Source organism: Monodelphis domestica, chromosome 4 (assembly GCF_027887165.1).
Source record: "Monodelphis domestica isolate mMonDom1 chromosome 4, mMonDom1.pri, whole genome shotgun sequence".
Taxonomy (NCBI): domain Eukaryota; kingdom Metazoa; phylum Chordata; class Mammalia; order Didelphimorphia; family Didelphidae; genus Monodelphis; species Monodelphis domestica.
In genome coordinates, this window is record NC_077230.1 from 359958024 (window position 1) to 360246381 (window position 288358).

Here is a 288358-nt window from a genome sequence, read left to right on the forward strand (position 1 = left end):
TCAGACCACACCAGAAACACAGTTCTGTGTATTACATTAAAGAGGACATTAACAAGCTTGAGCAAATGTGGGAAAGGTTGACCAGGTTGGTAAAGGAGACTAACCACCACCGGAATTTTGAGCCTGGAGAGCTGAAAATATTTGAAGAGCTCAACTTATTGTGCTACTCCCCCCCCCCAAAATGCTAGGAACAGGGAGATAAGGAATGGGGAATATTTCAAAGAAGTAGATTTAGGCTCCTTATAAGTCAATCTGTCAATAAATAGCTACTATGTGCCAGGTGTTGAGCTAAGCACAGAAGATACAAGAAAGTTTTTAAAAATATAGACCCACCAAATAAAATAAAATAATGTTTAAAAAATATGTGGACCCTGCCCTCAAGGAACTCACATCTTAATAGGGGAGATAACAAGCAAACAACTATGTACGTACATTTCAGTCAAGTCCAACTCAAGTGATGCCATTTGGAATTTTCTTGTCCAACTCTGAGTGACTCCATTTGGGATTTTCTTGGCAAAGATACTGCACTGGAATGATTTGCTATTTCCTGTTCTAGCTCATTACACAGATGAGGAAATTGAAGCAAACAGAGTTAAGTGACTTGACCAGGGTCACCCATATAGCAAGTGTTTGCAGCCAGATTTGAACTCAGAAAGATGAGTCCAGGCCAGGCTCTCTATCCACTATGCCATCTAACTGCCTATATGTAAGCTCTATAGAGTACAAAGAAGATGTAACCTTAGAGGACTCTGAGCATCTGGAAGGACTGGGAAAGGCCTCTTAGAGAAGGTGGGATTTGAGATGAAGCATGAAGGAAACAAGGGAAGCAAGGAGACAGAGGAGAGGAGGGAGTGCATATCAAGTGTGGAGAGTTAAAAAGAGCATGGAACTGGAAAGTGGAATGTCATGCTAGAAGAAAGTAAGGTTGGGAGGAATAAAGTAAAGAAGCCTGGAAATAAAGAGAAGGGAGAGATTGTGAAGAACTTTCAGTGCCAAGCAGAGAATTTTTACTTGATCTTGGAAGTAATAGGAAGTCACAGAAGTATACTGATTTGGGGTGGGGGTGTGAAGGCATGAGCACACATACACTTTAGGAAAATCACTTTGGTAGCAGAGTGAAAAGGAGGGATTGTTGCGAATTCTAAAATTGCTCAAGTCAGAAACTAACCACCCCACCACTGCAATAATCCAGTTGTGAGGTAATGAGACCTAGCACCAGGGTAGCAACTGCATGAGGGGAAAGATGTTGTGAAGGTAAAAATATCAAGACTTGAAAACAGATTGGATATGTGGAATGTGTGTGAAACGGAAATCTAGGATTATACCAAGGTTACCAGCCTGGGAGGCAGTGCCTTTCACAGTAATGGGGAAGTCTGGTAAAGGATAAAAACTTGCCAACAATTAGGGCTGACTCAATAATCCATCAATAGGGGGCAGCTGGGTGGCTCAGTGGCTCAGTGGATTGACAACCAGGCCTAGAGATGGGAGGTCCTGGGTTCAAATTTGACATCAGACACTTACTAGCTGGGTGACCCTGGGCAAGTCCCTTAACCTCCATTTTGCCTAGCCTTTACCACTCTTCTGCCTTGGAACCAATGCACAGTATTGATTTGAAGACAGAAGGTAAGGGTTTAAAAAATAATCCATCAATAAATAAACCTTAATTAAGCACATACTATGTTTCAGGCACTGTAGAATGAAATGTCTTAGAGGTAATAGGATTCCCATCTTTGAAAGTCTTCAGAAGAAACATGGATAGTTAGTTAGGTGGTATGGGGCTATCTGCTCAAATATATGTTGGTCTAGATAATTTTCTAGGGCCTCTTTAGCTCTTGAATTCTGTGACTCTATGACCTCTCCCTTCCAAACCCTTCTGATATATGCTGTTCTGTGTCATTCTTGGTGTTTTATCTTATACTTGTGCTTTAATCCCTCTGCAAATACTGGAAAGAGCTATGGTTTCATCTGTCTCAAATACAGGAGCTCCTTCCTCCAAAGTATATGAAATAACCTACATGTGACTTATTAGATAAATCCTAGGATTGCCCAAGGCACGGAGAGATTAAGTGACTTGTTCTGGGTCTCACAGCTAATGAGTTTCAAGGTAGGATTTGAACCCCCAGTCTTCCGGACTCCAAGCCCATCACGGTAATCATTATACTATGCTACCTTTAATTGATCATTTGAAAAAATTCTCTCCAAGGTAAATGAGAGACAAATCTAAGATAAATTCAAATTTATTCTACATTGTTATTGCCCATCTTATATAAGTCCTAAAAAGGCACAGAGAGATGTTATCTACATAAGCTTCTTTGGCTGTGGACACAAATAAATATCTCAGAGAAGTTGACAGTTCGTTGAGGTCTAATGAAAATGAACCCTGGATTAGAAGTCATGGGTTCTAGTCTCAGGGCTACCACTCACCAGTGCTGAGTTTCAGTATTCCATCTGCCAAATGGGGATAATAATCACTGCCCTAGCTGCTTCCCTGGAGGGAGTGGGCAAGGGGATGCTTTGAGGATCATAGGAGATAATGGATATAAAAGCATTTTGAAAAGTTAAACATGTCATAAAAATGCAAGGGATTATTATAGCTATCATCAGACGAGAGACATGCCAGATATTCAAAGGGATTTTAGAAAACAAAAACAAATCTGCCCTCTCTATATTCAGCCCCACTCCCTCACCCAAACCCCTCCCTCCAAAAAAGCTCAACACTGGAACTTTTCAAAGTATTGAAAACTGTTGAAGCTAAGATCCATGGCCCCTTAGAAGTACCTGTTCAAAACAGCTTCATCTCAGGGTTGATAGATATGATGATACCTCCAGGAAAAGCTCTCCCTAAGAGAGATGTCTGTGGTTTTATCTCCCTCCTGCTCTGCTGGTTTATCATTTAAGGAAATGTTTACAAGGAAGCTAGATTCGGGCTGCTTAAGATTTGTATTGATCCTGTTCTCCCACCCACCTCTTTGTAAGGGCTCATCTCCCCCTCTCCTCTGTTCAGATTCCCCAGTATCTCTAAGATGAAGGGAGGCAGAGAGAAGGAAGTGAAGACAGCAATCTATCAGGTGGAGGTGAATAGAGAAGGATTATTCAGATTCCTCTCTGGACAAGCCTGAAAAATAGTGAAGAAAGCGTGAGTGGAATGTACAATATTTCATTAAAAGGCCAATCTTGGGGGCAGCTAGGTGTTTCAGGGGATAGAACACCAGGCCAGGAGATAGGAGGTCATGGGTTCAAAAATGGCCTCAGGTACTTCCTAGATGTGTGTCCCTGGGTGAGTCACTTAACCTCAATTGCCTAGCCCTTGCCTCTCTTCTGCCTTAGGATTGTTACTTATTATAGATTCCAAGACAGAAGGTAAAGGGTTTCAAAAACATAAAAGAAAGAGAAGTCAGTTTTGATCATCATTATCCAAGATCATAAAACGATAATCTAATCATGATGATATGAGAAGTCATGGCAGGGTATTTAGAACATTGGATCGAGTTAGAAGAACGGGGTTTAAATCCCAGTGCTGACTTTTGCTAAATGTCTTTGGACAAGTCACTTAACCAGTTCCTCATCTGTAAAATGAAAAAGATTAGATTAAACGACCCTGAGGTTCCTTCTAGCCCTAACTCTATGATCCTGTAGATCTTAAATCTGGGAGATCTGGGTTCAAGTTCTGCCTCTGCTATCCATTAGTTCCTGAGACTGAGTAGTGCAGTGCTAGGAAGGAGCAATGGCTCAGGAGTCAGAAAGAGGACTTGAGCTCAGGTCCTACTTCAGATACTAACCAGGGGGCTTTAGGCAAGATACTAACCTCCCTAGGATTCAGTTTCTACATCCATAAAATGGGAGTGACCTCTGATGTCCCTTCCAGTTTCGAATCTGTGAATCTCCTAAGAAGCTACTTCACAGGCAACTCTCTAAGACTAAGTCCCAGGTTCCATTACAGATAGCCTTTAGTGGAGAAAGTCCTCAAACCTTACATTCTCCATACCAACAGAATAACAGGGAAGGAACAAATCAGTTTTAAAATTCTGCTAAGAAGAGCCTAGATTGCCTGTTTTTTTCATTTAATTTAATTGTTTTTTACTTATTTTAATAACACTTTGCATTTCTAGACCACTGTAAGCAGGGATAGGAATTAGAATTATGATTTTATTGGCAGTCAGAACTCAATTCATGTGGAAACTTTCCCAAACACCTTCTCTTCCATCTATACTCTCAGAGAATTTCCCAGAATACTTATTAACTGATTTATCAAAGGTCCCACAGCTACTCTGTGTCAGAAGTTGGGATCTGAACTTTGATCTTCTTGTCTCTAGGGTATGCTCTCTCTCCATTATGCCACGAAGCTTGAAAATAGATCATATTGTCCCCATTTTATTGCTCAAGAAACCGAGGCTCAGGTATATAAATAGTTCCAACAGTTCAGTGTTTCTTCTGTTTATCAAATTGAATTGAGCTGGATCAAAATGATCTATTGCAGAGTCCACACCTGGAAGAAGGTCCCTACCTCTTCTTTTATTAGCTCTCATCCACCAAACATCATACATTTCAATATTCATAAATACCCTTTAGGAAAAATATCTAATGACTCAGAAGAAATCTCTAAGGTGGCATGGTAGAAAGAACACTGAATTTATAACCAAATCATCTGGGTTTGAATCCGGTCTCTGTGACTTATCTATGTGAACTCAGGTGAATCACCTCCCTTCTCTGAGTTTATTAGTCAAATCTGGGGTTAGACTAGATGACCTCTGGGTGATATTAGGTTACATCATCCCCCAGAGTAGGAGTCTAATGTCTAGAGTGAGAAATAGTCATCCAGTACCACTTTAGTTAATGAAACCAACTGGATAGCTCTAATGATGAAAATTCTTTTATATCAAGATGCCCCTCTGCTTCTTTTTGCTTCTGCCTTCTGGGGCTAAGCAGTTCAAATCTTTAAAAAATATTTTAAAATATACTTTTATTTCATTAAATATTTCCCATTAAAATGGTTAAACATTCATTTTAAATCTCTTCCTCCCCGTTGGCCCCCCTCTACCCATCCAGAGGGCAAGTAGTATATCAATTATATGTGTGAAGTCACGCAAAATATATTTACGCATTAGCCACACACACTCACATAAGAAACATAAAGTGGAACAAAGCATGCTTCAATCTGCACTCATTTCTCCCTCTGGAAGGGGGTAACATTTTTCAAGGCGTCCCTTGGAATTGTCTTGGCTCAGTCTTGATTAGAAAAGCCAAGTCTTCACAGTTGATCATTGTTACGATGTTGTCATTACTATGTACAATGGTTCTTGTTCTTGGTTCTGCTCACTTCACTTTGACTCATTTCATAAGTCTTCCTAGGTTTTTCTGAAACCATTCTGCCCATCATTTCTTCCTGCACAATAGTATTCCATCACAATCACGTACAACTTGTTCAGTCATTCCCCAAATGAGTGACATCCTCTCAATTTCCAGTTATTTGCTACCATAAAGAACTGATATCTATGTACATATATACCACATATGTCAATATTCAGAAATACCTATCATTAAAATATATATCAATTTGAAAAAAAAATCATTCTTTGATACATGTACAACCCAGTGGAACTACTTGTCAGCTTTGGGAGGGAAGAGGAGAGAGTGGGAGGGGTCATGAATCATGGAAGCATGGAAAAATATTCTAAATAAAAACTTTTTAAAATCCTATATTTGGGGGACAGTTAAGTGGGTAAGAGCACCATGGCTACAGATGGGGTGCTCCTGGGTTCAAATTTGACCTCAGACACTTTCCTACCTGTGGGACCCTGGTCAAGTCATAACTCCAATTGCCTAGCCCTTACTATTCTTCTGCCTTGAAACCGATGCTTTATATGAATTCTAAGACAGAAGGTAAGGATTAAAAAAAAAGAAAGAAAAAAAAATATATCACTTAGATTCAGAATTATATATATACACACACACACACATATATAATTTATCTCCTTTCTCCTTTTCTTTTCTCTTTATGATACAAACCTAGAAGTGGCATTTAAGCAGTACAAATTGAATCCATTTTCCACATAAAGATCCTTCCCTCTCCCCTAGTCTTCTCTTTTCCAAATGACACATTCCAGTTCCTTTAAACAGATCTTTTCAGGGCAAGATTTTTGGTCCTTTCCTCTAGGCAGATGCCCTCCTCTAGGCATACACTTGTGAATATCCTTTTTGAAAGGTGGCACCTAGTACTGAGCAAATAATTTCCCAGTGGGTCTGTCCCAGGCAGAGGACATAGAGATCTTCTCTAGAGACTATGCTTCTATTAAAACAATTTATAAAGCAGAGATCTGTGGTAAAAATGAGCCTTCTCTTATTGTGCATAGAAATGGGCTATGTTATCAAATTACTATGTATGGTTTGGAGAAATTATGAGGACAGGCTCTGAACTGGCACCTCACTGATTCAAGTGACCAGCCCCAAGTCCTAGAAAACAAAGGGAGGCAGGTGAAGCCATGTCGAATGTTAATTAGATCGCATAGGTGTGAGTCTTACCTGTCCTGCAATTGGGACAGAGTTGAGACCCAAAGGAAGCTAACTGCAATGAGATCTTGCTGCCAAGTATAAGGGAGGGTGGGAACTGGGAAGGGTGACATTACAGGGATGACTCTGGGATTTTTGTAAAGAATTATGGAGAAGCCAGATTTTGGCTGTCCTGCCTGGGTGCAATGGGGTAACAAAGCAACTCTTCACAAGGAAGAGCCAACTTAATCTCAGGCTAAGGGGATGGGGGAAGGAGGGATAGTAGGAAGAAACAAGGGAGCAAGCACGTATTGCCTACTCTATTCCAGGCACTGGGCTAAGTGCTTTATGGATAGTATTTCATTTGATCTTCACAACTGTCCTGGTAGGAAGGTATTATGAAATCTTTTTTACAGTTGAGGAAATTGAGGCAGACAGAAGTTGTGACTTCCTCAAAGTTTCACAGCTAGTAAGGCCTTATCTGAACTCAATTCTTTCTGACTTCAGGTCCAGTGTTCTATCCATGGGCTAGAATAAGGAGGAGGAATCTGGAAGCCAATGAGGCTGTATTAGACAGCAGGAAAAGGTCTTTGCAGCATTATAAATTTGTCATTTTGGAATTTGTCCCTTTGTTTTATTCCTCTTTGGCCTGTAATACCATATCCAGCCTTGTTTTGACTGAATAGACAGAAGGGGACTTGCCAAGAGCTCATAATCTTCAGGGGATAGGCCAGGGAGAGAGGAGAGACCCTGGATGCTTGAAAGTTGAAGTTTTAAAAGCCCAACCTCTCACTATCCGTGTGACCTTGGGTAAGTCCTTTCTGTTTCCTAGGCCTGTTTCCCCCATCTTTAGAAGGACAAGTTAGACTAGATAACTTTAAATATATATATTTGCTTTTTCCAAATTCATGAAATAACAATTTTTGTTACATATTCTACCAAACCATGAGATCCAGATTATCTCCCTCTCCCCTTTGCCTCTCCATGGCAAACAACTTGATCTGGATTATGATCATGCAAAACATATTTCGATATTAGTCATTTTTGTGAGAGAGCACTCATATAAAGCCAAAACCCCAAAATAAAAATACAAATAAACTAATCAGCATTCATCCTGTCTCCCAGATTCAGAACCTTGAAGTTATCTCATTTTCATATCCTTATGTTAAAATTGTGTTTGAGTATCATATATTATTAGGTGGTCACCAGGGATTTAATTTCTATATCCCAAAATGAATTACTAAAGTAAATAGAATTTATGGTAGTTTATTTACAATATTCACAATAGAAGGAAGATATTAAGGAATGAGAGAGAGAGAGAGGAGAGAGAAAAACTCTGGCTTCTGATACCAGTTAGAATCTCTAAGTCCCAGCCAGGGGAAGAGTCTCAAGAAGATGGACCTTACCTGGAGGCTCCACACCTCCAGAAAGGTGGAGTCACTATATCAGTTAGAATTTCTAAGCCCCAGCCAGGGGAAGAGAAAAAGCAAATCCAATAAGTCAGCCTTTCACTCACCAACGATGACAGTCTAAAAAGAAATCTGGGTGTTTGCCTTCCATTTGCTCCTCTGAGTCAGTGCCTGAATGTCCAAATGTTTGAATGTCCATCTTCCCTACAGCTCCAAATGATGGATCCTTCGTTCCAAGCCTGGGTGACTATTTTTCTTCAGTCTTTGTTTCCTCTATTTAAAAGACCTTTTTCTCTTGTGTCACTTCCCTTAAATTTTCACATCTATCAATCACAGCAGACACTTTTCTCCAGGACTGCCCATTCTTTAGTTCACACCTTCTTTGGTTAGATTTTCTCCAGGACTGTCCACTCTTTAGTTCTCACCTTCTCTGGTTAGATTATATCTTTTTGGATTACTTAACATTTCTTTTGTTAAATTCACCTTTTGTAGTTACTTAACACCTTTTTGTAGTTAAAATCTAAAAATAGATTGTAGCTTACAATTCTAGCTTCACTATAAAGGAAGAGCTAAGTATCTTCATTGTTACAATCAGGAGATAGAGAAATCCAATCTTCACATTTAATACAAAGTTTCTTTACCTGGGGTCTGTGAACTTAAATTATATATATTAGCCTCCCATTTATCACTTACTTTTTTTCTTTCTCCTAGCTGCTTCCCTTCCCCACTCCTGGAGAAAAATAAAAAAATTCATCTCCCCATTTTCACTTTCCCTCCAACCAGTCTCTACTTTATACAACTGCCAGAATATTTTCTTATGGTTAAATATCATCACAGCAGTCATTTTCCTGCTCAAAACCCTCATGACTCTCATTTTGCCAAGGGAAAAAAGGTTCATTCTCCTATGTCTAGCATTTAAGGCCATCCACAATGTGCCTCTTTAACTTACTTTTCCAGCTACTTCTCATACTAATCCCTTCCATGTGTCCTATCATCCAGCTGAACTGGTTTTTACCATCCATAATACATGCTCCAGGCTTCCCTGACTCTCTCTGCTCACACTGTTCTATATGCTTGAAATGTATTTGTATTCATTGACTCCTTGCCTCCTTCTCTCCTCCATTAAAAAATCCTGCTCATGCTTTAAAACCTAGTTCAGATATAACCTGCCTTAGGAAAGCTTCCTTGATTCTTTCAAATTGGTAGTGATCTTCCCCTCTTAAAACTTGCACAAACTTTTACATCTCTTATAGAGTTAACATGTCTCATTTTGTACTATAATTATTTCTATACCCCCTCTCCCACTAAACTAATTCTATGAGCACAGAACCTCTTTCTTCCTATATTCCTTTTCAAAGATTATCAACACTGTTTCAACATATTTGCTACTTTTCCTCATACCCTAGAATTCATCCAAGTCTGACTCATTGAGGTTTTCCAGTTACTCTATTACCAATTCGTCACTCATCTTGGATTTTAATTGTTAAACATTTTTGTTTTATTCTTTCGGGTATGAAGGTATGGAGTACAGAAGCAAAATAAGAGCTAAGTAGTTCCTGAAAAAATTAGCATGAATTAAAAGGATAGTTTATAAGTATTTAGAAAGGGAAGTAGAGGTCACTAAGAGCTACCATTGATTATTAATCAATAATAGTTCATACCCAGGCTTATTTTCTTTTTACAATAAGATTAGATTAGGAGGGAGGCTACATGGTATAACAGATAGATTATTGGGCACAGAATCAGGAAAACCTGGGTTTTAATCTTACCTCTGAGACTTACTATGAAATCTTTGATAAATATTTTAGCCTCTATGATCTTTAAGCAATTCCTTAGCATTTACTTATAAAGATGAGTTGCAATCTGCATTAATAGTAGAAACTTCCACAAGAGGTCCTGGCATATTGCCAATAATACATATCCTTTTTGCATTGACATAAGCTGGTAGATTAGGGAAATACACACACATATATTTATAATAGTGTACATGTTACAATATCTCCATGAATACTCTATGTAAGCTAAATGACAGTACATAGACTCAGAACTGGTTGACTTAGTCCAAAGATGGTAGGATTTTTAAAAAAATGGGAAAGGGGAAACAAGGGAAAGGGGAAGTAATTTTAGAATATAGACTGTAAGCAAAGCCCCAGAAGCAGGAAAGCCTGCTATATGTATTGTAGATACATGGATGTATATATGTAGATAAATTGTAGATAAATGGATGTATATGTGATTTTTTCTTTTTTTTCAATTTTATACATGATTTTTAATGAGCCTTCCATCTCTAAATCTATGATTTATTATTCTTTGATATCAATCTGGAAGGCAGTATTTTGGGGAATGAGCCCCTTCACCCTAGGAATCAGTCATTTCCCAGGGTCTATTCAATATTTTTATCAGGGACTTGGAGGAAAACATGGGTAGCCTGCATACTTGTCAAATTTGCAGATGACAATGCTAGACAGGAGAGCTACCATATTGGATGACTGAATCATGAACTAGAAAGATTTTGATGGGCTAGAATAATGGACAAAGTCTAGTAGGATTAATTTTAAGAAGGAAATTCTACACAGGTTTTTTGGGGGAAATCACATATATAAACAAAGGAAACATATAAATATGATCTTGGAATTTTAATGGACTGCAAGTTCAAATATGAGTTGACAATGTGACGATGCAGAACTAATGCAATCTTTAGCTGTGATAAGGAACTACAACATGCCCTGGTCATAAGACAACTCGAGTCCAGTTCTGTCAGATTCCAGTAAAAGGACATTGACAAGCTGAAGTATATCAAGAGGAAATATTATCTATATCTATATATATGTATATATATGTGTGTGTATGCATATTAATGCAGATATGTGTGTGTGTATAGTTGAAGGCCTAGAGACCAAAACACATAAGGATTCTCTGAATATACTGGAAATATTTGAAAATAGTAGACTTAGGAGAGACATGATTGCTATCATAAAGTATTTGAAGAGGAGTCACATGGAAGAGGGATTAAACTTGTTCTGTTTGACCCTGAGGAGCAGAAATAGGAATGAATAGAAGTTACAGAGGTAAATTTCAGCTCCCTACAGAGGAAAGACTTCCTAAGCAATTAAGAGTTATCCAGAGGTGGGGCTGGCTCAACTGGTGAAGACCTCTCCATTTTTAGGCTATTCCTCCTCCACCAGCCCCAAAACAAAGGTTGCTTCCCCAGTTAATGACTGTGAGGGCTGGGCTCAAAGTTGTCCCAGACTTTTGTGCCTAACTGCATTGAGGAGAAAAATACCTACTAACATATACTACTTTACAGTCTGGGATGTGTCTTATGAATATTTCATCTGATCCTTACATTACTCTCCCCATTTTACAAATGAGGAAATTGAGGCAGGCAGAGATCAAGTGACTTTCTGAGGGTTCCGTAGCTAGTAAATATTTGAAGCTGGATTTGAAGTTAGGTCTTTCTGACTCCAGAGCAAAAACTGTATCTAGAAGGGATACCAGATCCTGGATTCATGTCTCTGACATGAATTGTATGAAATGGGCAGCTTACTTCTCAATCTAATTTGATAAGCTTTAAATTACAAAACAAACTACTTATTTATGTACATTTACTATATGCAAAGCATTGTGCTAAGTGCTGGAGATAAAAAATAGAAAAAGAAAAGACAATCCTTGAGCTCAAGGAGCTTATATTCTAATGTGAGATAGAACATAGATGGAAGATTTCGGCTACAAGTTAGACAGCAAAGTCCCCATGTTATTTATGATGCAAGAACAAAGCTGATGGTAGCTGTTGTTCAGTCATGTCCAGCTCCTTGTGACCTTCAATTTCATTTGGAGTTTTCTTGGCAAAGATATTGGAGAAGCTAGCCATTTCTCTCTCCACCTCATTTTACAGATAAGGATCTAAGTCAAATAGGGTTAAGTGACTCCCCCAGAGTCACACAGATAGTGCCTAAGACTGGATTTGAACTCAGGACTTTCCTGACTCCAAGCTCAGCACTGTGGCATTTACCTGCCCCACGCTGATGGTAATACTTCTTTAATGTTATTTCAACTGATAAAATGTCAGTTTTTGCTGTTGAACCATTTGATGTGTTAGGACCTTTCTGGCAATTACTTTCTTTTCTTGGTCTTAAGCAGCTATGATTGTAGCACCTGCAGGGGTAGTTACCAGGCTGCATCTCCACAGGGGTTGCTTTCCAGGATGAGCATTCTGGGCTAGAAGCTTTATCATTCCCAAGGCACCTGGACTCAAGGTCCTGGGCTGTCTCCATCTAGATCAGAAGAGTTTCAGGGGTTAAGGTGCAGGTGATGATAGTCTCACTGGATTGATACATACTGCCTCCCATCTCTCTTGAAGCCTTGCTGCGTTAGCTAAGCTAGCTTGTCTGTTCTGTGAGTGGAGGTAGGTTGGTAGGTGGTGAAGATGACTGGCCCCTTCTACATAGATTAAGGCTGTGAAGGATGGACTGGGAGGAGAACTAGAGGTTTGGGCCACTCCTCAGAACCCTGTACCTAACTGCTTGTTGGTGGCCACTGGTCAGCAACTATAGCCAGTGGTGACAAGAAAGGTGACTGCTCTCTTCACAATTACTTCTCTCAGTTTGGAGGCTGGGCTGGAGGCAGGACTAGGAGTTTGGGGGGCACTACTTTTCTCAGGGCTCTGGGGCTCAAAGACCTAGGCTATCTAGATCAAGGTCTAAGGGGAGGTAGTAGTCAAGTTGGTGGTGTTGATCTGACTTTCCTGGCACATTGCCTGCCACATCTTCCTCCAGGCACCCTGCTGCTGTAGCCAGATGTGTTGCTAATCTTCCTCACAGAGGGATTTTCCATAACAGGAATTCCAGACACCTATAAAATCACAAATCTAAACCAAATATTATTTAAAAAAGGAAAAACAACCAACACCCCAACTCTGACTTTATCTTGAAAATCTGTCAAAATGGGATTTGATACACAAAACCCTATCTTCCAGACAATTTTGTCAGAAATATACCTGTTCTGTAACTGGAAGGACTCTTAGTTTAACATCTCTTTTGTGCCATACGACCCCTCCCATCTCAGGTTTCCTCTAGTTTCTCCTGAGAAATAACCAGACCAACACAAATACTGCATCTAATGAGCATGGAGACATTTTGTTTGCAACTAACTTTTGTTTTTTCCCCTCCTTCAATTTTTAATGACTCTGGCAACAGTGTGAGGACCAATACTGGGAGAACCCAGGAGAGGAAAAAAGATTGATTTAGATCTTTCCAGAACAAAGGGGGGCGTGTAGAGGTCCTAGCTTCCTCACTAACTTGGAGGGGCATAGCTCAGTGAGGAGGATGAAGAGACTAATCTGGGCAATGGTTCATAGAGAAGCAAAGGCCCATCTCTGCCCTTTCCTCTCTCTTTGCTTCTGTGCCCACTGGTGTTGGAGCATTGCCCATAACACTTTATTCTCAATCATTTGCAAGCTTTTATTATTCATTTACCATGTATCCAGGTTGGTATTGAAGGTCCAAAAGTGACAAGGACTCCTGCCCTTAAAGAGCTTACAATCTGGCTAGAAATGACAATGTGTTCATATATGTATAGATTTGTACATACTCACATAAAGTAAATGCAAGATAATTGGGAAAGGGGGAAAATTCAAAGCAGGGATCTGGAAAAGTTTGAGATAGAAGATAACACTTTGACCTGAGCCCTGAAGAAAATCAGGGATTCCAAAAGGAGGGAGCATACTTCAGGTTTGGAGACCAGTGTGGAGAAGAGATGGAGTGTTGTGTCTGAGGAGCAGTAAATAGTCCAATATGGCTGAATGGTAAAGTGCATGAAAGAAGTATAGGACCAGAAAGATGGGAAGAGAACAAGTTGTGAAGAATTTTAAATGGCAAATGAGAGCTTATATTTGATCTTAAGGGGAATAGGGAACCAGTGAAATTTCTTGAGCAAGAGAGTGGCTGGTCAAACCTGTTCTTTAGGAAAATTGATTTGGTAGCTGGGAGATGGATAGAATGGAGAAACTTGAGGCAGAGAGACCAATTAGGAGATTATTGCAATAGTCCAGGGAAGAATAAACGAGGGTATGTCTGAGCTAGAGTAGTGGCTGTATGAGTGGAAAGAAGCAAAAGAAAGAATAGGGGAGGTTTTGTGAAGGTAAAAATGGCAAAATTCAAAATTTGGCAACTGATTGGGCTTTAGTGGAATGAGGTAGAGTGAGGTGTGGAGCCTGAAGATGGGAACCTGAGTGACTGAAAGGATGCTGGAGCCCCAGAAAGTAATAGGGGAAAAGACACGGAAACCAGGTTTGAAAGCCAGGCTGGCTCACTCTTCACCCTGCATGACTGTGCTACTGTCAGGACCTGCTGGGGAAATGCAAACTCATTTTAAAATAAAAATGAGCCAAACAGAATTAAGCCAATAAATCTGATGGCCTGCATCACATAATGCGATGCCAAGCCAAACAGGACCTTTGAGGGTTGTTGGGGATGCCTGGGCTCCTGCATCTTTAGCAGGAATAATCTAGTAGAAGAGAAGGTTGGCCCAAAGGGACTTGTTGTCAGGGCCCCTCCGCTTTGTCTGGCCCAGAGTGGCTGTGGTGGGAAAACCAGTGGATCTGGGAACATGAGTGTGGGACTTTGTTTAGTGGGGGAGGGGGCATAACCACCGAGGACACCAGCCCTGGGGAAAAGGCAACAGGAGAAAACTGCAGGTTTCAGGTGCCCCTGAGGATCTCCCTCACTCCATCACCTGGGCCAATGCTGCAGATATTGGGAAGGTGGGGAAGGAGCCTTGCAGCTGGGGTTGGGAAGGGGGAGCATACACTGACTGGCCTGGAAGGGCAGGCATCCCAGGCCTGTTGCCTCGTGCTCTTCCCGCGATCGGGCGTTCCAAGAGAGCCTCGGCCGGCTCCCTTTCCCTGAAGCTGCACTGCTGCCCCCCACTCCCCACCCCCGCCCAGTCGTGGATCTGTCCTCCAGGGAGGGCCGAGGCGGGTGCTGGAAGGAAACTGGCCCAGCTTCCTCCCCTTGTCCTGGCTGGCGGAGGCCCCAGGTTCCAGGTGTTGGGGAGTTGGAAAAACTTAAGCGAGAACTGACCGCGAGTCTGGGGATGTGGGCGCCAAAGGGCGTCCGAGAGAGCCGCCCGCGGAAGCGCGGGAGGGGAGCAGAACTCTGGGCGCTGCTCTTCTCTTTCTGGAGTCCAGGAGTCCCAGAAACCACCGCATAGCTACTCGAGGTCCCCCCGGACTTGGGTGGGAAAGAGCGCGGGTTAGAGGGACAGCCGAGAATTATTGGGTTTTTATTCGTGGCAGGCACGGACGGAGTGGTATTGCAGCAAGGCAGGTTTGGCCAGAGAGATTGAGCGGGGCGTGCGATTGCCTCCACCTCAAAAAACCAGAGGACTATATGCTGCAGTAGAAAGATCACTGGTTTGGGAGTCAGACAGCATGGGTGCGAATTCCTGCCCCCGTACTTACTTGTGTGTCTTGGGGCTAGCTAGACACTTCTCCCTGGATCTCATTTTCCTCATCTGTAAAATCAAAGGGATCGACTAGACCATCTCCCAGATCCCTTGGAGCTTTGAAGCCTGAGTCGTGGACCTTTTCCATTGCCCTCTCCATCCCGGGTTTCCCTACCTCATTCCCAGGACCCGGGCTGCAGGGGCAGGAGGAGTATTGTGCCCTGGGGCGGTATAGGTGGCTCGGGAGGACAGTTGGCTCGAGAGGGTCCGGAAAGGTAGATGAGGATGGGGGGAGGGTCTGAGCCCTCTCTTCCACCCCCACCCCCTTCCTGAAGGGGTCTCGTGCCTAGACTGCCCAGTTGTGAACGCCTCTGTCCAGGAGGGGAGCGGAGAAAGGGGAGAGGGGTGGTGTTCCATTACTGAACTAGCGTGGGTGAGTGAGGGAGTTGAGGGCGGGTTATCCGGGCCGAGACTGCCCGATCTCCTTGCTGTGGCAGGAGCGGGAGGAAGGGGCCCTACCAGCCCCTGGCTCCCCTCACAGCTTGTCTCCAGTTGTTATTCTGCCGGCCCAGTTGCCAGGATCCTGAGCTCCGGGGATTCCACGGTTACTAAGCTACTAGGTTTGTTGTCTTTTATTTTAAAATATTTTCTTCTGGGGGAGGGGGGAGGGGGGCAAAAGAAAGGAAAGAGCAAATAAAAAAAAAATCAAAATAACCCCTCCCCCAGAACACACACACTCACACACGAACACACACAGCCTACAAAACAATTGTCCTTGGAGGAGAGAGAAAAAAAATCTGACCCCCTAAACTCCCGAATCTGGTGAATGAGGGGTTGTGGATGGTCTGTCTTCGAGCCCTGGGCAGGCAAGGGCCCTTCTGCAAAGAGAGGAGGATGATGGCCAGCGGGAACGGGCTCCCTTCTCCCACGGTGGCCACCAAGCGCCCCTCACCCCTGGGCCCGTTCCCCAGGCATATCTGGATCCACCAGGATACACCACAAGACAGCCTGGACAAGACCTGCCATGAGATATGGAAGAGGGCCCAGGGCCTCCCAGAAGCCTTCCAGCCTAGGACAGGGGCAATGATACCAGCACAGCCCACTTCTGCCCCACCTGGGGCCCTCAGAGACCACGACAGCACTTTCCAGGATGAGTGAGTGTTTTCCTACTATGACAGAAACTTGGGTTGGGGGACTCATAGAGCATCAAAGGTCTAATTCCCTGGGAGGCAGTTGCTTGTGGAGAATATCTCCCTGGGCTCCATATCTGCAGCTTATCTATGGGGGCTAGCTTTGTGTCCTTCCTACCACATGCCTCGAATTTCCCTCTAAGATTTCCAGTACCCCAAAATCAGTGCATCAGGATCATGTTTCAAGGGCTGCAAAGAATAAAGTCCTTGGAAGAATGGTGCGCTGTGATGGTTGGGGCACCTTTTGGGTCTCTTCTGGGATGAAGGGCCAACTTTTCTTCCTTGCCTGCTGATATTACTTCATCCAAAGTCTTAGATATGACAGGCAAGAAAGTTACATTAATCAGACAGAGCTAGGATGATATGCCAGTCTCATAAGCCTACCTATTTCCAAGGTTCCCAGGTTCCTTCTCAGAGGTGGTTTAGAGATGACCATTTCTTGGAAGACACTTTTCAAAGATATTCACTTTCACTCTATCCCCATCGCACAAACCAGTGTCCTTGGTGTGGAACCACATCTGGAATCCCCCAGCTTGGGAAGCAGCTGTCCCATTCAGCCGCTACAGAAACCTCTCCAAAAGCACACATCAAAATATTTACTGGGAAAGCCCTGACATCGTCAAAGACCATAATAGAAAATTAACACATTCTAGAAGATGGCTGTAAATATGCCTATTTCCTGCTGGGAAACCCTGTGTCTGGGAGTGCCAAGTGTCTATAATAGGGCAGAGGTGGGGGACAGGAGGAAGCAAGGGAACAAGAGTTGGAGGATGGGGAGAGAGAAGCAGCAGAGGAAATGACAGGCAATGATTCATGCCTCTATTTAGTCCTTCCATAAGTTTTTCGTCTTCAAAGGGTGTTGCAAAACTGAATTAATTACTCCTCACAGCATCCCTGCCAGGCAGATAGTGCTGTCCCCATTTTACAGATGGATTAAGTGTTAATAATTAAGTGCTAATTAGAGGCTAAGTGATAATTAAGTGTTGCAGGCCCCAGTGTAAGCTTCTGCACAGTGGAGAATGGCATTGGGGAGTTGGTGGAGTCTTTGCTTGCTAATCCAACCAGCACCCAGGCAATGATCAGATGTTAGCTGCTGCTCATGTGATTGAAAATCTTACCTTTGGAGCCTAGATAGCATAAAGCCCTGAGCATGTCAGTGCAGTAAAGATGCAAAAACCTCAGCTGAGTCTCTCCCCATCTCTCCTGTTCTGCAGTCTCTGTCAGAGAGAAGGAAGTTAAAAGGCTCTCAGTCTGCCTCAGCTGCATTAGAGAAACAGCCATTCTGAGTTTGGTGCAGATGAACACTGCCTGTGAATTGGCCTGAACACTGCACTAGTCCCTGAGCATAGCATCTGGAGGGTCTGGCCCACCCCCAGAGTTCCCAAAAGGGACTGGTTCAAAGGTTGGGATAGGAGATCATTAAGGGCAGTAGAGAGGACGTGATGTTAGCAAGAGATCATAGGAAAAATGACTGAGAGCTAAAGGGAGTGTCAGGGATCAAATCTAATTCCTTCATTTTACAAAGATGGAAACTGAGGTGTAGAGAGAATGAATGATTTGCCTAAGACTACACAGGTGTGTGGCAGAGAGCCTAGATTCAAACTCTAGCCTTCCCACTCAGGGATCTTTCCACTGTACTATACTGCTTCTGGAAGATTAAGGGATGAAGTCTTCCCATTTCAAATAAGGCATTTGTCATAGACAGTAAAGGATGTGCTTGTTATTCAGTGATTTTGAGTCATAATCAATTCTTCATGATCTCATTTGGGATTTTCTTGGCAAAAATACTGGAGTGGTTTGCTATTTCCTTCTCCAGCTCATTTTGCAGATGAGAAAACTGAAGCAAATAGGGTGAAGTGACTTGCCTAGGGCCACATAGCTAGCATCTGAGGCTGGATTTTAACTCATCTTCCTGACTCCGGGCCCAGTGCTCTATCTGCCCAAACTACCTGCAGACAGCTCTTAATGTTAAAATGCTAATTTATCCACTGGGTAGATTATCTGTGAGTAGTTTTTTACATGGAACTTGGTTTTCCCAAATAGTCATAGCCTCTCCCAGGCTTCTCTTCTCTCTGATCCTCAACTTGTATGTAGATCATGAAACTTGGGCTGTGGTGGAAATGCACAGACATCAGGAAATCTGGTATTTTGTTTTAATTTGGGGCATGCCACTGTTACCTGTGTGACCTGGGGCAAATTGATGAATCCCTTTGTACCTCTGTTTCCCCTTCTTTAAACTGTGTGACAACCCCTGTCCTGTTTGTCTTCATGGTTGTGGGTGAGGATGATAAGTCATGGTAGATATCAAAGTACTTTGGACATTTTCAATAAAAAATTCTATGAAATGCAAGTTAGATTTTTATTGCCCAGATGTATGTGATATAATCTCATTATAATGGTACAAGCCACAACCAAGTGTGAGATTTAGGGATCTGCTTCTAAAGTGGAAGCCCCATCTTATGAAGCCTAGTGGAAACCATGACAAATTCTCTCCATGTTGAAGACTAGTTTCTATACAGGAGTTGAGTGGTTTGTTTGTATGAATTCCAGTGAAGGAAACTTTCTGGCTTGTGTGTATGAGACTTTACTTTGAGAATTGTCTGACTTGTCCATGAACCTGGGGCTGGAAGGTGTAGTCCATGTGTATGAAGCCCAGTTAGGGAGCTGTCTGGCCTGTGTATATCAATTCATTCATTCATCCATACATATATCCATTTAGTCATTCATTCCACAAAAAAATTATCTAGCGCCAGATACAGGACCTAATAAAGTATTTCACTTCAATGAACTCCAGTCTGAGAACTAGCTGTATAACCTGTATGAGCCCTGTGTGTGGGAAATGCCTGGACTATATAATCATAAAGATCAAGCCTGGGAACTTTCTGATTTATGTTCATGAGCCCCATTCATTCATTCAGCAAATTTTATCTAACTCCAAATCTAGGAGCAGATAAAGCTGAGGACAGGAAACTCACTCTGGCAAACATCTAGTCTGTGGGCATGAGTCTCATTCATTCATTCATTCATTCTTCATGTCTACGAGCAAGTTTAGCTATGTGCATGAATCCTAATTTGTGAATTGTCTTGCCATTGGGTATGACCCCCAGGTTGGGGATCTCTGACATATACACAAACTTCATTTATTCATTCAATGACATGTATTATTCAGTTACAAATCTAGATGATCAAGTGGTATATATGTTTCAGTGAAGCCCAGGCTTTAAATTATCCTGGCTATATGCATAATCTGGGTCTGGGAAAAAGTTGTGTGACTGAGGTATATAAAACCCATTCAATCATTTATTCAACTTCAAGTCAAGGAACTGATCAGGTGGTGTGTTTTAAGGAAATGCCTTCTGGGAGCTGTCTACCCTTTAAACATTATCCTATATAAACTGTGTGTATGAGTCTAGGTTTGAGTGCTGTCTGCTCTGTGAGAATGATATTCCCTCATTTGTTTATTCAATGTGTATTTGACATCTAACTCCCCATCTGGACATTTTATAGGCTGTATCTGAGATCTCTCTAGCCATTATTAATGACTACTGGTCTTGGAGCTATTGGCAGATTAGACCAAGATGAAATTTATTAAGGAGGTAGTACATAGTCTTCTACTTGAGTTAAAAAAAATGATGAGCCAACAGTGTGATAGAACAACCAGAGAGTCTAGAACTCAGTATTGAGCAGTGTACAGAATGAAGGAGATGTTAGTGCTGTCATACTGTTCCATAGTTAGACTTCATCTGGAACAATATGTTCAAGTCTGGATAAAAAACTTTAGAAAGGACATTAATTAAACTGGAGAATTCCATTGATAGGCAACCAAGATGGTTGGAGGACTAGAGATTATGTAATGAAAGCATCAGTTGAACACACAGCAAATTTTATGGAAAAATAGAAGATTTGGAGACAATGGAGATGAACTTTAAGTATTCAAAAAGTTGACACACATTAAAGAGATTAGACATAGTCTTCCTCAAAGAGAAAAATTAAAAATAATAAGTAGAAGTGACAGAGGTAAATTTAGGTTTGATGTCAGGCTAACCATGAGCACTGTACAAACAGAAGAGGGATGAGGTATCTCAGGAGGCAGCAGGCAAGACCCCCATTTTCAAACAGACTGGGTGACCACTCTTCAGAGATGTTGTGCAAGGAGGCCCAGGTCATATATACACTGAACTAGGTAATCTCTGAGACCCATTTCCTTATATTCTATGATTCAGTTCAACCAATGTTTAAGTGCTTACTATGTATAAGGGCCCCTCTAATAAAAAAATTTTTTTACATGCACCAAAATTCCTCCTGCCATGGAGGAAGACATATTTTATTTGATTCCTGGCCCTGGGTGTGCATATTGCAAGACAAAATGAAGCAATCCATTATATCAAGGAGCTTCTATTCTACTTTAAGGAAAGAGTTTTATAGACTTTGATGGCATCATATAAATGTAAGTTACTCTGGTGACTTTTAAGCCAATTCTTATGGCAATGCCCAAGGGATTCTGGGGAACTGTAGTGGGTGTGGAACCCAGTTTGGGGCACTATCCCATAATGTAATGTCAGGACACCTGTGTTTGAATCCTGGCTCTGCATTTAGGTCTGGTTGTTTGACCCTGAAGAAGGCACTTCACCTCTCTTTTGTAGTTTCCTCACTTAAAAAATGGAGATAATGCTAGCAGTGCCTAGATTATGAGAGTGTCATGAGGATCAAAGGAGATGATGTATGGGAAGTGAAGCACTATAAAAATGTAGGGAAATTCATTCAATAAGCTAATCAGATCATGTGCTTCAATGAACCCCAGTCTATTGGGCCAGTTATTACATGAGCTATCTGGCTCTAGGTACTGTCTGGCATGTGTATTGGGAGCTGTCCAGCCTGTGTGCATGAGCTCCCACTCTGGGAGCAATCCCCATTGTCTAATTGAACCCTCCGGTCTGAGTAAGCCCTGGGAGTTGTCTCAAGTATGCATGTGTGCATGTGAGGAATTCTGATCATTCCCCAACTCTGTGAGCTCTCTAGTCTGTATAGATGGAACCACTTCTCCCCAGGTGATCACTTGGGAACATGGGCTGACCTTGAAATTCCTTTTTCACTAACAGCTTTAGTATCTCCCACTGAGGGACAGGCTTTGTCTTTGGTGTCACACCTGGGAATGTTTCTCTTAAGTCAGGCACCTGAATCGATAAGTTCATTGATCTTGCTCATGTGATCAGGATTGGTCAGGCTGTTATTATGGCTCTACCCTAGTATGTGTTATGCACTAGCTTAAAAAAGATCAGGTTATATCTTACCTAACATTGTTAATTGGGTCTGTGAAAACACGTTGGTGAAATGCCATCACAGGGGGTAGTTGATTCCATCAAAACCATTTTGTAAATGGGCCTTCAGTCAAAGAGCATTACTGTAGATTTCTCCACTTTACAGGAGGGTATGTTTTGATTTATTAAGAATCTGATTGTCAAGTGACATTGGCAGGGCAGCCTGATGTTGGGGCATGCCAGTAGTCTGAAATTGGTGACTTTTATTTGAGTTGCTGCATTGCACAGCCCCTGCTCATATGTTCTTTGCTTCCCTCTTTGCCTGTTGGTATATTTCCTCAGCAGTGATGTTGGGCCCCTCTGTTGGTCAGGGTGGGTGCTGTACTCTCTGCTCCTAGAAGCTGCCATGCCTCTTCTGCACCCATCCCCCAGCCACAATTCCCCTGATTCTGTCACTGTGGCAACTGCTTGCTTTATCCTTAATCAGCACCACTAACCCTTCAGCCTCTGGGAGCTTTGCCTTTATCCAAACTTAAGCATGGCTCTTTCTACTTCATTTACATCATTGTTATCTTCTGTCAAAACCCATTAGAGAGGTAAATCTGAAGTTTTGTGACCCTTCCAAATGGAGTTTCATATTTTTAAGTTACAATATAAATGATCTTCCAATTAGGTGTGGCTTGGAGAATATGTACACCCAGCTTCCTCCCACAGATATAGAATGTCAAGATGCTTCATTCCACTAGTGTATAGGTACAAGAGAGCTTGTTGGGATACTGGGAAGCAGCAACATTGAGGACTTTGAGTTCTGTGAAAGCAGGGGCTGTGTACCTGCCTGAGGTCTGGTGCATATTAGGTTCTGATGACTAGAGATTTAGTTCAACTCATTTTACAAATTGGAGAACTGAGTCCCCAAGGTCATGGAGAGTACCTATTTTGTTACTCATAATCATTAGATTTGATTCAGTTGAATTCTTTGTGGCTTCATTAATTTTACTAACACACCATGCCCTTCCCCTCATCTGGCCAAAAATTACCATCTTCATAATATTCCCAGGTCCAATATTTTACTATTTACTCGCTAGAATTGACAGACCTTAACTCTTTTCCTTCAAAATATTATCTTGTATCTATTCTTTGGGTTCCAGGACAGCATGTATGGAGAGAGTGTTGGATTTGGAGTCAAAAGACTGAGATGTTGAGTCCTGATTATTACTTACTTAGGGCAGGATATTGAGCAAGTTACTTATCTTGCTGGTTTGAATTTCCTCATCTGCAAAATATGGGATAAGAAGATGACCTATGAGATCCCTTCAAGATCTAAAGCTATGATCCCTAAAGCTATGATTCTAGAAGCAAAAAAAAATAATCTGTTACCTACAAAGGCTTTTCTGGTCTGCTGTTACTGTATGTACTCTCACATTTCTCTAAACAATTGTGAATTGAATGCTTGGTAACCCAGAAAATACAGATGAAAGATTATAAATGTTAATTGAATGAATAAATAAATTAATCAATGCATAAACAAACAAACAAATAGATAGATAGATAGATAGATAGATAGATAGATAGATAAATAAATAAATAAATAAATAAATGAAACGAATGAAACATGGAACCTGAAAACTGAAAGAGATCATAGAGGCTACAACTAATCCAATTCATCCCAGCTCCAAGAACTTTATAGCATCCTTAGTGGTGATCATCCAATGTCTTCTTCAACATTTCTAGAGATTCTAGTGAGATAGGTTGGCCCATTGCTAAGAGTCCTAACTATTATAAATTAACCCCCCTTCATTTTCTACCCAAAGTCCTCATTTTATACAATCTAGACTGAAAATGTTAAGATATCTTTCCAATAACATGATCCTGATAGCTCATATAGAAAAAAAAATGATTCCCCATCCATCATGTTTTCCCAACCTTGTTAGAGTCAGGATGAGATATAGCTAATGGAAGGTCACTGAGCAGGACCAAGAGTCAAGACCAAGACTACGACCTCAGCCAAGAGGAGAAATCTAGAAGTAGCTATAGGAGAAGAAAAAGGAACAGTAAACCTCCTCTTATTTCATTGAACCTTAGCCTTGCCTCGTGACCTTCCTCCTCATTTTGTAAAGGAATTTCCTTTTCTTTTTCTATCATTGAAGATTATCTCTCTCTACTCTAGTCCCCAATTCCAAAATTGTGTCTTGATCTTGCCTTCTCTCTTCCTACCTGCCATGAGAATGACGTGACCCTCTGTGTTGCCAAGGATAACTGTCCATTTATTCATTCATACTTACTTGCTATGTGGAGATCAGAGTGCTTGGTTAGGAGTTATAAAATTTGGATGGTATGATCCCTACCTTCATGAGGAGAAAAGAGAGGAGAAAATAAATTTTAAAATGCTTCCAGATTGTCAGAGAATCAAAAAAATATTTAAAAAACCACTTTGATGTTTTAGGCTTTGTTAGATACTAGGAACATAAAAGTGAAACAGTCTCTGCCCTCAAGGAGTTTACTCTCTACTGAGGAAATAAAACATATTTACAAACAAATAAATAGAGTATGTACAAAACACAAAGTGGTTTTAGGGGATGGGGCAGTAAAGAAGTCAGAAAAGATTTTTTGAATGAGTGGATATTTGAAAGACAGTCAATCAGGCATGATGAATAGGAAGTACATAGTAGCCTGTGCAAAAGTGTGGAAGTAGGAAATGAGGAAGTCTGTATGAGGTCAGTGAGAAGGCCAGTTTGCCAGTCTGATTGCATCAAAGGGATATACCATACAACCAGTCTAGAAAGATGGGCTGCAGCTTGATAGTCAAGTATTTGAACTGTCAGAGGAGTTATTTCCTCCTAGAGGCAATAGGGAGCTCCTAGAGTGCCATTAGCAGTATTGGGCCTAAGCTTTAGGAATAATCCTTTAGCAGCTATATGAAGGATGGATTAGATAAGGGCATCTAGGTAGCCCAGAGAATTGGGCAATGCAAGCATGGATTCAGGAGGACCTGGGTTCAAATCTGGTCTCAAAAACTGCCTAGCTGTGTAATCTTGGCCAAGTCACTTATCCATTGCCTAGCCCTTGATCTTCTGCCTTAGAGAGGTTACTAAGACAGAATGTAAGGGTTAAAAAAAAGAATAGACTGGAGAGGGGACAGACTAGATGTTGGGAGACTAATTTGGAGGCTATTGTAAAATACAAATAAGATATAAGGTCCTGAATGAGGGTGATAGAGACTTTGAATAAGAATAGATAAGGTGTCCACCAATTATTGGCTATGTAAGGAAGGGAAGAGTGAGGGATTGTAGATGATGACTAGCAAATCTGGATGACTGGAGGAATGGTGATGCCATCATCAGAAATAGGGAAGTTAAGAGCAGTGTGTGGGGAATGAGTTCTATTTTGGATATATTGAGTTTGAGTTGTCCAATAAGCAATTGATGGTGTTAGACTCAATATAGAGAAATGAGAATGGGATGTACCAATCTGGAAGTTGTTTGCATAGAGGTGACAATTGAATCCAGAGGTGATTAGTTGACAACTATTGAGATCAACAAAAAAGAGAATATAGATTGCAGTGTCTGAGGCCAGGATCCTGGGGTCCCCTGCCTCTGACCCCAATCTTTGTGGACAGGATCATCAGAGAAGGTTGAGAAAGATTGGCCATACAGGTATGAAAAGAACCCCAACAGAACAATGTCACAATATTCTTGGAAAGTTATGTGGGTATGGAATAAAAGAGAATGAAGAATTAATTTCAGAGTTATAGACAGGAACTAGTGATGCCACCAAAAGAAATAGTAGAGGAGTGGGTTAGCAGGAAAGATGTGATCCAGACCATGTTTGGTTCTGGATACCATATTTTAGAAAAGACAATAATAAGTTGGAGAGTATTAGAGGACAACCACAATGGTTTACCTTAAGTTTATGCCACAGGAGGATCAACTGAAGGAACTGGGAATGTTTATCTTGAGGGAAAAAAAAGACTGAGGGAATAACTGTTGCTTCTCTTCCAAGTATTCCAAGGACTTTCATTATAATAAGTGATATTGAAGGCTCTGTCCTCAGTGATATATTGTTTCATGTTCTCTCATCTGGTTATTTGTCTGACATCTGCCCTTCCTTCCTCCTAGTCCAGTTTCTTATCACTTTCAGGCCCTACATCTCAAAAACTCTTGGGCTGTGGACCTTGGGAGTCTTGGTCACCTCTCTCTTCTCTCTCTTTCTTGTCTCTGTCTCTTTCTCTTTCTCTCTCCTCTTCTTTCTCCCTCATTCTCTGTCTCTCTTCCCTTCTTCCTACCATCTCTCCAGGGCTCCAGGTCTGCATTTTCAGTTGTTTACTCAACATTTACTTTATATCCCACTGGATGCTGAGGTCAAACCCTAAGTATATTTTCTCCTAAATTTGACTTCTCTTCTTGACTTATGTTTGTTATGATACTACTTTTCTCCCAATCACTCAGGCTTGAAGTCTCAGTTATCTCTGACTGACGTCTGAACCCCACCACCATCCGCTCAGTTGCCTACAGATAGTTCCTTCTGAACAACAGTTATTTATTAAGTGCCTTCTATGTGCAAGAAATTATACTGAGTGTTTGAAATACAAAAAAGTAAAAAAAAAATCCCTGCTTTTAGGGAGCTCACAGTCTAACAGAAAAGATTACATGCAAACAACTAAATACAAACAAGTTCTATGCAGGGTAAATTGGGGATAGTCTCAGAAGGAAGGCACTAAGATTAAGGAGAAATGGAAAGGGCTTTGTGCAAAAGGAAGGAATTTAGCTGAGGCTTGAAGGAAGCCAAGAGGTAGAAATGAGAAGAGAGAGAGTTCAAGGTATGAGGACAGCCAGTCAAAATGCTCAGTGGCAGTAGATTGTTATGTTCAAGGAATAGCAAAGAGGGTCAGTGTCACTGGATCACAAAGCACATAGAAGTAAAGTGTAAAAAGCGAGGATTTTATATTTGATCCTGAAGGGAATAAGGATCTAGTAATGTTTACTGAATTGGACAGTGATATGATCCAACCTGTGCTTTAAAGAAGATCAACCTGAAAACTGAATGGAAGTTGGGGGGGGGGGAGACCTACTAGCAGGCTATTGCTATAGGCTTAAGAAACAATTAGGACCTGGACCAGGGTGGCAGTATCCGAAGAGAAAAGGGGGCATATGTGAGAGCTGTTATGAAGGTAAAATCAATAGACATTGGCAACAGTTTGGATATGGGAGGTGATAAAGAGGGAGAAATTGAGGATGACAGCTAGGTATCCTGGATAGCAATTTAGGAAGAGGGAAAGGTTTTGGGAAAAAGAAAATTAGTTTTGTTTTGGACAGAATTTGAGATGTTCATTTTGAGGTGTCCAATAGGCAATTAGAGATGTGAGATAGGAGATCAGGGGTGGAAAAATAGGTCTTAAAATATGTATAGAGATATTTGAATTCATGGGATCTACTGAAATCACTGGATAAAATAGTATAGAGGGAGAAAGTAAGTCCCAGGATAGAGCACTGAAGGACATTCACATTTAATAGGTATGCATGATCTGGATGAAGATCCATAATGGAAACTGAGGAGTTGTCAGACAGGAAGGAGGAGAACCAAGACAGAGTATTGAAATGAAGGCCTAGAGAAAAAGAGAGGGGTATCAAAATGATGAGGGTGGTCAACAGTACCAAAGTCTGTAAGAGGTGAGGTAGGTGAAATAGTGGAGAAAAGTCATTAGAATTTGGAATCAGATAACTGGTAACTTGGGAGAGCACAGTTTCAACTGAATGATGTAGTCAGATGCCAGACTGCAGAGAGTGAAGAAGAAACTGAAAGGAAGTTGAGGCATCAATTGTATGTGGTTTTCTCAAGTAGTTTAGTCAAAAAGGGAGTAGGAAGATATGTGGCTACCTAACTGGGATGGACAGATGAAGTGAAAGTTTTTGAGGATGGAAGAAACATGAGCATGTTTGTAGGTAGTAGAGAAACAGACAATAGACAAAGAAAGAAATACCTTGTCCACCCCCAGAGAATGAACAGAAACATAGAAACACAAAACACACACACACACTCACACATACACACACACACACACACACACACACACACAAATAGACATTGAAAGACTGAAAATTAGTAAGAAAGTAGGGAGTATAGAGGGGGTTATTGGGGAATGTTTATCACACCCATATTTTTGTTTCCATTCCCAAAGATGAGGAAGATATAGTCAGTAGTCCTGGATTCAAATGCTGGTCTTGTTACTTATATCTTATATGACCTTGGACAAGTCCCTTAGCCTCTCTTGGGCCTTAGTTTCATCTATGAAATGAGGAGTTTGCTAGTTGGTCTCTAAAGCCTCTTCCAAGTCTCAAACTTAGGGATCTGTGCATCATTTGAGTTTTCATTATCCTCTTCCTCATCTATTTTAATATTATCCTAACTGATTTCCCTTCATTCCCTTCCCATCACCTATCTATCCTTAGCCACCTCTACCAAATGAATCCTCCTGAAACAGTGCCAAGAATGTTATTCTCCTCTTCAAAACACTTTAGTGTATCCCCATTGCCTACTAAATAAAACTCACACTCTTTAGCCTGTCATTCAAGGTGCTCTACAATCTGACCCCAATGCATTTTTCCAGCTTTATCACACACAATTCCCCTATCTTCTATGTTCCATCCAAATTGGACTACTCAGCATTCTTTATCCAGGACTTTTGCTTAAGATTTTTGGTGTTTCCTTTGACTGTTCTATTTCCCTCAATGTCATCCTGTTAAAATCATACTCATCCTTTTAGTTCCAGGTGAATTGTCACCTTTTCCAAGAAGTCTTCTTGCTGTTCCATTCTTCATTTTATCTGTGTTCTGCTTCACCCTTAGTATATGAACAGACATCCACCATCAGGACTTTTGAGAAAATTCCAGAAGGAATTTCTATTATCCTGACAAGAAAAAATTCTATTCCAAGCTGGGATACTTTACTCTTCCTTAGTCCCTTAATAACACGGAGAACAATGGTCTATTCTATATTCAGGTTTTTCCTAATTTCTCGTTGTCCCCACAAAAAACAAGGAAACACTTTTACTACCCTGCTTAGAACGAGGAAACTGGTTCTCAAATTTTGATTTGAGGGCCCCTTTATACTCTTAAAGGTTAAGAGCCCCAAATAATTTTTTTTTGCTTTGTGAGCCAAATTTCTTGATATTTAATGTATTAGAAATGAAAAACATTTTATTATAAAAATGGTTTTGACCTTGATGACTCTCTAAAAGGGTCTTGGGTACCCCCAGGGATCCCCATTTTGAGAACTGCTGATTTATAAGAAAAAGATCTAACTTGTGAATAATGCAAAAAGTAGGAGAGATTTCAGGAAGAAAATAATCTCATTGCTACAGAACTGACCAGCTTTTAGCATGATGATTGAATCTATTTTCCACAGGTTATGGCAGAGGGTCAGAGCATCACTGCCTTAGGGCAGGAGAATCTTCAGCCTGATTTGTGATTTTCCCTTTCAAATATCTGCCTAAGAAAGAACAAGCCTCTTTCCCAGAATCCTCTGGGCTGAGCTGGCTCAACTCAACTGCCTCCTGAGTCCAAATATCTAACTGTATGCTCAATCCAACTGTCTAGTCAGTCCAACTGCTTCCTCGGCCCAAATGTCCGCTCAGTTCAACTGCTTGCACATACCAACTGCTTCTCAACCCACCTGTCCATTTAGCCTATTTTCTCAGCACAACTGACTAGTCAGTCCAAGTGTCTGCTCAGCCCAAATGCCTATTTAGCTTGTTTCCCTAGTCCATTTGTCTGCCCAATTCAACTTGGGCTTGCTTAGTCTATAACTGCCTTCTTGGCCCGACTACCTTCCCAGTGTAACTGCCTCCTTATCTCAACTGCCTCACTGAGCCCAACTGATTGCGCCCTTATTTGGCCAACTGATTCGTTTAAAAATGTGCCTCTCAGAGCCAAATAAGAAGTCTTCTGATTTCTGGTAATCTTCCCTAATTCAGGGTGCATTCCCACCTTAAGACTGAGCTGCTTCCTTCCATCAAGGGTCTTTCTTCCCTCACCAGTGGGTCAATCCATTGTATCCTCTTTCTATTCTCCAAGATTCCTCCCCTATTCTCCTCCCACCCCTTATTGTTTTTCACAGATTGGTTACAACCATAGTTGTTAATCTGACAGTCAAAATAGATGCTGCCTACTACCTACTCCCCCTCCCCATCATGAAAACAATTATGTTTTTCTCCCTGCTTCAATGGTACTTATCACTGGAGTGATGTACGTATGTGTCCTTTGCATATCACAGAACTGCAGATTCTCAGAGTGGGAAGACACCCCAGAAGTCATCTTGTCTAATCTGGCCCTGAACTGGAAGCTTCCCTGTGAGCTTCAGGTCCTAGGCCAATGCTTCAAAGGTGCTTATTTAACAAGTGTTTGTTGAATGAATGAATAGACTAGGACCCTGCAACAGTAAGACACACTCAAACACAAGATTAACTGGAGTCTAATACAAAAAAAAAAATCATAGTATCCACCACATCTCATATAGAATTCCCTTTGGATTATTTCCAACAAATCAGGGGTCTTCCCACAGATGGAGAAAATCTCAGGGTTCATCTAGTCTAAGCCCTTGCTTATAGACTTCTAGTGATGAGTTCACTAACTCCTGAGGAAGCCCATTGGTCTTTTGGACAGATCTAATGCTCAATAAATGTTTTTTTTCTGTCTATATATATTTTTTTCTGTCTATATATATTTTTTCTGTATATATATATATAATATACATACATATATATAGATATAGATATAGATATATAGATATATATATAGTCACCTCAGATCAAGGAGGGTTGGTTCTCTCCACTGTATTCTACAACATTTAGACCATGAACCACCTTGGGGAAGGAGGCTCAGGAGCCTGTGGCTGTGGAAGGAAACAAAAAGCACTAGTCACCATCTGCTGTTGATGCCCCTTATTCATGGACTTCCCCATGATGGCTATTAAGGAGCCAATCCTAGAAAATTGGGCAAGCAACCAGCCAGGAGGAGGGAAGTACAGGGGCAGATCAGTTGCCTGCAGTCTCAGTGCAAGAATCACCAACCTTAGATGGGGAGAGACAACATGGTTCTCTTTAGATGGGCAAAATTGGTCAGACAATGAAACCCTATACATTATTTTGTTCAGATACGGATTTATATTTTCTTCTCCCTTACAAGTAAATGTCATGTGGCAAAATCTGGCCTCAGAATGATGTGATAAAGCTTTGCTTGCTTAGCAGGTATTATAGCAACCCTAGCAGTGGCATGGAGCTGGAACCAACATGTTTTGTCAATGCTGTGGGTTTGGACAACCAGGAGCTAATTTGTGAAGAAGAAACTCTTTTTTCAATCAGTCAAACAGCAAGCATTTATAGATCCCTACAAGGCGTTGAGCCCTGGGCTTGACACTGTGGGAACATTGGCATTGAAGTCCTCCCTTCAGTGTTTATCTCTAAAGTTCTTTCCAGTGTGGGCATTCCATTGTTCTATCATTCCAAGACCTGTTCTTTGCTTGAAAGGAACATGAAATCTGATTGTGGCTACAAGACTCAGGCACACATGAAACAGTAGGAGAAGAGTTCTGAGCTAAACTAGGTAGTTCTTATTCTGATGTCCAATAGAGATTCATGATGGGGATATCTGAGTGGTTAGAAAACACTTCATGGAGGAGGTCGGTGAGAGTCAGGTCTTGACGGAGAAAAGTAGGATTTGGAGAAGCAGGAAGAGAGAAGTCAAGGTTAGGGAAACAGGCCCAGAGGCAAAAAGGGGCCTAACTTGTTTGGAAGATATTTTGCACACAGAAGAGGAGTAGTAAATATTTGTAGCATCAAACTGCAATGGGTCTGATTAGAGTGGAATATGAGTGGGAGAGTCATATTCATTCATATTCACAACTGTCATCACAAATTGCAGATTTCTTGAATTCTAGTATTGATGATTCTATCTTATATTTTTGTCCAAATTGGGCCTGAATTCAGGAAATCTAGACACTTAAAACTGCATTAAGTGTATTGGCAAATCACTTAACCTCTGAATATCCTCATTTGTAAAATAAAAATAACACTTGCCTATTAAAATTTGTGTGAAATAAGAGAATGCATATATGAAGTGCTTTTACAAACCAACATAAATACGAATGATTATTATTTCATTATTTTTTCTTTCATTCAATCATTGGTAACTTTGTGGCTGGCATTCAGTCTACTCAGAGGAGATCTATCAAATCTCCTACATTAGTGTTCTCCTGCTAGTCCATATAGGCAGTCTCTAATACAGGTGACACTTTCTTGATGCCTCTCTGGGAGCTCCAGACTCTGAGGTAGTCTGTCTGACAGATTATGCATGATTTTCTTCCCACTGTACAAAATGGTTGACTGGTGGGGCTTGAAAAAGTTAAGTTATTTATTGTATGATCACTAGGGAGCCCCTGTAGGTTGAGTAAGAAGGTGATGTGACAAAATGGGATGTTTTAGGAAAATTGATTCTTCAGTGGTGTATAGGATGTATGAGATGATGATGATAAAGGAGGAGGAGCAGGATAATAGCTGGTAGTTATATAGAACTTTACAAAGAATTTTCCTTTTTCTCTTCCATGTATTCCCCACTGTGATGTGGTGAGGGAGATAGTGCAAGTCTCATTAGAGAGAAACAGAAGTTGAAATTCAGAAAAGTTAACTGATGTCCTTAAGGCCACATAGTTCAAGTTTTTCATCTGGAGCTTGAAACCAGCTCTTCTTATTCCCAGTCTCTGCCTATGATCAAGAGGTGATAATGGGATTGAGTTTCAGTAAACTGTTCCTGGGATCAGCCACCATTGGTCTTTTGGAAGGTTCTGCAGCTTCAGATCTATCTATCTATCTATCTATCTATCTATCTATCTATCTATCTATCCATCTATCTCTATTTTGGTTAGCTTTTCTGCCATGGATAATGGTCTTTGAAAGCAGGGATTGCTTAATTTTGATCTTTGTACCTATGTAGCCTATGGAGTTCAACTCTTGAGAGCACTCTGACAATTAGAACCATAACTTGATAGTTAAATAGGACTTTTATTGAAGATCATAAAGATCAAACATTCAATGGAGGAGCTCCAACCAAATCTAAATTAAGAACATCTACAGGAACTCTATGGAACCATTGATTTGATCTAGAAAGAGATTTTAAAGGGCTTAATTAGAGTGTCTGCTTTTTATTTACATCTCCCTTGGGTGTACTATCCAATAAGTTACTTATTTCAATAGACAATTATAGATAAATGGGTTCAATTAACCCAATGGGTTCAATCCAACACCAATAGTCTTTTGCTGGCTAGATTCAGGGGTTACTGCATTATCTTCCAATAGTGCTATAGAGTCTCTTTATTTACCCTGCCTTTCTGTATAAATTCTACAAATTCTAGGCTCTAGGTAGGGGCAAGAACATACTACACTGGGTATTTAAATGTTTGTCCATTTGATTGACTAATTGATTGTTCTGGAGATGTCAAATCTAAAAATACAGAATTATCTGAATAGAAAACTTCATGGGAAAACCTCACTCTTACATACATATATATATATATATATATGTATATATATATATATATATATGCATGTGTTCACATAGCTGCAGATCCATTCATAAATGTGATTCTGTAAATTGATTCAATTATTAAGATCATGATTTAGAATAGAGATTGTTAAGCTCAGGTCTGTGAAATTTTTCTTTTATTATAGTTCAATAAAATTAGTTTTTTTAAATATAAAAAAGAGGTTATTACAGAGGCAGCTAGGTGGCTCAGTAAATAGAGCACCATGCCTGGAGATGGGAGATCTTGGGCTTGAATCTGGTCTCAGACACTTCCTAGCTATGTTACTCTGGGCAAGTCACTTAACCCCAATTGCCTACCAGGGATGGCAAAGACTTGGCAAGCATGCAGAGCTGGGACTCAGGGAGCTGCTCGGTTTCCCTTCTTCCCAGTGCCCAGAGACAATTTTTTGCATGCCCCACCCTTCTTTCCAGCTACCCAAAGCAAGAACTTTAATCCAGAAGCTCACAGACAGTTTGAATTTGCCCTCTGAGCACTTGAACTCAGAAAAGGGTCACCAAGGAAGGAGCCCTTACCTCTCTTCTGCCTTGGAACTGATACTCAGTATCAATTCTAAAACAGAAGGTAAGGATTTTTTAAACAATAGGGGTTATTATGATCATTTAGATGTGGAATTTTGAGGGCTCAAGATCAGTGGTAGCTTTGGGGATGGGTAAAAAAATCCCACATGACATTTCAAAGAAAGAGATGACAGAGTATTGCCACCGATCAAGTCTATAAGGATGGAGGAGAAGGGAGTATTATTAAAGATGACCCTCTCTCTTCCTTTCTTGTCTTGGATTTAGAGTTGCCATAGGGAATTACTGTTGAAAGTTTGCCTTTAGTGATGCCCCCTTGGAACATGTCGGGCCAGTCCCACTGTGAATCAGATGTGTCCTCTTCTTACTGCAATCCAGGAAGTCTTCTTGGATGAGTGGTTATTGAGCTGGGACCCTTTGTGAATGTATGCTTTGTTCAAAGGATGCAAATCTCAATAACACACATCCAATCTCCTTTGGTGACTTTGATAGTGAAGTGTGTCTAATACATCAAGAGGGGAGCTCAACCAGGATTTATGTCCCACTTTTGGCATCTCCTTTTTCATTGAACATTACAGGGTTTAAGTACCTCTGTCCTAGGTTTCTAGGAGCCCACAGAGTGGTGCATTTGTGGTTTGATTTAATCCCCTTTTTAATATCTTTGTTACAATGTTCTTTCCAATTCAACTCCCCAGTCACATTAAAAAAATACTTCTTCCTTTGGGTAAGCCTTTTCTTATTAAACAGATTCAAATGAAAAGTTTTAAAGATAATTTGAACAAAAAGAATCACTCTAACTCCCAGCTGAAGCTCCATTTATTGCTGTATTTATTTCTTGCCATTTTTTGTCTCTTTCCCCAACTCACAGCTTTCCTGACTCATCATCTCTTCCAGTGTCTGGGCCACTTTGGGGCCCCTGGATAATTCCTATTCCTACTACTCATTTCTCTTGTTTAGGATTGCCTCTCTACCCCCTCCAGATCATGGCATAAAGCCACAAGTCCAGGAGAGTAGAGCTGAAAAACACTATTTAAAATACCGTGGCTTGAGATCAAATCTGTGAGACCCTGAGAAAGTCATTTAAGACATCTCTCCCGAATTTAGTCTTTCAAAATAAGGAAGGCTCACTAAATGACTTCTCATGTCCTTAGATTCTATGATCTTTGTGGTTTGGTCTAGATAATCTTTAAAGAGGCCTCTACCAGGTCCTACATTCTATGAAAAGTCTTTTTCTCCCCTTTCCCTTTTACAAGAGAGGATTAAGGATCCATTACAGAGGTTCTATTATATTCCTTTTCACAGAGACCTCATTTTTTTAAAGGACACTTTGCTTAGAACACAATCTATCCTCATGAAGCAAATCATCAAAAATGAGAGACAGGTTAATGAGAAGACCTGCCCCAGGTGGAATTTCCTCCCTGCTGTCATCAGAAATGTATCTGGGAGCCCTCACCTAAGCTAAGAGAGCCAAATAACTTGTATAGAACTCTTCCTGGGGAGGTCTGCCTGGGGAGATCATCCTGCAGCAGCATCTACACTAACAGGAGGGAGTAGCAGGGTGAAACTGGGCAGGTTGATTATTCTTCTCTCTATGATCACATCCTTACTTTGAAATATGAACAATCCAAGATGCCTCCGAATTTGCCCAAATCATCCTTGCCAAGGACAAAAAAAATCAAAGTCTTGTAGAGCTAGGTGACTCAATGGATTGAGGGCTAAGCTTAGAGACAAGCGGTCCTGAGCTCAAATCTGACCTCAGAAAATTCTTAGCTGTGTGCCCTGGGCAAGCCATTCAACAACTCTATTGCCTAAGCCCTTACCAATCTGCCTGGGAAGCAATACACAGTATTGACTCTAAGATGGAGAGAGAGAGAGAGAAAAAGAAAAAAGGAAGGAAAGAAAAAAGGAAAGAAAAAAGGAAAGAAAGAAAGAAAGAAAGAAAGAAAGAAAGAAAGAAAGAAAGAAAGAAAGAAAGAAAGAAAGAAAGAAAGAAAGAAAGAAAGAAAGAAAGAAAGAAAGAAAGAAAGAAAGAAAGAAAGAAAGAAAGAAAGAAAGAAAGAAGGAAGGAAGGAAGGAAGGAAGGAAGGAAGGAAGGAAGGAAGGAAGGAAGGAAGGAAGGAAGGAAGGAAGGAAGGAAGGAAGGAAGGAAGGAAGGAAGGAAGGAAGGAAGGAAGGAAGGAAGGAAGGAAGGAAGGAAGGAAGGAAGGAAGGAAGGAAGGAGGAAGGAAGGAAGGAAGGAAGGAAGGAAGGAAGGAAGGAAGGAAGGAAGGAAGGAAGGAAGGAAGGAAGGAAGGAAGGAAGGAAGGAAGGAAGGAAGGAAGGAAGGAAGGAAGGAAGGAAGGAAGGAAGGGTCATATTTTCTTCAGGAAAAACTGAGCATTTAACATGCCAGATTCACAGAGCTGCAAATGCAAATGCACAGAAAAGTAATTGTGAAATCTTTTCCATCCATTCACTTACATCTTTTCTTTATTTCCAAGTTCAAATGTGCCCAGATTTTAGTAAAGCATCTGATAGAATCTCTCCAGTTATTCTTGTGGAAAATATAGAGATGGAGTTCACATCATAGTATAATTAGTTGGATTTGGAACTGGACAAAGACCTGAATCCAAAGATTATTCATTGGTTGTTGTTAGTTTGGGAAGAAGTTTCTATCTGGGAACCCAAGTAATCTCTGCTTGACTCCACATGGTTAACATGTTTATTTTTGACTTGAATAAAACTATGGTATGCCCTGTTTATCAAACTGGCAGATGACACAAAGCTGAGACCAATAGCTGACACATTGAGTGGCAGAATAAAGATTCTAAAAGATCTCAACAATCTGGAACATTAGGCGGCATACAATAAGATGTAATTGAAGAAGAATAAATGTAAATTCTCATATAGGGTTCAAAAATCAACTTCACAACTATAAGATGGGAGATAAGTAACCTCTACCTATACCTAGAGCCATTAACTAAAAAGCATCTGGGGAGTCTTAGTAAAACATAAACTTCATATGATCCACTAGTGTGATTTGACAGTAAGAAAACTAATCCAATCTTGGGATTTATTGAAAGGTATAGTGTCCAGGGCTAGGGAAGTAGTAGTAGTAGTACTGAATTCTGCTCTGTTCAGACTACATCTGGAATATGTTGCCAAGCCACATGTTAAAAAGGGAAAATATTGTTAAAATGAAAAATATCTAGAGGAAAATAATCAGGATGGAGAAGGACTCTTGAGATGAATAATGCTATATGTGGACTGACCAAAGGAATTGAGAATGTTCAGCATAGACAAGAGAATTGGGGGGTAGATGAAAACAGTTATCTTTAAGTATTCAAAGCTATCATTTAGAAGAGTAATTAGAATCATCTTGCTTGCCTTCAGAGATTAGGACTAGAAGCAATCAACGTTTCAGAGGCAGATTTCAATATGAGGAAAACCTTCCTAATAATTAGAACCATCTCTAAGTGAGATGCATTGCCTTTGAAGGTAGTCAGTTCCTGTTCATTGGAGGTCTTTTTTAATTTTTTAGTATTCTGAACAGCTTTTTAAAGAAATATCTTTATTGTCGCACAAAAATATTGGTCATTGTTGTAAGAGCACACACATACATAACCAAAACCCCAAAAATAAAGCCATAAAAACACTGATGTGAAAGATTACTTCAACAATCATTTTTTTTTTCTGGAGGGAGATAGTATTCCTGTCAAAAGTCTTTCAGGGTTGTCCCAGATTATTACATTGCTGAGAGTAGCCAAGTTTTCACAGATAATCATTGTACAATATTTCTGTTATTGTGTACAGTGTTCTCCCAGTTCTGCTTATTTCACTTTGCATCAGTTCTGGCAGATCTTTCCAACTTTTTCTGAAATTATCTTGCTTTTTTTCTTATAGCACAATAGTGTTCCATCATCAACATGTACCACAATTTGTTCAGCCATTCCCCAATTGATGGAGAGCCCCTCAATTTCCATTTCTTTGCCACTACAAAAATTGCTGCTATAAATTGTTTTGTACAAGTAAGTTCTTTCCTCTTTTTTTTATTATCTCTTTGAGATACAGACCCAGTAGTGCTATTAATGGATCAAAGGGAATGTACTGTTTTATAGCCCTTTGGGCATAGTTCCAAATTGCCCTCCAGAATGGTTGGATCAGTTCACAACTCCACTAAAAATTGCTCTAGTGTCCACTGGAAGTCTTAACGTAGGGGCGGAGTGATCATGTATTGGGAACAATGTAGAGGGCATTCTTGTTCAAGTATGGGTTGGACTGAATGACCTCTGAGGTCCCTTCTAATTCTAAGATTTCATCATATAGAAAAAAATACAAGATTTCTGTGAAATTTCTGTGAAATATAGACATGTTCTATGAAATCAGAATATCACTAGCAGGTCAATGCAAAGGGTTGAAGTTGAAAGACTGGAAGTTCCAACTCCATCATCTACTTTTTGTGGCCTTGTTCAAATTATTTCCTTTCTAAAAATATTTTACTTTTTCTAAGTTACATGTAAAAACAGTTTTTGACATTCTTGTAAAATTTTTTGAAAAAAAAAATGAGCTCTTAATTCTCTCCCTCTTTTTCCTCCCTCATCCCTGGGAAGGAAAATAATTTTATATAGTTTGCACATATGCAGTCATACAACACATTTCCATATTACTCATATTATGAAAGAAAACACAGATCCTCTACCAAAAATAATGAAAGTAAAAAATACTATGCTTTGTTCTGCATTCAGATTCCATCAGTTCTTTCTCTGTAGGTTGATCGCATTTTTCCATCATTATACTTTGGAATTGTCTTGGATCTTTGTTATCGCTAATAATAATGAAGTCATTCACAGTTGATTATTTTACAATATTTCTGTTTTGTGCACAGTGTTCTCCTGGTTCTATTCATTTTACTTTGAATCAGTTTATTTAAGTTTTTTTCAGGTTTCTCTGAAAGCATCCCGCTCATTATTTCTTATAACACAATTGTATGTCTTCACAGTCATATACCACAACTTGTACAGCCATTCCCTAAATGATCAGCATCTCTTCCATTTCTAATTCTTTGCCACTACATAAAAAGCTAATATAAATATTTTTGTGCACATAGGTTCTTTTCCTTTCTAAAAAAACAAAACCTCTTTGGGATATAGATCTAGTAGTTGTATTGCTGAATCAAAAAGCACGCCCTTTAGGCATAGTTCTAAATTGTTCTCCAGAATAGTGGAATCCCTTCACAACTCCCTCAACAGTGCATTAATGGTGTCCTAATTTTGTCATGTCCCCTCCAATGTTTTTTCTGTTTTCTCTTCTGTCCTATTAGCCAATCTCTAATAGCTGAGGTGGTAACTCAATAGTTATTTTCATTTGTATTTCTCAAATAATGATTATGATTTAGATCATTTTTATATGAATATAGATAGCTTTAACTTCTTCATTGGGAAACAGCCTGTCTATATCCTTTAACTATTTATCAACAGGGAAATGACTTGCATTCTTATAACTTTGACTCAGTTCTCTATATGTTTGAGAAATGAAACTTTTATCAGAGCAATTTGTTGTAAAATCTTCCCCTCTAGCCCCAGTTTTCTGTTTCCCTTCTAATCTTAGTTGTATCAGTTTTGTTTATGCAAGACCTTTTAAATTTAACATAATAAAAATTTTCCTTTTTATGTCCTATGTTGCTCTCTTTTGTTTGGTTTTATATTCTTGCCTTATCTATCCATAGATCTGACAGATAAACTCTTCCATACTCCCCTAATTTGCTTATGGTATCACCCCTTAATCATGTACTCATTTTGACCTTATCTTGGTACATGATGTGAGATATTGGTCTGTATCTACTTTTTCCAAACTATTTTATAATTTTTCTAGCAGTTTTTGTCAAAAACTGTTATCTCAGAAGTTTGGATCTTTGTGTTTGTCAAATATTAGATTACTATAGTCATTACCTATAATCATTACTATCACTTTATAATACAGTTTGAAATTTGATATAGCAGCTAGGTCACTTTCCTTTACATTTTAAATTAATTTCATTATCATTTTTGTAGCAATATTAAACACATTTTTTGGCCATTTGATTGGCATGGTACTGAATAAGTAAATTAATTTAGGTGTAAATTTCATTCTTTTTATAATGGCTCAACCTACCAATGAGCAATTAATATTTTTCCAGTTGTTCAGATTTGACTCTATTCATGTGAAAAGCATTTTGTAATTGTGTTCACCTAGTTCCCAAGTTTGTCTTGGCAGGTAGATGCCCAAGTATTTTATAGTCAACAGTTATTTTAAATTAAATTTCTCTCTTTTCTCTTGCTGCTGGACATTGTTGGTAATATATAAGAAATGCTGATGATTTATATGGGTTCATTTTGTGTCCTGCAACTCTGCTAAAAATCACTAGTTTTTTAGAGGATTATTCTCAAGGATTCTCCAAGTATACCATCATGTCATCTGTGGAGTGGTAGTTTTGTTTCCTCGATGCCTATCTTAATTCCTTTCATTTCTTTTTCTTCCTTTATTGCTAATAGATAGCATTTCTACTACAATATTGAATAACAGTGGTGATAATTGGCATCCTTGATTCACCCTGATCTTATTGGAAAGCTTTCTAGCTTATCCCCATTATAGATAATGCTTGTTGATGGTTTTAGATAAATATTACTTAGTACCTTGAGGGAATCTCTATTTATTTCTATACTTTCTAGTGGTTTTTAAAAATGGAATTAAATGCTATATTTTTTGAAAAGCCTTTTCTGGATCTATTTAGATAATCATATGGCTTTTATTGGTTTTGTTATTGATATGGTCAATTTTGCTGATAGTTTTTCTAATATTAAGCCAGTCTTGCATTCTTGGTACAAATTCTATTTGCTCATAGTGTATAATCTTTGTGATATAGTGCTATAATCTCTTTGCTAGTATTTATTTAAATTTTTCTCATCAATATTCATTGGGGAAAGTAGTCTATAGTTTTCTTTCTCTGTTTTTGCTTTTCCTGGTTTAGGTATCAGCACCATATTTGTGTTATAAAAGGAATTTGTAATCCTTCTTTGCCTATTTTTAGAATTAGTTTACATAGCATTTGAATTAATTATTCTTTAAATGTTTGGTAGAATTTCCTTGTGAATTCATCTGGTCCTGTTTTTTCTTAGGGAGCTCATTGATGGCTTGTTCAAGTTCTTTTTCTAAGAGGAGATCATTTAAATAGTCTATTTTCTCTTCTGTTAATCTGAACAATTTATATTTTTGTTAATATTTATCCATTTCACTTAGATTTTAAGTTTTACTGGAATATAATTTGGCAAAATTAGCTTCTAATAATTGCTTTAAATTTCTCTTCAGTGGTGGTGAATTTACCCTTTTCATTTTTTGATACCAATAATTTTATTTTCTTTCTTTTTCAAAAGTTAAAACAACCAAATTTATAATTTATTTTTTCATAAAAATCAGCTTTTTGCCCAATTAGTTCAATGGTTTTCTTGCTTTCAATTTTATTCATATCTCCTTTCATTTTCAGGACCTCTAATTTACTATATAATTGGAGATTTAAAATTTGTTCTTTTTTCTAATTGTTCTTTTTTTGTTTCATGCCCAATTCATTGATTTTCTCCTTCTCTATTTTATTTATGTAAGCACTTAGAGACATAAAATCTTCCATAAGTACTGCTTTGGCTGCATCCCATAAATTTTGGCATGTTGTCTCACTGTGGTTAATTAATTACTGATTTTTTCCTATAATTTTTATTTTACCTATTTATTCTGTAGGATTTGATAATTTAGTTTCCAATCAATTTTTAGTCTTTCTGCAGCCCTTTGTTAAAAATAATTTTTATTGCATTATGTTCTTAAAAGGATAGATATAACATTTTCACTTCTGTATTTAGTTGTAAAGTTTTTGTGCCCTAATACATGGTAAATTTGGGGGCAAATGTCAGGTATGTCTGAGAAAAGGTATTTTCCTTTCTATTCCTATTTAGTTCTCTCCAGAGGTTAGCATATGCAACTTTTCCTAAAATTCCATTCATCTCCTTAATTTCTTTCTTGTTTATTTTTTATTAGATTTATCTAGTTCTGATAGAGGAAATTTGAGGTCTACTACAAGAATAGTTTTATTATCTGTTTCTTCTTATAACTCATTTAACTTTTCCCTTAAGAGTTTGAATGCTATACTATTTTGATGATTATATATTTAATATTGATATTATTTCATTGTCTGTGATCCCTTTTATCAAGGTGTAGTTTCATTCCTTATCTCTTTTAATTAGATATGTTTTTGCTTTTGCTTTGTCTGAGACTATAGTTGCTACCTGATTTTTTTTTATTTCAGCTGATGGATAGTAGATTCTGCTCCTCTCCCTTGCCTTTACTCTGTATATGTCTCTTTGCTTCAGATACATTTATCGTAAACAATACATTGTAAGGTTTTGGTTTTAAATTCTGCTATCTGATTCTGTTTTATGGGTAAGTCCATCCAATTCACATTACTTCTTTGTATAGGGTAAAATATAGCTCTGTACTCAAATGATTGTGTATCTTATTTCCGCTTTGAGCTAATTCTGATGAAAGTAAAATTCAAGCATTGCCTGGCCCCCTCCCATTTTCCCTTCCACTGTAAAACTCTTCCTTTATGCCCTTCTTTCTGTGAGATAATTTTCCCACTTCCCCTTTCCTCTTCTCCCAGTGCATTATTCTTTCTCATCTCCTAATTTTTAAAAATATCTCATCATAGTCAATTCACATCTGTGCTCTCTATGTATACTTCTACTAACTGCCCTAGTAATGATAACATTTTTAGGAATTATAAATATCATCTTTCTGAGTAGGAATGTAAACAGTTTAACACTTTTGATATCTTATGATTTCTCTTTCCTGTTTACCTTTTTATGGTTCTCTTGGGACTTGTATTTGAAAATCATATTTTCTGTTTAGCTTTGGTCTTTTCATCAGGAATCCGTGAAAGTCCTCTATTTCATTAAATCTCCAATTATCCTTTCCCTGAAAGGATTATATTTATTATATTCAGTTTTGCTGGGTAGGTGATTCTTGGTTGTAACCTTAATTCCTTTGCTCTCTGGAACATATTGTTCCAAGCCCTCAAATCCTTTAATGTGGATGCTGCAAAATCCTGTATTACCCTTCTGTATCTCCACAATATTTTATTTTTTCTGGATGCTTGAAATGTTCTTTCATTGATCTAGAAGCTCTGGAATTTGACTATAATATTCTTCTGAATTTTCATTTGGTGATCTTTTTCAGTAGGTATTAGATGGATTCTTTCCATTTTTATTTTATCCTCTGGTCCTGGGATAGGACAATTTTCCTCAACAATTTCTTGAATATAACGTCTGGGATCATTTCATTTTAACATGGTTTTTGGTGGTCTGATAATTCATAAATCATTTCTCCTGAATCTGTTTTCCATTCAGTTCTTTTTCCAATAAAATATTTCTCATATTCTTTATTATTTTGATATTATTTGATTGTTTCTTTATGTTTCATGGAATCGTTAGCTTTCAGTTGCCCTATTCTAATTTTTAAGGCATTACTTTCTTAAACAACAATCTTTTGTAGCTCTATTTCTATTTGGTTAATTCTACTCTTTAAGGAGTTTTCTTTAGTGAGTTTTTGAACATCTTTTCCCATGTTTTTGTACATCCCTTACCACATTATTGGTTCCTTTTCATGATTTGCTTGCCTCACTCTCATTTCTTTTCCCACTTTCCCCTTATTGGATTTTCAAAATCCTTTTGACCTCTTCCAGGAACTCTTTTTGGTTCTCATACCAATTCCCATTTTTATTTGAGCTTTTGCATATAGCCATATTGGAATTATTGTTATCCTCTTCTAAGTTTGTGTCTTGATTTTCCCTTTTATATAGTAAATTTATATAGTTGTTTTATTTTGTTGTTGTTTGTTCACTTCCACAGCTTATTTTTTTGACTTTCAACTTCATGGTAAAGTGGGCTTTGCCCCCAGCCTAGATGGGGCACTATCCTAAGCTTCATTTTTTTGTGCACCTGTTTTCAGAGATAGTTCTGGAGGTCTGTAAGTTTTCCTTTTTTTCCAAGGTGATATGATCTAAGGATAGGGGTGGTCACTGCCCTCCTGGCTTGTACTCTTATCTGTGAGTGACCAGAAGCACTCATTTCTGCCCTGGAACTATGACCAGGTTGGGGACCAGGCCCCACTCCTGTTCTACTGTTGCTCTATGCTCTGGTAGGCTAGTTCTCCTCTTCATTCTAGTACTGTGACCCAGACCCCATATGGGCAATACAGCAAAATCTTGCATTCAGTGCCAGAAAAGAGTCCCCTATAATTTCCTTCTGTTCAGTTATCCACTCCCCTTACTATCTGTTGACTGAGAGCTCTAGAAGGTACTGTCAAAAATTCACTCCCAAAGCCTGTGTTGGCTTGCTGGGGTCTACCTTGCTACTGACTTTCTGAGGTGCTACCTCTGCTGGCACATTCACTCTCAGCCCTGTGAGACAGAATTTTCCTCTAGTCCTTTTAAATTGTCTTTCAATGAAAATTGTGCCACCTTTTCCTGTTGTTCTGCTACTCCAGAATTTATTTTTTGGCATTATTTTAAAATTGTTTGGAGAAGAACTTGGAAGACCTCAAGAAAGCCTCTGCCTTTATTCTGTCATTTTGGCTTCATCCTCCAGGTGGTTTTATTTCTATGAACCTCAGATTCTTTTTCTGTAAAGCAAGCAGAATGATGTAGAAGGTTTTTTAAGGCCCCTCTAAATCTCCATATTCTGAGCCCATTTCTAGCTTTTTAGATTCAGTATTTCTTTGTCCCTTTTTGTATTCCTGCTTATCTTCTTTCTCCTTTTCCATTTTTATCACCATCATCACCACCACATCATCATCCCCATCCCCTCTTCTACCACTACTACTGTCATAATTGTGATCAATATTATTATTATCAGTATCTGCATCACCTGACATTCTAATATATAAATGCATAGCCCTTCCCCTTATTGTGCAACTGCAGTATCAGTGGTACTATGAGGCTTGGCTAGGGAAATAGAAGAAGATTATTAACATTGTGTGTGCAGCAGACTTGAAATGCCTGAGCTGGATGGAAATATTTATTTTGATATCCTCTTCCAACACTAACTATTTTCTGCCTGCTTTTTTTCTCCTTTGGCTTCAGATAGATAGCAGTTTTCATCTTTCTTCTGTGCTATACTGTACATTGAACTGCTGTTTGGGAAATGAACAGCATACTATCTTAGTCATTATTCTGGAGGGGGATGCCAACTAGTCAATATCTTTTATTTTTACATTGTCCTTTATGTCATAGATCCGGGAATAATGCACAATGTCTGAGCAAATAGCTGACACTGAACAACTATCATTTCTGGAAATGGGTGAAGCCACTAAAGAGACAAAGAAGAGACCAAAGGAGGCCACACCACTAATCCTAATTCACTCCTGCTCTCAAGAGCAAGGGAGTTTGGTTTAGTTTCTCTGAATGATTCATTCTTTTTCTCTTTGACAGCCTTTGAATTTTTGCTAACTCAAAAAAGAAATCATGGAAAATGGAAAAGTTTCCAGAAGACTTGGAACAGGCTGTGTTGTAATTTTGAACAAGAAGTGGAAAGGTAGATTCTGGAAACAGTAAAGCAATAACCTTGATACTGAACTCTAGTAAAATTCTAGAATGAATTTTTAAGGAGATCGCTTTATAAGTATTTAGAAAAGAATGCAATGATAATGAAGCGCTGGCATCGGTTGACTGTTCACAGACCATAGCAAAATAATTTTATTATTTTCATATGGGGGAGGGGAGAAGGGAAGTAATAATAGATTAGGGAAATGACACAGGGTTGAACTTGATTTTAGCAAAGCATTGCTTATATCCTGATGAACAACAAAGGGATACAAGATGGGTATGATGGGAGTATTGCTACGTGGTTATTAAATAATTATACTTAGAAATAGTGGTTGAACATATGCATTTCAACCATGAGAGAGGTTGGGACTTAAGGATCTGGCCTTGGTCTTCAGATCATAGGAACATAAAAATGGAGTTAGAAGAGACCTATAAAGTAATTTGGTTCAACCTTTTTGTTTTAAAGTTCTTAGAGTCAGGGTTTGAACCTAGAGTTTTTCCAAAGTTCTCTTCAGTATTTTCCCATTCAGTGTTGCTGTTCAATTGTATTCCATTCAGTGTGTGTATATGTGCATGTGTTGTGTGTTTTATGTTCTATGTGTTTAACTCTTAGTTATAAGTGTAACACATGCTAACTTTTTTTTCAGACGTCATGGTGCTGAAATGGATAGTTCATATTTCAGAAAGCTGAATCAAGATACAAAATTATTTGGATAAATGAAACAATAGGTAGAAAACAACAAGATGGAATTGAATAGTGTGAATAGAATTGAATAAGTGAATAGATAAATGTAAATAAGCCCAATATATGCCAATAGGGTGGTAGAGCTGCTAAAACAAAAACAAAATGCTAACTGATCATATAATGAAAGACTAGAGTCCAGATTAGCTGGTTGAGAGGTGCAATGGGAAGCTGGTCAAACAACATCTAAAGTATTGTTTTTGGACTTGTGGCTAGTAAATATGGAAGATTGTACAGGTGTCAGCTGGTGAAGGTGGCACATCTAGACAAGAGTTTAGTAAGGATGGACTATAGTCCATGGAATACTAGGCATGAAAATTAGGCTACTATGTCCTGAATCCTCCTGGAAGTGACTCACTTTACTCTGACTTTTGACTCTGACCCATTGCCCACCCTGTCCTATATACCTAATATCCCATTGTGATAGCTTCTGTTTTTTAACCCATGCCTTCTATCTTAGAATACATACTAAATATTGATTCCAAGGCAGAAGAGTGGTAAGGGCTAGGCAATTGGTGTTAAGTGACTTGTCTAGGGTCACACAGCTAGGAAATGTCTGAGGCCAGATCTGAACCTATGACCTCTAGTCTCCAGCCCTAGTTCTCTCCTTACTGAGCCACTTAGCTGCTCCCATTGTAATAATTTCTTGCCTGGATTCCCTAGTTACCATTCTTGTTCTTCCATTTTGAATCTCTCAGACAGGATATATAGTTTTATTCTTCTCAGGTCCCTCCCCATTCTCTGACATCCCAACATGATGTGACCCTAAAGAAGGATCTCATCTCTACCTGACTGGCCAGTGTCCTGCAAACCTTTCCATAATGGCATGTTCATATCTCTTCTTCTATTGGTCTGCAACATCATGTATTCCTCTGGATGCTGCATATTGCAAAGGACATTGATGAGCTATAATTCCCCCTAATGAGAACAGTCAGGATAGTGAGGGTACTCAAAACCATGTTATATGAGTAAAGAACTAGGAATATTTGCCCAGGAGGGAAAAAAGATGGGGGTTGGAAGACACAATAGCTGTCTTCCAGCATTTGAAGGTTGTCATATGGAAGAAAGACTAGCATTTTTCAGTGTAGATGCAGAAGGGCAGAACTAGGACAAGTTGGTGTAAGTTATAGGAAGGCAGATTGCAAGTCTACAGAAGGATGAACTACTGCTTAACAATTAATTAGAGCTGTCCCAAAATAGGATGGCTTGCCTCAGGAGGTAGTAAGTTCCCCCAAGAGGTCTTCAAGTGGAGGCTCTTATAGGGATGCTTTAGAGAGTATTCCCTTTCAAGAAATGTTCTAAATTAGGTGACCTTTTGAGCCTTTGGGATTCTTTGGACTTCTTTTTCACAGCCTCAATAGCCTTACTTCTCAAAAAAGATTTATTCACATGGTGGTTCAAATCTGAGAAACTTTGGTCAATCAGTGTTTTGGGGAACCCAGAACAAGATTCCCTCCCAATGAAGTAAACACAATAAATATTTGTTGAACTGAGTTCATTTGAGTGACCCTGTTCAGGTTCAATCCTAAAACACACACACACACACACACACATACACACACAAATTTTTGATAGGCTCTTTCCCATGCCAAACCCTGAGAATCTCCTGGTAACAAAGGGCTGGCTCAGTAATGGGAAGTATCCACCAACTTCCCTGATCATGGATGCAGCCCTAGGTTGCCTGTCAAAAATATCTTTCCATAGCTTCCTTCCCAAGGGCATCAGATTCAGAGCTGGGAGGAACCTCGAAGTTCCTCCAGTCCTGCTCCAGCATTTTACAGATAAGGAAATAGACCCAGGAAGGTTAAGTAGCTTGCCCAAAGTTAAACAGATAATATTTGTCAGAGGTAGGATTTGAACTTGGGTCCTCTGATTCCATAGTCAGTGCTCTTTCCACATACCACAGGAGACCATTTTGTAAAATCTATAATCACTCTATGAACTTTGAACACTTGGGATGTTTGTGGCTGTTAATAGGAATCAAAAAGCAATGAACATATTGAAGATAATGGTTTACAAAGCCTCACAAAATCTAGGACTGAGTTTCTCAAATCCTTTCCATGTCTCCATGTGCTATCTTTGCCTTTTTTTTTTTTAACTCAACCTCCCTAGGATCCTGCTGCAAGTTACGATTCTGCCTCACCATTTCACAGAGTGGACAATGAGATTCTCCTAACAATATAGAATAGTGAGCTGATTACTATCACTGACATGAATAGAAAGGGGTGGTACAGGGGAAACTAAGTGGCTCAGCCAGTTAAGAGCCTGGTCCAGAAATTGGAGGTCCTGCATTCAAATCTGGCTTCAGGTACTTCTTAGCTATGTGACCCTGGGTAAGTCACTTAACCCCAACTTCCTAACCCTTATTACTCTTCTACCTTGGAACCAATACTTAGTATTGATTTTAAGACAGACCTACTAAGGGTTTAAAAACAAAAGAAATAGATGGTGCAAGGGCCTGAATCTACAACTCTGCCTCTAGGTTCCCTACTCTATTGGATCACTGCCAGTTCCCAGAACTGCTGTGAAAGTAGCTATCAAGAAGCCCTCCTTTTCTTTCAGTCCATAGTCACTCAAAACCTAGCATAAACCCACTGGGCACTGGCAATTTTAAGAAAAGCTCCATAATTTTGTTGGGGGACTGGATGGGCAATTAGATCAGTGAAGTGAGCACCTGGTGAGTCGCTCTTCCTGCCACCACCAACCATAACCCCTCTGCAGTTTTTGTCTGTGTCTACAGCGCCGATAGGTTGAATTAGCCAGGATCATAGAGGCAGCATGTGTCAGAGGAAGGCTTTGGATTCAGATCTTCCTGACTCCAAGATCGACTCACAATTCACTGCCTTTAGACTGCCTTTCTTTGGATCTTTTCCTCATGTGTAGAATCCACGGTAAAGCAAGCAGTTGGCCAGCAATGTCCCTTGTTGGTTAATCCATGCCATCATAGATATCTATGTATGTACGTGCATGCGTGTGTGTATAAGGTTGGCCCTCTGGTGGGTGCATGTATGTAGATGGACCCACGTATCAGAGTACGTAATGTAGGATTCAATACAGCACCCAACCCACTTACGTGCTAAGATCTGACGGTCAGTGTGAGGAGTACACGTCTTCCTGTGTAAGTACTCGTGTATATATGTCCCTCTTTGTCTCTTTGCATGTATGTAGGCATGGCGACCAAGATTAACCCCTAACATTCATACTGGGCTTCCTGTTTACAAGCCCTTTGTCTTATTTTATCCACACAGCAGTCCCTGATGGATGACTCAATGAAAAGAGAAAAGGCAAGAGGTTTGGGGCTTAGGATTTCCTGTGTCTCCCATCCAGTCCTCTCTTTCCCAGGTAGCTTCTGTCTTCCATGGGTCATTGTGCCTCCTCTTGGTGCCTTGCTAGCTCCAAAGTGAAAACTGTGATGGCTCAGCAAAAGGATTGGAGCTCTCCATGCTAACCCTTGTGTTTGTGGGGCAAAAAAGACTCAACCCTGGTATTTCAATCTACAGGCATCATCATTTCTATGCATGCGGACCTTCATGTGGGAGAAAGGAAGCCTGGTTGAGTTGAAAGAATGCTGTTCTTGGAGTCAGGAGGTGTGGGTTTGAGTGCTAGCTCTGCTCTGACACTTGGCTAAACTGACAGAACCATAGATTTTGAATGGAAAGAGACCTCCACGTTCATCTAGTTCAATTCCCTCATTTTACAGATGAGGAAACTGAGACCCAGTGAGATTTTTGTGACTGGCCCCATGATAATACAGGTAGTGAGTGGTAGTTATCTGACCTTGGTAAGTAATTTATCTTTTTGGAGCCTCAGTTTCCTCTCCAAACTTCAGTTGTAAAGGGGCATCTTGGTGTCAGTGGACTGAGCCAGGTCCAGAGAAAGGAGATCCTGGATTCCAACATGACCTCAGATACTTCCTAGCTATGTAACCCTGAGCAAATCACTTAACCCCCATTGCCTAGCTCTTATCACACTTCTGGCTAGGAATCAATACTTAGCAATTCTAAGTCATAAGGTAAGGATTTATTTTTTTTTAATCTCTTATAAGACCAACTACCTAGTTCAGTTGTTGTCACTGGGGAATCACTTTTTTATGCCTTTAGAAACATAGTACTATCATTATTCTCTTGTGGGATATTCACAGTAAAGTGAGCAGCACATGGATGTATAATGGTTCTATTATATGGATGAGGAAGTCAAACCTCAGAGGAAGGGAAGTGACTGGTCTAAGATCATATTACAAGTTAGAGGCAGAGGCAGGGCTAGAACCCAAGCTTCCTTGTTCCCAGTCCAGGTCAATCTCAGGTACACTTGGAGCCTCTCAGATAAGCTTATTTGGGTTGGGAATCCTTTTTATGCTCTACCCTCAAGAGAAAAATGGATTTTGGAAGGTTTGCTGGTTTGTGTGTGTTTGTTTCCAAACAACTTATTTCCAAGCCAGCATTCGGGAGTATCTCTGCAGCTGTCCCTGGACGAATGGCCCATAAACTCATCTTTCTCTGTCCCCACACAGAGCTTTGGAGCAGAGCTGCAGCAAGGATGAGATCTCCCTCCTGGTGGAGCAAGAGTACTTGAACCTCACAAAAGAAAACTTGAGCCTGGCCAGAGACAGCCCTGGGGAGCTGGACACCGCAGGTGACGCCCCTGAGCTGAGCAGGCCGGTTACTCCGCCTTTCCCTCCTCATGTTCTGGCCCAGGCCGGGAGCCTTCCCCCATCTCTTGCCTTTGGGGGGGACCAGTTGTTGGGTCAGAAGAAGGCTGTGGGGCAGGCCATCCAGCCCATGCTCAGTGGGCCAGGGGACAAGGAGCCACCTGGCCGCCCTGACTGTGACTCAGTTAAGTCAACAGTTACAGGGATCCTGCGCTCAGCCAAGGGCAAGGGCACCAAGGGTGGGGAGGAGGGCATTGCCAGCCTTGCAGCCTCCAATTCAGAGATCAGCAAGCTCCTGGCCCAGTTCCCCCTGAAGCACATTGAGTCATCCAAGGCCCCTGACAACAAAATGGTGCTGGAGGAGACCAGAGTGATCAAGGACTTCCTTCAGAACAGTATGTTCAGTGGCCCTGGCCCCAAAGAGCCTTCAGGGTCTGCACCCCTGCTTCCTCTGCCACCACCACCACTGCCAGCACTGCCAGAGAAGGCCCCTGAGCTCCCGGGGCAGAAGAGACAGCTCCCAGTGTTTGCCAAGATCTGCTCCAAACCAGAGGCTGACCCCTCAGTAGAGGGGCTCCTTGCTATGGGTGAGAGATGCTGGGGGTAGAGAGAGAGGTGGTTGGGTGGGGAAGAGTTTGGGAGGGCTACCCATTACCTGTGGGAAGATGGCAGACTGAGGTGGTAAGTGACTGACCTTTTGACTCTGTCAGACCTCAATATCAAAGAAAGTCAACCAATCAACAAGTACTTACTTATGAGTTAGGAATTATGCTAAGTGCAAAAAAATAGAGCAGAGTGGGAGAGTCAAAAAGAGTACTAGATTTGAAATCAGAATCCTGGGTTTAAATCCTAGCTCTGATATCTACCTATGTGATCTTGGGCAATAATTATACTCATAATTTATAGCCAGTTTAAGGACTACAAAGCATTTCATATCTATTATCTCATTTGATTTTTACCCCAATCTGTGAGGTAGGTACTACAATTATTTCCATTTTACAGATAAAGAAAGTGGGGTGAGACACAATGGGTAACTTGTCCAGCATCATAATGGCTTTTTTCTATGGCAAGATTAAAACTCAGGTGTTCCTGACTTCAATTCCAATATTCCCCCCACTATACCACCTTGCCTCTAGGGCAAGTCACCTAACCTGGACCTCAGTTCTGCTTCTGGAGTTGGGCCATTTTTAGTTTTAATCTTGATGCTATGATCTTATTAAGCCACCCCAGAAGGACCTGGGAAGAACTTTAGTGTAAGTCAAGAACTAAGCCAACTTTTCGGATAGTAGGTTCTTCCAAGATTTGAGCTGTGCCTTTCCAGTTTTGAGATCTTCTCCATCAGAGTTGGACTGGGCATAGAAGAGATGATTTCTCTAGGCTCCATCCAGCCCACTGAGACACAGATATTCTCAAGGTTGCTCAAGGGACCTGTGAGAATAGGAATGTTCACATAAAACGCAGGTCCAACAAAGTCAATCCCCTGCTCAAAAGCTCCTATGGATCCCTATTGCCTCTTAGAAAAAATACAAACTCTTCTGTCTGTCACTTAAAGCCCTTCATATTTTGACTTGAGATTATCCTTCCAGTAGTAGCACAGTACTCACTCATGTGCCCCATGCTCCAATCAAACCAGCCTACTTGGCAGGCAAACATTCCCTGTGCCTGGCATTCTACTTCCTACCTTCACATGTTTTCTCAGATCATCCTCCATGCCTGGGATGAATTCTCTCCTCACCTTTTCTTCTTGGAGCCCCTACTCAATAGAAGAAGCCTCCATTATACAATGCCTTTTATGATTCCCCAAATAGTTAGTGCCTCCTCCCCAAATGGCTTTGTATTTTTTAAAATGATTTACCTGGGTACCTTTCCCAAACAGAAGGCAAGCCCCTTGAGGGTAAGGACTATCTCTTTGTATTTCCAGGATTTCGCAGAACACCTGCTCTATGGAAAATGTTTAATGAATGTTTGCTAACTTGTTGAAGATTTCCCAAATTCATTCCAATCCACCTGCTTGTAGCAGCCCTTTGCAAACTTTGTTTCTGAGCATTTTCCCCTTCATTTTTTCTCCCATTGCTATGAACTAGGGTAAAGCAGAAAAGTTTAAGTGAATTGCTCAAGCCATCTAATAGAAAAGCCTAAAATCTACCAATATTCTACCATGATGAGGGCATTTTGAAAGAGAATTGTCTGCTTTATGAGAAAAGAGACAGATCCTATTGTTTGCAAAAATTGTCCCTGAACTAGAGTGGTAGATTGACTGTTGAGGGGCTCCTTACAAAAGGTGGGAGGCCCTGGGAGGGGGAAGGGGGAGGGGGGACAGACACTAGAAGAAGATATCTCTGAGATGAAAGTAGGGAGGAAAATGCATTGCTTACTCCTAGGCAGAAGAAACCTTAGACTTCCCTCTGACTAGCCTATTAATACCTTTTTTGTAAAGCAAGTGATTCTCCAAAGATCTCCTGGCCTCTACAGATTCATGTGTTCAGTGCCTGGCACTGGGCTGAGATGAGAGAGAGAGAGAGAGAGAGAGAGAGAGAGAGAGAGAGAGAGAGAGAGAGAGAGAGAGAGAGAGAGATTTGGTCCCTGGTTCTCCCTCTGTGAGCTAAGTGGCTCAGTGGCTCAGTGGAGAAAGCACTGGGCTGAAGACCTGAGTTCAAATCCAACCTTAGATACTTACCAATCTTGTGATTCTGGGTGGATCACTACACCTCTGTTTACTTGGTACTGGAGAAGGAAATGGCAAACCACTCTAGTATCTTTGCCAAGAAAACTCATAGACAGCATTGGTGTGCTATTGTCCAGGGGCCATAAAGAGTTCGATACAACTAAATAACATTATTGACATCCTTTCTGTGGCCCCATAAGCAACATGGAGCCAACTCTTAATTAGCCATCTTGTATCTTCCTTCCTAGTCTAGCTCCCTCTAGTGCACATACATGTGCACATACTTAAATAAGGCATATTTGTCTTCATATTGGCCTATGCCAACTACCCCTATAGAAAAAAAATCTTTTGCCTAGGATATAGAAATGGAAAGAATTTTAGAGACCCTTTACTCCAACCTCTTTTCGGTGAGAAAACTGAAGTTCAAACTTGGTAAGGGACTTGAGTAAGCTCAAGCATCAAGTTAAGGCATCAGAGCCACAAGGTCTCTTGCCATCAAGTGCATCCCACCATACTTCCCCTTGAATATTCATTTCTTCGAGATTATAGGATTTGGAGACAGACCCAGAAGTATTAGATAGGTGAACTGGAAGGGACCCAAGAGACGATCTAGTCAATTTTTTGGTTTTTCAGATGAAGAACTCAGGCATAGGAAGAAAGGACTTGACCAAGATTCCATAGCAAATCAGTGGTAGACTTGAGACTAGGGTCCGAGTATCCTGACCCCCAGCCAGGGATTCCTTCCACTCTGCAAGACTGCTTCTTATACATTGCATTTCAAAGTAAAAAAAAATCCTCTGGTATATTCTGAGTGGCATAGGGGAAGGATCCCCAGATTGGAATTAGGACAGACTTGGGCTCAAACTGTACTCTGACATTTGTTAATTGTGTGACTGTGGGTAAGTGACTTAGCCTCTTGGTTTGTGCATTAATAATAACAATATCTGTCCTATCTAACTCAAAAGGATTCTGTAGTAGATAAGAGAGAATATGTGAAGTGCTTTGCAAAACTTAAAAGGCTGGGTAAACATGTTAGTATTATTCTTCACTTTCCTTTGTCATGTCTGAGGAGGATGAATGTTTCTATACTATACCTCAGTGGGCATGAATCTATTCTTACCTGAAGGCAAAAGGAGAAATTTCCCAAGGATGGTGGACAGGGTAAGCTAGAGTTTGGTAACCAGGATGGGGCAGTGTTAGAAATCTGGGTCCTGTTCAGAATATATATTTCTCGCTGTCCCAGTGCCCAGAAAAGGCTTTAGTAAATAATGGGCTCTTCATTCAGTCAGTCATTTACTCACTTATTCATTCATCATGCACTAAGGGTGTACTATGTGCAATGAGAGAGATTGGGGAGATGCAAAGATAAACAAGACTCAGCCCTTGCCCTCAAGGAGCTTGACAATTCAATAAGGGGAGAGAAAAGGTAAATCATCTATACAGAAGACTATAATAGAAATTGTAAAAGGTGATATTCCAATTCTTTGGTAACTCATTGGATCTTTAATCCCTTGGATATGAGATTTCCTTCCAAGGACACAGATTCATGCCTGTTCATCCCATGTCTCTCTCAACCATGCCCTCTCATAAATTCTCCATAAGAGGGGCATAATGTACTTTTTGTTATTTTTGTAAAAAACAAACTTGTTTTCTGTCTTAGCAACAATTCCAAGACAGAAGACCAAGGGTTAGGCAAATGAGGTTGTGACCTGCCCAGAGTCACACAATTAGGGAAATGTCTGAGGTCAGATTTGAATACAGGTTCTCCTGAACTCAAGACCTGGTACTCTTATCTATTGTACACCTGGTTGCCCTAGTATAATGTGCTTTTACTTAAAGTTTGTTGAATGAATAAATGAGTGAATCCATATTGGCCAGCCTGGCCAGGATTCTCCTGGGATTCAGCTGCTCAGTGTGGGAATGGAAGACTAAGAGAGGTGCTTGGAATCCTGGTGGGGGCTGCAATGGTAGAGGCATTTTCTTAGTTGCCTCTGTCCCAGCCTGTCTGCCCTCCTTGTCCTCCCTCAGTATGTGGAAGGAGAGATGCTGCTATTATTAGTGGGCATTGTTACTGTAGCTCACTGGCTCCAGGCAAAACTCAGCAAATGCAGAATCATTTGGAAGAGACTCTGGGGACATTTAGCTAAAAATGTCTTCCCCTGCCCCCTCAAACTGGCACCAATCAGAACAGTTTTGTCCTGAGTTGGGGCAGCATTGAGACATCTCATCCTTACACTAATCCAGTTCCTCCTCCCCTTCCTCACTGTCCAGTGCCTCCTTGGAACCATGGGCTTCCATCAGTCCCAAGAGTTGCATGACCAGGGGCAATTCAGTTAATTTCTCAGAGGGAAGAGGATGGGGCAGGTCCACAGAGGGGCAATTTACTCTCCAGGAATATAACGGACAAATCAATCCCACAATCAGTCACTGGTGCAGTCGATTAGTGCATTAGAAGATGGACAGATCAATATCAGCTGAGTTAGTTAGGGAAAGCTGTAAAGAGAAGAAGAGTATTAAGCTGAGGCCAAAGGAGTCAGTAGCTCAGAGAAGGAGAAGAGAGTCTTGTAGGACCCTAGGATGGAGGAGGTAAGGAAAGAGAATGGAGCAGGACTAATAATTAAGGCATGGCAAATAGGGCTTTGTCTCAAGCTCCCAAATATATAAAACACTAATAGCATTGGGAAATAGCCTACAGTGGATCCCCCTCCCCCCATGCCTTTGGTGCCTTCCCTCTGGGAGCTTCTCCACAGGCAGCCTCAGTGTCCTGAGGTCTTTTGTCTCCTACTTGCTCCCTTCAGCCAAGAAATGAATGAACGAATGAATGAAAATGCATTTATTAAATGCTTATGATAGGCAAAGCATCGGACTACACACTGAGGACACAAGTAGAAATTGCTTTGCTTTGATAGAGATCCTTGCTTTGTATGAGCTCATATTTTAATAGGGGAGACAATATATAGAGGAAAGTTTAACTGCAGAGCAGATGGCAAGGCTAGAGAGTTCAGAGGTCAGTAAAGAATCAGTGTGTCCCTGTGCTCATGTCTATGTAAGTGTTGGGGGTTCTAGAGCCTGGTGAGCAGCCATCCACCCATGGGGTCGGGAGGAAGCTCTCCCAAGCTCCAGGGGATGCTGACTCATCTTCCCTCTCACTGCAGAGAGGACTCCAAGCTCCAAGGAACTGGTCAAGGCCCCCCGAGATGCCCTGGTTCCCAGCCAGTGGCCCCAGAGCCGGAAGGACATGTGCAGTGAGGAGGGCACTGGCAGCAGCAAAGCCAGCAGCATGTTTGTGTCCCTGCCCTCCAAAAAGCCACCATGGCCCACGGAAAAGAACCTGCTTTATGAGTTCCTCGGGGCAGCAAAGAATCCCGATGGACAGCTGAGATTACGGAGCAAAACAGAAGTCGAAGGGCTGGAGCTGAAGTGTAAGCCTGGGGTAGGGGAGGTGGTGGAGAGGACTAAGGAAGGGCTCCATTGAACATCCTTGTGGGAAAGAACTTAGGGAGCTGCTAGCACCTAGAGGTATGAGTCTGGAGACGCAATGACTGTCCCAATCCAGACTTACTTAATGGAATAGCTCTTTGACCCTGGGTCAGTCACCTTACCCATATCAATCCCATTTTTTCACATCTGTAAAATGTAGGCAGCTGGATACAGTGAAAAGAGCATTGTGATGGATGTCAGAAAATCAACATGATCCTTTTATATAATTATTTTCATTAGGTGTTTGCAGATGTTTTTCTTTTCAAAGAAACCATTTTGGGGTTCTAATCTAAGTTCAGACTAGTATGATGCTGTGATGCTTTACACAAAAAAGAAATTAAAAATGGTTATAGAGGTTTCCCCTCTGCTTTGGAGTAACCAATACCAGCATTCAAGGCCCTCTAAAATCGAATTGCAGCCATCTTTTCCAGCCTTGTCTTCTCCCACTCCCCCTTCATATACCCCAGGTTCTCACCTAACAGAATTATTCTCCAGTCTTTGTTCTCATTTTATCCTTTCCTATTTCTATGCCATTGTTTGCACTGTCCCACCATGCCTAGAATACATAAGCTCCTTTCTCAAATGCATTGGCTGTTAAAAATCTCCATCTCTGAGAGCAGCTCAGAGCACCTTCCCAGAAGACTTCCTTGATTTTTCCACTTAAAACCCACAGCATAACAAAATACAACTTTATTATTGTATTGTACTCCTCTTTCCCATAACACATTGTCAGGACCTCTCCTTTGCACCCATCTGGCTCTTCGGATGCCTGCTCTTGCATGCAAATATCTTTTCTCCTATTAGATTGTAAACTAATTGAGGAGAGGACCTTTTTCTTTCATCTCCAATGCCAACCATGTAGCCTTGAACATACTAGGCTCTTGCTAAATTTTATTTGTTGGACTGCATTTATTTGTTGAATCTGCAATTGAGCATTTCCTGCCCTTAGCACAGTTAGTCAGGATCTGACTCCATTATTATTATTTTTTAAAATCTTCTCTGACAATCAGCCACTCCTTTCAGCAAACCAGCCATTGTTCTCAACAAATAAGCTAGTAGACCCTCCAATTAGTCCAATTAGTACTGAGGTTCAGACAAATAGTGCCATAAAAATCTCACTGAATCAGGTTAATTCAGGGCAAGTTTAGACTACATTCTATAATATTTTAGAAGAAACTGCTGTTATACTTTTAAGCACAAACAACACTGTTTTCTGACCCCCTTCCAGCTCAGACATTCTATGATTAGAGGAACTGCCAAGAAGAATAAATCCCACACTTTCCAGAAGGACTCTAAAACTATTCATAGGATCACAGAATCAACTTTTAGAAAAGGGAGAAACCTTAGAGATCATCTAGTCCAACTGCTTTGTTTAACAGATGAGGAAACTGAGGCCCATAAAAGCTAAGCAACTTTGCAGAATCAAAGAATCTCAGTGTTAGAAGGGACCTCTCTCCTACAACATACCCAGAAAATGGTCATCCATCCTTTGAAAGTCTCTAGTAAGTCAAACCCTACCAAGGCAACCCATTCCATTTGTGGTTAGCTCTCATTTTTGGGAAGTTTTGACTTACACAGAAGCCTAAATGTGCCTCTCTCCACCTTTTAACAGTGCTCCTACCCCTGTTTTCTGAGTCCAAGTAGAATAAATTTAATCTCTCAACCACATGACAATCCTTCAGATACTTGCAGACAATGGCCCCTCGAAGTCTTCTCTTCTTCAGCTTAATTATCTCTAGTTCCTTAATTTCATCCCAGTAAAACATAGTCTTGAGGGAAGAAAGGAAATAAGCATTTATTAAGGGTCTAGTATGGGCCAGGCATTGTGCCACTTTACAAATATTACCGCATTTGAGCATTATAACAACTGTAGGAGGGAGGGACCATTATCCCTGTTTTATAGTTGAGGAAAGTGAGGCAAACACAATTTAGTGACTTGCCCAGAGTCCTACAGTATCTGTGGCTGGATTTACAGACTCAATGCTCAGCAAAGTGCCTGACACATAGTAGGCATTTAGTGAAAGTTTATTGATTACTATCTACTGCATCATTCTTTTCACAACCATTGATTTCCTCCACTGGATGCTCTTCAGTTTGGCAATGTCCTTCATCAAATGTGGCAACCAGAACTAAATCCCATACCTACTCCAGATGTGATTCGATCAGGGAAAAGTCATTATACACCCTTGCCCTGGACATTATCTCCCTCTCTTAAGGTAGCTTGAGATGACATGAGATTTTTGATTGCTGTAACACCCATTGATGATTCATGTTGGGCTCATGGTCTACTTTCCCATGGTTAACAGTAGATAAAGATAAAAAGTAGAACAAGGTTTCCAACTCAGATCTTAAAGTTAGTCCTTCAGCCTACCTAGCTCAATGATCTTTTTTTTTCCCAAAGAACATTAATAGAAGTCCTGGGTGGGGTCTGCTTTAATGAATAGATAAAAATGGCAAATATCTTGACCTTAATAAAAAATATTAAAAACAAGTGCTTCTTGATTATTTAAAGGAGTTCAAACATTGCCCTACCACACTTATTTATGTGATGAACTTGTTTAGCTATTCTGAGTTTTTGTTTCTGAGGGAGGGAAGAGGTGGTGTGTTTTTGTCTTGTTTTGTCCACAGATAGGAAGCAAAATCCTATCTCATCTTGGTCATAAGAATCATGTACTGATGAGGTTTGGCTATTCCCCCAGGCTTCAGGGAAGCAGTCCTCTGAAGCCTGTGACTTCTGTGCTTAGTGTTGGGCTGAAGGGCTGCTGGGTTCCTGGCCTCTTGTTGAGTGAAGCCCTTGACCTCTGTCCTACAGTCAATGCACCAATGACAATTGCAGACAAGAACAACCTCAAGTACACTGGAAACGTGTTCACGCCACGCTTCGCCACAGCCTTGACCTCAACAGCACTGAATCAGCCGCTCTGGCTCAACCTGAATTATCCTCCACCTCCTGTCTTTACAAACCACTCAACCTTCCCACAATACCAGGTAATTGTGTCTTGCACCCTGGGCCCTGGGCCATAGAATTCCCCGCAGACTGGACCATAGATAGGCGAGTTGTTCATAGATGGCCCTGCCTCAGGAAGGTCCTTTGGGGAAAGGGTGTTAGTTCCCCTGGGTCTCTAACTCTACACTCCTGAATCTAGGCCTAGGACTACATGGCACACAGTGACCCAAGGGAGGCCTAGAGCTGAACAATTCAGGTCCCTGAAGTAGGTCTCTGGGCTACTGAGAAATGCTCTGGTTGGCCCTTCTACCTGGATGTAATAAAGTACTTTGTTGTCTGGTTTCCAGTTCACATTGTGATGTCTAGACATGGCAGGGCTCCCTTGAGTAGGGCTAGTGCCTCCAAACAGGCTCTTTTCTAGTTTCAGGGCAGAGTACCAGGAGGCCTGGCTGAAACATCCATTGAAAGCACATTCCAGCATCCTCCTGGTTTTCCAGGTCATGCCAACTACTTGAGGAATGACACACATACTTGGTTGGTAACAAGGTTGTTATTGTTGGGAGTATCAGAGAAGGGTCCCCAGAATTATTGACCTATAAACCTGATTTTAAGCCTCTGGCAGGAATTGGACAGGAAATTCAGGGGGTACAAAGAGAATGGCCATCAACCAAAAGTGTGGAGGGGTATGGCAGACTGTAAAAAAAGAAATGAAATTCTCCTGATAAATGTGCTACTTGGGAACCAAAAGAAACCACTCAATGCAAACATAGCAAAGTCCCTTGCTCTGCCAATGTACTCCATTCTGTGGAAGTATGGAATTGAGTTTGTGTAAATCTCAATATGACTCAAAATTCACTCAAGGAACCTGCTATAGGGAATTTTGTGGTGGAGAGTGAACAGCCCTTTTGTAACGTGAATGCATACTTCTATTTTGTCTAGTTTATAATTTCTAAATTGGGGATATCAGGCTTTCTGAAAACGAGGTTCACATATCTTCAGAAATATCAGTTCTCTGTCCTGGGCTTGTGTCATGTGGTTTTCCTACTAATGAAGCCACCATTTGCACCTATGGCTGAAGATATGGTCAGTTGGGCTCACCATGCTCTGAACATTCCTTCAACTCATCCCAAGAGTGCCACCCATGGACTCTTTTTTGTGCAAGTTCTAAGGAGCTAGCAGTCCCAGGGATGGCCTCTTTGCTTTTCTCAATGTCCAATGTGGATGCTGCCATTTTGATTCAATTTAATTCAATAAGCATTTATTAAGCAGATGCTGTTCATAGAGCAGGTAGCTGGGGGAAATATAAACTTAAGGTCAGGCATAGTTCCTGCCTTCCTAGATCTTACAGTCTGATAGGGGGATGTGACACATGCACAAATAAGAATAAAACACCATTTGCCAAATGAATAAGATCATTAAAAAATGAAGCAAGTGCTCATTAAGATCTCAGGGGGGGAAATGTTCTTAGTGACTGAAAGGATACTAGAAGAGTCCCTGGAAGAGATGATAGTTGGTAGTTTGAGGGGAGGAAAGTTTTCCTTTCCATCCACAGGGCATGGTATGAGCACAGGCGCAGAGAAGAGAAAGGATAGGCTTATATGGCAGACAGGAAGCTAAATCCGGGACAGAAGGGTGGGGAATAGCATGAAATAAGATTAGGAAGGGAGAAAAGTGTCAGCTTGGGGAAAGCCTTGAGATCTAACTAAAGAATGTAGTATTTTACTTGGAAGGCAGTAAAGAGTCACCAAAGACTTTTGAGTAAGGGTTTGAAGTAATCAAAACTATTCAATTCAATTTGAAAGGCACTTATTGGGGCAATGAGGTGTTTTAGTGGATAGAGCACCAGCCCTGGAGATGAGAGGTCCTAGGTTCAAATCTGACATCAACACTTCCTAGCTATGTGACTCTACAAAAAGCAACTCACTTAACCCCAATTGCCTAATCTTTACTGCTCTTCTGCTTTGGGAGTGATACTCAGTATTGATTCTAAGATAGAAGGTAAGGCTTAAAAAAAAGTAAGATATTCATTAAGCAGTTACTATGTACAAGGCTCTGTGCCATGTGTGAGAAATGTAAAGATGAAAAAATAAAATGGTTCCTGCCCTCATTGACCTTAAAAATAATTGGAGGCAGGAATAGGAAGGAATATATTAAATATATGCAAAGAAGTAAGAAAAAGTTGATAAGAGTAAAGAAAGGAATATGGGCGAGGACCAACAAAAGTTTTGAGATATTCAGGAGGAAGGTTGGCAGAATGGACAATAGATAATCACAGTCTTCTCAATAAAGCAGGAGGTAAAATCATCTCCTGAAAAAATAGTAGATGGTGGGATGGGAGGCGTGAAGAGAAAGATTGAGACCAGACCCTTTCGGGAATGTGAAAGGAAGTCATTTAGAAATGTAAGACAATTTTAATTTGAAAGAAGGAAAACACTTGGATTTACTCAAAAGTAAGATGGCCTGCTCTGAAGGGTTCAAGAAAAGATTGAATGACCATTTGTTGGGGGATACTGTTGAGGAAATTTCTGTTTCAGGGATGGGTTAGACCAAATGACCTCTAAGGACTCTTCCAACTCAGAGATTTTTGAATCAGAGGGAAAATAATATTACCATGTGGAAGTGAAAAATCATTTGAAATTCAACAGCATGAATTCATAATGGGTACGGTCAGCAGTTTTATGACTTCCTTCTGCAGTAGTTGGCAGGCTGGGACTAGGAGTAGAGAAAGTTGATTGTTGGGGTGACCTGGGGTTAAGGTAATGAGAACCATGATTTCAAAGGTTTGAACATTGGACACTGTGCCAACTGATAGAAATGGCAAAGTCAGAAAGAAGAACAGATTTGGGGGGAGAGATAATATGTTCATCTGAGACCAAAATCACAAGTTTGGTTTGTGACATGCTGAGTTTGAAAGACAATTGAAACACAGATGTGGCGATGTCTTGTAGGGAGTTGGAAATATGGGTTTAGAGCTCAGAAGAGAAGTTGAATCTAGAGCTATAGTCCTCTACCTAGAGGCAATAGGAGAAGACAAGGGAATGAATGATATTGTGCAAGGTGAGAGTAAAGAGAGAGAAGATGAGCAAGGGCATAACCCGAGGAACATCCATTTTTACCTGTTGGGAAGAAGGTGAAAAGGGAGCAGATGAGACAAAGAATCAATCAACAAACATTTCTTAAGAGTCTGCTTTTTGCCAGGTTTTGGGCTGAGTACTGGGGATACAGAGACAAAAATAAAACTGTTCCTGATATCAAAATGCTTAGAAGCAAGAGGAAAAGAGATAACTTGATGGTGGCATTGTTCTGGTCATTTGTCAAAACTAAATTCAGAGATAAATAGGAGTGGGAGCTACCAAACAAGAAGCACAGGATGGGAAAGAATAGTCAGAGGAGGGATACGACTGAAATGAGCCGTAATAGCTTGCTTTTTACTCCTCCTTATAAAGGTGGTAGTCTAGAAGTAGCAACAATAGAATCACTACGACACTAGTGATTTGGTGTGACCCTTTGTTTCTGTCCAAGTCAAGTTCTATTCGAATAGTTCATTAGCCTTCATCATGACAATGTCCATAGGCCTATGTGAAAAAAAAAAAAAAACCTCTTGTTCATAGTTCAAATTTGCTCTTCTATTGTCCAATTATGTGAGTCGTTTGTCTCCCTTGGAACTCATCCATTTGGATCTTTGGCTTAGGACCAATATCTCAACTGTATTATTCTTGTGAGAATAAGGGTCTCTGGTAGGGGTACTGTATGTCTATATCTCTCTTTGGTTTCAGGAGATACAAACAGAGCTGACCTAAACCAGGCAGTATAAGGAACATCTGTCTACCTTTAGTGAAAACTGTCCATAGCCTAGGCTTATTCAATTTTTATCTCAAAGTATTACCCTGAGATTCCTCCATCTTTATTTTTTATCAATATTGTGCTTATAAAAGAAGTAAGTACCTTCACAGTGCCTCCCTGAGCTCTAAATCTTTCTGAACCTGACAATCATCCAGTCCCATACTGGAAATTCCAAGTGCCAAGGTGAAAGATAAAAATGTTGAGAAAGAGAAAGAAAGAATAAGTGAAGAGGATAGGGACCCAAACTGAATCAAGACTCTGCAGAAGTCAGCGAAATTACAAAGTCCATTGGTCAAGGAAATACAGCATATAAATCTCAAGTATCTTCTTAGATTGTCTTTGGAGGCTAGTTTTATCTTTCTCTTCTGGATATTAGAACAAAAATTTTATACTGAGGGCATACTAGGGGATGCTCCAGTGTAATGCAACAATTTTATTTTGTTTGAGTTTCTTAGGTCTTTTTTATCTTCTGAATTAACATAACTATGAGCTACTACTTTTTTTGAGGAATTTTTACAACAATAAAGTGACCTGCCATTTAAAAGGTCTGCTGGTCTTTCACATGCTTACTGACATTGAGTACAAACTATATTCTGGAAATGAGAATTAGACAACTGCAGGCAGAGTAACTCTTCTCTCAAATGCTCCTCATAAGCTATTGCATGGAGTTGCCATCCAGAAATTTGAAGTGACCTGTGCTTAAAATAACTTCCAGAATATATTGAAGAGTTTCCATGTCAGCCATCCTGATTCTGAGGGTTCCTATAAAGAGACACTGTCCCTATTTCTTGGAGGAAGCAAAAAAGGACCCTAAAGAGAATTTTTTGTTTCTAACAGTTGACATGACCATAAGGTTTTGCTGTAAAATCTCACACTGTCCCTTCTTAAGACAAGAACCATTCAAATAAATTATAGGATTATTGGGGCTCACATTTCACTAACATCAACAGATGATCCCTAAGCCCAAAGTCCTGTCATTAGTCATTGACCAAAGATTAAAAATTTAATAAATAGAAATCAACTGTTCTATAAAAATATGATTGATTACGTACACTGCAAAGGTGGTATACCATTGGTCTTAATACTGCAATTATAGGGATTTTTGAGATGATGCAGTATTGGAGATTTAGAACCATAAGGGGATTTGGAGGTCGGTTAGTTAAACCCTTTATTTAATAGATGAAGGCCTATCAAAGTTAAGCAGTGTACTTAAAGTCACACACACGGTAAGTGAAAAAGCCAGCATTTGAACCCAAGTACTCTAATGTCGATGCTGTCCCACACTGCCTGTACTATATGGCCAAAGGTTGCACAGACATCTTGAATTTAGAATTCATAGTGAAGACCTTCAATAAAACTCTTTTGAATTAAATTTTAAAGTGCTAATGGCTATATAATAAGGACCTAGCTAGTAAGACTGAATCACTATATGCCATGGAAATTAAAATTACATCTTCTAATTTAATGCTGTCTATAACATTTAGGCAACTGAATTCTTGCAAATTTTGCTAACAGAACACCGAAGAGACACATTCCGTAATATCTGCAAATCAATTCAGATATAGCAACCCTTTTTCAGGCTGCAAAACATTACAAAGACATTCTGCTTGCAAATTCAAGAATACACATTCTGTAAGAGACAGGGTCACCTTGAGAAAGTAACACATTCGCAATCCATCAGAAGAAAGCCCAGGAACTGCCATCGCAGTTCATATCACCAATCTTGATTATTCACATGATAGCGAAGCTCGGTAGTTTCCAAGATCATTTTCTGAGACTCCATTGTTTCAAGATGCCGCACTATTTGCCATAGTACTTAAAATGACTAGGAGTCCAAGATAGAAATTGACTCCTATTGTAGTATGTGACATTAATCATTGATACAGATGCAGTCTTCCATTTTTTTTAATTGACCTGTTATCCAAGTTCTTGAAGCCAACCATGCACTCAGAATGACAAGGTCACCCCACTGAAAGCTGCTGCATTGAGAATGAGCCAGGAGAGATTTTTCATCAGTAAGTTTCCAATTGTTCACCCCAAAGAAGAAGCAGGGAAGTCTTCTGGGAAGAAACTGCTTCCTAGCATCAGAAGCTAGAGCCCAAGTGTGTTCATCTCACCAGATCAGCTGATCAGTGCATCCATCTGAATTATAAGATGCAAAAACTAACTCCTGGAGAGGGAATGAATGGTGCAAGGATAGTGATGTTTGTTGAAAGATACATAGATAGGAGCAGGTGGAAGTAAGATGTTCCATGGTCCATTCCCATTAGCCCTGAAGTGAGTGGCAGCCTGATTTAGCATAACCAGCCCTGAACCTGAGACTCCTACCTTCTGAAGTATGTCACAGATCTCATTGATAGCAATTGTATGTGGCAATTGGCAGCTAACTGCCACAACATTGAGCTGCTCCAAAGCCTTCAGGAGCAGAAGATTTATACCTCTGAGAGCTAGGGGGAAAAGTACTAACACAGTTGGATTTTTCTATTAAAGCTCATTCCCATAGGGTAGAGGTGTACATTGAAGCTTATGCCCCTGTTAGGGACTCTATCACTGTTTCCAGGTGGAAGCCTCCCTAACTTGGCCTTGGAGGGAACATTAGCAAAAAAGGCTTAGTGGGATGGAAAAAGGAAGCAGGAACTAAGAGTAGATGATTCATAGCATCATAGATTTAGGACTAGACAACACTGGAAAAACCTGTATCAGCTTGTTTACCATCTAGATTGTAAAAGGTCAGAGAACACTTGTTAAAAATGGTTTCTACATGTAATTGAAAAAAAAAGGAATAGACAAAACAGGAGATTTAGAGCTATTTTAGAGGAGAAGAGATGGGATCAGAAAGGTTCAGTATCTTACCTCAGATCATGGAAATAGTAAGTAGTTGAGCTGGGCTTTGACCTGAGGTCTCCTGACTTCTACCTCTCCTGGACCCCATGGCCTTTGCATTATACCCCAACGTCTTTCCCAAGGAATCAGAAACATAGGTATAAAAATAAAATTTAAGTCATATACTCTAGGTCTCCCATGTGGGATGTACATATAGTACTTATTTGGGGCTTTTCTGGTTGGTTCAGAGACCAATAATACAGCTTGCACTCTTCCACACCAAGATTGGCATTTGATGAAAGCAATTAGTCCACAGAATGTTGTCAACATTTTCTATCATGCTTCCAAGGCAGAGTCAGTGTCATTCCATCTGGATCCAGCCAAACCACCAATGCACCTCAAAGCTGGAAATCTGCCCTTTGCCCTAAAGGTAAACCTTGAAGGTGATAGTGAACATTTAATTCAATTTGACTTAGTTCAATTTAATTTGACAAATTTTTATCAGACACCTACAATACATCACATGAAGGCACCCTAAAGCCAAGGCAAGTCACCAAGCATCACGTTTATTACTATAGGCACTGTGTACAAATTTACCCCATGCCAGAAGTACAATACAAGCAGAAAGACAGTTTGTGCCATTAAGGAGCTTACATTCTAATGGCAAGAGACAGCATATAAAAGGAAGCTGAAAAGGATGAAGGTATGTTAGAGAATGTCTGGAGAACCAAGAGTACAGCCTGAAGTGGAAGCGATGGCTAACCTGGGAGGCCTCCTTAATACTTGAATTCAAGGAGAAATTGGTCAATTGGTGCAAGAGGCCACAGGGAAGAGAATATTTCCAACTTCCAAGAAGTCCAGGGGTGCAGTGAACTTCTAGGGTGGAGAGGTTTCTGTGGCATTCATGACAGATAAAGTCTCAAGAGTGGGGAGTACAGCTTGGAGAAGACTGAAGACCATTCACACATCCATGAACTAAACTGATTGTGTGGGTGCCTAAGCCCGAAAACTTTGGGAAGATGGCAAGTGGACTGTAAGCAAGGTCCTTCAACAGCTCCCATGTTCAGTGCTTGCTCTTTGCTGTTCTTGATGGAGGGGAAGATCTTTGCAAAACATGAACTGGCCCAAGTTTATCAACAGCTGCATGATGATGGCATTGCTGCAGACTACTAGGCACTCACTAGTTACTGAGGAGCATTTGGGCTCTGAGTTAAATGCCTTCAGTCTGGAATTTCTACTACCTGAACATTTCTCAAGATTTCTTTGAAACCTTGCTTTCTGGGATTCCAAACGCGACACCATATTTCAGTCATTTGATCCTGGGAAAAACAGTGGATGAAGAAATTCCTCATCAAGGCCTATCCTGTTTTAGTAATTCAGGGGCAGGAAGGGAGTTAGATTATAATTGGAATGTCCAGTATCACTTTTGTGGTCAACATATCAGTGCTACTGGTCTTCACACCACTCAAGACAAGGCAGAGTGTGATCCAAGATGCACCTTCCCCAAACCTTCCAACGTCATCCCTCCTCCTTGGAGTTACTCAACTTCTACTGTGTTCTTTGTCTACAAAATGGAGCCATTGTGCAGTCACTTCTTCCCTGACCAGACGCATGGAATGCTTTTCAGAATGCCAATTACTGACTTGTGAGTCTGGTCAGGTGCATCACAGTAAGCAGGAGCTATTGCTTCTTACCACACCTCCTGTCATGGGCCATACCCTACCTCTAGGGGCCAGGTAATATTAAGACTCCAATTGTTTAGTACATCAGAATTCCTGGATAAAGAATCCCAAGCAGGCATCCTAGGAGTCAATACGTTTCAGAACCATAGCTCTACTTTGACAATTTGTACTAGTCAAGGGACTCTATAGATCTCTTGGAGTCAGGAAGACCTGAATTCAAATTCTAGGTCTGATATTTGTTAGCTGTGTGACCCTGGGAAGTCATTCAGCCCCGCTCAGCCTCCATTTCCCCATCTATGAGATGAGGATAATAATAGCACCTTTTTCCTAGGGTGGTTGTAAAGATAAAATTAAGCCTTTACAATATATAAATTATATATTGTATTTATATACACCATATAAATGCTAGCTATTATTACTATTTTTAAAGCCTCAGCAATGCTATCATATACATGGCTATTTAGCACTTTTAACTATTAGATGAATATATACAAGCCTAGTTGCTTACAGTCTTATGAAAGCCTGAGCTATCAACCATGTCAAACTCTAAAGTTTATTGTTCCATCCCCAGTGGAAGTCTTGATGTTAGAAGAACTCCAAGACTTGTGTTTCAAGACATATAAAATGAGAATCTCTTTAACATATTTATTGAAAAGGGCACAGATAGAGTGGTCAACAACTGAAGGACTTTAAGCCATTCACAAATTATTTACAAGAATTATCCTCCCGTACAGGATGCAACTCTGGCACCCTTTGCCATATTACTTTGTGGTTTCAAAAAGCTATCATCCCACCATCTGGGCCACATTAACAATCCTGGAATAGTTTGAATGAATGCATAGTATTATAGCTATATATTATGGCCAGGATTTTTATATTAAAAAGATTATATGTAAAAAGAGGTAATTATGACAAATAAATCCATGTAATGAACAGCAGTCTCACTTTGGGAAGTGACCAGAAAACCTTAAGACTATATTGGGAGCAACTAGGTGACTCAGTGGTTTGAGATCTACATTTAGAAAGAGGAGGTCCTGGATTCAAATTTGACTTCTGATACTTCCTACTTGTGTGACCCTCTTGCATTGCCTAGCCCTTACCACTCTTCTGCCTTGAAACCAATATACGGAATTAATTCTAAGACAGAAGGTAAGGGTTTAAAATTAAAAAAAAAAACTCTATGGATTTTTTTAGCCTCATACCAAAAGAAAAAAAAATGTTGATTGTGGTTGATTTCTTCTCAAAATGACTGAAAATACTCCTGTTTCTAACCTCAAGCTTCAAGAACTGTCAGATATCATTTTAGAGAATAGGTTTCCATTAACCTCAAAGTTTGAGGAATTCATGGGCAGGAATTTTATCCAAGTTGTCATTATCATGCCTGATAACTTTCAAACAAATTGAACAAATTGTTAGACTTAAAAGATAGCTCAAATTACTCAGAATATCCTAAAAGAGATTTTGAGAGAGGATTAACCATCAAGACTTAACTGGTTTCTCATCATGAAATGTATCACTCCATGTCCAACAACAGGCATCAATCTTGTCAAATTAATGATTAGGTAATATTTCAAGATTTGCCTTGACCATCAAGACTTACCTGAATACCTACTAGATGAACAGCAATGTATTGGAGTCTTATTCATGGGTATAGTTACAATCATTAAACACTTAGAAAGCACCTACTATGTGCTGGGCACTGTTCTATGCACTAAGGATAGAAATACAAATTTTAAAAAATATTACTGCCCTTGCCTTCAAGAAACTTATAGTCTAATGGGGAAAGACAATATGTATTAGGAGAGTGAAAAGCATTGGGAAGAGGAGTGGGGAGTGAGAAGGCAGAGGAAAGTACCCAATGTATTAATTAGAATTTTGAACCCTTGGACTTCATCCCCCAGAAGTCCTTCGGTATTTCCCAGAACTCCTCTTCTCTCCACCATATTGCGCTTGTATATAGTTTGGTGTCTCCACCATATCTCTCTTCTTTATCAAGACCAAGGCTTGAGTTAGCTCCCTTTTAAGTCCAATTTTTATTTTAATCTTATAAATATAATACTTGTTATTGTATATTAATTTTAATTCTCATACCAGAAAAAAGGAGAATGTCAAAGAAGCCCCAAAGCAAAGCAGCCAGTGAGAAATGGGGGGAAGACTGTGCTGGAGCCCCTCCTTTAGGTGGAGGTTTTAGAGCCTTCCAGTCAGAGGGTCTTATGGATATTATCCTGTACATATCCACTCTTCATTTATTTTAACAAGAGCTGGGTATTATGGACCTGGGCCAGGGTTCCTGTCACTATCATTGAGACCATGGAGCTTGAAGTTGTATGAAATCCAGAAAGCAGATGGGCTGATGAGGTGTACCCATCTTGACCAATTACAAAAGCTTTCTTCCCAGGGTGGATGGACCACAAGAGGTTAGACATGTCTCCTCTAAGGCTTATCTAGCACCAGGCTTTCAAAGGCACTTCCTGAGGATTCTCCATAACGCACAGAATGAAGGTAGACTTGAGTCTTCTCTGCCGACTGCAACTAGCAAGGTGGAGGGACCTCGTATTATTTGTTTCTGCAGGTGTAACACAGAGACAGCTTGAGAAAGAAGGGCACCAATGCTCCCCTCGGCTTTGGGCAAAAGGTTATATAAGTTCAGGTGATGATGGGGTTATGTTTGCATGTCAGCCAGGATGCAGGATATTAATTTTATTTCTGCTTGCTGTTATTTAGAGCTTTGTACCCTTAGAGTTTGGGTAGTTGTACACTGCAGTGATTTCTGGGGTTATTTTTGTAGCAATCATATTCAATCATTGTTGGACGCCTGATGGTCCCTTGCCTGTTTACTGATGGCCACCATGACCTTTTTCTCACAGCTCCTTTGCAGATTTTTCTGCTCCTTTCCTGGGCTGAATGTTCTGGCATGTGTGCCAACTGTCCACATTGGAAATGATTGCTAATTTTGTGTGTCCTAGACGTGGACAGTGGACTGGCTAGTGTGGGTGTACTGACCCACGGCCCATATTCTCAATGATGCCTCTTCCTCTTCCTCTTCCTCCTTCAGCTAGAATCTTTTCCCCATTCCATCCTTGTTCCTTGCAAGCTGGACCACTGCCCTATAGCCTTTGATAAGCATGCTGCTTCAATCGGTGACTTTGGAGAGGGAATTCTTGTTAAAATAATAGAGGCCCAGGCAAGGATGCAGCTGGGAATCGGCCGAGGAAAAGAATTTCGGAGGTCGTGGTTGCTCGAGCTTTTCAGGAGCCATTTGCTTGCATGCAGTCAAAGCTGGCCTGGCTGAGATGAGTGTGATAAAATGTGGCCACCACCTCTGAGCCCCAGGATAGGGAACTAGCCAACTCCATAAATCACACTCTGGAGACAGCAGCTCTGTTTCCTCTCTTTATGCATTGATTTTAATCATCGCAGCCAGCATCTTGTGACATGCAGGGTTTGGCTCACTCAGCCCTTAAAATCCTGCTGTCACCAGAGTGCCCTTACCATGTCATTGCCCTCTTCCCTTAATAAGCCCAAGCCATAAATGGGTTTTTAGCAAGGCTTTACTAATGCCAGGGGAAAAGCTACCAACATGCAAGAGATTCAATTTACAAAGGATGCAGAAATCTGGATAATATCTTGGATTCTAGTTCAACAATAGGCTTTTATTAAGCTCCTGCTGTGTTCAAGGCCTTCTTTTGGATACAAGCCATTCAAAGACAAACAAAAGATGAACCAGTCTCTGCCCTGAAGGAGCTTACAGTGGCAGGATGGATAGTGATGATCATCACCCTCCTTATCATCTGCCTCATAGGTGGTATTGCCAAGTGCTTTCAGGTTCACAATGCACCGGTACGTATGTTACCAGTGGTTCCTCTCCTGCTGTCTACAAACATGCCTGGACCTCCCATCTTAAAAAGAAAAATCTTTGGGGCAGCCAGATGGCTCAATGGATTGAGAGCCAGGCCCAGAGATAGGAGGTCCTGAGTTCTAATGTGGCCCTAGACATTTCCTAGCTGTGTGTCCATGAACAAGTGATCTAACTCCCGTTTCCTAGCTCTTACCGCTCTTCTGCCTAGAAACCAAACCACAGCATTGATTCTAAGATGGAAGGTATGGGTTTAAAAAAAAGTCTTCATTTGACCCTGCTCTCCTCTCAAACTATCATCTTCTATCTCTCTTCCCTTCCCCTGTTAAACTCCTAGAAATAAAAACAAACATCTACTTTCCATACTCGCCTCCCACTTCTCAACGCCTTATCATTTTGCATTTGACCTCAACACTTGTCTAAAACTGCAGTTTCCAAGCACTAATGAGTCATTTTAATTGCTAATCCAATAGTTTTTTCTCCTTCTTCTTGACCTTTGCTAGTTTTTGCTAGTTTTGAGCACCTGGCCTCTTCCACACTCTTTTCTCTCTCCTCCGCGTTTTTGTGATGCTGCTCTCTCCTTCCTCAGCTCCTTCCCATCTGATTGATGGATCCTTCTCAGCCAGTTGCCTCTGCTGAATCTCTATCCTCCTTACTTCCATTAACTGAGGCTAGAGCCTGGGGCTCTGCCCGAGGCCCTCTTCTCATGTCTCCTGGTGCTTTATCTCTTGGGTATCTCATCAGCTCCCATAGGATCAAATGATTATTTCTTTAGATGACTCCCACATCTATCCAGCTTTCATTTCTTTCCCAAGCTCTGGTCCTGCATTACCAATTGCCTACTAGACAACTCCATCTATATATGTACCCATAGACCTTCCGATGCAAGATGTTCAAAATGGAGCTCATCATCTTTCCCCTTAAAACCTGCCTCCCTTCCTAACTTTCTGAGGCTGTCAGGTTCACCATCTCAGCATCCTCCTCCATTCGTCTATATCCAAGCAATTGCCACAACCCTACTTCTCTGGACTGCCACGGCCATCATCCTAATTCAGGCATATACCATGTCCCCCCTGACCTACTACAAGAGTCTTGTAGATGGTCTCCCTGTAGATGGTCTCCCTCTCTCTTTCCCCCTCTCAAGTCTGTCCTCCACATGGCTGCCATATTATCCTAAAGCTCAGGTTTGACCATGTCACTCTCTTATTCAGGAAGCTTCATTGGCTCCCTCTTTCCTCTTCAATATAACAAAAATTCTTTTTTTTTAGCACTTAAAACCCTTCATATTTTGCCTCCAATCAGTGTTTCCAACCTGATTTCACAGCACTCCACTTCACACACTGTGTTGAATACAAGCAGGTCTATATACTGTTCCCTGTATGTTAAATCTCCTTATTCTTTGCTCTTATGGCTGACTAGTCATCAGCCTTGCAACACTCTACCCCAGAGGTATCAAGCGCATGTCCTGCAACACTCCTGAGTGAAACCTGAACCAGATTAAAAAATAGTTGAGAACCCCATAGGTGACTCAGTGGATAGGGAGCCAGGCCTAAGATGGGAGGTACTAGGTTCAAAACTAGCCTCAGACACTTCCTAGCTGTGTGACCCTGGGCAAGTCACTTAACCCCAATTGCATAGTGAGCCCTCATCACCCTTCTGCCTTGGTACCAATACTTAATATTGATTCTAAGGTAGAAGATAAGGATTTAACATATATGTATGATTATATATATATATGTATAATTTGAGTCCCAAATTCCCCTTCCTTTCTTCCCTCTCCTCCTTCCTTCTTGAGATGATAAGCAAAAAAGCAATCTGATATAGATTTTACATGGGCAATCATGAAAAACATTTTTTCTATTTTAGTCACTTTGTGGAAGAAAAAAAAACAAGAATGAAAAATATTAAGAAAGGCGAAATATAGTATGTTTTTTTATTAAAAAAAAGATAAAAGGAAAGAATGTTTTGTACCCAAGGGAAGGTTGGACTTTTGGTATGGAGAGGGGGAAAGAAAGGAGACCCCCCCCTTTCCACAAAGTTTCTATCTGCTTTCAGACTCCAACCAGTTCTTTCTCTGGGCATTAGATGATATTTTTCACCATAAGTCCTTTGGAATTCTCTTGGATCACTGTATTGCTGAGCATAGCCAGGTCATTACAATTGTAAAGCAAACAATATTGCTGTTGCTGTCTACAGTGTTCTGGTTCTTCTCAATTCACTTTGCATCAGTCCGTGTCTTTCCAGGTTTTTCTGAAAATATAATGTATGTTATTTCTTATAACACAAAAATATTCCATTACAATCATATACCACAACTTGTTCAGCCTTTCCCCCAAATGATGGATATCCCTTCAATTTCTAATCTTTTGTCATCACAAAAAGAGCTGCTATAAATATTTTCGTACAAACAGATCCTTTCCCCCCACTTTTTTTAACCTCTTTGGGATACTGGCCTGGTAGTGGGATTGCTAGATGAAAAAGGCATACAGTATTTTAAAGTGCTTTGGGTATAGTTCCAAATTGCTCTCCAGAATGATTGGATCATTCCCCAACTTCCCAACAATTCATTAGTGTCCCAATTTCCCCATATTCCCTACAAAATTTGTAATTTTCCTTTTGTCATGTTAGCTAATTTTACAGGTATGTAAAGTGGCACCTCAGTGCTATTTTAATTTGTGTCTCTCTAATCAAGAGTAATTTAGAGCAGTTTTTCATATGGCTGTAGATAACTTTGATTTCTTCATCTGAAAACTGCCTGTTCATATCCTTTGACCATTTATCAATTGAGGAATGACTTGTATTCTAGTAAATCTGACTCAGTTCTCTATATATATTTGAGAAAATAGGCCAATATCAGAGATATTTACTGTAAAAATTCCCCCCCCCCCCAGCTTTCCTTTCCTTCAAATCCTGGTTGCATTGGCTTTGTTTGTGAACAATATGTTGTGAATAATATGATCAAAATTATCAATTTTATATCCCATAATGCTTTCCATATCTTATTTGGTCATAAATTCCTGCTTTATCCATAGATCTGATAGGTAAACTATTCCATGCTCCCCTAATTTATTTATGGAATCACCCTTTATGTCTAAATCAGGAACCTATTTTGACTTGATACATGATGTGAGATATTGATCTGTACCTCATTTCTGTCTTGTAATTTTCCAGTTTTCCCAGCAGTTTTTGTCAAATAGTAAATTCTTGTCCCCAAAGGTTGAAACTTTGTGTTTCTCAAATACTAGTCATTATCTACTGTGTACTGAGTTCTAAAATTCTTCCAATGATTCACTACTTTATCTCTTAGCCAGTACCAAATTATTTTGATGATTACCAGTTTGAGATCTGATACAGTCAGATCACCTTCCTTCAGAGCTTATTTTCATTAACTCCCTTGATGTTCTTGACTTTTTGTTCTTTCAGATGAATTTTGTTATTATTGTTTCAAATTCTGTAAAATGTTGAAATTTTGAAGTAGTTTGATTGGTATGACATTGAATAAGTAATTTAGGTAAAATTGTCATTTAATTATATTGGCTTGTCCTATCCATGAGCAATTAATACTTTTCTAATTGTTTAGATCTATAAGTCTACATTCTTTCAGCTATACCTTTTAACTCTTATGCATACAAATGAATAATCACCTCACCCTTATTCAAATAGTCCCCATCTTGAATTTGACTGGAATGCAGAGAGCATGAAAAGTATCAGAGAATTTGAGCTAACTTACAAAACTTATGAAAATTTATAAACTTGTAAAAAAATCTTTCTGTGTCCTGCTGGTGAGTTTGTATTTCATTTTCTAGGTAATAAGGAGCCACTGAATATTTTTGATCAGGACACAGTTGTGGGTAGGGCTGGGCCTTAGGAACATGGATTGACATTGATCACTATGTGGATTATGGCTTAAGAGGGGTGAAATTGGAGGCAAGGGAACCAGCTGGGAGCCCATTATATTAGTAAAGCCAAGAAGTGATGAAGGCCTGATCTGGGTGGTACCCCAAGGCAAGGGAAGGAAGACAACCAATTCAGATTCATTTTCCATCTGGAAAAACTGAGCATTATTCTTTTCAGATGACACTGCATGAGCCCTCAGATTTTCCTAAAGCACTCTTGACTCAGTTTTTCTTCTGCTTCTATCATATTCTACCTTGCATCATACTTACGTGTATATATATATATATATATATATATATATGCCTGTTATATCCTCCTTTTTAAAAAAGAATTTTTAAACCTTTACTTTCTGTCTTAGTAACAACTCTAAAATAGATGGGCAAGGGCTATGCAATTAAATGACTTTCCCAGAGTCATATAGCTAGGCAATGTCTAAGGCTAGATTTGAACCCAATTCTGCCTGACTCTGAGCCTGATACTCTATCCACTGTGTCACCTAGTTGCCCCCCCCCCCGCCCAGTATCTCCCTAATAGATTGTAAGCTCCTAGTGGGCAGGGACTCTTGCTTTTCATCTTTGTAAATTCTAGGATTTTGGTCTGGAATCAAAGTCAAGATCACCCTGCCCATAGTTGGCAAACTCCATCCTTTTCTCCTTTTTGAAAATATGAAAATGTACCCTTCTCTAGTTCTATAAGAACACCTTTATCCTGGATGGCCATTCAACCATCCCTCAAAGAAATTTCACAATCGCCCCAGTAGCTATTTCTCTGCCAGAGGATGCTGTTAATTTGGGTCTGGTGATTCAAAGACAACTAAGTGCTCTGCTATCATCTCATTACTTAACTTTCTGTTAATCATGTCTACTCTTCTTTCCTGGTCAGGAGCTCATTATTCTTGGCAGAGAAAATAGGAGTAAAATAATAAGTAGGAAATTCTAACTCCTCTCCATCCTGCTTTGTCTCCCCATCCTTTCTGACCATTGGTCCTATCAATCTCTGATCATCCTCTTGCCTTTTGTCTTCCTTAGAATGCATGGGCCTTTGAGTTTTGTGGTAGGTCCATGAAACTCTTCAGAACCCTTTGACCTAACCAGGTTATATTCATGGCAGCTCATTCATAAAATATGATAGAAATTACAATGTTAGACCTGGAAATGACCTCAGATCCCAAAGGTTCCACTCCCAGTGCCACCACAGCCAAGCAGGTCCAAGTCCATGGAAATCTGGTCTGGGAGTCAGGAGATCTGCTACCGATCTCCACACTCTGAGCCTCAGTTTCTCTTTGTGTAAAACTAGAGCACTGCCACATTACTAGACTGCAATACCCTTCGGCATCAGAGTTGTGTCTTATTTAGCTTTGCATCTCCTTCAACTTAGCCTAGGCTCTTGCCTAAATTTTAAGCAGCTCACTGAGTGTTTCTTGAATGGATGAAAGAATGATTTTGGACTCTTTCTTGGTTCAGAGGGGTTATTAGAAGACAAATGAGATGACTGAAGTGAATGTGTTCCTGAGAAGAAAAGTTACGATAACTTCTCATAGATAAACCAACCAACCAACCACAATTAATTGAGAACCTATTTCTTTATTCAGTTTAGAAAAGTGACATGGATGCTAATTAACCTTCTGGAAGGAAGTGGTTTACACCCTGACTCCTGTCGTACTCTTAGTTCTGTGACATACAGGAATATCTAGGCCAGGTAGGCTTAGACAAACATGTAGCCAGACACAGGCACTGGGTGTGGGTGAGTACACAGTGTGCACGGGGAGGTATACGTGACGTCCCAGAAAGTCAGGAGTTGTGAGAGGATTGGGAAGTCAAGAGCCAAACCTACAATGACTTGACATCCTTGACAAATGATACCAATGAACAAATGCTCTAGAATAGCATTTGCCCTGCTACATGAGTAGATGTCAGATCAGGAAAGGAAGCTTCTTGGGAGGGGACATTTTTGAAGTGGGCTTTAAATCAATCAACATGTATTAATCTCCTTGGTGGCAGGACTTGCACTTGGCTCTGGAGAGAAAAAGACAAAAGTGAACTATTCCTGCCCTCAAGGAGCTCGTGGTATAGAAGTGTGAAAGGAGAATAACTGCCTATATATAAGAACATTACAAACATACCAAATAAAACAAGGTTGAGTGGAAAGGCACTAGTAGAGGTGATTAAGAAAGGGCTGCTACACAAAGTGACGGTTGAGCTTAATGCCAAAGAAACTAGGGATTCCTGGGGTAGCAGTGAGAAGGGAGAGCATCCCAGGCATGGGAGCAACAATTCAGATAGATAGAGATGGAGAGGGTAGGAGAAGAGGTGGCATGAGCTGGGGCAGGGAAGTGGGAATGAGGAAAGATGACTGGAGAGGGCTGAGGGATGGCTGTTGCCTCTGGAGGGAGGTACCTGGGAAGAGGGCTAGATCATGTCATCAGTCCCTCTCTTCCTCAGGGCTTCTGTCTGAAGCTTTGGACTGTAGGGACCTACGTTTGTATTTAGCATGGGGCTGGAGGAAGAGAGAGGAAGTAAGCAACCTGGTTGGGGAAAAAAAGGCGAGAATGAAGCATGGAGCTAGTGGTAGACAACCTGCAGAAGAGAGAGAAGGAGTAGAATGATGAAGATGAGGTAGTGTGGCAATAAGGAAAAAAGCATTCTATTTGGAGTTAGGGGACCCAGATTCAGATCCCACCTCTGTTGCCCTCAATATGACTGCCCACAAGTTTTTCTATACAAACCTCAGTTTTTGCCACCATAAAATTAAGTGGTTGAACCAAATGGTCCATATGGCTTTCCCAGCTCCAGATCCTATGTATGGGGCTGGAAGGCTGAGGCCTGCCAAGAAGGGATGACCATGATGCTGCTGGAACTATAGGGTCAGTGTGGAGACTTTGCATTGATGCCCTTGACAATGGGGAGCCACAGTAGGCACTTGAACAAGACAGCAATGCAATATCATTGGCCTTGTAGTTGCCAGAGACCCAGGTTCAGAACCCTTATGCCACATTGGAGGCTTGGTGTATACAATGGCCAGTACGGACCCAGCCTCTGTGCCTCCACTTCACTCCCCTCTCCCAACCCCCTCCCCAGCAGACCCAGTGCTGAGTCTCTTCTCCCCTCTCTCCCCCAGGGCCTGTATCAGCAGAGAGCACGGATGCCCTACCCTCAGGCGCTGCACCCCCAGCTGGGATGCTACTCCAGACAGGTGTGCTCAGTCACTGCTTCCAGGCAGCCCTCCACCCCCACCTTCCATCTGTGTGTCTGTCCTATCTTTACTCTTGCTTTTCTCCTGATCTCTCTATTTATCCTCTCCCCCTCCTACCCCTTAACCCTACAGACAGTCACACTAATAACCTCAGAAACACTGACATACAAAGACAGACGGGCAGACAGAAAGACAGGCACAAACCCTCAGATAGAGCTAGGCTAGAAAAGGCAATCAGGTCCAGTATTATACCAAGACAGGGCAGACAGTCTCTGGTGTAGAGGGATTTGAGAGGCTTGAGAATATGTTGATCACAAATCTGTTTCTGAGGGCTATGGAATATAAATTACACAGATGGAAAGCTGGTTTCTAAAACAATTTCCTATTCACCAATTCGTTTGATTCTTATTGAAGCCCTATGAAGTCATTAGGTCAGGAACCATTATCCTCATTTTATGGGTGAGGACACATTTAACTGAGTGAGATGGTTTGCCTCAGGTCACAGAGTTAGTAAGTAAAATGAGGTTAGAAAACAAGTGTTTTGATCCCAAGTATATTGCTCCTTCCTTTCTGTCATGCTCTTAGAATCTAGAAAACCTGGGGTCAAGTCCTAGTTCAGTACAAATCCCTGGACCTCAGTTTCTCCCTCTCTATAATGAAGAGATCAAACTCCTTGAGCTATAACATGAAATGTTCTAAAGTCTCTCCCAGATCAACTATTGTATGTTCTATAGCTTAAGGTTCTTCAAGCTCGAATATTTTATTTATATTTTAAGGGTCCTTTTAGCTCTGATCCATGGTTCAGTGATTTTTGATTCCCATGTTGGAGTTAAGACAGTAGCCTTTCCAGGTTCCTCTTTAAAAATTCCCCTTCCTTCTCTCTCTTCCTTCTTTCTATGCCCAACAATTGAAGCACATTACTTGCTTCATCCTTAGGGAATTGCTTTATCAGAAAATCCTGGTCCGGGATGGGGAGGGGGGAGGGAATGGGGTTGCAGTTCTCTGAGGCAAGGCAAAGTGTTAAGGAAGAGGAGAGAAATAGGGGGCAACTATCTAAAAAGAAAAGCAGAAGGCACTAAAGAAAACTTGGCTGACTTCACAATTTTCCTTAGATTATCCTGGAGACATACACACACCCAGATCCAGACATAAATATAAACACAGTCATAGAGAGACACACAAACTGAGACCCAGACACATACACCCAGACCTATAGACATTCAGACATAGATGCCTAAACAGACATAGACACAGACACAGCTTAGATACGTACTCAGAAACAGACACATACACTCAGAGCTACAGACATGCAGACATAAATACTGACACTGACATAGACACAGACACAGTCCTCCCTTTCTTCTCCTTCCCCATCCCACTTCTTCTCCCTCTTTTATTTCCCTGATTATCAATAGGTCTAAGGTAGGGAAGAATATGAGGTGTTAATGGAATTCAAAGGGAATTCCATAGTTCAGAGACTCAAGCAGGGTTCCCAGAGCATGAAGTGTCACTTGGCAGCCCCTAGGGAGGCCAGGCTGCCCTTTGGATGGTCTCTGGAGTGAGAATATATGGCAAGTGAGGGCTGTATCATCCAGAAAGGATTTTCTCCCTTGGAGTTTACAAGTGACTTCAGTTAAGTGAGCTCTGTCAGAGCCAGGGATGCCCAGTCCTGCCTCGTTCCTCTCACTCTGAATCTATCCCCTGACACCTTGTGGCTTTGTTTAACATTGAAGTTCTAGCCCCAGATGGAACTTAGGGATTGGTTGGTCAACTGGAGTACAGTAACCAGAGTGCCAAGCCTTGGAGTCAGAATCCCTGGGTGGAATGCCCCCTCTGGTCATTATTAGTTGTATGACCTTCAGCAAGTTACTGTCACTCATTTCCCTCACCAGTCATATGGAGATTATGATACTTGACCTACTCATTTCAAAAGGTTGCTGTGAGCATGTTATTTTGTTTTAAGTGCTAGAATGTGAATTATTATTATTATATTATTATTTTTGCTATCATCCCCAAACATGTTCACATTGCTGCAGACATGAGCAAAGATGGTAGAAGGGATATGAGCTCCAGAAATCCTTGGGAATAATGAAATCCTGGGTTTTCAGAAAGCACAGTATTCTGTAGAGGAAAAGACAGATAGGACTGTGTATTCTACTCATGCTAGAGCATCCTCTGAGGATGCCTCTATTATCCCAAAACACTAGCAACAGCTAGATTGCATTGCAGAATAAATACATCATCACTTCTGCTTGAACATACAGTTCAGGTCAAGGGAACTTAAAAGAAGCCAACAGGGACTGAAGTGGTGTGTCTTGTGTCAAGTGGGTAAACAGAGAGGCTAGGTAAGAAAGGGAATGGCACAGTGGCAAACCTCACATGTGGAGGCTCCCAAATTGTACTTGCCTTATGATGGGTTTGGGGGTAGACCTTAAGTATCAACCATGGTCCAGCGCCATAGCTTATGCTGCTCCAAAATCCAGATATGTTATCCAATTGATATGGGGGAACCTTTGTGAACCTGGCTTCAAATCCTGCCTCTGCCTCTTACAATCAAAACAAGTGAAGTTACTTCATCACTCCAGCCCTCAGTTTCCTCATTTGTAAATTTAAAATGTAGAATGAGATGTCCTCTAAGGCTCCTTTTGGCTTGAGTTCCAGGCTCCTAACTTCTTATGAAAATGAAATAAAGAGCCAGCCCAGACTTGTAAATCTGACTATCCCAGCTGAGTTCATTCCCTATTCTCATCCAAAGGGAGATGTCTGGTGGTGGGTGCAAAGCCTGGGGCACCAGCAACAGACAAGGGCGGAACTCTCTGACCCCCTCTGATGAATTGGACAAGGGGTTCTGGGGCCCTTGTGTGATAAAGTCAGAATATCTGATATCTCTACCAGGAAGGCTTGGCCTTATAGACCTCCATAGCTCCTGGAGCATCTTTTGCATTTAGGCTATTTAGGTCATGAACCACAGCCCTTCCAAAAGCCAGGGAGCTATGTTTCCTGTGCTTCTACACCTTTGACAGCAAATATGTCTTATGTAGCTATGTAAAGAAATCTGTGTAAAAATGTAAAGAAAACTATGTTAGGCAAGGAGATAAAATGTGAGCCCTGTCCTCATGGGATTCATTATCTAGAAGGGGGAATAAGCCATATTGGGTGGAATGTAAAACATCACAAGATTCCACAGGCCAAGAGGCAGTGGGAGGACAAGTTAGTTGGTCATAGAAGACAGCTTGAGCCAAAAAGCAAGGAGGCAGTAGAATGCCAGCCACGTTTAAAGCCATGGAATAGAGAATTAGGAGATAAAACTAAACAAGGCAAGTGGTTTCAGATTCAAGAATGCCTTGGATATCATCTGAGGAGTTTGAACTTTAACTCAGCCTCTCTCTCATTAACCTCATCTCTGTACAGAATTCACATCCTCTTTAAGGACATGGCATCTTCAAATACAACCAGGAGATTGTTGAGAGGGAGTGGGAGGAAGCAGCAGTAGGATGTTTGGCTCAGAACTATAACTAGGGTGAGATGATCAGGATTTTGTCTTAGGGTGTGAAAATTTAGAGTGGTAGCAGCACTTATGCTCTGTAAACAGGTAGAAACATCTGAATATAGAATTTAGTTAGGAAGAAAAATTAGTTATCTACCAGATGTTTCCTCCTCTTCTCACCCCAGATGAGTTCCTCCTTAGTGGAGCCCCATCATCCTCTCTGACTTGCTTATAAGTAGCTTCATAGAGTCCTGTGTTCTAGTATTTCTGCTCCTCTCCCCCACTAAACTTGTCTTAAAAAAAGCTAATTTGGGAACTTATTTTTTTGAAACATCCCAGCTCTTATGTGTCTGAAGAAATATGGATGTGGGGAAGACTTCTTCCCTGATAATAAGAGAAGAGGTGTTACTTGAGTAGCCCCCCTGCCATTTTTGGCCCCAAGACCCTCATATATTCTATACAGAATGTGATGGCCCTTGTCCATAGGAACAGTTACAATTTTGAGACAGGATTCTAAGTTGAATGAGATTATCATAAATACACTTACACAGTATGCTTCTATTTTTGGTTTGATTTGGCACTCACCATGCCCATACCATGTGAAGATGATAGAACGACTGAGGCTGATTAGTCAAATTGATGAGATTTGGTGATGACAGAAACAAGAAAAGTGAAATAGGGTCTTTGGTGGGCTTCAAGATATAATCTATGGGACATATGGTCTGTGTGGACTCAGGGAAGGTAACTGGGGGGTTGGGAATGGAAACTTCCCTGCCAATGTGGGGATCCTCTCTCCTCTCTGAATGACAGGTGACGCCCTACAACCCGCAGCAGATGGGACAGCAGATTTTCAGATCATCGTATACCCCCTTGCTGAGTTACATCCCTTTTGTCCAGCCTGGCTATTCGTACCCACAGAGGACACCTCCTAAGCTGTCCACCAGCCCCCGTGACCCTTCCCCCATGGCAGGAGATGGGCCACAGTACCTCTTCCCCCAAGCTTATGGGTATGTTCCCAAACCCCACCCTGGTCCAACATGGCAATTATCTGGAAAAAAATTGGGGGAAAATCTGGAAAAAGAGAAGTGGGGATGCTATGAGAATAGTGGGGTTCTCTGGACCTAGACATTTCTGGATAGATTACCCAATACTATCCCAGAGGGTTAGCTAGTCCACAGGCCAGCTTCCTTAGAGGACTTTTGTGGTTGATATAAGTGCGGTTAAATGGTGTCTGAAGTTAAGGTCTTTATTAGGTGCCTACTGGTGCTATGGAGAGACAGAAGGATGGGATATGGCCCATGCCCTTAGGTGCTCCCAGTCCCGTTGTAGAAGTAATACAAAGAATCAACAATGCAGAACATTACATGGTAGAATATAACCAAGTACAAAATCCTGAGTACATACTGCGAGTGCTATGAGCTGAAGGAGGAACATAGAATTTTAGAGCTGGAAGAGTCCATAAACATTGACTCTCCCAAGCCCTACATTTTATAGATGGTCAAGAAACACTTCACAGAGGAAAGGTGGCTTGAGCTAGGACTTTATCATCCTTAGATTGACACAGCAGCATGCTGTGTAGTCTCCTTAGCTCTATTCTCCCTCCCTATCTGAATCTTCCCTATATATAGTTTCTAGAATATTCTTGCTTATGTTACTTCTACTCCCAAGAATGAAATAGCTCTCTTTGCTTATAGAGTCTTGTCCAAATTTCTTATCTTGACATTCCTAGCTTTTAAACAACTTGCCCTTACCAGGGAGCAGCCCACTAACATAGTGGATAGTGTACTGGACCTGGAATCAGCAAGAATTGAGTTTAGGTCTCAGGCTATGAGAGCCACAAGGGGGGATGACCTGAGCCTCAGATACTTACTACCTATGTGATCATGGGCAAGTCACAATCTCAGCCTCAGCTTCTTCTTCTGTAAAATCGGGATGATAATAAAGAAATGATATTCGTAAAGCACTTTGCAAACCTCAAGACACTATATAAATGGTAGCTATTATTATTATCTATCTAAGCCTTTCTTCTTTCTTCTAACATGAATCCTCCATTGCATCAATGATAAATCTCAATCCATTCATTCAAAAGATATTTCTTAAGTATTTTGTGCCCACTACCATGCTAGATTCTGCAGAGGATAAAACTATGAATATGATAATCCTTGCCCTCAAAACCTCTACAATTTAATTCTTGGGTATGTTATTGAATCTGTGATCTCATCAATGTAGCTACTTCTTTCAGTGCCACATGTCAGAAGCCATCCATGTCCTCTCATCCTGAATCTTCTTCATATCATGCCTTCAATCCCCCACAGGGGCTCCATCCAATATTTTGGGGCTGTCCCCTAGAGATCCTGATACTATGTGGATACCAATAGAACATGCACTTTAAGAGGAGAGATAAATAAAGAAAAAATCTCAAATGCAATATGTGCAAAATTCCTGTGGATAGGTACCAACAAAAAGCTGTAGGAGATTTAGAGGAGGGAGAGGTCACTTCTGATCAAAGTGATCAGAGAAAACCTCATGAAGGAAACAGCATTTAAAGCTAGACTTTGATGAATGGGCAAGATTTCTATAGAGATGAGGTAGAAGGGCTTTGGAGGTGAAGAGAATGGTATCACAAAGCAACAGAAGGCAGAAAATACAAAGTATGCTCAAGGGGTGTCAAATAATCCAATTTGGTTATAGTGCAGGGTTCAGTGAGAGGAATGGTGAAAGTCTTGAATGCCAGGTTGAGACTCTGCCTTAAAAGCAATTACAGAGTATTTTCAAGTGTTGTTCAGTTGTTTCAGTTGTGTCTGACTCTCCATGACCCCATTTGGGGCAAAGATATTTGAAGTGGTTTACCATTTTCTTCTACTATTTTACAGATGAGGAAATTGAGGGAAATAGAGTTAAATGACTTTCCCAGGGTAATACAGTGAGTAAGTGTCTGAGGCCAGATTCAGACTCAGGTCTTCTTGATTTCAAGCCCTGTATTCTATCCTCTGTGTCCCCTAGCTGCCTAGGCAGGGCAGTAATATGTTTGATCTGTTCCTTAGGAAGATTATTTCAGCAAGGAACGACTGGGAAGGAAATACTAGAGGCCAGGAGACTGCTTATTAAATTATTAAATCCAGGAAAGAAGTGAAGTAAACTAGGGTGGGTCACCTCATGACTACAGAGGAAGGAAATATTTGAGAGTCATTGAGTAAAGGAAGAATCCATAGTATTTAGTGATAGATTGAGGATTAGGGAATGGGGTGAAGCAGAATAAGAAGCTTTCACCTTGGGAGACTGAGATGATGATAGTCCCATTCCCTCAGTAATAAAAAAAAAATCCAGAGGAAGAGCAGGTATTTGTTTATTTTTTGGGCAGAGGTGAATAGGAAGATAGGTTCATTTTTGAACATGCTGAATTTGAGGTCCAGCTAAAGCATTTGGGAATACAGGACTTCAGTTTGGCAAATGAGTCATGCTAGTGATATAGACAGGGTGGTTATCTATATAGAGATGATAGCTGAGACCAAGACCATGGTTGAAATTGCCAAGGGAAAGAGTAAAAAAAAAGAGAGAGAGAGAGAGAGAAGAAGGCCAAGGATGAAACCTGTGGAATAGATATATTCATGGAAAAGAGGAAAAAAGAGTCAGAAACAGAAATAAAGAGAAAGAATGGAGTTAGAATAATGTAGTATCCCAGAAATCAGGGAAAGAGAGAGAAAGCAGAAAGGATATATGGGAATTGGTTAACAGTGTCAAATGCTGCCAAGATATTGAGGAAGTAAAACAAAAGGGGGACATTGGATATGGCAATCGCACATCATTACTAATCTTAGGGCTGTTTCAGGAGAGTGGCAAAGAGGGAAGTCTCACTGCAGAGGTTGGATGTGTGAGTGGATGGCAAGGAAGTAGAGGCAATGAATAGAACCTACTCTTTCCTCAAGTGTGGACTGAAGGAAAAGAGAGAATTAGAACAGAAAATAGCAGATTGGGAAGAAGTTTTCCTCCCGTTAATGATGAGATGGCAGACATTGGAACAAGGAAGTTTGAAAATGATACAGCATCTGGAATATTGTGTTCATTTACGAACACCATGATTTCAGGAAGATGTTAATAAGCTCAAGAATATTCAAAGGGGGTAATCCGAATGGTGACGGCATTATCTGGAGTAAATAATATATGGAATTAAGGATGGGAAAGAGGAAACTAAGAGCATATTATCTGACTTTAGGCAACAAGTAAAATGAACTAGAGGTCCTAATATAAAGAGGCAAATTTGATCTCACAGGTATCACTGAAACTTGGGAAGAAGCCCACAACTGCAATATGTTGTTGGATGGGCATACATTATTTAAAAAAACCCAAACATAATAGCAATAAAAGTGTGAGGGTAACATTATTAAGAAGTTACTGCCATGTGAGGAGATCAGGGAATTACAGGAGAGCTCCTGGGTGAAGATCAGTGGAGAAAGTGACATGATTTTGTAATCAGGGTATATTACAGACCGACCACCTGTACAGAAGAAGAAACATATGAATTTGGAAAAGAGATTATAAGCCTGGCAAAGAAGCATAATATAGTGATAATGAAGTTCAATTATCCAGACATCTATTGGAGCTCTTGCTGCCAAAAGTAAAGCTGCTAATAATTTCTTGACCTATTTCAATGAACATTTTGTTTTTTAAAAGGTGGAGGAGCTAATGAGGGGAAATTTTATTCTGGATTTGATTCTAACAGAAGGGCACTGGTGGCTGGGGCAGGAGGTAATTAAGGGAGCTTTGGGGGTAAGTGATTTCTACCTACTTTTTAGAGTTGTGGTATGGGGAAGGAAAGCTGGGTATATCATGACATACACCGTATACTTAAAGAGAGCAGATTTCAAAGAGCTCAGAGGATGAATAGGTAAGAGCCCATGGATTCGAATTCTTTAGGGGAAATCAGTACAGAAGGGAAGGGAAATTTAAAGATGAAATCCTGAAGACACAAAGGGAAACAACTCCAAAGAAGAGAGAAAATGGAAGTTGTCTGAAGAAATCAGTATGGATGTAACAGGGAACTTACTAACCAATTTGGATTTTAAAAAGAAATGTACAGAAGATGGAAGCAAAGGCATGTAACAGAAGATGTGGATACAAAAGCAGGGCTCAGCTTTGTTAAAAAGAGTGTCTGGTTTGCTAAAACTCAGAATAAACTTAGACTGGGGAGGAAAACTGATAAAAAGAGGATGGGGGAGGGATGCTTTATTGGAGAAAAGGAAAGATGAAAGAAATGATAGGACCTATGCTTGGGGTAGATAGGATGATAACTGACAACAGAAAGAAGGCAAGGCTCCTTAATTCTTATCTTTCCTTTTTAAGGACAGCACAAAAATCATGAATAGGGAGCCAATACCCAAGACAAATATAGAAATAGTGAGAGAGCATCTAGGTAGGCATGGATAATTCAAGTCACCTGACCCAAATGAACTGTACCCTTGGGAAGTAAAAGAAGGGGTAAATGTGATTGCTGAGTCAATGTCTCAGTGATATCTAGAAGATCATAGAGAATGGGGGGCTTATGGAAGAACTGGAGAAGGGTCAATGTTCCAATGTTCAAAATAAGAGAGAACCTGTAGGTTAATGTGACTGATTATTTTCTGACAAAATTGCAGAGTCCACTCTTAAAAATGTAGTTCATGGATGTCTAGGAAAAGAGAAAACTCACAGAACCTGTATGACTTCATCAAGGACATATACGATTTTGATTTCCATTTTTTCAGGGTTGCTAAACATATAGATCAGATTAATGCAATAGGGATAGTTAACCTAGATTTTAGCAAACTCTTTGATAAAGTATCTCATGCTATTCTGATCATGGGAAAGCTGAAGAAGTAACGGGCCATGATAGCACAAGGAGAGTTGCATTCAGAACTGGTTGAGTGATTAAACTCCAAGAGTATCCATTATTTTCCATGTTAACTTGGAGGGAAACCTCTAGTGGAGTGTCCTGGGGATTTGTGCTATTTAATGGATTTATCAATGATTTGGATAACAATTTAGATGACATATTTAGCAAATTATCAGCAGGCACAAAGTTGAAAGAGATAGCCAACATTTTAGATAGATGATGGTCAGAATCCAAAAAATTTTTTTTCAAGTTTTGGATTAAAACTATGATGCTAGAGTTGAATATGAGTAAATATAAAGTCAGACATTTGGGTTCAAAAAATCAACTTCACAAATACAGCAATGGCAAGGCAAGGTTAGACAGCAGTTTTTTTCTTTTTCTGCAAAAAGAGTCTGATGGCTTTAGCACACTACAAACTCACTGCATGTCAGCCATGAAAAAATATATGGTAGCCAGAAAATACCTCAAAAGAGGTATAGCTTGGTAAAATAAGGAGATGATGGTTCTTCTTTACTCTGTCCTCCTCAGACCATACCCAAGACATTGCATTCTGTTTTGTAAAGCTTAATTTTTTAAGGACATTAATATAATGGAGAATGTCTAGAGGATGGCAACCAGGATGGTGAAGGACTGCGAATTCATCCTATGTGAGGTTAGTTGGAAGAAGTAAGGATATTTAGCTTAGAGGAAAGAAGATTCAAGAGGACATGATAGCAGTTTTCAAGTGTTCTGAAGAACTATTTGGTAGATTAGCTTTGTTGTTTGACTATAGAGAGAACTAGTAAGAATGGGCACGTTAGAGGATTTAAAATTTAAACAGTGTTGGGAAACTTCCTACTGAGTAGAGACTTTTAAAAGTAGAATGAGCTGCCTTGGTTCCCCTTTATTTGAGGTCTTCAAGCAGAGAGCAATGGGATGCCTATTTATCTGCTTTCTTGTGGGAACTTTTTTTTTAACATATGGCTTGGATTCAGTGGCTTATTTATGCTTTTCCCAACTCTAAATATCTGTGATACCAATATTTGACTAGCTAGAGAAGAATGGGATTAGAGTTGTTCTCCTTGACCACAGGGGGCAGAACTAATAACAATGGAAGAAAATTACAAAGAGGCAAATTTAGGTCTTTCAGAAATAAAAACGTTAAGTAGTGATTGAAGATATAATGGCTGCCTCAGTGAGTGATTGGTCAACCTCTGTTGAGGTCTTTAAAACCAAATACTGAATGACTGCTTGTTGGGTGTGCTGTAAAGAGGTTTTTTCTTCTGATATAGGTTGAAAGAGGGGTAGTGGTATGGCTGGCCTTCGAGTTAGAAAGACCTGGGTTCAAGTCTTATGTCCAACACATCCCAGCTGTGTGATCCTGGGGAAGTCACAACCTCTCAGTGTCCCAGGAAGCTCTTCAAGACTACACATTTCAGAGAAGATGCTGATCTGCATTATAGAGGGAATTTACTCATCATGAGGAAGCTTCAATACCAATGAAACCTGGTAAATTTGGTTTTTTACCATATGTGGTAAAAAAAAAATGAATTGAACAGACTGGCCTCAGAGGTTTCCTCCCTCCCAATTTTGTGAGTCAGGGATAAGGAAGAGGAAGTACTACCAGAAAAAAATCTCAGAGTAAAGGAGTGGAAATGGGATTAAGGAAGCAGAAAAGGATAGGAAAGCCTTCTTTTCTGGTTTCCCTGAGATAAGAGATAAGGAAAAAAGAATTGGTAAAACAAATAAATATGTTGAAATGTAGAGGAGGCAAAAGAAAAAAGTTGAGGGACCTTAGACCATTAACTCTTAACATTCTCAGAAAAGTGGAAAGTGACCATATAGAATTTATTCTTTATCTAAGATTTCCCCCTTTCTGGAATGGAATTTAAAAAATTCATAGAATATATCCACAAGTGTCCTAACCTCTTCCCACCTCCCTGCCTTGCAGAAGGTATTAAGAAAATTATGTCTTTCATGTTTCCATCTTTTAGTTCATTCTCTGGAGGTAACTCACAATTTATTCTTTAAGAATTAAATCAGTAGCTGTGTATGATATTCTTTTGGTTCTATCATTTTGCTATTCATTATCCCACATAGTTCTTTCCAGGTTTTATTAAAATTATCCTGTTCATTGTTTTGTATTCCATCATAATCATATATCCCAATGTGTTTAGCCATTCACCAATTGATGGACATCTCCTCAATTTGCCACCAAAAAGAGAGTGACTATAAATATTTTGGAACATAGAGGTTCTTTTGCTTTTCCCCTGATCTCCTTGGGAAACAGACTCAGCAGAGTCTAAGGGTATACATAGTTTTAAAGCTCTCTGGCTATAATTCCAAATTGGTCTTACTGTCCCCGTTTTTCCACATCCTCTCCAACATTTGTCATTTTGCCCTTTTGCCATTTTAGCCAATCTGATGGATATTAGATGATTTCTCAGAATTGTTTTGGTTTGAATTTCTTTAATCAGTAAAGATTCAGAGAATTTTGGCTTTGATTTCTTCATCTGTCTGTTCATATCTTTTGCCTACTTGTAATTGGGGGATGTCTTATATTCTTATAAATTTGTCAAAGTTCTCAGATACTTTAAATATGAGACCTCTACCTGAGAAGCTGTCTATAAAAATTTTTCTGCAATTTTCTGCTTTCCTTCTAATCTTAGCAACATTTGTTTTATTTGTACAAAACCTTTCAATTTAATATACTCAAAATTATCCATTTTACATTTTGCATTGTTCTTCATCTCTTATTGACTCAAATTCCTTTGCTCTTCATAAATTTGATACATAATGTTTCCTGTTCTTCTAATTTACTTATAACATCTCCTTTTGCATCTAGATCATGTATCCATTTTGATCTTTTCTTAGTGAATGGTGTAAGATTGTTTGATACCTAGTTTCTGCCAATCTACTTTCTAGTTGTCCCAACCATTTTTACCAATTAGCCATTTCTTATCCCCCAAACCTGGATTTATACTTTTGTCCAATATGAGGTTACTATAATCTTTTACTAATATTTGTTGTATGTCTGTCCTCAAGTTGGAAAGCTTTTTTTCTTCTATTCAAATCCAATCATCTTTCAATGCCCATTTGATGTCCCTGCCTCCTCCAGGAAGCCTTTGTTAGTGACTTCAGCCAACTCCATTCTCTCTTCTTCCTGACTCCTCAATGCTTTACACCTGTTCCAATTCTAATAGAATATTTGGCACCGGATCCCACCTAGTCTTGTCATTCTGCCCAATTGTTTTCCATTCTTAAGCCATATCACTCCTACTAGACTTGGAACTCCCTGAGAGTGGGGACTGAAGTCTTTCCTTCTCTTGTCATCTCCATAGCACCTAGGGCTTAGCACAGAGTAGGCATTTACTAACATACTTATTACATTGGAAATGAAATAAGGGATTAGGTTTCATAGGGATGAAGGGAAGGAAGCCAAAGTGTTAGGGAATGTGACTTCAAATACCTATCTATTCATTGGTTTCAGGTTTGGAAAACCAATGTCCAAATCTGTCACAGAGTCCTCCATTGATTTGGGATTCAGTGAGGGTGTATACTGTTTATAGAAACAGCAGCAGCCCAGGAATTTTACTAGCCTGCCTGGAAAGCTGCTTCCTGGGGATGGTGGGAGGTTTAGTACATTCAGGAACTTGGCACAGAACTATGATATTTGCTAGCCCAGCAACCCTACCTAAATATTGGGGCAAGAACCATTTAACAAAAGCATTTGTATGGAAAGGATAGCATGAAGGATAGTATGAAAAGCACTGAGCTGATAATCCAGAGAACCAGATTCTAGCACTAGCATTCCACATCCCTCTGGACAAGTCATTTCCCTCAAATTGGGGTGGATGAAAGCATATCCAAGGTTCCTTCTAGCTCTTCTGTTATGTGGGCCAAGCTAATGATTTCCTAATGGCTCAGGAGCCCAAAAATGGACATGGGAAGATCTGGTTGGGAAGGGGGAGCTCTCCAGTAAAGGAAATAAAGGGCTCCTTTTAATTATTTTACTTTGATCAGAATAAAATTCTGGGCTTTGGCTGGAGCTCAAATATGGCCTCTCCCGAGGATTCCCATCTCCATGCCTGTCACAGGATTTTGACAATCACCCAATTCAAATGAGAAACTTAAAAAGTGCTGGGCTGATGATGGCAGGAACAAATCTCATTAGATCAACTGTTCTTTCTTGCAGGTTTAGCTCAACATCCAGTGGACCCCTGGTGAACAGCCCCTACTTTTCTTCCAGTGGGAATGGCATCAATTTTTAGCTGTCCTTCTCCCTTTCTTCTCTGTCACCTCCCCTCCCATAGGGCCAGAGCTAAGTGTTCTGCAATCCTGGCCTCCGGGATCGTCTGGTTTCAGGTTTGGAAAACCAATGTTCTGGCCAGGCAGGCCCAGGCCCTCTCCCCAATACACGCAGACACATGCAAACACACACACATACACACCCACACCACACATACATACCCACCTACACCTATGCATATACAGAGTTGTATTTAGCTGACATGAATGGTTTTTGTTGTTGTTGTTGGTAAAATAGGAGTAAGGCGTATAATAAGAAAAAAGTTTGTATTTATAATAAAACTCTGAACTGCTTGAAATGGGATTCTGCTCTCTTCCTGACTGCTTGTTTTGAAGTGCCCCAACTCCCTGCCCACTTCTCTCTCCATTTATGAAAATTGCTTGATTTTAATGCATGCGCTGGGGGTGGGGGTGGGGAGAGAGCAGAAAGGATGGAGACCCTTCTGGACATTAGCCTAGGTGCCCCTCGGTCATCACGATCCTGAGGCATGGTCTCCTCTCTGGCTTTGTTCATGTTGGATCTAGAGAGAGACATAATTTAAAATTCGGTTTCTGTCACTTACCAATTATATGATTTAGGAAATGTTGTGGAACTTCTCTAGCCTTGGTTGTAAATTTTCAGTGTTCAAACATTTCCTGCCTCAGTCTACCCATCTGAGGAATGGGACTTCCCATCTCCATACCTGCCACAGGACTTTGACAATCACCAAATTCAAATGAGAAAATAAGCCCTAATAAGGACATGAAAACAATGAGCATTAATTCTCTTCCTAAGACAAAAGAAGAAATTGAGTTCTTAACCCGGACCAAGATGGGTTCTATAGAAGTTTATCAGAGCAGCTAGGAACTAATTGATCTTCAAGGACTTAACTCAGTTTAATTCAACAAACATTTATTAGGCATCTACTGTTTGAGATGTCCACAAAGTCCTATGTCTCATCATGGAATGAAGGGTACTCTGGTTTCTTGGAGGCTATACCAGCTGCCTACAAACACTGGCAGGCTCTGTCAAGCTAGAAAATCTTGGGATATGGACTCTGTAACAGGTCATGGCCATTGCTCAACAACTCATTGGCACTAAGTTCAGAAAAACTCATCCTCAAAGGTTGGCTATGAATTGAGAAACTCTTAGACAATGTAAGCCTTGAAGAAGACCACAGTACACAATAGAATTTATAGACTGCTTACAAATGTTATTTTCACTGTATATCTTCTAAGTCACCTCTTTTATTATTGGTAGGTAAAGGAACTAAAAACTCACCTAACCCTTCTCTTTAGCCCCAGACCATGCTTCGTGTACAACCCAGGCATCTACATTTTATTCTAGTTCTGGGGAAAATACTCGAATCAATTCTATCATGATTGAAGAAGGATTGAAAATCCATCAATTGCCCTATGATTTTGCTCACAATCTCTCTCACTGCCTAGACCAAAAACTGACTTCCCTAAATTCCATTTCTCTTTGGATGTTGAAACCTTTTACCAGAATGTAAGCTCTCTGAGGGTAGGAACCATCTCATACTTGTTCTTGTATCTCTAGTGCTTAGCATAGTGATGGACACATAGTAGGTGTTTAATAAATGCTTTTTGTGGATTAATTCATACTCAAGAAGGCGATGAACTCTAGATGAACTCACTAGAACACTAGATGAACTCAACCATATCCATAATAACATGATCACTATAAATAATAATGTTTTTGTTGATGATGGTAGCTAGCATTTAGATAGCACTTTGAAATTTACAAAGTACTTGACAAATGCTAGATCTCCACAACTACCTGGGGAGATAGGTACTATTATTGACATCAACTATATGATCCTAGGAGAGCATTCTGAGCTTATGTTCAAATCCAGCCCCAGATCCTTACTAGCTATGTGGCCACAGGCAAGTCATTTAATCTCTGCCTCAGTTTACTCAACTATGAAATAATCATAATACCTACCTGCCAGAATGGTTGTATCAAGTGAGATGACATTTGTAAAGCACTTAGCATAGTGTCACATAATAGGTGTTGAATAAATGTTTTTGTTTTCCCTTCCTTATCCTAGTTTTATGGATGAGGAAACAGGCACACAGAAACTAACTGACTTACCCAGGGTCATATAGTATCTTAAGCTAGATTTGAACTCAGATCTTCCTGACTCCAAGCCTAGTATTCTATCCACTCAAGTAAATGAAAGAATGTTTCATAGCAAAATGAATATGAGTCAATAGTTTTGGTTTCAATAGCATACAAAGTCAAGAAGAAACATCATTTCAAGAGACAATTGGTTATCTTGCCTTGCATTATTCATGGTGAGTCTAAACAAAGAGAAGCCACTATGAAGTCACTTTCAGCTCTGCCCCCAACAGATCTTATAAAGGATGAAGGATGTCCTAGGAAGAATTGGACAAAATCTTCCAAATCAAGTCAACATTAACCTCGACATTTGACAAATTTATTGTGAAGGTGAGAACAGGAAGATATAGCAAAGTGTTGGAAAATATGAGTTTGGATTAAGAAACAAAAGAGGCCAAAGCCTTATAGATTACTCAAAAGCTTCACTTATATATCATGAACATGTTCTTCAAGGAAAAAAGGGTGGAAGGCACTGGATATGGCAAAGACCAAACAACGTTGTAGAAAAACAGCAACTGTTAATATCTTTAATGGAGGGAAATCCTTGGAGTCATTTAAGAATGTTCTATTTGCATGTAGGCAAATCATTGATCAGTTAGAGCAAAGGTTAAAGTAAACACCAAGTTTAGAAGAAAGGATGAAGATGAAAAGATACTAGAGATAATTTTAATAGCTCTAATCTGTTCTATTTAGACAAGCTGCTGATGAAAAAAAAGAGAAATGGATTATATCAACTCTATTACCACTATTTCTTGGTGTGGAATTGATTTTTTTAAAAAATCAACACAAAAAGGAAGTCCAAAGAGCCCAGAGGCTACCTCAGCAAACATTTTATCTCTTTGCTAAACAATGAGTTTATTGAGTACTTCTTGTGTTCTACACCCTATTAAGCCCTGAGGTTACAAAGACAGAAGAAGACATTGTGCCTGTCTTCAAGGAGACTACATTCTAAGGAGAGAGAAAACATACAAATGACTATGTTCATGCATGATAAATGCAGTGTAAATAGAAGGTAATCATAGAGAAGAGGCATTAGTAGTAGGATAGAGAAAAAAAGATCTTCAGGAAGAAAGATTTGAACTAAGTCATGCACCAATGTAGGGAATCCAGGAAGCAGAAGTAAGGAGTCACAAGGGAAAACCAAAGAAAAGATGAAGAGTTGGAAGATAACATCTCTTTTGCAGAAAAAGCAAATGGACTGGGAAAAAATGGATGTTTGAGTGAATGGAAGGAATTCATATGTAAGAAGACTGGAAAGGTAGGAATGGATCAGGTCATGAATGGGTTTTATGTGCTAAACAGGACTTTATATGTTTTCCTGGAGGTAATGGGAAGCAAACAGAGTTTATTGAGTGATATGGCAGTCAGTCCTGAACTTAAAGAGGAAAACATCAGAAGCTGAGTGGAGGATGGAATGGAAAGGAAAGGGACTTGAGGCAGGAAGATCAACTAACAAGCTATTAAAGTGTGATTCTATAAGGGGCCACCATCGTGGTGGCTATGTGAGAGAAGGGAAGAGAATATATACAAGAGATGTAAGGGCAATATCGACTTATGATATAATTTGTAAGACATTATTTAGATGGATTATGAAAGATCATAAGCAGTACTGCCATCCAAAATTGCAAAAAGTGGAAAGAAAAAATGAGGTTATAAAAATTTTGGTATGGAACCCCATTAAAACAAGTCATTTTGACAGCCTTTATAGATTAAGTTCTTAGGAAGAGATACAACAAATTCATATAAAATCAAATTTGTTGACATGTCTATAGCATTCTCTTATTATTGATGGCAGTGTAATCATCCACCATATTTTGATTGACTACTTTAGTTCATAATATACTATGTAAGAAAGTTAAAAGAAATGAGAAATTGAGGAATTAGAAGTAGAAGTGGAAAGAGCACTTGACAAATATATAAAGAAGAAATTCATGCTACAGGTAATGCAATTTTAAAGGCATCAAAGAATTGAAATCTCAAAGAAGAGAAGATTCCTTTCCAACTAGAAAAAATAGTGGCCCATATTATTGTCTGAAAAGTTTGTTTTTCAAAAGGCACCAGAAATGACTGACCCTTGTGTTTATTTTCTCATCTCTAGAAAATATGAGAATAAATGTACTTACAGTCTATGTTGGTCAATGGATGTCCTTCATACTTGAAGAGGACTAAAATGACATTACTATGTCAGGGTCAATATACAGTGGCTGATCAGAATGGTATGAGCTTGGAAGGCTCTGATACAGGTTAGGCACCAAAAAACCAAAATAAAACATATGAACATTTGGGATTGTGATGCCTCTATATTTGCATATCTTATATTCCTTCCAGCTATTGAAAAGTCTGCTTTGCTCCTAGAACACAGTACATTCTTTGAGGTGGGCACACCATGCTGGACAGTCCTGTGCCAGTGTCTCCCATGTCTCACAATGGATATCAAAGAGATATCAGAGAGAACTTTAGAGTGTCCTGGTATCAATTCCTCTGACCTCTGTGTGCCTTGTTTGAGTTCTCCATAAAGTAGTCTTTTAGGCAAATGTGCTTTCGGCATTCAAAACATGGCCAGCACACCTGAATCCTTTCTCAAGCTGAACTGCCAGGAATTCAAACTCTAACAACTATTACTTAAAAGGGGTGTCCATAGTGAGAACACAAGGAAGGAATATGAAGGCTTCCATAGGTGATTTTTTTTATAACTGACCATATCTCCAGTCACTGTTGATTGAGAGGTGAAGAGGATTAAACATCTTGCTAGGTTTATTGTTTATTGATTACTTAAAAATTACTAGTTAGAACAAAATGTAGGTGTCTCCATTGCAAATGTAAAAAATCATATAAGATTATTCAATGGATGAAATTAGAGAGAGAACTTTTTTTTTTAGTGCTTGCCTGATTATTGACATTCAAACAAGCACCAATCAGTAAGACCAGTCTGTCAAAAAGTGTTGGGGTTTTTTTTGTTGTTTTTTTTTGGTCTCAGAGAATGTCTTATAGGAAATCCATTTATAGGAGATGAGTATAGACGTTTCTTCAGATGTTTGTTTGTAGCAGATGTGATGAACAAGCCCCCAAACACTACAAAATTTCTTGATGTGATCCATAGTCACTCAAAAAAGTTATGCCTAACCATCACACAGAAAAAGGTACTTGGATAAAGATTATTATTGCCTAGATGATGACAGTCAATTATATAGGAAGCCCATTGACTTAGTCAATATATCCTTGATAGTCAAGACAATGAACTGGGCTCAGATCTGATTAAGAGCAGAGCAGACATGATTTCCTTGCTAAACAACATGTTTATTAAGCACTTTCTATATGTCAAGCACTGTGCTAAGCATTGGTGTTACAGAGAAAGATGAAGATAAGGTCCCTACCTTCAAGAAGTTTACATTCTAACGAGGGAGACAACAAGCAACTATATTCAGACATTGCCACCATGGTTTCAATTTTCATCTCCATGCAAATGACTCCCAAGCCTCCATACCCATCTATCATCTGCTTTGTTGCTACTCCCTAAGAATCATGGGACCTGTCCATCTGACTTGCAGCTGAAATTTTCTATATGTGTTGTTTCCCTCTATTACAATGTGAGCCCTTGGAGATCAGGGATTATCTTGCTTTTTCTATTTGCATCCCAGCACAATGCTTTGCACAGAGTAAGTGTCTGATAAACATTCCATTCATTCATATATTCCATTGCCCAACAGTCTTGGATATAATAAGCCTTTAATGAATGCTTGTTGAATTAAATTGTTTAATTGAATTTGGAGAATTGTGTAATACTTTTGATGATCCCAAGCTGCTCCCTACCACAAGAACCTGTCTTTTTTAACTCTGGTATTCTTCAACTGATTCTCCCAAGGCAAGATGTGGTTGCAAATTATGGAAGGCCATGATCTCAGAAGAACAAAATGGCAGCTTCCCTAGAGGCCAATGGTGTCTAGATGCTCATGAGTAGGGCCCAAGCACATTACTATCTTTGGATTATATTTAAGAAGTGATGCAAATGACATTGTCAAGGAAAGGACAAGATGACAGAAAAGGTCATCTAGCAGGAGTGAGGGATAATAGATGGGCAGTTTGAGTGCTTCAAAAGTATCAGCAAAATGTTAAAAGGATTAGAAGAATGTGTCTGTCATTTTGAATGAATCTTCCGTGGAGGATTGGTGGAAAGATAGCATAAGTTAAAGCAGTATGGCTGGACCATGACATGTACCAGTGGTGGAGTGGTTACATAATTGAGATCACATATTCATTGAAATACTAAAGAAAATGTGCAAATCCCAGGGATAGGGGACAGGTTAATATGCAAAGGTAAGATTAGACACAGACCATGCCATCATGGGAAAGTTTGTTATTCTGACTTATAATAATCCTGATAATTATAAGCAATTTACAGTGTGGTAGGGGGATGAGACATACACAGATACAAATTATAGTGTTACATAAGTCCATTGGAGATGCATAAGCAGAGGGCTTTGTGAAGCCCAAGAGGGGAGAAGATTCAGAAAGGCTTTACAAAATAGTGGCATTTGATACAGATTTTAAAAGACGATGAGAATTCCTCCCTCTATTGAAAAGGAAAGGTATAAAGAAGAGGGTAAGCAAAGATATAGAGATAGGATAATGCATTGTATCTTTGAAGGACAGGGAGTAGTTTGCATAGGAAAGGCTTGAAATGTAGGGTAATGACAGATTCCATGGCACAGTGGACAGAGTTAGCTCTGGAGCCAGTAAGACTTGAGTTCAAACCCTACCTCTGAACATATACTGTTCAGATTTGTGTGATCCCAAGAGAAGTCATTTAAAGTCTTGGTTCCTTGAGATTTACCTATAGAAAAGAAGATGCCAACCTTCAATAATGAAGATATTTCAGCAAAATCATAGGTCCAGTCATTATCCCTCTTTTTGAATTGCAAATGTAAGAAATAACTAAGTAGATAAAAAGTAGCCCCAGAAGGGTATTGAGCAGATGAATGGTGTAGTCAGAGATGAATATTAGTCTGACAATTGTATAATTGTGACACAATTGTATTGTGTCAGACTTCAAATGGAAATGGGGACATTAAATCATGTCTATGGATCCCTGTGAGTTGCCTGACTTAGAAAACCACATATCAACATTATCTGTGTTGTACAGTATTTTTTACTTATGTTGCCAAGTATTTCCCAATTCCATTTTAATCTGCTTTTGTTGCTGGCTGCACTGTGGTCACCAGGCTCTATGAGGCCTATGGTATAAAGGATGACTATGCAATCTTCTTGGCAGAGGGTAATGAGAATCTATTCAATGATGGTAACCATGGGAAAAGAGATCTGGACATTGATTCTGAGTAACCTGAGAGCATAACTGGGGCAGCAATAGATATTTAGTAGCAAGAACTCTTATAGGGCATAAGGGCTAGTTGGGAAGGAAGAAGGCAAGGACACAGGTGGCAGAATCAGAAAAGGCTTTCAAAAACAATTTCTAAGAAAAATCATCAGACACTAACGCAAGAACTTAGTTAACAGCCACAATAGGAAGTGATCCCTCCGTGGGGGCTTGCCACTGGAGTGTGTTTATCTACCATCACTGACCCCAGCACAGATTACTGGCTAAGTAGCCCCACTCAGCACACTCGTCCCCTACTTAGCTGGAAGCTCCCCAGTGAATGAGGTTCACTGAGTACACAGTACCCCAAAAGGCCTCTAGCTTGTTTCTAATCACAGTGTGGACTCAGTCTAGATTTTCTCACCACCTGGACTATTCCCCGTTTTTCAAATGACATTAAACTCAGATACACAGGAAAACTGTCAAGTCGGATGGATCATCATTCCAGAATTGGGAAGGAATTGATGTTAGCCCTGAGCTTCCCTGCCCTTCTTGATTACTCTGCCAAGCCTCCTGCAGCAAGACAAGCCTGTTCTCATTGGGCTGGGATTCTCATCTCAGAGGATTTGGGCTAAGACTGTGAACCCAAGAAGGAATCGTGGAGACATACACCAGAAAGAGAAAAGCCATTCATCATGCTCAGAGAGATTCTCACAGGGAATTTCCAAGCTCTTGGAAACATAGTAGGGTCATAACATTTGGAAATGAGAGCACATGTGTCTTCCATGCCTCTATTCAGAGTCATTGGTGAATAAAGCCAAAGTCATGGGCTCCTTGGCTATGGATTACCACCAGCCACCTTTACATCCAGCCAGCTGCCCCACAAAAATCATATGTAGACATATGTGTGTATACACTGCATATGTCTTTATATGTGTGTATACATATATGTGTGTGTATATATGCATATATATTAAACAGGAATCATCCAAGCCCTACCACTAATGTGTTGTATAGTAGAAAGAGAGTTGGCTTATAATGAAGAGATTTGAATTCAAATGTGGCTCTGACATCTTAAACAAACCACCGAGTCTCCTTGGGCCTCAATTTCTTCATCTCTGAAATAAGGATTCCTATACTACCTACCTAACTCACTTGACTGCTGTTAGGAAAAGCTTTATAAACATTAAGCCATACATTGTAAATAGGGACTTGGAAGTCAACCTCTTGCAATCTCATTTATTTCCTCTAAGAGGTGGTGGGTCTCCCTCCCCTCTCATGGAAGATCTTCAAGGAAAGGCTGGAAGACCATTCATCAGATGGGTTGTAGAGAAAATTCCAATTTGTTATGGGGTTGGACTACTTGCCCGCAAAGGTGCCTTTCAAATTTAAAATTCTATGAGTCTGAAGAAGTCATAATGATTTCCAACTTGTACCATCTTTTTTTTTTTTAAGCTTGCCTTCCATCTTAGAAACAATACTGTGTATTGGTTCCAAGACAGAAGAGTGATAAGGGCTAGGCAAGGGGTTAAATTATTTGTCCAGGGTCAGGCAGCTAGGAAGTATCTGAGACCAGATTTTAACCCATGATCTCCTGCCTCTAAACCTAGCGGTCAATCTACTGATCCTCCTAGCTGCCCCCTGGACCTGCCTCTTTCAAAAGCTAATTGTGAGGACCAAATAATATGAAAACAAGGAGAAGTATTTGAAGCCTATCCCTGTGAGTTCCTGGGAAACATAGTCCTGAACACACAATAGTTTTCTTCCTGCCTTAGAAGCAACCAAGACAATAGAACAAGAGCTCTAATCTGGGCCCCTACTGTAGAAGCATGAACAGTGGGATTGACTTCCATCTTGCTGGGAAATTTGGACTAAATTCTGGGACAGGGACAGGATCATCTGGTTGTGGCTATGATTATTTCAAGGTATAGAGGTTATATAATGTGTCCCAGCTGTCTCCTTTTCTAGTGGCTAGAAAGGAGAAATACTTGGTAACTTGATATAATAATATATAATAGATATCTGACTGTGAGATAGTTTCCTTCTTCCTTCCCCCTTTCTTTCTTTCCAAAAAAAAGGCTGAGAGTGATTCCAAAGCTTACTCTGTTCTGCCAAGTTACTTTTTAAATTTCTTTTCAGGTAGTTTGAATTTCTTTTGCTGGCTATATAAATTAGATCAATCTAATTGCTATTGATCTATGTGGTTCCTCCATTCTCTGCCTCACAGTCTTGGACCTTGACTAGTTCTTCTTTGTTGAGATCTGTCACTCTCCCTACTGCTTTTTTCCTACTCTCCTCCACCTGCCAACTCCTTTATTTGGATTTTAAAGTCATTTTAAGTTTGGTCTTTTGTTTTTTTGTTTTTGTTTTTGTTCCCCCAACAACCCAACTCAGTATGTTTATTAGACATCAGTCAAGGCATAGGGGACTAGGAAGGATTGGGGGGAAGACCAGTTACCAGCCCTCTTCCAAACCATTGCCATGAATCAAGGTTTGGGATATTAAGGGGATCAGAAGTCTCAAAACTGCCAAAGTAACAGCTAAGGAGAGAAATACACTCTCCCCTTTACAACTCTGTAGAGTCTATAGAAGGGAGGGATGGGGGTCCCCTCAGTCACAGGATAAAGAAAGTAGAAGGCTGAGAAAAGTGGGAAATTGGGGGGGGGTACATTGAACAGCACTGTGGAACATTCTAACTTTCATTAAACACTCATTCCCTTTCTCACACTTAACAGTTGAGTCATACTGAACTTCTCTTTGTTTCTCACACATGTAGTGCTCTATCACCAATCTTGGTGCCCTTTCCCCATGCCTGCAATACCCTCCCTCCTTAGCTCTGTCTCTTGAAGGAAGAATTCCTACCTTTCTTCAAGGTAACAGCTTAAGCACTACTTTCTATATTTTCCTATTTTTTCTGAACCCCTCCCCAACTATAAGAGCCCTCCATAACAAATTGTCTTCTATATAACAACTTCCTGTTAACTTTGTTTATTCTTTTTTTTAATTAATTGAATTTTTTTAAGTTTTAAATTTTCTTTCCAGATTACATGTTGGTACAATTTTCAATAATTGTTTTCTGACATTTTACAATCCATGCACTCCCTCCCACCTCTCCTCCTTCCCCAAGATGGCAGCAAATAAAAGTTGTACTTGTATTACATTTGTATTACATGGAAACATGTGTTGCATGTTTCTATATCATGTTGCGAAAGAAGACATATATTACTTACACTAGAGAAAAATTCATGGAGAAAATCAAGTAAAGAATGACATGCTTCAATCTATATTCAGATTTGGTCAGTTCCTTCTATAGCAGTGTCATTGTCATGAGTCCTTTGGAGTTGTCCTGGATTCTTGCATTGCTGATAATAGTTAAGTCATTCACAGTTTATTATCATATGATATTGCTGTTACTATGTACACCATTCTGCTCACTTCACTTTGCATCACTTTATATAAATTTTTTCTAGGTTTTTTTTGTGAACATATCTTGTTACTTCTTATGACTCAATAGTATTCCATTTTAGTCATATATCACAATTTGTTCAGCCATTCCCCAATTGATGGACATCCCTTCAATTTCCAGTTCTTTGCCACCACATAAATGTTTTTGTATTAGTAGAGCCTTTTCCCCATCTTTGATCTCTTTAGGAATAAGACCTAGTAGTGGTATTGCTGGGTGGCATTTTATTTATTCTATAGGGGCTCCTCTGACAGAATACAAACTCTCCTAGAGCATTTTTTTACTTTTTGGGGGGGAGATCATTTCCTTTTTCGTCTTTCAATTGCCTGTATTTGACACTTAATAGGTGCTTAATAAATACTGCTGATTGACTGATTGTCCATCTCTACCTATATGGTTGCCTTTATCTGAGAGGGTCTTGCAGTTGAGCTGTTCCATTGCCCCTGGAAGAAGGGGTCCAAGTGTCGACGCTAATGATAAGAAGGTGATAAACTCCCTCTTTGTAAAGGAATGACCCTATTTTGATATAGGTGTATGAATTATCCCACGTATTTTACAACTAAGCAAACTGAGTCCTGGAGAGGTTCAAAGAAAATCTTCCTAGGATAAGTATTCCAAAATCATGTTGCCTTCCAACCTAACTACTTTCAGAGCTTTAGCAATTCCATCAAAGAAATCAGATGAATCTCACTAAGCTACCTCAAGTACTTATGTGAAGGTAGCAGAGTGCTTTGAATACTTTTTCTAAAAAATAATCCTGCTTGAAGGTGTCTAAAGATCATAGCTATTAACATGAGCTATTTCGTTTCCCCTACTCTGTATCTCCAGACTTTAGCATCAGCAGCAGTAGCGGCAACAACTGTTCTCTCCTTGAGATCTCAGAAGGCCTCCTCCCTAGGGTGGAACCCTCCACCTATCCTGGGTCCATCTCCTTCAACCTTCTCCAGGCCCTTGCTCAAGCCATCATCCCATCTCCTGGACATCTTAAAACTCTTCTCTGTCTAAAAACACATTAATTATGCCACCATACAGGAATCTAAGGAATTAGGGTCAAGGTATGGGTTCTCTTGGCATAATCAATCCCCATCCATTTCATCTGCCTCTTGTCTTTCATTGTGAAACTTCTTGGTAAGAGTTTTCTGTTCTTCCTTACCACCTGCCATCTCCTTAACCCCTTTACAAATTGCCCACTTTCCCGAAACTGAACTTATTATCTTTCCCTCAAAACCTGTTCCCCTTTATGATTTTTCCATTACTGTCAGTAGCACCATAATTCACTCATGTTCCTAATCTCATTATTATATTTGTCTCTCTCACCTCCAACATATAATTGGATGATTTAATTCTGCCAATTCTACTTCCTCCATATTTCTCAAATATAGTCTTCTACTCATTTTCAATGACACCCTTCAAGTTCAGGCAGGTTGATGGTGCAGTGGATAGAGCAGTGAACCTGGAGCCAAGAAGACTTGAGTTCATATTCCTCCTCTGACACTAGCTGTGTAATCCTAGGTAAGTCACTTAACCTCTCTGCCTCATTTTCCTCATCTGTAAAATAAGGATAATAATGACATCTATCTACCACAACTATTGTGAAGATCAAATGAGATAATATTTGCTAAGTACTTTGTAAATCTTTAAGCATTATATAAGTGCTAGATATTTTTATTATAGTATGGATTCTTAAGATAAAATTAGGCCACCAGTCTAGACAATTGTAGTGTTTTTTCCCCAATAATAGCCTTTAAACTAGTCTTCCTTTATTCAATTCTTCCCCCCTTCTCCCCGGTATATCCTTTACTCCTGCTGACCAGACTTGATTATGCTTATATCTGGTTATGTGGCTCTTCAAAACCTCCTGGGCCTGTCTAATAATGGTTAAACTGTGCCCTTCAAAATCTCATGTCCCTCTAACTTTTTAAAAATTATCTTGTAATTTTCTAACCCTTGTACTTCCATGCTGTGGCCAGAACAGATGACTGCCTGCTTACATGCCTCATAATTTTTGGTCCATGCACCTTTGTTTCCCCTTCTTTCCATGATCTATAGTACCCTCCTCTTCCACCACCTGAGCCTACTGACATTCTATCTTTTCTTTAAGATGAAATCTGAACCTAGGTCCTCTTCCTTCAAATCCAATGTTCTTTCCATACTACCACAAAAATCTCTAAAAATTATAGCTGGAAAGAAGTGTGCAGAATTCTTCTTCCATCTCATATCTGAACAAAAATGCTTCCCTCATTTCTTACAGGTGGTCATCTAGTATGATCTTGAGCATCTCCAATTGTTGTTTTTGTTGCTCATCCTTTGTTTTCAAAGAGGACCAATGACATCACAGGGTGATGTCTTGACTTGTGTGTGAATAGATTTAAATGAGACAGAATAGTATAAAATCCTCAGCCTCATCCTTCCACAGTCATCAAAGACCAGTATCAAGATAAACGTCAGGATGTAAGGATTTGGGCTGGGATGAAGTAGATGACTTTGGCTTCTTCAATGTCTGTCCAAGCTCTAAGCACTCCACAGCACCTGCTTCCACTGCCTTTCTGGCTGTTGGAATGATTTGTTCTCATAATCCCTTTCCTTCAATGGGGAGAAGTCTTCACATGTGTAGGGTAGATACCCCCCTAACTCACTGATGGATTTGATGTTGATTATCCTCGACCTGATTTAGCCTGCCTGCCCAGACAGTTACTATGCATGCTAAAGCTTCTTGGAATCATAGATGAGAGCTGGGTGGCAGTGGACACCCAAGGAGGAGGCTTGCAAGCCCTCACACCAGAGGTACTAGTCTTTACTGTGTACCTCTTATTCCCCAGAAATCTTATATAGATGAGTAGCCAAGGCAAAGATGAGAAAGCCAATAAGGTATTCACACTCAGTACTTCATGAAGCAGCCTAGTCTGTGACAGTCATAACTATAAGCTTACAGCTTCCTTAGTTTGAGCTGAAATCTAGATTACCATAACTTCTATCCATTGGTCATAGTTCTGACCTCTGGAATCTTTACATATTGAAAAGTTTTTGTCAAATATTTGCCAAATATTTTTCAGTCTCTTCAGAAATCCAGCATCCTTCAAAAATCTCTCTGGGAGGGAGGGGATATTAGGGTGGGAATCGGACGATGATGAATCAACAGACAAGTTTTCTTCTTACAGCATCATAAAGTCCCGAAGTCTAGCTTCAGCAGTTTATTAAATTACCAGGACGCCAAGAAAAATAGATGGCTTTAATAACATGTTTCTGCCTATCTATTATTTTTTTATAACCTAGAGTGGAGAATTAAAAGGCTCCCTACCATTTAAAATTGCATTTTTAAAATTAAAATGAACATGTCGGATTTTTTTTTAATTCAAAAGAGAAGCCATTGATCCAGAGTGATTACTCTGGGTCAGAATGTGTGTGTCTGAACCTTAGAACAGTGTGAAGGAAGGAAAAGAAAGTATTTGGGTGGGAGTTTGGGGATGTTGTTTTTTTAATATCAATTTCCCATCAGACAATACAATTATAGTAGCATCTGTAGACTGTTCCTTTAGTCACATCAGGTGTGGAATAGTGAGTAACAAGACAGTAAGTTTAGTTTCCACCACTTCACTGCTCCACTGACTTCAGGTTATCATTCAATTCAACTTAATAAACGTTCATTAATCACTTACTATATGTAAGACACTGCACTAGGATCTGGGGATACATAGTTTAAAAAAGGAAATCTTGCCTTCTAGGAGGTTACATTATACTTAAAGGATAAAATTGGCACATAGTTAAGGAAATGCAAAATATGTAAAATAATGAAAAACCAATGTCAGGAGGGAAGGAGTTTTAATGAAAAGAAAAGGAGCAAGGAAAGGGGAAATCACAAAAGGCCTCCTGAAAGAGGTGGATGCTGGGGATTTTATAAGATAGAGATGAGGAAGGAATACATTCTAGACATGGGAGACCAATCTCAAAGGCATGGAAGTAGGAGATAGAATATCTTATATGGGGTACAGTCAGCTGACTGGTTTGCCTGGTACAGAGTGGATAAAGAGGAGTAAGAAATTTAAAAGGAATAGAAAACCGAATGCCAGATTATGGCAGGTGTCAAGTGTCAAGACAAAGATTTTGTATTTCATTCTTGATGCAGTATGGAGTAGTTGAATATTTTTGAGGGTGTCAAGTATACGTGTGTATGTGATGAGAGAGAGAAAGAAAAAGAAAGACAGAGAGATGTATATGTATGTGTGTTTTAGGAATAATAATTTGGCAGCTGAAAAAGAAAATGGATTGGAGTGGAGGAGAAAGAGTAGAGAGTGAATTAGAATAGAAATTAAGAGGCTGTTTTGATAGTTCAGTTGAGAGATGAAAAGGGCTTACACTAGGGTAGAGGCTATCAGAGTGCAAAGAAAGGAGTGGGCGAAAGAGATGTATTAGGTAAAAATTACAAGATTTGGTAATGCATAAGATGTGGGAACTGAAAAAGAGGGAGGAATCTAGAAAGACTCCATGGTTATTAATTAGGATGATTAGGAGTATGGTGGTATCCTTAGGAGAAATAAAGAAGTTTGGAAAAGGAATGGACTTTGGAGAAAATATCAGTTCTGTTCTGGGCACATCAAATTTGAGATATCTATGGGTCATCCTTGCAGAGATGTTCAGCAGGGAAGTGATAATGTAGGACTAGGGTTCAGGAGAGCAATTCGGGTGCTAATCACTCTCCCTAGCAGTACAATGAGAAAATTAACCCTTTATTTAAAAAGGAAGGGCAATGCTCACCTTTTCGTGGAGAGGTTCAGAACAATGTTGCTGGTGTATAAGGAGACATTCTTTCAACAATCTGGAATGAATTCAAGGCAAGGGAAATACCAGATGGCCTTGGCTAGCTTCCCAGATTGATCCTTCTAGTGTTAGACACTGTGGGTCCTCAGAAGCACTCTGAGATATAGGTCTACAGAGTATCCTAAGGTAAAACTTCATCAGCAGCTACTGACCCCCTAGAAAATTGATCTTCCTAAGGTCCACTTCAGAATCCCTTCATCTCCACATATGGGTATAATTTAAATAAATTGACACCCAAAAGATAACTCCAATCTCCCAAAGAAATGAAAAACGCATTTGGTTTATCGTTTCTGTGACCCAAATGTTTTTGGATATTTGGAGTGGGAAAGATACGCTAAGACATATCTATCTAGGCAACATCTAGAAACCTGTAAAACGTCTCTATAGCCTTTTCATGACCTTAAAGATTGTCCTTCACTTCATAAAACACCTAATCCAACTACAAGGGACAAGGTTGTAGCCAGGATAATTATCTACCAGCAATTAGGAGTTGCCTTTCTTACTCTTGGAATATTCTTGTTCTCTTTGACTCAGAATGCCACAGTGTTAAGGCATTTGTTTACAGCATTTTTTTCACCTGGTCTTCCCATTTTGGCAGGTCTTCTTTGATTATAGACCAGCATCTCTGCACCTGTGTCACTAGGATGCCCATAATGTAGCACCATCATGGTGCCATGATCACCACCACAACTACTATCACCAAGAAATATGCTTTGAGCAACTGGTAGAATACTTTGAAGCAGCTTGAACATCAGTGGAATGATTCTGAATACCTGTCCTTGTGAGAGGGAAATTTATTAAGAGAAAATTGATGCAGTAGAGGAAAAAATGTCAGATTGAAGTTCAAATCCTGGCTTGAAGACTTGTTCTTGATAGGCTCTTGGGCAAATTGCTTAACCTCTCTGCTTCTCTGCTAGGAGTCTGAACCAAGGGATGTCTAAAGTTCCTTCCTAACCTATAGTCCTAAAAGAGAAAGCATTGGATTCAAACTTCTTGGGTCATTTCTTTTTTACAGAAATCTAGACTATTCGAATCATTCCCCTAAAGCCCTTTTTAAATTCTAAGAAGGGAAACAAAATTGTTACTTTAGCACATATTCAACATTTATGATGGCAGGCATAGCTATTTGCAAACATTAGCAATGTATGCCAAGTGTACATATGAGTAACAGTTTAGTTCAGTTCATTTTAACAAGTATTTATTGGGTACGTACAAGACTCTAGGCACTAGGGATACAAAGACAAAAATTAAGTATTCTCTGCCCTTTGGCTCAAGGGGGCTTACACTCCTTGGAGACAAAACTTAAGTGCACAAATAATAACGTATAAAATAGATACAGTGTCTAAAAATAATTTCAAAAATAAGCAGAATATACCAACAATTGGGGGAGACTAAGAAAGTCTGCCCATAAGAAGGGGAGCCTGAGCTGTGTTATGGCTGCCACTAGGAATTCTCAAGTCAGAAAGGAAAAAGAGCCTTCTGGGGATGGGGAAAAACCTGTGTAGAGGTAGGGAGGTGAGAGATGACATTGAAAATGAGGCTCAACAAGTATGACAGGAAGATCCAGGTTATGAAAGGGGAAAAGGTAAGTTAGGTCCAGATTGCAAATGACTTTATTTCTTTAATTATTACCATAATTAATTAATCAATACTGAGTTTTAGTTCCAAGGCATAAGAATGGTAAGCACTAGGCAATTGGAGTTAAGGGACTTGCCCAGGGTCACACAGTTAGGAAGTGTCTGAGGCCAAATTTGAACCCAGGACTTCCCAACCCTAGGCTTGGATCTCAATCCACTGAGCCATCTAGCTGCCCTTGCAAATAGCTTTCAAAGACAGATAGAGGAGTTTGTATTTTATCCTAAAGACAACAGGGAGCCATTGAAGCTTCTTGGGCAGAGGAGTGACATGGCCTTGGCTGTGATTTCAGTATATCTCATCTGGCAGTTTGGTGGAAGCTGAAAGTGGGTAGACCAATTAGGAAGGTGAGCAGTGATGAGGACCTGAACTCAAGATGGTGGCTGTGTAAGCGAAGAGGAGATGATTGCAAGAAATGTTGTAGAGGTAGAACTGAGTGAATTTAGCAAATGAATGATTGTGAGCAAATGTGGGAGAAAGGGAAGAATCAAGGAAGAGTCAGAGGTTTTCAACGTGGATTACTGCAAGGATGGTGATACAGAAGAAGGAAAGTCAAGAGTGCAGGTTGGGTATGGAAGGGATAATAAATTCTGTTTTGTACATGTACAATTTGAGATGCCTCTGGGACACCTAGACGGAGATGTTAATTGAGCAATTGCTGACATAGGAATGGAATTCAGGAGAAACTAACAGGTAGGGTATATAGATGGAGGGTTGCTGTTCAGTCATTTTTCAGTCACATCGGACTCTCCACAACCCCATTAGGGTTTTCTTGGTGAAGATTCTCCAGCTCATCTTACAGATAAGGAAACTGAGGCAAACAGGCTTGAGGGACACACCCAGGGTCATGCAGCTAGAAAGCGTCTAAGGCTGGGTTTGAACCCATGCAAATGAATCTTCCTGATGCTGGGTCCAGCACTCTTATCCATTGTACCACCTCGCTGCCCCTATAGATTGGGGAGGGGGGAGTCATTTGGGTATAGAAGATGCCATCTGTACTTTAAAAGGCAGAGTTCTCATATGTTAAGGTTTATAAAGGCTTTCTATCCATTATCCTATTTGATCCTGTGAGATAGATGTAGACAAAACAACTAAAGTTGAGCTACAGACACAATGTGGCTTTGGAGTCCAGGAAAACCTCGATTTTAATCCTTTCTCAGTTACTTAGTAACTCTGTGGCGATAAGCAAGTTCCTTAACCTCTCTGAGTGTTTGGCATCTCTCCTATTGGTTTATAAACCATAGGCCACACCACTAAAATTATATGGATTTGATTTATTGATCTATGTATACTCTAAACTGCATCAAGACCCCTTGTGAGATCAATGCATATCCACCTGTTTTTGAGGATGTGAGCCCTAACGTTGAATGATTTGAGTGGCTTATGGCCGCTGTGTTCCACTATAATGATACATCATTGGGAACATCTATGATTTATGTGACTCTAAGTCCTTGGCCTGGAGCAAACAGCTCAGCAATGATATTGTACTTCTGAGGACAGTCATCTGCTTTATGATGTGGTTTCCTGGGACACAGAATATTGAAAAATGGGGGATTCCCTGTACCTGGATCACAGATACCTTTCTCCACTGTCTATGGGGTTTTTGTGTTTTTGTGTTGTTTTTTTTTTGTCTGCTGGCTAGAAATTGAGCTTCTTGGAACTCCCATAGCACCTTATTTTTACCTCTTATTTGGAAGGATTCATATTCTACCTTGGACTATTGAATCCTCCAGGAGACACCGGAAATCTATTCCAATTCCCATCAGAAGTAAGAAACCATTAATTCCTGGTTACAAAATCCCAACAAATGATCATCCAGCCTCCACCTGAACTTCTTCATTGGTGGGAACCCAGTACCTGCAGAGACACCTTCTGAATTGTTTTAATTATACTAATTGTTACAGAGGGCAGGTCTTTGTGTCATTCAGTGCCTAAATCTGTGTCTCTGCATCTCCCCTAAGGAAGAACACTCCATAACTCCAGATTATGCCCTCTAGAGTCAAGTAGAACTATTCTGATCCCTCTTTTACATGGCAACCTTTCAACTATTTGGAAGAGGCTACTGTGTCCATCCTTCTTCTTGTTGTTTAGTCAATTATATGTGTTCAATTCTTCATGACCCCTATTTAGGAGTTTTCTGGTCAAAGTTACTGAAATGGTTTGCCATTTTCTTCTCAAGTTCATTTTACAGATGAGGAAACTGAGGCAAACAGGGTTAAGTGACTTGCCCAGAGCCACACAGTTAGTAAGTGCCTGAGACTGGATTTGAACTCAGATCCTCCTGACTCTAGGGCCAGTACTCTTGGCCACTGACCACATAGCAAATCTATCCTAAGTCTTCACTACATTAATCATTCTTATCTCTTCAGCTGATCCTTGTATGGCATGACTGGGACTTCCTTCACTATTGTGGCTAATTACACTTTTCTGGGCATGCTCCAATTTAACAATGTCCTTCCCAACATGAGCTTCCCAGTGCCGATTACAATAGCCAAGATTTGGTCTGTACAGGTCAGTGAATAGTGTTCAGATCATACTGTGCACTGTCTCTTTTCATATGGCCTAAGCCCGAATTATCTTTTTGGTGGACTGTCATGTTACACTGTTGACTCACGTGGAGCTCTCAGCCTACTAAGAGAGAGGAAGGACTGTGAAGGAGCTGGCAAGCTGGACCTGGAGTGAGGAAGACCAAGCTTTGAACCTTGCCTCTGATTAATTTTTTATTAAATTTCTTTTTTTTTTTCAATTAACAGCCACTTATTTTCTCTCATCTACCCCCTCCCTAGGTGGGAAAAAGGAGAAAATCCTTCTAATAAATATTCATAGTCAAGCAAAACAAATTCTCATATTGGCCCTGTCGAATAATATCTGTTTCATCCTGCACATCTAATCCATCACCTCTCTTGTCAGAAGATAGGTACCATTCATCACAGGTCCTCTGGACTCATAGTTGGGTCATTCATTCCACTTTGCATCTGAAGTTCTGCCATGGAGATGCCCCTCCCAGGATAAGTTCATCACTTCTAATCTCATCATCCTGCCACTAACTCAAACCTTGATTGACACCACCTCCCTCACTCTCCTCTTTCCTTTAACTGGGAGATGAATTGGCAAAGTAGAAAACTTATTCCAGTGCCTTTCTTTATAGAGGGCAGAAAATGAACTCAGCTCACTGCATTGCATCTGCTGCTTTGCCTGGTTTCAACTCTGTAGAACAAGGTATCCTCTGGTGGTATTTCTCCCTCACTCCCCCTATTCCTGACACGGTTTTATATATGTTGTCTTTAGCCATTCAACTATCAATTCCTTGAGCACAGAGACTTTCTTTTAATATCTGTATGGTCAACTCAGCCCTTAGTAGAGTGCCTGGCACATAGCAGGTGCTTAATGAATGTTTCTTGGATTGGATTTCATCTTATTGATCAGAGTTCTCACATTTATCCAACTGTGTTTATTTGTACATTTTTGTGTCATAAGAAAAGGTGAAGGAGACTGTTTCAGAGAAACCTAAGAAGACCTGTAGAAACTGATGCAGAGTGGAGTGAGCAGACCCTCAGACTCTTACTTGTGATTCAAGGCAAATATTTTAATGTCTTCTAGTCTATTTCCTTATCTGTAAAATGGGGAAAACAGCACCTACCTCTCAAACATTAATCTGCTATATAAATGTCAACTATTTAAGCTTCTAGATTTTCTTTTCCAGATGAACTATCACCAAGCCACCTCTTCTCCAACTTTTACTAGTGTAATTGACTTTTAAAACCTCCCTATAAAACTTGAGTGTATGCTCAGGTCTCTTCTTCCTTATAAGATTAAACTCCTAAAAGAGCAGGTCTTATTGATTTGGGTATCCTCCATGGTGCTCAAGGCCTCAACTCAACACAAGTGCTCCATAAATATTTGGTGAATGAACGATCCCATTAGGCTCATGGCAGGTCAGAGAGAAATGAAAGGGTAGACATGAGCGGCATTTTTAAATCATCTACACCAGGCTTACATCTCCATGCTAGACTGTGAAGTGGCCAGGAAAATGCCTGTTCTCTAACTTTTTTTCTTCACTATCCCTGCCAAAGTGCCTAATGTTTCCAAACTCCTTTGGGTGCAATGTCACAAGCATATATTGAATTGTGAGAACCATTTAAGCGACTGTCCCCACAGTGACCACTTTGGAATTAATGCATTTGTCATATCTGCCAATCATCTAGTAAGATCTGCTGAAAGGGATAAATTTGGAGGGGGGTTAGGAGAAATTCTTGAGCTGGGGTACATGGCCAGGGTGGAACCCAAAGCAGAGGTATGGTCAGCTACTATGAAAGATGAGGGTACTGGGGAAGCTAGTTGGCTCAGTAGATGGAGAGCCAAGCCTGGGAATGGGAGGTCCTGGGTTCAAATCTTGCCCCAGACGCCTAGCTGTGTGGTATTAGGCAAGTCACTTAAACCTCCTTTGGCTAGTTCTTATCACTCTTGTACCTTGGAACCCATACGCAGTATTGATTCTAAGACAGAAGGTTAGGGTTTAAAAAAAATGAAGAATGATGACACTGAGTCTTTGTGTTTAAGAAGAGAAATGACCCAAAATGTGTGAAGAAACTGTAAAGGCCAAACTAGGGCCTTTGGCTCACTTAATTGTCTGGTAAAGGGGATGGGAAGGGCTGCTCATTGCACTACATATTCAATGTGTTCAATGGGATTTAATAAAAGTTTATTAAATTGAACTGAATAAGGAGCTTTGTCTACAGGTGAGGTGCCCCAGTGACTCCCTCTGCAGGCAGAGGACCAGTGCCCAGATGGGGCAAGTCTTGGCAGGTGCTGCCATCACCATATCCCTTTTGTGTCTGTTGATGACTTTTCCATTGCCTCCTGTCTGTCGCCTCAGCTGCCTCAGACAGGGCCATACATCTTCCTCTCCAACAGCTCATTTATTTATGTTGATAATTCAGGAGCCTGTTCCCCTTGTCTTTAATTCCTCCGGTCTCCGAAGCGGGTGCTTTTTGCATTAACCTCCGCTTGCTTTCCAGAGCTATGAGAGCTGGCAGCAGTCAGCCCATGGTGATGGACGGGTGCTGGGGGGGAGACTGCCAGGAGGGGAGGGGTTTATCAATCTCGACATGTACCTGCTGCAAGGCCCCATGCACAGAAGGCTGCCTGAAATCCATCTCCCTGCCAGGGGCACCAGGTTGACTGTCACTGTGGATTAGTGAAGGGTAGGAAGAGAGGAAGGTATGGATGGAATTGATGTCACCTACTTAAAGAGGAAAGGCTCATATCTGTTGAGGTATTTCCTGTTCCATCCCCAGCTGCTTCCCTGCAGCCACTAGCCTTCTGGCCCTGCAACCATGGGGCTCAGTGGTTAGCTTCATGGACAAACTTACAGTGTCTGCCAGCCTGAGGAAGCAGCTAGCACCCACCGATGCCTACTTTCTCTTTCTCTTCATACAGTTATGGACTTGTAGCATTCCAGAATTTGAGAAGAGGGCATCTAGCCTAAACTTCATTTTACAGATAAATGAGAACCAGAATAAGGTCACCTGGCTAGCAAGAGAAAAGAACGAGTTCAAACTGTTGGACACCAACTCCACGGTCCTTTCCATTTATGATGCTTCACTCCAAGTCTCTCTTTTCTGGGCCAGGATGAGCTATTCCTCCCCATATACCACTGAAAAGAAAGACAGGTAGTATAGACATCCCACCTTTTAAAAAATAATCTGCTTCTTCTTCCTCCCAATTTCAACTGAAACCATCATCCCTCCTAGTCGCCTGGGTTTGAACCCAACCTCAAAGGGGTGCTCATTTCTTCTTCTTCAAGTAGTCCCCATATGCTATTACTCACTAAATCTTGTGTCTTCTACTTCCACAATCTCTTTTATCTATTCCCTTCTTTGCATTCAATCAGGCAGCATCTTGGTTTAGCCCCTCATTACTTCTTGTCCAGAGGATTGTAATACCCTCTAAATCACTCTCCCTATTTCCAGTCTTTTCCATCTCTCTAACTCATTCTTCACATAGTTGCCAAATTAATCTTCCTAAAAAAAATAAAGTAACCATGTCATTTCCCTATTCAAAACCTTCAATGGCTATCTGTTTCTTCTGAGAGAAAATGCTATTTAGGTTGGCTTTTAAGGCCCTTCACAATCTGGCTCCCAACTAACTTCATCTCATTTCATTCCATCCTACTTCATAACTCTAGACCTGGCCAAATGTACTCTGGACCATTCCCCAAACACAATACTTGTCCCATCTCTGGGCATTTATATTTGCTACACCTCATGCCTAAAGTACATTCCTTCAACTCTTGCTCTTGCATATTTGCCTTCTTTCTAGGCTCAGCTCATGTGCCATCTCTTCTTTAAAGCCTCCCCTGATTCCCCCAACTAGTTAGTGTTCTCTCCTCCCTCCATCCTTCCCCCCCTCTCTTCCTCTCCGTCTCTGTCTGTTTCTTCCTCTGTCTCCCTCTTATCTCCTTCTACCCCTCCCTTCCTCTCTCCATCCCTCGCCCTCCCCCCTCTCTCTTCCTCCCTCCCTCTCCTCTCTCTCTGTTTCTCCTCTCTCTCTTTCCCTCTCTCTCTCTCTCTGTATATATATATATATATATATATATATATATAAACACACATACACACAATATACACATACATACAACACATATGCACACACACAGGCCTCTGGATATAGAATGGTTGTATCAGCAGACTGTTCTATGCCACATACACACACATACCCACACATGCATGCACTCACCCACTCCCACATTATATCATAGTTTCAAAATGTTATCAGAGAAGTGTATAATATGAAAAAGATGGGTAGTTGTATATCAGGAGCAAGGGAGAACAATCAGAGAGACAAGCTCTGTGCTCCATGCTAAGCTCTGAAATATCAAGAGCACATGAGAAATGTCCTCAGGAAACTGTGTGGAAGAAGCACAAACAATAGCCTTGGGCAAGCATGGGTGGGTTGTTGTCTGTGTTGTTGGAAGGAAGCCCTGCATCCCTGAGATCACAGGCCCAATGGTCCCATCATCTATTTATTATTCTAGGACTAGGACTTCAGCCCCCCCCCTCCTTCCTGGCTTCCCCACTCCATACTTTCTCAGTCCAAGGTGACCTAGCTTCCCCTAGAGGCAGCTACTTTCCTGCCTCAGAGACCCCTTCCCCAAGGTTCATTTACACCCCAGAGGAACCTCCAGATGCCTAGATCTAATAGCCCTTCATTTGTGCAAGATGAAGTTGTCAGCTTATTCTCTGATATGTAGCACTAGTAAATGCCTCTCAGGAAGAACAGTGGTCTCAGGGGAAGGATTAAAACAGCCTGTCTTCAACTCCAGTGCCCTCTGATGTTTTCAGGAGCCCCCATGAACCCTGCCACCATCTCATCCCGGGGTCAACAGCAGGCAAAATAAAAAGATGTCTCCCTCACTAGATGCATTCCTGATGCCCCCTTCTCCTCTCCTGCCCAAGGCTGTCCAGTTTTCTTTCACTGGTCAGTCTCTGGGGGGGCTGTCTGCTTCCCACAGCTGGGTCCTCCTGGAGGAAGAAACAGCTGCTAGAAAGTCATCTGCAGAATAGCAAGTGGGTTTATTTGTTAGGCTAGGGCCAGTTCCCTTCTCATTTTGCTGCCTGAGGAATAGTGGTCACTGAGCCCACTAGCCCACGCATGGCTATGGTTATGGCTTATGCCCCCTGGAGGATTCCAGAATGAAAAGTTCCAGGACCCATACAGGGGAGAAAGTTTTGCTTCCAGGACAGAGTTGGAGATTTTTTCAGACTATATCTTCCTCAGTCTGGCTATAGGTAAGAGAAGGCAAGTTGGTATGGGTAGTTAGGTGGCATAGTAGATAGAACATTGGACCTGAAGCTAGGAAGAATTGAGTTTGAATCCTGCTTATCTTAGTTTTTTTTTTTTAATCTGCAAACTGGGGCTAATAAGCACTTATCTCATAGGATTATTTTGAGAATGTAATAATAATAATAACTAGCACTAATATAGTGCTTCTATGTGCTAGGCACTGTGCTAATCACTTTAAAATTATCTCGTTTGATCAAATGAGATTATTATGCTCTAAGCAAGATCTCCTTGACCCTGAAACTCTCATCTTCTCTAGACCTTCTTCTCCTAGGGCTCTTCCCTAGAAAGTGGAGGATGGGTGTTGGTGAGTTCCTCTCAGATCTTCCATTTAAGGAGGATGTGAGCATCCAGGGAAGCTATTTTGTAATTTCCCAGTGACTGCACTCCTGGACTTCACTGGAATCTCATCTTACAAGTTCACATCAACCTTGACACTGGTACCTCCTCTCCCTTCCTTCTTTCCTTTTCAATTTCTAAAAAAGAAAATTGTCTCTTTCACTAGATTGTGAGTTCCTTGAGGGAATAGCCTGTCTTTTGCTTTTCTTTCTATTTTTAGCACTTAGAACTGTGTCCAGCACATAGTAGGCTCTTAATAAATGTTTATTGGCTAACAGATGTAATTTGTTTTCCAAACCCTAAAGGGTCATATAGAAATACTAGCTATTGTTTTTTAAAACCCTTACCTTCTGTCTTAGAACTGATAGGAAGTATTAGTTCCAAGGCAGAGGAGCACTAAGGGCTAGGCACCTGAGGCTAAGTGATTTGCTTAGGTCACACAGCTAGGAAGTTTCTGAGTTCAAATTTGAATCCAGGACCTCCTGTCTCCTGACCTGTCTGAGCCACCTACCTGGCCCTAATTATTTTTGTTGTCCAAAGTTACACAAAAATAGATGGCAGAGTCCCAGGATAGGAACCCAGAACCTCTGACTTCAAATCCAGTAGTCTTTTCACTACCACTCATTCAGTGATCTGACGGAACTAAAAAGATTCTTATGAAAATCAAGTGGCTAGTATGTTTAAAACTCTAAGCCAACCATAAAACACTCTAAACTGCTAGCTATTGTTAATGGGAAAAGTTCTGAGCAAGCTCTCTGTTCCCACACATTCATTGATCCATCCACCTAAGAAAGGAAGGTCCTGGATATAGAATTGGAACTGAACAAAGGATCTGTCAAACCCACTTTTACCCATTTGTCTCTTTAATCTTGCAAGCCCATGTTCCTTCTTTTGGGGGCAGATACACAGCAGACCTCGTGGACTTTTCTCAGGGTCAATGTTAGATAGTGCTTATTACAGTCTCTCTCATTGAACTCTCTTCCTTGGGATGAGTGCACTACTAATGGCGACATAGCAAATAGATGGAGTGGTCCAAAAATTATGAGTTCTTGTTTCAGGATGTCATCAGAGAAATGTATGATATGGGGGGAAAAAAAGAGAAGTTCTTTATCAGGAGTGAGGGATAGCTGATGGATAGGTCACATGTTTCAGAATTATCTATGAAATGTCAAGAGACTATAAAGAATGCCCTCACTACACTGGGTGGAGACCCCATAATAAATTGATGAGAGGGCATCTGGGTGAGATCTGATTCTGCCATTAAATCACCTTGGACAAATCCCTTTCTCTGTGTGACTCATTTTCATTCCTGGCACCACAAGAGTTAGAACTAGAAACTCTCTTAGGTTCCTTCCAGTTCTTACATTCTTCATTTAAAAGTTCTTTTTCACTCTGGCATTTTCTGTTGTAAGGTTCCTCCCAACTCTAATGTTCTATATTCTCAGGTCTTTCCCAATTTGGACATTTTATCTTCTATGTGCCAATGTCCCTTTCAGTTTTGATATTCTGTTCTAAAGTTTCTTCCAGCCCTGAGGCTTTTTTAAATTAAATTATTTTATTTTAATATTAAATTTCCACATTAAGTTTTTCAGTTATAGGATTCATGTTGTCTCCTTTCCTTCTTCCCTTCCCCCTCCCAAAGATGACAAGCAATTCAACTGGGTTATACAGGTATTATCACACAAAATATATTTCCATATTATTCATTTTTATAAGTGAATAATCTTATAAAACCAAAACCTCAAATCATACACCCAAATAAACAAGTGTTAAATTATATGTTTTCATCTGCATTTATACTCCAACATTTCTTTCTCTGGAGGTGGATAGCCTTCTTTTTCAGAAGTTTTCAGAATTGCCTTAGATCACTATATTGCTGTTAGTGGCAAAGTCTATCACCTTTGTTCATTCCACAATATTTCAGTTACCTTGTATAATGTTCTCCTGGTTCTGCTTATTTCATTCTGCATCAGTTCATGTAGGTCTTTTTATCCTTTTTGAAATCATCCTGTACAAGCACAATAGCATCCCATCATTATCATATATCACAATTTGCTCAGCCATTCCTTAAAGGAGCACCCTTTTAGTTTCCAATTCTTTGCTACCATAAAATTACAGCTACAAATATTTTTGTATAAACAGATCTTTTCCCATTTAAAAAAATCTCTTTGAAATAGAGACCTAATAATGGTATTACTGGATCAAAAGGTACACAATTTTTTTTTTATATAGCCCTTTGGACTTAATTCCAAATTGCCCTCCAGAATAGTTGGATCAGTTCACAACTTCACTAGCAATGCATTAGTGTCTCAGTTTTGCCACACTCCCTACGACATTTATTATTTTCCTTTACTGTAATATTGGTCAATCTGATAGGTATGAAGTGGCACCTCAGAGTTGCTTTAATTTGCATTTCTCTAATTACGAGTGATTTTGAACATTTTGTCATATGATTATTGATAGCTTTGATTTCTTCATCTGAAAACTGATAATCTTTGACTATCAAGTGGGGAATGATTTATATTCTTATAAATTTGACTTATTATATATTTGGAAAATAAGACCTTTATTAGAGAAATTTTTTATAAAATTTTTTTTCTCCGTTGTTTCCCTTCTTAATCTTGGTTGCATTGGTTTTGTTTATATGAAATCTTTTACATTTAATATTTTATGTTTTGAAAACATTCTCAGCTTTGACATGTGTTTTAAGGTCTCTCTCAATTCTAGTAATACTCTTTTCTAAGGTGCCTTCAAACTCTGACATTCTAAGATTCCTTACTCTACTATTCTATATTCTAAAGGCTCATCTAGTTCTACAATTATAATATTTTATAGTTCTTAGTACCTGTATAATCTTATGGGTATCATATATTTCTGGACCTCAGATTTCTCATCTATCAAAGGAGAAGTCTGAAAGAACTGGAGATATTTAGCCTAGAGAACTGAAAACAGGATCTGTCAAACCCACTATTACTCATTTGCCTTTTCTAGCTTGCAGGCTATGTTCCTTCCATTGTGGGTAAGTCTTTCCCTTATAGGATGAAGAAAAACATATGATTACTGTCAGTGTATTTGAATGTCTGTCATGTGGTTGAGGAATTAGTCATGTTCTTTTTGACCTCAGAGGTCAGCAAAAAAAAGCAGTGGATAAAAATGGAAAAATTGCAGAGACAAATTTAAACTTAATGTATAGCAAGATCCTCAACTTATTCCCCTAACCCACAGTTGTGCTAATAGGTAAGATCTCAGAATGTGGCTAGCTATATCTCCCTCTCAGAGTTTCAGAGTACTTCTGAACTATAGTAGGGTTCTTTTTCTAATTCTATTAGCTCAAGTCCCCATTCCAAGATGTTGTTCCAATGTCATTTGAGATAAGAACCTCAATACCATCTATTCAATGAGCATCAATGATCTTTGATAAAGGAATATTTACTGAAAAGATAAGCAAGAATCAAAGTACACTATCCTTCCATGATGGAAACATTCTGTCTGGTCTATCACCTTGATCCTTGGGTAGAGCAGGCTCACTCTTCAATTCATTGCTACAAAGCATCTGAGCTCATTTCTAAATGTGGCACAGCTGATGAATAGTGTTCCCATGCTTATAGGACAGAGCATCTCTACTCCCTTGCTGAGGCACTGTTCAATACTCCCTAGTTGTGGCAGTTACTTAACTTAAGAATGGAAAAGAACGAACCACAACAGAGACAAAAAAGATAACACCACATGATCCAGGCTTCGTGATGATTGAATGAGTGTGGGGCTAAGACCCCTCCATCACCCATCAAGACCTTTGTGGAGTTCATGCCTTTTTCAGTTGCTACCAAGGAAAAGAGAAATATGTTTTTTCTTTATAGCCTTTTGCATGTATGCACTCAGCTTCTCATCATTATACAATAAGCAGAAGGGAAACAATCTCATGCTCTGAAGTTGTAGTTACGATCCACCATTATGAACGTCAAAATATTTGCTCCCCAACAACCTCATGGGTTGGCATCAGATAGAGTATATTGTGACTGTGTCAATGACTGAGTTCTCATTGGCTAGTCTCCTAAATAATTTCCTAACAATATGAGATGTCCAAAAATGGAACGAGCTACCAGAAGAGGGAGTGAATTCTCACTCACTGTAGGTTTTCCAGTAGAGGCTGGATGACCACTTGGTCAATTATATTAATGTGGAGATTCTTTTGTGGGTCTGGGTTAGTCTAAGTAATTTCTGAAGTCCCCTCCAATTCTGAAATTCTGTGTCTGTGATTCAATAACTAAGGTTCTTTCTTTCTCTAAATCTCTGATCCTATGAAAGCAGGAAGCTAGACTAGCAATTTCATAATCCTTACAATCTAGATCCAAGCAATGTTTCTGGGAGGCAGCAAGGAGGGATCTCATCCTTAAACACAAACAATTAAGCTAAAGTTATTCAGTGCCCTTTTTACTAAAAGATAACATAACACTAGAGATGCTCAAATTCTAGGAACAGGCTGAGGAGGGCCAGGGGAGAAATTTGCCACAGGGAGATACAAAAGGGAAAAAGTGGACATCACAAGGAAGATAATGCCACGTAGCAAAAGCTCCAAACAATAAGAGGAATTTCAGAGACTTAGAGATAGGAATGTTTTAGATGGAAGAAAGGGTCCAAAGAGTACCCACACTTTGCCAATAGTTTACTATGTAATTTTGTACAAATGTCTGCCTTTCTTTAAGCCTCAGTTTCTTCCTCTGTAAAATGAGAGAATTTGACCAGAAGTACCGTAAATTCTTCTTCATCCATAAATCCTATGACCCAAACCTTCTGGTGCTATTTAAGTAGTCTGGACAGATTTTCCCAAACTGGGGAATTGAGATAGGCCTGATTTTCTCTCTCCTTTAAATTTACCCAGCTAAGAGAATTAGAACCCTAAGGGATGAAAGGCTAATGAGATAGAGACAACAGCTTTACTCTCTTCTAGGCTCAGATCCCAAAGAGGATGCAGTGAACAATTCACCTGACCTTTCCAATTTCCTTTTGTACATGGTAATCTCCCTACTTCACAGAGTAGTTTTGAGGAAAGAGCTTTATATAAACTTTAAAGTTTTATATATATATATATATATATATATATATATACATATATATATATATATATATACACACACACATATATTTGCTTGTGTAAGTGCATATGCATTTATATGTATAAGACAAAAACCTATAATATACTTTAATAATGGTTCAAGCAAAGTGCTTTGAGAGGCTGGAGGAGAAAAATCTTTAATAGCAGGGGGAATCTAGAAAGGCTCCAGTTAGGCTTCATGGAAGTGGTATTTGAATTGAGCTTTTAAGTACAAATAGGAATTCAGCAGGATGAGAGGTGGAAAAGAGGTATTATAGGATCATAGATTGGGGGTGAAAGGGGGCATAGAGGTCATTTAATCTAGCCATCTTATTTTATAGGTGAAAGAAATGAGCCCCAGAGAAATAAAATTACTTGTCCTAGGTCAAGTGAATAGGAAGTGACCAAGCCAAAGTTCAAACCAAGAACCTCTAACTCTAAATCCAGGCACTGGAAATAAGGTGAAGTGGGAAAGTGGGGAGGAGGGGAGGATTCAGAAACTATAGAATAGTTCAGTTCAACTGGAACATAGAGCACATGGAAAAATGTTATGAGACCTTGTTAGGGTCTGACTTGTCTGTGCCCTCCCATCATGCTCTAAGAAAGCACCACCTGTGACCATCTTCTACAATCCTTGCTTTACTCCAGTTCATATATTTTTCATGAACCTTCTTCCTCCCTTTTCCAGCCACATATAACTTCCTGATGCCCTGGGACACTTTTACCCAAGGATGAACTCTTATAGAAAATGATTAACATTCTCCCACCCTGTCATATTTACCACATCTCATTGATTCTACACCCCTGGTTACCATTGTTTATACCTTGTTCTCCATCCTCCATTGATTGCTCCCTTATTCTTGTCCTCCTCAATTCAACTTTCCATTCAAAAACTACCCAAACCATTGCATGTTCTTGAATTCTTGGTCTATAGATAATAAACTGAATTTCATCTTAACTCTTTTCTTGCTCCCTTCACCTTCTTACACTCACTGAGACTTGGCTTCCTCCTAATGACATAAAATTTACACTTTTATTCATACCCTCATGAGGTCATTGGTCTTTGAAAACAAAAGACCAATCAATTAGCAACTTCAGAAATGTTGCAGGATATAAAAAAAACCCACATAAATTATCAACATTTCTATTTACCACCAACAAAGTTTAATAGAAAGACCTAGGAAAGGGAATTCCATTTAAAATAACTGTAGACAATATAAAATAACTAAGGAGTGTACTTGCCAAAACAATCCAGCAACTATATGAACACAATCACAAAACATTTTTCACACAAATAAAGGTCAGATCTAAATAATTGGACAAATATTAATTGCTCATGAACAGGCCAGGCCAATATAATAAAAATGCTGATCTTACCTAAATTAATTTATTCAGTGCCATACCAATCAAACTACCCAGAAATTATTTTCTAGAACTAGAAAAATTATAACAAAATTCATCTGGAAGAACAAAGGGCCAAGAACATCAAGGAAATTAATGAAAATAAATGTGAAGGAAGAAGGCCTACATGTACCAGATCTCAAATTATATTATAAAACCATAGTTATCAAAACAAGATGGCACCAGGTAGGAGATAGAGTATTGGATCAGTGGAATAGGTTATGAGATCAACACACAATACTTAATGACTATAGTAATCTAGTGTTTGATAAATCCAAGATATACTCACTATTTGACAAAAGCTTGGAAAACTGGAAAACAATATGGCAAAAACTAGGCATAGACCAATATCTCAGATCAAAATAAAATCAAAATGGATGATTAATCTTACATCTTAATCAAGAAATTAAGGATGCATAAAAAATTAGAGGAACATGGAAAAGTTTACCTGCCAGACTTATGGATAAAGAAAGAATTTATGATCAAATAAGACATAGAGAACATTACAAAAAATGAAATGGATAATTTCAATAACATTAAATTTTAAAAGTTTCTGTGCAAACAAAACTAATATGGCCAAGATTAGAAAGGAAATAACAACTTGGGTGGGGTCTTTTACAGCAAATATCTCTGAAAAAGGCCTCATTTCTCAAATATGTAGTGAATTGAGCCAAATTTATAATTATACAAAGTATTCCCTATTTGGCAAATGGTTAAAAGATATAAGTAAGTAGTTCACAGAGGAAGAAATTAAAACTCTCTATAATCATATGAGGAAATACTCCAAATCACTATTGATTAGAGAAATGCAGATTAAAACAATTCTGGAAGATCATTTTACACCTATCTGGATAATATAGCCAAAAATAAAAATGATGAATATTGTAGGGAATGTGAGAAAATTGAGATACTAATCCACTGTTTGTAGTATATTCTGGAGAGCAATATGGAACCATATCCAAAGGACCATAAAACCACATATACCCTTTGATCCAAAGATGCTACTACTGGGTCTGTATCCCAAAGAAACAAGAGATACAGGAAAGGATCTACTTGTAAAAAAATAGTTTGGCAGCTCTTTTTATAGTGACCAAGAACTGGAAACTAAGGAGATGTCCATTGATTGGGGAATGACTGAACAAGTTGTGGTATATGGTTGTAATGGAAAACTATTGTGTCATGAGAAATGTTGAACACGATGAGTTCAGAAAAACCTAGAAAAGACTTATATAAACTGATGCAAAGTGAAGTGAGCAGAATCAGAACAATAATAGAAGTAACAAAAATATTGCACAATGATCAACTGTGAAGGATTAAATTTATCAGCAAAAAAAAAAAAGGTTCCAAAATAACCCCAAGAGGCTCATAAAAAAATTCCATCCCTGGCCAAAGAAGGAAATCTGATTGCAGATCAGAGCATACCATCCTTTAACTTATTTCCTTTATGAATTTTTTTATTGTATATGTAATATGTGTCTTTGGTCATGACATGGGGAATATGGAAAAATATGGAAATGGAAATATTGCACAAAAGCATTGATATAACCTATATCAGACTATTTACTGCCTCAGGGAAGAGGGAGACAGAAGGGGAGAATATAAACCACAAAATATCATGAAACAATTGTCCAATATTGTTTCTATATATAATTGAAAAAATGGAAAATCCTATTGAGAACCTTGTCTTTCCAAATTCCATCCTTTGGTTACTCCCAGCATCCTCTACTTTTACTCTTACTCATGTGTTGCTGATCAAAGCAAGAGAAAAACCACAAAACCATGCTAACTGGATGCTCTACAAGTTTATATTATATATAAACTCAATTGAACCCTCACTGTAGCAAGACAATCCTTTTACCCATCGCTAATTCACTATAACACTCACCATAGAGACTTTTCCAAAATTTTTTCATCCTACCTTAAACCTCTCATACCTCCCCTCCCCAACCTTCTTGCTGAGAATTTTAACCCATATTTCACTTAAAATAAAAGAGACCATTCATAGAGAATTTTCTCTTCTCTTCTGTCCCTCATCATTCATCATGTATATGGTTTAAGTCATTATTTCTTCCTTCACCCCTATTTCACCTGAAAAGGTATACTTTCTTCTTGCCAAGGCAACTCCTCTGTATGAACAAGTGATCCATTCCATCCAGTATTCTCCAACAGATTGGCCCCCACTCTCATTAATCTTCTGTTTCTCTCTGTGTAGTGGTCATTTCCCTACTACCTACAAACATTGCCCAGGTCTCCCTCACCCTCAAAAATATCATTTGATCCATCTTTGCTAACAATTATCCTGTATCTCTCCTCTTTATGATTAAACCGCTTGAGAAGGCTGCCTTCACTTTCCCTGTCTTTCTCTTTCTGTCTTTCTGTCTCCTGTTCCTTTCCTCCTCCACCCCCCCCCCTTAACTCTGTGCCATCTAGCTTCTAACCTCATTACTCAATGGAAATCTTTTTCTCCAAAATTACTAATCTCTTAATTTACAAATTTAATGATCCTTTCTCAGTTCTTCCTAACCCTTTCGATCTCTCTTCATTCTTTGACACTTGATCACCAACTGCTTCTAGATATTTTCTTCTCTCTAGTTTCATGTCATTTCTCTCTCTTGATGATTCTCTTAACTGTCTGACATCTTATTCTCCTTTGCTGGATTTTCATCAACATCTTCCCTGCTAAATGTGAGAGTCCCCTAAGGCTTTGTCTCAGGCCGCCTTCTCTTCTCTGCCTCTACTATATTACATGGTGATGACTTCAGCTCTCAAGATTTCAATTATAATCTCTATGCAGATGACTCTCAGATCTACTTATCCAGTCCTAATCTCTCTCCTGTCAGTCTTGAATTTCCATTTGATTTTTAGGTATCTTAAGTTGGATGTGCCAGATACTTTAACCTCATTATATCCAAAATGGAAATCATCTTTTCCCTGCAACCTCTCCCCCTTTTCCAACCTCCCCATTACTGTTGAGGGTACTGCCATTCTCCTAGTTACCCATACTAGCAACTTAATATTTCATCTTCAATTCTTCATTATCTCTAGCTGATACCCTCCACCCATATGCAATCAGTGGTAAAGTCTTATCATTTCTACTTTTATAACATGTTTCATACATGGTGTCTTCCCTTACTCTAATCCATCTTCCACTCAGTTGTCAGATTCATCTTCCTTAAATACATGTGTGACCATGCCAACCCCCCCCACTCCACCTCCTATGAAAAACTCCAGTGGATCCCTATCACCTCAAGCTGGTCCCTTCCTTCCTACCTTTCCAGTCCTCATACACTTTTCTCCCCTCCACCTACTCTGTAATCTAATGACACTGTTCTACTGCCCCTCACACATGACCCTCCATCTCCTGACTCCAAGTGTTTTCTCTGGTTGTTCCCCTTCTCCCCTTTCATTCCTAGAACTCTCTCCCTCCTCACCTCTGCCACATTGCTTTCCTGGCTTCATTCAAGCCTCAGCTAAATCTTACCTTCTGATAGAAATCTTTCCTGGTCCTCCTTAATCTTAGTGCCTTCCTTTCAAGATTTTCCCTCAATTTATTCTGTCTCATCTTGTTTGGATAAAGGTGTTTGTATGTTGTCTCCATCATTAGATTTTAAGCTCCTTGAGGGCAGAAACTTTTTGTTTTGCTTTTCCTTGCATCCCCAGGACTGAGCATAGTGTCCAGCACATAGTAAGCACTTGATAAATACAAGTTGACTTATCAGCTGACTGAGATGAAGCCTCAAGGACCAAAAGAATAAAAATCTCAATAGTAATTATAGAGTTCAATAATATTCAACTTTTTAATATTTTATATAATATCTTATTTTCCCCAATTACATGTAAAAACAATTTTAACATTAAAAACACTTTTGAGTCCTGAATTCTCTCTCCCTCCACTCTCCTCTCCCTCGCTGAGACAGTAAGCAATCTGAAAGAGATTACAAGCATGTAAAACATTTTTCCATGTTACTCTTTTTGCAGAAGAAAATGAATAAAAAAGAAAGTGAAATATAGTATGCTTTGATCTGGATTCAGTCTCCATCAGTTCTTTCTCTGGAAGCAGATGGCATTTTTCATCATGTCTCTGGGATTGTCTGGGATCATTGTACTGCTGAGAATAGCTAAATTATTACGGTTGTTCATCATACAATATTGTTGTTACTATATACAATATTCACCTGGTTCTGCTTACTTCACTCTGCATCAATTCATGAAAGTCTTTCCAGGTTTTCCTGAAATCCTCCTACTCTTCATTTCTTATATAACAAAAATCATATACCACCACTTACTCATCCATTCCCCAAATGATGAGCATCCCTCACTTTCCGATTCTTTGCCCCCTGCTAAAAAGAGCTACTATAAATATTTTTGCATATGTAGGTCTCTTCCCCGTTTTTATTTCTTTGAGATACTGACATAGTAATGGCATTGCTGGGTTAACGTATATATTTTTATGGTTTTATGCTTTTTGGGCATAGATCCAAATTGTTCTCCTGAATGTTTGGATCAATTCACAACTCCCTGAACAGTGAGTTAAGTGTCTCAATTTTCCCACATTCCTTTCAACTTTTGACATTTTACTGTCCTGTTGTAATAGTCAATCTGATAGGTGTGGGGTGGTACTTCAAATTTGTTTAAATTTGCAATTCTCTAATTAATAGTTATTTAGAGCCGTTTTTCATGTGATTGCAGATTACTTTAGTTATTTTGCCTAAGAGCTTCCAGTTCACATATTTTGATTGAGGAGTGACCTGTATTCTAATACGTCTAACTCATTTCTTTCTGTATTTGAGCACCTCTCTCCCTTCTCTTCTCTTCCTACTTTCCAATAGGGTAAGACAGATTTCTATACCTAATTGATTGTGTATGCTCTTTCCTCTTAGAGCCAAGAATCTTATGAAAGTAAAGTTCAAACACTCCCTTCCCTATCTCCATTTCCTCTCCAATATTTAACATTAATTAACATTAATTATGTACAGAACACTATTATGGGAACTAGAAAAGAATCAGTTTAGATAAGAGCCTATCCTTCCCTCCAAGAGTACACAGTCTACTGGGGGATGGGGGGGTTACACTAACCTTTTACAGTTCTCTCTCCTTCCTTGTTTCTCCTCACTCCTATCCCCAAACACTGATTAAGCTCTCTTTCTCTGCTTCTTCTGGCCATTAAAAAAGCAACATCCTGTAATGGACTAACCACTCCCACCATCCCTCTAACCCTAGCAGCTGTGCCCACTTCATCCTAACCTGCAGCCTCAGCCCTGACCCAGACCAAGGGACCAATCCTGCCTCTGCCTCCAGTCTTCCTTCTGCAATTCATCCTTCACACAGTTGTCAAGATGATTTTGTTCAAAAATGCCCAGTGGCTCCTCATCGCCAATAGGAAAAAAACCCAAATTCTTCAAGCCAGCCATTTAAATCCTCCCACAATCTGGCTCCAATTCACTTTTCCTTCCTTTTTCTCATATTACTTTTCTTAGGGCACTCTGCATTCCAGTCAAACATGAAATTCCATCTCCTGGTTTTCTGCATCAGCCCCAGCTATCTCCCATATCTAGAAATATATTTTCCTCACATTTCTACTGTTTAGAACCTTCTCTTTCTTCAGAACTTGGAGCAGATGCCACCCACTCCCTGAATCCATCCCAATCCGCCTGTCTAAAAGTGTTCTTTTCTTCATATTTTTCCAGTATGTTTTGTCTGCATCTTTCTTTTACTCCAGTACATTCTACCTTGCATTATAATTACCTGGTTACAATTAGATGGAGCCGAGATGGAGACCATTCCACTCACCTTCATCCCCATCACAGCTGTTCCCATCCATTTCTAATCCCTTTGGACTCTTTCAAATTCCAAGTTTCTCTTACTCTCTCATTGCCATTGATACTGAATCCCCAGCTGCAATTATGTGGCCTGTAGAAGACTTAGAGGGGTCATCATAGCCATCATGGAAATATATTTAGCGATCTCTCATTTATAAAAGGGATTGGATGTGATTCTTGGCAGGAACAGGTAGAGGCTGTAGAGAGGTGGAAATGCCCTGATGGTGGGAAAAACTTCCTACTGATTAGATCAGTCTACAAATGGAATGAGCTGACTTGGAAAGTTGTGGATTTTCCCTTATTAGAGATCTATAAGCCTGAGGAGGAGTAAATAGTATAGAGATTTGTAGTTAGAAACTTGGGTTCAAATCTTGCCTCTGACATTACTTAATCCATTGAGCCTCAATCTCCTTCTCCACAAAATGAGGCTATTAAATTAGATGAACTCAGGGTCTGGAGTCAGGGGACCTGTGTTCAAATTTTGCCTAACACTTCTTAGTTGTTTGACCCTGGGTAAGTCACTTCACCCAATTGTCTAGCCCTTACTACTCCCTTCCTCATCAAGTGGGTTACGGGCACAGCATCTCCATGGTCTGGAAAAGACACATAAATTTTTTGGCCCTCCCTTCATACAAGAGAAGAAGTCTGATTTTTTTCATTTTCTTTTATGTTTTGTGTTTACAGTACTTTATTGTAAAATTTGGATTAAGTATTTGGTCATAGGCTAGATGTAGGTCAATATTAAATACAATGAGTTTCTAAACTTTTTCTGTGTCATCTACTGGCCTTCATGTATAATTTGTAGCTTATGCAAAATTTCCATTTAATTTCTTATGCCAATCTATGATATGTCAAAACCATGATGGAGAAAGTTCCAATGTGGAAGGGATACCTGCATACACTTAGTATTGACTTTAAGACAGAAGGCAAGAGTTTTTAAAAAATTAGATGATCTCTAAAGTAACTTCCAGACCTAAGGTTACTAAGACCACTTAGTATATTGCAGAGAAGATTCATATTCATGTGTGGGATGGACTGAATGACCTCTCAGGTCAAAGGAACATTCACAGCTCTAGAGTTAGAAGGGATCTTATAGACAATCTAGTCCAAAATTTTCACTTTGCACATAAGGAAACCAAGTCCCAGGGGATTTGTCCAAGGCCATCTAGGTCCTCAGCATTAGAGATGGGATTTGAAGTTAGATTCTCTTCTCCAGTGCCAGTATTCCTTCCATTGTACTAGTCCCATTCAACTCTGAGACTGCTGATTCTAAAATCAAGAATTGTAAATTATCAAGCAGACAAAGATGAGTTATCAGTTTATTTACAACAAATTAAATTCATTCAGCATTCTGGTCCAAACTTATGAATATCAATGAGGCTACATTAGATGTTTCTATACTGATCAGTAAATTGTCACACTGAGAGGTCAAGTACCCTACAAAAAGGCACACAAAACGCTGCTGTCTCAACTAGAAAAGATATCAGGCTTCAGTTGTCCTATGGTCAAGCATCCCTGCCCACCTGGTTTCTGCTGGAGCCAGGTGTCCAATGCTTTCTGGCCTTTTCCAGTAATTAATATAAGCATTTTTTTTCATCCTGCCTCCCTTCCTTCCTCCTTCCCTCCCCTCTTCCTCCCTTCCTCCTTTCCTCCCTTCTTTCTTTCTTTCTTTCTTTCTTTCTTTCTTTCTTTCTTTCTTTCTTTCTTTCTTTCTTTCTTTCTTTCTTTCTTTCTTTCTTTCTTTCTTTCTTTCTTTCTTTCTTTCTTTCTTTCTTTCTTTCTTTCTTTCTTTCTTTCTTATAAAAACCCTTACCTTCCATCTTGGAGTCAATATTGTGTATTGGCTCCAAGGCAGAAGAGTGGTAAGGGCTAGGCAATGGGGGTCAAGTGACTTGCCCAGGATCACACAGCTGGGAAGTGTCTGAGGCCATATTTGAACCTAGGACCTCCCATCTCTAGGACTGGCTCTCAATCCACTGAGCTACCCAGCTGCCCCATCTTTCTTTCTTTCTTTCTTTCTTTCTTTCTTTCTTTCTTTCTTTCTTTCTTTCTTTCTTTCTTTCTTTCTTTCTTTCTTTCTTTCTTTCTTTCTTTCTTTCTTTCTTTCTTTCTTTCTTTCTTTCTTTCCTTCTACCTTGGAATCAATAGTAAATATTGGTTCCAAGGTAGAGGAGTGGTAATGGAAGATAAGTGTCTTTGCCCAGAGTCACACAGCTAGGAAGCATCTGAGGCCAGATTTGAACCTCTGCCCTCCCATCTAAAGGTCTGGCTCTCAATCCATTTAGCCACCCAGCTATCCCACTTGCCCTTCTTTTAAACGATTCAATAGCATAGTTACTTGCCCTTTCTCCATGCCCTACCCCCACCATATCATATCTAACACTCAAATGGCACATACACAAACTTACATTGATATTCTGTATACAATCATATAGGTATGAATGCACAATATATATATACTATATAAAGAGGCCATGTCCCAGACAGGGCTGGAATCAGTGTCAAGTAATCCACATTCAGATGAACAACCTCAGATACTTGCTAGTCATTTAATCATGGACAAGGGCCTCAATTTTCTTATCTGTAAAATGGGTATAATACTATTTATACATCCTATGTCATCTTAAAGAGTTGTAAAGAAAGTTCTGTGCAAACTTGAAAGCACCATAGAAAAGGAAGTCCTTGTATTTACTTTGATATTTAATGGATCTGAATTGCAATCATGTAGAAGGGCCTCAATTTCCTCATCTGTAAAATGGTTATAATAGTACGTATATACCCTATACCATCTTATAGAGTTATTGTGAGGAATATTCTATGTAAACTTTAAAGCACCATAGAAAAGAAAGTTCTTGTGATGTTTACTTTAATACTTAATGGATCTGAGTTCTTCTTAGTGGGCATTCCTTCCAGGGATGCAGACCCATCCATGCCCCCTCATCCTATTTGACACTTGTCTATATCATCCTGTAAATCCTCTGACAGTTAGGTAGCACAATGGTTAGAACATGTAACTTGGAGTGAGGGAGACCTGAGTTTGAATTAGGTCTCAGAAACTCACTAGCTGTGTGACTCTGGGTAAGATGGTTAACTTCTGATTGCTTCAGTTTCCTCAGCTGCAAAATGGACTTCATAACAGCTCCTGCCTCCCAGGGCTATTGTGAGATTGCATTTGTAGAGCTCTTAGTGTGGTGCTTGGCACATAGTAGGCACCATGTAAATGCTCATTTTTCTTCTTTCCCTTCCCCTCCAGCAGATGGGCCCATCTAATGTTCTGGATGTCTTCCTCAAGATAGCTTGATCTTTTGCATGTCAATCAAGTATGCAATCTTTCCATCAATTATGCCTCACTCTCATCATCTTCCAATCAGAGATTTCTCTGAGGACCAACAGATTTCACATAATTTATTTTGCATAATTCTTCATTGATAATACATTGCAACCTACTCATGCCTGCCATGAACCCATAAAGTGACCAAATCTTTACATTTTGGGAACTTGCAGCATCTTGTGCCCAAAACCATAAAATGGCACCAAAAGCATTCTGTTGTCAGAAATATGGAGCATTCTCCACATTTTCTTGACTGGAAGTAATGCTATATTAACTGCAACCTGACCAATGAAGTCCATAGTTATCCCAAAGAGTTTGGCCTAACTAACCACATGAGAAAAACTAAGTTGTTGAGCAATGCCTATTGTCCAAGCAGTTGGACAGATGACCTGTAGAGATCATGTAACAGTACTTGTATCTTGTACAGGCTCTGAAAATGGACAAAGAGCTGGGTCAAAATTGGGTATGGGGGGAAATTATCCAATATTTTTGATGACTTTCTCTCTGAAAAGGCCAATGTCTTTACAAGATACAAATGCAGAGGTTTGGGTCTTAAGGTGAATTCATAACATTGATGATATGTAAGGGGGTATATCTCATCTAATCAAATATGATAAACATAGTTGTCTATTATGTGCAGGACTCCTTGCCAAGAACTAGGGATACAAAGACAATTACAAATGAGAGAGACAGAGACAGAGAGAGAGAGAGAGATGGAAAGAGAGGAAGAGAGGTGAGAGAGAGAGAGAAAAGGCAAAGAGAGAGACAGAGAGAGGAAAAGAAAAGAGGAGAGAGAAAGACAGAGACAGAGAGAGACAGAGAGAGAGGAAAAGAAAAGAGGAGAGAGAAAGAGAGACAGAGAGAGACAGAGAGACAGAGAGAGAGAGAGACAGAGAGAGACAGAGAGAGACAGAGAGAGACAGAGACAGAGAGAGAAAAGAGAAGAGAGAAAGAGAGAAGTAGGTGAGATGTCATCTATTCCAAACTCTTCATTTTATAGTGAAGTGACTTCCAAGTTTGTCACTTTACATTGAATAAGACACTCCCCACCTTCAAGGGCTTAACTTCTATTAAGAGCAAATACACATATAAGTAAATACAAAATATATACCAAGTAAGTACAAAGCAAATGAGGAGAGGGAATTAACAATTAGGAGAATCACACTTCCCTCCCCTCAATCATTATTACCATCACCCTCCCATTTCCCAATCCCCTTTAATTCTAATTTCTTCCATCTGATATAATCTCCGGCTTGTCCCATACATAGTTTGTATGTAGATGTTTATATGCTGTAATTTCCCCACTAGAATGTAAGCTCATTGAAAGCAGAGATTGTCTTTTGCCTTTCTTTTTATTCTAGATGCTTAGCCTAGTGCATGACACATTTTGTTGTTGTTGTAGTCATTTTAGGCATGTCTGACTCTTTTCTGGCAAAGATACTGGAATGGTTTGCCATTTTCTTCTCCAGTTAACTTTACAGATGAGCAAACAGGGTAGGTGACTTGTCCAGAGTCAACCATATAATAAGTGTTTGAGGCTTGATTTGAACTCAGGAAAAGGAGTCTTCTTTATTCCATGGCTGGCACTCTATCCACTGTGCCACCTAGCTGCCCCACATGGTACATATTAGATGCATAATGAATATTTATTTTAATCACATAGTAGGTGTTCAAGAAATGTTTATTTTAATTATATAGGAAGTGTTTAATAAATACTTATTTTCTGCCTGACCCCCAATGCCACCAACTACAATCAACTGTATGTTTAATGAGGACTTTCTTTGTGCAAGGTATAGAGCTACAAGGTATATATTGCTAGGTATAGAGCTACAGAACTAGATAAGACTTCAGACCTAGGACATGTGCAGGAGAATTGAGTTTATTTTACCCTACTTTTTGCCCCATTTTCCTTCTCTATTTTAAGTGTGGGTGACAACAAATAACACAGACACTAATAATGGTTATCGACACCTTAAGTCTCCAAATCTTTGTCTCACCTGCTGAGCTCCCTCTCTCTTGTCAATGCTCAAGCTCAGAGACTCCTAGGATCTTTGGGATCATTCTTTATGGACTCTCAATTGGAGGTCAAGTATTCTTCACTGGGCTGCCCCTGTGACAAATACTGGCAGAGCAAGAAGGCCTGGTTATGAGCATCAGACAATTTCCAATCAATGAGAAGGACAGAAAACACTAATTGTATGTGATTTGACCAACAAGGGCTCCTACCCTTTCCCTGCTCTGATACTCATTACTAATGTCTCTGAGAGCACTTAGGGAGTGTGGAAGGTCAGATACAAAATCAACAAAGCAACTTTTTATTCCTGCCTCATCTGAATCAGCTTTGGAAAAAGAAAAGCACGTCTAATGACATGTGATGCTTTGGGAGACTCAAATAGATGGACTCCCTAACCTCAGAAAGCTTCAGTCTGCCACACTTATGAGCCTGTCCTCACTCATCTGAGCCTGCCTTATTCTGAAAAGGCTCAAAGAATCATAGGATGATGGAATTCTAAAGATTTCAATGAATCTCTCTTGAAAGTTTGGTGTTCAAAATTGAACACAGTCCCTCAGATGTGATCTTAGCAACTCAGAAAATGGCAGGATTATCATCTTTTTTTGTTCTCTAGACAGTATTTCTCTTAATGAAGTCTTCTAAGGTAACATCTTTTTCTTAATAGGAGAAATGATTTTTAGAAATACTTTTAACATTTTAATATATTTGAGTCTTTTATATTATTTTATTATATTTTTGTTTTGTGTTTTAATGGAAGGAACAGTTTTTTCCCCAATTACATGGAGATTCAGTTTTTAATAATTGCTTTCTAATATTTTGTGATCTATGTTCTTTCCTCCTCCACTTTTCCCCTTCTCAAAATGGCCAGTAATATGATATAATATAGGTTATGCATGTGTTATCACGCAATATATATTTCCATGTTTATCTTGTTGTGAAAGATGACATATATTGCTTATATAAGAAAAAAAGGTCATAAAGGATATAAAGTGAAGGATGATACGCTTCAATCTGCATTCAGACTCCATCCATTCCTTCTACAGTGGTAGAGAGCCTTTTTTGTCATGTGCCCCTTGGAGACTTGGATCCCTGGATTGCTGATGATAGTTAAGTCATTCGCTGTTGAGCATCGTACATTATTGCTGGTACTGTGTACAATGCTCTGGTTCTGCTCACTTCACTTTACATTTGCTTTTTAGACTAACACATCACACAAGCTGAGCTCAAGTTAAACCCAAGAGACTCAGGTCTTCCTTTCAGAGAGCCACAGAATTTCAGAGCTAAAAGGGGCCTCAGAAGTTATCTGTTCCAACATACATCTGAAGAGAAATCCTCTCTACAATCTCCTGAACAATTGGGCTTCCCATCTCCACTTGAATACCTTTAGCATTAGAGATTTCGAGGCAGACCTCGGCATTTTTGCCCAGCTCTGACTGTTGGGAATGCTGCTTTCTTTCAGAGCAGTGTTTGCCTCTCTGGAACTCCCACCAGGCATTCCTAATTCTGTCCTCTGGGCCACATTGAGCAAAGCTAATAACTCTTCCACATGCGAGTCTTTAAGTATATGACGACCAGGAAAGACTTATATGAATTGATACAAAGTGAAGTGAGCAGACCTAGAAGAACAGTGTATTCAGTAACAGAAATATTATACCATGGGCAACTGTGAAGGACTTAACCATTATCAGCAAAGGAAGTCTCCAAGATAACCACAAGGGACTCATGATGAAAATGCTATCCACAGCCAAAGAAGGCACTGTTGGAGTCTGAGTGCAAATCAAAGCATGTTATCTTCCACTATATTTCCTTCATGAGCTTCCTCTTGTATTGTGATATGTTTATTCTATTGTGAAGTGAGCAATATGGAAATATGTGTTACATGAAAGTATGGGTATAACCTCTATCAGACCATTCACTGCCTCAGGGAGAGGGAGGAGAGGAGAGAAGGAGAAAATCTGAATTCTAAAATGTCAAAAAAAATTGTCAACAATCATTTCTACATGTGAGTGAAAAAATAAAAAAAAATGGAAAAAAAGAAAATGTCTTAAAGGAAAATCCTTATACATATATTTCACAGTTCTTTTTAAAAAGCATATAATAAATTTCATTGTATTCATTTTTTTTAAAATAGATGAGGGGAACTATCACATCCCTATTAAGTCTTTTCTTTAACTGATGCTCTTAGGGCATAGGTTTGAGTTCCCTTATGTTACTGCCTGCCCTCCTCCTTTGTATGCTCTCCAGCTAGCCAATTTTCTTTCTAAAATGTAGTGCCCTCAATGGAACACAATTCTCCAGATACAGACTGATCAGGGCAAAGGAGAATAGGATTATTGTTTGTCTTATTCCAGATAACTGGATTTCTATTCATATAACCTAAGATTTCATTAGCTCTTTTGGCTGTCACGTTGAGCTATTGATTCATATTGAGCTTGCAATCCATTCAGTCCTTCAATTTTTTACATAAAACATTGTTCATTCAAGTCTCCCACATCCTGTATTTGTGAGTTTTTATTCCTGTATTTTGATTTTTTAAAAACTTAGTGGAAGTTTTACATTTATCTCAATTCATTTTCATCTTATTACATGTGTCCCATTGCTCTAAATTCTTTTGTCCTACATGTTGGCTATTCCTCCTCACTTCACTTCATCCACAAATTTGATAATCTTACCATCCATACTTTTATCCAAGGGATTGGCAAAAATATTGAACAGGATGGGGATAAGCCCAAAACATTATAGCTGCCATCAGAGCAGCTACCCTTTGGTTTGAAATTGGTTGATTAATCAATATTCTTTGGATTTGGTGCTTTGACCACTTTTAAATTTATTTCACTGTATTATCATTGAGCATGCATTTCTCCACTTTGTTTATAAGGTTATAATGCCTTGCAAAGGCATGGTGATATATATATATGCTTGTGGTGGTGAACCTAAGGTACATGTGCCAAAGGGGACACTTAGACTCTTCTCTTGGGCATGTGCATGATCATCCCAGCACAGGGTTTGCCAGAGTCCATTATTTGAAAGCCAGAGGGACAAGGGGACAGGCTGCTCTCCTTCCCCTCAGCTGAGGACATTTCTCACATCACCTGCCCCACTAAAAGGTTCACTATTGCTGATATATGCACTCTCTGCTACCTGAATAGCTTAGGCTAGAGTATCTCTTTAGCTTATGAGTTTTCAGATACAGTGGGTTAAGCCAATTGGGTGTGTACAGTAAGTCTGACATCGATATGGTGCTTCCCTTTGCAGCAAAAGGCCACCAAGTTGCCTAAGGAGGAGTGAACCAGTCTCCATCTGAAATAGAGGTTAAAGCTTTTGTGATGATGAATATAGTGGGAATAAGCCCATGAGTAGCCCCTACAATTCTGGCTTGAGTGAGATGGACAGACTCGGTCTTTAAAAATATGTAGCAATGCTATTCCTCGACATGTAGCAGGCAGATGATGTCATTGTGTGACTCCAAGGGGGCCAGAATGGATACCTCTAGTGTCTTCTTTCCTCCATCCCCAAAAGACTTAATGCCCTGCTAGGAGGGGAAGCAGGAAGTTGGGGCTGGCAGTCACTCTGTTGTCCTCAGAGAGGGGGGCACTAGACTAAGCTTATAGCTATCTACTTCCTTAAATACTGTTAGTCTAAGGGTTATAGTTTTCAGGGTAAAGTTAAAATTCTAATTGCTGTTTCTTAATTAGGAAGAAAGATCTCAAGTTTTCTCTCTGAGACTTGACTCTCTTCCCACCAAATACCAGTTCCACAATGAACACTCATAGGAGGTAGCAAGGAAACCCATTAGTCCAAATCAATAGCAAACCAGAAAGAAGAGAAAGTGTAACTAGAAGAACATATACCAGGCAATACAGAGTGAAGGAGCTCTCCTATTGGAAGTGAGGTGTTTCCACTCAACCAAGAGGGGGAGAGAGTCCTAGATCACACCTAGAGGGAAATTCTCCAAGTCTCTAGTGTAGCAAGCTGGGGACGGGGACATGATGGAGATTGCCAACTCCTCCCATGTCAGCTTCTTCCCAGAGTCCTAGTTTCCCTTCAGGAGCCTGAAGTGGGGTTGGCATTGTCCATCTTTTCTCTCAAAGCTGGAGGCCAGAAGCGCCCAAAGCAACTGCTAAGCCTGAAGAGACTAAAGAGCATGAAGAGACCTGAAGGAATTTGAAGAGACTGAAGAATTCTTCACTCTCCCACTTTTGCCAGCTCCTCATGCAGGCATGGGCATTGCTGTCCACCAATGAGAAGAGAGTCCTGTACCAATGGCCTTTGGGACTCAAATCGGGTTACAAATAAAATAAAATACCTTGTTGAATTCCAGGTGTCCTGTTGCACATCATTTCCTTGAGGTCTCAGCCTTGTGACCTTGTCAAAGGCAATGAGACTGGTCCTCAGTGAATACTGGCTAGTTTGGGGTAATCATTGCTTCTCTTTCTTTTTTAAATTTAAAACCCTGACCTGCTGTCATAGAATCAATACGATGTATGGGTCCCAAGGCAGAAAAGCGCTAAGGGCTAGGCAATGGGGTGAAGAGACTTGTCCAAGGTCACATAGCTGGGAAGTTTCTGAAGCCAGGTTTGAACACAGAACCTCCTGTCTCTGGGCCTAGCTCTCAATCCACTGAGCCACCTTGCTGCCCTTGCTTCTCTTCCCAAAAGCTTACAAATTATCAACTAAAAAACTAGGAAAAGTTTTTTGTTTTGTTTTTTTCCAGGAGTGGATATAAAGCTCATTTCACTGTACATAATGTGTGAAATCCAATTTTTTCCCCTTTTAGACAAAGAAACACTTACCTCTCTCCAGTCATAGCTTGGGTTCCCAGGGCCTCAGAAGTTACCTACCTAATCAGAAACCAGATTCTGAGCTGGAACAGAACCACAGTCCATCAAATCCACCTTTTCTACTTTACAGATGAAGAAACAGAGCCAGAGAGAAGTTAGGTTAACTTACCCAGGGACACAGAGCTAGTTAGTTCCTGAGGAGGGATTGGAACTCGAGTCTTGAACCCTTTTCAATATACAGTATTGCCTCAAATCTATAAGATCTTTTAAAAAAAATTAAACTTCTTTAAAATTTGAAATTTTTAAATTTTAAACTCTTATCTTCTGTCTTAGAATCAATTGTATATCGATTCCATGGCAGAAAAGTGGTAAGGATTAGGCAGTGGTGGGGTGAGTGACTTGCCAAAGGTCACATAGCTAGGAAATGTCTGGGGCTAGACTTGAATCCAGGACCTCCTGTGTCTGGGTCAGGCTCTCTTTCTAATGAGCCACTTAGCCACCTCCTATAATGAGATCTTTTAATATCCTAGGATGGAGCTTACCTAGCCTTGGGAACTTGAACTAATTAAAACTATTTTGTTAGTATTTTGTCACTTACCTTGGGTTTTCATTACCTTTAAGCCATAACTCTTGTCATTCTGAAGATGATTCTCTTTGACTTAAAATGCAAAAACTTCCAAACAAACACACCAAAACGACAACAATGACAAGGAAATTGAGAACTCGAGCTCTGTCATTCATTATATTTCATGAAATGAGCAAGGCTGCACCTCTACTTCCTTTTGTTAGTTCCTTGTTGTTGTTTGGTCATTTATGATCCCATGGACCACACTGTCTGTGGCTTTTCTTGGCAAAGATACTGGGATGGTTTGCCATTTCCTTCTTTAGTGGATTAAGGCAGACAGAGAAGTGACTTGCCCAGAGTCACACAACTAATAAGTATCTGAGGTCAGATTTGAACTCAGGTCTTCCAGACTCTAGGACCAATGCTCCATCCACTGAGCCACCTAGCTGCCTGCTCGATATCTTTTAAAATTACTCTGCATTATGTTATTAAAATGTGTAAAGCAAGCATGGCTAAAGTTAGAAATCTAGAGTCAGAATGGCCTCGGTTCAAGTTTTACCTTGTTAGCAATATGGCCCAACTTGTGCCACAAGAAACTTCCTAAGACAGCTCTTCAAGGACTTGCTGAGTCTGCCTCTGTTTCCACACTGGATGAAAGCACAGTCTCGTTCCGCTCCCTCATGGCACAAGAAAAAAACCAAAACTGTATCCCACCCTCTGTCCCAGAGAATGTAAGCTCCCCGAGGGGAAAGATTTTTGATTTTCTGCCTTTATAACTTTAGCAGCTATAGTGCCTAGAACTAGCAGCCATTCAATGAAGGTTCATGAAATTTAATTTGGAATAAATGAAATTTTAAAAAATTATTCTATGCCCAACTAGGTAGCAGCACGGTGGACACAGCACTGGGCTTACAGTCAGGAAGACCTGGATTCAAATCTGACCTCAGACACTTCCTATATGACCCTGGTTTAAGCCACTCCAACCCAGTTGGCTTGTGCTTTCCCTCTTTTGTCTTAGAATTGACCCTAAGGACAAAGCGGAGTGGTGACCAAGGGAGAAGAGGAACTTTGTTTAGGGAAGATTATAGAAATAGTCTGGGAAAGGCCTCACCAATCAGCACACTAGGACCATCAGTCCGAGGCAAAATAACTGGCACTTACCTAGTCCTTTAGTGTTTGCAAAACATTTTACAATTGCTATCTCGTCTCAGCCTCACACAATCCTGCAAAATATTTGCTATTAATAGCCTCATTTTTCAGATGATGAAACTGAGGCAGGAAGAAGTTAAGTGACTTGCCCAGAGTTACACAGCTAAAGTCTGAGGCCAGATTAAAACTCAGATCTTTCTGATTTCTATTGACTGTGCCATCTAGCTGACTCTAGCTTGAGGGGATCTTAAAGGTTATTTAATCGAAATCCTTCATTTTACAAACAAGGAAATCGAGACCCAGAAATGTTAAATTATCTGCCCTAGGTAAATGGCATTCAAGGGCATCTTGCCTCACAGATGAGCAGGGCTCACATATTAGCTTTTAGTTCCCAAGGATGATGGACCAGAGAGGGTGCTGCTTAATGACACACCTTGTAGGAAAGGCAAATAAGCATGGGTCCATAGACCCAGCAAGGCACTCAGTGATGGCTGAGTGTCTGCTGGAAAAGGCTGTCAAGCTCTGGGATTCAGGCTTTCAAAGAAGAAATTAAATCAGAGGGAAAACAATTGTAATTCTGGGATGCCCTAACCTAGATACAATCATGCTAACGGGTAGAGAATGTCATTCATCCTTCACCCTCCGTTCTGTTACTCATCATCGTGGTTCCATCTCCCTCATCATGAGCAAGCCTATCCTTTCCTTGTGTTCCAGTTGGTAGTTTTAGATACTTCTTTATGTTGTATATATTTTTGTAGAGAAGTAACAGTGTAATGGGTGAATCAGGATAACCTGAATTCAAATTCTACATCTGACACTTTTGGAATCTTTTGGGTAGAGCCATAACTAGAAAGTTTGGTACCTGGTCTAATGACGTGAATTTCCTCTTAACACAATCATTGAGGGAAACCCCACCACCACCACCACTTATTCCCCATTTCATACCCCACACCCCATATACATCTCAAGATTGTGGCTGGAGAAACAATAGTCTGAGGAGGAGGAAGCAGGATGCCAGAACCAGGATGTGGAGGAGTTCACCTGGAATACAGGACCCCCTTGAATAAGGAAAGAAGCCACTGACAGACAGCTAGGAAGAAGCCATCTGGTAGCTTCCTATTTTTTGCTAATTAGTCTTATTAAGTACAAGGCTCAGTAGTTTTCTCTGCCATGGAAGAAGTAGAAGTGCTAAATTTCAGAGCCCTGGGACAAAGTCCCCCTTGTCTCACCCTACTGATCTTATCCACTCAGAGATTGGGTTTGGGGAATCTTGTGCCTGAAACAGCCACTCTCTGGGGAAGTTAATTTGGGAGGCCTGCCCATCTATGTCAGCCTGCCCAACTGTAGAACTAGAAATAGATGCCTTCCTTGAGGGGAAGGAGGGAGGATCACCATAATGGATAGAACTTGGTGTGAAAGGTCAAAGATTACCACCTTCCCATAGAGACATCTGATCTGTTTGAAATTTGATTTGAAAAGTCACCTGGAACTCAGACACATTTTCAATCTCTTTCAGAACTCCTTTTTGTTCTATCTTTTTCTGTGATCTGGGGAAAGAATATTGTCAGTCGCCACTTGCCCCCCCCCCCCTATCGCAGTCACACAACAGGCGCAAGGAAAAATGAAGCTGAAACATTAAAACCCTCTGCTTCAATGAAACCATTAGAGAATGAGAAGCCCCAGCTGGGCTCAGCTCAAGTGCTCTTAGTCAGGTTCAAAGACAGAGCCCTCACGACACAGAATGAGGAACCACAGGGAGAGATGTGGATGACTTTGGAGCAATGAAGGATTTTTCCCACCCCCTCCCATCAACTATGGCCTCTAGGGAGCTGCAATCAAAAGGCAAAGAGGTGTTTGGCAACGCAATTGTCCTGCAGGGACTGAGCAGTCAGAAAATCCTAGGGAGAACAAATTCTGCCCCAAGATGGAAATTAACCCTTTGGGGAACTTGCTATAGCACTTAAAATTCCAGCCCATGTAATTGACTCAGCATGGGTTTTTCAGAAGGCTCACTGAGGAGGTAGGAAGATATTGGACAACTTGCCCATAAGTGGAAGGCTCTATTTATAGTTGGATGGAGTCATGGAACAGTCCTTTTCTCCTTATAAACAATTTATTTTCTGTTCTAAATATTCAACTTCTCCCTCAGGAAAGGTATTTCTGGATTTTTCTGTGCCTTTGTTCACCTATGCACATGGACTTGGGTTGGAGCCATTTTCTTAAAATGGCTGAATCTCCCTTATTACCTACCCATTAGGGCAAAATACTGAGAAACAGAGACAATTATATTCATCGTAAACTAACTATAAGGTTTATTGAATCATATATGAACCACACAGCCATACTTACATACAGAGACGATACAAGAAGACATTGGCACGTATGCTTCACGGCCAGGCACAGGGTCCCCATCTTTGTCTGGTCTTGGGAAATGAAGCTGCACATGCAACTACCTCAGAAAGTAGGATATCTAGCAATAGCCCAACTAGCAACTATCCCACCGAGCTTAGAAGCTATGTAGTTTTGTACTAAAAGAGAAAAGGGGAGATGGAGGAAGGGACTACTGTAACCAGCTTGCATCATCTGAGCTTGCAGGCTTTCCAGCCCCACAGAACATCAACACCATCATAATCCCAGCCAGGGAAATGGGATATATTGGGATAGACTGCACTCCCTGAAATTCTTTACTTTTCTTTGCCATTGTTTGACCATCAGGAGGAAGTGAGAAGGTGGAGGATGAAGGTGGAAAAGTGGGCTAATGGATTAGGGAAAAGATGTATGGGCAGAGACATGGGTGAACCAATAAATGCTGGGGAAATTAAGCCATGGTCCTGGTAAACTCATAGATTTAAATGATGTTGATGCTGACAACTGATGGCCATAATGGTGACAACAGCTAAGATTTATATAGTACTTTAATAATAATGATAATAATATTTATATGACACTTGAAAGTTTGCAAAGTATTTTGCATTTATTAATCTCATTGAGTCCTCAAGTCCCTGAGATGTATACTATTGTGACCCCCATTTTGTAAATGAGGACACTGAGGCAGGCAGAAATTGAGTGAGAAAAGTAACTTGACCAGGGTCACCTGGCTGAAATGTCTGAGGTTAGATTTGAGTACAGATCTTTGTTCCAGGTCCAGGGATCTATCTAAAGCATCAAAATGCTTTTCCTAAATCATTTCTTTTGGTTCTCACAACTCTGCAAGGTATATACTACAGGGATCATTATATCCATTTCATGGTTTAGGAAATTCAGGCTACTATGTGTTGGGATTGGGATTTGAACCCAGTAATCCTCTGACTCTAAGTCCCAAATCTGAAAAAAAAATTAAAATATTATTCCTACTTATGGTAGCAAGATATACTATGAGTGTGAGGGCTTGGATTTGCTTTGTTTCTGGTTTTTTTTTAAATCAGCACTTGAAGCAAAGGAAGTAAAGGCTCCAAGATGCATGAGACCAGCAAGAGGCAAACAAACTCATGTGTTTCTGGATAAAGACACAGTCATTAATCAATTCTAGTTAGCAAAGTCACCTGTCAAAGGGCAAAGGCTCAGAGGAAGTAAGGGCAGAGCTGCATGACAAGGAGAGGACAACCATGTAGGGCACCTAGCTCGAGGCCATATTCTCATCAACATTGACTTCTGCTTAAGGCTATTAGCCTATCTGCTAGTGTTAAGACCTCCTCCTGATTCAGGTTATCTGCTCAATTCCTTTTCTCAGCTTGCTGAGAGAAATCATTATATACCAAGAAGTTGCCAGCTATGAAGCTGGGCATTTGGGCTTGGAGATCACTGGAGCTTTGACCTTACTTTGTGTTCCTGGGTACATGGGGACTTGCCTTTCGGTGTCTGGTGCTTATGAAGACCATTCATAATTTCTCTTGAGTTGGGTAGGTCTCTATTGGTGGAGGATACCAATGTGCACTGAACCAAGTCTAATGAACTCAGCTCTTGTCTGAGAGTTTGGCTTTGAGGCAGCTCCTACCTCAGTTATCAAGGGGAAACATAGGGAAAGGGGTCAGTCCTTTCCCAATACAGATTTCAGGAAAGGCAGAACCACATCACAATACTATAAAACTGAGGGGTTGACAGGTTGCTCAGTGGATAGGGAGCCAGGCCTGGAGAAGGGAGGTCCTTCGATCAAATCTGGCCTCAGAGACTTTTTGGCTGTGTGACCCTGTGCAAATCGCTTAACCCCAATTGCCCAGCCCTTACCCCTCCTCTGCCTTGGAACAGATACTTAATATTGATTCTTAGACAGAAAGTAAGAGATTTTTTTTAAATACTGTAATTTTGATTCTAGGGCAAAGTTAACCTTATCCAGGATTCTGCTATGATGTCTAAAGTGCAGTGGAGTGGGAAGTCTGCTAAACTTGAAGTCAGGAACCCTGAATTAATGTTGAAAGTCTGACATTTATTTATATACATATAATTTTTAATTTTTAAAAATATATACATATTTAAAATCCTTACTTTCTGCTTTAGTAACAACTCTAAGACAGAAAAGCAAGGGCTAGGCAAATAGAGTTAAGTGACTTACCTATGGTCACATGATTAAGAAGTGTCTGAGGCCAGATCTGAACCTGGGACCTTCCAACTTTATCTACTATGCCATCTAGGCGAACTACGTCTGATACTTATTAGCTGTATGACCATAATAAGTAAGTCAAACTCTTTGAATCTCAGTTTCTTCATATATAGAAAGAAATGAATAAACCTAAGAGGTTTATTTTGTACAAATCATCTTGTAAAATTTGAAGCTTACCTGTCCAAGCAGGTCAAATCCCAGAGCAGTGGAAGCCCTGAGCTTCAGTTTGGAGAAGGAATGTGTGCCAACCATGTAAGGAAGGAATAAGAGCAATCTACTTCACTCTGGCTTCTAGGTTCTCACCAGTTGGAATAAGTCTAGTCGTTTTGTCAGAAAGTTCCTTTAAATATCTGAACATAGTTATCATACTTTCCTCTTTCCCCTTCCCGCATGGCTTCTCTTCTCCGTAAGTATATCTAGCTTCTTCCATTAATGTTCTTTCAGAATGGTGCTGAATCTCCCTTCCATTCTAGCCATTCCTTTGGACAGTTCTCTAGCTTGTCAATGTCCTTTCTCAAAACTTCAGATATGATCTGAGCTGGACAGAGACCAACAGAACTAACATATAATATACTTCTGTTAAAATAGCCTCAGATTGCAATCATGCTTTTGGCTATCATATGTCACCACTGACTCATAGTAAGCTTTTAGTCCACTAAGATTTTATCATCTGCAAGAATGATAAAGATATTGGGCAGAACAGTCAAGGACAAAACTGTGGAACTCCAGTTCCATTCCTCTCTATAACTTACATCACTATATTAATCACCACCTTTGGAGTCTGTCATTCTAAATCCACCTAATCATTCTGTTGTCCAGTCAGTCAATAAACATTTATTAAGCATCTACTTTGTGCCAGGCACTGTGCTAAGTGCTGGGGATATGAAGAAAGAGAAAAGACAGTCGCTGCCCTCAAGGAGCTCATGATCTAAAGAGGGAAGGCAACACAAAAAAAAAGAAGCTGAAAAGATTGAGGGGAGTATTGAATGTGAGTCATGATGATGTCCTACCACCTGGTGGGACATAAAGGTCCTCTTTAAGTGGAAGGTCCAGGGATGAGGGGTCTCCAGTGTCCACCCTCTATCCTCGCCAATTAAAAGGAAAGAGGGGAACCAAGGACAGGCAGTATTAAAGAAGTATGAGTTTCAGAATTTATATGATCTTGCAGAAAGATGAGTCCAGTTGTATCTCTCCATCCTGTCCACAAGGAAACTGTGAGAGACTACATCAAATGCCCTGACAAATTTGGGCTTACTATGACTTTGGCATTCCTTTGGTCTGCTAGTCTACTTAACCTGTTCAAAATTTCATAAATCTGGAAAGGCTCATCCTTAATGATCCCTTGATACAATAGCACACTAGCTATTTACCCTTAGCTATGTCACTTAACTTCTCTGATGGTTTTAGTGAACTGAAAGCTAGATAGTCCTTTTCTACATACACAAACTGTTGTATAGCTATGCCTTCCCCTTCCTGCACTTGTGCATTTGATTTTTATTAAACCCAGGTAGAATACTTTAATTCCCAATTAAATTTTAATACCAATTAGTTTAATTTTAATCCAAATTAATTTTGATCTTATTAGATTTAGCCCACTATCCTGAAAAATTTTTAAACCATTACATTCCATCTTAGAATTGATACTAAGTATTGGTTCCAGGGCAGAAGAGCTTTAAGGGCTGGCAATGGGAGTTAAGTGACTTGCCAAGGAATTGTGTGAGGCTCGATTTGAATCTAGGACTTCCCCTCTCTAGGCCTGGCACTCTATCCACTGAGCCCTTAACTACCCTACATTTTTAAAGAACTTGTTTGATTTCAGTTCTGTCATCTAGTGCTTGCTATTCTTCTAAGCATCATGTAATTTCTGTATCTGATACATATGTCATCTTCATTGTCATGTATTTGATACATGCTATGTCTTTATTTATGAGACTGATACAAATGTAGGACAAAACTGAATCAAGAACAGAGCATTGTGGCATTCTACTAGACCTTACCCCAAATTGATGTCACAATATTAATCACTCTTTGAATCCACTATTCCAAGGCCACTTCACCATGCTGCTGTCTAGCCTTTATCTGGCCATCTTGTTCACAAAGGTACATGAGAGACTTCATCAGATCCCTTGCCAAAATCTAAGTTTCTTTGCCTATTATATTCCTCTGAAAATAAAAGTCTCATGAACCTGTCAAAAAATAGATAAATTTGGAAACTTATCCCTATCCCAGGCTGGCAGACAATTACTAGTTACTTAGCCTTGGCCAACACGCTTAACTTCTTTTATAATTAAGAAAAGAATTATTCATAACTCCCTTATATCACCTTCATTTTATTTTTTAGCAAAATGAAAATTATGACATTTTGTTCAAACTACCTCCCAGAATTGTGAGAAAAGAGCTTTGGAAATTCTCATGGAATATACAAGTATGCTACACAAATATAAATACAAATGATTATTTCTCAGGAGAAAAGGGGGTTGAATTCTTTTAAAAAACTAGTTTGCAGGTGGCTCACTGTATTGAGAGCCAGGCCCAGATATGAGAGGTCCTGGGTTCAAATTTGACCTCAGATACTTCCTAGCTGTGTGACCCTGGGCAAGTCACTTAACCCTCTTTACCTAGCCCTTACCACTCTTCTGCCTTGGAACCAATACAGAGTATTGATTCTAAGGTGTAAGGTAAGAGTTAAAAAAAAAACTAGTTTGCAAAACAAAGGAATCATTTGCCCAAGTGACTGCCTGAGTGAGACAGGAGATATGTTTTCCCATACTGCGAAGGACAGCTTAGAGTCACCTGGAAAAGTGATAGCAAAGGACTTTAGAGCTCCAGATGATAGGCTGAGGGCTTTGCTTTTTAAAAAAAAGATCTACTCATGCTCGCAGACTGACAGGAAGGTATTAAAGATGCAATTAACAGCCTTGCTTTGACAAAAAGTTGAAAAAAAATCCTTGTGGACTATAGATAACAGAACGATAACAACCTTCCTCTAGGTAGCAAGAGAAGCAAATGTTTAAATCAGCCAGAGAGCATAAAATATAATTAATAAGAGAGGTACTCAGAAGCTGCTTATAAGAAGAAAGTATTTTATATTTATATACACATTCACTCACAACACATATATAAATATATATGTATATAGGAAACACTTTTTTGTTTTTCCGAAGCCAAGAATATTTCTATCTCTATTTGGGATAAAATTAATGCCTTTTGTGGAAAATGAAATGACTTTTCTTTCTAAAAATTTTTTATCAATATCTTTTGTTCTTACATCACTTTCATTTCTAAATATACCTCTCCTTCCCCGTTTCTCTACCCAGAGAGCCATCCCTGGTGACAAAGAGTAAAATAAAGAGGAAATATAAGCAGTCAACAAAACCAACCAACCCATAAACCAAGTCTGATAGTATGTGTAATATTCTATACCCATCATCCCCATCTCTCCAATAAAGAGAGGAAGGTGCATTTTCTTATCTCTTTGGGGGAAGATAAGCATGGTCATTATAAGTTCACAGTATTCAGTCTCATTATATCCTCTCTTCTTCACAAATAATAATTTGTTGTAAGAAAAGCATCGATGAAGGGGTTGAACACCCATTCCAAAGAGAGTAAATGAAACCAGCATGGCACCTGGACTCAAGGGACATTGGTTCAATTCTTGCCTCTGACACCAGCTTCAAGGTGAGGAAAAGTGACTTTATTCTTTTGAGTCGAATTCTCATCTCATGAAAAATCAAGATAATGATACTTACAGATGAGAAAATAAGTTTAGGGAGATTTAGTGATTTTCCCAAGGTCATGTGACTAATAAAGATTAGAGATGGGATTTGAAACCAGTTCCTCTGAAAGATCTGGTAGTCCTACTACCCAACTTTTTTCTCTCTAGAAAAGAGTCTAGAAGAAAGATAAGTCATTTAACTGTAATATAAAGTAGAGCTAGCCATTTATATAGCACATTTAAGGTTTGCAAAGCACTTAATGTGTTATCTTGTTTGAGTTTCACAGCCACCCTGTGAAGTTGGTGCTATTATTATTACCATTTTACAGATGAAGAAATTGAGACTGAGAGAGGCACATTAAGTGATGTGCCCAGGATTACATAGCTAGTGAGTGGCCAAGGAGGACTTAAATTCAAGCCTTCCTGATCTGAAGTCCAGCACTCTATCCACTGAACCAATTCATTGTGATGCATTATATAATGTTATATGATATATTCATTTATAATGATAATAATAAAAGAGATATTAGAAATTTATTAAGTACGTTCCAAAAGAAGAGGATGTTACTGATTGAGAAGGTCAGGAAAGGCCTCATGGAGGAAACCATATTTAAGATAGGCTTTAAAGAATGAATTGAAGCAGTTAGGTAGGGCAGCAGTGAATGGAGACCTGAATTGAGAATCCTGTTTCAAACATTTACTGAGAGTTAAAAAAGGCCACAGAATTTAACTCTCTCTCTCTCTCTCTCTCTCTCTCTCTCTCTCTCTCTCTCTCTCTCTCTCTCTCTCTCTCTCTCTCTCTCTCTCTCCTTCCCTCCCTCCCTCTTTCTCCCCCTCTCTCATTCCCTCCCTCCCTCTTTCCTTCCCTCCATCTCCTTCCTTCTCTCTCTCTCTCTCTCTCTCTCTCTCTCTCCTTCCCTCCCTCCCTCTCCTTCCCTCCCTCCCTCTTTCTTCCTCCCTCTCTCTTTCTTCCTCCCTCTCTCTCTTTGCCTTTCCCTCTCTCTTTCCCTCCCTCTCTCCTTCCCTCCCTCTCCTTCTCTCTCTCTCTCTCACTCACTCACACACACACACTATATTTTTATAAGCCATAGGATATTATGAAGCATTATTTCACTATTTCAGATAAGACTTATGGAACAACTTTTTGAACCAGCTTCCTCCCTCTCTCTCTTTCATGAGATCTACCTTTTTCATCTAATCTGGAAGTACAACAGCCACTTATGGGCCTGATCCCACTGCTGATTATCGTGGAAATTTTGACCTGTTCTGTTTCTGCCCTGGACCAGTTGCTCTTCCTTAAACAACCTCATGGCTCTCTCTCCCTCGCATCTCCCACCTGAGAGCTCACCATATTGGTGCTGGACTTGGTAGAGACATTAGGTTAGCTTTATTCCTACTACAGCTCAGAACTCATGAATTCAAGCAACCCACCAGTCTGAGCTTCCCCAGTAGCAGGGATTGCAGAGTTGTACCACCATGCTTGGCTGAATCTGACAATCTTAAGGTCATCAGTGCCCAGAATGCCAGGGATCAAAGAGAAAGTGTGCAATTAGGAAACAGGTGTATCCAGAGAAAAACGAGGGACTGAAGAATAGCTGTATATTGGGAGAAAAGTCAAGGGAAAGCTTTTTTTTTTTTAAGTAAGGTTTGAAGAATCCTGAGCATGCCTGTAGACAGAAGAGAAGAAGCAGAAAATGAAGACGCGTGAGTGTCGGGGCATACTTAGTGACTGATGGACTAAAGCCCTGGAGGAGGAAGTGATCCATGAATGGGACTAAGAGCAGTTACAGATACTAACCTTAGTAAACAGCAGGAATGCCTCTTCTGTGGCCAGGCTGAAGGCAAAAAGAATTGGCGATAATGGTGAGATCCTTGAAGAATGGAGAAGAAGAGAAGGCAGTTAAGTCATCTGCTTTAAGTATGAGGGCTGGAGAGGGGTTGTCCAGAGTGTAAGGGTGAAGAAAAGATTGGAAACAGATGCTGTGATGAATGAGATAGGGGTCCAATAACAGTAGAAAAGAAGGATTGGTGAGCAGCACAGAGGGCCCGACTGAGGCTCTGTTACATAAAATGGTAGTGGGTGAAAGTTAGGTTTCATTATTTTCCCCAACTCAGTGCCCTGGAGAAGGAACTGAGAAATCAGATAGTGGGAGCAAATGAGGGTTCATAGGACAAGGACTGAGGGATGGTATAGGTGGCCAGAGCTTCCTGTGCTTTATCCTGGGTGCTTTAAAAAAATAAAAGTCTGTTTCTTGAACCTTAAATATTCTAAATAGGCACAATCATTATAACTAGTATTTCTATATTGTTTAACCATTTGCAATGCATTTTTCTACATTATCTCATTTAATCCTCATTCTTTTAAGATTGGTGCTATCATTATCCTGTTTTAAAGATTCTGTTTTTTAAAATTTGTTATTTTCTTCAGTTAATTTGTGCCTCTTTTTTACTGCTATCAACCCCCCCCCCCCCAGCCCTTCCTTTTGGAAAACACTTAATTGTTGACATGGTGGAGGGTGAAACTTGGACCTATTGATTTGTGCTCTTCCCCATATCAATTTTGTGTATTCACAGAAATCAAAGAGTAAATAAAAGAGTTAATGAGGTGTTATTATGTAAAAATAGTAATTAAAACAATTAAAAGAGCAGCTAGGTGGTTCAGTGGATAGAGGATAGAGTGGATAGAGTGTATAGGCCTGGAGATGAGAGGAATTGGATTCAAATCTGCTCTCAGACACTTCCTAGCTGTGTGACCTTGGGCAGGTCATTTAACCCCTAACTCTTTTTTTTTTAAACCCTTAACTTCTGTCTTGGAATCAATACTGTGTATTGGTTCCAAGGAAGAAGAACGGTAAGGACTAGGCAATGGGGGTTAAGTGACTTGCCCAGGGTCACCCAGCTGGGAAGTGTCTGAGGCCAGATTTGAATCTAGAACCTCCCATCTCTAACCCTGGCTCTCAATCCACTGAGCTATCCAGCTGGCCCCTAACTATTTTTCTGCCTTAGGACTGATGCTTAGTATCAATTTTAAGACAAGATATGAGCTTAAAAAAAATAAAACCAATTTTATCACCAGTGTCTCTTTAGGGAGTATCAAAATGTTCCTCTGATGGAATTGGAAGCAGAGCCTGGGATTGGTTGGCTGAAAATGGGTCATGCCTTCATTGGTTAAGGTTGCCAGTCCTGGAGTCAGTCAATATTGTTCATCAGTTTGAATCCATTTAGGTTGGAAGCAATTTGGGGGGAGAGGGGGGAGACTCGCGGTCCACAGGAAAGAATGACTTAGGGAGAAGAAGTTTTCTTTTCCACCCCATTTTACTTCAGCTATGGCATCTTAGGGCAGCCCATCCAGCAAATCAAGGAGAATCCAGGAAGGAGCCAGAAGGGGAAAACATACATCCTTTGGACAGACCCAGATTGAGTCAGTGACTTATGGGCTGAAGCAGTTTCAAGAAGTATGACATAGAGAAAACTCCATAGATCCAAGGCAGAATTATCCCTAGCAGAAAGGAGCAGCTCAGAGGATCCCAGTTGAGTAACCCAACACAGAGGTGAAGCCCTGGAAGAGGGGCACAAAGTTATAATTGGAGGTACGAATGTGTTCTCTATGTACATCTCTCACTCCCATTGTTCTCTGTATTTGTTTTCTGGAATGAGGAACAGCTGAGGTTGAATCCATGTTCAGACTGGTCTTGGCCAAGTCACTTCACTTCTGTTTGCCTCAGTTTTCTCATCTGTAAAATGGGAATAACTTACCCTCCAAGATTATTGTTAGGACAGATAGGTGGTACAGTGGATAGAGTAGCAAGCCTAAAGTTAGGAAGATGTGAGTTCAAATGTAGATACAAGCCATGTGACCCCGATCAAGGTACTTAGCCTTGTTTGCCAATTTCTTTGTTTATAAGATGAACTGGAGAGAGAAAAATGACAACCACTCCAGTATCTTTGCCGAGAAAACCCCAAATGAAGAGTCAGATATGATTGAACAACAACAAAGGCTGTTGGTAGGATCAAAGATATAGTATTGGTAAAGCATTTTGCAAACATTGAGTACCTATTATATCGATATTGATATCTATATATGTTAGGTACTAGGATAAGTGCTGGAGACACAATTAATAAAAGAAAGATAACCACAGGGAAGAAACCACACAAAAGCAGAAGCAAAGATGGGTCTGAACAGTGGAGGAGTATTCAGCCTGGGAAGCCTCTTGTTTCATGGAATGGAAGCAAGGCAGGGCAGCAGATGCAAAGTGGGGTGAGCCCACAGCTGTCTCTGGCTCTGAGAAGGAAGAGGCACAGTGGGGAGTTGGTTATTCTGCCCTTCCGCCCTCTACACAGGGGCTGAGAGAGGAGATGTCAACCAAGGCTTAAATTAATAGCATAGCAGTGACTTTAGAAAGAATGAGGTTATCCTGGGAGGGGCATCTTGTGTCTTGTTGTTGAAACCAGGCAGGACAGCAGGTGAGAAATGGAGTGCATATAAGTGAATAAATAAATGCTCATTGTTGTTATTTTACAAAACAGCCCTTCAAATGGAATGTTCTCCTGAAACTAGGCTGTATGGAGAAGTATTGTATTCAGATCAAGGGCAATAATATTTCTATATTCATTTTTAACTACCATTTTGCATTTTTTTTTACTCCTGTTGAGCTTGTGGTCCCCTGTAAACTCAAGATTTTTTTCACAGGGACTCATTTATAGTCACAATTTTTCCATTCAAGAGTTGTGAAGTTGATGTTTTAAGCCCAACCATAGTTATTCCCTTTATCACTTCCTCTACATGTGAAGGACTAAATTATCATTAAAGCAAGTCACAAATTTCTCAGCTGCTCTTTTGGCAGAAAGACCATTACAGCAGATGTCTGGATGGGTGCATTTTCCCCAACTGATCCTGGTCAGAATTTCCCTTTGTCACTTTATATCCCTTTCTTTCCCTGTCTTCTCCTTGAAAGATTTTCTGCCCATTTTTTCAAGAAATATTTCATTTTTTTCTGAACACCTGGAAAGAAAAAAAAAACAACTACAAAGCAAACAAAAAAATTCCTTAAGGTGTTTTACCTTCTCTAGAATAGAGACAAATTCTCACTTTATGCATACCAGATGCTACTTGGTACTGGTTGGGGAAGGAAATGGCAAACCACTCCAAGATCTTTGTCAAGAAAACCCCAACTTGGGGTGATGAAGAGTCAGACATGACTGAAATGACTGAGCAATAATACTTGCTTGGTACAGGCAGAGACATAAGCATAGCCTATTTTGTGTGGGTCAATGAAAATTCCCTGCCCACCATATTTGTTGAAATCCAGTTTCATTGGTGCTTTGTTTTCTTTCTTGGTTGTTGACTTAGCTAATGCTTGGCTATGGGCTGGGGTAAAACTGCCTGTTGTCCTAATGGAAGATTTACTGAATCCTATATATCTGCCCTTTTGTGACATTGTCTCCTACACTGGAGGCTTGGTCACTGGGGGCTCCTGCAAAGAGACTTAATATATTAGGGTGGCCTTATTACCTTTTCTGGCAATTTGACAATGCAATCTACTCAGCTACCTTTAATTAGCAGTTAGTATATGCCTGCCAAGCCCTAAGGGAGACAGAAGCAAAAAGATGCCAATTCAGAGGCAGAAATCTGATCATCTAATGAGACCTCCCCACCTTGTTTCTCCTTGCCACTGATCTCCAGATTTCTCCTTCAATTCCTTGGACACAAGACTCTTTACTTTTAAAATTCAACATGCTTCCTAATTCATATCAGCATCACCACCAAGACTATCATTCATAAACATGCAATTGGCATTCACTAGATGAAAGTTACTTTAAAAGATGCTAGAGATACAAAGATATGACCCCTTCTCTGCCAATAAAGGTCTTACAAGCTAGTTGTAGAAGCAGGATACATATATATGGCAAAATAACTCTTAGTGACAACTGGTAACAATCGAAGTACAAGACCCTTGGTAGAGGCAATAAAAGCTACAAGAGTTCAGAGGAATGAGATTGTTGAGGGCAGGGATGGTCAGGAAAGACTGCAGGAAGAAGGTGGGTCCTAATGTAGGTTCCCAGAACAAGTGAGAAATTCCTACAGCAAGGCACAGGCAGCTGATCAAACAACTTGAATTTTTAGGCATGTTTATAGAAGATGGAAGCATGGAGGGGTAGTATCAGTTCATATAAATATTCCCACATTTGCCTGAATTCTCCATATTCTTTATTTCTTTCAATGCCATGACATTTTATTCATATTTTAGTCATATGTCAAGACATCATTAGCTGTTCCCCAGATTGATGGGCATCTATTTTGTTTACAATTATTTGAGAGCGCAAAAAGTGATGCTATGAAATTTTGATAAATGTGGGACCTTTCTTTTTATCTTTGAGCTCTTCAATAGAAAACTTCATGACCATTCAGAAATCACTAGTGGTGGCTCAGCAATCACACCTGCCCATTTTAACACAATACCCAAGATCATCATACATCCAGGACTGGTGATTTAAACTCATCTAGATCTTCTCTTACTGTTTCCCTATCTCCCTACTTATTTTGGTTATCAACTGCATAGTAGCCATTTTTGTTCTTTTCTCTCCAAGCCAGAGATCATAGTTCTTAGTAGAGAAAATGAATAAAATGAGAGCTGTGCTCTCCTTCCATTGCCTGTTATTTCCCCATCCACCTGGAGAAGCAGTTTTATTCATTCTTGGATCCTGCTCTTTCCCCAATATAGCTTTTTTTAAAAAAAAACTTGAAACATCCCTTGTTGTTGTCTTTAGCTTCCTTCACCAGTTCCAGATCATTCTGAGCTTTAAAACTCCTGACACTTTTCTTACAGGACCATGCCATGTTTTTTAAATTCATCCTCTGTTTCCTGCCCTTGCTTCCAACTTCCGCACATGTCTTAAAAATCTACACTGGTTGATGAGTTCTCTCTCCACAGGCATCCATCCACATCTGCCTCGTCAGACAACTCCCCCCTCTTCTTCCTCAGTGAAATTGTTTTTCTTTGAGTACCCAGAATATCATTTTTGAGTTCCCTATCCCCTCTCCCCAACCAGGGCTTTCTCCTATAAAGCTTTGGTCCCTTGAATCCTACGTATTCTTTGTATTCTTCCTGTATCGTGCAGAGGACAGTGGTTATTGCTGGGTCCTGTCTTATCCTCCTGGGAGAGTGAATATGAAAAACAAATTTCCTTCCTACCAGCCCTGTTGACTAGATATGAGGTAAATACTGGATGTGGTACATTATCTTTAATAGATGCACCCTTTTAGTACTTGCTTTGAGTGTCTAATTGGTACAACATATAGTTTCCCTTCATGAGCAACTGCTCTCCTGTCATAACCAGGTGATTCCTAGTGATTCATCTGTATCTAAGAGTTCCTCTGGCCACAGATCAGGAATAGTGTCTGAACATTTTATCTTCCAGTTTATAAGAGGTAGCAGCTAGATAATTTAGTGGAGAGAGCACTGGATTAGGAGTCAGGAAAACTTGAGTTCAAATCTTTTCTCTGACACTAACTGGGTGACCTGGGACAAGTTACTTAAACTCTGTTTGACTCAATTTCCTCATCTGTAATACAAGGATAATCATAGTATCTATCTCGTAGTATTATTGTGAGGATAACATAAGAAAAGCACTCTGGAAATGTTATCATTACTGTTGTTATTGTTTACCTGAAACCAACTTTCCTTCTCCTTTTTTAAAATTAAATTCTTATTTTTTCAATTACACGAAGAAACAATTTTTGGCAATTATTTTCTGAAATATTACAAATCAGATTCTTTCTCTCCCTGCCTTCCTGCCTCCCTGAGGAAGTAGTCTGATCTAGGTTATACTAGTGCTTTCAGTCAATATGTGTTTCCATATTTTCCCCTATTATGACTGAAGACACAGATCACATAAACAATAAAAAACTCATGAGGGAAATAAAGTGAAGAATGACATGCTTTGATCTTCAGTCAGAGTCCAACAGTTCTTTCTTTGCCTGTGAAGAGCTTTTTTTTTTTTAATCATGAGTCACTTGAGGTTATTTTGGAACCTTGTTTTGCTGATAATACTTTAGTCTTTCACAATTGATGATCATGCAGTTATTTGTTACTGTATACACTCTTCTGGTTCTGCTCTCTTCATCTTACATTGGTTCATGTAAGTCTTTCCAGGTTTTTCTGAACTCATCCTGTTTATTATTTCTTATGGTGTAATAGTTTTCCATTACAACCATATACCACAACTTGTTCAGTCATTCCCCAATTGATGGATATTCACTCGGTTTCCAATTCTTTGTCACTACAAAAAGGACTTCTAAAATCTTTTTTGTACAAGTAGATTCTTTTCCCACAGACCCAGTAGTGATATTCCTGGGTCAAAAGAGATTCCCTCTCCTTTGTGATGGCATCCTCATCTTCCCAATGGCCCAGACTCGGATTGTCCTCATTAATTTCTCCCTCGTTTCTCACTTTCAATAAGTTGCCAAGTACTAGAAATTTTAACTCCTCAGCATTCATCCCAACCATTCCCTTCTCTCCACTCTCATGGTCACCACAGTAGTTCAGCCCCTATTCTCACTAGTCTAGATCATTATAATAACCTCTTTGATGAGCATTTTTTTTCATCATGAATCTTAGATTATTTTATTGGTCAGAATAGTCATCTTTCACATTTAATCATTTGTTATAGCATTGCTGTTACTGTTTTAGATCTCCTGGTTCTCACTTTACTTTGCTTTAGTTCATATAAGTCTTGATGTGTTTTTCTTTAAGTTTATTTAATTATTTAATTTTGAATATTTTTCCATGGTTACATGATTCCTGTTGCATTTATTATTGCCATATTTTATGCCCTAGTGCATGGTCAATCTTTGTGAATGTGCCATGTGCTGCTGAAAGGGAGGTGTATTCATTTTGTCCCTATTTACTTTTCTCCATATATCTATTAGCTAATTTATTCTAAGATTTCATTTACATCTCTTACCTCTTTTTTTTCTCATTAGGGTTTTATTTTTTTCCACATTTGAATTAGTTTACTTATTCAATTTAGAACATTATTCCTTGGTTACAATAATCACATCGGTTCCCTCCCTCCCCTCCACCCACCCTTCCCACAGCCAACACACAATTTCATTGGGATTACTTGTGTCCTCGAACAGAATCTATTTCCATGTTGTTGTTTGCACTAGGATGTTCATTTAAAGTCTACATCCTCAACCACATCCCTTCAACCCATGTATTCAAGCAGTTGTTTTTCTTTGGTGTTTTTACTCCCACAGTGTTTCCTATGGATGTGGATAGTAGTTTTTCTCGTAGATTCCTCCAAGTTGTTCAGGGTCATTGCATTGCCAATAATGGAGAAGTCCATTACATTCTATTGTATCACAGTGTATCAGTCTCTGTGTAGAATATTTTCCTGGTTCTGCTCCTATCACTCTGCATCAATTCCTGGAGGATTTTCCAGTCCCCATGGAATTCCTCCACTTTATTATTCCGTTGAGTGCAATATTATTCCATTACCAACATATACCACAATTTGTTCAGCCATTCCCCAATTGAAGGACATCCACTCATTTTCCAATTTTTGGCCACCACAAAAAGTGCAGCTATAAATATTTTTGTACATGTCTTTTTCCTTATTATCTCTTTGGGGTACAAACCCAGCAGTGCTATGGCTGGATCAAAGGACAGTCTTTTATCACCCTTTGGGCATAGTTTTAAATTGCCCTCCAGAATGGTTGGATCAATTCACAACTCCACCAGCAATGAATTAATGTCCCAACTTTGCTACATCCCCTCCAGCATTCATTACTTTCCTTAGCTGTCATGTTAGCCAATCTGCTAGGTGTGAGGTGATACCTCAGTGTTGTTTTGATTTGCATTTCTCTTATTATAAGAGATTTAGAACACTTTTTTGTGTGCTTATTAATAGTTTTGATTTCTTTAACTGAAAGTTGCCTATCCATGTGCCTTGCCCATTTATCAATTGGAAAATGGCTTGATTTTTTGTACAATTGGTTTAGCTCTTTATAAATTTGAGTAATTAGACCTTTGTCAGAGGTTTTTGTAATTAAGATTGTTTCCCAATTTGTTGCTTCCCTTCTAATTTTGGATGCATTAGTTTTGTTTGTACAAAACCTTTTTAATTTGATGTAATCAAAATTATTGATTTTACATTTTGTGATTTTTTTCTAGTTCTTGCTTGGTTTTAAAGTCTTTCCTTTCCCAAAGATATGACAAGTATACTATTCTATATTTGCCTAATTTGCTTATAGTTTACTTCTTTATATTCAGGTCATTCACCCATTCTGCGTTTATCTTGGTTTAGGGTGTGAGATGTTGATCTAAACCTAATCTCTCCCATACTGTCTTCCAATTTTCCCATCAGTTTTTATAAAATAGTAGATTTTGGCCCCACAAACTGGGATCTTTGGGCTCATCATAGACTATCTTGCTGAGGTCATTTACCCCAAGTCTATTCCACTGATCCTCCTTTCTGTCTCTTAGCCAGTACCAAATTGTTTTGATAACAACTGCTTTATAGTATAGTTTGAGATCTGGGACTGCAAGTCCTCCTTCTTTTGCATTTTTTTTTCATGATTTCCCTAGATATCCTTGATCTTTTGTTCTTCCAAATGAACTTTGTTATGGTTTTTTCTAATTCAGTAAAAAAGTTTTTTGATAGTTCAATGGGTATGGCACTAAATAAGTGAATTAATATGGGTAGTATTGTCATTTTTATTATGTTAGCTCATCACGCCCATAAGCAATCAATGTTTTTCCAATTGTTTAGATCTAGTTTTAATTGTGTGGAGAGTGTTTTGTACTTGTGTTCATATAGTTCCTGTGTTTGTCTTGGCAAATACATTCCTAAGTATTTTATATTGTCTAGGGTGATTTTAAATGGAATTTCTCTTTCTAATTCTTGCTGCTGAAATAGGTTGGAGATATATAGAAATGCTGATGACTTATGCGGGTTTATTTTGTATCCTGCAACTTTGCTAAAATTGTTGATTGTTTCAACTAGCTTTTTGGTTGATTCTCTAGGATTCTTTGAGTAAACCATCACATCATCTGCAAAGAGTGATAGCTTAGTCTCCTCATTGCCAATTTCAATACCTTCAATTTCTTTTTCTTCTCTAATTGCTACTGCTAGTGTTTCTAGTACAATGTTAAATAATAGGGATGATAATAGGCATCCTTGTTTCACTCCTGATCTTAATTGGAAAGGCTTCTAGTTTATCCCCATTGTATATATATTGTTTATTATTTTTAGGAAAGGCACTTCTATTCCTATACTTTATAGTGTTTTCAGTAGGAATGGGTGTTGTATTTAATCAAAGGCTTTTTCTGCATCTATTGAGATAATCATGTGATTTTTGTCAGTTTGCTTATTAACATGATCAATTATGCAGATAGTTTTCCTAATATTGAACCATCTTTGCATTCCTGGTATGAATCCTACCTGGTCAGAGTGAATAACCCTTGTGATGACTTGCTGGATTTTTTTTGCTAGTATCCTATTTAATATTTTTGCATCTATATTCATTAAGGAGATTGGTCTACAGTTTTTTTCTCTATTTTTGACCTGCCTGGCTTTGGGATCAGTACCATGTTTGTGTTGTAAAATGAATTTGGTAGAACTCCTTCTTTGCTTATTCTGTCAAATAGTTTGTATAATAGTGGGATTAGTTGTTCTTTGAATGTTTGATAGAATTCATTTGTGAATCCATCTGGACCTGGGGATTTTTTCTTAGGGAGTTCTTTGATGGCTTATTCAATTTCTTTTTCTAATATGGGGTTGTTTAGGTAATTTATTTCTTCCTCTTTTAGTCTAGGCAATTTATATTTTTGTAAGTATTCATCCATATCACCTATGTTGCTATATTTGTTGCCATATAATTGGGCATAATAGTTTTTAATGATTGCCTTAATTTCCTTTTCATTAGAGGTAAGGTCTCCCTTTTCATCTTGGATACTGTCAATTTAATTTTCTTCTTTCCTTTTTTTTTAATTAGACTGATCAGTACTTTGTCTATTTTATTTTTTTTTCAAAGTACCAGCTTCTAGTCTTATGTATTAAATCAATAGTTCTTTGAATTTCACTTTTATTAACTTCTCCTTTGATTTTTAGGATCTCTAATTTAGTCTTCATCTGAGGATTTTTAATTTGTTCACTTTCTAGTTTTTTAATGTGCATACCCAATTCATTGACCTCTGCCCTTCTTAATTTGTTAATATATGAACTCAAGGATATAAATTTCCCCCTGAGTACTGCTTTGGCTGCATCCCATAGGTTTTGAAAGGATGTCTCATCATTGTCATTTTCTTCAATGAAATTATTAATTTTTTCTACAATTTGTTCTTTAACTAACTGGTTTTGGAGAATCATATTGTTTAATTTCCAATTAATTTTTTATTTACCTCTCCATGTACCCTTACTAATTATTATTTTCATTGCATTGTGATCTGAGAATTAATTTATATATATATGTATATATATATATATATAATAAATGCATTTATTATTTCTGCTCTTTGGCACTTGTTTGCAATGTTTTTATGCCCTAATACATGGTCAATTTTTGTGAATGTACCATGTGCTGCTGAAAAGAAGGTTTATTCCTTTTTGTCCATATTTATTTTTCTCCACATGTCTACTAACTCTAGTTTTTTTGAGATTTAATTTACTTGTTTTACCTCTTTCTTATTTGTTTTTTGGTATGATTTATCTAGTTCGGATAGAGGAAGGTTCAGGTCTCCCACTAGTATAGTTTTTCTATCTATTTCATCCCTGAGCTCTACTAGTTTCTCCTTTAGAAATTTGGATGCTATACCATTTGGTGCATACATATTGAGTACTGATATTTCTTCACTGTCTATACTGTCTTTTATCAGGATGTAACTACCTTCCCTATATCTTTTAACTAGATTTATTTTTACTTTGGCTTTGTCAGATATCATGATTGTAACTCCTGCCTTCTTTTTATCAGTTGATGCCCAATAGATTTGGCTCCATCCTCTTACTTTCATCCTATGTGTATCTACTTTCCTCATGTGTGTTTCTTGCAGACAACATGTGGTAGGGTTTTAGATTCTAATCCACTCTGCTATTCACTTGCATTTTATGGGTGAGTTCATTCCATTCACATTCAGAGTTATGATTACTAGCTGTGTATTTCCCAGCATTATGATTTCTACTTCTGGTCCTACCTTTTCTTCTTTCACTATTTCCTTCTACACCAATGTTTGTTTTTAATCATTCCCCCTAGTTCCCACCCTTATTTTACTTCCCTTTCTATCCCCCTTCCCTTCTTATTCCCCCCTTATTTTCCCTGTATTCTTTCTAAAACTACCCCCCACCCTCTCCCTCCCTTATACTGCTTCCCTCCCCACCAGCCCATTTCTTACCCTTCTACTCTACTCTAAGGCACAAAGCTATTCTCTACCCCAATGGGTTGGATTGTTCTTCCCTCTTTGGGTCAATTTCAATGTACATAAGAGTTGAGTATTTCCTATCTCCAACCTCTTTACCCTTCCAGTGTATTGATGTTCTACCCCCTCCCACCATGAGCTTCTTTGTGACATAAATTTACCCCAATTTGTTTCTTTTCCCATTTCTTTTAGTATTAACATTTTAGCTCTCGTTGTATATATACATATGTATATGTATTTATGCATACATTTATCTAAATATCTATATATCTTGTCCTTTCATCCTATACAGTTTGTCATTATTCCCTCTAAGTGTAATTCTTCTAGCTGTCCAGGTGATAACAATAGTTTTTAAGAATTACGAATGACCTCTTTTCTTTTAGGGATACATAACATCTTAACTTATTGAGTCTCTTTTTTAAAAAAAAAGGGGGTTTTGTTTGTTTGTTTGGTTTGTTTTGTTTTCCTTTTTTCCCTCTTTTTTAAATTACCTTTTGATGATTCTCTTGAGTTCTGTGCTTGGGCATCGAATTTTCTGTTCAGATCTGGTCTTTTCTTTACAAATTCTTGGAATTCTTCTATTTTGTTGAATGGCCATACTTCCCCTGTAAGAATATAGTCAGTTTTGCTGGGTAGTTGATTCTTGGGTGTAAACCTAGTTTCCTTGCTTTCCAGGATAGTTTATTCCATGCCTTTCAGTCCTTCGGTGTGGATGCAGCCAGATACTGTGTTATCCTCCCTGTGGTTCCATGTTATCTGAATGACTTCTTCTTGGGCTTGTAATATCTTTTCTTTGGTCTGATAGTTCTTGAGTTTGGCTATAACATTCCTGGGTGTTGTCAGCTGGTGATTAAGAACAGGCGGTGATTTGTGGATTCTTTCAATCTCCACTTTTCCCTCTTGTTCCAGAATGTTGAGGCAGTTTTCTTGAATAATTTCCTGTAGTATTATGTCCAAGATTTTTCTTTTGTCATGGTCTTCTGGTAGACCAATGATTCTTAAATTGTCTCTCCTTGAACAACTTTCTAAATCTTCTGTTTTGTGAATGAGATGCTTCATATTTTCCTCAATTTTTTTCATTCTTTTGGTTTTTTTTTTATAGTGTCCTGCTGCCTTGTGAGGTCACTTGATTCTAGTTGTTATATTCTGGTTCTTAAAGACTGGATTTCATCCCTGGCTTTTTAGTCATCCTTATCCTTCTGGTCTGATTTTCTTTGGAGGTCATCTTTCATTCTCTTTACCTCATCTCTCATCTCCCTTGCCTCATCTTTCATCTCCTTTGCCTCATTTTCAAGCTGGTTGATTTTGGCTTTCAAGACACTATTTTCTGTTTCCAGATGACTTATCTTAGTTTTTAAATTCTTGTCCCAATTGTCTTCAGCCTCTCTTAATTTTGTTTTGAGTTCTTCCAAAGCCTGTGTCCAATTTGCTGGGATTTTTGTTTTATTACTTTCTTCCTTCTGTGTATTGTTTGTTCTTGGTTCGTTGCCTATGCAGAAGCTGTCAATTGTAATTTTTCTTCTTTTTCTGTTGTTTGCTCATATTTACCCCTTCTTTGCTCCCCATATTTGTCTATGCTCTTGTTCCTCTCGTTTTTTTGGTTTGGGGGCTTTCTGTCAGTCTCCCCTCTTGGACCTTTGTCAGATCTCTCAGTGCAGTCTCTGGGGGATAAGTGTTGGAGTTTGCCCTTCCCTGTCCTCTGGAGGCTTTTGATTGGATTAAAGTCCAGCAGTCAGTGAGGAAGGGGTGTTGCAGCCTAGGCTTCCCTGGGTTGTGAAGACTTTTGAGGGGATTAAGTTCAGCTGGGTTGGGCTAGGTGTGTTCTGAAACCAAAAAACTCCTGGAAGGCTGGAGCAGTATGAAAGATCTTCATGGCTTTGACCAAGCTGCCAGCTCCCTCTACAGCTCCTTCCCAGCCATCTGTGCTCAACGCTCCAAGCTTGGCCCTGCCCTGCCCGCAAGGTACATCTTCCAGACCAGTGGCTTTGCCCACACAGAGGTTCCCGCTGCTGCTTTAGGCCTAGTGCTCTATGGGGGTTGGGGGATGGTCCTGGGACCTTCCTTCTGCCTTCCCCTTAAACCTGAGTGTTCTCAGATTCTGGCTTTGGGAGGACATACCTTTTGAGTTGAGTCCAGCAGGAGGGTTCCTTGACTCTGTCTTGTTGTTAGTTTTGATTTTCAGTCCCCTAGGAAAATTCAGTTTGTGATATGTAAGGAAGGGTATTCAGAGGTCTGAACTTGTGCTCCTTCTATGTGGCCATCTTGACTCCACCCCTCTTACCTTTTTCTTATTTATTTTTTAGTTTGATTTATCTAGATATGAAGGAGTAAAGTTCAGGTCTCCCACTAGTATAGTTTTACTATCTATTTCCTCCTTAAGCCCTAATAGTTTCTCCTTTAAAAATTTGGATGCTATACCATTTGGTGCATGTTGAATACTGCTATTTCCTTGTTGCTATACAGCCTTTTATCAGGATATAATTACCTTCCCTATCTCTTTTAATCAAATATATTTTTACTTTGGCTTTGTCAGATATCATGACCACTACTCCTGCCTTCTTTTTCTCAGTTGATGCCCAATAGATTTTGCTCCAGCCTCTTACCTTTACCCTGTGTGTGTCTACCTGCCTCGTGTGTGTTTCTTGTAAACAAGACATGATAGGATTTTGGTTTCTAATCCACTTTGTTATTTGCTTCCATTTTATGGGTGGGTCCATCCCATTCACATTCAGAGTTATGATTACCACCTGTGTATTCCCCATCATTTTGATTGTCTCTCCTAGTTCTACCCTTTCTTCTTTCTCTATTTCCTTCTACACCAGTGTTTTGCTTTTAATCAGTCCCCCTAATCCCTACCCTTATATTACTTCCCTCCCTACCCCCTCCCTTCGTATTCCCCTCTTACATTTTTTTACAGTCTATTAAGTTCCCTCCACCCTTTCTTTCCCTCCCTTTTGGTACTCCTGGCTCCACTCCCACCCCCTTGGTTTTCCCTTTCAACTTCCCTTTAGGGTAAGATAGAATTCAATACCCCAATGGGATCTAGAGGCTCTTCCCTCTCAGAGCTAATTCCACTGACAGTAAGGTTTAAGTATTACCTATTAGCACTCTCTTTCTCTCCTTCTTATAATAGTATTCTTCCCTTCCCCTCCCATACACCTCTTTATGTGGTATAATTTATTTTATTTTTCTTATTCCTTCAAGTTTCTCTTGGTACCATCTTCTATCCCCCCTTTTCCTGCTTTTACATATCATCATAAGCCACTTAGTACCCCAACCACTACTTATGAATAATTCTTCTAACTACTATTATAGTGAATATAGTTTTTGAGAGTTACAAATATTATTTTTCCATATAGGAATATAAACAATTTGATTTTTTGAAGTCCTTAAAAGAAATTTTTCTTTTCCATCTCTTTCTTGTTTACCTTGTCATATTTCTCTTGAATTTTGTATTTGGACATAACATTTTCAGTTTGGTTCTGGTCTTTTCTTTACAAATATTTGGAAATCTTCTATTTTGTTAAATGTCCATACTTTCCCCTGGAATTATATTGTCAGTTTTAATGGGTTGGTCATCCTTGATTGTAAACCCAATTCTCTTTCCTTTCTGAATATCATATCCCAAGCCTTGTAGTGCATTAACATGGAAGATGCCAGATCCTGTGCAATCCTGATTGGTGCTCCTTGATATCAGAGTTGTCTTTTTCTGGCTTCTTGCAATATTTTCTCCTTAGCTTGGTAAGCAAGTCTTTGTGTATCAAGCTACAGAGTGGTTTTTGCCTACGGCTATTTTTCAGTCTCTGTTGTGTCTGCTGTGGGCAGCCCCTCTCTGCCCTATCTCTGTGCTCAAACTCCATGTTCCTCAATATTCTGGGGTCCCAAGTCTTGATGCTCCCAGGGTTAAGTCTGTGGTACCCTCAGCCAGCCCCAAAGAACCTAGAGTTTGCCCCATGCTTGCTCTGATTCTGGTACTGTAGGTTGAATGGGGGAGGGGTAAACCACTCACACTTTGGTATGAGTAATTTTACTCCCTTATAGTGTGGAAAGGCCCAAACCCTGCCTACCTTCAGGGCTGTGCCCTACACTGACCCCCTTTGCTCATCTGATTTTGGTTTTTGTCCTTTTGAGGTGTTTTATATTAGTAGGTGGTAAGAAGAGGACCCTTGCTTCTACTCTGCATCCATCTTAGCCCAGAACTCCTGTGTTTTTTCTGAAACCACCCCCTCGCCTAATCATTTCTTATAACACAATTCCATCACAATCATATACCAGAACTTATTTAGACATTCCTCAATTGATGGGCATCTCTTCAATTTCCAATTCTTTGCCAATAAAGAAGAGCTGCTACACATATTATTCTACTTATAGGTCCTTTTCATTTTCTTTGATCTCTTTGGTGTCATAGATTTAGTAGTGGTATTGCTGAAATAAAAGATATTGAGCAGTTTTATATTCCTTTTGTGAGAGTTCCAAATTATTCTCCAGAATGCTTGAACCAGTTCACACCCATTCATCAGTATACATATTTTCTGTCATTCCCTCCAATTAATTTGTAATTTCTGATAAGTAGGATTGGTACTTCTGAGTTGCTTAAATTTATACTCATCTAATCACCAGAGAAGCTAAATGGCATAGTAGATAGTGTGAAAGGCCTGGAGTCAGGAAGATTCATCGAGCCTCAGATTATTTCTAGTTGTGTGACCCTGGGCAATTCACTTAACCCTGTTTCCTCATCTATAAATGAGCTGGAGAAGGAAATGGCAAAGCACTCCAGTATCTCTGCCAAGGAAACCCCAAATTTGATCATGAGAAGTTGGACATGATGGAAACAACAACAAAAAATGAATAGTGGTTTAGAGCATTCTGCCATATGACTATAGATATCTTTTATTTCTTCTTTTAAATATATCTTTCCATATCATGTGGCCATTTGTCATTGGGGAATGGCTCTTATTTTGTCAAAAATTAACTTTATTCTCTAACTATTTGAAAAATTAGACCTTTATCAGAGAAATTTGCTTCACTGTCTATGGTATGTTGTAGAAAAAGGTAGTTTCCTTGATTATCTCTTTTAATTGGGTCTATTGTTCCCCCTTCCTTTTTTACTTCAGTTGATGTATAATATATTCTGCTCTAGTCCCATGTCCTTTTAAAATTCTATGTGTGTCTTGATATTTCAAATATATCTCTTGTAAACAACATATTATTGGATTCTGATTTGTAATCCATTCTAAACTTTCCACTTCTGTTTACTGGGTCAGCTTGTCCCATTCACACTCATAGTTATGATTACTGTGTACTTCCCTCTGTCCTATTTTTCTTTCTCTTTTTATTTTTTCCCTCCTCATAAGTTTATTTTTCTTCTGACCCATACTTTACCTTTATTTTTATTATCCTCACCCTTTTCTATCTCTCATCCCTTTCCCTTCCTATTTCCCTACTGAGTCAGAAAGATTTCTATACCTAAGTGAGTGAAGATATATAGAAAGATAAATAGATAGATAGATAGATAGATAGATAGATAGATAGATAGATACTTACCTCTTTAAACCAATTCCAATGAGGGTAAGGTTCAATATTTTCTCCCCTCATTTATTATCTGCTCTTCTTTGAGGAATTTTTGTACTTTCTTTTCTACTTGTTCTATTCTGTTTTTTTTTTTTTAAGTTCTTCCCTTTGGTGAATCTTGCACCTTTTTATCATTAGGTCAATTCTGTTTTTTAATATGTTATTTTCTTCAGTTAATTTTTGTGCCTCTTTTTTTTCCCAAACTGTTCATTCTTTTTTCATAATTTTCTTATACCACCCTCATTTATTTTCCCAATTTTTCTTTTACCACTCTTTTCTCTTCCTTTAGCTCTTCTATGAATTCATGTTGGCCTTTTGGACTTGGAAAACACTGGACATCTGACCTTTCTTTGTGTTCCTAGATAAGGGGGAACTGACTTTTTGAGTCTATTACTTATGAGGACCATTTGCATTTGTTTTGAATTGATTAGGTTTTTACTGGTTGAGAATACTGCTGTGGACTGAAATGAGTCTAACTGCACTCACTTCTTGTCTGAGAATTTGGCTGTCAAGTAACTCCTATCTCAGTTATGAAAGGAAGACACAGTAAAAGAGGCCTGGACCCTCACAATATGGATTTCAGGACAGGCAGAGCTACACCATAATGAGATCACAGGATGGTCAGAAGTCTAGTTTGGCTGAAATGTATTGTGTTAGAAAGGAAGCAGAAAGAAAGAAGTCTGGGAAGGTAGGTCAGAGCTAGATAGAGAAGGACCTCAAATTTCAGGATTAAAAAAATAAATGTTTATTAAGAAGTAGAGGTTTCTGTAAATTTTGAACAGAAGAGTAACATCGTCAAACCTAAGAATTAGGGTGGTTCCTTGGAAAATAGCTATATAGGATAGATATGTGCCTGGAAGATGTTATAATAATCTAGATGAGAAAAGGTAAAACCTGAATCAGAAAGATGTTAGTTATGGGAGCAGAGAGGAGGAAAAATTAATTTCATTTCAACAAAAATTTATTGAATATCTACTATGTGTTGGGTACTATTGAGGTGCTAGGAAGCAGAGACAGAAATTAAGCAATTTCTGGCTTCAAGGAATTTATATCCTATCAATTCACCAATATCAAGAGTTATGTAGACTACCACCTTACACCTAGCAAACTGGCCAATATAGCAGCAAAGGACAATGATAAATGTTGGAGGGGATGTGACAAAATTGGGACACTAATACACTGCTGGTGGAGTTGTGAACTGATCCAACCATTCTGGAGGGCAATTTGGAACTATGTGCAAAGGGCTTTAAAAGAATGTCGGCTCTTTGATCCAGCCATACCACTGCTGGGTTTGCACCCCAAAGAGATAACAAGGAAAAATACTTGTATAAAAATATTTATAGCCTCACTCTTTGTGGTGACAAAAAACATTTTGAAAATAAAGGGTTGTCCATCAATTGGGAAATGTCTAAACAAATTGTCGTATCTGATGGAGTACTATTGTGCTATAAGGAATGATGAACCAGAGGATTTCTATGTGAACTGGGAAGACCTCCAGGAATTGATGCAGCGTGAAAGGAGCAGAACCAGGAGAACATTATACATAGATACTGATATGTTATGGCACAATCAAACATAATGGACTTCTCCACTAGCAGCAATGCAATGATCCAGGACAATCCAGAGGAATTTATGAGAAAGAAAGCTATCCACATTCAGAGAAAGAGCTGTAGGAGTAGAAACACAAAAGAAAAACATATGATCGATCACTTAGTTTGATAGGGATATGATTGGAATTTTAATGTTAAAAGATCCCTGTATTGCAAATATGAATAACTTGTGTCATGGCAAGGGGGACTTAATAAAGGGAGGGACCAGAGAGCAGCTCTTGGTCATTCCATTATTCACACATGGAAATAGGTTTTGAACAATGATACACGTATAACCCAGTAGAATTGCTTGTTAGCTACAGGAGCTAGGAGGGAAGAGGGGTGGGGAAAAATTGTGAATCATGTAACCATGGAAAAATATTCTAAATAAAAAAGAAATATGTATATTAAAACAACTCTGATGTTTTATCAAACATTGAAAACTAGGCCAAAATGACAGAAATAATAATAATTGTTTCTGTATGTTGACCCAAAGAAAACCACTAATGGACATTTACTCCAAAGAGATCAAAGACAGAGGGAAAGTTCTCACTTGTACCAAAATATTTAGAGCAGTATTTTTAGTATTAGCAAGAAAATGGAAATAAAGTAGTTGCCATTGATTAGGGAATAGTTGGACAATCTGTGGCATATAAATGTAATGGAATATTATTGTCTTGAAAATTTTTTAAGAATAATTAAAAATTCATAGAAACTTGGGAAGGTTTATATGTACTGATAAAAAGTGAAGTGGAACCAAGAGAACAGTGTATACAACAACCAGAATAATGTAAAGAAAAACAACATTTAAAGGACAAAATTCAGATCAGTTCAATGATGACTATCATCTCCAACATTCATATATCTAGAAATGAAAGGAGAGGGGGCAACTGGGTAGCTTATTGGATTGAGATCCAGGCCTAGAGATGGGACGTCCTGGGTTCAAATCTAGCCTCAGACACTTCCTAGCTGTATGACCCTGGACAAGTCACTTAACCCCCATTGCCTAGCCCTTACCACTCTTCTGCCTTGGAACCAATACACAGTACTGATTCTAAAACAGAAGGTAAAAGTTTTTTAAAAAAAAGAAATGAGAGGAATTTGAGGACTGATGAGAAGCCTGTCTTCCTCGTCTCACAGAAAGTTGGTGACTATAATTGCAGGATGAAGCATATGATGTCAAGAATGCTCAATATCATTTTTGTGGCATTTCAGTACTTCTTTGTGGGGCAAATAGGTGGTACAGTGTATAGAGTGCCAGTCCTAGAGACAGGAAGATCCATTTTCCTGGGTTCAAATCTGGGTTTTAGCTACTAACTAGCTTTATAAATCTGTACAAGTCACTTAGCTCTGTTTCCCTCAGTTCTTCACTTGTAAAATAAGCTAGAAAAGGAAATGGCAAAGCACTCCAGTATCTCTGCCAAGAAAACCTCAAATGGGGTCATGAATAGTCAAACATGACTGAAAATGACTGAACAACAAAACTTTGTTACTAAGGGGAACAGTGTTTGGAATATAATAGCGATACAAAAAAGTGCTAATAAAACTTTTGAAAAATAAGGAGCAGAATAAATAAGTGGCAGATGAGTAGAAAGCTTAGAAGGGCCAAATCAATGAAGAAGAAGAAAAGGAGAAGGAGGAGGAAAGTAAAGATAGAATTGACAGGATATAATAACTGATTGGATGTAAGGTAGGAGTAAGAAAGTAAAAAAATGATTCTGAGTTTGTCATCTCAGGAGGCTTAGTAGATATTGGAGACAACAATGGAAAATAATAGGTTGGGAAGAAGGGTCACTTTGGAGAGAAGATCAATTTAGCAGTAGACATGATTATTCTGAGTCATTAGACATCCTTACTGATATCTCCACTAGTCAATTAGGTAGGACTGGAGTCATGGAGCAAGTTTGGGAAGTAGGGGTGGAGGTAAACATTTGAGTCTTTTACATAGAGGCACTAGTAAGGGTAGACAAGATCATTATGAGAAGATGGGGAAGACCATTAAGAGAGAAGAGATGAGATGAAGGCTGATGACACTCAGATTTGGAGTATAGGAAAAGGATTAAGTCAACAAAGAATAGAGAAGAGAGATTAGAGGAGTAAGAGGGCCACTATGAAAGTGAAACATCAAGGAAGGCAAGAGAGATGAGGCTGTCAAAAGGAAGGCGCTTTCTCAAAATGTCAAATGCTACAGAGAAGTCTAGGAAGCTGAATACTAAAGACAGACAGTCATATTTAGTAATAATTTAACCAAAAAATCACTGGCCCAGGGGAAAAGGGTAAAGTCAGAAGTTTGAAAAAACATGGAAAAATCAATGTAGAGAATGTGATCATCAGTGAAAGGAATAAAACAATTGTCATGGAGGTGTGGGGGTCCAGTTGAGGTTCAGTGGTTTGAATTAGTAGGGAATGCAGTCAACATACCATCCAAGTTGTTATAGAAAAAAAATCCTATGCGGTAGAAGGACTATATGTATCCCCGTAGAAGAGGAAAGACTAGAAATAAGAAAGGCATGAATTAAGTAATCATTAAGAGAGCAGATTCAATTACTGAGAGAAATTCAAAGGCCAGATTCCTTCCTTTGTGCCTAGTCTCTGACAGGAGAGGAGAAGACAAATCCAACCTCCACCAAATTTTCTCATCAGCTCAATTTACCTTTGCTTTCAACTAAAAACATCTACTGTCTCCTGGTGCCCTTCAATCATCCAAAGATTCACACTGGGATGCCCCTCTCCCTAGCTCTGCCTTCTTCCACTCTATTCTTTTAAATTAAGCCAATTCTATCCCTATGCCTAATACAGCCCCAAAATGTGTCTTCTAGGACAAGAGTTAAGCATTCAGTTCACAATTCTGTGTAATCATGAAAAGTCAGAGTCATGTAGTGGAATGAATTTTGGACTTGTTAGAAGAGACCTGGGTTCAAATCCTGGCTCTAAAAATTATTAGTCATGTGACTCTGATCAAGTCATTTGATCTTTTGGAAACTCAGCTCCATCTCTAAAATGAGAATATTTGTACTATCTAGCTCTTGGGATGTGTAGAAAGCACTTTGAGAAGCTTAAAGCTTTATAGAAATAGGGGGAAATCCTTCTCATCATCATATTACCAACTGCCATGAAAACATAGATCTATTTCCTATTCTACCCTTTTTATTCATAAATTCATTTTTTTCTTTAAGTCAGGCTTTATTTAGGCATGTGCTGGGGTCTAAAAAGTGTTGATTGAGGAGCCAAAATATCCAACCCTACAGTAGACTTGCTGTGGAAGCTTAAATGAATTATGTCACTTCTTGTTTCCTCCCTCCCTCATCTGTAAGATAAAATGTTTTGTCTTCTACATCCCGTCTTTTCAGTTTCTTATTATGTGTAGTCTTCACCCATTAAATTGTAAACTCCTTGAAGGCAAGGCTAGTCTTTTGTTTTTATTTATATTCCCTAACACTCAGCACAGTGCCTGGCACACAGTGAGCTCATAATAAATGTTGACTGACTTACTCACTCAAAGATCTCTTCCCACATTGTAGCATTCTATGATTTAAGTGCCACCTCTTCTATGAAGCTTTCCTTCTCCATCTCAAGTCAACAATGGTCCTACCTCTCTACTACCATCCATCTTCATATAGGATTTGGCTTGTACCTCTCTTTGCCATTTATCCTGTATCATCTTAGTGACCATGGATAGAGGGTTGGCTTCACCATCATCAAAGCCCGAGTTCACCTGATCCAAACTTTCTGGGAACAATTTAGAACTATGCAAAAAGGGCTATAAAGGTATACATACCCTTTGATCAAGCAGTATCACTACTAGGTCTATATCCCAAAGAAATCAAAGAAAATGGCAAAGGATCTAGTTGTAAAAAGATTTCTAGAATCTCTTTTTGTGGTAGCCAAGAACTAGAAATTGAGGGGGGTGTCCATTAATTGAGGAATGGATGAAACAAGTTGTGTTATATGATTATAATGGAATACTATTGTGCTGTAAGAAATGACTAGCAAGATAATTTCACAAAAACCTGGAAAGACTTATATGAAGTGATACAAAGTGAAGAAAGCAGAACCAGGAGAGCATTGTACATAGTAACAGAAATATTTTATGATAATTAGTTGTGAATGACTTAGCTATTCTTGGCAGTACAATGATCCAAGGCAATTCCAAGTGACTCATGATGAAAACTGCTACTCATCTCCAGAGAAAGAACTGATGGATTCTGAATGCAGATTGAAGCATACTATTTTTCACTTTATTTTGGGTTGGTTTTTTTTTTTTTTGCTGTGTTTTCTTTTACAATTTGAGTTCATGTCCTACTTCATGCATATGGTGGCTATGTTATTTTAACCAGTCAATGAGTAAGCAAGTCATTTAAATATACAGTGGCACAGGTGAATCTAAGACTAAATTCCAGGAAAACTGGAGATCTGTATCCATAAGGGAAGTTTCCAGGCCAGGATATTAAATAACAGTTTTGAAAAAATTTTAATGCATCCTAAATTAAAGGTATCCTTCTAGATTGTAGATGGTGGCCCATGTTTTTTCTGAGCTCTCTATTGCACCTGATATGGTCTTTTTTTATTTGAAAATTTTTATTTAATTAATTAATTTAGAATGTTTTCCATGATTACACAATTCATGTTCTTTCCTTGCCCTCCTCCTACCTACCTTCCATTGGCATAGTCTTCTGCACAGAGTAGGTGCTAAACAAATAATTGCTGATATTGACCATCTTTTTTTGTCTTTAGAGCACTGGTATGGGGCTGAATTAAGAAAAGTATAGCTTTCCCAAATAAGAAGAAGATAATCCCTCTATACTCAGCCCTTATCAGATTTCATCTAGAGTACTGTGTTCAATTCTGGCCTCACTTTAAAGAAAAATGTAGATAAGTTGGAAGGTGTGTCCAGAAGAGGGCAGCCAGTTTGGTGAAGGGTCTTGAGTCCATGTCATATGAGGGTCCACTGAAGGAACTGAGAATATTTAGCCTGGAAAGAAGGGTACTCTTGTGGGGAAGGATAGTAGATGCTTCAAGCATTTACAAGGCTGTCATGCAGAAATGAGATTAGACCTTTACCTTCTATCCAAAAGTATAGATCAAGGAAGGGTAGGTGGAAATTGCAAAGGGGCAAAGTTAGCCTTAATATCAAGTAAAACTTCTTAACCATTAGAGCTGTCCAACAGTGGAATGAGCCTTCCCTCTGGAGAGGTGGTAGGTTCCTCTACCATGGAAGTCTTCAGAAAGAAGATGGATGACTACTTGTCAGGTGCATGATAGGGGAGGTTCCTTTTATATATAAGTCAAACTAAATGGCTGCCAAGGTACCTTTCAACTTCTGTGATTTTGTTATCTCATCTGATCAATTCTTTTCTTTTCCTTATTCTCCACTGAATGATAGATTTTCCAATGCTTCATTTAGAATCTTTCTGCCTCCTCCCCTTTCCAACTCACTTCCACCAATATCTGCTTTTTGGGGGAAGAATTTCCAAAGATAGTCAGCCAATCCCCCTGAGACTTATGGAGGGAGGGGGAGATTCTGATCCAACCGGGTTAAGAAGCTACCAGAAGCCTATGTAGTTGACATGAATAACCATTCCATCGAAGAGGGCTTTTTCCCCCTCTGACTGATGACAGCTAAATTACTGCTAAATATAGGCCTGGAATTTGCATGAATCCTCAGCCTGCCACAGCCCCTTTGGGGGATTTGATTGACAGCCGAAACACAGGAGCCAGGCGGGCACCTGCCGACAGTGCAACCTCTCGGAGAAGGAGCAGCTCACACACACAGAGTCAGGTGAAGTCAGTCTGACAGTTCCAACAGCCTCCCCCTGTCTCCTCCAGCTTTCTTTGTAAAGGGGCCATCTTCCTATCAAACATCAGACCCTGTTGCGCACTATCATTTCTCCCTCCATGAAAAAAAAAGAAAAACAACCCTATATATAAGTTTTTTGCATAAACTGATTTGCATAAACCTGAACAGTTGCACTATAATGAGGGAGAGATTGTTGGGGACTAAAACTATGTCCATCAAGGTTCCCACTCTCCAAGGGTACACAGTCTACTTGGGGATATAGCTCTGGCATCAGAGATTCTTTCACAACCCCAAGGTATATTTTTTCTTTATATAATTCACATGGTAATTACAAAGACCAGGCTTGTTCCTCCAAAAGAGATGAGAAAATGCACCTCTCTCCCTTCTTTTGGAGGCTATGGATATGGAACATGGCCCTTACCACCAGGCTTGGGTTGATGTTTTGGGGAATTTTGCCTTTTTTTTAACCTCTTTATAAAATTCTTTGTTACACGGATGGCTACCTGGGTAGAGGGTCAGTGGAGCAAGATATATTCAGAAATGAAGGAAATGTAAAAAAATAAAAGATATCCATACATTTTTTAGAAAACCACACACATATTTTTTACTGAACTTATTAAAGCAATACATGAAAACAAAATGGCAAGATAGATCTCCTCAATAACAAGATTCTTTATGCCTACATCTTAGCACATAGCTTATTAAAAGAGAGGATACATTTGCTTATCACAGGAGAAATTGTAAAGTTTTTCAAATTGTTATGAAATAAATATTCATAGCATCTCACCGGATGCTCTGTAAAGCCCTGTTCAGCTTATATTCTTTAGGCTGAGTTATTGTGCCAGTTTTCATAAGAATATGCTAAGGAATGGGACAATTTTATTTCTGCTCCTTAGCAACAAACCGTTTTCCCCTCTCCCCACTCATTCTCCTTTTTTCATCCCTCCCTTTCCTCCTTTCTCCTCTATTTCCAATCTTCTTCTCTTCCTTCTTTCCTAATTCCTATCCTTTTCCTCTTCCTCCTCATTAAACTTTTCTCTCTTCTTCTATGTATTCCTCCCTTTCCCCTCTCCCTTTCTTCTCCTCCTTCTTACTCTGTTTTCTCTCTCTCTCTCTCTTCCTCTTCCTATTTCTCAAGGCTTCATAGCATAGCCAAAAAGCCATCAGTTTTCCTGGCTAGGTCAAGTGAGGAAACCATATAGAATCTATTAACCTTTTGACATTATTTCACTGGTTTAAGATGAAGGCAAAAAAAAAAAGAACTTCTGGGTACTTCTTCAATCTCTCCCCCATTGCCACCATTCTCTTGTGTTGAAGGAAAGTCACCAGGATGGTAAAAAAGTCCTAAAACCATGCAATATTAAGGGCTAGTTAAATGAACTGGGACAATTAGTCTGGAGAACAGAAGATTCAAAAGGAAAAGATTTCTGCATGCAATAGAGTTTGGATTACACTTGTTCTGTTTGGCCCTAGCAGGCAGAACCAAGAGCAAAGGGTAGAAATGTCACATTTAGACTTGATGTCAAGAGAAAATAAAATGAAATCCAAAACTTATGAATAAGCAAAGTTATCTAAAAGTGAAATCAAATGCAAAATAACCACTTCTAAAGTATAGTGGAGTTGGGGTCTTTTTTTCATGTGTGGCTTGGATTATATATCCATAAAGTCTCTTCTAAATTCTCTGATTCTTCTCCAGAGTCCTTTTGCCATGGTTCTTTAGTCTCTTCTCCAGTTATTAGCCCCACAAAAGGGAGAAACACTTTATTTTTCCTAAAGATCCAAATGGGAAAGAAGAGGAAAGAAGAAATATACCAACTTTCCTTTAAGGAAGGCAAGATACATACACATGAAACAGTTAAGTAACAAGGCAAAAAAAAGTCTATGGTAAATATTATAAGGAAAAACATGGTCTTTGCTATTGGAATTAAGAAAGGGGTGAGATATTTAGGAAAGGTTTCATGGGAGATACAAGATTAGAACTTGGTATGGAAGGGCAGGTGGGCTTTTTAGCATGTGAAGAAAGAGACATTGGAGGAACAGCACAGGGAAGGAAAGAAGAAAGGAAACCAGAATTTATTAAGTGCTTTCTTTGTGCCAGGTACTATGTTATCTTCTGCAGCTACAAGACAGTTCCTGTCTTCAAGGAGCTTATATTCTAATGGGAGACATGAGAGAGGCCACTGAAAAGGACAAGGCAGTGATTCTACCTAGAAGATGGGTTTCAGCACAGTTCAGAATTCAGGACCAGGGATGATTCTATGGAGAATGAAGGAAAGGTGTGGAGGTGAGAATGGGAAGGGCATGTTTGAAGACACAAAGGAAACTCATCTGACTATAGTGAGGGAGTTAATATGGGAAAAGATAGAATAAGACTAAATGGTGGAAAGACTTCAATGCCATATGGAGGAGTTTGGGGAACCTTAGGGCAATGGAGAATCACAGAAGATTCCTAAGTAGGAGAGAGATAAAATGACGGTGTAATACCCTGGTCCCAGGGCATTGTGGAGGTCACATATTTGTTTGGACATATTTATAGGCCTAGCTCTGCCCTGAATTGGATCTAGGCCATGGATGATAACAAGTGCCATCTTTCATTAGCTATCCAACTCATCGTTGTTTCTTTCTATCTTTGGGTCCCACTCTAATCCTGCTACCCAAATACCCACTGGATTCCAGACTTACAACACAATCCATCCAGAGGATAGATTTCCTTCTGAGTACTCAGGTCTCCCCAGTGCCTGGAAGTCCTATTTAAGAATATAAAGGGAGGGATAATGAATATACTTAATAATTGGGTAGGAAGTTTACTAGTGGAAAGAAAATTGGGTTTCAAGTAAGAAGACCCAAGTTCAAATCAAAGCTCTGCTGTATGTAACTATTAGCAAGTCAACCCTTCTCTGGCCTTCTATTTCATTTATAAAACAAGGAGATTAGATTTTATTTCCAAAGTCTCTTCCAGCTTTACAATCCTATGGATCCTGTCCAATCTTGATAGGCTGGAATAATGGGAACATTTTAATAAAATGAAATTTAAGAGGGAAAAATGCAGTCCTACACTTGGGCTAAAAAAAAAGAATCATTTGCTTGAATATAAGATAGAAAGATGTGGTTAGACACAAGTTCATTTGTTTGGGGGTTTGGGTAGGCTTGAAAGCTCAAAATTCATCAGCAATGCCATAGGAAAGCCAAAAAGAGCTAATGCAATTAATAAAATATGGTGTTTGGACACTATGCTCCATGAAGACAGGATTCTTTTATCTAATCCCTGAATCACTCCCAGTGCCTAGCAAAGTACATACAGTAAGCACTTAATAGTTAGTCAATAAATATTTTGAAAGTAATATTATGTGCCAAGCACTGTGGATGCTTACTGGATTTAACTGAAGGTCTTGCTGTCCTTTTCCCTGTTTAGACCTCACCTGGAAGGGAGATAATATGATGAAAAGGGCACCAGATTTGGATAATGAGTCCTGGGGTTCCAATGCTCACTCTACTATGTATAATCTGGATAGGACTAGTGAGCCTTAGACATATCATTTAACTTCTTGCAGCTTCAATGTTCACCTTTGCCAGATCAGGGTGTTCAACCTAATTTCTAGCTCTAAATACTACATTCATTTGTGTAGAGCTTTGGGACACTGATACTGGAGCACATTCAATAGATAAATGGACAAGGGGTCTTGAAAATGGGCATCATTTGGGGGGAAAGTGGAAATATTTATCCAAGAGTCGAAGAGGGCGGGAAAAGGAGAAGGAGGAGTGGCCATGTCTTCAAATATTTGGAGAACTGTAATGGATAAAATGGATTAGACTTCTTTTTTTTAACATTATTTTATTTGCTAATTTCCAAACATTATTCATTGGACACAAATATCATTTTCTTTTCCTCCCCCACCCCCTCTCACCACCTCTCCCATAGCCAATGCAAGATTCCACTGGGTATCACATGTGTTCCCGATTCGAACCCATTTCCATGTTGTTGGTATTTGCATTAGAGTGTTCATTTAGAGTCTCTCCTCAGTCATATCCCCTCCACCCCTGTAGTCAAGCAGTTGCTTTTCATTAGTGTTTTTACTCCCACAATTTATCTTCTGCTTGTGGATAGTGTTTTTTTAGATCCCTGCAGATTGTTCAGGGACATTGCATTGACACTAATTGAGAAGTCCATTACCTTCGATTGTACCACAGTGTATCAGTCTCTGTGTACAATGTTTTCCTGGTTCTGCTCCTCTCGCTCTGCATCACTTCCTGGAGGTTGTTCCAGTCTCCATGGAATTCCTCCACTTTATTATTCTTTTTAGCACAATAGTATTCCATCACCAACATATACCACAATTTGTTCAGCCATTCCACAATTGAAGGGCATCCCCTCATTTTCCAATTTTTGGCCACCACAAAGAGTGCAGCTATGAATATTCTTGTACAAGTATTTTTCCTTATTATCTCTTTGGGGTACAAACCCAGCAGTGCTATGGCTGGATCAAAGGGCAGACAGTCTTTTATCGCCCTTTGGGCATAGTTTCAAAGAATGGTTGGATCAATTCACAACTCCACCAGCAATGAATTAGTGTCCCTACTTTGCCACATCCCCTCCAGCATTCATTACTTTCCATAGCTGTCATGTTAGCCAATCTGCTAGGTGTGAGGTGATACCTCAGAGTTGTTTTGATTTGCATCTCTCTGATTATAAGAGATTTAGAATACTTTTTTGTGTGCTTATTAATAGTTTTGATTTCTTTAACTGAAAGTTGCCTATCCATGTCCCTTGCCCATTTATCAATTGGAGAATGGCTTGATTTTTTGTACAATTGAGTTAGCTCTTTGTAAATTTGAGTAATTAAACCTTTGTCAGAGGTTTTTATGAAGATTGCTTCCCAATTTGTTGGTTCCCTTCTGATTTTAGTTACATTGGTTTTGTTTGTACAAAAACTTTTTAATTTGATGTATTCCAAATAATCTATTTTGCATTTTGTGACTCTTTCTAAGTCTTGCTTGGTTTTAAAAACTTTCCCTTCCCAAAGGTCTGACATGTATACTATTCTGTGTTCACTTAATTTACTTATAGTTTCCTTCTTTATGTTCAAGTCATTCACCCATTCTGAGTTTATCTTGGTGTAGGGTGTGAGGTGTTGATCCAACCCTAATCTTTCCCAAGGATTAGACTTCTTTTAGTCGATCCCAGAGGATAAAATTAGGAACAATATGTAGCAGTTAAATGGAGGAAGATTTCAAATCTATAGAAAGAACTTCCTAACAATTGGGGCTATGATAAATTGAATCCTCTACCTTGGTAAGTCCTAAGTCCTCCATCAGTGCATTTGTTCAGAGATGCTGGATGGGTGTGAGGCCAGAATTACAGACCTATTTGGATATGGGTTCATCTAAATAAGCTGTGAGATCCCTTCCAACTCTATTATTCTATAAATCAAAAAGGAATAGATGGGAGGCAGCTGGGTAGCTCAGTGTGTTGAGAGCTAGGCCTAGAGACGGGAGGTCCTAGGTTCAAATCTGACCTCAGACACTTCCCAGTTGTGTGACCCTGGGCAAGTCACTTGACCCCCATTGCCTAGCCCTTACCACTCTTCTGCCTTGGAGCCAATACACAGTATTGACTCCAAGACGGAAGGTAAGGGTTTAAAAAAAAAAAGGGGGGGAATAGATGAAGTGCTTGAAGGTACCTTAAAGGTCATCTAGCCCAAACTCCTTTTATAGATTAAAAACTGAAGTCCATAGTGGCTAAATGACCTTCTTAGAGTCATACAGGTAGCAAGTATCATAGCCAACCCAGCCAAGCTTTCCTGATCTCACCTTACCATAATTCTGTGAGTTCTTCAAGGACAGGAATTTTTTTTTTTCCTTTCTTCATATGCCCAGTGCTTGGCAAAATGTCTGGCACATAGTAAGGTGTTTATTAACTCTCTCTTCTTGACAGTACATGCTACTATTGATTTATGGCTTATAGCCCACTAAACTCTCCTGATTTTTTTCAAATAAACTGTTGTCTCACCATATCATCTCCATCTCATACTTGTGGACTTGAACCCAAGGGTAGTATTTTAACTTGATCCTTACTAAGTTTTACCTAATTAGATTCTGTGCCAATATGCTTTGCTCAAGGTCTCTCGTGGAAAGTGAGTGGCAGAAATGGGATTCAAACAGGTCTTTTCATTCAAAATCCAGCATTCTTTCCTCTTTACCTTATTACCTCCCAGTAAAACCTTGCTTCCCTATTCTTAGCTCTTTTATGCCTTTCATCAGATCTTCTTGATGCAGACCACCTAGCACCTGCCCTGGATCCTAGGGGATGGCCTCCCTTCTGAATTGTTTGGATCTCCCTACCTTCACAGTTCTAGAGTCCTATAGGTCCTACAGGTCCTTTCCCCTAATGGTGGTCTTGATTTCTAGACCCAGACCCCCAAGCTGCCCATCCTGAGAATACTGACTTAGCTGTACTCTTAAATCTTTTCTTCTGATGCATCTGCCTTAACTCCCAGCCTGCCCATCCCAGAATGATTGTTCCTGCTTCCCGAGCTCTGCTTGTAGCAGAATTTTAAGTAAAGGGCTTTTCACCCATGGTACAACTGCAGTGCCTTAAGGGAAGTAAATCTGTAGGGAATGAGAATGCAACTTTCTTTGCCACAGCCCCACCTCTCTACATGATCATCCCAGGATGCAGCTCTGGGGATGAAGATGCTAGAGTCACAAACTGGCAATCTCATGTTCTCTCTTTCTCCACTGCGGCAGCCACAGAGATTTAATTCCCATGTCCTGAGGCTGACACAGGGAGTAGGGAAGGGAGGGTTGACTGAAAATGAAATTTAACACTGAACCATAAACCTATCTGCTTAAGACAGAAGCCTGGAGGGTGGATTCTTGTGACAATCTCTCCTCATGGGCAAGAGACTGCAATGTCCCAAAGGACCTTCTCTAGTAGTTGTTGTTGTTTTCCTGCACATTGCCTAGATTTTTCTCCATGAGAGCTGCAATGAAAAAGAGCCCCGAGTGGACCCTGGTGTGTATTCTTTACATCTAGCGTAATTTAGTTGTTCTTTATCAGAAATCAAAACACCTCCTTTGACTGGCAACAACAAAAGGAGACACAGACAGATAGATAAGAGACAGAGAGACAGACAGATAGATAGAGACAGAGAGACATAGATAGAGAGAGATAGGAATATACATACAAATATACATAGACTGATACATAGATACATGAATAGATACATAGATTTATATGGAGACATCCATAGATTACATACATTGAAATACATAGATACACACATGAATAGATAGATAAATGATAGAGATAGATAGATAAATGATAGAGATAGATAGATAGATAGATAGATAGATAGATAGATAGATAGATAGATAGACAGATGTAGATAGATAAAGATAGACAGAGAGATACATATATAGAAGGATAGATAGATAGATAGATAGATAGATAGATAGATAGATAGATAGATAGATAGATAGATGTAGATAGATAGATAAAGATAGACAGATAGAGATAGATAAATAGAAAGATAGAAGGATAGGTAGATGGATAGATGGATGGATGGATAGATAGATGGATAGATAGATAGATGTAGATAGATAAAGATAGACAGCTAGAGATAGATACATAGAAAGATAGAAGGATAGGTAGATGGATAGAGAGAGAGAGAGAGAGAGAGAGAGAGAGAGAGAGAGAGAGAAAGAAAGATAGAAAGATAAAGAAAATGTATTAAGCACTTAACTCTGAGCCAGGCACACTGCTAAGTACTGAGGATACAAATATAAGGAAACAAACCAGTTCTTACTCTCAAGGAACAGAAATCAATAGGACAAAATATTGAGTCTGAAGCCTTAGATGTTAATCAGTCACATGACCATAGGTAAGTCATTGATTTTCTTAGAACCTCAGTTTCTTCATCTGTACAACTGGAATAAAAATTCTTTCAACTCATCTCCCACAGGCTTTGGGCAATTGGACAATGTACTTATCACCTTTGTTTCCTCAGCTGTACAATGGGGATAAAAATGCCTTTGATATCTGCTTCACATTGCTGTTATAAGAAAAGCATGTTGCAAACCTAAAATTAGCACTATGGAAATGTAAGTTATGCAGGTTTCAGAGGAGCTTTTCTGAGCAATCTGGGCAGGTGGAGACAAGCTTTTAGCGGGGCCAGGAGAGGCCCTAGACCATCATACTACTGTGGCCTTTGAAGGTGGCAGAGCTGAAACATTTTAGTGCCATTATCTTCCTCCTACAACCTTTTTTTCTCCTCTCACCACTAAGAAGGAAAAATAATAACAATAAAAGAATGAGGAAATAAGGGAAAAGAAGTCCACAGTTTATTTTTTTTTCCAGTAGGGTAGAAAAAGAGAGGAATATGAGTTGAAGAAGGCAAATTCAACTCACTTATTGGTGACAATTGACTTCTTCCTTTACCATCTAAAACCGCCTCTACTATTCACTTAAAGAAGCAGTATGGTGTAGTGGGAAGAATCCTGAACTTGGAGGCAGAAGCCCTGAATTTTAGCTGTACCTGAATGCAAAAGGAATTTTAAAAATTATTTTTCATTAGTATAGGGGTCTCCCTGTATGGAAATTTGATCTACAACTGCAGATTACAACTCAGCTATGATCACTAAATCATACATTTTTTTTTAAGTCAAAGGCTTTTCTGATAATGAAATCCTTGCTTTTCTTCCCTTTTGGGAGAAGCTCCCTCTCTCACAATGATTCTAATAAACATTTATTAAGCATCTACTCTGTTTAATACCCTACAGGATTGGCACTGGGTTGCAAAGATAAATATAATTCAGACTGTAATCTCAAGTAGATTCCAATCTAATTAGGGGAGGATAAGTATACAAATAATTAGGATAAAAGGGAGAGTGAGATAAGAATAAAGGAGAAATTAAGGCATTTGTTGTTATGAAAAACTGTAGGAGACAAATCACTTTTATGAGAGTGAGTAAAGAGATATGGTTGGTCAAGGAAATCCTTATGGAAGAAATGGTACCACAATTGAGTCTTGAAGGAAGAGAAAAACATCACCATGTGGAGATGGGGAATGGGAGGTTGGGGGTGTGGCTGGCATGACGGTTGTTGTGAGGAAAAGCATGGATCCAGAAGAAGGAAGGATAAGAACACTATCAGATGGGGAGTAGTAAGAGCCAAAGGTAAACCAGAAAGGTTATTGTCATACTACAATGGAACTTTGAACAGCAAAGTCAAATAGGACTCCTACTGCCAATAGAACAAGACTTAATCTTTGTTAAACTTTCTTAAGCAAAGTTGAATCTCTGTTCTGTTAGCAATAGGAAACCACTGCAGGTCTTTGAGGAGAGCCAGTATGAAAAAAGTAGTGCTTTTATAAACTGACTCAGACAACATTTGAAGATTAGACTGAACAGGAAGGACCTGGAGATAGGAGCATTAGTTAGGAGACTAGTTAGGAGTCTACCATACTAGATTTTAAACTTATAGGTCTAGATGTTCCAGGGGAGAAAAAGTGAGGACCTAAACTAGAGTGGTTGCCATGGGAATGAAAAGGAGGGGCTGGATGGCAGAGATATTGCAGACATAGAAATTATGGAACTTGGCAGGGGAAAAGTCATCGTCATCAAAAGGATTTGCTAATTACTGAGCCATGGGATGGGTTATCCTGGGCACGGTACAAAGCAAATTAAGCAGGCACAGCCTGTTTAATCCCTCTAGGGGATTACTATTTTAAAACAGACCAGTGCCTTGTCTGTGTTCCAAAAATGGATTGTCTGCAACATGGCAAGCAATAGAATGGTAGAACTAGGAGAGACTTTGGAATAGAGAATGAAAAATGTCAGAGAAGGAAAGGACCCCAAAAAGAGAATATGAACTGTCAAAATGGAAGGGACCTAGAACAGAGAACATAAACTAAGGAAGAGAATATAAACTGGAAGGAACCCTAGAAAAGAGAATGTAAACTATCAGAGATAGGAGGAAATTTAGATCAGAAAATGTAAATTGTCAGAGATGGAAGAACTGGAAGGGGGTTTAGAAAAAAAAGCATAAACCCTCAGAAATGAAGAGACCCTAGAATATAGAACACAATCAGAATTAGAAGACATTTAAAAAAACAAAACCTAGAAAACCACTACTTCTTAGAACCCTTCTTTCCTTCACAGTTCAATATAAACACTATAGCTATTAATGCTATCTCCCATTTAAATTATTTTACATTTACTTATTTGTTTATGTGTCATATCTCCCAGGAGAATAAGTTCTTTGAGGGCAGAGACTATTTTTTTATTGTTTTTGCACCTGTAGTACCTAGTATAGTATCTGGTAGTTCTTGGAAATCATCCTCAAATACTGAACACTTCAAGAAAGCTTCTTGATGGACCTGATGAACATTAGGGGAAATTGCTACCCCAATTCCTTCTCCTTTTCCTTCTTCACCTTCTCTTCTACCACAATCATCATCATCATCATCATCTCCTCCTTCTCCTTCATCTTCTTCATCATCTTCATCTGTTATTTATATAACATTTTATTGTTCATTGTCAGGGCCCATCCAAGGATCCGAGAGTCATACAGATCTTTGGCTGTCAAAACCTAATCTACAACAAGAACCAAAGACCACAGGCCAATCTTCTTCAAACTAAAGAAACAAAAATTAACAGCTGGAATGAACCTTAAAAGTAATCTCTTCCAACTTCTTCATTTTATATATGAAGAAAATGAGGTTGAGAGAGATTAGGTGACTTTTTTGAGGTCTCACAAGTGACAAAGGCAGGATTTGAACCATAGCCCTCACTCAAAATTCAGTACTCTTTTCATTATATCTTAATATTCTCCTTTCCCCCCAATTTTTAAAAGGGAACTAGCATATCTCTATGCCATTCAAGGGACTGTTGGGGGTAGAATTTTAAGTAAAAATACTGTCTTCTTATCCTATGAAAATTCCCACTTACTCTCCTCCTAATCTCGGTGATACAGAATCCCCAACTGCCCAAAACAAACGTATTCTTCTCTCCTGCTACTCATTCCTAATTACCTCATTCCCATCTGTCTAATCCATTCCCTTCTTAAATGTTCTTCTAGCTATGACCTCCATTTCCAATACAGCCTCTGGCTTTTCAATTTGCAAAATTCCTTTTTTCTTAGACCTTTTCTCCCATACATCTTCCACCTTCTAGCACTCATGGAGACCTGGAACACCCCCACCCCCCAACACACACAAAGACACAACTCACCACCACTACCACCACCTCTAGAAAACACTGACTTCTTAAGTTCTAGATACACAAAGAATAGAAGAAAGTTTTCATTCTAAAACACTGGAGAGCTTTCAACCATCAAAACCAAATAATGACAACTGCCATCATGGGGTAAATAAAGTTAAGAACCTCTGAAATAGCAGCAGCCTCCCTACTCCATACTGCCAGCCCTGCCTGGACCCTGTCTCCTCCAGTCATCTTCCAAAGGAGGTGACACACCTAGGTGTGAACCTTGGCAATTCCCTCTCCATGTAATATAGACCTTGACCCTTCAGCAGTCATGACTCAGAAAGGAGAGTTCTTACTACCTCATTCAATGGCACCTTCAAATGCTTCAATAGATGATGTATTATCAATGGAAAGAACTCTAAAGAAGATGTATTATTAGGTTATTTGCTACTGCACCCCACAGATCACTGATTCTTTCCTTCTTACTTGAAACTGAAGTGTTTATATATATAAAATGTTTATATATCCCTATATACATCTATCTATATTGTTTTCCCCAAATGAAATGTAAGCTCCTTGACAGTAGGGACTGTCTTGCTTTTCTCTTAGAATCCTCAGTAGTTGGCACATTGTTTTGTACATAGAAAATACTTAATAAATACTTTTTCAATCATTCAATACAGACTGAGAACATTAATCAGATGTGTGACCCTGGATAAGTCATTTAATGTCTGTTTCAGTTTCTTCAACTATAAAATGGGAATAATAACAGCAACTACCTCCCACAATTATTGTGAAGATAAAATGAGATAAAATTTGTAAAGCTCTTAGTATAGTGCCTAGCACATAATAGGCACCTATATAAGTACTAGCTATTTTATCATCATTTTTTTAAACCCTTACCTTCTGCCTTGGAGCCAATAAAGCTGTGTATTGGCTCCAAGGCAGAAGGTAAGGTACTGTGTATTGGCTCCAAGGCAGAAGAGTGGTAAGGGCTAGGCAATGGGGTTAAGTGACTTGCCCAGGATCACACAGCTGAGAAGTGTCTGAGGCTAAATTTGAACCTAGGACCTTTCTTCTCTAGGCTTGGCTCTCAATCCCCTGAGCTACCCAGCTGCCCCCTATCACCATCATTTTTATTCATTAATTCTTATGCTTTTTCTCATGTTGTTTCCTTTGCTCCCCTCCCTAGACCAAAATGAAAAGTATGGCATATTCTTTGTTCCCCACTGGCACTTATAGTCTCTCTCCTCTCCACCTGAACATAGGGAATTCCCCATCCAGATGTATCACCCTATGCAGATTTTAACCCCTCATTTTCCTCTTTTCTCAATGAGTTTAGTGCTTGATTTATTGTCTTTCCATCCAACCCAATTTATACCCCTATTCTTGAGGACTGCAATATATGATGGTGTCTCCTCAAACATCCAAGCCTCCCAGTTCATCTACTTCATTCACTTCTATGAACTATACCTTCACCCCACCTCAGTTATACACAGAAGGGGCCACACTTACTCTTATCACCTATAAGGAGTCCACTTCTCTAATCAAAAAATACAAAACTCCTTTAATCCAATTATAACTTCCTTTCATTGCATGTCTCCAAATGCTACACTTACTCTGACCCTATGTATCATCACCATGATCATGAGTTCCTCTTTCTCTCAAAGTTCTGCCAGGCCACTATCCCTGCTCTGGTTTCATTTTTTTCCCCGTTCCAGTCTTGACCTGACAATTAACCAATCCAACAATATACTGATTGCCATTTGTGAATCCCTTGCCTCTTTCTCCTATTATTGCTTGTGCCTTGCCAAACTTCAATCCCATATTGCCCTCATCATTTGACTCCTCTGTTATTCAGATATTTCTCTCGGCTCTTGTTTAACACTGATGGTAGAAATCACATAATACTGCTAGCTTGGGACCATAGCCAACTTAGATGTTATCTAAGAATGACTTTACCCTGCAACTACTGAAAACTAACACGTTTATTCTTCCCTAATTGACTTTCCATTGCCCTTCTCACAGTGTGGTTCCAAACTTTCCTTCTATCCATAATTTTCCCATGCCACCCTTCCACCTCCCTCTCAGCATAGGACATTGCTTCATTCCTTACTGAGAAGAGGGTGTTCAAAAAGAACTGGCACCTCTTATACGAGAGTTTGCTGAGCCCTTTTCAGGGTTGCTCATCCACCTTTGGTATCCACCTTTCATCCAACTCTCAAGAATGTGTAGCCTGTATTTGTGGTGGCAAACATTGGAAAAATGGAAAATGAAGGGGTGTGCCTTGATTGGGGAATGGCTGAACAAATTGTGGTATATGATGGTGATGGAATTCTGTTGTGCTATAAAGAATGATGAACTGCATGATTTCTATATAAACTGGAAAGACCTCCATGAACTGATGAGGACTGAAATGAGCAGAACCAGGAGAACACTGTACACAGTAACTGAAACATTATGGGACGATCAATTCTAATAGATTTTGCTACTAACAGCAATGCAATGATCTAGGACAACTCTGAAGGACTTATGAGAAAGAATGCTATCCACATCTAGAGAAAGAACTGTGGGAGTAGAAATGCAGAAGGAAAATGTGATTTATTTCTTGTGTAGAAGAATATTTGATTTGGGGTTTGGGCTTTAAAAGATTACTCTATTATAAAAATGAATAATATGTAAATAAGTTTTGAGTGATAATACATTTCTAACCCAATGGAATTGCTTGTCAGCTCCAGGAGTGGGGAGGTAAAAGAGGAGGGAGAGAACATGAATCATGAAACCACAGAGAAATACTTAAAAAAAAAAAAGAATCTGTAGCAGGTACAACAGCCACATCCCAGTAAACTATATTGGCAGAGGGGGCTAAACCATGTGGAAAGTAACTGGCAGGCCATAAACCTGAGTGAATTATGAGGATGTCTACTTCAAGCATGCAAAGACTTTCCCCAGTAGAACAGGTGGATGAGAACAATTTGTTCCTATGTTCATGAAGGCAGCTGAAGCAACTGCTCTGGAGTATGTAGAGCTTAGCCAGACATCAAAGATGCCAAGGCTGTCCACTGCATCCTAGGCCATTGCCGATTTTCCTGACTTTTCTCTTACTACTGGAAGAGAAAGTGAGGCTAATGACTTTGTGTAACTCTATCTCAAAATATCACTGGTCTTCTTTGAAAATAACAAAAAAATGAGAAGTTAGAGGTCATTTCTCCAGCACATACCCTTTTCTTCTTTATCTTACTTTTCAAAGCCCCTTGACATTATCTTCTAACTTCTCCTTTGTTCTAATACAATGAAGAGGTGGTCCTTCTCATCAAGACCAATGTCCTCTATTTGTATCTTTGATTCTATTCCCTTTCATCTGCTCTCATAGCTTACCTCTGCAATCATCATGCTTTCCTCTCTAGTTTTTCAGCTTCTTTTTATCTTGTGGCTCCTTCCATATTGCCTACAAACATACTAGTCTTCTCCAACCTAAACATTGCTGTTGTCCCTATCGTTCCCTCAAGCTACCAATACATCTCTCTTCCTTTTCACAGTCAAACACCCAGGAAAAGTTGTTTTCTTTTGTTTTTTCACATTGGTTCTCTTTACTTCCTCTCCTCTCCTCAACTCCTTGCATTTAGGTTCCCAGTCTCATCATTCAACAGAAATGGCTTTAGCCAAGATTACCAATAATATTTTAAGTGCCAAATCCAATGGCCTTCTTAATCATCCTCCTTCTTGACACTTTTGCAGCATTTGGCACTGTTCACCATACTCTCCATCTGAATACTCTTCTCCCTCCCTCCCCCAGCTTTCATGACATTACTCTTTCTTGACTCTTCCTATCTGTTTGGACTCTCCTCAGTCTTTGTTGAATCCTCATCCATGACCCACCCACTATGCATAGATGATTCTCAAGCAAGGTCCTGCTGACTCAAGATAGTCAACTGTTAAATTTTCAGTGTGAATGTTTACACCTCAGAAAATGGGAACAGCTACAAATTAGGGCTTAATTGACTGTTTTGTTGATTTCTAGACTTAAGAAAGTAATGAAGAAAATGTTAATCATGCAGATTAAAATTAAAAATGTGACATGGTACATTATCCATTACTATGTACCAAGCACTATGCTTAGCACTAATTTACAATTATTATGTCATTTGATCCTCATAATAACCCTGGGAAGTAGGTGCAATTTTTATTCTCACTTTATAGATGAGGAAACTGAGTCAAACAGAGGTTAAGTGACTTGCTTAGAGTCACACCTAGTAAGTATCTGAGCCTAGATTTGAACTCAGGTCTTCTTGACTCCAGATTCAGACTTCTATCCACTGTACCACCTAGATATCTCCACATCATCATATCGCACGAGTTCACCTATCATATCCATGCTGCTGACTCCCAGAACTAGGTATCCCAGCTCTCTTCTCACTCCTGAGTGCCAGTCCTTAATCTGTATATGTTCAATGGACATTTCCCATTGAATGTCTTGCAGGCATCTTTTTTTTTTTTTTGATTTTTCACAACAGTATCATGTGCATTTATTTTTACGTATATACATTTTTTTTAAATATATTTTATTTGGTCATTTCCAAGCATTATTCGTTAAAGACATAGATCATTTTCTTTTCCTCCCCCCCCCACCCCCCATAGCCGACGCGTAAGTCCACTGGGCATTAGATGTTTTCTTGATTTGAACCCATTGCTTTGTTGATAGTATTTGCATTAGAGTGTTCATTTAGAGTCTATCCTCTGTCATGTCCCCTCAACCTCTGTATTCAGGCAGTTGCTTTTTCTCGGTGTTTCCACTCCCATAGTTTATCCTTTGCTTATGAATGGTGTTTTTTTCTCCTGGGTCCCTGCAAGTTGTTCAGGGACATTACACCACCACTAATGGAGAAGTCCATTACGTTCGATGATACCACAGTGTGTTTGTCTCTGTGTACAATGTTCTCCTGGTTCTGCTCCTCTCGCTCTCTTGCAGGCATCTTAAACTCAACCTGCCCAAAACAGAATTCATCACTTTTCACCAAAAATTCATCCCTCTTCTCAATATCTCTATTTACCATCCTTCCAGTCACCAAGGTTTAAAAACCACTAACTCTTCCTTTTCCTTCACTCTTCACCAGATACAATTAATTGTCAAATCTTGTCCATTCTATCCTCATAACATCTCTCATATTCATCCTTTCTCTTTATTCATAGATTAGTTGGACTCATTAGTAACTCTTACCTCAACTACTGCAATAGTTTCCTAAATGGTCCTCCTGTATACAGTCTCTCCCCTCTCTGTTCTGTTCTCTATACAGATGACAAATTGATATTCCTAAAACTGAGACTCCCTTGCTCAAGAATAATCAGTGGCTAGCAGCAATGCAATGATCCAGGAAAATTCTGAGGGACTCCAGAGAAAGAACTGTGGTAGTAGGAACACAGAAGAAAAACAACTGCTTGATCACATGGTTCGATGGGTATATGATTGGTGATGTAGACTCTAAGCGACCACCCTAATGCAAATTAAATATCAATAATATGAAAATAGGACTTGATCAATGACACATGTAAAACCCAATGGAATTGAATGTTGGCTATGGAAGGGGGTGGGAGGAGTGGAGGGAAAAAACATGAATCATGGAACCATGGAAAAATATTCTAAATTAATTAATTAAATAAATAAGCTTTTAAAAAAAGAATAATTAGTGGCTCCCTATTAACTCTAGTATAAAATACAAACTGACCTATTTGGATTGCCTCAATTGCTTCTTGAGAACATCATCTCTTCAGTCTCAATGCCTCTGTAATGACCATTATTCATCAGAGAGCACCTGGAATGCTCTCTCTCCTGACCTCCTTCTTTTAGAGTTACAAATTTCCTTCAACATTCATCTGAAGTGCCTCTGCCAACATAAGGTCTTTCCCTTTTTTCTCCACTTAATTTCCTCACTGTACTTTCCTCCTCTCCCTCAATACTTTGTATTCACCTTGGATAAATTTTGTGTAATGATCTATCTATGACCATTGAGTTTCTTGTTGACAGAATATAAGTTTCTTAAGAGCAGGGGCTGATTCATTTTTGTCTTTGTGTCCCCATCACCTACCATATAGTGGGTACTTAATAAATACTTGTTAAGTAAATAAATGCAAAACATTTTACATAGATTTACATACATGATTTATTTTGAACTGTAAACCTTAAAATTTCTCAGACTTATGAATGTTGGAAATTTCCCCATTGGGGAATCTTCTACTTAAAAAAAATTCTTTAGCAGATAGTGAGAATTCTACTTGAATATCCCTACTCCACCCTACTTAAGACTCCTTTAGGACAGAAAAATCCTTGCTGAACAATGAAAGTGCTTTGATCCATGCTTATGGAAAGGACAGGAAGTTCTTTGAGTCATGCCTGTTTTTAAAATTGATACAATGGGATGCTAGGTACCCATATAGGTGGGGCAACTTGTAAACTACTTAAACCTAAAAGGGTGATAACTTATTCAGAGGTTTTTTCTTAATGAAATTTGTCGACACAGCAGCATTTTTTTTCTGACTTACTAAAGAGATTAAAACTACTCAGCTGTGAATTCAAAATGGGCGGTCCTTTAGAAACATCTACAGTGATTTTTGGTAGATGTAAGGACTTAGGGGAGGTGACAGAGGAAATTTTGCCCTTAAAAATAAGAGCTTGGATCTCATTGAAGGATCTCGATTTCTGACTCTCATTCTGGAGGAGAGCTCCTTGAGGAGCTCCTCTGAGGGGCTCTGTCCCTCTGGGGTAGGAGCTCTGGAGGCTCTTGAGAGAGGCCCTTTGAAACAAATCTCTGGCTGGAAGACTCTTTGAGGAAGGAAGCTGGCCTGGTGTCACTAGTATCCTTGTTTAGTCAGACCTTGTGGTGAGTGTTAAAAAACTGACTGATTTCTCTTTTAAGACTCAGGTCTAGGCCATATTGGCTTGAGGCCCTTCATACTTATTCCTTTCTTACTCTCTGTCTCTCTTTCTTTGATTACTCATTGTATTGTTAATTAAAATCTCTATAAAACCCAAATTGACTTGGGTATTTGAATAATTGGGAATATTTCCCTGGCGACCACCTTATATTTGATTTTAAAACCCAAGACACTGTAGTGAGAACATTACAACAACCTTTTGAAAGAGAGATTATTATTTTCTTTGCTTTATGGTTAAAGAAACCAAGGCTTGGAAAGGTTAATTGACTTGCCCAAGGTTACATATCTTCTAAGGAACTAAGTTGATAGAAACTGGACTTGTAATTTATCAGATGAGAGAGTGCCCTTGCAGGTAGACACCTTCTCTGAGCTACCTAGACCACTGAGAGATTAAGGGATTTGCCCAGAGTCACACAGTCACACATGTTAGAGGCAAGGCTTGAACCCAGGTCTTCCTAATTTTGAGGCCAGCAGTCTATCCCCTATGGGGCCTATGCCATAGTGCCTTGTCAGTGTCTGTAATGGGATTCCAATCCAGGCCTTTCTGACTCCTAGGCCAGCACTCTATCTACAGTACCACGGCTATAGCTCCCTTTCTCTTGTATTCTAGCAGGCATTGCTCGTTTCTTTAACTCCTCCATCTTTTCATTCACTAGGCTCAGTCCATCAGCATTCAGAACTCATCTCAAACCTCTTGGCCTCTCCAGAAGTAGAGCCAATCAGACCTTCTAATCTGCAGCTCATTTAGAGCCTAGTGAACCAACCTCTACCCAGAGCTGAGCTCCGATCCATGTAGTCTGTTGGGAAGTCATCTATGGGCCAACACTGTCTGCCTCTTAGAGCCTCAACCCTTGAGTCAGAATGGATTCAGGATTTCGCCCAGGTACCAACCCTACTGATGCAGGTGCCCTCCTGAGAGTGTAAGGTCTTGTTGGGGAGCCCCCTCAGAAGCTCCATTGTGTTCAACCTAAAGCTTCTATTAACTGAGTTCAGGAGGCAGACACTGTGTATTCTATTGGTTTTGGGGAAGGCAAAGAAAGGAAGTAGGATCCTATCCTTGGGGATCCACATCCTAAAGAAGAAGAGGTAGCCTTTGACATCAGAAACATCCCCTGTGTGATAAAGTTATGTGACCCTCATTCTGAGGTACCCACAGGTCTGAGGTGGGGTGAAGCAAGGGCAAAATCTCTCCTCCCTCCCCTAACTCTTCCTCTCTCTCTTTCTCTCTCTCTCTCTCCCTCTCTCTTTCCCTCTCTCCCTCTCTCCCTCCCTCCCTCCCTCTCTCTCCATCTCCCTCTCCCTCTCTGTCTGTCTCTCTCCCTCCCCTTCTGTCTCCCCCTCCTCCCCACCTCTCTCTCTCTTTACCCACCCCCCCCACTCTCTCTCTGTATGGGTCTCTGTCTCCATCTCTCAGTCTCAGTCCCAGTCATTGTAGGCCTCTTCCAGTCTCAAGTTTCAGTCACAGTCTCCATCTCTATCTCTCTATCTTTCTGTCTCTCTCTGTCTTTGTCTCAGTCTCAGTCAATCTCTCACACATACTCGTAGACACATTGATATGTACACACATATACACATACACACACACGTGCCCCTTAAAAACTTGAAAATAAACCCTGGTGAATGAATATCTTCCAAAGGAAGATGCCAAGGAGACAAATATGAGATCAACTGATTCAAGTCAAATAGAAATGTTCAAGATGATCACAAAGACAAGAATTCTGAGGATCTTCTGTGACTTAAATTCAAGTTCCTGCCAATTGGATTGTTTCTCTCAACTGGAAAAATAAGACTGCTGAGTCATCCAAATAAAATTAGTGGAATGCTTTGATCCTATGGACAATGATGTGACCTTTGAGCATCCTGGTGTAGTGTGGGTGGTGTTGAACTCAGACAGAAACAGAGGCCCTGCAAGCTGCCTACTAACTTAGAAAACCATAATTTATAAATTTATTTTATTTATAAATAATAAATAAATTTGCTGTTATTAACATATCATTATTAAAGTATCCAACCAATTAATTTATTTACTAAATTGTTTTAAATTAATTTTGTTAACTCTTTCCCAAATACATTCTAACTGAACATGTGGTTTGGGTCCTACTTTTGAGTGTTGTATGCTATACACGGCCCATGAGTCATGTGTTTGTGATACCTTTTAAGTGGGATAGAGGAGTGATAGTGAACCTTTTAGAGGGCTGAGATATGTCCTCAGGGGTCCATGGAGAGGGGGAAGGGAGCAGCCTGGGCCCACAACCCTCTGACTTTCTAGTAATGAACTCTGGCAAACTCTGTGCTGGAGTGATGGTATGCTTTCCCACAGAGAGGGCACTGAGTGTCCCCTCTGGCACACATTCCATAGGTTCACCACCATGGGGATAGAGCATGAGAACTGGCTTAAGGAAGAGCTGAGTTCAATTCTACATCAGAAACTGGCTGTGTGACCACTGAGTAAGCCACTTAACCTCTCTACTCTGCCATCTTCTCATTTATAAAATGACAGGGATGGATGCACTGAGCTCTAAGGTCCTTTTCAACTCTGACATTTCATATTTTTTTTCCAGCTCTGATAGTATTGTAAGGTTCATTTCAAATCTGACATTCTATGTTCTAAAGTCTTTTTCAATTCTGTCATTCCATTTCTACTGTTTCCTTTAGCCCTGACAACTCCAAGGTTCTTTTTCAATTCTGAGTCTCATCAATCTTTGGCACCCCAAGTGCCAAAGGTGGAATTACAGGCAGTAGAGGAGGGAAACTGAGGCTCGGTTGCTCCTCAAATTTTTGTCCATAACATAGGTCTAGCTTTTTTTTTTCCCACTCAGATCCAGCCTACCTGAGTAAGGTAGCCTGGAGATTTTTCTTCAACACTCCTTCCAATTGAAGTAATTCTATTGTTTTTTCTGGATTAGGAGAAGATAACTAATTTTCCCTTTCTTAACATGAATTATAAATTTATTTTAGAATAGGCTTCCATTTTCTTGTAAACATGTAGTCACCAAAAGACAGATTTAGCCTGTATTGAACCCACAAGGCTGACAACAGACTGGTTGATAAGGAAACTCTTTTCCCCTCTTCTGAAATACAGCAAACGATCCCTCAAAGCAAGTGGCTACAAATCCAACAAAACTGTTTTTTCTGTATAAGCACCAGTGGGAAGGGCAGCTAGTTGTCATAGTGAATAGGGCCTGGAGTCAGGAGGACTCAAATCAAGCCCCACACATTTACTAGCTATATGGCCCTGGGGAAGTTACCTTAACCCTATTTAACTTGTTTCCTCATCTGTCAAATGAGCTGGAGAAGGTAAAGGCAAACTATTTCAGTGTCTTTGCTAAGAAAACCCCAATTGGAGTCAGGAAGAGCCAGACATGAGTGAAACTAGTGAGCGATGACAACACTAGTGGGAAAGGGCTCTTCTTTGAGAAGTCTGCTTGTCCTCTTCAAACTGCCCTTCCTGGTGGACCAAATGATACTTCTCCTTGCCTTGGCTTGTAACTAGAGATGAAATAAAAGCTCTCAGCTTCCTTGTACCCTGTGAGATTTAAAATGGTTGAGGTCTTAAACTGTAGTGATTTAATAGTGGAAGATATAAATTGTGATCAATATAAGAGAGGGTGAGTAAATTTGACCACAGAAATATGTTTCACTACAGTGTCTTGGGTTTAAAAATCAAATATAAGGTGGTCGCCAGGGAAGTATTCCAATTATTCAAATACCCAAGTCAATTGGGTTTTATAGAGATTTTAATTAACAATACAATGAGTAATCAAAGAAAGAGAGACAGAGAGTAAGAAAGGAATAAGTATGAAGGGCCTCAAGCCAATATGGCCTAGACCTGAGTCTTAAAAGAGAAATCAGTCAGTTTTTTAACACTCACCACAAGGTCTGACTAAACAAGGATACTAGTGACACCAGGCCAGCTTCCTTCCTCAAAGAGTCTTCCAGCCAGAGATTTGTTTCAAAGAGCCTCTCTCAAGAGCCTCCAGAGCTCCTACCCCAGAGGGACAGAGCCCCTCAGAGGAGCTCCTCAAGGAGCTCTCCTCCAGAATGAGAGTCAGAAATCGAGATCCTTCAATGAGATCCAAGCTCTTATTTTTAAGGGCAAAATTTCCTCTGTCACCTCCCCTAAGTCCTTACATCTACCAAAAATCACTGTAGATGTTTCTAAAGGACCGCCCATTTTGAATTCACAGCTGAGTAGTTTTAATCTCTTTAGTAAGTCAGAAAAAAAATGCTGCTGTGTCGACAAATTTCATTAAGAAAAAACCTCTGAATAAGTTATCACCCTTTTAGGTTTAAGTAGTTTACAAGTTGCCCCACCTATATGGGTACCTAGTATCCCATTGTATCAATTTTAAAAACAGGCATGACTCAAAGAACTTCCTGTCCTTTCCATAAGCATGGATCAAAGTACTTTCATTGTTTAGCAAACAGTTTTCTGTCCTAAAGTTTTCTGTCCTTAAGTAGGGTGGAGCAGGGACACTCCCATAGCTAGGAGCCCCCACACTCAAGTAGAGTTCTCACCATCTGCTAGGGAATTTTTTTAAGTAGAAGATTTCTCCAATGGGGAAATTTCCAACATTCATAAGTCTGAGAAATTTTGAGGTTTACAACCCTCAATTGCAAACACTGTTGTTGGTGTTTGTTCCACAAGAGTCTCTTATCCTGTGAATTTGTATACTTCTTCATCAATCTCCCCTTTCCAAAAATGGGTTCAGGGGACCCCAGCTTGGGGAAGCTCATGATATCTCTGCATCCTTCTGAGTAGGGGCTTCTGCTGCTCTGTGATGATTTATGGGAAGGAGCCAGGAAGCTCAGGTTCTGATGGGTAGAAGGCACTGAATGTGGCAGTCGTCCCAGACTAGGCTAATGAAGTTTATGGCTAAGGATTTATGTCTGAGGCTCCCTCTGTCTCCACATTTGAGGAACTACATGGCGGCGAAGAAGACTGCTGGCCAAGAGCCTCACCTCTTCCTGGTGCCAAAGAGCACTATGCAAAATGTGCTGAGATGCTTGTCCTAATCTAATCTCAATACAAGTGCTTGGTGAGGCTGAGGGTGGGGGAGCGGGTGCAGGGAGAGAGGGGGAAGCAGGAGATCTGTGGTAAGCCACTAGCCTCTCCTTTTACAAGGCCCTGGAGACTCCTATCTGTGAAGGTTACCTTGATGCTTTCCCTAATCATTCCTCCCTCCCCCCCCCCATCCATTCCTTCTCAAAGATGACCTCGAAGACTTTTTCCTTCTCTAAATTGCCTTGTTGCAATTAACTTGACAAGCTGACAATGGAAGGCCATTGATCGGGTTCTATTCAGGGGGGGAAATCAACTCACTGAAGAAAACGCAAGGGAAGAAAAATAAACTCCTCCCCCCCCCATCTCAAACCCCTCTCTCCCAAGAGTTAACCCCCAGCTGGTGAGATGTTACATCAGTCCTTGTCAACACCCAGAATCCTCCACATTTCCCCTGGAGAGTGACTTGTTACCACTATTGCTACAGTGAAGGAAGTCAAATCCAGTGCCCCCCTCAAGCTCTACCCCCCCCAAATAAACTGGGCTTCTGCCCTCACCCTGATGCTCTGCTCAAAGCGATGCCTTGATGGCATTTATTTAAGTGTAGCTGAAGAACCCCAGGCCTGTCAGGGGAGAACTTAATAGTCTCCCAGCCAGACATGCCCCAAGAAGTCTCTGAAAGCCTGCTTGAAGCTGGAAATATATGTAAAGGTGCATGGGATAGTGCAAATTTCCCATTCATAACCCCTTCTTGGCATTAAAGTTTCATGGGAAAAGCTCAGCACTCAGATTCATTTTGAGGTCTAAGTACAGACCCGTAGATATTCACAGAGAAGTGTGCATTCGTGCAGAGACGCACATAGACACATAAATAGATGAGAGGCAAGCAAGGTGTGGTGGATATAGAGTACTGGGCCCAACTGGGGTCAGGAAGTCCTGGGTCCTGGATACTTGGATATTTTCTAGTTGTAAGAGCATGGACCAGGGACACTTAATAACTAGGCACCCCTGGACAAATCACTTAGCCTCTGGGTCTCAGTTTCTTCTTTTGTAAAATGTAATAAATGTAAATGTAAAATGTAAAATGAGATGAGTAATTCCTATGGCCCCTATTTCACTGGGTTTGTTATAAGGAAAGTTGTGAGATTTTGCAGGAAAGTAGCATGAGACCAGCAGGAAGATTCTAGACTTTAGAAGGGGTTTAGGCTGAGAGAAAGACAGTTGAGGGTCTCTAGAAAAAACTTTCTGGAGGTACCAGCTGTAGTTTTTCTTGGAGTCTATCCTTTTTCCTGGTTTCCTGATTTCCTGTTTTTCTGTTTTTCATGGAGACTATCCCTAGTGAACCTGATCTAGCTACAAGACCGTGAGATCAAGTCTGGATCCTTTTGGATCTAAGACCTACCCTGACCTTAGCAAATCCCTTACACAGACCCATTTCTTTAATTCTATCAAAGAGGGTATAAGTGATGGTTAGTTAAGATTAAGGATTGTAGATTTGGACTAGGGAGAAATAGAGTAGGGAATTTCCAAGAAGAAATCCCTTTGCAGAGATTATTAGATAGAGTAAATTAGATTAGAAAACACCAAATCCCCTTTCCATCTTTCCTTTATGCATTAAATCCACCTGTCCAGTGTTTATATATTTTGTTTGTGTTTATTAGCTCAGGGTCTGGCTCTGCCCTTCCCCAAACCAGCTTACCTAGCCCTAAACATCATATATGAACCTAACCGTTAAATCAGATAATATTTAGAAGCAGTATCTTAACAATTTCCTATTGTGAGGTTCAAATAAAGGATGCTTGTGAAACGCGCTTTATATCATTAGATAAATGTAAGTTCTTGCTTTATGTATATGTATTTTTTTCCTTTTATTTATGTTCTGAATCACAGAGGTGGAAGGGTCTTCAAAGAGTATTTAGTTTAGTCAGAGCTCCTATTAACATCATGCAGTTCAATTTCAGAAAAAATTAACAAAGGGATAGCTAGGTAGGTAATACAGTAGATATACTGTCTGCCCTGGAATCAAAAGGTCCTGGGTTCTAATCTAGACTCAGAAATGTCCTAACTGGACATAACCTAACCTTGGGCAAATCGCCTGCCCCCTATGCCTAGTCCTTGCTGTTTCTTTATTTTAGAACTAACACTAAAGCAGAAGGTAAGGGTTTAAGAAAAAAAGAACCGGGGCTTCCGGTCAAGATGGCAGCTTAGAGAAAGCTAAAGTTCAGAGCTCCAGAAACCCTTCCTTACAGATCTCAAACTGAATGCTCCTAGGGTACCAAAATTCAAAAAAAACAACAGAATAGACCCCAGGAACACTCCTCCTGAACCTGGATCAAAAGGTATGGCCCCCAAAAAAACAGAACCCAAGATCACTCAGATCTAAGGGGTAGGCAAAATGAAGGTCCCAGGACCCATCCCTCCCAACCCAGAGTGCTGAATCTGAGGCAGCAGCAGGAACCTCAGGGCAGGCAAAAGGGCCTCGGGAGCCAGCTATTCTGAAGGCCTCACCCTGAAAACAACCTGAGCCAGTCGAGGGGGCACCCAGACAGCAGGGAAACAGAGAGAGACAGGGGGAGCCTGTAGCCCCATGACCGGATCCTTCCATCTGAGTCTCATCGAAGGTCCCTGCCTCAGGGCATACTCAGTCTGAGGTTAATCCTATCACCAGCCCTTAGAGCTCCTGGAAGCCACTGCCCCTCCCCCTCAGAGTGCAGGCTCCTCTGGCCAGCAAAGGCATTGAAAAACATCTGAGAATGTCAAGCCAGGCGCAGAGCATAGAAGTAAGGCAACAGAGAAGCATCGGGAGGGAACTGAGGAGGGTAGTAACACCGAAACACCAGCAATTCCGGGCTTCCTGGGGAAGATAGACAATTTGCCTGGGGCTAAAACCACTGAACACCAGACAGATAACAGAAGAGCCAGCCCCCCCCCCCCCCACTCAGATAGTGATGGCAAATAGCACAGAAGCAAAAAAAAGCCTCAAAACAACAAGAAAAACAAGAAGGGGGCAACTTTGGACACATTTTATGGAGCAAAAATACAAAATACAGAGGAGATAGAAGAGGAAAAACAAGCAAATGAGCCAAAACCTTCCAAAGGAAATGGAAACTCTCCACAAACTTTTGAAGAATTTGAATAAAAAATGATCAAAAAGATGGAAGCCTTCTGGCAGGAAAAGTGGGAATTAATGCAAAAGAATTTCACGCGACTACAAAACCGGTTTGACCAAACTGAAAAGGAAAACCAGGCTTTAAAGGTCAGAATTAGGCAACTGGAAGACAACGAGCAGGGAAAAGAACAAGAATCAATAAAGCAAAGCCAAAAGATCAAGAAATTAGAAGAGAACAAAAATATCTTACTGACAAGGTGACAGACTTGGAAAATAGAGGAAGAAGAGATAATTGGGCTACCAGAAAATCCAGAAATAAACAGCAAACTCGACATCTTAATACAAGATATTATTAAAGAAAATTGCCCAGAGATCTAGAACAAGGGGGCAATACAGCCACTGAAAGAGCTCACAGAACACCCTCTACACTAAATCCCCAAAAGACAACTCCCAGGAATGTAATTGCCAAATTCCAAAGCTTTCAAGCAAAAGAAAAAATCCTACACGAAGCCAGAAAAAGATAATTTAGATATAAAGGAATGCCAATCAGGGTCACACAAGACCTTGCAAGTTCCACTCTGAATGATCGTAAGGCATGGAACATGATTTTCAGAAAGGCAAGAGAGCTGAGTCTTCAACCAAGAATCAGCTATCCAGCAAAACTGACTATATACTTCCAAGGGAAAGTATGGGCATTCAGCAAAATAGAAGACTTCCAACTTTTTGCAAAGAAAAGACCAGAGCTCTGTGGAAAGTTCAATATCGAAAAACAAAGAACATGGAATACCTGAAAAGGTAAATATGATGGAAAGGGAAAAGGAGAAAATTGTTATCTTTTCATTTATTCAAACTCTCTTCTATAAGGACTACATTTATATCAATCTATATATACTAATATATGGAAAATATAATGTGTAAATAGGGGGAAAAGAAAAATCAAATAGAATAATCTTTCTCACACAAAGATTCACATGGGAAGGGGAGGGGAAGAAAACTCCTATAAGAAGGAGAGGAAGAGAGTTTTTACTTAAACCTTACTCTCAGGGAAATCAACTCTGAGAGGGAAAAACATTCAGATCCATTGGGATCTTGAATTCTATCTTACCCAACAAGGGTAGGGAAAAGGGAAAACCAAGGGGGGGGGGGGGAGGAAAAACAAAAGGGGAGGGAAGGAGAAGGGGGAGGGGGAGGGAACCAAAAGGGAGGGGCTAGAAAGGGAAACATATCAAGGTAGGGGACAAGGGGGACTGATTTAAAGTAAATCACTGGATTAAAAGGTTAGAGCTAAAGAATAAAGGTTAGAATTAGGGAAGGATATCAAAATGCCAGAGAATTCACAAGTCACAATCATAACTTTGAACGTGAATGGGATGAACTCACCCATAAAACGTAGACGAATCGCAGAATGGGTTAGAATCCAAAACCCTACCATATGTTGTCTTCAAGAAACACACATGAGGCGGGTAGACACCCACAAGGTCAGAATTAAAGGATGGAGTAAGACCTTCTGGGCCTCAACTGACAGAAAGAAGGCAGGAGTTGCAATTATGATATCTGATAAAGCCAAAGCAAAAATAGACCTGATTAAAAGGGATAGGGAAGGTAATTATATTTTGTTAAAAGGGACTTTAGATGAGGAAATATCACTAATCAACATGTATGCACCAAATAATATAGCACCCAAATTTCTAATGGAGAAACTAGGAGAATTGAAGGAAGAAATAGACAGTAAAACAATATTAGTGGGAGATTTGAACCAACCATTATCAAATTTAGATAAATCAAATCAAAAAATAAATAAGAAAGAGGTAAAAGGAGTGAATGAAATACTAGAAAAATTAGAGTTAATAGACATATGGAGAAAAATAAATAGGGACAAAAAGAAATACACCTTCTTCTCAGCACCACATGGCACATTCACGAAGATTGACCATACACTAGGTCACAGAAACATGGCATACAAATGCAGAAAAGCAGAAATAATAAATGCAGCCTTTTCAGATCACAAGGCAATAAAAATAATGATCAGTAACGGTACGTGGAAAACCAAATCAAAAATTAATTGGAAATTAAACAATATGATACTCCAAAATCATTTAGTTAGAGAAGAAATCACAGAAACAATTAATAATTTCATCAAGGAAAATGACAACAGTGAGACATCCTTTCAAACCTTTTGGGATGCAGCCAAAGCAGTAATCAGAAGTAAATTCATATCCCTGAGTGCATATATTAACAAACTAGGGAGAGCAGAAATCAATCAATTGGAAATGCAAATAAAAAAACTCAAAAGCAATCAAATTAAAACCCCCCAGCAGAAAACCAAATTAGAAATCCTAAAAATTAAGGGAGAAATTAATAAAATCGAAAGTGATAGAACTATTGATTTAATAAATAAGACTAGAAGCTGGTACTTTGAAAAAACAAACAAAATAGACAAAGTACTGGTCAATCTAATTTAAAAAAGGAAAGAAGAAAAATAAATTAACAACATCAAAGATGAAAAGGGGGACATCACCTCCAATGAAGAGGAAATCAAGGCAATCATTAAAAATTACTTTGCCCAATTATATGGCAATAAATACAGCAATCTAGGTGATATGGATGAATATATACAAAAATACAAACTGCCTAGACTAACAGAAGAAGAAATAGAATTCTTAAATAATCCCATATCAGAAAATGAAATCCCACAGGCCATCAAAGAACTCCCTAAGAAAAAATCCCCAGGGCCCGACGGATTTAAAAGTGAATTCTATCAAACATTCAGAGTACAGTTAATCCCAATACTATAAAAACTATTTAACATAATAAGCAAAGAGGGAATTCTACCAAACTCCTTTTATGACATAAACATGGTACTGATTCCAAAACCAGGCAGATCAAAAACAGAGAAAGAAAATTTTGGACCAATCTCCCTAATGAATATAGATGCAAAAATCTTAAATAGGATACTAGCAAAAAGACTCCAGCAAGTGATCAGAAGGGTCATCCACCATGATCAAGTAGGATTTATATCAGGGATGCAGGGCTGGTTCAATATTAGGAAAACTATCCACATAATCGACCATATCAACAAGCAAACCAACAAAAATCACATGATTATTTCAATAGACGCAGAAAAAGCCTTTGATAAAATACAACATCCATTCCTATTGAAAACACTAGAAAGTATAGGAATAGAAGGGTCATTTCTAAAAATAATAAACAGTATATATCTAAAACCATCAGCCAATATCATCTGCAATGGGGATAAACTAAATGCATTCCCAATAAGATCAGGAGTGAAACAAGGATGCCCATTATTACCTCTACTATTTGACATTGTACTAGAACCACTAGCAGTAGCAATTAGAGAAGAAAAAGAAATTGAAGGCATCAAAATAGGCAAGGAGGAGACTAAGCTATCGCTCTTTGCAGATGACATGATGGTCTACTTAAAGAATCCTAGAGATTCAACCAAAAAGCTAATTGAAATAATCAACAACTTTAGCAAAGTTGCAGGATACAAAATAAACCCGCATAAGTCATCAGCATTTCTATACATCTCCAACATAGTTCAGCAGCAAAAACTAGAAAGAGAAATCCCATTCAAAATCACCTTAGACAAAATAAAATACCTAGGAATCTATCTCCCGAGACAAACACAGGAACTATATGAACACAACTACAAAACACTCTCCACACAACTAAAACTAGACTTGAACAATTGGAAGAACATTAACTGCTCATGGGTAGGACAAGCCAATATAGTAAAAATGACCATCCTACTTATCTATCTATTTAGTGCCATACCCATAGAACTTCCAAAAAATTTCTTTACTGATTTAGAAAAAACCATAACAGAGTTCATTTGGAATAACAAAGGATCAAGGATATCCAGGGAAATAATGAAAAAAAAATACAAAGGAAGGGGGCCTTGTAGTCCCAGATCTCAAACTATATTACAAAGCAGTAGTCATCAAAACAATTTGGTACTGGCTAAGAGACAGAAAGGAGGATCAGTGGAATAGACTTGGGGCAAGTGACCTCAGCAAGACAATATATGATAAACCCAAAGATTCCAGCTTTTGTGTCAAAAATCCACTATTCGATAAAAACTGCTGGGAAAACTGGAAGACAGTGTGGGAGAGATTAGGATTAGATCAACACCTCACACCCTACACCAAGATAAATTCAAAATGGGTGACTGACATGAACATAAAGAAGGAAACTATAAGTAAATTAGGTAAACACAGAATAGTATACATGTCAGACCTTTTGGGAAGGGAAAGACTTTAAAACCAAGCCAGACTTAGTAAGAGTCACAAAATGTAAAATAAATAATTTCAACTAGATCAAATTAAAAAGCTTTTGTACAAACAAAACCAATATAACTAAAATCAGAAGGAAAGCAACAAATTGGGAAGTAATCTTCATAAAAACCTCTGACAAAGGTTTAATTACTCAAATTTACAAAAAGCTAAATCAATTGTACAAAAAACCAAGCCATTCTCCAATTGATAAATGGGCAAGGGACATGAACAAGCAGTTCTCAGCCAAAGAAATCAAAACTATTAATAAGCACATGAAAAAGTGTTCTACATCTCTTATAATCAGAGAGATGCAAATCAAAACAAATTTGAGGTATCACCTCACACCTAGCAGATTGGCTAACATAACAGCTATGGAAAGTAATGAATGCTGGAGGGGATGTGGCAAAGTAGGGACATTAATTCATTGCTGGTGGAATTGTGAACTGATCCAACCATTCTGGAGGGCAATTTGGAACTATGCCCAAAGGGTGATAAAAGACTGTCTGCCCTTTGATCCAGCCATAGCACTGCTGGGTTTGTACCCCAAAGAGATAATAAGGAAAAAGACTTTTATGAGAATATTCATAGCTGCTCTCTTTGTGGTGGCCAAAAATTGGAAAATGAGGGGATGCCCTTCAATTGGAGAATGGCCGAACAAATTGTGGTATATGTTGGTGATGGAATACTATTGTGCTAAAAGGAATAATAAAGTGGAGGAATTCCATGGAGACTGGAACAACCTCCAGGAAGTGATGCAGAGCGAAAGGAGCAGAACCAGGAAAACATTGAACACAGAGACTGATACACTGTGGTATAATCGAAGGTAATGGACTCCTCCACTAGGGACAATGCAATGTCCCTGAACAATCTGCAGGGATCTAAAAAACACTATCCACAAGCAGAGGATAAACTGTGGGAGTAAAAACACTGATGAAAAGCAACTGCTTGACTACAGGGGCTGAGAGGAAATGACTGAGGAGAGACTCTAAATGAACACTCTAGTGCAAATACCAACAACATGGAAATGGGTTCGAACCAAGAACACATGTGAAACCCAGTGGAATTGTGTGCCAGCTATGGGAGAAGTGGGGGGGTGGGGGGAGAGGAAAAGATAATGATCATTGTTTCCAATGAATAATGTTTGTAAATAACCAAATAAAATAATGTTTATAAAGTAAAAAAAAAGGAACCATCTATTAAATGCCTATTGTATACAGGTAACAAAATTAGGCGCTAACTTGTACTTCCAAGGACTTACATTCTACTGGGAGAATATGTGAGGCAGCTAGCTGGCCTACAACACAGAATCAGGAAGACCTGAGTTTGAATCCAGCCTCAGACACTTGCTAGATCCTAAATAAGTCACTTAACCTCTTTGCTTCAGTTTCTTTATTTGTGAAATGATGATAATAGCACCTTACAGGATTGTTGTGAAGATCAAATGGACTAATACATATAAAGTATTTTGCAATCCTTAAAGTGCTATATAACTGTTAGCTATCATCATCATCATCACCATCATCATCATGTCCCCAGGAAAGAAACAAACATTCATTAATCATTTCCCAGGATTAAACACTGTGCTGAGTTCTGGGGATACAAAATACAAACATAAGCTAAAAGAAAGACAGCTCCTGCCCTCAAAAAGCTTGTATTCTAATGAGAGAAGACATCACACAAAAGGGAAATGAAAACAGGTTGAGAGGGAATGATGATGGGAAAAAAAACACATCATTTTGAAATCCAGAAGCAAGAAACCAAGGCCAGGAAGGAAATGGAGGATAACCTGTGCTCTTCCACAAAATGGAGGTCCCAAGATGACCCCACTAACAAGAAGAAGAGGTTGGTCTTACAGAGGGATTTTCCAGGTTTAGGTCACAGGGATGGTTGGATATTCTAATGTAAGGAAGCCCCAGAGTTAGGGTTAATTCCAGAATAAGATGCTAGAAGAGGCATGGTTTTAACGTAATATTAAAAGTGTATACAGGACAATCCAATATTATTTTAAAAGGTAGAGCACAAAAAACTAGATGAATATGGTAGATCTGGAAAGGACTCCTATAGGAGTTGGTTCCTGAGATGTGCTTTGAAAAAGATCATCCAGTCTCTGCTTGAAGGTTCCCACTGATGGGAAACTCATTACTCTCTGAGGTAGCCCATTCTACTTTTGGATTGTTCTGACTGTTAGGAACTTTGTGCTTATAGCCCCAAATCTACCTAGACTTTGCAACTAATGCCTATCCTTTCCTAACTAATATAACATAAGCACTTTGAAGGCAGGAGCTACTGAATTTTTGTATTTTTCCCCCAGTGCCTAGAACAATGCCTAGTCCACAGCCAGAACTTAATTTAATAAATGCTTGTGTTAAATTGTTCCCAGTACTTCCCTCTGAGATTTTCTTCGGTAGATAATGTCATTTGAGACCAGTACTCACTAGAAAGTTCTTCATCGAGAGCTAAAATTTGTTTTGCAATTTCAACTGCCTATTCTTCCTAGTTTTGTCCTCTGAAGCCAAGAAACACAAATTCCTCCCCCATCTCTCTTTGTCTCTCTTTGTCTCTCTCTGTGTCTCTGTCTCTGTCTCTGTGTCTCTGTGTCTCTGTCTCTGTGTCTCTGTCTCTGTCTCTCTATCTCTGTCTCTCTGTCTGTCTCTGTCTGTCTCTGTCTGTCTCTGTCTCTCTGTCTCTGTCTCTCTGTCTCTCTCTCTGTCTCTGTCTCTCTCTCTGTCTCTCTCTGTCTCTGTCTCTGTCTCTGTCTCTGTCTCTCTCTCTCTCTCTCTCTCTGTCTCTGTCTCTGTCTCTCTGTCTCTGTCTCTGTCTCTGTCTCTGTCTCTGTCTCTGTCTCTGTCTCTGTCTCTCTCTCTCTCTCTCTCTCTCTCTCTCTCTCTCTCTCTCTCTCATAACCTTTCAGACACTTGAAGATAACCATTGTGAATATACTCCCAAACTTCTTCCCTCCCTATATCCCTTCTACCAAGTAGCAGCAATGGTGGCTCTAAACCCATGACAGCAAGAATATGGAGTCTTTGACAGTGTTTTTTCTTTGGGGTTTCTTCTCTGATCAAAGGTCAGCAACTAGCAATCTTGAGAAATACATGTTTCCAGCCCTAGAGGTAACCTCCTGAGTTTCGGAGTGAGGTTGAGAATTTCTAAATAGGATGCCAGCTGCCTAATGAGAGATGTTTCTCACAGAAGCACCAAATCTTAGGGAACAAAAAGGACCATCATAAGAGGGAATGCTGAAGGGGAAAGGGGAAGGACTTCCAATAAAGCACAGATAGTGTCCTGGCTACCTAGCTAGCTAGGAGATCTAGACATGATAAATGACTTGGGTCCTTCCAATCTGGGATGAAAATGAAGAATCCATTTTAGCAGTCCCACAAAGTTGTCTTTTTCTTTTGGGAGAACATAATGAATATAATGGTTTCTTGTTATGTTGTACATATTGTTAAGCAAACCATGTCTGTTTATGAATTTTTTGTTTTAAGCTTTTCTGGTAATGTAGAAAATAAAACATTGTCCTATAATTGGCTTCCATCTTGTATACTGAGTACCTTTTCTAAAAGGTCCACTCTTCTAGGTCCTGTCATGTAGGGGAAAAAATACATCATTGGGAGGCCCATAGAAGAGCATACTCAGTATATTCCAATCTTGCTTTCTGGGATCTCATCCAGAATGGTACTATAAGTTACAAAGACTGAATAAGTCTCTAGAGGAAAAGATATCTACTATATACAAGACAATATGCATTCTTCCTCATTTGATTCCCACAATAATCCCTTGAAATATATATGATTATTTTCATTTTCTAGATGATGAAATTGAACGAGTTAAATGACTTAAAAAAAAAAGGATAACCTTCTCTCAAGGAAAAGAGGTTAAATGTCTATATATACCCATTACTGAGGTCTCTTGATTAACTAAGGCCTAGAATCATAATCTACTTAGTTTTCTTTAATTTGAAAATGAAACTATTCTATGTTTTGGAGATGGCCTTCCTTCAATGGATTTATTTTTTTATACGACAGGCCCCAGAACAAAGAAAAATTAAAAATGAACTTGAGTTTTTTGCATCCCTCATTTGCTTCTGCATTAGTCCTGGCAGCGTAGAGGAAAAGGGGGAAGAAGGTCATAAGAATAAAATAGTTTTTAGACCATTAATAAACTTTAATTTGACTTTTGTTATTCTAAATGTGAAAACTTGTCCAATGTCCAACAAGTGACCATTTGGAGGAAATGAATCATGCATTTTGACATACTGGCTAAAAATGAAATAAGAAAAAAGGTACAGTTAAATGAAAGGATGCTTCACAGTTCCTCCTTGGGGAGGTAAAGAAAGAAATTGGCTACTCTAGAGTAGGTTTGATCTTATACCCAGAAGCAACAAGAAATGTTATTTCATGGTGATTTGGTATTACATACCTTAGTAACTAATGACATCTCTTCTCAAAAAGACCACCATGGAAATTGTTGCAGCTCAGGTGAAAACACTGGTTAAAGTGTTAACACTGGTCAAACACTAAGGATAAAGTGGTATAAAGATTCTATTTTAAAAAACCTCCCCCTATGAATTAATTCAACATACACAACAGATATTTGATGACTTCAGTACAAAGAAGAAAAAAAGATGTAAATGGGGAGAAATGAATGTGATAATATGATTCACAAAGAAGAAATGAGGAACTTATAGATCGCATAGAAGCTCCATGACTCTGTATAATGAGCACTTTCTTTGAGAAAAAAAAAAAAGGAATGGGTAAGCATTGAATATGATGAGCACTAAATAATAACATAAAAAACAAAATAGATTACATTTTAACAGACTGGAAAATACATGGCATTGATGTGGGAGTTACCCCTGAGTCAGCTGTCTTTGCATAGTCAAACCGTCAACTTGTCAGAACCAAGATCAGAATGAGTTTTTTTTTTAATAAAAAAAAGAAGAAAGAATAACAAGAAAAAATCATGATGTACAATTGAAATAACTTAACCCTGAACTATTTAAACAACTGAAAAATGAAAATGGGAAATGGACAACATAAGTAACATTGACTCTAATGATTTTATCAGTTTAACCAGTGCAAATTAATTGCTTTAACAAGAAGAATCCAGAAAGTGCCTTAGTCAGCAAACATCTGATACAGTTGCCAAATGGCAAGAGATGGCTGCCAAAGGCAGCACTAGGTTAGAATATGAACTTCTCTGTAAAATCTTACAAAAAAGAATGATGGATTATGAACAATATCATCCCATAAATCAGAGAGATGCAGTGGAGAGTAAAACTAATTTTTTAAAGCTTGTCAAGATATTCATTGAACCAAAGTCATTCCAAGTGCATTCAAGGATAAAAATGAAAGGGGGCTACAAAAAGAAGAAAAATGGAAAAGATTTGCAAAAAAAAAAAACATTTTAACAAATTATTTTCTCTATCAAGGGCAATGGAACCATCCCCACTTGGAATCTGACTTCAAAGTCCCAGATGTGTTTATAGAGGGAGCAGAAATTACACTTAAGAAAGTAAAACAAAAGCAGCTGATCTGGATGAAGTTTATATCTAACAGATCAAAGTTGGAGATGATATATTTGTGCAGACTTTGAAAAACCAATATGGAAGGATGCAGCATCCCAGGTATATTATCATCTTGAAAGTATTATTGATGTATTGATATTGTAACCTATGTGTTCATGTACCAAACTCATGGTCATGTTACTTCTTGATTATTGTACATCCAAATCTTCAGTCCAAAGGACAAAAGAATTCCTGAGCAGGACATTAGTTGCCACAGGGTCCTAGTTCCCACCTTCTCAGATCACATTCCATACCATTTCACATGTTTGACTAACCTCTTCCTCTTTGATCATGTGGTTCTCAATTGAGCCAATGCTAAATCCTATGCCATGTCACATGTTCATTAGCTACTTCCCACTCCACATTCCTGGATTCTCCAATAAAATATTTGGAACATGTGCATCTCTCTCTCTCTCTCTCTCTCTCCCTCTCTCCCTCCCTCCCTTCCCTCTCTCTCTCCCACCATCAGAGTAGCATGCAGGATGGAGCCCATGTTGTTCAACTCTTTATCTCTGAGTCTTACCCATTTTCCCTCAGTTTCTAACTCTCCTACTCAGGTGTCCACCCATGAAAACATTAATAAGTGACTGCAGGCAGTTGCTTCAAAGGAAAGAGGAGAAAATGGCAAACATGGAAAAATTCTTGGGCTTCATTAGTACAGGAAAATATGAGCAAGAGATTGATTAATGTATCTGCTTATTCTCCCACCTATACAAAATCTTAATGTCATCTATACATCAATGAAGGACATCCACAATGAAAATATTAATAAGAAATGAGGAAACTTTTTACGAGTGATAGCAATAGACCACAGCTTTACCACTTCATGATTAACTGAAAGAATAAAAGATCCCACTGTACATATTGTTTATTAATTATAAAACTATGTTAGTCAGAAGAACAAAATAGCAACTTACAATAGGCTCTCTTACCACAAGGTATCTATCATCCATAAAGCAAAAATCATACAACATTTGTTAAGAAGATAACAGAAACAATCCTGTGCATTAGACAAGCCAAAAAATGGTGATGTATGGTTGCCAAAGATTTTCACCTACAGAATTCAAGGCAGAGTCTGGAAAATCCTGGTGTCAGGAAGACCTGAGTTCAAATCTGACCTCAGACCCTTATTAGTTGTGTGACCCTGAACAAGTTGCTTAATCCTATTTGCATCAGTTTCTTCCTCTGTAAAATGAGCTGGAGAAGGAAATTACAAACCACTCCAGTATTCTTGCCAAGAAAATCCCACAGAGGGTATTGTCATGCTATGGTCTACAGAATCATGAAGAGTAGGACATAGCTGAAAGTTTGAACAACAACAAAGAAGGATTCACCTGAGAGTGGTGAAGACCTCCACTTGTCTATTTGTAGATGATACTGTGCTGATGGAGGCAAGTCCCATAACACTGCAGAGTCTTTTAGAAGAGATCTGTAATCACTCAAAGGAGTTTTTCCTATCCGTCTAAACTGGAAGACAAAGTAGTTGAAGCCGGTCTATTTCCCAAATTTCAATAGGCATTTTTAAAGACACTGTATAAAGCGTATCCACTAGCATGCATGTTTGGGAAGCAAAGACAGACACTGAGTTGGGCCTGGAGCTGAATAGGATAAAAGTAGACTGGATTGCTTTGGCAAAATTGCAAAGTTCCTATGCTTCCCATAAATGAGTATCACACAGAGGGCAATGAAAAGACTTCTGATAAGGGGAAAGCAAGCTGATTTTCTGTCCTATGAGTAACTCTGAAGAAGAATAGGAGTAAAAGGCATCAGGGAAGTCTATGAAGGGAAGAGAAAATGGGAAGGTTACACAGCAAGAATAAAAGATGGCAGGGGGCAACTGGATAGCTCAGTGGATTGAGAGCCAGGCCTAGAGATGGGAGGTCCTAGGTTCAAATCTGGCCTCAGACACTTCCCAGCTGTGTGATCCTGGGCAAGTCACTTAACCCCCATTGCCTAGCCCTTACCACTCTTCTGCTTTGGAACCAATACATAGTATTGATTCCAAGACGGAAGGTAAGGGTTTAAAAAAAAAGAATAAAAGATTGCAGATGTACATCCAGAGTGCTCCACAGGTACCTTTGCTGTGTCAGGAGAAAACAGGAAGGTTTCCAGAACTTTCAGTGGATGACCTGGGGTAGGGCACAGACAAAAGTCACATAGAAGGACAGGTAGAGATAGTTGGGATATGCCTCATTGCAGGAAACTGTTGCGACTCTAAGATTACAGATCCATTTGAATATTTGATTTCTTTTAACTTTGTGAGCTTAATGCTTTAAAGATGATCTAATTCCTACCTGTGAGGGAAAGCTAGGTACTGAAGTCTTCAGGTTCCACTTGAATAGGGAAAATGGGTCATAGAAATAAGCAGTCCCCCTTGTGTTCTTAGGTCCTTAGTATCAGGAGGAAGCCTGGGAGTCATATGGGTTAAAAGTATAATGAAATGTGAGACTGAACAATAACAGCACCAACTGACTTTGTATAATGTTTTGAAGTTTACAAAACAACCTTCCATACATTATTACTTTGGATCCTCTTTTCTTGTAATCTTGCCACTTTTCATGCTTTTGGATACTCATCATTCCCTTCTCCCGCTGGGCTCTTATTCTGGGCTCAGTAATCAAATCAGAAACCACACTACAACTGTTCCTGGAAATGGCTTGTCAAGATGCTTTTTGTTCATCCTTCTTTTTTCTGAAGAGGACCAATGACAGCACAGAAGTGATGTCTTGTCAAATGACTTCCCCATGGACCACCTTAACAGTTAGAATATAAGCTCCTTAAAGGCAGACATTGTCTTGCTTATATATTTGTATCCCCAGGTGTGAGTTGGATAAGATAGCCCCTGGGGTCCTTTCCAATTCTGAGATTCTGTGATTCACCTCCCATAGCTCCACCTAAGTGAAATCACTGAGAAATGGGGAGAAAGCTGGAAGTCTATAGTGAAAAGACTTGGTTGGGAGGATTCTGGAACTTTTCCTGGAATCCTGTCACCAGTGGCTTCTGCTGTTACTACTACCCTCTTCTATGTTCTCCATACAAAGTGACTCTGGGATTTAGAGAACTACAAATGTTGGCAAAATCTTTGCATCTCGTCCCATATGGGTACAGGTAAAAAGTTATAAGGAAAGGGTTACCCAAAAAAGGGGCCATATAAGATGGAGGGGTAAGTGAGTAGAGCCTGGTTTTGGTGGTTTGATGACTGTCTGTATATTGTAGTGGCTTTGAAGCCAGGAGGATCTGGGTTCCAATCCTAACTTTGACATATATTGGCTATGTGATCATAGGTAAGCCACCTAATTTCTTATTACTCTAGGCAGAAAAGGGGCCTACCTGCACTGGAAAATGGAATTTTGTCACCTAGGAGTTCCCTGTAGCTATGAAATCACAGGTCCAATTCCTATTTTCCAATAAGAGCCTCAAGTGGACTTTAGAACTCAAAAGAAAAATGTGGTCATCTGGAATAACTTCACAGTTGTCACTATCTCAAGGTTCTCTTAAAGGACCAGAATTTAAGAATACCTCGAAAGACCAAACAATGTCAATTGACATTGCAATTTTTAAAATCTATAATTCAAAGAAAATAGAGATAAGATGGAATTTTTTACTTCAAGATAAAATTTTAATATATTAATATATGATTTAATGTATTTGTAACTATTTTTATTTAAAGTTCATTGGCATAGATAGAAGAAATACTAACATTTTAAATTTCCTTTTTAAAAATTTAAAAATTTTAATTTTCAAAATGTCATCCATTGACATACTTAGTCCTTCTAAGTGTTTAGCACAGAGGCCAAAGTAAGCCCCATAAGCTCTGAATCTGATGTGGCAGTTGTTCCTAGGCAGGTTCTCAGTGTCCTAGGGTCCCAGGGTCCCTGCTCAGCCAGTGGATAGGTCAATAAACTTGGAGTCCCACTTTTCAGTCACTCTCCTGCTGCTTCTTGAGGATATCTAGCAACAGAAAATTACAGTTTTATACTTCTTTGTGAGGTCTTCCTTAGAGTCCATTGGATTTATATTCCAACATTATAAAATTAGGACCTTAGAGGCCATCTAGTTTAAGCCCATCATTTTACAAGTAAAAAAATGAGGTCAAAATAAGTTAATTAATCTATTAAAGGTGGCAGAATTGAGATTTGAACCCATATCCTTGGATTCCAAATCCAATGTGGTTTTCAATGTACCATGCATCTTCTAGCTTTTCCTAGGAAGGCAAACCCATTTCCACAATGCCACACTTTATTCTCCTCCAGGATCCTCATTCCTGGCAACTAAGGTAAGGCAAAGGTCTTCAGTTTCTCCCTTTTTGGAGACCAAGAGTTGTTCTCATGCTCCTTATTAGGGTAAGTCTTAGTGATTGTGTTCTTGAAGCTGTCACTTCTTCCAGGTAGTATCCAAACATAGATAACCAGGGAACTTACCAGCAGGTACCAAATCCTCTCAATATGCTTTTAGAAAGACTCAGGAATAGACTGAGGGATCTCATTACTGCTCATGCCATACATATAAATTCCATTCGGTCCTAGGTCACACATTTTAGAATAAGTTTTTATTAATGACTTATGCTTTTAATATCGTTGTAATTTTTCCTCTTCCTCTCCTCCTCCAAAAAAGAAAACAGAAGAGGAAAAAAAAATCAGTATAGCTTTTCAATACATCAAAACTATCTGAAAGTATGTGCAACATTTGTGGACATCCCACCTGTCTAGAGGAATAATTTGGGAAGGATCATATCTTTTTTTCAAGCTATTGTTATTCTTTACAATTTTTCAGCATTTACTTTGATTTTAAAGTATAAGTGGTTGTTTTCATTTCCACTGTTATAGCCATTGCATATATATTTTTGCTTACTTCTCTTTGCATCAGTTCATATAGATCTTTCCATGCTTCTCTATTTATTTCATTATACTCTGTATACATCATTTCTCATAGCACAATGATATTCTGTTACATTTATGCATATTGTTTACCCTTCGTTTTTGAAGAGGACCAGTGACATCATGGGGTGATGTCTCCACATGCTTCTGAACTGGATTTAAGTGAGGCAGAGTTGCACAGTCATCAGCCTCACTCTCTCTTCTAATGTCATACAAGTTCAGTGGTAAGACAAAAGTCAGAATAGGTAGCCAATGGCCCAGGATGCAAAGGAAGACCATGGCATCTTCAATGTCTGACTAAGGTCTAAGTGCTCCATGGTGCCTACTTTCCACTTTTATGGTCATCTACCCACTCTACCAGGGAAAGTCTTCACATGCTTGGGATAAACACTCTCTCCTAACTCATTGTTAGATTTAAGCCACAGGTGAGAGTTGAGTAAAAGGTAGACACTAAAGGTGGCACATTCATGTACAACAATGTGTTTAGCTACTCCCCAATTGATGACCATCAATTTGTTGCTGCAACATTCACTTTCTATTTGTGTGTGTATATGTATATGTGTGGTTATCCTTTCTTGTCTAACTTTGTGTAGCCATTGTGTATAGTTTTCTTTGTTCTACTTTATTCTACATCATTTTGTGTAAATCAAAAGATCTTCATGCAGAATTCTCTATAGTCATCACATTCATAATTCTTTCTTTAAACAATTGACAAGAGCTAGGTCTGTTGAACTTCTTTATTTTATCCTACTGAATGCAAATCCATAGCTGACACAGCGGTACCACAAAATCTCAGAACTGGAAGGGAGTAGGTCCCTTCAGAGGCCCTGTAGCTTAAGCTGTACCTGAACGATATATTCTCTCTACACCATCCTCAATGAATAACCACACAAAAAATTTTAAATTATTGCCAGTCACATGAAATACTGCTCTAAATCACTAATAATGAAAAATATGCAAATCAAAACAACAGTAAGGTTTACTCTCATACCTAGCAAACTGGTAAAGAGAATAAAAGATGAATCAATATTGAAAGTTTCAGGAAGAAAACACTGCTATATTGTTGGTGGAGCTGGAGAAAGGATTCACAATTAGGAATAATGCAAATAAAGTGCTTAAAATAAAATGTCCATATCCTTTTCATTGTTCAAGCTTGTGGCTCCATTTGGAGTTTTCTTGACAAAGTACTGGAGTGGTTTGCCATTTCCTTCTTTAGCTCATTTTATAGATAAGAAAATGGAGGCAGAGTTAAGTGACTTGCCCAGGGTCTTACAGTTGGTAAGTGTTGGAAACCAGGAAAGATAGTCCTTCCTGATTCCATTCTCATTACATCACTTAGCTACTCTCCATATCCTTTGACACAAAGATCTTACTGCTGATATACCCAAATGGTGCTCATAGTAAAAAAGAAGCTTTTTATATACTAAAATACAAATATCAGCATTCATTATATAAGCAAATAACCAGAAACAAAGTAGCTAGAGGTATCCCAGTGGCACTGTGGGTAGAGGGCTAAGCCTGAAGTCAATAAGACCTACATTCAAATCTAACCTCAGATTTTTGCTGTGCAAACCTGAGAAAATTATCTGACCTCTATCTGCCTCAGTTTCCTCATTTGCATAATAGGAATGATAACAGCATCTGGATCTCAGAATTGTGATGAGGATAAAATGAGATAATTGTAAGATAAATTTATATACCTTAAAATGCTGTATAAATGCTAGCTATTCTTATTATACTCCTTGTTCCAGGAATGGCTAAACAAATTGTAGTATATGGATATATATTTACTCTGCTGTAAGAAAGAATATATGATGATACAGAAAAGTATGGAAGTTTATATGAAATGATGTAAAGTGAGGTAAGCAGAATCAAAAACTCAATGACTGCAATAATGTAATTAGAAACAATAATAACAACAAAATTAAAAAAATGTTTCTTAATCAGCATGACTAAGCTTGGATTCAAAGAAAAGATATTAAAAGATGTCTCCCAACTCACTTGCAGAGATAGGCTTTCACAGGTATGTAGTATTCTAGAAGTGTCAGCTTTTTTTTTTTTTGATCTATTGATAGTTTTGGTTGAATTTTTGTTCTTTTAAAATTATTATGAAGGATAGTTCTCCAGGAGGGGCAGGGGATGGGAGAATGATAATTAATGCTAATAATAATAGCAGGTAGCATTTACATAATGCTTTAAGGTCTCCTTAGCACCTAACAAATATTATTTTTATTTGATCCTTACACCAACCTTAAAATTTATTTTTATTATTTACTATTATATATATATATAATTATATAGTAATATTATTTATTATCTATTATTATCCCCATTGTACAGATGAGGAAATTGAGGTAGGCAATTGTTATATGATTTGTCTAGGGTCACAGAGCTAGTAAGTGTCTGAAGTTAAATTTGAACTTCTTGACTTCAAGACTAATGCTCTATCCACTGTGCCACCTAGCTAGCTGCCTGTAGGTATATAGGAAAAGGGGTGGAGGGGGATAAGGTGGAAATGTTAGTGATACAAAAACAAAAGATATACATTTCAAAAAATCAATTTTTTTTGTCAGGAGCTAGATGTTGGAGAGGTTCTGGAATTGGTGGAAATCACTAATGAATTATTGGTGGAACTGTAAACTAGCATAACCATTCTTGATTAGTAATTATGCAAATAAAGTAACTCATATACCAATACCTTTTGATCCAGAAATTTCTCTGCTAGGCATGTACACCAATGTCAATGCCAAAAATTCTCCTTCTATATCAAGATATTTATATCAGCATTTATTCATCATTTGTAGCAAGACTTAGCCCTATGACCATGACAATGGCATGGGATGGATATCAGCTCCTAGAGGGTTCCCTCCACAGACATTCTTCCATACAGAGGATTTTGTAAAGATGCTATTTCTAATTTAACTGTCTAGTGATCCATAGGCCTCATTGCTTCTCAGAGAAATGTCACAGCCAACAAGATCATATTCACATTGGGTTTATCAAAGTCTAATTAAAGCTCTATCATTATGTCTAACATGTCACCTTAATATTTAGCCTAATTAGGGCAGAAAAGGGTAGTGAATGTAAGCAATACCACCCGTGCTCAGATGTGGCTTCTGGCCAGATGAGCAATTATGTTGTTGAAAAGCAGAGAGAGAGTGAATGAGAATCCACACATCTGGCTGTAGTATGGTCAGTGACATACTCTAAAGAAGTCACGCAGATTTCCTTCTCATCTCTCCATCTTCCCTTCACATGCCACTCAACTATCCACCCAGCCATATCCTTGCCATCTAGCCTCCCACTAATTCTCCAATCAGGGGGGTTCTCTGAGACCATGTCCTGGGTGCCTAAATCATCTTGGGAACCACCTCTCTGGGTCATGCAATCCTAACTGGGAAGTCAGTGCCAGGGCACATGGCCCACTACATCTAACTAGGCATGGACCACATCTCACATTTCCTCCATTTTCCACTCGAGCTACCTCCTAGTCATCTGCCTTGCCATCAAGCTCACATTGTTCACCTCTTTTTTGGGAATAAAACTGAAATCAATACTACCACTGATACTACAAAGGATATGTGACTTCTCAGACAAAAATAACTTTCTCTGATTCATTCTTTTATTAGGGTGGTCTCCTTCCATTAGAATATGTACTCCTTGAGATAGCTAGAGAGCACAGTAGATAGAGGGCCAGGTCTGGAGTCAGGAGGACCTTAGTTCAAATATGACCTCAGATACTTTCTAGCTGTGTGATCCTGGGCAAGTCAATTAACCCCTATTACCTAGCCTTTGCCTCTCTTCTGTCTTAGAATCTGTCAAAGGAATTCACGAATATGAAAAAATAAACATATTTAGAATATATTCCTTAAGGATAGGAACTGTCTTGCTTTTGTATCTCTAGTTCTTAAAAGATTTGGCACAAGGGGGGAACTGGGTAGCTCAGTGGATTTGTTATGGGTGTGGAAGGATACCCTTTTGGGGTTCGGGAAGGATACCTTTTGCAAGCATGCAATGACTCCGAAACTTAGCTTAAAAACAAAAAGAGATTTATTAATTTAGAAACTAATGTTGAGAGTGGCCAGGAGGATAGCAAGGGCGAATAGCAAGATGGGGAGCAGTTCCCTGGGAGGATAGCATGAAAGGAAAGGCTGTTCCCCCATGGGGACAGCATGGATGGAGAGGCTGTCCCCCAGAGGACATCAGTTCTGGGGATTATATACTCTTTAGATGCTATGTCCTGGTGTGGATGTGACCAGAATGTTAGTCCCTCAGGCATTTGGTGGGGTGAGGTGGTCATCTGACTGGGGTCTGCCTGGAGGCATAAAGATTCATTTCTTTGTCCACCTTAAATCTAGAGGACAAAAAAGGGTAAACATCTCAGGACCCTGGGTGGGGTCATTGGGTGTTTCTAGGTTAAGAGTCACAAGGATGCAAGGGCAAAGGAGTTTTCCCTAATAGTTGGCCTGGGTTTCTGGGGGTACAGTGCCCATGTCATCTTCCCCCTCTCCTAACATGTAAGGGAAAAAGGGACGGCGATCTGTCTCTGTAACTTCTTCAGAGCTGAGAATGGGCATAGAGAGGTCCTTAGGAGAGAGAGGCATTGACTGTAGACAGTGTCCAGAGTATCAGGCTGGGATGGTTGCTGGGGTTATGGTGGAATCTGGCATCTGGGTGACTCCCATGAGTGCTTTTACCCTAGAAGCAACTAGAGATGACAAGGTTACAAATACAACCTCAGGTCTTGGATAAACCTCAGAGGCACTGAGATCTTGGGCTAGAGGCTTGGGGTGCTCTCCACTTTGGGGGTGCTTCATACAAACCCAACAGTTAGAGGGACCCACTTTGGCTAATGCTTCCCCAAGCTGAATCAGAGAATTATATGTCTGGCTGGCTGGGTATGCATGATTTGAAACATAGAAGAAGACCCAAATTTTAAGGAAAGAAAGTTATGACCAGGTAGTTAAAGGCTAAAGTAAAAGGGGTTGAAGATAGCAGGGACGGAAAGGCTGTGGGTACAGCGTCTTAGGGACATGTCCTCAGTGAGTGCCTGGGTCCTAGGTAGCTGGAAACCTGCTTGGAGATGTGAAGGATGTCCTGCTTTCCCTGATGGGCAGACAGGTCACAAGGGGAGAGTCAGCCCCTAAGATAGAAGTGTAGAAACCAGGACTAGGGGATAGAAACAAGGAAAATTAGTACAATAACAATTGGCATTACACATTTGCATTTGGTTATCTTAGCCAACAGACTTCTTCAGAAATCATCTTCTGACAGGAATAAGATCCCTTTAGGAAATCGGATTCCTGAGTTGTTTGCAGAGTTGGTATGTGATGTTTCTGTTAAAGAATATCCTATTGCAAAGTACACATTAACTATAACATCTATAAACACTTGAGTAACAATATTTTACAGATTAATTTCTTTACTCCAGATTCTGGGGAAAATTCAGGAGAGCTTTGAGCTATTCCAAGCTCAAGATCCAAACTTCACTTAAGGCTGCAAATACAAGCCATCAACTAATAAACTTCACCTACTTCTCAAAGTATGTTCCCTAACAGTTTGAGAATGTTCAATTACTAACCTAATAGGTTGTTTGGGGAAATGGAAACGTTAATTTTCCAATTTGTATTATGTGCTGATTATGGGGATGTCACAAAGGAAGAAGGTCCAAAAGAGAAAATATCTCCACATGAGACAAAGGACACAGTGAGTGGTTTCGTGTACCAAGCAAGGCTGGCACTGCCATTATTGTTTCACTCAAGGATTCGAAGCCTAGATGGTCAGGAAAATTCAATCCAAAGGGAGTCTTGGGCTGCCTTCTCTATAACCATCCTAGGACTTTTTTTTTTCTCCTTAGAGCACTTGCCACTGGATGCCAGAGGCCTTCTTTTCCTTAAAGGACAAGTCTCACCCATTAACAGCTCAGAGAAATTTTGCTTGTTGGCAGTCCAAAAACAAATTTCCATACCCTCAAACAAGCTTTTCTGACCGTTTGCCCTCTCTAAGGATTCCTTAAAGCCTACATTATAGCAATTATTCTTACATATTTTGGCAATAATTAATTTGTCACAATTTAGTCATAAAACCTGAACAGGAATGTTGAATTCATTAGCTCTATAGTAAGTACAAATCAAGGCTAGATTATATCCTGACCTTAGGCCATCTGAAGGAACTAAGACAAGACCAGTTAGGAATCTCTCTAAGGAATTTTGATTTTCCAAAACTACATACATCAATTCTAGAAATGATCCCTAAGTTAAAGATCCAATTGTGAGAGCAAAACATCTGTTTTCTTTCACCTTCTCTCTCTCTCTCTCTCTCTCTCTCTCTCTCTCTCTCTCTCTCTCTCTCTCTCTCTCTCTCTCTCTCTCTCTTCAAAACCCTCTGCTTAAAAAGGCAGAACACAACTTTCATTCTTCCTTCACAAATCTACATCTGAATTGAAACCCAACATAACTCTTCACTTTCTCTGACTTGCTTTTACCATCATAAGTCAAACAAACATTCTATTGATATCACTTCAATTGCTAATTGGTAACCCAAAGAATTCTGATTCAAAGGATCATTGAAATACTATAACTTTAGCATAGTACTCATCAGTTATAAATTTTAGTTCATAGAACATATTGGTAAACTGAGGTAACCACTGAGTATTGAACAAAATCTATGGTTTGCAATGAGCTTGTTTACATCCAAACAATATTTAAAATATGTATTTCAACAGCAACTCACATAACATTTCAAAATTTCATAAAGCATTTAGTATTACAGGATCTATTTTAAATTTAGAGATTTGAAACCTTTTAAGGACTGTAAACCTTAAAGCAAGCCTTTTGACAAGCAGGCTGATTATCTATTTTCAAGACCAAGAAGTTAAATGCAATAATAAAGTTATTCCAACTTTAATACACTGGGATGAAAACCATTGAGAAGAAAACCATTTGATAATTTTAAACAAAAACCCATTTTTGGTAAATTTAAACACTTTAACAATTTTTTCTTTTAAACCTCTTATGATGGAAAGGTAGATAAGGATGGAATGCAGTCTTTTCAAGGCTATACTGCTAAAAACCTATTTTACAAAACCAATCTGTGGCTTTTCTATAAAAACAAATTTCACTGTCTGACAAAAGTAAAATTAGGATGCTATTTTTTAAACCCATATAAATACATGATCACAATTTTGAAATAAAATACCAATAAATACTTCTAATAGACAGATTTTAAGCATTACTTCCTTTTGGCTAGCAGACAGGGAAAAGAGATTAATCAGGTCTTCTTATCTCTCCCTGTTTACCTCAAAACAGAAGATAATTAATAGGTTGTTCTACAAGTTGGGAAAAAAACCTTAGTTTTAAAAGTGTAAGACATTTAAAAATCCCCAAAATAGGGGTGTCTCGCCAGTTCCTGTTCAGAATCAATCCTTCTTCCTCTCTGCAGTAGAGGAAGGAAAATCTGATCAGTGAAATGAAAAGCTTCCCCGTTTCCTTCCCCCCATCTTCACCTGGATTTTTTAGGCGGGCCCTTTGCCTTAAAATCCAAGTGAAGAATAGAGTTTGGGTAACTGGGAGCCTGGTGAGAGAATAAAGCTAAAAGGTACAGAGCTTCTGTCCACAAAATATGTCCAATTGACACCTGGTGTTGGAATTTTTAGGGTAACAAAAAGTCAATTTCCTCATCATTTTTTTATGTTGCTCAGCTATTTAACATGAGAGAAAACAAACAAACAAACAAACAAACAAACAATCCAACTGAATTTTCTCTCAGGCTCTTAGACTTGATCACTTCCCAACAGGAGAGGCCTGCAAGCATGCTTCTCCCTTTGTCTTAATTGGGTGGGCTAGTCCCTATCTGGCTTGACCTCAGGCTGGAAAAAAAAAGGATTTGCCATGAATAGGCCTCTTGCTTATCAAAAATGTAAGGTGGCCAGTCAACATTACAAAAAGAAATTGGTTCCTTTTTCTTTAAGCCATTTAGTGCCAATTTTTTCCAATTTTTAAATATACATCCCAAAGGGGAATCTCGGGGTACTCTCTGTCTCTGTCCCATTTAGATGCAGAATTGGCCAATTCTACACTATGCATCCACAGATTGCCCGACCAAAAGCACTCAGTTCCAGTGCTGAGAAGAGCACTCAGTGTAAACTGAGGCAGCAAGACTTCCCACACAACTTAGAACCGTCTTCCAGTATAATGGGGAGCCGACAGATAGACCCCAAACTCCAGTGGCCAGACTGATCTGGGGCCGATGGGAGAGAGAACACGAAAGAGTTCCCACAGAGATATCACCCAAAAGATGGGGGTTTCAGGAGTCAAAGAAAAGGCTCCTTTCCTGCCTGAGAAGCCGTGTCCTCGTCGATGATCTGGGGTACAGGTGTAGCTTTCAGGAGAGCCAAGAACCACATTGGGCGTCAAAATGTTATGGGTGTGGAAGGATACCCTTTTGGGGTTCGGGAAGGATACCTTTTGCAAGCATGCAATGACTCCGAAACTTAGCTTAAAAACAAAAAGAGATTTATTAATTTAGAAAGTAATGTTGAGAGTGGCCAGGGGGATAGCAAGGGCGAATAGCAAGATGGGGAGCAGTTCCCTGGGAGGATAGCATGAAAGGAAAGGCTGTTCCCCCATGGGGACAGCATGGATGGAGAGGCTGTCCCCCAGAAGGCATCAGTTCTGGGGTTTATATACTCTTTAGATGCTAGGTCCTGGTGTGGATGTGACCAGAATGTTAGTCCCTCAGTCATTTGGTGGGGTGAGGTGGTCATCTGACTGGGGTCTGCCTGGAAGCATAAAGATTCATCTCTTTGTCCATCTTAAATCTAGAGGACTATCAAAGAGGATTAACAGCTCAGGACCCTGGGTGGGGTCATTGGGTGTTTCTAGGTAGAGTCAGAGGATGCAAGGGCAAAGGAGTTTTCCCTGATTGTAGTTGGCCTGGGTTTCTAGAGGTACAGTGCCCATGTCAGATTGAGAACCAAGCCCAGAGATGGGAGGTACTGGGTTCAAGTGTAGCCTCAGATTCTTCCCAGCTGTGTGACCCCAGACAAGTCACTCGACCCCCATTGCCTAGCCCTTACCACTCTTCTGTCTTGGAGCCAATACACAGTATTGACTCCAAGACAGAAGTTAAGGGTTTAAAAAAATATTTAGCACATAGTAAGTATACCTAATAAATGCTTTTCATTTATTGGCATAGAGCCGGTGTCAATGAAATCCTTACACTGGGCCGTTTAAATGGCCAAAGATCTTCCTCATCTTTAAAGACTCCCACAGAAGAAAAATCGGACAGGAATTTTGACCATGTAACCAAAACAAGCCCTAAAAAATGATGCCACAGACAGGTGCCTTAAACTATTGGAAGGATGACCCAATATGTACCAGCTCACTTTCCTACCAGTTTTCTACTGCATGACTCTTCCTTTTTACCTGACTGGATATGCTTACTTTTAGAGTCACTTCACTGGATTGGATAATCAATGGGAACTATTTTTTAGAAGTCTCCCATAAAATATTTGTAGACACCTAGTCCTAGAAGAGGGAGACAAATCTCTTATTTAATATAATAACAGCAATAACAACAATAACTAGCCTTTAAGGTTTCTAAAGAGCTTTATTTTATATAGATGATCTCATTTGATCCTCACAACTTTGCAATTGGGAATCTGGTGCCTTTGAACTACATTTCCCAGGAGTCCACTGTCTTCCTGTAGTTATGTGCTGACATAGACAGTGGGATATATTGGGTGGGGTTCCTAGTCTTGGGCTCTTGGCTTCCTGTCTCTACTGTGGTGGAGCATGGGGTTTTTGAACAAGTAGATTAGCCATAGGCACATGGTTTTTATTTTGTTACCTTTTTATTCCTTTATTTCTTGTGATCTTTAATAAATCTATCAAAATATGATATTTTAAATTATTGTATATTAATTTTAATTTTTACACAACCACCCTATGAGCTAGGTGTTATAATTGTACCCTTTTTACAGATGAAGGAACCAAGGCTAAAAGGTTCAATGATTTATCTAGTCAGCTAGTAAGTAACAGTGATAGGATCTGAACTCAAGTCTTCTTGACTCGAAGTCCACCTCTCTATCCACAATACCTTCTAGCTTCCTAGATGTTCTAGTTTTTTCCCACTACCAGATTAATTTTAAGATTCTTGAGTTTACTAATTAGATGAAGGACTTTGGATAGTAAGGAACCTCCAAGGTCTCTGAAAGGACCTTCTTCCACTGACCTACAAAATATTCACATACAGGAAAGAAGATAAGAAGAGCTGAATATGCCTTTCCATGGTACTGTTATGGGGTTCAGATGTGTACCCCTGGGGTTTGGGAAGGATACCGTTTGCAAGAATACAAGGCTCTAAAACTTAGCTTAAAAACAAAAAGAGAAATTTGTTAATTTAGAAAATAATGTTGAGAGTGGCCAGGAGGATAGCAAGGTGGGACAGCAAGATGGGGAGCAGTTCCTGGGAGGACAGCATGGGTGGAAAGGCTGTCCCCCAGACCAAATCAGTTCAGGGGGTTTTTATACTCTTTAGATGCTATGTCCTGGTGTGGGCCTAACCTAGAGTATTAGTCCCTCAGGCATTTGGTGGGGTGGGGTGGTCATCTGACTGGGGTCTGCCTGGAGGCATAAAGATTCATCTCTTTGTCCATCTTAAATCTAGAGGATTATCAAAGAGGATAAATAGCTCAGGACCCTAGGGGGGTTATTGGGTGTTTCTAGGTAAAGAGTCAGAGGATGCAAAGGCAAGGGAGTTTTCCTGATAATAGTTCACCAGGGTTTCTGGGGGTACAGTGCCCACGCAGTACTACTGGAGTATTGTGTGCATAGTTTAGAAATGTCCATCCACCCTTAAGGTCAGAGTTGACAGAAAAGACATCACCATGGAAAGAATTTTGAGAGAGAGAGAGAGAGAGAGAGAGAGAGAGAGAGAGAGAGAGAGAGAGAGAGAGAGAGAGAGAGAGAGAGAGAGAGAGAGAGAGAGAGAGAGAGAGAGAGAGAGAGAGAGAGAGAGAGAGAGAGAGAGAGAGAGAGAGAGAGAGAAAGAGAGAGAGAGAGAGAGAAAATACCTGTATTTCCTGAACAGCAAAACCAACTCCTATCTTCCTATACTTCCATCCCACCAAAGATCTTATACCCCAGCCTGTGAGGTAGAAAGGAAGGAAGACAGAACAAAGAAAAAAAAGGTTTTGAATGGCCTTATGTTTTCCAGATTCTCCCTGAGAAAGGAGGAAAGCACTTTGTAAGTTTCAAAGAACTATAGAAATGTGAGCTGCTATTATTCTCTCTTCATTCATATTCAACAATGAATATTGTCTGGGAGGCTTATAATGTGGATTCTAGTTCAAATGGGTGTTGAACTAGGTGGTCTTTGAGGATCCTTCCTCCTCTTGAGATTCTCTGATTTTGCTGAACCACTTACAAGGAAATCCTAGAAACATGACATGATAATATTTCAGCAAAATATTTGGCAAAGTTTCCTCATTCTACTGTTGTGGACAAGGCAGGAAGATGGAGGTTAGATGACAACACAATTAGTTGGATTCAGACTTGGTTGAATGGCTACTTAAAACTAAAGTGAATTTAAGTAAATTAGCATTTATCAAGCACCTACTGTGTGCTAGGAACTGTGCTATATGGAAAAAAGTCAAATTACAAACAAACAAAATAGTCCCTGCTCTCAAGGAGCTCACAATGTCATGGGGAAGTCAGCATGCAAATAACTACTTACCAACAAGATTACAGGACAAATTAGAGATAAGGGATGCTAATAGAATACTATTCCCAAATGGGTAGGGAATTGGCAGAGGTCCTATAGGAGCAGGTGAGGCTCCTGGGCATCTGGGAGTTTCTCAATAAGCAGGAATTATGATGTAGTCTTCTTCCTATCAATGCTAAACTTATAGAAGATGAAACTTCCCCTAAGGATCTGTCCTTGACCCCATTTTATTTTTTTTTTAATTGCTAATGACTAGATTAATATAAAATCCCGGACTTCTGGTTCAAAAAAAATTAAAAGTACAGATGATTAAACAATAACTCATGTGGAAGAAAAAAAAACTTGCAAGATTTTCAGTGGTTTGCAACTCAGCCAGAAGCAATGAAATGAGACAGCCAAAAACTTGCCGGAATCCTAGGGTGCATTAATCAAAATCTAGGGTTTGGAAGCAAAAGCCGAGACTCTTAATAAGTTTTTCTCTAGTAAGACCACATTTAGAAAACTGGGTCCAGTTCTTGGCACATTTTATGAGGGAGATTGATAAGTCAAAGTACTCGTAGAAGAAAACTAAGATGGTAAACCACAGGGCATGAAGTTTGGTTGAAGGACCACTACATGTGGAGAAGAGAAAACTTAATTAGGACAAAATAACTGTCTTCCAACATTTAAAGGGCTGCCATGTGGAAGAGAGATTCAACTTGCTCTGCTTGTCTCCCTGGAGCAGAAGCAAGAATGAGGAGGGGTTGGGGGTTGTTGTAGGGAGACATTTTATTTCAACTTAAGGAAGAACTTTCTCATCCTTTAAGTTGTACAAAACAAAAAGAGCTCCCTTAAGAAATAGTGAGCTCCTCATCCCTGGAAGTATTTAAACAGAAGCTAGAGGACCACTCATTGGGGATGCTAAAGAGGGAATTATTGATCAACAATAAGATCAGATTACATGCCTTCTGGAATTATGTTCCAGAGACCCTTGTAATAGGTGAAAATCCACGTTTATCATTTATACACACACACACACACACACACACACACACACACACACACACACACACATATTTAAGGCTTTATAAACACTTCTCATTTTCCTATAAACCTTTTCCACCCTCTTATTAACCTACAATTGCTGAGTCAATCAGTGCCCAGGATACAGAATACAGTGCTGTGGTTGGTTGCCTTTTATTACATCAGTCAATTGTGTGCCACGATAAGTGTAATTCAGAATACAGAATTATAAATATAGTTCAAGCATTCTTCTGAAGCAGATCTATGATGTCAGGCATGGAGTTAGCATATATCTGAGTTCAAACCCAGCTTCAGACATTTCCTAGCTTTGTGACCTCAGACAACCTCTGCTTGCCTCAGTTTCCTCATCTATAAAATAAGATGGTCAAATTAGATGGTGTCTGAGATCCCGGCCACCATGATCCAGAGCTATGATCCTATATATGCTGCAATTAAATGATATCCAATATCCTTTCCAGCTCTAAAGCAATGATGTTTCCTTAAAATCATGTCTTTTTTTTAAACTCTTACTTACCATCTTAGAATCAATACTAAGTACTGGTTCCAAGGCAGAAGGGCAATGGTGATTAAGTGACTTCCCCAGAGTCATATAGCTGGGAGGCTCTGAGGCCAAATTTGAATCCAGGACGTCTCATATCCAGGCCTGGCAATCCACTGAACCACCTTCCTGCCCTGATTCTTATCTTTCTAATATTGACTGACTCTCTTTCTTTCTTGTTCTGACTTCATTCTTTATAGCAGTGGCACCATTATTCATATCTGAAATTCTGGGGGCTCACTTTGATTCTTCTTTATCACCTCTCTTAACATCCTGTTGGTGGCTATGTTTTAGCAACTCTACCCCTGCATCATCTCTCTTAAGTTTTTATTTTCCCCAATTCAATATAAAAACAAATTTTACCATTCATTTAAAATTTTTTTTGAGTTCCAAATTCTCTACCTCCTTCTCAGTTACCCTCCCTATCTGCCCACCTTGAGATAATAAAGATTTTACATACCTACACCATCTCCTGCATCTATCCACTGCTATAGCTCTAATACTCATAGGTATGTGGCACAGTACATAGAGTGCCAGCTCTGTAACCAGGAGGCTCTGAGTTCAAATTTAGCCTCAGAAATTTGCTAAGTTTTGTGACTCTGGGCAAGTCACTTAACCTTGTTTGCATCAGTTTCCTCATTTGTAAAATCAGCTGGAGAAGGAAATGATAAACCACTCCAGTACCTTTGTCAAGAAAACCCCAAACAGGATCAAAACAGAGTCAGACACCAATGAACAACAAATTCTTAGTAGATATCCTATTTAATAATCAGAGCTAGCATTTATATGCCACTTTAAGGCTTGCCAAGGGTTCATTTGATTCTCACAATATCCCTATGAAATACATACTATTATTATTCCCATTTTACAGATGAAGAAACTGTGGCAGACAGGTTAAGTAACTTGCTCAGGTTCCCACAGTTAGTGCATCCAAGGATGTATTAAACTCGGGCCTTCCTGACTCCAGGCCCAGTACATGAACCACTGGAGCACCTAGCTGCTGCAAGTACAAGTGTTCTTTTTCCTCCTCTGCCACTGCCACCCCCATTCACAAATTGCCTCCTATTTACTTGGTATATATTTTGTATTTATATAAATGCCATTTTTTCCCTGATAGAAATTAAATTCTTTCAGGAAAGAGATCATCAGTTTTGTCTCTGTATCTCCAGTGCCTAAGATAATGTTTGGTATACAATGGGTATTCAATAAATCCTTGGTGATTGATTGAGGGAAAGGAAATGTCCCTGGAGAGACAGAAGAAAGGTCAGAGAGACATCAAAGGTAGAGGAAGACAAAAAGAGACAGGAAAGTGAGAACAGAAGGAGAGGTAGGGGAGAGAGAAAAAATAAGTGGGGAGGGAGGGAGGAAGAGAGAAACAGAGAGAAAGAGAGAGAAGAGAGACAGAGACAAAGAGAGGAGGGAAAGGAAGAGAGGGAGTGAAGGAGAGAGAGAGAGAGGGAAGGAGAGATGAGGAAGGGGGAGGGAAAGGAGGGAGAGAAGGAAAGAGGGGGTAGGGAGGGGAGACAGAGAGACAGAGAGACAGAGACAGACAGAGACAGAGAGAGACACAGAGAGAGAGAAGGAGAGAGACAGAGAGACAAAGAGAGGAGGGGAAGGAAGAGAGGGAAGGAAGGAGAGAGATGGAGGGAGAGATGAGAAAAGGGGAGGGGAAAGGAGGGGGAAGAGAATGAATGAAAGGAGAGAAGGAAAGAGGGGGTGGGGAGGGGGGAGAGAGAGAAAGGAGGGAAGGGGAAGAGACAGACAAACAGACAGACAGACAGACAGAGAGAGAGAGAGAGAGAGAGAGAGAGAGAGAGAGAGAGAGAGAGAGAGAGCCACAGGAACTAAAGGAGATAGAGTCCTAGATAATTAGGCAATTCAACTCAATTCATTTTGCACTGTACAAGGCTCTAGGGCTATAACAACAGACAGAAAGAAAAGAAAAAAAAACAGAAAGGATTCCTGCCCTCGGGAGCTCATTGTATACCTTCAGACACAAATATTCCAAATAGTGGCACTATAATAAAGTTATAATCAAGAATTCACCTCAACTGCTCTGCTCGCCTTCTGCTCCCCCCGGGGCCCTGATCTCTGTGCAGGAGGCTGAGCTAGAAAGACCACTCTTGTTGAGGCCTTAATGGCAAATGTGGCTAAAGTTTGGACCTACCCAAATCCTGTTTAGGCCAGCAATTCTTTCCCGAAGTCAAGAATTTCCTGGAGCAGGGATCTCAGGCCTGGGTGATGAGTCTCTTGGGGAAACCTATGGCGTCTGGTTTCTAGTTCTTCCTCTGCCGCCATCTGGCAAAGAGTCCCTCCCTTTTCTCTGCAAATCTCAGTTTCCCCTTTTGTAAAATTCCTCATTCTGTCAACTGGATCGTTTCTTCAGTTTCCTATCATTCTTGTTTTTTTCTTCACAACTCCTCCACTTTCTGCTGCCCCCAAGTAAAAGCTCCCACAAGCCTTTAACACGGAAAACTTTTTTTTTTTAATTAAATTAGGGGACAGAAGGCGTTCTACAGCTCAGAGCCAAGCCATTGGGCCCCGGCTGCATGTTTGTTTTTTTTAAAAGATTCTATTTGCTCCGAACCCAGAAGAACAAAAGGAACACTCGCTTCTCCCTCATCCCCATGTGTTGAAAAACACAATTTCTGTTCGGCTCAGCTCCTGACCAGGGAATTGGGACCCGTGGCATGAGCCAAAGCGTGCCCCACAGCCCTGGCACAGGAGGGTAGAGGCAGTGGCGGCTTTAGCTCGAGCCAGGCCGGGGTTCCTAACAGCGAAACAAACATCAGGGGAGATTGATACATTGCATCATGAGAGCGCGGGTGAAATATAACCCACATTAACATTGTTGCCTTGAGAAATGGACTTTTTAAAAAATCCTAGCGTTTGTGATGCCTGTTAATAACCCTTATAACTCAGAGAATGCAGCCTTTGGGAAAAAATGGAGTCCATGAATACATTCCTGAAGCAGAAGTAAGAGAGTCCCAGCCTTCCCATTCTCCAGACTGGAAAACTGAGGCTCTAAGAAGGATTTATTGGCTGCTGTTGTTTCCTCCAATTGCTGGGCCTCAAAGGGCCAGGACTCTAGTCGTATGTTAAAGAAATAAAAATAAATAAACCCAACAACTCTTTCCCCTTTCCCTCTCCCTTCTCTCCTCTTTCTTTCCATTCCCCCTGCTAATACCTCTCTCTCCATGTATATTTATGATAGGTGGGAATCTGAATGCAGAGGAGTTACAAGACCAGAAGGGCTCTCCATTTGCAAAACCCTGCTCCAGAGGCGAAGATTCCAAGTGTGATAGAGACTGGATGCGATATTACTATTTCTTGAAGGGAATGCATTAACATGGGAATTGTAGCCCTGTCTTCTCTGCTCTGTCTGGCGATGTTTATTTATTTATTTTGACTACCAGACACAGACTAAAGCAAATGAACTCCTTTGCTCACCTGGGAGCTGTTTGGTGGCAAGAATGAATGGCAAAAGGATATTGTCTTCAAACAAAAAGACAGTTAGGAGGATGTCCTTCTCAGGGTCAGCAACTTCATCAAGGAGGGTCATAGGTGAGAAGATCTCCAGCCATTGGGAGCCTGAGGCTGAATCTTAAGAATGCAATCATTTGGAATCAAATGGCCCAGGTTCAAATCCCAGCTCTCCTTTGTAGAATTCAGGTGGCCCTGGGCGAGTCATTTCTCCTGCTTGGGCCTCATTTTCCTCATCTGTGGAAGGAGGGGGTTGAACTGGATAGCTCCTAAATTATCCACCAGCTCTAAATCTCATGAACAAAAATGTAGTTATTTGTTTTGCTGGACTTTATGCAAATATTCTTGCAAGGGTTCTCCCTGCTACCACAACCACATACCATAGTAGAGGAGGTAGAAAGAAGAGAAAATAAATGCTTATTAATGGAAATAAAATTCAAAAACAAGCTGAAACATCTCAAAGTCCATAATTTTGTGCCAACAGTGCCCAGATCCCTCGGTTATGCCCCTGTTAGACTAGAAAATATGACTCTCCTGATAAACTACAACATAGGACCAGGTTTAGAAGCCCATTAAATTTTCTTCTACCTCATCTGAAGTAGGAAAGCTAAGAGTAGTAGGAGAGGTAGAGGAAGATGTCTATTTTTCTTGAGATGCAGAATATCTCTGCTGCCTCTCCCTCTGTTCCTCTTATAACCTCCATTCTAAGGAGGATGTCCATGGCAACCTTATCTTCTTGCTCTTCAGGATACATTGCTGTCTCTTTGAACATGCTCTGTCCATGTTTTCTCTCTCTCTTGCAGGTACCTCCATCTTTTTTTACCCTTTTCAATTTCCTTAATATGTTGTCTCCTCCTACTAGAATGTAAGCTCCTTGAAGGCAGGGGGTGTCTTTTTGCTTGTTTTTATATTCTCTGAGTGTAGTATAGCATTTGATTATGGGACCCATTGAGTAGTCCTGAATATAAAGGACCTCAACCACCACCCATTCCCACATCCCTTTTTTACTGATGGGTAGATCAGTTAGTGCCCTTTATTCTATAAAGGGCTTTGTGCAGTCTTCAGTACTTCACACGTCCTAGGCACAAGTCACCGTTAATCAAGCCTTCCCATCCAGATCTGTCAAGTAGCTGACTTGAGATTTCTGACCCAGGCATAACCTAGATTTTTCTTCTTGGATTCACCCAGCTTTCATGCTAACTGACCACCTGACTGTGTCTTGGGTCCGATCTCACTTGCCACCAACTAAGAAGCCAGAGCCTATTGCCACCCAAGCCCTCACCCCACCACCATGGAACCTGGGCTTCCTGAGGCACAGCAGCCCCCTAGATTAAGGTAGTTTTTAAAGGAGTTCAAGCATCAGTAAGAAGGATGTAATTCATTACTTGCATCAGAGAACCTAAAATTGCTGATAGGCAGTTAGAGAAGGGCTGTGCAATGTAATGGAACCAAAAGGAGTTCCTATTCTAAAGACCTGGAATAAGAAGGCCCCAATTCAGATGCTCACTCTGACTATTACTGTTTGTGTGTGACCCCCAGGTTAGTCAATTCTCCTCTCTGAACCTCAACTTCCTCATCAATAGATTAACATGCATTTATTAAAAGTCTCCTATTTGCCAAGCCCTGTGCCATGAGATAGAGATGAGAACCAACCTCAGGTGATTGTTGGGAAGAAAGTACTCTGTAAACCTTAAAGTCCTCCAGTTAGTGAGATAGTTGTCATTCTCATTCTTTCAGGCATTCATTCAACAATGAAGATTGTTATCAGGCATATTCTAAAGGGGATTCCTGCCCAAGGAGTGGATGGGTGAGATATCTGAGCATTGAACCACAAACGGGAGAGTGCCATAGCTATAGGAGAACAATATGTTAACAAAGTATTTAATAAAGTATTTGACAAAGTGTCTCATGCTTTTCTTCCAGCCAAGATGGAGAAATAGAGGTTGAGTGATAATACAGTTAGGCAGGCTCAGATGAAAGTCTGGACCCAAAGATAGTGAGTAGGTCTGTCCTTGGCCCTGTTCTGTTCAACATTTAAAACAATGATTTGGACAAAGGCATAGATAGGTCATTTATCAAATTTGTAGGTGAAATGAAGTGTAGAGAGCCCACTATGTTATAGAATCAGGATCCAAAAAGATCTCAATAGGCGAGGGCATTGGGTTGAATCTGATGAAATGAAATTTAATAGGGACAAATGGTCTTACAGTACATTAATATAATACAGTGTTTAGAACAAGGTAGCTAATAATCCAACTATGCTCTGCCAATACACCTCCAGACAAAAGCAAACAGGGTGCTATAGGATCCCAAATCATATCATATTGAAGCACTTGGGCATATTTAGCCTGAAGAAAAAAAGATTCGGAATGTGGGAGGGTCCTGATAGGTGCCTTAAATCATTTAAAGGGTTGCTACATTGAAGAGGAATTAGACTTTCTCTGTTTGGCTCCAGAGCACTGAACCAGGCACAACAGGGCACCAGGGAGGACAATTTTGGCTCAGTATATTGAATCATTCAATCAATTAATCAATGATTATTTATTATACCCATATTATTTGCCAGGCACTGTACACACACACAAAAAAAACATTCTTTAATAATTTAAGCAGTCCAACAATGGAAAGGGATCCCTCAGAAGGTAATGAGGTCCTTGTCATAGACTATATATTTAAACTTGAATTCGGACCTTAGAGGCCATAGATGAAGAAACTAAGCCTGAGAGAAGTCATTATGACTTGCCCAGAGCCACATGACTAGTAAATATCTGAGACAGAATTAAAATTCGGATCTTCCTGGCTTTAAGCCCAGATTCTGTCCATTTGCCACCTAAACAGAAGTGGGGAAACTAGTACATTTAAAACTCTGTAGATGGGCATACCTACTTAGGAGGGAGAAAGAGACTGGGCCAGATGCCTGCTAGGTAACTTCTCCTAAGATCCTAGGATTTTTTTCAAGGGTTAAAGCTCCAGACGGGTGTATTTAGAGATATAGAATAGAAAAAGGCACAGTCCTCAGTTATTATTGTCACATGAAGTTTATAATCTCTGGAGTCCTTACCTGATCATTTGTGTTTTCATCATCAACCTATTCACTTTGTGGGCCTTTGCCACCTGACCAGAACCTTTAAACCTTTCCTAGGTGCCTGTTCTTGGCCATGTTCTCTTGTCCCTCTATACTCTCTCCTGTGGCCATCTCATTTTCTTCCAAAGACCTCAGATATCACCTTTACCCAGATGACCTTGAAATCCATATCCATTGTTGACTTTTTCTAATTCCAGACCCACATCTTCAATTCCATTCAGGTCATTTCTCTCTCAATCTTCCAACATCACTTCAAAGTTAGCCTGCCAATGATGCCACTCTGGGCACTATTTCATGTTCTTAACTTTGGTATTAGTTTGAATTCTTTTCTCTTCTTCAACTCACATACATTATCAGTAACCAAGACCTATCAATTCTACCTCCTTGATAGCATTCCCATTTGTCTCTCCCTTCTATTCCCACAGCCACCCCCATATTATAGGCCCCCATTACCACCCACTCATATTATTTCAATAGGCTTCTAACAAGTCTTGCCTGCACTCTGTGTTCTCACCTATCCGTCCTTCAGACATTGCCAGAAAAATCTATGCATAGCTCTCATCAAATCACTCTCTAGCTAAAATCCTACTGTGACTCTATTATTGCTTACCAAATATAGTACATACCCTTTTGCCTAATACTTCAGACTTTCCACAACCTTTTGCCACCTTACCTTCCCAGTTTTATTTCATATTCTCTCCTCCATGCACTCTATGTTCCAGTCAAACCGGACTGCCCTCTGCCCTCAAATACATTCTGAATGCTCCTATCTCTGTGCTTTTATGTACATATTTCCATGTGTCAAAAAAGCTCTTCTTCCCTCTTTTCATCCATCAAATTTCTACTCACAGTAGAATGTGTACTTGTTCTGTATTTAGAGAGTCTGGACTAAAATACAGACTCAAATGTTTTACTCCTTCTATGACCTTGGGGAAAATCATTTAATCTCCTTAGCCCTCAGTTTCCTCATCTGAGAAATGATGGGATTAGACTAGAGGATCTCTGAGATCCCTTCTAGATGTAAATCTAAGAGCCTATGAAATTCCATAAGACTTCCTTCATGAGACCTACCCAAATCCCCCAAATAGTTAATGAACCTCACATTCTCAATGCCTCATATAACCTGTTGTTGCTTATTTCTCTAATGGACTGCTCGTGTGTTCAGTCATTTTTTGGTTTTCTTGGCAGAGATACTGGAGTGGTTTGCCATTTCCTTCTCCAGCTCTTTTGATAAATGGAGAAACTGAGACAAACAGGGTTAAGTGACTTGCCCACAGTTCTATTGCTACTAAGTGTCTGAGGTCAGATTTGAACTCAGGAAGATGAGTCTTCCTGACTCCAGGCCCAGTATTACAATTTCCTCTGTGTGTGTCTTGTCTGCCAGATAGATTATAAAATCTATAAGCTGAACTTTGTATCTCTCCCAGGACCTAGTCCAGTGCCTGTAGGGACTTAATGCACATTTGCTGATTGAATCTAACCAAACTATGAGCTTAGACTTTTGCTCTTCATCCTAGCTTGTTCCCTCTTATTGCCACCCCTGATCTGGTCAGATATCAAGGTCTCTCAAGGACCCCTATAGCTCAGCCAGGTTGGAGGAAGCATATTCTAGAGAGAAGTTGGGAATAGCTTGGCATCAGGAGACTGTGAGGGCAACAACTACTTGCAGCAAATGGGCAGTGGTGGGTAGGAACTAGGACTCAGGCACAAGGCCAATTCAATTAGATCACAAATATTTACTTAAACGCCAACTGTGTTCAAAGTCCTGTCCCAAGGCACCAGAGTTACAAAAAAATAATATAATGCAATTTCGATTTTCAGAAAGGTTACAAGCTAATGAGTTTGGTTTTATGGGTAATGTGTAACATGTGACATGTAACTATCAAATAACCAGGAATGAGATGAGTACAAAAGTAGCTAGGTGGCAAAGTGGATAGAGTATTGGGTTTGAAGTCAGGAAGACTCATCTTCCTGAGTTCAAATCCAGCCTCAGACATTTACTAGCTGTATGACTGAGCAAGTCATGTAACCCTGTTCGCCTCAGTTCTTCATTTGTAAACTGAGCTGGAGAAAGAAATGGCAAACCATTCCAATGTCTTTGCCAAGATCAGTGGGATCATGAAGTGTCAGACATAACTGAAACAACTCAACAAAGGAGAGGTCCAAGCAATGTGCTAGAGAGATGCAAGATAGGCGAGATCTACTTTCACATAGGGAGTTGAAGGACGGTTTCACGTTGCAAGTCTTGAAATCATGTCTTGAAGAGAGAGGTGATGGAGGCTTGTCATAGACTCATAAGGTAAAAGATTTGAGGTGGAATAGACCTTGAAGATCATCAAGTTTAGACTCCACATTTTACGGATGAGGAATTTGAGGCTCTGAGAGATCAAGTGACTTGTCCAACTGAGGTCACATAGATAGGAACGTCAGAGATGGTATCAAACCCAGGTTTTCCTGCCTCCAATTCTGCCACTCCATCTACTGATCTATGTTATCTCTCTGTTACTTGAAAAGATGAAAAAAGAGAGAAATCCTTTCCAGGCATTGGGGTATTTATGGTATGTGCAAAGATATGGCGATGATAGAGAGCAGAAGACAAGAGGAAATGAGAAAATGAGACATTATAGTTTGTTGGAATATAGACACATCCCAGAAACACATAAATTTTTTTTAAAGTAAAATCCTTACCTTTCATCTTAGAATCAATACTGTGTATTGGTTCCAAGGCAGAAGAGTGGTAAGGGCTAGGAAATGAAGGTTAAGTGACTTGCCCAAGATCACACAGCTGGGACGTGTCTGAGGCCAAATTTGAACCCAGGACCTCCTGTCTATAATATCTGACTCTCAATCCACTGAGCCACCCTGATAAGCACAGAATTTTAGAGCTGGAAGAGATGTCAGAAATCATCTAGTTCAACCTATTCCCTCAAAGGAATCTCTACCACACATACTCCATGTGATGTCATCTAGGCTCTGCTTGAATTTTTCTAGGGAGGAGAGACCCACAACCTCCCAGGGTAACCCTACCCACTTTGGAATGGCTCTGATTGGCCAGTTTTTCTTATATCAAACTTGAATTTTTCTTTTTGCAACTCCTATTTAGTTTTAAAAATTCCTGTCTTCTGGGGCCAAGTCTAACCCCACTTTCACTTGGAAATCCCTTAGGTACTTCAAGATAACTATCACTACCCCATCTTTCCCCTTCCCTCCCCAACACACACACAAACACCACTGCCACCACCACCACCACCCCTCCCCAATCTTCTTTTCTCCAGGCTAAACATAAACAGTACAAAGAAAGATTGGACAAATAATTTTAAAGCAGATATAGAAAGAAGAAAAAGCATGTATTAAGCTACTATGTGTCAGACACCATGCTGTTATTCCCATTTTATAGTTGAAGAAACTGAAACAAATAGTGGTTAAATAATTTGCCTAGGATCACAGAGTTTTTGAGACTGGATTTGAACTTGTCTTCCTGCCTCCAGGCCTAATACTCTATCAACTATACCACCAAATGCTTTGAAATCAGGTATGAGGGGATTATATTATTTTGAAGGTAACGGAGAGCCACAGATTATTCTTTTTTAAATTAAGTTAATTTATTTAATTAATTAATTTTGAATATTTTTCCATGGTTACATAATTAATGTTCTTTCCCTCCCCTCCTCTGTAGCCCCATAGTCTATGAGCAATTCCACTAGGTTTTACATGTATCATTGATCAAGACCTATTTCCTTATTAATATTTATAATCGGGTGATTATTTAGAATCCACATCCCCAATCATGTCCCCATCTACTCATGTGATCAAGCGATTGTTTTTCTTCTGCATTTCTATTCCCACAGTTATTTCTCTGCATGTGGATAGCATTCTTTCTCATAAATCACTCTGAATTGTCCTGGATTATTGCATTGCCTCTAGTAGAGAAGTCCATTACATTCGATTGTGCCACAGTGTATCAGTCTCTGTGTACAATGTTCTCCTGGTTCTGCTCCTCTCACTTTGCATCACTTCCTGGAGATCGTCCCAGTTCACATGGAATCCCTCCAGTTCATTATTCCTTTGGACACAATAGTATTCCATCACCAACAAATACCACAATTTGTTTAGCCATTCCCCAATTGAAGGGCAGCCCCTCATTTTCCAATTTTTTGCCACCACAAAGAGCGAAGCTATGAATATTTTTGTACACATATTTTCCCTATTATCTCTTTAGGGCATAACACAGATTGTTCTTGAATTGGAAACTGACATGACCAGAAGTCTCAAGAAGAGACCAAAGGCTCTTTTCATCCTTACTTGATATAATTTTGGGACCCTGATTCTAGTCATGAAGCAAGAGAACAAAATTCAACATATGAATATTGAAAAAATGTTTTTGTTCAGTCATATCCAACTCTTCATGACTCCATTTGGAGTTTTGTGGATAAAGCTACTGAAGTGGTTTGTCATTTCCTTCTCCAGTTCAGTTTATAAATGAGAAACTGAGGCAGAGTTAAATGACTTGTGAAAGGTCACTTAGCTAGTAAGTATCTGAGGCAAAATTTGAATTCAGGTCTTCCTAACTCCAGCCACCCAGCTGCACTATTGGGAAAGATAAGATAATATGATTCTCTTTACACCTGGAATTAAAGAGTACTTAGAAAATCTAGGGAACTCAGTGAAGAAGTGAATTAAGATGATTAATAGTATAGGATACAAAATAAATCTATAAGAATAGTCAGATTTCTATGTAATACTGAAAACATACACACACATGAAAAAGAAATAAACTATCCTATTCACAAAATGCATGTGATATCTAGGAACTAACCTGACAAGCATATACAAACTTTGTGGAAATACAATTACAAAATAATATAATAAAAAATTGAGAGAGACTTGCTGTTTATGATTAGGTTGTAGCAAGATAATAAAAATAACTGTTCCACTTAGGTTATTTTATGGATTTAGTACTATAACTATCAAATTTCTGAGAAAATATTTTATAAAACTAGGGAAAAGAAAAACAAACCATATTTGGAAGAACACAAAGTCTAGAATATTAAGGAAAATAATGAGAAAACAACTACTGAAAGGACCATAGCATACCAGACCTTAAACTATATTATAAAGTAGTAATTTTTATCATAGCCATGGGCACTCATTAAAAAAAAAAAAACAGAAAATGAAGATCCATGGGGAAGACTTGATAGGCAAGAAACAAAAGCAACTGTTTGTAGTCATTGATGAACCTAAAAAGAAATTGAGAGAAAGAATTCCCATTTTGATTTTAAAAATGACATTTAATGATAATAGCCAGTAATTACATAGTGCTCTAAGGTTTGCCAAGCACTTTATAAATGTTATCTCATTTGATCCCCACAACAACTCTAGTAAGTAGGTGCTATTATTTTCCCCATTTTACAATCAAGTAAACTGAGGCAGGCAGCAGTTAAGTGACTTGCACAGGTAATTTTGAACTTTTCTTCCTGATGCTAGATCTAGGCTATACACTGGGCCACCTAACTAGAAAATTAGAAAGCATTTAGGTAGGGAAAAAATTAGGATTAGATCAATGCCTCACACCATTTACAACAATAAACTCCAAATGAATATGCTACCTGAATATACAAGGTCACAACATTAAAAAAATTTAGAAAAATACAAGGTCAGGTATATTTTACAACTATGGCTAGAGGGAGAATTGTTAACTATGCATGGATAGAGATCATAAAAGATAAAGCAGACAATTCTGACTACATAAAATTTCAAGACTTTGGCAAGAATAAAATCAATGAAGATAAAATTAAGATAGTGTAGGGTAGGGAAAATTTTGTATCCAATATTACTGGCAAAAATCTGATATCCAAAATAATAGAGTTTGAGACTATTATATATCACCAAGAGCCATTCCCTAATATGTAAGTGGTCAAAGGATAATAAAAGTTTTCAAAACAAGAATTACAAAATATAAATAACCACATAAAAATGTGGTCCATATCACTGATAGTAAGAGAAATGTGATTTAAAGCAATTTTAAAGTTTCACTTCACACTATGCAAGGGGAAGGCAGGGAAGGGAAAGGAAGGGAAGGGGAGGGAGGGGAGGGGAGGGAGGGGAGGGGAAGAAATCAAAATGTTTGGCAAAGATGACCAAAAAAGGAGGTGGGAGGGCAATCATTATTAGAGGAATTATGGGAAATAGGTATATTAATACATGACTGGTAGATTTGTTGAATTGTTTGTTTCCTCCATCCCTTACCTGCACTAGAAAAGGCATCATCTAATAAACACACACACACACACACACACACATATATATATATATACATATATAATGTCTTGCTTGTTTCTATTTATAAGTTCTTTCTCTGGATGTAGACATAAAGAAGTTATTCTTTAAAGAATATTTCTGTTATTGCATTGTTCTCCTGGTTCTGCTCATTTCACTCTTCATAATTTCATGTAGGTCCTTCCATGTTTTATAAAAAAATTAACCTGCTCACATAGTAGTATTCCATCACAATCATATTGCTTAGCTATTCCCCAATTAAGGAGCATTCCCTCATTTTCCAGGTCTTTAAAGAGAGGTGCTATAAACATTTTAGAACATATGGATTCTTTTCCTTTTTCCCTCATCTTCTTAGGGGAAAAACCTAGTAGGGATATTGTTTGGTCAAAAGTTATACACATTTCTATATCTCTTTGAGCAAAACTCCAGATTGCTCTCCAAAAAGGTTGGAGCAGTTTACAGTGCCACAAACAATGCATTAGTGCCCCCATTTTCCCATGTCCCCTTCAACATTTGTCATTTTGCCCGTTTATCATTCTAGCCAGTCTTAGAGGGGTGAGATAATATTGTAGAGTTGTCTTAATTTGCATTTCTCTAATTGATAATGATATAGAACATTTTTTTCATATAGTTATATATATATAGATTTGATTTCTTTATTCCAAAAATGTCTATTTGTATATTGGTTCAACCATTCTGGATATCATCTTGGAATCAAACAATAAAAGTGACTAAATTGTCCATACCCTTTGACTCAGTCAAAAGTCCTACTACCAAGGATATACCCAAAGCCAAGGACAAAAGCAAACGACCAATATAAGACAAAATGTTCATAGCAGCATTTTTTTTGTGGAAGCAAAAAATTAAAAACCAAGCAGGTGCCCATTGGTCAGGAAGAGACTGGAAAAAAAAAGTTGCTATATGTTAATGTAATGGAATATTGTATAGTCATTAATAATGACTAGGAGGAATTAGGGGCAGGTAGATGGTACAGTAGATAAACACGGAGTCAGGAGTCAGGAAGATCCATGTTCAAATCCAGTTGCTGATACTTATTGGCTGTGTGACCCCGAGCAAGTCACTTGACCTCATTTGCCTCAGTTTCTTCATCTGTAAAATGAGCTGGAGAAGATAATGTAAACCACTCCAGTTTCTTTGCCAAGAAAACTCCAGATGGAGTAAGATATGACAGAAATGACTGATCAATAGCAAAATGAGGAATTAAGGACACTCTAAGAAGATTTATATGAACAGAAGCAAAAAGTAAAAATGAACAACTCTGGCAGACTTCATCAATACAATGTCCAACCACGATTCCAGAGAACCAGTGATAAAACATGGTACTTACCCTGTGACAGAGGGAGGATAGACCAAAGATACAGATTGAGATATACATTGTTGGGCATGCCCAATGTGGGAATTTATTTTGCTTGACTATGAAAATGTGTTTTGAGGGTTTTTCTTTTTTTCCAGCAGAAGGGTAGGTGGGAGGGAAAGAAACTAAATACTTGTTAATTTTAAAAAAATAAATGACCTCAGGGGATTTTTAAAAAAGCAGAAACCAAAATGATTATAGCAACATAAATGAACAGCTCACTAAAAGGAAGTCAAACTTGGTGCAATTGAAAAACCAGTGAAAGTCCCAGAGAACATGAACCATGCCTCTCCCTTTCAGGCAGAAAGGTAGAGGTCAGCTAGAACAGCCTAGTGTATACCTTGTCAGATTTTGTCTATCTATTACATTTTCTGCTCATTGTTTTTATCACAAGGAAGGGTTCAATGAGCAGAAGGGGGAATGACTATGATATAAAGATAATCAGCATCAAGAATTACTATTATTTTTTAAATAATACTGTTCTAGATACAACCACAACCTAGAACACAGGGGAAATTGGTGCATGAAACTTTGCTGTCATATGCAGAGTCCCTCTGGGTAGGAATCTTATCTCATAGCCTTTCTGTTAAAGAGAAATTCCCCCCACTCCTAAGTTAGGTAAAGGCACATCCTTGTTTCAGTATAAGTGGGTGGTGTCAAGATAAGCTGGCTGTAGGTAATAGCAAGAGAAATGATTTATTTAATAAAACCCAAGAGGATTTAAATGTCCGTAATTATTTTAAAATGTCTGATTTGGGTTAGTAGGATGTCAGTTCCTTAAAGGTAGGAATTGAACATTTTTGCCTTTGAATATCCAAAGTCTGGCACATGTACCCGATCTAAGATTTCATTGGAAAAGTGACTCCCAGTAAGGAAACTCTCTCTAAGGATATCCTGTTCCACAGTTGATAGCACCAAAGAGTTGCCTGGACCAGAGAGAGGTTAAATGAATCAGATTGGCATCTATTAAGCAATTGCCTATGCCAAGCATTGTGCTTAGGATACAAAGACAAACAAACAGAAAACAGGCCTGTCCTTCAGTAAGCTTCTTCTTCAGAGAAGATAATATGTACTTATATACAGGTAAATATAAAGCATATATACAATAGTACAAAGTGATGGGAAGAGGAGCAGCTGGGTGGCTCAGTGGATAGAGTACCAGGTCTAGAGATGGGTTCTGGATTTAAATCTGGCCTCAGACATTTCCTAGCTCGATTACCCTGGAAAAATCATTCACCCACAATTGCCCAGCCCTTACCATTCTTCTGCATTGGAACCCATACTTAGTAATGATTCTAAGACAGAAGGTAGGGGTTTAAAAAAATAATGGGAAGAGGGGGACAGATACCAGAAAGTTGGTGGGGGCCATCAAGAAAGATCTTATGCAGAAGGTAATTTTAAAATATAACATTTTATTTTTCCCAATTACAGGTAAAAACAATTTTTAGAATTCATTTTCTAAACTGTTGATTCCAAATACTCTCCCTCCCTTCCTCCCTCTGCCACCCCCTTAGATGTTATACATGTTATGGAAGAAAGCAAGGATTCTGAGAAATGGAGGTGAGGAGGCAGCAGTTTGGGGTCATGGAGGATGTCCAATACAGAGAGACCCAAAGGTAAGAGATAGAGCACCATGTCTGAGGAGAAGCAAGAAGGCCCAGCTGGCTAGACTGTAGCATGAATGAAAGGGAGTAATATGCAATAAGGCTGGAAAGATGGGTTGGGGCCACAATGTGGTGAACTTTTGGTGACAATAGAAGGATTTCTATTTTATCCTGGAGATAGAAGAGAGTCACTAGGTTTTACTGAGCAGGGGAATGACATAGTTAAAAATAATTTTAATATGGTGAATTGGTTCCAAGGCAGAAGGGCAGTAAGGAGTAGGCAAGTGACTTGCCCAAGCTAGAAAGTGTCTGAGGGCAGATTTGAACCCAGGACTTCCCATCTCAATTCACTGAGCCACCTAGCTGTCTCCTTAAATTTGCTCTTTAGGAAAATTGCTTTGGTAAGTTGTGTGGAGGATTGATCAGAGCAGGAAGAGGCAGCAAGACCAAAGGGAAGACCATTGAGAAAGCCCAGTGGAAAAGTGATTGAGGCTTGAAGTAAGGTGAAGATTGTGAGTAGAGAGAAGGGTTTAGGTGTGAAATGTGCCACAGATGCAAAAAGGACATGACTTGGCAGCTTATTGGATACACAATTGTGTGAGAGGGAGGATGACACTGAGGTTTCACACATCTTGTCCTTAGTGGATTTCTCTAGAGTCACATAAATAGTATGGACAGAGGCAGGACCCAAACCTGAGTTGTCCTGGCTTCAAGGCCAGCTCTCTATCCACTACTCTATGAAGCCTCTCCATACAGTTGTTACTTAATAAATGCTCATTGAATTGAATTGAATTATGAGGCACTGTGAGGCAGTGGAAAGAGCCTTAGATTGGAAGCCAGGAGATCTGCATTCCAATCGAGGGTGAGCCATCATGTCCAGGTGACTCAGTAGTTAACATGTTAGATATGGAATTAGGAAGACCTGAATTTGAATTTGGTTTCAGAAACCCTGGACAAGTCATTTAACCTCTTTCAGCCTCAGTTTACTTATCTTAAAAATGGTAATAATAATACCAATTATCTTCCAGAGTTGTTACAAGGATAAAATGAAATAATGTCTGTAAAACACTTTGCCAATCTGGTAACATATGTAAAATACTTTGCAATCCTTAAAGTGTTACCTAAGTCATAGCTATTTTTATAAGACACTAATGTGTTATATGACTTTGAGAAGTCCTTTTCCCTCTTTGAGCCTCAATTTCCCCATATGTAAAATATGGTGTGGGTCTAAAGGATTTCTGAGCATCCTTGAAGCTCAGAGCCTCCAGCATTCCAGAGTCCCTTCATGGACTCAGGGAACCTAGAATAGATCAATTTCATTTTTCAGTTCCAGACCGCCACTAGCAATGCATCATCTTTGCCCAGAACCTGGTTCATTTCAGGGAGGAAATTTCCTTAAAACTATAGACATAATTGACTGTCCTTCAGATGCTCCAGTTGAGAACTCCCATCTCTGCTTTTGCATCTTAAAGGTGCACATGGCATGCATCTTACTGCATCAGCTTGAGGCAATCCCACAGTTACATTTTAAGTGCAGCCTTGGTGGACAAATCCACAGGAAGGTATTTCCTGGGCCAGAAGGGCATTAGGCAAAACACTTTAGTTGCTGGGAGAGGTAGATAAAAAAAAGGCTAGAGAAGGGGTTGACAGGATGACAGGATCATTGATTAAGAACTGAGTGGGACCTTAGGGATCCAAATCCCTCCTTTTTCAGATGAGGAGGATAAGATACATAAAGATGGTAACTTGTCCAAAAGTTATACATGCAGTCAAGTAGGTAGCAGAGCTGGGATTTGAACCCAGATTCTCTGGACTCCAACTCCAGAATTCTTTCCACTATACCATGACAGAAAAGAAGATGACAGAGGAGATGTTGTGATGGCAAGGCTAATGGAGAAGCTGGTGGAAGAGAGGGCCATCAAGAAGCCAGTCCCTTTCAGTGTCTTCCTTCTACTCCAAGAATCCTTACAAGGAGTGGAGAAGAGATATTATTGTCTATGGAGGTACTGCTCACAGGAACAAACTGAAAAGGATTTATATGAGGCCATATTGTCTCTATCATCTGCCTTCATTAGAGCCCATCTGGAATATGCAGTTATGGGCTTCACATTTTAGGAAGATCCTTGACAAAGTCAAACACATTCAGAAGAGAGTGAGCAATATAGCAAGGGGACTAGAGACCATTGGGGCTATTTAGACTTGAGAAGAGACAGCTGAGTGGTGCAGTGGGTAAGAGTTCTGGGCCTGGAGTCAAGAAGAGCTGAATTTGAACCTGGCCTCAGATGATATCTAGATTGAGACCTTGGACAAGTCACTTAGCCTCTGTTTACCTCAGTTTCCTTATCTGTAAAATAGAGACAAGAAGAGTACCTACCTCTCAGGGTTGTTGTGAGAATAAAATGAGATAATATTTGTAAAAAAATGCTTAATGCAGTGCCTGGTGCATAATAGGTGCTATGTAAATGCTAGCTATTATTATTAGAAGAGAAGACATGGGATGGGATAGGCCTATAATTACTGTCTTCCAATATTTGATTCTTATGTAGAAGAGGGATTAGGCTCATTCTGCTTATTCTTGGAAGACTGAATTAATACTAATGGAAGGGGAAGAGTTGGTACAGGGCTCAGGGGATAAAAAGAAAGTTACAGAGAAACAGATTTAACTCAGTGTAATAATCAACTGTCTAAAAATGATAGGGTTCTTTTCCTAACATTCAAAGCTCTCCATGTTCTGTCTGTATTTTAACTTATCCTTCTACCCTAGTACTGCCCTCACTTATGCTAGTTTAGTTATTTTTAGTTGTATCCAACTCTTCATGACCCCTTTAGGGGTTTTCTTGACAGAGATACTGGAGTGGTTTGCCATTTCCTTCTCCAGCTCACTTTACAGATGAAGAAACTGAGGCAAACAGATTTATTCACTTCCCTGTCCCCATTACCCAGCATAATTCGAACCTTTCCCATTTCTGTGCCTTTAATAAGATGAATTCTGTTGTTCTTAAAGGTTTATAATGTGTTCTACCTACATTATTTAATTTGATGTCCCACAACAATTCTGTAAGGTTTCTGAAATAGATCATATATCTATAGCACATCTGTAACCCCATCTCTAGCCATCCCAGACCCAACAGAACACATATATCTCATCTGCATCCCATTTCTTTTGCCTGACAAAAAACTGTTAATAGTACATCTGTATCTCACTGCCAGGGTTCTTCTATATCATTCTGTATCTGTCTCCTGGGGCCCACCAAACATTCACATCCCATCTGTAGCCCCTTTCTGGAGCTGAACATAACTATATTTATCTCCAAGGCATCTAGGGTCAAACAAAAGGCCACCTATATTAAATCTGTAAGCTCCTACTATGCAAAATACTAACTATGTGCCAATCAAGAGAGAGAAACAATGGGGCTGTGGAAAGAGACCAGCTTTAGAGTCAGGACACAGGTCCCAGGCTGACCTCTAACATATACCAGCTGCGTGACTTGGCTCAAAAGGACAGCATTTATATCCCAATTACATCTTCCAGGCCCCTCAAAAGATCATCTACCTCATATCCGGACCTCTTCCCTACTTCCCAAAAAGGCATCATCTAGGTCTGTCTGTCTATCTATCTATCTATCTATCTATCTATCTATCTATCTATCTATCTATCTATCTATCTATCTATCTGTCTGTCTGTCTGTCTGTCTGTTTGTCTGTCTGATTGTCCACATGTCCATCTCTCTCTCTCTCTCTCTCTCTCTCTCTCTCTCTCTCTCTCTCTCTCTCTCTCTCTCTCTCTCTCATAATGCTCCTAATGCATCTAGAGGCCACTAAGAGATCATCTAAATCATATTGACATCTCCTTTCTGGGGTCTGATAGGAAACCATCATTTGATTTGTTTGCTGCAGGAAGAAAATGGCTATGTGGCAGTCATTCTATTGGTGAAATAAAACACCCTTTGCAAATATTTATGGCAGCACTTTGTTATAGTAGCAAAGAACTGGAAAGATAGCAGATGTCCCTTGATGACTCTAATTGCAGTACTGTATATGATTGCAATGTGATATTATTATACTGTAAAGATTAACATATATGAGAAATTCTGAAACTTGGGAAGATTTGTATGAATGGATATGGATCAAAGAAGGCAGAACCTGGAGAACTGTTTATACGATGGCCACAACAATGTCTCCTCTGAGATTGCCTTCCATTTACTTTGCATCCAACTTGTATCTACCTGTTTACACATTGGCTCTCCCTTAGAATGAAAGGCCTTTGAGGGCAGACACTGTATTGTTGCCTTTCTTTGTATCTCTATTGCTTAAATTACTTGGCACAGGGTTAACATTTAATAAAACTTATTGCCTGGACAACCTAATTTGACAATAAGATTACCAGATCAATGCAGCCACCAAGGACTGATGGCAAAGCATTTCTCGTGCCTCTCAATTGAGAGGTAATGAACTCAAGCTACAGAATAAGGCATACCTTTTCTGACCTGCCCAAAGTATTGATTTATTTTTTTGAATTATATTTATTTTTCACAAAGGAGAATTCTATTGAGGTATGGGGAGTGAGTCAATGGTGAGGAAAAGAAGTATAAAAGAAAAAGAGGGGGATGAACTCACTAAAACATTTTTTAAAAAAGAGAAGTACCTTTCTCTCTCATAGCACATGGTGACTCAGCTGGGTTCAGACAGAAGCAACCTGTGCACAAGCCCCACCTGTCACCTAGAGCACAAGGAAACATTTCTCAAACATCATAGAACACTAAGGGTAAAATCGTCTCCTCCAATGGTGAATATTGTCAGAAGTGACAGAGAAGATCAGGACATCTATAAATAAACCAGACTCATTTTCTCCAGTTTTTTCTTTTTTAATAGCAAGAGGATGTTCTTTGCTTTCAGCTACTTTGGCCTTTGCTACTATGGGAGTAGGGACAGACCCAGGGTTATGGAAACTGTCATTCAGCCTTTCCAGTCTCTCACCTCTGACTGCCCTGAGATTACAGTGGAGTGAGGGCAGGGTTGGGGGAGCTAAGCGGGTGACGATCTGGAAGGTTGGGGAGAGGACACAGAGACTCCTTCCCTTGAGGCTGATGGGAAGCAACAAGATCTGGTCCAGGTCACCAGTTGGGGTCTTGGAACCAACCCTAGGTAAAGCCAATCTGCATCCTTATCTCCTTTTCACCTCCCAAGAATGCTATGTCTTCCTGTCTTCCCAGTGCCTCAATCTAATCCACTTCTCCCCTTCAGACCTGAAGACAGTTCTATATGACTACCTTATCCACATTTGCTGGTCTTCAGGCCCAAACCATCAGAATCTCAGGCCTTCCCTATGATCATCCAGCCCAGGGGAAAGAAATAGACAGTGTGGTATGGCGGAAAGAACATTCATTCTACACTCAAATCTTGACTTTACACTGTGTGACTTTGAGCAAGTGACCCCGCCATTCATCAACCTTAGCTTCTCACCTGTAAACTGAAAGGATGGGACTAGATGGCCTCTGATGTCCTCTCCAACTTGAGAACTAGGATCCTATGGAGAAGTGATCAAGACCTCAAGACCTCCACCTAGAGAGCTGTCATTGGAAGAATTCCAATGAGATCCCCTTGCTTTAGTCTCCCAATCCCACTAAAATATTAAATTCAATTCTACAAGCATTTCTTCCTTTCTACTACATGCCAAGTGCTATGCTAGGCATTATGGAATACAGAATAAAAAAGTGAAAGTAGTTCCTAACTGCAAGGAGCTTACAGTCTATTTAGTTTTTAATAATATTTTCCCAGTGTAGTTATGTTTAGTTGATTAAATTAATAATGTATTTAATTAACAATGTTTTTTTCCAATTGCATGTTAAAACAATTTTAACTTTTTTTTTACTTTTAAGTTTCAAATACCCTCCTTCCCTCTCTCCTCTCTGTTCTTGTTGAGAAGACAAGTGATTTAATATAAGTTATGCATATGCAGCCATGCAAAGCATATTTACATATCAGTCATGTTATGAAAGAAAAGACAACAAAAAAGAAAAAGAAAGAAGCAAAATTTTTAAAAAATAGTATGCTTTGATCTACATTCAGAATCCCTCAGTTCTTTCTCTGGAGATAGATAGTATTTCTCTAAGTCCTTTGGAATTGTCTTGGATCTTTGCATTGCTGAGAATAGCTAAGTCATTTACAGTTGATCATCATACAATATTGTTATTACTGTTTACAGTGTTCTCTTGGTTCTGAGGAGGTTTACGTTCTGTTTTGAGGAAGCAGTACACATGCAGAAAACTATTAGGAAATTCAAACCAAATAAATACTGAGTAATTTTAGAGAGCAAGGAGAAAATGCTAACAACTGAAGGTAAGTGGAGGTCAGGTAGACTTCTAGTAAGAGGAGACATTTGATTTGAATCATGAAGGAAGCCAACCATCAAGGATGTATCCTTGACTTCAGATATAGATAATGAGGGATCATTGACTGACAAAGATGATTCCTCTCCTCAAAATCCTGAAAGCAGGTTAATTGACTACAGATCTTTATATACAGAGCATTGCTCTAAGGGACAGGTCACCTTGGGTTGTCTAAGCACTCTGGGAAGAGCCACAAAAGGACCAGGACACTCAATGTCCATAGTTTTCTGTGGATGGTTGACTGACTGCCTGATTCCACTCTACATGAGCTCTTGTCATTTTTAGCTAGCTGACCCTGGATTGGGAGCTCCATTTGAGGAGGGACCCAAGTCAGTCACTCCTCATTCCTTTTCTTATTTTGTTTCCGACTCTTCAGATTTTGCTAATTTTGCCTCCCATAGGTATTCTCTCTTCTCAGCTCCCTTTTATGTATTGCTACCCCTGATTAGAATGGAAGCTCCTAGAAGAGGAGACTGTCTTTATTTTTGCCTGTAATTGTATTCCAGATCTTAACACAGTGCCTGACACAAAGTAAGTGTTTGTTGACTTGCCTAGACTGACTGTAAATTGGACTTTACTACAGCAGGCAAAACAGTCTATTCCTTTAGTGTCCTTAATGACTCACTAGTCTCTAACAAACTAATTCCCAAATGTTAAGGGAAGATAATGGCAGACTGTATACTTCCTATATCAATAAACAACTACTCATTCCAAATGTTAAGAAGAGATGCATGTGTGTGGAGAAGGCAAGATGTGCCACATGGGCATAGATAATCTAAAGGAAGCACCTTCGGGAAAATGTACTGAGCACCCCACTCTCATTATGACTTCTAACAGTGGCCTCAGTTCTCTCAATTTTTTTCTACCTTCCAAAACATTTACACTCTTCCCTTGCTTACATCTTTCCAACCAATGGTTGATGACAATGGTCTGCCTTCCTTTGGAATTTAAACAAATTTGAACAGACTGTGATATAAAGCCAGTACTTGAAATGCCAAACCCAAGCTAGGGAAACACTAGTCAAACCAAGTAAAAAAAAAATTATTGCATGAGATCAATTCTAATAGCTTTCCTCAAAGCTTGCTCCTATTTTCCTTCCTTCCTATGTTCCCAACTTTCTGACCTGTTTTTAAACCCTTACCTTCCATTGTAGAATCAATACTGTGTATTGGTTCTAAGGCAGAAGAATGGAAAAGGCTAGGTAATGGGGGATTAAGTGACTTGCCTAGGGTCACACTGCTAGGAAGTGTCTGATGTCAAATTTGAACTTGGGACCTCCTGTCTCTGGGCCTGGCTTTCAATCCACAGCCCTCTCAGTTTTCTGACTTTTTACTTGGGCTCTACTTGTAGTTTCAGTGAATAGATGTTTGTGGTAATCTCATCTGGTTTCCCGTGTTTTTCAGCTTTGGTGTCTGGGTATAGTAGATGGTAGTAAAGACTACTGACATTAATACTGCATGCTTGGATTATAAAGTATTTGACAGATATTATCTCATTTGATCTTAATACAATTATTATTAAGCCCATTTTGCAAATAAGAAAACTCAAGTATCTTCCCCAATTAATGGTACAGACCTGAACCCAGCCCTTTCTATTCCAACTTCAGTACAGATTCTCCCTTCTTGTCCCATTGGAGTTGTTTCCCAAACAGTGACATCAAGAAGGTGTTTATTTCTGTCTCTCTCTTTGTCTTTGTGACAGGACCAGGAAGGACAAGTTCTTCATTAAACAAATTTAGTCAACAGAAGAAAAATCTAAAACTGAAAATGAATATAGAGCCAGCAGCATCAATTAGAGAAGAAATCAATACAACATCATCAACAGAATCAGATCCGTGTAAGTGGGAGTCTCCTGAGATAGGTGCTGATCACCGTTCTGTTTTACACTTGTTTTCCTAACTTAATCTATGAAAAACAGAATTGGGGAGTGGCGAGAAGAGGTTACAGGTTGGATAAAGGGGGCCACGATCCCTATGCAACAAGTCACTACCCTTTCGCAGGCTACAAAAACACTCCCATTAGGCCAGTCAGGCCCCCATTAGTAACAAGTCTACACTCCTTAATATGTACAAATGGAAATCCAGTTGGACAACCTTGAGATTGGACAGAGAATGAGGAGATGCTCCAGAGTGGTTTCCTTGGGTTAGGAGACTCCTCTAGTGATCCTTTAAACAGAAGTGACCCCACACATTGGAGGATTAGTCAGTAGCCTACAAGGTAAGATGTCAGAAAAATATTGACTTCAAGTGTATTGTCTAAAGCTTCAATTATTATTCATCCCTCTGGGCTAAGGCACAGTTGACCCCTTTCAGAATAACCATGCTTCTGGAGAACAGTAGGACATTCAACCCTGCATATCTCAGCAGAATGGCTTTCCTTATCACCTTACAATACCCCAGAGGAATGGGACACAGGACAGGCAAGTGGGTAGGGACAGTCTAGAGGAGGAGCAGTGGGAAATCAGGTAATTTAGGATACCAAGGCCAGCCTAAAGGCCTGTGTGACTTCACAGAAGCATAAAATCAGAGACTTTTAGCCTAATAAAGGATTTCAAGAGTCATCTACCAAAAAAGAACCCTCACTTTAACCCATGTGACAAAAGATGCTTAAAGATAATAGTGATAATAGGTAGGATATATATATATATATATATATAAAATATGGTTTGCAAAAGCTTTAAATGGTTTTCTTTTACTTGATCCTTACTATATCCTTCTGGGTATGTTATTATTATCCCCATTTTATAGATTAGGAAGATAAAAATTGAAAGAGGTTAAATGACTTACCCAGAGTCACCTAACTAATAAGTAGCACAGCAGGTTCCAACCTGCCTTCTACACAAACACACACACACACACACACACACATGTACCCTTATCATCCATCCCCTCCTTTCATCTCAGGCTTCTCTATGCTGAAAAAACTCTGCCTCGGGAGGAGGGGACACAGAGTGAAGCCAGAGACAGCTGGGAAAGTCACTGATGTGAAGGGAAGAGACAGAGCAGCCAAGTAGAGATGTTAACATCCTTCTCCCTTCCTGACAGCCAGGCAGACAGGCTGTATCCACAGGCATCCCCCTTCCTTTATATTTGAGAGGGAGTGTGCAAAGAGGAGATTGCAAAGAGGCTGGGGGAAGGGGAGACTTCTCCACAGGGGTTCTGAGCTTCCACAGACTCAAGCAGGGGAGAGGGAAGCACTGCCATGCAAGTTGGCCCCTAGCTTCCCTGGTCTCTGCTTGGATGGGTACAGAAATGGGAGAACAGCAATAGAACTTCGCTTTAACTAGCTTGTTTGATGGAGGAAAGAGCATGCTGGGAGGGAGAGGGAAGAAAACCACATCATATATTTCCAGCTTCACATCAATTACACATATTTCCACCTCAATGACCTCAAATTGGGAGACAGACTCGAACCTGCTGACAACTCAGAGTGAGGGCATAGCTGGCCATTAGCAAAGCCTTCTTTTCATGGACAGGGTTTGCAGCCAAAATAGACAAGGGTGTTGGAATGGCTAGAAAGAAAAACAAACTATATCATGCATGGTAAAGTTGCAAATTTCAAGATCCTCTTGACCACTTGCCATTCCCCACAGCTGTTCCATGGAAGACATAGATGGATATTAGGTAGGGATAATCTATAAGGAATGAGGCAAAAAATAAGAGTAGTCAAAATATACAGAACAGATTAGTCAAAAAAGAGTCAGGTTACCCAGTTTCTAGGGATGTGGACTTTGGCCAACTGGGCTTCAGTTTCCTTCTGTGCAAAGGCAAGGGATAGATAAGGTGATCTGTAATGCCCTATCCAACTCCCTCATGTCTTCATTCATATACCCTGATTCAGTATTCCATAAAAATGGGTCTATGTGCTGGGCAGGGCTCATAGTATAATCCTTTCTCTCTCCTTTCTACAGTCAGCATCTATACAGATCATTTATTGGGTTATTCCTAAACTAACATGTCTCTCACTGTCCTTTTGAATCTGAGATTCTCTGATTTAGACATTTATATAGTGACAGAACAACACAATCTTTTGAGATAAGGAACATAAATCTTTAGTTGTACTGTGGCTTTTTTCAAAGAAGAGTGGGGAAGTAGGGTCATTTCATCTCATCAGTGTGGATAATTACCAGTGGGAAAATTCCTTCCACTGATGCAGATGGGCAACTCCTCTGATTCTTCATAATATGGATTCATTTTATCTTTCCAATGTGATTACACATCATGTTCTATATTCCAACCAAATCAGTCTACCTGCTTTTCCTTGTATGTGATGTCCCATTTCCTTGTGTCTTTTCACAATCTGTACCCCATTCCTATAATATTCTCCCCTCTCAGCTATTCATTCCCCAAGATCCCTTTAAGGTATATATAGTTCAAGTGCTACCTCCTATCCTTCCTGATCTACCTTAATGGTTAGTGCATTCTTGCCTCCTCCCCAACTGCTTTGTATTATTTCACTTTGTTTTTGTTTTTGTTTTTAAACCCTTACCTTCTATCTTAGTATCAACACTGTGCATCAGTTTCCAGTCAGAAGTGGTAAATGCTAGGCAAAGAGGGTTAAGTGATTTGCCAAAGGTCACACAGCTAGGAAGTAGCTGAGGGCTGATTTGAAACCAGGACTTCCCATCTCTAGGACTGGCTCACAATACACTGAGCCACACTAGGTGCCCTTATTTTGTATTGCTTTAAACAGAATATTCTTCCATCACCTTCAAAGATATGATACTCTCTTTGTTCTCCTCCTACCTCACTATTTGCTCCTTTTCCTCCCATGGTTCTTTATCCTCTTCTCTATTTCTTAATTTTAAAAAGTTAACAAATGTCTATCTTTAGACCTCTTCTCTTTTTTATATTCTTTTCCTTGGTAATAAACATTCAGTCCTAAGACTTCTTCTACCACCTCCATACAGATAACTCTATATCCCCAATTAAGATTGTTCCCTTGATCTCCAGTTTTCTACAAGACATTTTCCTATTCCTGCTCCACCAGCAATACAAATTTAATATGGTCAAAATCAATCTAATTGTATTTTCCCCAAATTGTTCATCATTCTGACTTTTCTATTTCAATCTATAATTCCACTTTCCCCCTTCTCCCATGTTCCCAGGGTTGGAGTTACCAACCCATGCCTTCAGTCTCTAGAGACCAGAGTCAATATTCTTTTCCCTGTCCCACACTGTCTCCTCAGGCAAGTGCTTCAGAACTGCAGCCCTGGGTGATCCAGGTACATTATAAGTGAGCTGATATTTTCTAGGAAGACTTGGAAACCTGACTTTCAGGTAGGACATGATTTCTTTGAGGACATGCCTTCCCAATTACAACCTACTTGTAACTGGATTTCTGAGACAATACTAGTTTATGAGTTGGAGGAGGCCTATATTTAAATGTAACCTAAAAGTCTATCTTTATAACTTGAATATTCTCCCAGTGATATCATAGGACTGTGAGTCACTAAAAATCATAATTCCCGGAAAATCAAATTTACAAGCTACCCTGGTGAGAAAGGGGAAAGAAATAAACATTTCGTGAACATAGTGCCTACTCTGTGCCAGGGATTGTGCTAGATACTTTATAAATGTTATCTTATTTCATCCTCACAACAATCCTGTAAAGTAGGTGTAGTTATTATTCTCATTTAACATTTGAGAAAATCGAAGCAATCAGTTAAGTAACTTGCCCAGGGTCACATAGCTAGTAAATGTCTGAGACTGAATTTGAACTTAGGTCATCCTGACTTTGGCTCTTCTCACTATCCATTTCACCATCCAATTCTCCCAGTGACAGTGAGAATACAGGTGGTCAGTGTAAATGGACAATAGCATCTTACCAATAACTGACTAGCACCCACAAAGTGGTAGAAAAGCCACCATAATTGAAATATGTGACCATAAAGGCAGATGACTTTGTCTTAAGATAATAATGAAGAGAAAATGGTGAACTAGATGATTTGAGTACTGCACTCATGTTCATCAAAATTTATAAAAAAATAGAGAAGATCCCCAAGATGTTGGGTGTATCCTTTGGGAAAGGATGAAAAAATGTGGTCAAGAATCTCAGAGGATGAGAAGGCAAGGCCCTTGGATACACATTTATGGTAGGAGTACCCACATCAGTGAAATCATGGATCCCACACAAGGATAGAAGGTAGATGCTTAAGAAATACTTGTTGATTGACTGAACAACCAGAAAAACAATTCATAGTTTACATAGTTTTACATCTTGACAGTAGGGCAATGGCAGCATCTTCTCCACAAAGGAATGGAAGAAGCTATTTTTTAACTAGTCACAGAAAGAAAAGAAAGTATATAAATATAGAACCTTGCTTTTATGTCATTCCCTAAAGATCCTAAGATCTAAGATTCTAGGCAAGGTGAGGTTACCTTAAATAGGTAACTTGAAAAACTAACTCTCCTAACTTGGATTCAACTGAGATTCCTTTGACCTGGTCCTAATACTACAACTACTTTGGGGGTTTTATAGAAGTCAATGAAAATGTTTCAGGGTTTCTTTTAAGCTTAGTTATCTTGATTGAGCCTCTCATGTTGGCTTATCTCTATTATAAACTAGCTAGAGCAAGACCATGAAGTTAAGTTGGCAGAAATCATGAATATTTTCAGATAACGTCAAAAGGAGCAAATAAGTAGGCAATGTTTAGAAGAGAGAAGAGAGAAGAGAATAGGCTAACACTGGATACAAAAGCAAGAGTCATGGCAAGCACCCTGGACAGCTCAGGAGGAGCTCATAATAATAGCTAGCATTTTTATAATGTCTAATGATTTGTAAAGCACTTTACATATATTATTCCATTTAATTCTCTCAATAATCCTGTGAAGTAGATGCTATTATTATCCTCATTTTACAGATGAAGAAACTGATAATGTGATAGAGTAATTTGACTTGTCCAGGGTCATACACATAGGGACTACCTGAGGCAAGTTTGTTTTTTTTTTAAACCTTTTACCTTAGTATCAATTAAAAGACTGAAGAGACACAAGGGCTAAAAATTGGGATTAAGCAACTTGCCCAGGGTAACACAGCTCAGAAGTAACTGAGGCCAGATTTTAACTCCAGACCTCCCAACTATAGGCCAGCTTTGTATCTACTGTGCTATCCCTAGCTGTCCCCTCAGGCAAGATTTTAATTCAAATCTTACTTACTCCAAGTCTAGTACTCTTTCCACTGTGTCATCCAGATGTGGAACTATTTATATGATATTTTATGATTTATATGATTACAAATTTCTTGGAATCTTGGAGTTGGAAGGCCCCTCAAAAGCCAGCTAGTGCAACTTATGCCTGTACAAGTATCCCTTACAGCATCTTCAACAAGTGGTTATCAAGATTTGGCTTGAAGGACTTTGTTAATGCAGAAATGACTAACTTCCAAGGCAACTCTTCCCACATTTGGTTAGCTCTGGTTTTTTTGTTTGTTTGTTTGTTTGTTTGGTTTTGTTTGGGTATTTTTTTTTTGGACATTTATCTCTCTGAGGCCTTTAGTCATTGCTCTTAGATCTGGCCTTTGGGTCCAAAACAAAACAAAAAGTCTAATCTAAATTGTGCTAAATAAAATAACTAAAATGTCCATACCCTTTGTGTCAGAGATCCTGCACTTACACATATTCCCCAAGGTGATCAAAGGCAGAAAGGTCCCATCCACAATAAAATATTCTTAGACTCACTTTTTTTGTGATAGCCAAGTACTAGACAAAGTTACATGCCCAGCAGTTGGGGAATACATAAATAAATTGTGATATAAGATTATCATGGGGGGATTAAACATTTAATGTAAAAAGAATGTAATGGAGCATGTACATAAGAAAAATAAATATGAAGATTTCAGAGAAGCATGGAAAGATTTGTCTACAGATGAAATAAGCAGAAACAGGAAAATAATATATATAAGAACTATATAATAATAGACAATTATAAATATGAGTTATAATATAAATATTATGTATAAAATATTAACAAATATTGGGTATAAAATGTACAATGAAAAAATTTTAAAGAACAAAGTTTAAATGATTGCTATGTAATAATAAAGACCAAGCTTGTTCCTAAGAAGGAAGAAGGGTTAAGAGGATGAATTGCAAAGTTGGAGGACCATGCATGTGAAATATTACAAATGCTATCAGATATAATCCATGTGTCAGTTTTACTGAACTTATTATTTTTTCTCTTTCATTTTTTAGTCTTTGTTACAAAGGGATGGCTGAGAAGGTGTGGGAATATATATATATACATACATAGGTATATATTTTGTTGATGTCTTTTGTGCTTATGCATTCATTTCCATATATTTGCAATGAATGCAATGTAAGCACAAAAGGCATCAAAAAATAAGACAAACATATAAAAATAACAAAGCTAATCTATCTTCTACATGACATGCATTTAGTGAAAAGGGATAGGGATGGTTTCTATGCAAGGTTAAGTGTAGCAGTGCAATCAGTGAGCATCCTTTTTATGCTATAGCTAAGTAAACCTCCTTTTGTTAGCTGCTGAATCACCTACAATTGTCTTTTTCATTCCAACACCAAATCTAAACTGAGGACCAACCTGAGTCCATATCACCCATCCCAAATGAGATGATTTTTAAGTTCCCTTGTAGCTTTAAATCTATGATCTCAAAGTCCTAAAGTGTAGTACTCAGCAATGATCAAATGATCATAGTATTCCAGATCCAGTCTGATCATACTAAACTCTAGTCCTGGTCCTTGCATCTCTCATTGCAACTAAGATTCCATCAATTTCTTTGACTGTCTTTCCACACACACTGTTGAGTCATAGAATTTTCAGTTCATCAAACTCCTAGGTCTGCCACACAATCCCTATTCTATATTTATTCAGTCAATTTCCAAAAACCAAATGTAGGACTAAAGTCATTGATCCCAACCTAGCTTCTGCCCATTGTTCAACCTTGTCATGATATTTTCAGATCTTAAGTCTATCATCTAGCACATTAGCTGTTCCTCCCTACTTTTTGTCAATAGAAAATCTGACAAGCTTGTCAACCATAATGAAAATGTTGAATGGCCCAAGGACAAGGACAAATACCAGGAACACTCCAACAGAGACCTCCCTACATACTGACATTGATCCATTAATGACTAGTCTTTGGACTCAGTCATTCAACCAGTTCCAAATCCACCTAACTATAATATCATTCATCCATCTTATCCAAAGGATGTGATGAGAGACTTTGTCAAATGCCTTGCTGAAATCTAGGCATACTGTCTATTGCATCTCCCTCATCTACCAGTCCAGTAACCCTGTCAGAATAGGTGATGAGGTTAAGCCAATCTCTCTTGTTATTTCATTTCCCTGCCAGGAGCCAAATCAGCCCTCTGAGCTTTTCCAGGAAAGTCAGATTCTCCTCCCAGGCCCATTTCCACTATTGTTTCTGTTTTGTGGTTAATGTTAACACCTCACTCAGCCTTGCTGGGTATGCACACTCTCAAGTTTACCCTGAGTGCATGTGTGGTATAAAACTTGACACTAATTGGTAGGTACAGGGTTTGGACTGATCACTACAATAGAGCCAATTACAGCATGGCTAGTCTTTTCTTAAAAGGCCTACATCTTACTGTAACACAGGGAAAGGGAGAAAGAATCTTTGCCTTTCCTAAGAATAGGCTCATAGGTAGTGATGTTAGAACAAAATACAAAGGGAAACAGTGGGGCAGGGAATGAGATTCAGAGACCATGGGGCTTCAGGAAAGGATGCATTCCACATGCAAATTTATGGGCTTTTGAAAGACCAGAGTGAACTCCAGAGGCTGAAATGGGGAGCAGATGAGTGAGTGAGAAGTTTTGATTTCTCTCCATGGAGGAAGAGGGGAAGGGAAGGGAGGGGAAGGAGAGGGGAGGGGAGGGGAGGGGAAGGGAAGGGAAGGGAGGGGAAGGAGAGGGGAGGGGAGACTATTATATATATATATTATAATGAAAGCTATTTATAGACATTTTGGTGTGCACATGAGGAGATGGCAACAAGTAGACAGTGAAGCAGTCCTGTGGCAGTATCTTGTGGTGCATAGAAATACCTGGGTTATCTAGATAGATTTCTTGAACTTTGAGTCAGGATGACCTTGGTTTGAATCCTGCCTCACACATTCACTAGATGTATGACCCCAAGTGAGTCTTTGCACCACAATTTTAGAGGCACTCTCTGAATGAGAGAGTTCAACTCCATAGCCTCTAAGGACCTTCCAGGTCTAAATATGTTGTCATTTGAGCTTTAGGTTCTATGAATGTTACAGGCTGCCAGAATATCCCCTCCATTCATAGTGAAAGCATAGCCCCAGAGCTGAAAGGAGCCTTACAGACCCACTAGGCCAGGACTTCTTAATCTAATTCTTTGTATCATGGATCCCTTGGGCACTGGCTGATGAAGTCTATGGGCTCTTTTTCAAAACCATACATACAATACATACATACAATACCACCAATTGTACTGGAATCAAGAGGTAATTTTTTCCCCTTCCAAGTTCATAGACACTGGCCACAGACCTCTAAATACAATCTCTTCATTTTTTAAGTAGACTGAGACCCCAAAAGGAAGAAGACTTGCCCCAATTTATGCAGAGAATAAGGATCAGAGTCCCAATGCAAATGTAGGCTCCTGATTCCAAACATGGGGTTCTTTCCGTTACAATGCATGGACTGTCCCAAGTTTGTCCCACTCCATTTGGAAAAGGAGCCTTTGCACCAAGCTCCCAAAATCTCAGGTGGAAAGTCTGTAGGTCAAACCAAGAATCTGGGAATCCCAGTTTGCCACACTGCCTGGGCCCCACTTTGGCAATGGTTGTGACATGGCATAAAGGGATTAGAGTTTGGGTGTCCAGCTTCTTTGTAAAATGAATGATCAAATATTGTTCCCAACCAAAAATATTGAGCTGTTGTGGAGATATAATGAAGTATGGATCATAGATTGTGGAGATGGGAAGCCTAAGAGGTTACTAGCCCAGTCTCAGCTAGGTGAGTAAGGAGAGTAGTCCAGCAGTCTCTTTGAGAGACCGAGGTTACTCCAGCTAGATGTGACAATCCAGTCAAATTATGAGGTGAGAGACACTATGTAGTCAGGCCCATGTGCATAGGTGTCACACAGTGTTCTGCCATAGCATGGAGGTTTGTTTATTATATAGGTTGGTGATAACCTACTTCTTTGGCACACAATTTTCTACATATATGTTTCCATGGAACTTAACAACAAGATGTGTAGCCTAAGGAGATAGTCAACAAAACATTGTTGCTATAGATGAATGACATAAAGAGGGTGATCTAGAGATTAGTTCTCCCTGACCTAAGAGAATCATTGTTACTTTTGGTCAGCTTTCACAATCAATCACAATTACTTAGGACATGAATAACAAAATATTTCATAGTTAGGTACAAGGTTAGAGGGCAATTTAATGACAGACCAGATTTGGGGTTTTCCTCAATTTACAAGTTCTATTTTTCTTGTGTTACTTTAAAGCACCTAGCAATGTTGCCTGGTTTCTGTCCATAAACAGAATTCAGTGGAGTATGTCTTGAAGGTGAGGAAGTGCATGGTCATGAAGACCTGAGTTCAAATCCAACCTCAAACAATTATTAACTGTGTGACTCCAGAGAAACCCATGCTTGTCTCAGTTTCCTTATTTATAAAATGATAATAATAACACCTACCTCCCAGAGATGTTATGAGGATCAAATGAGATAATACTTATAAAGCACTTAGTACAGTACATGACCCATAATAAACAATATAGAAATATTAGCCGTTATTATTGCTATTACAGATAAGGAAATTGAGACTCAGTAAGGTTAAGAATTTTGCTTAAGGTCACACTATAGAATTAGTAGAGTGAGGATTTGAACCCAGACCCTCAGAACTGAGAGGCAACTTGCTATAGTGGATGGGGCATGGGATTTGGAATCAGGAAGACATGAGTTCAAATCTTGACTTAGATAACTACTAGTTTACAAACTGGACGAGTCACTTAACCCCTGTTTACTTCAGTTCCTTCATTGGAAAAGGAAGAAGTTTGGACTCCATCACTTCTAAAGACCCTTCTGGCTCTAAATATATGGTCCATAATCCTATGATCACAAATGCACAGAGCTTTCTTTCACACCATGGTGCCTGGGTATGAGCATTTCTGGAAAACTACAAAATGCCATTCTCAGTGAGAGTTCTTTATTAGTAAGGAAAACCAATAAACTAGTTAACAAAAGGGCTTCTCCCATCACCTTCTGGTACTGGTCCCCATCGAGAATGCTGGAAATCTCCCACCCTTCAGGGTCTGCAACAGACCTCTTCCCACCCCCTACCCCTTGCTTACTGTTCTCTCTGGGAACAATAGAAGCTATAACTGAGATGTCTATCCCAGCTGACAGAGCCAGGCTCCTGCCTGATAGGGAGGAGGAGCAGTGAGGCAGTCAGCAGGAGGGAGAGAAGGAGAAAGAGAGAAAGATGCACTGACAGGATCGCTTTGAAATCTGAGTGATTAAATCTGCCTCCAAAATTGCATGTAACTTTCTTGTAGCTTCAGGGAGCGGTGGGAGCAGAGGGGAGCAGAGGCAGGAGCGCATGCTCATGCATGGAGAGTGGGCATTAAAAAGAAAAGCACTGGACTAGCACTCTAAAGCCTAAGAGGCAATGGCAGGTGATTCAATTGGCAGCATGGCAGCTCTGAAATTGGAGGGCTTGGGTTCAAATCCCAGTTCTACCATTTACTTCTATGTCCTCTTGGGCCAGTCATTTAACCTCCCAGGGCATCAGTTTCCTCATTTCTAAAGTGAGGAAATTGGTCAGAAGACTTCTCATATCACTTTTAGCTTGAAAACTGTGATCTTAGGCTGTTATATAAAAAGGAGAGTAAGGCAACAGTCTAGGGGACAGCAGCAGTCACAGGAGCCAAGAACTTGAGAGAAAGAGGGTCTCAAATGTCATATATCTAGTCCAAGCTCTCACTCTTCATAGATATACACACATATACATATATACACACATACTGTCTCCATATAGTCTCCGCTCCTAGTACTGACAGTTAGATGGCTCAATGGATAGAGTACCAAGTCTGGACAAGAAGACTCCTCTCCATGAGTTCAAATCTGGCCTCAGACACTTCCTAGCTGTGTGACCCTGGGCAACTCACTAAATTGCCTCCTTTTCTTCATCTGCAAAATAAGCTGGAGAAGGAAATGGCAAACTGCTCCAGTATCTTTGCCAAGAAAATCCCAAATAGGGTCAAGAAGAGTTGGATACAACTGAAACAACTGAGCAAATCTAGCACTGGTGATCTCACACTAAAGAAGAGCCATTGCCATCTGCTCTGCCATGCACCCTGAGGACTATGGGACCTTTCCATCCAATTGGCAGCTGAAACTTTCCATATGAGTTGTTTCCTTAGTAGAATATGAGCTCCCTGAAAGCAAGAATTATCATGCTTTTCTATTTGTAGCACCTGTGCAGAGCCCAGTGTGCTGCATCATAAGCATTTAACAAATGTGTTATTCCTTCCTTTAATGAATGCATCATTCATTCTTTCATTCAGCTGCTGAAGCAGCCCATTCTACCTTAGACAGCTCTAGTTACTAGGACATTTTCTCTAACATCCAGCAGAATCTCCTTAATCTCTCTTTCCATATGACAGTCCTTCAAATACTTGAACATTGCAATTGGGTGTGTCTCCTGCCCCACCCCCAGTCTTTGAACTCGGGGCTCAATAATATCTCCTCAATTGATCCTCATATAACATAATTTTCAGTGTCACTCCTTCCTAATCATCCTCCTTGACATAATAATTACTGATAAATATATTCCATTCTAAGGCTTGAAAGAGCTTCATGCACTCTTTATGTACTCACTTGATCTCCACAACAATCGTGTGAGGTAAGTACTATGGCTATTATCAACTCCAAATGAGTAAGCTGAGGCTCAAAAATCAGGTCAAGTGACTTGCCCAAGTTATAATAACTAGTAGTAATGATAAAATGAAATTTGAGCCCAGGTTTCTTAACTCCTTGTCAAGATTTCTTCTACAGAACCCAAACTGCCTCTCTGACCCTCTCCAATTAATCAGTGTCCCTCCTAAGGTATGGCCCTAGAACTGACCATAATATTCCTGCTATGATTTGACCAAGGGGATATTGCCTTCATTGTCCTAGAAAGGACTTTGCTTTCCATTAATGCAACCTAAGATAATTATAGCTTCATTGACTTCCTCCCTGCATTGTTAACTCACATTGAGTTGATGGTCCACTAAGACCTCCAAGTCTTTTTCAATGATTCTGTCATCCACTTTTGTTTCCCCAATCCGGATGCAGTTGATATTTCTAAACCTCAGTGTCCAGAAGTAGCAATCAGGGAACCCACGCTTGTGAGTCAATTCCTTGGGAACCACTCTCCAGCTGGCAATATGTACAGTGAATGGGGAGAAGCTGGAGGAGCAGATTGGGTGACTACTTTTATCCCTATTTTCCTCCCTCCCTCCCACTCCCTTTCTCTGCTGAGTGGGTGACAGGCCCGCAGGGGGAAGGATAGGAGATGAAAACTGCATGAAAAATGCAAAGGCTTCCTATTTCCCTCCATTTATTAGAAAACCTTCTTTATGTTTACATTATTATTGTCCCCAAACAATTTCATCAGCTTAAACCAACTTCAAGTTCAGCCCTCAGTTCCCCAAATCAGCTTTGATCTGTTAGAATAATTGACAGTTACATGAAAAACAAACTTCAATATGAAAGCAATATTCCTGGCTAAAGTAAGAGAAATATCAGACTCATAAAAGACCCATTAGATGATCATGTACCTCCTGGCACTGGTGCAGAGGTAACAGATGTGTACAGCTGTGGTCTGCAATCCTTAGTACTCACATGATCTAGGCGTGGGCTACATCTCTGCTTTGCATGATCAAGATGAAGAACGGCAGCTGCTATCAATCCTCTCCCTCAACATTGTCATCCTTCCCTGCACTTAGGTTAAAGGTTTCTATTCTCCCTTCTAGAGGTTATAGCAAGAAGGCACTATAGCATCTAGTTCAATTATCCCATTTTACAGATAGAGAAACCAAAGGAAGGAAAATGACTTAACTAAGGTCACATAGATAGCAAGTAGCAAGATTCCTATACAGGATTACAAATACAAAGCATACTTGATTATAATATGTTATCTCCAACGTAATATACCTCTTTCTAAGAAGAAACATAGTTATATGACCTGGGAGGGAGGGAAAGAATAAGGGATGGGGACTAAGAGGTTTTGGTTCTCCCTTCTTCTTCCACTATGACTAATCATGTGTACCAAGGTTTATAATTTTAGCTCTTAGGGGCAGTTAGGTGGCTTGGTGAACTGAGAGTTAGGGCTGGGGACAGGAAGTTCTGAGTTTAAATGTGGCCTCAGATTCTTCCTAACTCTGTGACCCTAGGCAAGTCACTTAACCTCCATTGACTATCCCTTAACTTTCTTCTGCCTTAGAACCAACACATAGTATTGATCCCTAAGACAGAAGTTAAGGGTTTTTTAAAATAATAATGTAATGCTCTCTCTCTCTGTCTCCCTGTCTCTCTCTGTCTCTGTCTCTCTCTGTCTCTCTCTGTCTCTCTCTGTCTCTCTCTCTGTCTCTCTCTGTCTCTGTCTCTGTCTCTCTCTCTCTCTCTCTCTCTCTCTCTCTCTCTCTCTCTCTCTCTCTCTCTCTCTCACACACACACACACACACACACACACACATATGCCCGCATGCATTTTCAAGTGTTTAGTCTAAGTAGCCATAAGATTCAAGAGAAACCATTAGCCTGGAACCTGGAACTCTGGGCTCTAAGCCAAGTTCCAGCCCTCTCACAGTCCCACTGAACCTTAGAAGAAGTAGTGAATATCTCTGCCTTTATTCATAGCCAAAAAAGCAATTCTCTTCTTTTCTGATAGCTTTATGGAGTCCAGAATTTAAGTAAACAAACATTTATTAAGTACTTGCAATTTCCAAGGTTTCTTTCATCAATAAAAATGAGAATTAGACTGTCCCTGCCCTCAGGGAGTTTATTGTTGACTATGGAAATAATAGTACAAATATAGATAAGTTTATTATGTAGTAGAATGATAGAGGTAAATAATAGATCCAGACAAAATGATTCAGGGAAATTTAAGGAGAAAAGACTACTTTAAAGTTGTCAAAGAATCTGAGTTGGTTTCTTGTCCAAAGGAATCTCAACTGCAACCCACCCAATAAGTGGTCATTCAAATGGCTCTGTCTGAAGATCTCCAATAAGGGGAAATCCACCATCTCTCTGGGCAGCCCATTCCACATTTGGATAACTGTAGCTTTTGTTCTGATGCCAAATCTAAGCATGTCTCTAATATGTTGTTCCAATTTTTGCTCACTGGCACCAAATAAGATGAATGAAATTGCTCTAAAACATGTCACCTTTTCAAGAACTTGAACAAAACCATCTTGTGATACAGGAGAAAGAATGTTGCCTATGGAGCCAGATAACTTGGACACTCTGACACTATCTGACCTTGAATATATAATTTAACCTACAAGGATCTCAATTTTCTTGCTGGCAAAATGAGAGGGTAAAACTAGATGTCATTTAAAGTCCTTTCCAACTTGAGATCTAGGATCGCATGTATTCTATGAATCTTATCTTCTCCAAACTAAATATCATCATCATCATCACCACCATCATCAGACATTTATCAAGAGCCTACTACATGACAGGCACTATATTAACTAAACATTGGAGATACAAAGAAAAACATAAATGGTCTCTGACCTCAAGGAGCTTATAATCTAATTAGAGGAGATGATGTGCAAGCAATGATTTACATAAAACAAAAATGCAGTATAAATTCGAGGTAATATTAGAAGAAAGCCTCTAGTAAAGACTTGGATTGGGCTGGAGGAAGGGGACAAAAACAGGAAAAGGCCTCTTGCAGAAGGTAGAATTTAAACTGAGTCTTAAAGAAAGTCAAGGAATCCAGGAGGTGGAGGTCAGTAGGGAGAGCACCCTAAGCATTGGAGGATAGTTATCGAAAAGGCACAGATTCAGAAGTAGCATGTCATATCCAAGAAGAAGCAAGAAGGCCAATGCCCAGCAATATATGTGGAGAAGAATAAAGCATAAGAAGATTGGAAAGATTGCAAGGTACCAACTTATGAAGATGAATATTATAAAATATAAATATATTTTAAATACCAAATAGAGGATTTTACATTTTCCCCTAGAGGTCATGAAGACCTCCTGAAGTTTACTGAATAGGGAGATCACTGTGGACTAGATGGAGGAAAGACTTGACAATGAGGCCAATTAGAAATCTATTGCAACAATCCCTGTCTCAGGTGGTAAGGGCATGTACCAAGGGAGTAGTAATATGACTGGAGAGAAAGGTTTGCATATAGGCAATGCTGTAAAGGTAGAAATGGCAATGTTTGGCATTTGAATGGATATGGGCGAGATGGTGGTAAGATTAGAAGTCAAGGATGACACCAAGATTGTGAGCATGAGTGACTGAGAAGATGGTGGAGGATACTGTTGGTATCCTCAAAAGTAATAAGGAAGTTTATTTTGGGGGGATTTGGGAGAGATAATGAGTTCAGTTTGGGAATTGTAGATGGCTATAAGACGTCCAGTTTGAGATATCCAGTAGGCATTTGGTGTTTATGACTGGAATGAGGGAGAAAGAGAGACAGAGACAGAGAGAGAAATAATAGGGATTAAATTAGACAGGCAGGAAGGCAGATAGATAGATAGATAGATAGATAGACAGACAGACGGACAAAGACAGACAGATAGACAGATAGACAGTTAGATAGATTTGAGAATCATCTGAATAGAAATGATTAATTGAACTTTTTTTTTAAACCCTTACCTTCCATCTTGGAGTCAATACTGTGTATTGGCTCCAAAGCAGAAGAGTGGTAAGGGCTAGGCAATGGAGGTTAAATGACTTGCCCAGGGTCATACAGCTGAGAAGTGTCTGAGGCCAGATTTGAACCTAGGACCTCCCATCTCTAGATCTGGCTCTCAATCCACTGAGCTACCCAGCTTCCACCGATTAATTGAACTCTTAAGAGTCAATAAGATCACCAAAAATGATAATATATATAGAGAACACCCCTACTTCCTACAAATCATCTCTATATGGCATGGATTTGAGACCCTTAACCATCCTATTTGCTTTCTTCTGGATATTCTCCAATTTATGTACATAATAACTAGGGGCTAAAACTGAATGCAACTCCAGAATGTGGTCTGACCAGACAGAGTACAGGGAACCATTACATCCTTATTTCTCAAAGCTATACCTTTTGACAAAGCACAATATTGCATTAATTTTTCCTGACTGCCATGTCATATTGTTGATTCCTATTAAGCTTGCAGTCTACTAAAACCCTCATATATTTTTTAAACCAAATTGTATTGATCCATGCTTCCCCCATCTTATACTCATGAAGTCGATCTCCTGAATCCAAGTGTAAGACTTTACATTTATCCCTATTAAATTTCATATTATGAGAATAAGCCCAATTTTCTAGCCTGTCAAGATCTTTTCTGATACAGACTCTGTCATCCAGTATGCTTTCTCCCCCTACTAGCTCTATGCCATTTGCAAAGTTGATGGGTATGTCATCTCTGCCATTATCTAAATCATTGATGAAAATGTCAAGCAGTACTGATCTCTGAGGTTTTAGGAGGTCCCTCTTAGACCTTGGGTCCCTTATACAGAAATCTGCTTTTTTAGAGCTTACCCACTGAGCAAGGCACACAGATTTGAGGCACATGTCTAAAAATCCCAGGTGGAAAACTAGAAATAAGAAAAGGAAGGTGCTAACCTCTTCCGCAAGTTTGACATCAATGCAGAAAGACACGGGGATATTGGTGGGCTTAAAGTATCAGGGCTCCTCATCCTTATTCTGCTATAGTTTTGGCTACAAAATCTAATTCAGGAGACACACACACACACACACAGGTGCTGGCATACATCGCAGCATTCATCTACTTATGCATGTATGAAAGAGCTACAAGGATACTGGAAATAGCATTTAATTGTCCAAGGTTTCTTTTTGCCTCCATACGAATGGGGTGAAGCAGAAAAATGTTGGATCAGAGAGTCAAGCATCCTCAGAGAGGTTTGGCCTCCACTCTGGACAGGATAACCCCTACTGAGACTCTCAGGCATCTGGGAGTCAGAGAGCTCCCACAGGCTCCTCCCCCAAGGCTGCAGTATTTTTAAGAAACTAGAGACATTTTAAAAGTTGAAGCAGCTAAGCTGGTCATTCTTTCCAAAGGAGGATTAGATTTAGAAGACAAGATTTTGCTGTATCCAGGGATCTGAGCCCTGGAACTGTGAGACATTCTATCCTGCAGACTGGTCTCCTGATGCAGAGCTGAATGGCTCCCCTCCCAACTAGACAAAGCTAACCATGGCCTCACCTATGGCCTTTGGCCAGGTAGGGCCTGGCCACTCACCCATAGTAAAGAACTTGGTTCCACTTGACAAGCATATGGTAACTATTTCATTGATTTTATAACCCACAGTCCTCCAGCTTTGTTTTGCCTCCAACCCTCACTCAGGCATATACTTAACCACAGTAGAAAGAAAAATACCTACCACCTATCACAGGTCATTGCAAAATTTACCCAATGCTCCATACTTTCTGGCCCATTACCCACTGACCTTCCCAAGATGGCATCATTCATAAATACCAGAGTCAGATCTCCTGAACTCTTCCCTTCTCTATCTCTCAGTGTCTATAACACAAAATTTAGTCTTTGATTATAACTTGTGCCTTATTGTTTCACTGTTTATTATCCCTGGAAATGCTGTTATGGTTTGATAATACTTTTTAATCATTTAGGGCTATTCGTTTCCAAAGTTCTTTGCTGTTGTCTCATTTTTACCTTCACAAAAACCCTGTAAAAGAGGCAGAGCATAGATTGCCATCCCCATCTTATAGATGAGGAGACTAAGTTTCCAAAGAAAAACTCAATTCAAAATCTCCTGACTATCTAGAGGTTTCCCCATTACATCAAACTCATTTTTAAAAATACCAATAAAATGTGGTATTACAAGTTACTAGGGAAATTGGGATGTTTAGTCCATGACTAAAAGTCTTGGAGAAGGAATATGATGGTCCTTCAATGGAAGAAGACTTCAATTGGCTTTCCTTGGCCCAAGAAGAAGAAACAAGGAGCAATGAATAGAAGTTGGAAAGGGGCAAATTTAGGCTTGATGTTAGGCAAAATGTACGGATGATGACAGTTGTCCAAAAATAGAAAAGACTTCCCTAGGAGACAATGGAGCCACTCTTGATTGACATTTTCAAATGAAGGCTAGGTGACCATTTTTCAATTTATATTATAGAGGAAATTCTTGCATGTATTTGGGTTAGATTAAATAACCCCTAGCCTCCCTTCTGACTCTGAGATTCTGTGAATCCATAACACTTAGGTTGATCCTCTGGGAATTTACAATCTAAGACAGGCATGATAGTACTATCATAAGCATACATGATATCTGTATAGAGAATAAAGAAATAGGAATCAAAATCATCAAAAGAAAAATGGGATGTCAGTATAAAAGGGATGTCAAATGTAAAAAAATGATGTGGTAGTGATGGATGGGGAAGGAAGAGTCTGGAGAAAAGAGCTGGAATGAGTTCTTTTATTTTTAAACCCTTACCTTTAGTCTTAGAATCAATACTGTTTATTGGTTCCAAGGCAGAAAAAGCAATTAGTTCAATGGGGGTTAAGTGAGTTACCCAAGGCCACACAGCTAGGAAGTATCTGAGGCTAGGTTTGAACGCAGGACCTTTCATCTCTAGGGCTGACTCTCAAGCCACTGAGCCACCTAGCTGCCCTCTGGAATGAGTTCTAAAGACAGTTCATTACTATCCTTTAATTCATCCATTTTATTCAACAGACACATATTAAGCATCTACTGTTTGCAGATTACTCTTCTAAGTAGTGGGAGTGAAACAAAATTAAGATATGGCATGACCCTTTCTTTTTCAAATTATTTCAGCATTTGTTGAACAAGTTTTGTGTGTCCACCTATTTTGCAAGAACATTTACAAAGCGATTTACACTCTTTATTCTTTCTTTGCTCTTTCATATACTAATAACAATAATAATTGATTAACCTGTATAATACAGTCTTCAAAAATGTACAACTGCTCTGGGAGAAGCAAGTCACATTCCTTTTCCTCAGAATGGATATTTCAAGGACTGGCCTAGAATATTTTGTATGACCTGGTCCAGCTGCCCTGGAGGAATATGGGTGGCAGAAAGAGAGCTGGAGTGTCACTTGTAATCTCAAGATTCAGATGGAGGTACTGATACAAAGGGGAGGGATGCCACCTGTTCAGTAGGGGAAGAGGAAGCTAGGTGGCAAATTTACAATGAACTGAGCAGAAAAAGAGAAAGTTATTGAAATAATCCAAGAATGCAAAAGTATGTTTTCAGCCATATAAGGCTACACTTTTATATAAAGTGACCCTGATGTAAACAGACAGAAGGTTTGGATAGATGAGGCAATCAATGCTCATGGGACATAAAAGAACTATAAGTAACACTGTCAACTGAAGCTCTAGAATAATCTCTTCATGGATGAACTGCTCAAGAACTATACCCTGGAGGTAACTAGCACTAATTGCTGTGAGTAGGAAGTAGTTAGGAGAGGAGAGAAATTTGATGCAGAGTACCAAAGAGGAGCAGCCAGAGAAAGAGTCAATGTGACCAAGTGCTAATGGGGAGGGTCAAACTCTGAATCGTGTCTCCTTCCTGGGGCTATACTTAGGGTAGTAACACAAGTCACAGGGACTACTCAGGTTATTGGAGTGGGGAAGAGAAGCAATAATGGAAGGTCACTTGACTTCTTTGTTCTTTGATGCCCATCCTTATTGTGCAAATAAAACTGCTATATTTTAAAGCCTGGTCTGCCACAGTGATTAATAAAGGGAGCTGATGGTCACCATTAAATGAGTAGCAGATATTTTAGGTGGGAACAATGAGCCATAAATGTGAGCGATTCCTCAAAAGGTATCTGATCCTTCATGTCAGGAGGCATCTTCTAACACAAGTTATACGTAAGGATCCTTCTTCTCCACCTATCCCTAACTGCATCATATTGTATCATCCTTGAGAGAAGATTCTATGTGTTCTTTCACCATTTTTATTTTGAGGCTGGAGCCTTGCCAATAGTACCTACTTAATAAATATTTGTTGATTTGAAATGAAAGATCCTATGAAGGGGACAGAATATCTTTGTTTATATTGTGAATCTGAGCTCAGAATAGGCAAATAACTAACATAACCAGCAAATGGTTGAAGTTGAGACCAGTATACAATCGTTCTGACAATCCATGTAGGACTCAGTATATTATTTTGTAATATTCCCTATTGTTTTGCATGTTAGTTTTGTCTCTCTAACTGGATTGTGCAACCCATACACACAATAAGTGTTGATTGGACCAAGTGGCTGGTTTGGAGAGAAGGCATGGGTTAGAAATAAATTCATGGAAGGGACTTCTATTGAGCACCTGTTAATTCAATATTCACTTAATCATCAAAAATTTATTAAGTACTTACTATATAGTCCAGGTGAGGGCAATTTGGTGGCAGAGTGTATAGAGTCAAGTCTGGAGTCAGGAAGACTTGAGTCCAAATATAGCTTCAGATACTGCCTAGCTGTATGGTCCTGGGTAAGTCACTTAATCTTTTTTGTTTCAGTTCCTCATCTGGAAAATAAACTGAAGAAGGAAGTGGCAGGCCACTCCAGTATCTTAGCAAAAAACAAACAAACCAGCCTCTAAAGGGATCACAAAGAGCTGGACACAACTGAACAATAACAACATATTCCAGGCACAATTCTAGATGCTAGTAATAAAATGACAAAAAAAAAAAGAAACTTTGCCCTTAAGGAGTTCATTCTATTGTGTGTAAAATATTAGGCTAGTCTAAACTATTGTGGTATGGAAGGTCATATAAGACCCAGTTCAATGAGACACCAGGGTATAAAGGCAATCCAAGACTGTGGAAGAAACACAGGCTCAAATCCTAGTTCAAATGTTTTTATCTGTGTGCCCCTGGGTGAGTCTTTAATCTCTCTGAGCCATAGTTACATCATCTCAAAAATGGGGATAGTAAGAAGGCATCCAATTTCCCAGGCTATTGTGAGGAAGGAATTTCTAAATCTTAATATACAGTAATGAAATTGCTATCTCATGAATATGGGTACTCCTTCCAATAGTACAAACTGCAAGGCAACCATGCTATTTGATGCTATTTTATTTACCCCCCTCCCCCACACCCCACCCCAGTTTCCTCCCATAATTCCTCATGGGTGGATGTGGACACCTAACATACTGGAAGCCTCAATCTTGGTCTTTAATGTATCACGGGTGCCAGTTCAGCACTCAGCTCTCCTCTGTTATCTCTCATTCTTGTCACATGGTCCACCCATATTCTTTTCTGACCATATATATCTCTAGAAATATTTTTGTATCTTGCTTTGTGCACAGATCATTTTTGGTAATATGCTGCAGCAGTCCATGATGAATCTCTCCATTGCTCTTTGGTTGACCCACACTTTTGATTCTTCAGAGACTATGTTATTCCATGATTCATGGCCAAGAAGCATCACCAGAAGTGTAGTGGTATTGAGAGACTCTTCTTTTTGATTTGTTTTGGTTTATGTCATTGAAAGGGCTGTACTACTTCCTAATTGCAAATGAGTATCTCTCTTTCCTCAATTTGGATCAAACCTTCAAGTGCTATAAAATTTCTGTCATTCTTATTATGTTTGGTTACATCTCTCATCGGAAAAGCATCATCATGAGAATAAATCTACTGTTTCCATAATGGAGGCATTGTAATATGAGGGATAGAGAAGTGGATATGGAATAAGGCAAGGCCTGTGTTCAAATCCTGTCCCTCCTGTTTACTTAACAAGCTACTTTGTCCATGGATAAATCACTTAACTTCTCTAATTCTTAGTTTCTTCATATGTAAAAGGGAGGTGTTGATATCTATGATAAAGGTAGATATGACATGGAGAAAAGAGAACTGACTTCCAGGTCAAGAAGTCCTGGGTTCAAGTAGTACACTGGTTGTGTGCCTAGGCAACTCTCCCCAACTCAAAATTGCAGAAGGGGTGCCAATTTGTTTTAGTAGAGGGAGTTTATCAATGAAATAAAAGATTCAGACCAAAAATATATTACACACACACACACACACACACACACACACACACACACACACACACTGTTTACTTCAGAGGACTTTTACAAGGGGCTCAAATGAGATAATGCATGTAATTTGCAAGCCTTCAGGTTCTATATACATGATGGCTATTAATTGTTGCTTCAAGGGAATCTGGAACCAGAACCATAAGATATGGGTCTTTTCCAGTTAATGTTCATTGAAAATTAGATTTGCATCCACTCTGCAGGTCACCATCACCATTTATTAATATGGTTTTAATTCCCTTCGCCTCGTGAAGAGGCAAAAATAAATGGCTGCCTGCACAGCAGAATTTTAGAATCTGGAAAATGGCCCCTTGTTCAATATGACTCTCACCCCAAACACTGAAGCTTCAGCCAGAGCTCCACCTTTCCCTCTCCTCTGCTATAACCGTCCCTCCCCCATTAGAGCCACATAGGTTAGATAGCAAAGGACAGAATATGGTCTCTATAAGGCCACAGTAAAAATATGGGGTCAAGGAGTAACCCTCTTCCATTAAAACATAAATATCAAAGGAGAATTTGGATTGAAAGGAAGGAGAGAGAAAGAAAGAAAGAAAGAAAGAAAGAAAGAAAGAAAGAAAGAAAGAAAGAAAGAAAGAAAGAAAGAAAGAAAGAAAGAAAGAAAGAAAGAAAGAAAGAAAGAAAGAAAGAAAGAAAGAAAGAAAGAAAGAAAGAAAGAAAGAAAGAAAGAAAGAAAGAAAGAAAGAAAGAGGGGAAGGAAGGGAGGGAAGAAAGGAAGGAGGGAAGAAAGGAAGGAGGGAAGAAAGGAAGGAGGGAAGAAAGGAAGGAGGGAAGAAAGAAAAAAAGAAAGAGAGAGGGGGGAAGGAAGGGAGGGAAGGAAGGAAGGAGGGAAGAAAGGAGGGAAGAAAGGCATAGGGCATTTGAATCAGAACCACTGACAGAACTTATCCATTTCATGCCTTGGTCTTGAACCTGTTTCTTCATCTAGGAAATAGAATAATGTCCATGGTATTTACTGCATAGGGTTGTTGGAAGACTCAAGTTAAATAATGCCTATAAAACAGTTTGTAAATGTCAAAATACTATGTAAATATCATCCATTATAATAAAATACAATCTTAATTGCATTGATGCTGGCTCTTTGGGCTAGAATAGATTGGGAATGGTCACAGTCTAGTCCTTTGATTTCATTGGGTATCAGTGTCAACACACTATCTGGAATACAGAACCCTGAAGCCCTCAGGAAGTGGCACCAACACAACATTCAACTGTTGGCCACTCTCAGCAATCCCATCTCCACAATAATATAGTGTGGTGGAAAATGATAATGGGAATCAAGAGTTAGAAGTCCTGGGTGAAAATCTTGACTCTTTTCCCTAGCACTTGTGTGACCTTGATCAAGTAACCTAACTTGTCTGTTTTGAAGTTTTCTCATCTGCAAAATTAGATGATTTCTAGATTTCAACACTAAAACCCACGATAACTCTTGCAACCATCCTCTTGTCTCTATTCTGAATGACCACTTCTCATGTGCCCTTGCTGGTCATCTTCCATCATCAATGAGTAGAACTGTAAAAAGGAAAATTTAGGCAGTATATTATGAAACACCTCCCTAACCCTGTAAGTGGTGCAAAGGTTCTTTGGCTGGGACAGTGGTAGGATTTCTTCTTCCCACCACATCTTCAGTGGAAATCTTCAGCAGAAACATATCACCACTTGTCATGGATGGTATTTCTGGTCTTTCTTTCAGGTATGTGTTGAAGCAGATGGCCCCTGAGATCCCTTCCAGCTCCAAACACATCTCTGTGATTCAGTGATTGTGACTTTCCAGAAGGAATCTGTTTAAGTCCCCTTGAAATGTGGACAGTCAGAAGGAAAATCAATAGTCTTTTAAAGTTGTCACCTTGCAGATTGATTTAATTCTTCCCAGCTTCCCCTCCTCTTATGCCTCTCTAATGTCTTCCAGCTCCCAGGATCTTTTCTCTGTTCTTTTCTGAATATTATTCTCTAAACTATATGACACCTTCCTTCTGTTGTGAATCAGGGATAGTTTGCAATGCAGTCTAGAGAAAGACTACTAGACTTGAAGTCATAGAATGTGAGTAATCTGACCATAAGCTAGCTGTGTGACCAAGGGGAATCTGCTTCAATTCTCAGAGCCTCAGTTTCCTCATCTGTAAAATGGGGATGAAACAGTATCATCAGCAGGCAAAGGGTCAGCTTTGGAGTCATAAAGACCTAGGTGAAGTCCTGTTTCTGGCATATACTAATTGTGTGACCCAGGGCAAGTTGTTTCCACTATTCTAACAACTCCATGTCTAAGAATAAGCCTTTATTGAATGGCTTTTATATACAAGGCACTGGGCTAATCTCTAGGGATATGAAGAAACTAATAAGACAGATCCTGTCCTCATGGAGCTTCCATTCTACTGGACATGTACACAGATGAGTCATCATGTGAAATACTCTACATAAAATAAATATATAGTCATGAGGTGGGAGGTCAGAAAGTACTAGCAAATATGGAAATCAAGAGAGCCTTACTGTAGGATCAGCAGAAGCACTTGAATCTTGAAGGGAGGAAGGGAGAGGATTATAAGCATGCAAGACAACCTGGGCAATAGCATGGAGACAGGAGATGGCATACAGTATATGGAGAATGGTAAATAGGACAATTTATCTGGAGCACAGAGTGTTTAATGGGGGAGTTTAAGCTCTAATTAGCCTGTGCAGAGAAGATCCAGATTGTGAAGCTATAGAAAGGTTGCCAGTCTGCACTAGTGAAGGATTTTCCATATCAGGAGTTCCCCATAATGATAAAACTACAGGTGGAAAGGGGGGAAAAAGAGAAAAATGTTCTTTTCTACCTGATAACACCTAGTATTTCTATAGGACTTTAAGGTTTTTAAAGTGTTTAACAAATAATATCTCATTTTAACCCTGTAATAATCCTTAGAGGTAACCTCCATTATTTATCTCCATTGCACAGTTGAGGAAACTGAGGCAGAGAGAAAGTGATTTGCCCCATTTCATATGGTTCTGAGGCTAGATTTGAATTCAGGCCTTCTTCAGTCCAAATCCAGAGTTCTATCTACTATACCACCTAGCCACCTCATAGGGTTTTGAGGAAGATTGAAAGAGATAATAAAGGTATTTTTAAAATATTTCTCCAGCGCTAATGGAATATATAGAATACCCGAGTTAGAAGGGTCCTCAGAGGTTTTGGGGGTGTAAAATGTGCCTGAGTAGGAATTCTCTCTATAATATCTCAAGCCAATGAGCAGCCTGGACCCAGAGCATGAAAAGAAAGGACCACTTTATGAGACCTGCTCCATGGGAATGTGATAAGGAACTGACCAGTCCTAATAAGCATGTGTGGAATGAACAAGGCATTCTCTCACTGGTTCTGATCCAATGTGGTAAAGAGAAACCTTTATGTTTAGCCAAGGAACTAAAATAGCAGTTCATTCAAATGGAACTAGTCACCTATCAGATCTGGATCTTTCTAGTGCCACTGACATTGGAGAATGACAAGCTGTTATAGCTGTCTGAGTGGGAGAAGGACCTTTACTCTCTCTCCTCCAGAACTAGAATGAAGCCAAGAGCACATGGCCCCATTGTGCCTTCTATCTCATGTCTATTCTTTCTTAAATTTAGTTGAAGGAGATTGGAGATGGCTTTGACCTCAGCAGCTTCAAAAGATCAGGAGAGCTAACACATTAGAATACAGGGGGCTGGAGTCAATGCCAATATTTTCTGGAAGCCATACACTGAGAACTGAAGACCCAAGTAATCTATTAGCCCAGAACCAATTATTAACCAACCTATTAGCCCAACAGAAAGATGGATTTATACCCTGATTGGTTGTTTTACGTTTGAAAGTGAACTTGTTGTGGGTTCAGGGAAGAACTAGGTAGCTCAGGAGATAGAGAACAAGGTCTAAAGATGAGAGGTCCTAGATTCAAATCTGACCTCAGACACATCCTAGCTATGTGACCCTGCCCAACTCACTTAACCCCCATTTCCTAGTTCTTACTGCTCTTCTGCCTTAGATTTAATACATAGCATTGATTCTAAGAGAGAAGGTAAAGGGTTTTTTAAAAGGAAGTGAATGTGCTGTGTATAAACTGCATTAAGTCTGAACCCACTTTCCTTGGGGACTGAGAATTGGGAGAAAACATTTGTCCTGTTCTTGCCATAGCTTTGAAGTAAATATCCCTTGGTTGAAGGCTGATTTATAATAACTGACCAAATGGAACTGGAGCACTAATCACTGGTGGAGAGAAGTGGAATGTAGCTGATGGTATTAGAGAAAACCACCCCACTGTCCTTCTGGGTGGCATCTACCCCTAGATGTAGTCAGCCTCATTCTGGAGCAATAATATAAGGGTCTTGGAATAGAATACTCATGTGATGGAGCTCCACAGGAGTGCCAGGGGTCTGGGAGGTAGTATAGGGGCAGCCAGAATAAGTGACAGGGAAACAGAGGTGGACACAAGCGTGAGAGATCACACAGGACTGAAGGTGAGAAAACACAGGAGACAGACTTCACAGTTTTGCCTGTAGACAACCCTGTCACTTTCTCCCTTTGAAGAGGAAAACATCAGTTCCAATCTATATTGCCCACATTTTAAGATAGCTGTCACATTGAGAAATATTTACAATCAGAAAGAAGAATCTTTTCAGCCATCACTATCTATCTAGGACCATAGAATTTAGATCTAGAAGGCCCCCTGGAGACCATGTATTCCAACCCTTCATTTTCCAGATGAGAAAATTGAGGCCCAAAGACTTAAGTGACTCCTTTTCACTGCCAAATGTCTAGTAAAAGCTGTCTGATCATTACCAGAATTTCCTTTCATTCCTTAACCCCTGGCAATCTGACTTTCTACCTGATCACTGCTTTTTTCCCAAGTTATCAATGATTTCTTAATGGACAAAAATAATGATCATATCTTAGTCCTTGATCTTCTTAAATTCTATACAACATTTGACTCTGTTGACCATCCTCCCCGCTGGATAATCTTCCTGGGTTTTCATGATCTTATTCTCTCTTGATTCTCCTCCTATCTGTATGGCATCTTCTCAATCTTCTTTGCTAGACCTTTATCCATATTGCAGCCCTTCAACTCTGGGTACACAAGGCTCAGTCCTTGTATAAGGCTGTTCATTCTCCTTCATCTCACATATCCAATTAATTGCCAAGTCTTATGGATCTTATCTCTTCTGCATTTTTCATATACCTCCCTTCTAATTATTCATATACTTACTTCTCTTGTTCAGGCTCTTATCACCTCAACAACAACAATAACAAATGTTTATAGAGCACTTTAAGGCTTGCAAAATCCTTGACAGATATGATCTCATTTTATTTCCATAGTAACTTTAAGGTACTATTATTACTCCCATTTTAGAGTTGAGAAAACTGAGGCAGAGGTTAAGTGACTTGCCCAAGGTTACATTCTTAGTAAGTGTCTGAAGCCAAATGAGAACTCAACTCTTCCAGATTCCAAGTCCAAAGCTCTAACCCTGTGTTCCTTCCCTGAACTATTTACTACTCTATTTTGCCTTTCTTGTCACATAGTATGGATGCTAGTTTGTTGATTAGGTATGTTGCAGAGAGGCTGCTTTAGGTATTGGAAAGAGGACTAGACTTGAGGTCAGGAGACACATACATTTCCGACCCTTTTAATTGAGCAACCATGGGCACACCCCATGAAGCTCTCTTTGATTCAATTTATCATAAGACCAAGCATTTACCTCAGAGGGTTGGCATGAGGATAAAATAGGATAATGTATGCAAAGCTCTTTGAAAATAGTAAAGGGCTTTGTAAATACCAGTTATCATTATTGGCATATTAGCAAATTATTAAGAAAGGAGGCTGGTTGGAGTAACATCAGTACAGTTATACTTAAATATCAAATATGAAATCCTTAGCCTGGCATTTGAAGTCCTCTATTTTGTGACTCGCAACACTTTCAGGCTCATTTTATATTATCTCTTTCTGTACCCTCTCTTCTAATCAAACTAGCAGCTAGCTATTTCATATTCCATCTTCCATTTCTGTGCCTAAGAGATTCAATTTGTCTGGAATACACTCCCTCCTCACCTCCATCTTGTAGAATCCTGAACTTCCTTCAGAGAAAAACAACAACAAAAAATGTTTCCATATCCTCCATTTTTAGAGGGCTTTCCCTGTCAAAATTTTGTTTAAAAAAATTTCACACATATTGCATCCTTCCAATAATGCTTAAGTTCCTTGAAGGCAAGGAGTATTTTGTTTCTCTCTTAGTATCTTCTGTTCTTTGAGTATCCAGTGTTTCTTTTTGTTGTTGTTGTTGTTTTGAACACATGAATTCATCAAAGGAAAGGGACACTCCATGGGAACTTCTTCTATGGATACAGGTCAGCAACTTGTTTGTAATTTAAATTACATATTTAAAATTTTAATTAAATTACATTTTAAATTATTTAAATTAAATTAAAGTTTAATTTAAAATACATAAATGAAAGTACAACAATTGCCTGAGGCACACCGAGACTAAGGGACATGTCCTTGGTTGCAGAGTTAGTATGTATAGGTGGCAGGACTTGAACAGGGGTTTTCCTGATTCCAGGACTGGTCTTCTATCCACTCCCTCATTCTACTTCTCACCTTAGTAAATGTTCCCTGAATTGAACTGAATTGAACACTGATACTACAATTTCAATTACAAAATGCTTTATATATAGCATATTCTTTGATCTTCCATAATACCTTATGAGTCATAAAACTGTAAGGGATTCTTACTATTAAATTTCAAGGAATTTGGATAAGTGAACATAGTATAGAGACGCCTAGCTTCCTAGGCAACAGATCAGAGAGAAATAAGACCTTCCTAGGGCAAACTGACCCAGGAGCTGGTTGCACTCTCCACTATGCAGGAACTGTGTTGTCAGTTCCTTCTTGACCTCACAGGCTCTTCTAGGAGTGTTCATGCCTACTGCATGAGTTGTAGCAATGGCACTCAGAGCCAAAAAGACCTTCTCTATGTATGTGAGCATTCAGGGAGTAAGGGAGCCCAGGTTGGTTCCTTTGTGTTCTTTCCTTCAGGATAATAACAGCCCTTTCTCTCCTCCACCATACACTGTTGAAATGCTCATTATCATCACCATAAACACTTATAATGGCCCATCACAGAGTAAATGCTTGACAATGGAAAGGAATTTCCACAGAGAGATTAAATCATTGCAGAAAAATTAATTTTCTGCATACTCGATCAAACCAGATACCCAAAAATTGTCTGTGTCTTTGTACAGTCCCTCTCGCCCCAGTACTTCTGATCAAAAGATCAGTGTGCTCTTTTCATAAGTCATCATTGAAATGGGCTCATTTACCTCCCTGGTGAAGCCCCTTTTCTTCTTCTATTATTTAAGTCTAGTGAAGCATCCACCACCCCCACTGAGCCCATTGTGAAATCTATAGGCTGAAATGTACTATGGATGTCTCGTTTCCAAACTTCTATGTTCTAAGTGTTTCACACACCCCCTAACCTCCTTTGATCAAGGAGAGTCTATGGGCCGGTTAGTTTGACAGGGCCAGCATGTGCCTGTTGTTGGTCCTTATAAGCTAATTGTCTTCCCAAGAGAAGGAATATCAGTTGATGACAACCTGTCTATAGCTACTGCTTTCGGCACTGCAGATGTCTCTCTCTCCATCTTTCACTGTCAAAAATTCAGGGCCCTAAAGTTGTGGCTCCTATCAGACATATGATGGACAGGGATACCATATCAGCACTTTGCATCCAAAATATTCTGGGAATGACTCAACTTGATAGTTGGACAATTCATAATTCATCCATCTCTGCAGTGTTTTACCCTGAATGAAAAAAGATATTTACTAAATACTTGTTGTGTGCTGGGGACTGTGTTATCTTCTGAATACAGATGAGTTAGACAGTCCTTGTTCATCAGGAACTTAAATTCTAATAGAGAAAAACAACATACATATAGGAAAAAATGTAAGTTGGGACAGGGTGCAGCTATATGATTTAGAAATGTCATAATGGGTTCTATGATTCCTGTTTTTTAATCATTTCAGATGTTTGACTCTTTGTGACCCCCTTTTTGGTTTGTTTGGAGTTTTTTTGGCTGATACTGGAGTAGTCTGTCATCTCCTGCTTATTTTGTAGATGAGGAAACTGAGGCAAATTGGGTTCTAGGTAAGATACAGTAAATATTTGGGGTCCCAGAGGTAGGAGTCAAAGTTTAAGAGGGAGGAAAAGTACAAAGATATTCAGAATATTGTTAGCATGTATTGGAAATAGTGTCACAGTAGTCTGGTTAATTAGACTAAATCAGATTTTATCAATTCAATTAGGGTAGATAAGATAAGATCAGATAAAATATTTTCTAAGTACTTACTAAGCACTAAGGTCTGTGCCATCCTGGGAATACAAACAAAAGCAAAAATACAGTCTTTGCCTTCAAGGAGTTTACAGAATAACCAGAGAAGTTTATTAAAAGGAGCTGAAAGGATGGGGGGGGGGGGAGAAAGTTACTTATGCTGGAGTAAGGAGGAAAAGCAGCTGGGAAAGTTGGAAACTGGGCTCACCAGAGGCAAAAAAGATTGATAAGAGTCCTTTCTCTAATGGAAGTTCAAAAGAAGAATTCACTAATTGTAAGAAGAGGTCATAGGAGTGCAGGCATCTCAGCATGAGAAGTCCACTGGGGCAAAGGCAAAAAATGGAGTTCCAGGCCAGAAGTGTCATGATATCCTCTTTCTGGGGAAAATAAAGCAAAAGATCACCTAGAAATGCCCAGGGAACTATGGACAGCAACTGAGAAGATGGCCAGACCAGAAGCTTTAAATGCCCATATGTATATACCATATACCAAATGTCATCATGGCTATACATTCAGAGGTGATGGATTTGGGAAGGAAGAGAAGGGAAGAATTTTTAGTTATTTGATGAGGAAACCTACCTATATTGCAAGAGCATCATCTTTTCCCATGAGTAATTCAAGATCGTCAAAAGCCACACCTAGACCGTGTGTTTCAGAAGCAAGACTGGAAGCAAAGACTTCCTGATCCAAGTCCTACTCTCTGAAATATACTATCCTGCCCCACTTCTTGATGGTTAAAATTGGTGGCTAAAACATCAATTTTAGTCTCCCAGGGTGGTGATGATTCATTTTTCAATTCTGAGTCACATTGGATGAGTCAGATGACTAATAGGACAGCTTCTTCACTCATGTCTAGATATGAAGTTCAGGGGAGCAAGACTGGAATCTATGCATAATCCACATCAGAAGCAATAGACAAAGGGTCCCAGGGTCATTCTTTCCAAGGAGTTGATCTCTGAAAAATCTCCCAGACATTCAGATTTCTCAAATCCAGTGGTTCTTAAAGCATATTTCCATAGACTATGTGGTCCCTGGTGGTCTCTGAGACCCTTTAAGGGAAATCTTCTAAGTGAAAATTATTTTCATAATAATACTAATACTTTGTCTATTAAAACATCCCTCTCTTTTCAAACTACATATCTATGCAAGGCCAGATTTTCTTCATATACTTCAACCAAAATAATACATCGCAACAGACTGAATGCAAAAGAAGATATGAGAATCCAGCTGTCTTCTATTAAAACATTAATTAATGAGATTTGAAAAAATATGCAAAACAATGCCATTTTCTCACTTTTTTGTTTTGAAAAATATAGTTTTCACAAAAATAGGTTATGTTAACATGTAATGAATGTATTTTGGTTTTTAAAAAGAATTTATGAATATCTAACTGTTTTCATATCTAATATGGTAATTGTAAATAGACATAAACCAAAGCAAAACCTCCTTTTAAAGTCCTCATTTATTTTTAAGAGTGTAAAGGGGTCCTGAGACCAAAAAGTCAGAGAACCATTTGTCTACTCTAAAATTGGGAGCAGTGATTGACCTATTTCCATTTGTTCATCTCACAAAATGGCACAGGTGGGAGTGAATTAATCATTAGAGATCATCTAATCCAGTCATCCACCTCTGAGCCAAACTCTCATTGCTAACCCTGTTGGAAATCAAGATATAACCACAATTCCTCTTCCTTTATTTTTTCTATCTACAGAAATAATGACAGATGATCTAACTGACTCACTGGGCTGGTTTGAGAAATTAGGCAATTGTTATTGTTATTATTATATAGCCTGGAATCTCCTAAATCACAAAACCCCTGGAAGTTATACCAGATTGAAGGGACATTTTCAGTCAGCATCAATGCCCCAGTCTATGAGCCCTCACTCATTTTCCTTTTACCAAACTAACCAAAAGGCAAATTATTTCAAGTAAAAAATATTTGAATGTAAAATAAATGACAAAGAAAATCAATCCATACACACAGGGACTTACTCTCCCACAAATTATCACATAACGATAGAAGGAATGT

The 288358-nt window shown here is 39.5% G+C and overlaps 1 protein-coding gene across 11 annotated transcripts; it reads left to right on the plus strand.

Moving 5' to 3' along the window:
• Positions 1-15723: 15723 nt before the first annotated feature.
• C4H1orf94 (chromosome 4 C1orf94 homolog) lies at positions 15724-140412 on the plus strand. 11 transcript variants are annotated; one of them, XM_007492758.3, is made up of 8 exons: positions 15724-15958; positions 16310-16492; positions 50748-51472; positions 56706-56972; positions 59843-60018; positions 79196-79270; positions 83568-83764; positions 92801-93212. In XM_007492758.3, exons 2-8 carry the CDS (start codon positions 16422-16424, stop codon positions 92874-92876), a joined length of 1587 nt encoding a protein of 528 aa, XP_007492820.1. In that variant the 5' UTR covers positions 15724-15958; positions 16310-16421; the 3' UTR covers positions 92877-93212. The 11 variants fall into 11 exon arrangements, with proteins under 11 accessions (XP_007492820.1, XP_007492814.1, XP_007492812.1 ...); XM_007492752.3 differs by lacking the exons at positions 15724-15958; positions 83568-83764; positions 92801-93212 and adding exons at positions 60399-60511; positions 140189-140412 and having other exon boundaries at positions 15965-16492; XM_007492750.3 differs by lacking the exons at positions 15724-15958; positions 92801-93212 and adding an exon at positions 140189-140412 and having other exon boundaries at positions 15965-16492.
• Positions 140413-288358: the final 147946 nt, after the last annotated feature.

Coding starts and splice junctions, on each gene's coding strand:
- C4H1orf94 (XM_001380410.5), top strand. CDS start 16,179: ATGGTCTGTCTTCGAGCCCTGGGCAGGCAAGGGCCCTTCTGCAAAGAG. Junction 16,493..50,747: donor GACAGCACTTTCCAGGATGA/GTGAGTGTTTTC, acceptor GTCCCCACACAG/AGCTTTGGAGCAGAGCTGCA. Junction 60,019..79,195: donor CAACCTTCCCACAATACCAG/GTAATTGTGTCT, acceptor TCTCTCCCCCAG/GGCCTGTATCAGCAGAGAGC.